Source organism: Salmo trutta, chromosome 19 (genome assembly GCF_901001165.1).
Source record: "Salmo trutta chromosome 19, fSalTru1.1, whole genome shotgun sequence".
NCBI classification, from domain to species: domain Eukaryota; kingdom Metazoa; phylum Chordata; class Actinopteri; order Salmoniformes; family Salmonidae; genus Salmo; species Salmo trutta.
The window spans coordinates 25,036,533-25,274,887 of record NC_042975.1 but is presented as its reverse complement, the minus strand read 5'-3'; the positions used below and the strand labels follow the sequence as shown (position 1 = coordinate 25,274,887).

At 42.3% G+C, this 238,355-nt stretch overlaps 6 protein-coding genes, 1 long non-coding RNA gene and 2 pseudogenes across 15 annotated transcripts; 1 reads left to right on the top strand and 8 right to left on the bottom strand.

The window, feature by feature from the left end:
- The first annotated feature begins 27,848 nt into the window (after window positions 1–27,848).
- Window positions 27,849–48,484, top strand: LOC115154197 (myb-binding protein 1A-like protein). Its single transcript, XM_029700193.1, has 26 exons — window positions 27,849–28,088; window positions 28,522–28,617; window positions 30,135–30,218; window positions 31,753–31,827; window positions 33,914–34,021; window positions 36,516–36,706; window positions 36,817–36,984; window positions 37,225–37,342; window positions 37,574–37,863; window positions 37,942–38,052; window positions 39,036–39,161; window positions 39,361–39,567; window positions 39,651–39,759; window positions 39,912–39,999; window positions 40,247–40,404; window positions 40,581–40,703; window positions 41,965–42,090; window positions 42,370–42,543; window positions 42,765–42,922; window positions 45,356–45,575; window positions 45,734–45,865; window positions 45,993–46,061; window positions 46,259–46,372; window positions 46,660–46,764; window positions 46,862–46,986; window positions 47,785–48,484. The coding sequence occupies exons 1-26, from the start codon at window positions 27,885–27,887 to the stop codon at window positions 48,089–48,091; spliced, it is 3,786 nt and encodes a 1,261-aa protein (XP_029556053.1). The 5' UTR covers window positions 27,849–27,884; the 3' UTR covers window positions 48,092–48,484.
- A 181-nt stretch (window positions 48,485–48,665) lies between these two features.
- On the bottom strand, window positions 48,666–49,505 carry LOC115154200 (uncharacterized). Its single transcript, XR_003867841.1, has 2 exons — window positions 49,353–49,505; window positions 48,666–49,073 (listed from the first exon to the last, which is right to left on the bottom strand). It is a non-coding gene; the product is annotated as an uncharacterized LOC115154200 (long non-coding RNA).
- A 124-nt stretch (window positions 49,506–49,629) lies between these two features.
- LOC115155087 (thread biopolymer filament subunit alpha-like) lies at window positions 49,630–55,983 on the bottom strand (annotated as a pseudogene).
- Window positions 55,984–56,495: 512 nt separating this feature from the next.
- LOC115154199 (uncharacterized protein C11orf87 homolog) lies at window positions 56,496–60,319 on the bottom strand. Its single transcript, XM_029700195.1, has 2 exons — window positions 58,836–60,319; window positions 56,496–58,318 (listed from the first exon to the last, which is right to left on the bottom strand). Exon 2 carries the CDS (start codon window positions 58,211–58,213, stop codon window positions 57,728–57,730), a length of 486 nt encoding a protein of 161 aa, XP_029556055.1. The 5' UTR covers window positions 58,214–58,318; window positions 58,836–60,319; the 3' UTR covers window positions 56,496–57,727.
- An 11,395-nt stretch (window positions 60,320–71,714) lies between these two features.
- LOC115154198 (probable ATP-dependent RNA helicase DDX10) lies at window positions 71,715–137,149 on the bottom strand. Its single transcript, XM_029700194.1, has 5 exons — window positions 137,076–137,149; window positions 136,490–136,660; window positions 117,659–117,712; window positions 88,908–89,047; window positions 71,715–72,028 (listed from the first exon to the last, which is right to left on the bottom strand). Exons 2-5 carry the CDS (start codon window positions 136,658–136,660, stop codon window positions 71,866–71,868), a joined length of 528 nt encoding a protein of 175 aa, XP_029556054.1. The 5' UTR covers window positions 137,076–137,149; the 3' UTR covers window positions 71,715–71,865.
- Window positions 137,083–184,335, bottom strand: LOC115155086 (probable ATP-dependent RNA helicase DDX10; annotated as a pseudogene).
- A 2,055-nt stretch (window positions 184,336–186,390) lies between these two features.
- On the bottom strand, window positions 186,391–194,974 carry LOC115154195 (centromere/kinetochore protein zw10 homolog). 3 transcript variants are annotated; one of them, XM_029700188.1, is made up of 15 exons: window positions 194,655–194,974; window positions 192,798–192,932; window positions 192,576–192,677; window positions 190,767–191,004; window positions 190,303–190,521; window positions 189,890–190,084; window positions 189,601–189,737; window positions 189,215–189,397; window positions 188,713–188,942; window positions 188,487–188,558; window positions 188,215–188,384; window positions 187,870–188,000; window positions 187,240–187,371; window positions 186,905–187,107; window positions 186,391–186,676 (listed from the first exon to the last, which is right to left on the bottom strand). In XM_029700188.1, exons 1-15 carry the CDS (start codon window positions 194,775–194,777, stop codon window positions 186,556–186,558), a joined length of 2,391 nt encoding a protein of 796 aa, XP_029556048.1. In that variant the 5' UTR covers window positions 194,778–194,974; the 3' UTR covers window positions 186,391–186,555. The 3 variants fall into 3 exon arrangements, with proteins under 3 accessions (XP_029556048.1, XP_029556049.1, XP_029556050.1); XM_029700189.1 differs by having other exon boundaries at window positions 190,303–190,455; window positions 194,655–194,967; XM_029700190.1 differs by lacking the exon at window positions 194,655–194,974 and adding an exon at window positions 193,860–193,889.
- Window positions 194,975–195,272: 298 nt separating this feature from the next.
- LOC115154196 (G protein-activated inward rectifier potassium channel 3-like) lies at window positions 195,273–199,568 on the bottom strand. Its single transcript, XM_029700192.1, has 4 exons — window positions 199,135–199,568; window positions 197,758–198,014; window positions 196,384–197,599; window positions 195,273–196,212 (listed from the first exon to the last, which is right to left on the bottom strand). Exons 2-4 carry the CDS (start codon window positions 197,935–197,937, stop codon window positions 196,019–196,021), a joined length of 1,590 nt encoding a protein of 529 aa, XP_029556052.1. The 5' UTR covers window positions 197,938–198,014; window positions 199,135–199,568; the 3' UTR covers window positions 195,273–196,018.
- A 76-nt stretch (window positions 199,569–199,644) lies between these two features.
- LOC115154193 (ubiquitin carboxyl-terminal hydrolase 28) lies at window positions 199,645–236,798 on the bottom strand. Of its 7 annotated transcripts, none has more exons than XM_029700181.1 (26): window positions 236,609–236,798; window positions 231,762–231,836; window positions 229,293–229,416; window positions 229,109–229,190; window positions 228,599–228,761; window positions 226,992–227,078; window positions 226,425–226,583; window positions 226,225–226,295; window positions 219,835–219,911; window positions 219,406–219,554; window positions 219,148–219,275; window positions 216,514–216,627; window positions 216,019–216,204; window positions 215,375–215,598; window positions 214,901–214,971; window positions 214,027–214,255; window positions 211,445–211,747; window positions 210,929–211,083; window positions 208,404–208,709; window positions 208,001–208,096; window positions 206,644–206,822; window positions 206,336–206,414; window positions 204,431–204,510; window positions 204,172–204,295; window positions 203,183–203,381; window positions 199,645–200,357 (listed from the first exon to the last, which is right to left on the bottom strand). In XM_029700181.1, exons 1-26 carry the CDS (start codon window positions 236,654–236,656, stop codon window positions 200,182–200,184), a joined length of 3,684 nt encoding a protein of 1,227 aa, XP_029556041.1. In that variant the 5' UTR covers window positions 236,657–236,798; the 3' UTR covers window positions 199,645–200,181. The 7 variants fall into 7 exon arrangements, with proteins under 7 accessions (XP_029556041.1, XP_029556042.1, XP_029556043.1 ...); XM_029700182.1 differs by having other exon boundaries at window positions 208,404–208,706; XM_029700183.1 differs by having other exon boundaries at window positions 219,835–219,908.
- Window positions 236,799–238,355: the final 1,557 nt, after the last annotated feature.

Genomic DNA, 238,355 nt, shown 5'->3' with positions numbered 1-238,355 from the left:
CTAGAAAGAAAGAAGAAATGTTTTAATCAAATTACATTTCTCTCAAATGATACTTTCTGACATCCAAATAAGGCAAGTGACAATCAAATAAGTGTGTTAGTCACATGCACAGGGTCGCAGATGTAATTGCAGGGTACAGTGAAATTCTTATGCTCTGAGCTCCGACAATGCAGGTCAAAGAGAAGTGAGTGGCAACTACTAATTGGATATCACGAAATTGGGCAGAAAACAAAAAAGAAAAGTGAGTGAAACAAAAGTAAAATAGAATAGAAAAAGATCACAAGACGGCATAAATATATAATATACAGTGTACAAAACATTAAGAACATTTTCTTACTATTGAGTTGCACCCCCTTTTGCCCTCAGAACAACCTAAATTCATCATGGCATGGACTCTACAAGATGTTGAAAGCATTCCACAGGGATGCTGGCCCATGCTGACTCCAATGCTTGCCACAGTTGTGTCAATTGTGCTGGATGTCCTTTGGGTGGTGGACCATTTTTTTGATACACAAGAAAATATTGAGTGTGAAAAACCCAGCAGTGTTGCAGTTCTTGGCACAAACCGGTGCGCCTTGCATGTCCATGTCTCAATTGTGTCGAGGCTTAAAAATCCTTCTTTAACCCATCACCTCCTCTTCATCTACACTGATTGAAGTGGATTTAACAGGTGACATCAATAAGGGATCATAGCTTTCACCTGGATTCACCTGGTCAGTCTGTCATGGATAAAGCAAGTGTCCTTAATGTTTTGTATGCGTAGTGTATATATACATATTTTCAACTAGTTTGCTGCAGTTAAGTGGCAAAGTATGTAAACAAGGATACTTGTCCATAGAGTGATGGGTGAGCAACAAGGATAAATGTCCTTTGGGGGGGTGGGGGCTATTGGCCAGTCTGTCAGTTTTTGCCATGATGCTCCTACACTGCTCTGAGCACATCAGAGCACATACAAAGAAGTTATCGAGGATGTGTTAGTCCAGTGTAGGTAGACCGCCATGTATTGTTGCCTGTACCTTTTGATGATGTGGTTTTTACTGAAGCTTGACATTACTTTTAACTGCAGCAGACTACATTATCTGAGAGGATATCACCTGACCCACCCACTTGCCTCCCCTACTTTAGGTTACATGTTCTTTCCATTAGCCTTACAATAAACGGCTCTACTGATCAAAATGCATAAATGGTGGGCCGCCCATCTTTCTTTTCATTATGTTTTGGATTCATAAAAGGGCCCAGGGAGTGGGCGAGAGGTAGGGGGTTATTTATTTGTTCCTTTTGAGTGTTTTTTCCCCTCATTCCATCTGGTTCCATCTGATAAAACCATAGGCATACAAATTGTATTCATGTCATTGGATAAATCATACTTACCAATTTCAGAATGTCTGGTCTCCGCATTTGTACTCTCATCAACATTCTGGTACACTAACACTGGCATTGGATCTCTGTTAAAACAATGGGCACATGTATTATTATTCACAGGGGGAAAAAATACAGATTAATTGTAAGTAGACTATATATAACGTTTTACATGGAATTCAAAACATTAGCAGATAGATACTTACACATATGTTGGATCAAAGTTTCCCATCGGAGCTAAAATAACAATTGAAAAGTCAGTTAGTGCTGAGGAATTTGGTGCGGGCGGAAGCTGTAGTGAACTAGCCTATTGATAGTGTTTCAACACTAACCACGTTTCCATCCACAGTTTTTATGCGATGTAAAGTCATAATGTATATACAAAACAATCACGACAGCTGTGATGGAAACAGGAAGTTTCAGTACAATTTTATGAATACCAACAGATCATTGAGATCTTGTGTTGGTAAAATGCATTATGCGAGAAATGGTGGTGGAAACGCTTTTATGAGCAAATATTGATATAACAACCATCATATCGAGGTAAACTTGGAGTCACGCGACGATATGGTGTGTGGTCCTCCCACTGAAACTCAGGAAACCATACAGATTATTTGGCTACAGATGAAGTAATTAATGTAACTTCACAGGGTGGTGAAAGCGCAAGGTGATCTTGATGCTCCTTTCCATTAAATATCGAGGGTCAGATTCTGGTGACATGATGATCAAAGCTTTACTACCGTTTAAAAAAGAATAATTATGGAGTTGGTCCCCCTTTGATGCTATAACAGCCTCCACTCTTCTGGGAAGGCTTTCCATTAGATGTTGGAACATTGCTGCAGGGACTTGCATCCATTCAGACACAAGAGCATTAGTGAGGTCAGGCGCTGATGTTGGGCAATTAGGCCTGGCTCACAGTCTGCGTTCTAATTGATCCCAAAGGTGTTCGATGGAGTTGAGGTCAGGGCTCTGTGCAGGCCAGTCAAGTTCTTCCACAGCGATCTCGACAAACCATTTCTGTATGGACCTCGCTTTGTGCATGCGGGCATTGTCATGCTGAAACAGTAAAGGGCCTTCCCCAAACTGTTGCCACAGAGTTGGAAGCACAGAATCATATAGAATGTCATTGTATGCTGTAGTGTTAAGATGTCCCTTCATTGGAACTAAGGGGCCTAGCCCGAACCATGAAACACAGCCCCAGACCATTATTCCTCCTCCACCAAACTTTACAGTTGGCACTATGCCTTGGGTCAGGAAATATTCTCCTGGCATCCGCCAAACCCTGACTTGTCAGTTGGACTGCAAGATGGTGAAGCGGGATTCATCACTCCAGAGAACGCGTTTCCACTGCTCCAGAGTCCAATGTCGGCGAGCTGAGCTCTTCAGTAAGGCCATTCTACTGCCAATTTTGAGATTGCATGGCTGTGTGCTCGATTTAATACACCTGTCAGCAACGGGTGTGGCTGAAATAGATGAATCTACTAATTTTATCGGGTATCCACACACTTTTGTATATATATACAGTACCAGCCTTCATGACAGTTTTGCACACTCTTGGCATTCTCTCAACCAGCTTCATGAGGTAGAATGCATTTCAATAAACAGGTGTGCCTTGTTAAAAGTTCATTTGTGGAATTTCTTTCCTTCTTAATGCGTTTGAGCCAATCAGTTGTGTTGTGACAAGGTGGGGGAGAAACGACAGTCCATTGTTACTTTAAGACATGAAGGTCAGTCAATCCAGAAAATGTCAAGAACTTTGAACATTTCTTCAAGTGCAGTCGCAAAAGCCATCAAGCGCTATGATGAAACTGGCTCTCATGAGGACCGCCACAGGAAAGGAAAACCCAGAGTTACCTCTGTAACTGCACAACAGATTGCAGCCCAAATAAATGCTTCACAGAGTTCAAGTAACAGACACATCTCAACATCAACTGTTCATAGGAGACTGTGTGAATCAGGCCTTCATGGTCAAATTGCTGCAAAGAAAACACTACTAAAGGACACCAATAAGAGAAGAGACTTGCTTAGATTAAGAAACACGAGTAATGGACATTAGACCAGTGGAAATCTGTCCTTTAGTCTGATGAGTCCAAATTTGAGATTTTTGGTTCCAACCAGATGTCTTTCTGAGACGCAGAGTAGGTGAACGGATGGTCTCTGCATGTGAAGCATGAAGGAGGATGTGTGATGGTGCTTTGCTGGTGACACTGTGATTTATTTAGAATTCAAGGCACACTTAATCAGCATGGCTACCACAGCATTCTGCAGCGATACACCATCCTATCTGGTTTGCGCTTAGTGGGACTATCATTTGTTTTTCAACAGGACAATGACCCAAAACACACACCTCCAGGCTGTGTAAGGGCTATTTGACCAAGAAGGAGGATGATGGAGTGCTGCATCAGATGACCTGGCCTCCACAATCACTCAACCTCAACCCAATTGAGATGGTTTGGGATGAGTTGGACCGCAGTGTGAAGGAAAAGCAGCCACCAAGTGCTCAGCATATGTGGGAACTCCTTCAAGACGGTTGGAAAAGCATTCCTCATGAAGCTGATTGAGAAAATGCCAAGAGTGTGCAAAGCTGTCAAGGCAAAGAAAGGGTGGCAACTTTGAAGAATCAGTAAACTTTACAAAGGTGGGATATTTTTGTGTCATAAAATGATCTATGCAAGAAATGTTGGTGGAAACGCTTTTATGAGGAAATATTGATATAAAAACAATCATATAGAAGTAAAGTCACGCGATGTCTCCCACTACGACTCATCGGGAAAGCATGCAGTTTACTAGGCTACAGATTAAATATATTATGAACTTCACAGGGTGTTTAAAATGCAAAGTGATGAGCTTGATGCTTCTTTCCAATAAATATCGAGGGTCTTATTCTGGTGACATGATTATCTATGCTTGACTACTGTTGACTAAGAAAAATAATCTCGCTCTTTTGTCCATAGTAATGTTGGCTATACCCGCACTGTATCTGCGAGCTGCTGGCTAGAGCGCATGTGCCAACATCACAGTGGGAACACTCGCTATATAAAGCAACATCTTTTTTGTGAGAAAACCATCAGTCGAGTTGAAAATGTCATGGAAGCCCATATAAGTTGTATTTTTTATTTGGTACATAGGAATTTAACAGGAAAAGGTATTTTTATGTGCACTATGTCATCACGCACAGCCTTTTACGCACAGCATATGTTTGTATGTAGAATTTTGAATATTTGCATGAAAATCTGTCTCCAATTGGAAGGAAACCTAGCTAGTGTTTCCTAAATGGAAATGTTTGCATTCATATATACCTAATACAACTAATAACAGATAGTGTTTATCATTTGCAACGTTTTGATACTTGGGTTGCTCCTCATTCACAGCTGTACATATTACAAGATAGTATTACACACATACCATGTTGAAACATCTGTAATGGTAGTAATCTTGAATGACTGTTCATATTCTGGGTCCAGTTGTTTCAGTTTTGTCAACAAGCTTTGTCTACAGACACTGACACCATAGAAGTCAATGGAAAGGTCTTTATTGTACATTAACAAATACATACAACGTACCTTGTGGTATTGGTTCCCTGTAAAATAAAATACATTTAAAGTATTTATTGTGAGTGTAGAGTATCTGTTGTCTGTTACTAGCATATCTGGTGACAATGATAAAGTGCTGAGAGGCCACCGAAGGGAAAACAGACCATAGATAATATGTGGTCAGAAGTAAATCTATGGTCATTACATGTAAGAACCAAAAGGGGTGAGCTGGAAGGTGAAAAACTGAACTCCAATCTTCTTTTAGATTTTCTCCAATTTATTTGAAGCTATTGTTTGCTTGTATTCATATTTATACAAGTTTATATTTTGCCACCCATCCAGTTTTAAGGAACATTTCAATTGTCATGTTGAAACAAGACAAAAGCAGGGTGGGCATAAAACCTTCATGTATGAGTAACATTACTTACACTGGTGTTGGCGGCAGCTCTCTTATAATCTGGTTGGATCGTGTGACTAGAAAAGACCAAGAGATTCAATAGAGAACGATTCAGTAGTGAGAACATATCATTTACTGTTGATCAGCACAAAAGCCAAATATATGAATTAGATTCATTCAATCATTCAATATGAGATGAGATATCACAATAATTGAGGACAATTGTGAATGCATTTTTTTTTTATTCTGGCTTATTTTAAGTAGAATAAGGCTAGTCCTGCAGGTGAAACCGCCTCAAAGGGTATGATGAATCAAAATGTCAGTTTACCTGTTTGAGATCGCATTACTGCAAATCTGTTACCTTCGCCTTGGCTGTGGAGTGGGTAGAGTTACGGGATGTAAAATCATATTGTAATATATTAGCCAATAATGAGGTTAAATTGTTTTACAACATGTAATTAAACTGTAATGTTAGAATAGAAACAGCTCTTTTATGAATGATAAAAAATTCCTATTTTATGAATTTCACATTAGAAAATACATACACTAATTTTCCCATTCATCTATGTAATATTCACCATATCCATAAGATCACAATCGGTCTTACAGTGCATCAATTATTTCATATCTATGTTTATGTTATACTTACAATATTTGAGGGTCATAAATTTGATTCTCTTCATGTATTATTTCTACAGATGAGGAAAAGCGGGACAATTGTATTTAATGGCACATACACTACACTGACTGATTCTGTCCAATTATTTCACAAATCAAAGTGGCAAATGAAGGAATTAAGTATATTGATTTAGCTTTAGTGCTACATGACATATTGATTTCATGACATTGTACAAGTTGATTAGTGTAACATGTAATACATATGTAATACATTTCATAATATTTAATACAGTGCTACTCACTGGTTTTCCTCCTGCACCACAGGCAGAAAGCGGAGAAAACACTGAGCGATGCCACAGACACAACGGTGAGGACAGATCCTTGTAGGCTGAAGATGGCTATCATACCTAAAGGGGAAAAGTAGCACAACAATGCATTTTTCTTTGGAATAATCTAATTTATCTCCTCCATAGTTTTCGTCTGTATAAGTAATTCACCAAGAACAGTTGCTTACTGCTGTTTTTCACTTTACTAAAAAGAACTTAGAAGATTTGTTTGGTATCACTATTAGAATGTATTACTGCTTTCTCTCTTCCACAGGTGTTGGCCAAACTTGTTCCTTATTCAGCTGTAACGGCACAAATCTCCTGCCAATGTTGTCTTAAAAAGACTGTAGAAAACCCCCCACTTGGTATAAATTGCTGTGTTCCTGTAAAGAACCTAAGCCTATAGATAACCACAGGATGTGTGTGGTCATCACAGCACTAATGCCATTGTGCCAAATGCCATTGTGTCAAGTCTTGACAGCTTTCAAGAAAAAATTATAATGGTATTATATTCAATACACTCCTGTTAGTTCAGTGATACAGTATCTGCATCAGAAGATAAGAACACTTTCAGCTTTAAAACATTTAGGCTTATGTATACAGTTAAACAGAAATAGTTACATTGTTTTAATTGTACTCAACTTTAACATCATACTCTTTTTCACACATCACACAGCTGAACATCATCCATGATTGCTGGTTGATCTTTTTGACATTTCAAAACAGACTTCTGAAGTGGTACAAAGGGGTACATTATTGAAAGCTATGAATATAATTAAATCAATCATCACCTTAGTGTGATGATGAAAATAACACAACATGATGTGTCGAAAATTGAACCCCTTCAAATAGTCTATCTTTCCCCAACCAAGCTGCTCCTACACTCTTAAACATGAGACAATAGAAGTACATGTATTGTGTTGTTCTCACCTTCAGTAAAGCCTCTTCAGGCCACCTCCATCACACTGACAGCTCCACTTACAGACAGGCTGCTGTGACAGAGCTGTTAAGGGGGTGAGTAGAAAGAGCTTCCTGTTTCTAACTGAACTCCACACCACATCCGTCCTGATCAGCAGGCTGGACAGAGATTCTAGTCGACCACCTCTAAAGGGTGCCCTACATAACTATGTTTAAAGAGTGTACAAGATATGACACATTTCACCACGTGCATTAAGGACAGTGCCTTGATGCACATAAAACATGGCCCTGATGCAGGTTTTTAAATGGACTTGGAATTTGCTTTGTCGTAACTGTAGAAGTATTTCAGTGCTCTTCACTACTGGTCCTAGGGGTCCTCACATTGCAGGTGCTGTAGTGTGGCCCTCTGGGACCAGGGATTTTTTTTTAACTATGCAATGCAATACAGCTTGAAGTAAAAACTATGTTCTTCATGGAAAATAATGCTAATGACTGTGGCAGAAAAACACTTGTCACTGTAGTTTATGAAGAAGTCTGTGGAGAAAACGTCCAGTTATAAAGAGAAATGTTTCCAAACAGATGCCCTTATTAGGTGATTAGGTTATTACCAATGATGTATATAAACCCTGGATTGCTGATGATATGTATTGGCCAATGAGAGGCTTTGAAGCCACTAGTCGCCATATTGGTACTACTCAGAAAGAGCAGTCCTCAATAGGAATTAATGTGATTCTACAGTATTTCAATAAAATGTTTTATTGGACAAAATGACATGTAATTAAGTTTTTCTTTGTTGTAGCAGGGACAGTAACATTCAGGGCTAAAGCCCCTGGGCCCTGGCCCGTAAGGGGCCTAAGAGGAAAATATATTGATATCACTTGTTAAATCCATTTCAATCAGTGTAGACGGACAGAAGGAGACAGGTTAAAGAACGATTTTTAAGCCTTGAGACAATTGTGGACTTGTGTGCCATTCAGAAGGTTAATGGGAAAGACAAAATATTTAAGTGCCTTTGAACGTGGTATGGTACTAGGTGCCAGACGCAGCAGTTTGTCGAGAACTGCAACACTGCTGGGTTTTCACACTCAGCAGTTTCCGGGTGTATTAAGAATAGTCCACCACCCAAAGGACATCCAGCCAACTTGACACAACTGTGGGAAGCATTGGAGTCAACATGGGCCAGGAAGTCTGGGGGCAGGAAGGGCACAGGGGCTATTCAGCAGCCTGATGGTCTGCTGGTAGAAGCTATTGGCCAGTCTGTCAATTTTTGCCATGATGCTCCTATACTGCCTGCGTCTAAGCGCATCAGAGCACATACGAAGAAGTTACCATGCTTGTCTTGAGAGGATGTGTTAGATTGTGTTAGTGTATGTAGATGCATTGTTGCCTGTACCTTTTGATGATGTGGTTTTTACTGAAGCTTGACATTACTTTTAACTGCAGCAGACTACATTATCTGAGAGGATATCACCTGACCCACCCACTTGCCTCCCCTACTTTAGGTTACATGTTCTTTCCATTAGCCTTACAATAAACGGCTCTACTGATCAAAATGCATAAATGGTGGGCCGCCCATCTTTCTTTTCATTATGTTTTGGATTCATAAAAGGGCCCAGGGAGTGGGCGAGAGGTAGGGGGTTATTTATTTGTTCCTTTTGAGTGTTCCATTCCATCTGGTTCCATCTGATAAAACCATAGGCATACAAACTCTATTCATGTCATTGGATAAATCATACTTTCCAGTTTCAGAATGTCTGGTCTCTGCATTTTTACTCTCAGCAACATTCTGGTACACTAACACTGGGATTGGATCACTGTAAAAACAATAGGCACGTGTATTATTTTTCACAGAAAAATGTTTTGGATGAATAAAAAGGTGTGCATGGCAACATGGGGTGTGTAAATACACCCACCAGTTGAAACTAATTTACTGTACTTCTACACAATTTTAAAACTCTGAAATGAAATAACAAACAAAGATGTCCCCCAGACATTATATGTTTATATTAGGTTTAAAGGTCTGTGGAATGGCGTGTACAATGTACTACTCAACTTCATCATATATAGGCTACATTGACCGATTTAGCCTTCTTGTGGAACACTGCATACAATGCAACAGGAAATAGATGCATAATACATGCTATCAAGGCCAACTTCATATACCGACATTAATCTGAAAGTAACCGGAGCATCAGCGTCGTCCTGGTTTGGGTTTGGCCGGTGTAGGCTGTCATTGTAAATAAGAATTTGTTCTTAACTGGCTTGCCTAGTTAAATAAGGGTTAAAATTTTTTAAATATAAAACAGCTGACTGAGAACGCAAACTATGCCAGATAAATCCTACACATGCATTTAAATAAAAGGCATACATTAAAGGAATTACTTAGGCCTACAATCGACAAGGACGCATAAAGACAAACAAACTCGACCAAGGAATCTCCAAATGAAAGCCGAGCCTGTGATTCAGAACCGCTGAATGGACACAGCCTCGGTACAGGTACACATAGTGGAGCTCCGTGGGATGTGCAACGTCTCTGTCTAGTAGCCAGCTAGAATTAGGCAACTCAGTTTGTGGGCAGTTAGACAATTTCTGGGCACAGTTGAGTAGCCTACAATGCTTATATGAAAATCCTAACTGGCACGCAGATCTTTAAAAATGGTATGATCAATTGTAAATTGAGCAAATGGCACTGTCCATAGCTGCGGAAGTAGGGGTTCTAAGGGTTCTGCATCGCCCCTGAAAAATCTGAATAAAAAAGATATATTAATAAAAATACATATTTTATTAATATATTATTTTTTCACAAAAGTAGTTCACTGGGATTTACTAGCTCTGTATTAGCGGACCGATATAGCAGTTTTTAGCGCGGGCAAAAACATTTTTCTCTCTCACAGAAGAAGTGCACTGAGCCTTTACAAGTCCTAATTAGCAGACTGATAGAGCCTTCTGTTGCGCGGCCCCCCCCAAAAATATAGTACCGCAATATACAGTGCCAGTCAAATGTTTGGACACACCTACTTATTCAAGGGTTTTTCTTTATTTTTACTATTTTCTACATTGTAGAATGTATTTGGGGCAGCAGGTAGCCTAGTGGTTAGAGCATTGGACTTGTAACCGAGCTGACAAGGTAGAAATCGGTCATTCTGCCCCTGAACATTGTAAATAAGAATTTGTTCTTAACTGACTTGCCTAGTTAAATAAAGGTAAAATAAAATAAAAATAAAACATCAAAACTATGAACTAACACATATGGAATCATGTAGTAACCAAATAACCAAGGTGAGTACCTCAGAGTGAAGTAAAACCAGCCAACGAGTGCTCAGAGTATATGGGAACTCATTCAAGACTGTTGGAAAAGCCTTACAGGTGAAGCTGGTTGAGAGAATGCCAAGAGTGTGCAAAGCTGTCATCAAGGCAAAGGGTTGCTACTTTGAAGACTCTGAAATCTAAAATATATTTTGATTTGTTAAACACTTTTTTGGTTACTACATGATTCCATATGTGTTGTTTCATAGTTCTGATGTCTTCAATATTATTCTACAATGTAGAAAATAGTAAAAATAAAGAAAAACCCTGGAATGAGTAGGTGTGTCCAAACTTTTGACTGGTACTGTATCTCTGTTTATTGCATTAATCGTAAATTACATTATAATTTCCTCAATCATAGTTTGTACCAATTAAAAAGCCTATCAATACAGGGCTCTCCAACCCTGTTCCTGGAGCACTACCCCAGTTGTAACCAATGTTACCTCAAATTTTGGGGGGGGACTGAGCAAATTTTAGGTCTTGTGAGCGGAAACTTGAACATTGTGAGAATTTTGTGCAACTTCGGCATGTGTTTACAGTGAACACTGAGGCTGTACACTTACAGTTTTAGACAGTAGCCAATAGGCTATTGTGGCAATTTGATCATAATGTAGGCCTATCAACAAAACCAATGGAGCAATTCCCATAACATTTTCACATGGAAATAGCTTTTGATTTGTATGATATAGCCTACAGTAGCCTATAGGTGGTGTTCAATGCAGGCCTACAATACATTAGACTTTTAAAAACGTTTTTACATTATGAAGGGCTTGACATTAATGATGTTTTACTTGGTCTGTAACACCATGGGCCAAATATGTGACTGTAAATTGCATTGTATTGTGTTGTATGACGCAAGAAACCACTTTACAAAATACAATTAATTATTACCATACAGCGAATTAGATAATGTTGGCTACCCCTCTGCCTATTGGCTTATTTGCACATTCAAGCCTGTCTCAAAACACAACATTGCCCCTTTAATTAAGACATAAGCTTTTTACCTAACGGGCTTTTCAAAGACAGCTTGAAATGTACCCTACACGTTTTGTGCTCTTGTAGAAAGCAGTAACTCCCCATTGCTGACCTATAATTATCTATAACTGGGATCATAACTCGCTAACTTGCAAAGAATATCAACAAATGTGCACATGCGCTGTTCTGCGTTCTGATCTGAAAAGCGTATTCACTCGCCGGTGATTGAAAGACCGCTCTAGGACGACCCCCGCCAATAGAATTTTACTCCATTGTGCTCTGTGCTCTGGCTCTGCATACAACAAAATCACAGACTCCGTCTTGCAAAGTTAGATTTATTTTGGTTTGTTGCATTGAAAGGGGCTGATATAATGTTGATTTGATCTCAGAAAAAACGTTGAACTATATAGTGCAAAGTAATGGGAGAACTCAGTGAAGTTCAATCTCTTGCATCTCTGAGCGGCAAGGCATTGGTTTCGCACCGCAGTCCTGGAGAAAGTGCTCGACCGCGCGCAGTTTAGAGGGAACATTGGTTGTAAATAACCCCATTCATTTTATAAACTAGCTAATTATTAGAATCAGGTGCGCTTGATTAGGGTTGGAATGAAAACCTATAGAATGGTAGCTCTCCAGGAACAGGGTTGGAATGAAAACCTATAGAATGGTAGCTCTCCAGGAACAGGGTTGGAATGAAAACCTATAGAATGGTAGCTCTCCAGGAACAGGGTTGGAATGAAAACCTATAGAATGGTAGCTCTCCAGGAACAGGGTTGGAGATCCCGGTTATAAAATATGCATCAAACGCATCCTCCAATTGCAACGTCTGCCTATGCCCACACATATTGCCTCAAGACAATGTTATATTTTTAATACCCTCAAACACCAAGTTAAGCATACCTATAGGCCATCATCACTGTCAATCATGAATTACAAGTATTCAGGTTTTACTGGTGAAACTGCATCTGCATGCCAATAATTTGATTGATCTCAGTCAGTTAATGGAAATAGCCTATGCAATTCGAATTGAATTACTGTTTTGTGTGCCAATTAGAGCAGATTATGTTAACAAACTATTAGCCTTTTTTGAATTTTGTTTAAATCAAAGCATGTATCTTGTAGATTATGGTGCATGAAGCAATATGTTGTTTGTTCTTTTTTTGGGGGGGGGGGGCTATTCAGCACAGCTAACCATCCTTAAATATGTTTTGTTGTAACAGTAACTTTATAGGCCTACTGTGCTATACTATTATATTCGGTTGTGTTCTGTAAAATACTAATGAATCGTTATGTCGTTATGTGATTTTGCAAGACATTGATATAACTGAATTAACAAGCGCCATTGTGAGAAGTGATAATCTTCTATTTGTAATAATAAGCTTGAGCACATGGTTACAATATAACCTATTACTGATAAAATAAAACAGAGGGGTGAATTATCAATTCATATAATTCATTTCATAAATTTAATCATCAAATCAATTGACCAAGTAGTGAACATAAATCATTACCACATAGAATTGCAGGACATTCGTTTTAAAACAGCCATAAAATCAAGCTTTTGGTGTGGTGTATTCATGCATCTCAATAAACTATAACCTAAATGCGTTATTAACTTCAACTTGGCCCAATTCACATTTCCAATTTCCCACCCTTACATTGCCTACCAAGATAGAACGGGCAATTGCATCATAAAAAATAGCCAATATAGGCTAAATATCCCAAGCGGGGCTACAGCAAACAGAGAGGGTCAGGCTTTGCCGTGACCACTGGTTTGTGTGTCCTCGGCAGAACAGTGTCGCTGTATCCAAGTGGTCCATATCGTTCTGGGTTCCACTGCACAACAGAAGGTCGGTGGAGTTTTATGAACGTCAAAGCATTCACGGTGATTACATTTCTTTCAACATTGTGAAGTTGGCAAGCCTCCAGCGGGCCTCTGCAGTGCACACATGTAGCTCACAGTTCTTGATCATTCGCCAGAGACGTCAGGGAAGAAACCACCATGTGTACCTACCTCTAGGTTGCTGTAGCCTAGATATTTATTTGGTTTGTAATTCTATTGTTTTTCCTGGAATTTGTATGGTGATTAAATATCATGTATTTAGAATTTATCAGAATAAATGTTCTTTGTATTCTCAAATTGAAAAAAGTGAGGTCCCTCAGTACACACCTGCTTACTAGTGAAGTGAAGGCAGCTGCACTGCGCTATTGCATCAATACATGTTGTTGATGTTTTTTGAAGGGGGGGATTATTTGTTGCGCCGCATACAGTTTATTAAACTACAGGTGAACTTCACAGGCTGGTGGAAGTGAAAGGTGATGAGCTTAATGCTCCTTTCTAATTAATGCTAATTTCTAATTAATATTCTGGTGACACGATACTCGATGCTTGGCTGCGGTTTGACAAATAATCTAGATTTTTTTTGTCCATAATGATCTCATAATGTAGTAGGCTGTATCTGCGAGCTGTTGGCTAGAGTGTGCACCAGAGTATGAGCCAATACCAGAGGGGGCACAATTGCTATATAACGCCACATTTGTCGTGAGAAAACCATCAGTATAGTTGACAATGCGATGGAAACCCATTTAACTTGTATTTTTTATTCGGTACATGGGAATTTAACCGCAGAAGGTATTTTTATGTGCACTACATCATCAAGCACAGCCTTTTATCAGCAACAAGTCAATTTAATGGAAACATCTCTGGTGGGAAAATTCAGGCATATTGTTTTTATGTGGATTTTAGAAAAGTTGCATTAAAATCTGTCGCCAATTGGAGGAAACCAAGCTAGTGTTTAAAACATTTTAAATGTTTGACATTCATATATACCTAATACAACTACTAACAGATCGTGTTTACCTGTTGCAACATTTTGATACTTGGGTTGCTCCTCATTCACAGCTGTACATATTACAAGATACATACAGTGAATTCGGGAAGCAACTTTTTATACATTTTCTTACATTACAGCCTTATTCTAAAATGTATTAAATTATATTTTTTCCTCATCAATATACACTCAATTCCCCATAATGATGAAGCAAAAACAGTTTTTTATAAACTGAAAAATCACTTTTACACAAGTATTCAGACCTTTTACTCAGTACTTTGTTGAAGCACCTGGTGGCAGCAATTACAGCCTCCAGTCTTCTTGAGTATGACGCTACAAGCTTGGCACACCTGCATTTGGGGAGTTTCTCCCATTCTTTTCTGCAGATCCTCTCAAGCTCTGTCAGGTTGGATGGGGAGCATCGCTGCACAGCTATTTCCAGGTCTCTCCATAGATGTTCGATGGGGTTCAAGTCCGGGCTCTGGCTGGGCCACTCAAGGACATACAGAGACTTGTCCCGAAGCCACTCCTGAGTTATCTTGGCTGTGTACTTAGGGTCGTTGTCGTGTTGGAAAGTGAACCTTTGCCTCAGTCTGAGGTCCTGAGCGCTATGGAGCAGGTTTTCATCAAGGAGCTCTCTGTACTTTGCTAGGTTCATCTTTGCCTTGATCCTGACTAATCTCCCAGTCCCTGCCACTGAAAAATATCCTCACAGCATGATGCTGCCACCACCATGCTTCACCGTAGGAATGGTGCCAGGTTTCGTCCAGACGTGACGCTTGGCATTCAGGCCAAAGAGTTCAATCTTGGTTTCAGCAGACCAGAAAATCTTGTTTCTCTGAGAGTCCTTTATGTGTCTTTTGGCAAACTCCAAACTGGCTGTAATGTGCCTTTTACTGAAGAGTGGCTTCTGTCTGACCACTCTACCATAAAGGCCTGATTGGTGGAGTGCTGCAGAGATGGTTGTCCTTCTGGAAGGTTCTCCCATCTTCACAGAGGAACTCTGGAGCTCTGTCAGAGTGACCATCGAGGTTCTTGGTCACCTCCCTGACCAAGGCCCTTCTCCCTCGATTGCTCCCTCGGTGGCCAGCTCTAGGAAGAGTCTTGATGGTTCCAAACTTCTTTCATTTAAGAATGATGGAGGCCATTGTGTTCTTGGGGACCTTCAATGCTGCAGAAATGTTTTGGTACCCTTCCCCATATCTGTGCCTCACCACAATCCTGTCTCGGAGCTCTACGGACAATTCCTTTGACCTCATGACTTGGTTTTTGCTCTGACATGCACTGTCAACTGTGGGACCTTATATAGACAGGTGTGTGCCTTTCCAAATCATGTCCAGTAAATTTCATTTACCACAGGTGGACTCCATTCAAGTTGTAGAAACATATCAAGGATGATCAATGGATACAGGATGCACCTGAGTTCAATTTTAGCAAGCATTTTTAAAAACCTGTTTTTGCTTTGTCATTGTGGGGTATTGTGTGTAGATTGGGGGGAAAAAATATTTAATCCATTTTAGAAAAAGGCTGTAATGTAACAAAATGTGGAAAAAGTGAAGGGGTCTGTAACGACGGTCGTCAGGAATGGACCAAGGCGCAGCGGGTTGAGTGCTCATAATTAACTTTTTAATGAAAACACTTATACAAACAAAACAAAACGATGGACGATGAATACAGACTTGAAGGCGAACGACAGCAATTCAAGTGTCAACCTCCCACAAATTACAAACACAAACACACCCTAATATATAGGACTCTCAATCAAAGGCAACTAGACAACACCTGCCTTCAATTGAGAGTCCACACCCCAATTAACTAAACATAAAAAACAGACTAACTAGAAAGAACATAGACTAACAGAGCAGTGACCAAAAAACCCCGGAATACATAAATCCACTACCCTCTACATAATACACACACCCCGAACCACATAAACCAAATACCCTCTGCCACGTCCTGACCAGCCTACACTAACAAAATAACCCTCATACTGGTCAGAACGTGACATTACCCCCCCCAAAGGTGCAGACCCCGGATGCACCTCACACACAAAAAACAACAACAACAAATAACCCCCAAAACACGAATAAATCCCCAAAAGTACATGGGAGGGAAGGGAGGGTGGCCACCGTCAACGACGGTGTTCCTGCAACACCCCCCCAACCCCAATACTCCCCCCTCAGGAGGTGGCTCAGGAGCTGGATGCAGACCCCACTCCACCCCTGGCTCACTCCCCTCATAAACTGTCTCTACAGTGATGTCCCTCTCTGTCGACCCCGGACTGTAGGGTGACTCTAGGAGCTCTGGACTGTAGGGTGACTCTAGGAGCTCTGGACTGTAGGAAGACTCTAGGAGCTCTGGACTGTAGACAGACTCACTTGGTTCTGGACTGTAGCCAGACTCACTTGGCTCTGAACAGTGGACCGTCTCACCTGGTTCCGAACAGTGGGCCATCTCTCTCCGGGGCACTGTCGCCGGAAGCTCTGGACGAGGCACTGTTGCCGGAAGTTCTGGACGAGGCACTGTTGCCGGAAGGCCTGGTGCGTGGGGCTGACTTAGGACGTGCCAGACTAAGGACACGCACCACATGGCTAGTACGAGGAACATGGACAGGACGTGCTGGACTGGGCTGACGCACTGAAGACTGGTGCGTGGTGCTGGTAATGGAGGTACCATACTGGAGACACGCACCTTGGGCTAGTGCGTGGAGCGGGAACAGGACGTACTGGACTGGGCTGACGCACTGGAAGCCTGGTGCGTGGTGCTGGTACTGGATATGCCAGACTGGAAACACACACCTTAGGGCTAGTGCGTGGAGCGGGAACAGGACGTACTGGACTGGGCTGACGCACTGGAAGCCTGGTGCGTGGTGCTGGTACTGGATATGCCAGACTGGAAACACACACCTTAGGGCTAGTGCGTGGAGCGGGAACAGGACGTACTGTACTGGGCTGACGCACTGGAAGCCTGGTGCGTGGTGCTGGTACTGGATATGCCAGCCTGGAAACACACACCTTAGGGCTAGTTCGTGGAGCGGGAACAGGACGGGTTGGACTGGGCTAACGCACTGGAAGCCTGGTGCGTGGTGCTGGTACTGGATATGCCAGCCTGGAAACACACACCTTACGGCTAGTGCGAGGAGCGGGAACAGGATATATTGGACCGTGAAGGCGCACAGGTGGTCTCGAGCGCAGTACTGGCTCCACCCTTCCTGGCTGGATGCCCGCTTTCCCCTGACAGATGCGGGGCGCAGGTACTGCGCACACCGGCCTGTGAATACTAGGCCTCAATGCCGTGCACCTCACTCCAACGCACGGGACCTGACTAATAATAGGCTGCCCCCAATAAGCACGGGGATTTGGCTTGCGGCTCAATCCTGGCCCTGCCAAACTACCCATGTGCCCCCCCAAAAAAAATTATTGGGGCTGCCTCTCCGGCTTAATAGCCAGTCGTGTTCTCCTGTAGCGTTCCTGGTCTTCGCTCCATTTTTTCAATGGGCCCTCTCCGGCCATAATCTGTTCCCATGTCCATTTCTACCGTTGGTCCAACTCAAATTCCCTTTGCTCCACTAAGTCCACCTGTTGCTCCTTCCTCCGCTGCTTGATCCGGATTTGGTGGGAGGTTCTGTAACGACGGTCGTCAGGAATGGACCAAGGCGCAGCGGGTTGAGTGCTCATAATTAACTTTTTAATGAAAACACTTATACAAACAAAACAAAACGATGGACGACGAATACAGACTTGAAGGCGACCGACAGCAATTCAAGTGACAACCTCCCACAAATTACAAACACACCCTAATATATAGGACTCTCAATCAAAGGCAACTAGACAACACCTGCCTTCAATTGAGAGTCCACACCCCAATTAACTAAACATAGAAAACAGACTAACTAGAAAGAACATAGACTAACAGAGCAGTGACCAAAAACCCCTGGAATACATAAATCCACTACCCTCTACATAATACACACACCCCGAACCACATAAACCAAATACTCTCTGCCACGTCCTGACCAGCCTACACTAACAAAATAACCCTCATACTGGTCAGAACGTGACAGGGTCTGAATATATTCTGAATGCACTGTATTGCACACATACCATGTTGAAACATCTGTAATGGTAATAATCTTGAATGATTGTTCATATTCTTGGTCCAGTTGTTTCAGTTTTGTCTACAGACTCTTTAGACACTGACACCATGGAAGTCAATGGAAAGGTCTTTACTCTACATTAATTAACAAATAAATCAAACATGCTCTGTGGTGTTTGTTCAGTATCAAATTAAATACATTTAAAGTGTTTTTTGTGAGTGTAGAGTATCTGTTGTCTGTTACTAGCGTGTCTGGTGACAATGATAGTGCTGAGGGGCTACCAAAGGTAAAACCGACCATAGCTAATATGTGGTCAGAAGTAAGTCTGTGGTCAAGGCCTAGTGTCATAGACTAGACATAACATAGTAAACGTTGGTCTGTGGTCGCAGCCTGGTGTCATAGACTAGACGTAACATAGTAAATGTATATCCGGGACACTCAATTTAGTATGATACAGTTGAAGTCGGAGGTTTACATACACTTAGGTTGGAGTCATTAAAACTTGTTTTTCAACCACTCCAAAAATGTATTGTTAACAAACTATAGTTTTGGCAAGTCTGTTAGGACATCTACTTTGTGCATGACACAAGTCATTTTTCCAGCAATTGTTTACAGACAGATTATTTCACTTATAATTCACTGTATCACATTTCCAATGGGTCAGAAGTTTACATACACTAAATTGACTGTGCCTTTAAACAGCTTGGAAAATGTCAGAAAATGATGTCATGGCTTTAGAAGCTTCTGATAGGCTAATTGACATAATTTGAGTCAATTGGAGGTGTACCTGTGGATGTATTTCAAGGCCTACCTTCAAACTAAGTGCCTCTTTGCTTGACATCATGGGAAAATCAAAATAATTCAGCCAAGACCTCAGAAAAAAATCGTAGATGTCCACAAGTCTGGTTAATCCTTGGAAGCAATTTCCAAACGCCTGAATGTACCACGTTCATCTGTACAAACAATAGTATGCAAGCATTAACACCATGGGACCATGCAGCCGTCATACGGCTCAGGAAGGAGACGCGTTCTGTCTCCTAGAGATTAACGTACTTTGGTGCAAAAAGTGCAAATCAATCCCAGAACAACAGCAAAGGACCTTGTGAAGATGCTGGAGGAAACACGTACAAAATTATCTATATCCACAGTAAAACGAGTCCTATATCAACATGTTTAGCCATAATGACCATCATTATGTTTAGAAGAAAAAGGGGGAGGCTTGCAAGCCAAAGAACACCATCCCAACTGTGAAGCACGGGGGTGGCAGCATCATGTTGTGGGGGTGCTTTGCTGCAGGAGGGACTGGTGCACTTCACAAAATAGATGGTACATGAGGAAGGAAAATGATGTGGATATATTGAAGCGACATCTCAAGACATGAGTCAGGAAGTTAAAGCTTTGGTCGCAAATGGGTCTTCTAAATGGACAATGACGTCAAGCATACTTCCAAAGTTGTGGCAAAATGGCTTAAGGACAACAAAGTCAAGGTATTGGAGTGGCCATCACAAAGCCCTGACCTCAATCCTGTAGCAAATTTGTGGGCAGAACTGAAAAAGCGTGTGCGAGCATGGAGGCCTACAGAACTGATTCAGTTACACCAGCTCTGTCAGGAGGAATGGGACAAAATTCACCCAACTTATTGTGGGAAGCTTGTGGAAGGCTACCCAAAATGTTTGACCCAAGTTAAACAATTTAAAGGCAATGCTACCAAATACTAATTGAGTGTATGTCAACTTCTGACCCACTGGGAATGTGATGAAAGAAATAAAAGCTGAAATAAATCATTCTCTCTTCTATTATTCTGACATTTCACATTTCACACTTAAAGTTCGCGAGTTAGAATCTCAGTAGGCACAGAATTGTAGCTAATTAGCAACTTTTCAACTACTTAATACTTTTTAGATACTTTGCAACTACTTAGCATTTTAGCTAACCCTTCCCCTAACCTTAACCCTTTTAGCTAACCCTCACCCTAACCTTAACCCTTTTAGCTAACCCTCACCCTAACATTAACCCTTTTAGCTAACCCTAACCTTAACCCTTTTAGCTAACCCTCACCCTAACCTTAACCCTTTTAGCTAACCCTCACCCTAACCTTAACCCTTTTAGCTAACACTAACCCTAACCTTAACCCTTTAACCTAACCCCTAAACTTAACCCTAACATTAACCCTAACCCCTAACCTGAACCCCTAGACTAGCTAAGGTTAGTCAGCTAGCTAACGTTAGCCACCTAGCTAGAATTCGTAACATACTGTATCATACGCTTTACACATTCATAAGATATTGCACATTTTGCAAAATCATAACATATAATACGAATTATAATTTATAACAGATCATACGAATCGGTGTTGGACATCCACAAATTAATCCAGACCATACAAAACATATCATATCATACTAAATGGAGTGTCTCGGATATAGATACAGAACAATACGAAATCCTCAGAGACCAGGTTGTTACACTGGTGTTGGAGGCAGGTCTCTTATAATCTGGTTGGGTCATGTGACTAGAAACCCCCCTCAAAAAATTCAATTGACAATGATTCAGTGGTGAGAAGATATCATTTACTGTTGATCAGCACAAGATAGCCATAGCATATTAATTAGATTCATTCAATCATTCAATGTGAGAAGAGATATCACAATAGGTGAAATCCATTATTAATCTGTATTAATTTAAGTAGAATAAAACTAGTCCTGCTTGTGAAACCGCCCCAAATGGTATGATGAATCACAATGTCAGTTTACCTGTTTGAGATCGCATTACTGCAAATCTGCTACCCTTGCGTTTGCTGTGGAGTGGGCAGAGTTATGTAAGCTAAAATCATATTGTAATATATTAGCCAATAATGAGGTTAAATTGTTTTACAACATGTAATTAAACTGTAATGTTAGAATAGAAACAGCTCTTTTATGAATGATAAAAAATTCCTATTTTATGAATTTCACATTAGAAAATACATACACTAATTTTCCCATTCATCTATGTAATATTCACCATATCCATAAGATCACAATCGGTCTTACAGTGCATCAATTATTTCATATCTATGTTTATGTTATACTTACAATATTTGAGGGTCATAAATTTGATTCTCTTCATGTATTATTTCAACAGAAATGGGTGACAACTGTATTTAATGGCACTTACACTGAGTGTATAAAACATTAGGAACACCTGCTCTTTCCATGACATGACCAGGTGAAAGCTATGATCTCTTATTGATGTCACCTCTTAAATTCATTTCAAATCAGTGTATGTAAATGGGAGGAGACAAGTCAAAGAAGGATTTTTATTTTTACACCTTGAGACAATTGAGACATGGATTGTTAATGTGTGCCATTCAGAGGGTGAATGGGCAAGACAAAATATTGAAGTGCCTTGAAACGGGGTATGGTAGTAGGTCCCAGGCACACCGGTTTGAGTGTGTCAAGAACTGCAACGTTGCTGGGTTTTTCACGCTCAACAGTTTCCTGTGTGTATCAAGAGCAGTCCACCACCCAAAGGACATTCAGCCAGCATTGGAGTCTACATGGGCCAGCATCCCTGTGGAACGCTTTCCATGCCCCGACGAATTGAGGCTGTTCTGAGGGCAAAATGTGGTGCAACTTAACTTCTCTTCGGTAGGGGGCAGTATTTTCACCTCCGGATGAAAAGCGTGCCCAAAGGAAACTGCCTGTTACTCAGGCCCAGAAGCTAGGATATGCATATAATTGGTAGATTTGGATTAAACTGTTAAAATAATGTCTGTGAGTATAACAGAACTGATATGGCAGGCGAAACCCCGAGGACAAACCATCCAGGGAAGAAAGAAAATTGAGGTCATAGGATTTCTTTTCTATGGGATACCCTTATTATTAGGAGCCTGGTTGCAGTTCCTATGGCTTCCACTAGATGTCAACAGTCTTTAGAAATTGTTCAATGTTTTTCTTTTGAGAAATTAAGAAGTAGTGCTATTCATTGTAAGTGTCACTCCAGGTGGACTCTACTGTTTTGATGCGCGTGAACTGGAGCGCGCTTCACGTTGTTTTTATCTGGTATTAGAAACAGTTTATTCCGTCTTAAATTGTATCGATTATTTACGTTTTAGGGTACCTGAGGTTGGATTAGGAACGTTGTTTGAAATGTTTGGACCAGGTTTACAGGTAATTTATTAGATACTTTGTAGGCATGTTTGTAGGCATGTTGAAACCGGTGTATTTCTGAATCAAACGTGCCAAATAAATTTTTGGGACATAAAGAAGGACATTACCGAACAAAAGGACCATTTGTGATGTTTCTGGGACATTTTGGAGTGCCAACAGAAGAAGATCTTCAAAGGTAAGGCATGAATTATATCGCTATTTCTGACTTTTGTGGCGCACCTGCCTGGTTGAAATATGATTTTCATGTGTTTGTATGCGGGGCACGGTTCTCAGATAATCACATGGTTTGCTTTTGCCGTAAAGCGTTTTTGAAATCTTACACAGTGGCTGGATTAACAAGAAGTTCCGCTTTATTTTGATGTATAACACATACATTTTCAAGATTGTTAAATATTTGAATTTGGTATTTTTGAATTTCGCGCTCTGCAATTTCACCGGATGTTGGCCAGGTGGGACGCTACCGTCCCACCTGCCCATAAGAAGTTTTAATATAAGGAAGGCGTTCCTAATGTTTTTTTACACAACACTGACTGATTCGGTACAAAGTGGCAAATTAAGTAAGTTAGGTACATTGACTTAGCTTTAGTGCTACATGACATATTGATTTCATGACATTGTACAGGTTGATTAGTGTAACATGTAATACATATGTAATACATTTCATAATATTTAATACAGTGCTACTCACTGGTTTTCCTCCTGCACCACAGGCAGAAAGCGGAGAAAACACTGAGCGATGCCACAGACACAACGGTGAGGACAGATCCTTGTAGGCTGAAGATGGCTATCATACCTAAAGGGGAAAAGTAGCACAACAATGCATTTTTCTTTGGAATAATCTAATTTATCTCCTCCATAGTTTTCGTCTGTATAAGTAATTCACCAAGAACAGTTGCTTACTGCTGTTTTTCACTTTACTAAAAAGAACTTAGAAGATTTGTTTGGTATCACTATTAGAATGTATTACTGCTTTCTGTCTTCCACAGGTGTTGGCCAAACTTGTTCCTTATTCAGCTGTAACGGCACAAATCTCCTGCTCGCCTAATGTTGTTTTAAAAAGATCTCAAGTTAATCAGATACTGACGAAGGGTTTAATGATTGCTTCCATCACATTTCTATAGGCAACCAAACTAAGTGAAATTAAAGACAAAACTGTAGAAAACCCCACACTAAATTGCTAATGTGTTCCTTTAAACAACCTAGGTCTACAGATAACAACAAGATGTGTGTGGTCATCACAGAGCAATAGCCTCATGCCATTGTGTTTTCAAGGAAGAATGATGATGTTATTGTATTCAATACACCCCTGTTGGTTCAGTGATACAGTATCTGCATCAGAAGATAAGAACGCTTTCAGTTTTGATGAAAGACATTGGTTCAGTTAGGGGAAATTATAGCAGATTTTGTGATAAAAGGTATAAAAGCCACATTTATAGAGATAGGGAAGAGGCATATCATGTACATTTGGTATTGATCAAACTTAGGAATGCATTTAGTATGTTTAACTACCGTGACCATAATAGATACTATGATCTACATTACTAATAAAAACGAATAAAGTATTAATGACTGGTCTATAATTTGTATTCCAAAGAGAAGATACAGTTTTTGACACATATAGGCTATGACTATACAGTTAAACAGAAATAGCTACATTGTCTTAATTGCACAAAACGTTACCATCAAAGTATTTTTACAATGTTCATTTTCTTTTTTTTACACACCCAGCTTTACTTCATCATAGCAAATAAAATCAAGTCTTCACCCTGGTGTGAGGATGACAACAACATGACATGATGCGTCTCTCTGAAATTGAACCCCTTCAAATAGTCTATCTTTCCCCAACCAAGCTGCTCCTACACTCTTAAACATGAGACAATAGAAGTACATGTATTGTGTTGTTCTCACCTTCAGTAAAGCCTCTTCAGGCCACCTCCATCACACTGACAGCTCCACTTACAGACAGGCTGCTGTGACAGAGCTGTTAAGGGGGTGAGTAGAAAGAGCTTCCTGTTTCTAACTGAACTCCACACCACATCCGTCCTGATCAGCAGGCTGGACAGAGATTCTAGTCGACCACCTCTAAAGGGTGCCCTACATAACTATGTTTAAAGAGTGTGCAAGATATGACACATTTCACCACGTGCATTAAGGACAGTGCCTTGATGCACATAGAACATGGCCCTGATGCAGATTTTTAAATGGACTTTGGAATTTGCTTTGTCGTAACTGTAGAAGTATTTCAGTGCTCTTCACTACTGGTCCTAGGGGTCCTCACATTGCAGGTGCTGTAGTGTGGCCCTCTGGGACCAGGGATTAAAAACACTATGCAATGCAATACAGTTTGAAGTAAAAACTATGTTCTTCATGGAAAACAATGCCAATGACTGTGGCAGAAAAACACTTGTCACTGTAGTTTATGAAGAAGTCTGTGGAGAAAACGTCCAGTTATAAAGAGAAATGTTTCCAAACAGATGCCCTTATTATATGATTAGGTTATTACCAATGATGTATATAAACCCTGGATTTCTGATGCTATTTAGTGGCCAATGAGAGGCTTTGAAGCCACCGGCCGCAATATTGTTACTACTCAGAAGGAGCAGTCCTCAATAGGAATTAATGTAATTCTACAATATTTCAATAAAATGTTTCAAGGACAAAATTACATGTAATTAAGTTTTTCTTTGTTGTAGTGGGGACAGTAACATTCAGGGCCAGATTAATGTAGGGGCTTACAGGGGCACAAAAAACAGTAAGTCACTCTAAGAGCTTCTGTTAAATGGCTAAAATATTAAATAAATGCATTTTTCAATGTACTTTGTGTACAATACAAAACACATGTATTGTGTACAACATGACAATACACTTATTGTATGTACAATGTAATCTGAGTAGAAAAATGGCTGCGCAGTGGCTCCAAAACAGCGCCCCCTATCAGTCATCTAGGGTACATTGACATCATTGGTTATTACAGAGGTGTAAACCAGCTGGCATAGCCTACCGCCTGTTTGTAGTCCTAGAAACCGGAACTGATTTACTTACATATGATTCATTCAGCCATTCCTTTGGGGAAAATTAATAGGTAAAGAATAAGGTTTTGGGATAAACGCCGAAAATATGGTCTGAGGTTAAAACAAGCTAAGTTTTGCTCTATGATATAATATCAGTCAATTAACATGACCTTTATGAATTATGAAGCCTTTGTGCTTTTTCTTTACTAGGCCTATAAAAATAATTCAAAATTCACAAAAAGTTGACGTTAGCTGAGGAAGATTATCTCATAGAACAAAACATATAAACAATTCTAAGCCTGGGTTTACCACATACCTTATTTTCAGTGTTTATCCAAAAACCCTACAAATATTACATTTATTTCATAGGCTGGTGTCTACAAAAAGATGCCATTAGTAGTAGTTTGGGAAATTCTACCCTGGCTCTTCTGAATCAAGTCTATATATTCTTAAATTATATTTTAAAAAATTGCAAAATAGTCTGTGAATCTGCGAATATGACCAAATGTACAGTACCAGTCAAAAGTTTGGACACACCTACTCATTCCATGGTTTTTCCTTATTTTACTATTTTCTACATTGTAGAATAATAGTGAAGACATCAAAACTAGAAAATAACACATATGGAATGATGTAGTAACCTAAAAAGTGTTAAACAAATCAAAATATATTTTATATTCGAGATTATTCAAAGTAGCCACCCTTTGCCTTGATGACATCTTTGCATTCTCTTGGCATTCTATCAACCAGCTTCATGAGGAATTTGCCTGGAATGCATTTCAATTAACAGGTGTGCCTTCTTAAAAGTTCATTTGTGGAATTTATTTCATTCTTAATGCGTTTGAGCCAATCAGTTGTGTTGTGACAAGGTGGGGTGGTATACAGAAGATAGCCCTATTTGGTAAAAGACCAAGTTCATATTATGTCAAGAACAGATCAAATAAGCAAAGAGAAACAACAGTCTATCATTACTTTTAGACATGAAGGTCAGTCAATCTGGAAAAGTTCAAGAACTTTAAAAGTTTCTTCGTGTAGTTGCAAAAACCATCATACGCTATGATGAAACTGGCTCTCATGAGGACTGCCAGAGGAAAGGAAGACCCAGAGTTACCTCTGCTGCAGAGGATAAGTTCATTAGAGTTAACTGCACCTCAGATTGCAGCCCAAATAAATGCTTCACAGAGTTCACGTAACAGACACATCTCAACATAGACTGTTGAAAGGAGACTGCATGAATCAGGCCTTCATGGTCGAATTGCTGCAAAGAAATCACTACTAAAGGACACCAATAATAAGAAGAGACATGCTTGGACCAAGAAAAACGAGCAATTTACATTAGACCGGTGGAAATCCGTACTTTAGTCTGATGAGCCCAAATTTGAGATTTTTAGGTTTCAACCGCTGTGTCTTTGTGAGACTTAGAGTAGGTGAACAGATGATCTCTGCATGTGTGGTTCCCACCGTGAAGCATGGAGGAGGAGGTGTGATGGTGTGGGGGTGCTTTGCTGGTGACACTATAGGTGATTTATTTAGAATTCAAGGCACACTTAACCAGCATGGATACCACAGCATCTTGCAGCCATACACCATCCCATCTGGTTTGCGCTTAGTGGGACTATCATTTGTTTTTCAACAGGACAATGACCCAAAACACACCTCCAGGCTGTGTAAGGGCTATTTGACCAAAAAGGGGAGTGATGGAGTGTTGCATCAGATGACCTGGCCTCCACAATCATCCGGCCTTCAAGACTGTTGGAAAAGCTTTCCAGGTGAAGCTGGTTGAGAGAATGCCAAGCATGTGCAAAGCTGTCATCAAGGCAAAGGGTGGCTACTTTAAAGACTCTAAAACAGAAATATATTTAGATTTGTTGAACAGTTTTTTGGTTACTACATGATTCCATATGTGCTATTTCATAGTTTTGATGTCTTCACTATTATTCTACAATGTAGAAAATAGTAAAAATAAAGAAAACCCCTCGAATGAGTAGGTGTGTCCAAACTTTTGACTGGTACTGTAAATTTTGCTTCATATGAGAAATGTTACAGATTAGGCTACAGAAACATGAGTTCAAAGATGTTATGCTGAAGCAGCCATTATCACCATACACCACAGTGTAGGCTACAACGGCTGTGTTTACACAGACAGCCCAATTCTTATCTATTTCCACTAACATGTATTTTTGACCAGTCAGCTCAGTTATTTTTCCTATAATTGGGTAAACGGTCAGAATTGGGATGCCTGTGTAAACCAGCAAAGAGCTGACAAAAGCTGGTTGGCTCGTGAAGAAAAGGGACTTCCTTTGAACCCGGAAGATGTACTTTTTTTTAGGTGCTGGGGTCATGCACGTTTTTCTCCAAATTGTCACATGGCATGCATGGCCACTACGATGCATTTAGATATGGGGGAGATAGAAAATGAACCAGTGCGACCAAAAATTAAAGATGCAAAGGGTGTTCTCAAACAGAACCGCGAGTTCCTGGACTTCTTCTGGGATATCACTAAACCTGAACAAGATATACGGCTGAAGGCCATTGAAAATCTCATACATTATCTGAAGAAGAGTGAAAAGGTTGGTGTGTTTGGGTCTGCTCTCAGTTGCTAACTAGCTAACAGTTAGCTAACAGTTTAGCAAAATAAGTAGGCTATCGACCGTAGTTAGCTAGCCACATTGTCACATTATGCTATTGGTGGGTGTTGCACTTTAGAGCAACCCATAACGTTATCATTTTCCAGTTTAGTACAGCTCTAAAACGCTGAGCAGTATTGCTAGCTAGTTAGGCTAACGTTGCTAACTACTGGAGATGCCCAGGAATATTATTTCACACATGGCCACGTGGGTTGAGTTGTGAGCTTTGATTGCTGGCATGCGTCTTACTCTAATTCTATTCATTTGAGTTGTCAAACTCTCTTTAGAAGGGGTAGGTGCTACCACACGTACATGTTGTTAACTTTATAGAGCCATCCAGTTCTTGACATTTAGCCATAAGGTCTTGTCTTTCTAGCCAGATGAGCTGAAGTACACTCTGAAGAGACTGGTGGATGGCTTGGCACACACCAGAGAGGCTGCCCGGCCAGGCTTCAGTTTGGCGTTGGGACAGGTAATGTAATCAAAAATGCATATTTTGATAAATGGGTAAAACAATGTTAATTGTGTAGATAGTCCTATAAGAAAACAAATGGTCCAAACCTCATGTTGCTATCATAATCTGTAATTGGAGTTTTTCAGTGGTGGAAAAAGTAACAAATTCTCATACTTGAGTAAAAGTAAAGATATGTTATTAATAGAAAATGACTCAAGGGAAAGTCACCCAGTAAAATACTACATGAGTAAAAGTCTAAAGGTATTTGGTTTAAAAAATACTTGAGTATCATAAGTAAATGTCATTGATAAAATTTACTTAAGTATCAAAAGAAAAAGTATAAATAATTTCAAATTCCTTATATAAAGCAAACCAGGTGGCACAATTTTGTTTAATTTTTTAATTTATGGATAGCCAGGGTCAACATCATTTAAAAACAAAGCATTTGTGTTTGGTGAGTCCGCCAGATTAGAGGCATTAGAGATGACCAGGGATGTTCTTTTGATAAGTGCGAATTGGACAATTTTCTGTCCTGCTAAGCATTCAAAATGTATCGAGTACTTTTGGGTGTCAGGGAAAATGTATGGAGTAAAAAGTAGATTATTTCCTTTAGGAATGTAAAAGTTGTCAAATAAATATATAAAGTACAGATACCCCAAAAAACTACTTAAGTAGTACTTTCAAGTATTTTTAACTTAAGTACTTTACTCCACTGGAGTTTTTACCCTTGTAAGATGGCCAAAATTAGGGTGACTAAATCAATGAAGGCCAGAGGGGGGGAAAAGGAGGAAAAAATCAGGAAAATTGCACAGCATCACGTCAGCTAGGCTGGGTGCTGTGTGAGAATGTAGGCTACCTGACAGGCTCCCTGACCTGTTGATCTCATCATTCTTCAAGAATCCACAGGACATAAAACACTATAAGATAAATATTGATTTTGAGATGTGACATGTAGTATTTTGGTATACGGTTTTCATATTGATGCTAATTTCCTGTTCAAAGATTTTGCACAAAAACAAGCACATCTGTGAAATGTCAATGGAGCACTGAGCATACAGCAAGCTTTTATTCTCAAATCCTTTTACATTTAATTAAGCTGGTGTCATGCTAATTTAGGTTTTTGCAACATGGATACATTGAAGACGACCACATGTAAAAACCTCAAGTTGCAGTGAAAAAGCTGCACTGCTCTGTCAACATAGTTCTGTGCTTATTATCGGATGTATTAGGTTATGAAGTCCAACTTTGTGGATTTATACGCTTAATTAAAAGACCCCCTGAACGATTCAGAACAGGAACAATCATATTTGTCATGGTAAACTGTATTTTATAACACAAGGAATTTAAATGTTATCACCAAAGTGTGTTTTCACCCCCCCCATGGCAGTGGGTGGCCACCCTACTGCACATCTAATGGCTCAGCAAAATCCTGCGTCTTTGTACATGTCTAACGAATGACTTATTAAGGTGTTACTACATAACATGTAGAAGATGTGACTTATGCATAATTTCTCTTTCATTGTTTTGGTTGTCAGGTCCTGAGCGTGTTTGAGGAGGTATCTCTGCGTACCGCATTTGATCAAATCAAAGAGAAGCACAACTTGGCGACAGTGAAAAAGGTGAGCATGTGATATGACTAAAGTTAGATGCAGTGTACCATGGTAAATATACTGCTCAAAAAAATAAAGGGGACACTTAAACAACACAATGTAACTCCAAGTCAATCACACTTCTGTGAAATCAAACTGTCCACTTAGGAAGCAACACTGATTGACAATACATTTCACATGCTGTTGTGCAAATGGAAAAGACAACAGGTGGAAATTATAAGCAAGACACCCCCAATAAAGAAGTGGTTCTGTAGGTGGTGACCACAGACCACTTCTCAGTTCCTATGCTTCCTGGCTGATGTCGCTACCAGGAGACAGGCCAGTACATCAGGAGACGTGGAGGAGGCCGTAGGAGGGCAACAACCCAGCAGTAGGACCGCTACCTCCGCCTTTGTGCAAGGAGGAGCACTGCCAGAGCCCTGCAAAATGACCTCCAGCAGGCCACAAATGTGCATGTGTCTGCTCAAACGGTCAGAAACAGACTCCATGAGGGTGGTATGAGGGCCCGACGTCCACAGGTGGGGGTTGTGCTTACAGCCCAACACCGTGCAGGACGTTTGGCATTTGCCAGAGAACACCAAGATTGGCAAATTCGCCACTGGCGCCCTGTGCTCTTCACAGATGAAAGCAGGTTCACACTGAGCACGTGACAGATGTGACAGAGTCTGGAGACGCCGTGGAGAACGTTCTGCTGCCTGCAACATCCTCCAGCATGACCGGTTTGGCGGTGGGTCAGTCATGGTGTGGGGTGGCATTTCTTTGGGGGGCCGCACAGCCCTCCATGTGCTCGCCAGAGGTAGCCTGACTGCCGTTAGGTACCGAGATGAGATCCTCAGACCCCTTGTGAGACCATATGCTGGTGTGGTTGGCCCTGGGTTCCTCCTAATGCAAGACAATGCTAGACCTCATGTGGCTGGAGTGTGTCAGCAGTTCCTGCAAGAGGAAGGCATTGATGCTATGGACTGGCCCGCCCGTTCCCCAGACCTGAATCCAATTGAGCACATCTGGGACATCATGTCTCGCTCCATCCACCAACGCCACGTTGCACCACAGACTGTCCAGGAGTTGGCGGATGCGTTAGTCCAGGTCTGGGAGGAGATCCCTCAGGAGACCATCCGCCACCTCATCAGGAGCATGCCCAGGCATTGTAGGGAGGTCATACAGGCACGTGGAGGCCACACACACTACTGAGCCTCATTTTGATTTGTTTTAAGGACATTACATCAAAGTTGGATCAGCCTGTAGTGTGCTTTTCCACTTTAATTTTGAGTGTGACTCCAAATCCAGACCTCTATGGGTTGATAAATTGGATTTCCATTGATTATTTTTGTGATTTTGTCGTCAGCACATTTAACTATGTAAAGAAAAAAGTATTCAATAAGATTATTTCTTTCATTCAGATCTAGGATGTGTTGTTTAAGTGTTTTTTTTGAGCAGTGTATTTATTAGACATTTTACTAACATCCATATACTTCATGTACGGCCAATGAAGATCTCCATTTTATACTGTATCTTGTGTTCACATTTATGTTCATGTTGACAGAAACTCATCAGAAATGCTGCTTTTGGGAACTTCTTTGGTGTGCTTGCCTTGTCTCAGTCAACACGCCTTCCAAAGGTAAGAATGACACCAGGTAACCCAAGGGCTTGGCAGAGAAGATTAGTATACCATGTTTGGTGCAGATAATGGAGGAGCACATAGACGGGTTGGTTGTTTAGCAACACAACTGACGGGTGCGGAACTATGGGGCAAAACAGACGTGGTTGGCTTAGACTGTTGACAACATGTAAACTACACTGAACAAAAATATAAATGCAACATGTAAAGTGTTGGTCCCATGTTTCATGAGCTGAAATAAGATGCCAGAAATGTCCCATACGCATAAAAAGCTTATTTCTCTCTGTTGTGCACACGTTTGTTTACATCCCTGTTAGTGAGCATTTCTACTTTGCCAAGATAATCCATCCACCTGACAGGTGTGGCATATCAAGAAGCACACCTGTACTGGGGACAATAAAAGGTCACTGTCAAATGTGCAGTTTTATCACATACACAAAGCCACAGATGTCTTAAGTTTTGAGGGAGTGTGCATTTGCCATGCTGACTGCAGGACTGTCCACCAGAGCTGTTGCCAGATAATTTAATGTTAATTTCTTTATCATAAGCTGCCTCTAGCGTTGTTTTAGAGAATATGGCAATGCGTCCAACCGGCCTTACAATCGCAGACCACGTGTAGGACGTCGTGTGGGCGAGCGGTTTGCTGATGCGAACGGTGTGCCCCACGGTGGGGTTATTGCATGGGCAGGTGTAAGCTAAGGACAACAAACACAATTGCATTTTATTGATGGCAATTTAAATGCACAGAGACACCGTGATGAGATCCTGAGGCCCATTGTCCTGCCATTCATCCTCAACCGTCACCTCAGGTTTCAGCATGATAATGTCGCAATGATCTGTATACAATTTCTGGAAGTTGAAATGTCCAAGTTATTCATGGCCTGCATCCTCCCCAGACTTTTTATTTATTTACTTAACCCTTTTTCTTCCTAATTTTGTGATATCCAATTGGTAGTTAGTCTTGTGCCATCGCTGCAACTCCAGTACGGGCTAGGGAGAGGCGAAAGTCGAGAGCCATGTGTCCTCCAAAACACGACCCTGCCAAGCCGTACTACTTCTTAACATACTCGCTTAACCCGGAAGCCAGCCGTACCAATGTACAACAGAAACAGTACAACTGGCTACGTGTCACCTAGCATGCGCCTGGCCCACCACAATACGCAGACATGTCACCCATTCAGCATGTTTGGAATGCTCTGGATCGACAGCATGTCCTAGTTAAAGCCAATATCCAGCAAATTCTCACAGCCATTGAGGAGTGGGACAACATTCCAATGATCAACTCAAGCATGATCAACTCTATGTGAATTGGGAGATGTCGTACAGCATTTACATTTTTTATTTAACTAGACAAGTCAGTTAAGACCAAATTCTTATTTACAATGAGGGCCTACCTGGGAACAGTGGGTGTGCTTGCCCTGCCTTGTTCGATCCAGCAACCTTTCTGTTACTGGCCCGACGCTCTAACCACTAGGCTACCTGTCGCCCAAAAATGAGGCAAATGGTGGTCACACCAGATCTAGTTTTTTGATCCAAGCCGCTACCATTTTAAAGTTCTGTTACCAACATATTTTATATCTGTATTCCCAGTCATATGAAATCCATAGATTAGGGCCTAATGAATTGATTTCAATTGACTGATTTCCTTATATGAATTCTAACTCGGTAAAATAGTTAATTGTTGCATGTTGCGTTTTTATTTTAGTTCAATATATATTTAGTCTATATGTTTTATTGTAGCCATATTAGCATAGACATGACATCAGTCAAAAAAACTAAAAACAAGACGTATCAATAGCAAGATACAATGAGCTGAAACGAGCCACCTTTGATTCCCCACATTGCAGCTTTTTGCCATTGCAGTTTTTTGCCATTACAGCTTCTTGCCATTGTTGCTAGCTATCTGACCATTCAGAATCATAACAACGCACGCCTTCCGGCCTCGTCAATGCTTGCATCATTTTTGTGAAGTCAGCCAACCCAGTCTATATGTCCCTCTATTGTTACTGCGGAACCTAGCTGTGTCTCTAATGTTCAGACTTCAGTGTGTGTTTGGTATGCTTACTTACCTGTGTGTGTGTGACAGGAGCCTCAGGTGGTGCTGGAGTGTGTCCAGCTCCTCCAGAGCCTCTCGCTTCACAGAGAACACCTGCGGGACCTGCCCAGGAAGACCATGGTGGACATCCTGTCTGAGGTGAGTGACTCGGCCAGCTCTACTTCATACTGTATCACTCTTTATGGTCCAACGGTAACTTTATTTTCTCATTGGCCCGGTTGAAAAAAATCTACTGGCCCGAACATGGTGTAGTTTTTAAATGCATTAGACCATGCAGGGCCTGTAGGTTGGCATGCTTTCTCTCAGTATTCAGCTATTAATAGGCTATATCTGGTTATTATGGTATTGAATTTGTGTAATATTATTTAGCAATCTAAGTCATTACTCCATTCTTTAGAATTGTATTAATTGCATACATTTTTGTTTCTAAAAAAATTTCATTAAGATAATTTTTTCCTACTTTCCAAAATAGGACGCTGCCCCAAGACGAATGCCAGGTGTCTTTTTGTAGCTTTTCTTTGTGCAGACTATCAACAGTAGCCAGCATACTGCTAGTCTGTTCACTATTTCTCTAAAATAAATAAGCTCAGCCAGTAGATTGGGGCTCCCGAGTGGCGCAGCGGTCTAAGACACTGCATCTCAGTGCTCGAGGCGTCACTACAGACACCCTGGTTAGAATCCAGACTGTATCACAGCCGGCCGTGATTGGAAGTCCCATAGGGCAGTGCACAATTGGCCCAGCATCATCCGGGTTTGGCCAGTGTAGGTCGTCATTGTAAATAAGAATTTGTTCTTAGCTGACTTGCCTAGTTAAATAAACAAAAGATTGATGGGCGCTTGTTTTTTCTCTGGACAGCTTGCGTGTGCTGTGTGTAAAGGCATCAACTCATGTACTGCTCAACAAGTTGTGACTAGCGGAAGCGTCGTGGTGCTTGAATGAATGGCCAATCATATTGCTCAAATACAAATAGCATAACTATTCCACGTGTAGTCTTCAATGGTTTAAAATGGTGGACTACGACATAGCAGGTAAATGTTGATCTGGAACATGCTGAGAATTTACTGGCCCTGACAAGATCCACTGGCCCTTAACCTCCCTGGGCAAACGTCCCACCTAGTCAACAGCCAGTGGAATCGCGTGGCGCGAAATACAAATACCTCAAAAATGCTATAACTTTAATTTCTCAAACATATGACTATTTTACACCATTTTAAAGACAAGACTGTTGTTAATCTAACCACATTGTCCAATTTCAAAAAGGCTTTACAGCGAAAGCAAAACATTAGATTATGTCAGGAGAGTACCCTGCCAAAAATAATCACACAGCCATTTTCAAAGCAAGCATATATGTCACAAAAACCAAAACCACAGCTAAATGCAGCGCTAACCTTTGATCTTCATCAGATGACACTCCTAGGACATTGTTATACAATACATGCATGTTTTGTTCAATCAAGTTCATATTTATATAAAAAAACAGCTTTTTACATTAGCATGTGATGTTCAGAACTAGCATACCCACCGCAAACTTCCGGTGAATTTACTAAATTACTCACGATTAACGTTCACAAAATACATAATTATTTTAAGAATTATAGAATTATAGAAGTCCTTTATGCAATCGCGGTGTCAGATTTTAAAATCGCTTTTCGGCGAAAGCACATTATGCAATATTCTGAGTACATAGCCCGGCCATCACGGCTAGCTAATTTGACACCCACCAAGTTTGGCTCTCACCAAACTCAGATTTACTATAAGAAAAATTGGATTACCTTTCCTGTTCTTTGTCAGAATGTACTCCCAGGACTTGTACTTCAACAACAAATGTTGTTTTGGTTCCAAATAATCCATTGTTATATTCAAATAGCTCCGTTTTGTTCGTGCGTTCAGGTCAGTATCCGAAGGCTGATGCGCATTTCGTGACAAAAAAATAGAAAATATTCCATTACCCTACTTCGAAGCATGTCAAACGCTGTTTAAAATCAATTTTTATGCTATTTTTCTTGTAAAATAGTGATAATATTCCAACCGGGCGACGTTGTATTCATTCAAAGGCTGAAAGAAAAAAATGGAGAATTCTCATGAATGCACTTCTCAGTGTCACTGTTCCCAGCCTGACCACTCACAAACAGAGCTGCTGTACTTCGCCCAGAGACTGCAGACACCCCATTACACTTTCTGGCGCCTTCTGAGAGCCAATGGAAGCCTTAGAAAATGTCACGTTACAGCAGAGATGCTGTATTTGATAGAGATGCCACAGAAGGAGAACAAATTGTCAGACAGGGCACTTCCTGTATGGAATCGTCTCAGGTTTTTGCCTGCCATATGAGTTCTGCTATACTCACAGACACCATTCAAACAGTTTTAGAAACTTTAGAGTGTTTTCTATCCAAATCTACTAATTATATGCATATTCTCGTTTCTGGGCAAGAGTAGTAACCAGTTTAAATTGGGTACGTTTTTTATCCGGCCGTGCAAATACTGCCCCCTAGCCCCAACAGGTTAAACATGATTTTACTCGCCGCAGGCCATCTTTAATGTCGGACCCTGCTTCTCATGGGGTCCCAACGTGATAAATCCTGGTGTGGAAGGGTGCAGTCAATATGACCTGTGTTTTGTGTGTTTCTCCAGACGTCAGAGGAGGTGTTTGAGGAGGTGCTGCTGGGAGCTCTGCAGACAGACCTGTCCTCTGCCTTCAACACCCCCGAGCAGCTGCAGCTCCTCCTGGTGGCCATGCAGAAGTTCCCCCAGGTGCTCAAGCCCAAGAAGCTGAAGAAGTTGCTGGGCACCTCCACAATCATTACCATGGACAATATCCCTAAGTGAGCAGCTTTTTACCACTATGTCTAGGTTTCTTCTTCCATGGTCATGGTGACACACACACACACTTTGACTAAATGTACAATCAAAACCCGTGTTTCCTCTCCCCTAGGTTAACAGAGGTACTGAAGATGGCGGCCCGCTCTGTCAAAAAGGACCGCCTGCTGCCTGCGGTGGCTCTGGACCTGCTGCAGATCTCTCTGAAGGAGGACAACTTTGAGCTCTTCTGGAGGGAGACAATAATCAAGGGAATGTTGAAAGACCAGCCAGGGCCCACACAGTAAGCACAGAACTGGGGTTAAAAGACTATTGCTCCCCACTTACATTTGGACCCTGAACCTGAGTATTAGATGATTGAACTATGTTCTGTAATCAAGACCCCTGTCATCTTAAATTGTTCCCCTGTCATTTTTCAAATTTATTGCAAGAATCCCCCCCCATGTACATGTATGTTCCTGTTTTCCTTCCTTTGTTGTTGTCTATAGCTGTGCCAACATGCGGTCTTTTCTCTGTGCCACAGTTACCTGAGCTACCGGCTGCTGGGCAGTGCCCTGCCCTTGCTGACCCTGGTCCAGCTGAAACAGGTGCTAAATGGAGAGGTGATGAGGGCCTACGGGGAACACGTGGTCTCTGCTCAGGTCAGTCTCCCATCAAATGTCTGACTCGCGACTGCACCAGGTCAAATGTCTGACTCGCGACTGCACCAGGTCAAATGTCTGACTCGCGACTGCACCAGGTCATAGAAATACATAGTAATGCTGCAGGCGTCTTAGTTAGTCACAGAACATGTGTAGCAAGATGCTCACTTATCCAAAAAGTTAGTTTTTAATATATTGACTTACAAGTATGTGCTCACCTCGCCCCCTCAGCTCCCAGACCGCTTCAAGTTTGCCCCCGAGATGGAGACGTACGTGGGCGACTTCCTGCAGGGCTGCGATGACCCGGAGAAGCAGCTGGCGGTGGTGGTGGCCTTCTCCCTGCTCACCAACCAGGGCTATCCCGTGGTGCCCTCCTTCTGGAGGGTTGTGCAGCACCTGCGGCCCACCGCCCTGCAGAGCTACGTGGACTGGCTCAAAGACATGTTCCTCAACCCCCAGCTGGACAGCTGCCTGGACTTCAGCACCCGCAGGCAGAAGGAGAACCAGGAGGGCGGAGTCCAGTGAGTAGAACCCTCATAGCATGTCATAGAACTATTAATATATGCCTTTCCAATGAATTGCTGACTCTCTATCCTTAGGAGAGAGAACTGTATATTCCGCCTGAGGAAATGGATCATTCCGCGCCTCACCTCCATCGTGGAGAACAACCAGGTGAAGAGAGAGGAGGATCTAGTGATGGATGTAGCTAGGTGAGAGATCACTGCAGGGAAAACATCATGTCACTGACTGTTTGCTGCTCCTTCAAGTGATTTTAAATAATGCCTTGGTGGTATCACTTGTGGGAGCAGCAAAGGGTTATCTTTTTCCTGTGCCAAGTTGGATGTACGTAATAATCTTAACATTTATATCACTACAACCAATGTATTCTGAAGGGCAGTTTCTATTCGGAATGTAGCGATTCACCGATAAGCACCGGTTCCCCATTCAAATGTTTAAGACGAGTGGATTGGTCTGCGGACCCCAACCGGATCCGAATGTAGTATGGTCACCATGCCAGGGTTCTCCTCAGATAAGAGGGGTGCTGCACGGCCTTGTTGGCTTGGCTGCCTCACTGTAAAGGTTTCAGAGCAACAGAAACTGATATTTAGTAATGATAAGAGTAACAATCTTTGATCGCCAATGACATTGTGAATTGCGAAACAGGCTGTTCATAAATTCTGAGTTTTCCTCAATTAATTCATCCTACTGCTGAAATGTGCTATCTCAACACAAATCCAAAGTTGTTCTATATATTCATTGTTCATAGCTAATTTGTAAACAATAAATATTGATACATTACTAACGCAAACACTTACTGTAATCTGCAAAAATGACAAGCTAATTAGTGGGTGATGGTGATTTCAGAATCAAAGTGGGGAGACAAAACACAGGCCACGTCCCTCTCCCAATCTGGTAGTGGGGTGGTAGATACCTAGTCTCCCTTATGGCTCAGCTCAGGAGCCTACATAGTAAAGACACCATATACACACACAGCTCAGACAGATCGGGCTTAGAGAGGCCCAGCTCCATCAGCATCAGATTGAAAAATGAATGTGTTTATGCAACAAATGTTGGTACATTCAATTGTTTCAAACTAAAACGTATCGGAGCCCATTTATCGAATCATCTTGAAAGGGAAAGATGCACATCCCTAATAGATGCTAAGCCATTGTTTTATCCTCCATTGCACCAGGTTTGTCTTTTTCCATGCATTCTTTAATGCTAAGAAAGCTACCCCAGACATACCTGAGACAGAAGCCACTCTGTCAGTGCCCCTGGATGAGAAGACCAGAGTCGTTATCATCAACTCCTTCTTTGGGTGAAATAACACATTACACTATCACTTTACCAAACACAAGCTGTGGGGTAGTCAAATATGAAGAGCATGGCTGGAATAGTCATTTAAGTTTTAAACATGCATGGTTTTAAAGGGGCAATTACATGAAACGTCACAGCATGAGTTAATTTGTTACTCTACACACCCTATCAACACGTCTCCAACCTCCCAACTCCTTCAGACTCCTGCAGCACATGAACCACCTGCCTTTGCTGGGCGACTCCCCTGAGGTGGCGGTCCACAACCAGAGGCACGTGCAGGGTGTGACTGGTGACGGCTCCATGTGGATCTACTGCCTCGTGCAGTATGCCGACGCCCTGCTCAACCAGCCAAAGTATGCCCAGAGCACCCAGCCCTTCAGCCCTGAGCAGAGACAGACCTGGGACAGGTATGGACCATGTAGAGATGGGGGATTTAAAGGTTGGTGTAAAAAATGTAAGCCAATAGTGAACCTGTTGTTATGATATCTAGTATGCTGGCGTCAGTAAGGACTCTAATGAAGAAATCAAAGAAAGGCCAGACTCCAGAGTCCTCTGCATTCCAACAACTCTTCCTGCTGGTTGGCATTCACCTGTTCAAGGTAAGCAATTAACTAACAAATGAGGGAAGAAAAAATAATTGTTGTAGTATTATGAACATTTTAGATTATAAAAAAAAAGAATTGTAGATACATAATTGTACTTTGTTCTTGTCCCACACATTTCTGTATACGTGTTTGCTTGTACCGTAAAGGCTCCAGAGGATTTGGTGGACCTGATGCAGGATCTGCAGAACTGCATGGCGAAAGCCCAAGAAAAGAAGTCCAAGAAGAAGGCAACAGGTAAGACCACATATCCGTAGGCCATGTGTCAGAGCCAACAAACTTTACAATCCACCCCGGTCTTCATCTGTGACAGGGAAGGAAGTACTCATTCTCCATAAATTGAACAATGAAAATGTATCTAGTTCCCCTCCATACTCTTTCACAAGTTTACAGTGACCGTAAGGTTTGATAAATACCACCCTCTGTTTAATATGGTAGCCCTTGGTGCGATGTCTCTGTAACCACATGTCCTCCATTGATCCAGGTTCTGCAGGAGAGGAGCCCCACTGGGCTGAGGTGGTAGTGGACATCCTGCTCTCACTCCTGTCCCAGCCCAGTAGACACATCCGCCACGTCTGCCGGACTGTCTTCTCCAACATCTGTCCCCACATCACCGCCAGAGCCCTCACCGCCATCTTGGATGTAAGTGTAGACTAAAATAGACTAGAGAATACTTTACTGTTGCAGAGCTGTAGTTTTGATATGTTACGTTCAAATATTACATTGTGTTCACTGATGGAAAAACTTTAGTTGATTTGTAAAAGTGCTTGTGGATATATTACAGGAATGTCCATTAATTAGAGGCATTGTGTATTTAGGTTCTGGACCCAGATAAAGATGAGGAGGACAGTGCCGTCGTGGTGACAGATGATCAAGACTCAGACAAAATAAAGAAGAAAGACATTAAAAAGAAAGGAGAGGAGGATGAAGGAGAGATCGAGGTCAGATCAGTTGTTTCACACCTGGTCACGTCCACAAAAGTGTATTCTAAAGAATATTATGAACCGGGTAGTTTGAGCCCAGAATGCTGATTGGTTGAAAGCTGTGGTATGACACATGACTTGTTTACTGTTCTGATTATGATTTTTCAACACCGATACGGATTATTGGAGGACCAAAGGAAGCCCATACCGATTAGTCGGCATATTTAAAAAAATAAATAATTATATATATATATACTTAAAAAAAAGATATATATTTGTAATAATGACAATTACAACAATACTGAACGAACACTTTTTTATTTTAACTTAATATAATACATAATAAAAATCAATTTAGTCTCAAATAATGAAACATGTTCAATTTGATTTAAATAATGCAAATGTTCGGAAGAAATGTTCTTCACACAGTTCGCAACGAGCCAGGTGGCCCAAACCGCTGCATATACCCTGACTCTGTTGCACAGAACGCAAGAGAAGTGACACAATTTCCCTAGTTAATATTGCCTGCTAACATGAATTTCTTTTAACTAAATATGCAGGTTTAAAAAAATATATACTTGTGTATTGATTTTAAGAAAGGCATTGATGTTTATGGTTAGGTACATTGGTGCAACGATTGTGCTTTTTTCGCGAATGCGCTTTTGTTAAATCACCCGTTTGGCGAAGTTGAAGTACGCTGTGATTCGATGATATAATAAATGCAACTCAGGACAAGCTAGTTAAACTAGTAATAACGTAATCACTCGTAACTACACATGGTTGATTTATAAAAAACAATCAGTTTAATGCTAGCTAGCAACTTACCTGGGCTCCTTGCAGCCACCAGGTCCTTTCGATGCTGCACTCAACAGGTGGTCAGCCTGCCACGCAGTCTCCTCGTGGATTGCAATGTAATCAGCGTCCAAAATGCCGATTACCTATTGTTATGAAAAATTAGGGCCGATTTCAAGTTATCTGCCATGCCGATTAATTGGTCGACCTCTAGACTATTTTATGAATGTATTTTAAATGAAGGATATATTTAAGCAGTAAGGCACCTCGGGGGTTTGTAGTATATGGCCAATATACCATGGCTAAGGGCTGTATCCAGGCACTCCACGTCTTGCCTAAGAACAACCCGTAGCTGTGTATATTGTCCATATTCCACACCCCCTTGGGCCTTATTGCTTAAATATATCCTTCATTTAAAATGCATCCCATAAGAGTGATTGCTTATATTTTATATCCTAAATATATGTATTACTTGCTTCCTCAAAAGGAGGATCAGTCGGATGCATCAGATGACGACTCTGAGGGTGAAGATGAGGCCATGGAGGAAGGGGGCGAGGTGGATCAGAACTTCCGCATTGAGCTGATGAAGGTCCTACAGAACCAAGATGCTTTGGTAGGTGTCTTTCCTGTGATTGATATTCTGTTCTACCTCTGGGTTTGTATTTACTGGTAACTCTTTAAGGTTTCACTTGTAGTGCTCAAGAAATGGTTGTTATTAGCCTTCATTTTTTTAAATGCATTTTGTAGTAAGTCTCTGGATAAGTTTCTAGTGGTTTCAAGGTTGAAATTCTCATTAAGTAAAGTGGAGGATTCAAAAGAAAGGACATTGATACACAGCGCCGGGGTATTCTAGACATTAACTGGATTGGGTCTTTCTTCCTGCCCGTCACAGGCCACAGAAGAGGACGGCAGCGATGACGACGAACTGGACGATGAAGCTATGATGAAGCTGGACGGCAATATCGCAGCGCTGTTCCTTGAACAGAAGAAGAAGATGCAGGCTAAGAAGGATGAGAAGGACAAGCTAAAAAAGGAAAAGACCCTCGTCAGAGACTTCAAGATCAAGGTCTATTTTTGTCTCATCTGTTTGGATAGAGAGATGAGTTGTATGAGTGGAAGGTGTGATGTTTCCAATGCTCCTACTAGTGCTGGCTTCAGGGCACATACTAATAACGCTGTTACACAAGCTACGAGCAGTGCTATTTCTAACACTGCCTCTTGTTCTTCTGGTGCTGGTCCCCCCCTATGTTCATGGTGCGCTGACCCTGGTTCTTTGCTGTGTTCCAGGTGCTGGACCTGGTGGAGGTGTTCCTGGCCAAGCAGGGCAGCAGCCCCCTGGTGCTGGGCATGGTGGAGCCCCTGCTCAGCGTCATCGAGAGCGGCATGAGCTCTGAGAGCGACCAGCAGGAGCAGGACTTCCTCCGCAAGGCCGCAGACATCTTCAAGTACGGCATGCTAATGCCTTTAGACACAGCCACTACTATCTTTTTTTCTTCATGTCATTTATATAGGCAGTTTTTTTTATATTTGATCAAATAAAATCATGTCACTAGCGCATCTGTGTTTGCGCACATCACCTGCATAGTGCAGGACGAGTGGGCCATTGCTCAAGGACAGAGAGACAGTCACACATTGCATCAGCAGGTAGGCCTATAAAATATGATGGAGAACAGATTAACTAGGTAGCCAATTAAAAATATATATTGTACCCTCTAGTTAACTGTTAAGCTATTTTTAGCATGTATTGATGTTCCAAAAAACATTCCACCGACTCTCGCAAATAAGGCCATACAAAGTTGATTTACTTTTTTAAACATTTCATATGACTTATCTAAATTATTATTTTTGATGAAACAAACTATTCACGTTACCATGGTATTAGTTGGGATTCGGTTCAATCGCGGTGAATCTAATCATGAACATTTAATTGTAGAAACAAATATTAGACGTTGCCTTTGGATTATGTGGCTTCAAAACTTGTTTTATAGATACTTCCAGTTGATTTGAACATCCAATGTATGGGACATTGTAACACAATAGTCACCCTGCAAAGTAAACACTTCTAATGTAGCTAAGATAAATGACTGAACTGGAAAAGGTTCGTTTCCTGAAGATGTGTGGGCCTAACATAGCTATTTCATCTTTTGATATTTTGAATGAGCAAATTATTTCAAAAGGCATAACTTATTTGTAATGTTGTGATGTTTTACATCAAGGGTGGTCAATCCTCCAGGAGAACTAATGGGTGTGCAAGTTTTTATTCCTGTCCCCCTCTGACAAATCACAGTTTAGAAATGAACTGCTCAACCAGACCTTATTAAAGGGCTTGATCAAAAGCCTGAACACCCAGTAGCTCTCCACACTGAGGGCTGACCACAGGTGTTTTATACAGTTGCCTAGCAGGGGTTCTACTTTGTGGGGGGTTAAGTGCCTTTCTCAATGACAGGAGATGGTACATGGGATCAGAGAGCAGCCTCCCAGTGTCGATACCACATTCCGCGTACTTTTTTTATACAGTGCCCTCTGTAATTATTGGGACAGTGACATTTTTTGTTTTGGCTCTGTACTCCAGCACTTGGGATTTGAAATTATACAATAAGTGAGAATGTTAGATGCGCACATGTCAGGGGGGGTTAGGGTTTTTGAGGGGGTATGATATTTGTGCGTCTAACTTTCTCACTCATCCTTATTCACGATTCTTTCAGGACTATCCACAGTCATGATAGCATGTGCATTTAATATAGAAGTGTTTACAATCATATTCTATTCTTATTTACAATTGAAGTGAATCCAATGACAATACATTATTTACCATTCATTTCTATTGGGCACAAAATAGTCTAACACAACCAAAACAAATGTGTCCAACAAGTTTGTAGAGTCACAAGCTTGATGTAATCATTGCCTGCTAGGAATGTGACTAAATATTACACTTTAGACTACTTTAATACAAAAATGAATTTGGCCAAATACTACGTACAAAAAATGCTGTAATTTCTAAACGGTTCACCCGATATGGATTAAAGCCGACAGTCTGCACTTTAACCTCATCGTCGTCATTGTATCATTTCACATCCAAAGTGCTGGAGTACAGAGCCAAAACAACAATGTGTCACTGTCCCAATAATTACTGAGGGTGCCATATGTACATGGAGACGCCGCCAATTGTTGATCGTGGACATTTGGTTAAGTCATAATGTGTATGAATCCTGCATATCATTGACTGAGTACAGAATGCATCCATACTCATCATACAAAAAATGATATCAAACAAGAGTTCAGAGTGTGATGTTATATGTCCTATCAGGAAGTTAAAGGTAGTTTCGCGAGCCAATGCAAACTAGTGTTAGCACAATGACTGAAAGGCTACAGATACAGTAGCATACGCTAGAGAACAATGCAAGTGGATCCATAGCTTCCAATCACTCCTCTTGTCCCAAATGGCACCACATCCCTATATACTACCTCTAACTAACTTAAAGGGCAGCTGAACATTTCTCTCACAAGTGACTCATATGAGAGTACATTGTGCCTGATTGAGCATAGAACCCTCAAACTGTTTATTCATTAACTTTCAGTTATTTCTTGTCATTAAAACACTCATCAAATACTTTTATTGTGCTCCCAAATGTCAGTGCATTAGAGCCATGTATAATAGTGTTAACGGTTTTAAAACTCATTAACACTAAGTGCCAAGCTATGTATTAGATGTAAGACAGGATTTGTTTTACTTCTTTATGCACCTATATAGAACAGCTTGTCAGATGCAGCTGCATTGAAGACTGATCTATTCCTGTCTGAGTAGACAGATTTGTCAAGTTTTCCAGTATTATTCTGCTATACTGATCAGTCAGTAACGTTATCCTCTACTCCCCCAGGAACCAGCTATGCCGGGCCAAGCAGTACTGTAAGACCGTAGGTGACAGACAGGGGGAGCTCCACGACCTGCTGGAGAAACTCATGACCAAAGCCCAGAAGCTCTCAGACTCCTCAGTGTCACTCTACTTCTTCAGTGCATCTCTGTACCTGGTCAAGGTGCTGAGAGGGGGGGTGCCCGGGGCCTCCGCAGAGAGCAAGACCATTCTATCAACTGAGGAGGTACGTCTCTACCTTTCAGATTTCACTACAGTGACAGAAGTTGGTCCTTAACCAACCACTTGATAGATTCAACCTGAATGTACGCTGAGTATTTACTATTATTGTGTCTTTTGTGTAAAACCAACCTGTTGATATGCTGAAATCTCCTTGTGCTGCAGTTGAGGTTCATGGGTAACGTGGACGTGGAGAGGGTGTCTGATATCTTTAAAGGGGCTCTGCGCTCCTTCATGACACGCAGGAAGAGCCCTCTGTCAGGCCTGATGTTCATCGACCTCTTCACCCGCTTCCCTGTGAGAACGGCAACAACACTCTTATTCTATCTACACTGCCCTGAAGGGACTGTATAAACACTTGAAGGTGCATCATTCTTTTCCTCTTGTGGCTGGTGTAACTGTGATCATCTTCTGTTGTATGTAGGTTCTGTGTGTGAACCTATTGGAAACTGCAGTGGAACACATCACAACAGGAATCAGAGAACACCAACAAGTAAGACTAGCAGGCTCCTCAACAATCTGGAGTAAAAATACGCATTAACCATGGGTCAACTTCTACCAGCTCCACTTTTAATACAATAATGACTAACCTAACTCTTCCCAGCCAATAATCCTTTCGGCCTGATGGTAAATACCACTGATCTGCAGAATAACGTCTGCACATTGAGGGTTTGACTTTATGTTCCACAGAGCCAGGCCAGTGCCATGGTGCTGCGGGGGCTGCAGAGCAGGGAGGTACAGCAGCTGTTGGCGGGCGACCCCTGGGCAGGGCTGCTTCAGAAGGTGGTGGACCAGGTGGCAGCGGTAGGCATCAAACACCTCACCCAAGCTTAGACATTAGAGAACATGTCACTGTGTGAAACTGCACAGTGCACCATACTGCAAACCATAGGAATCGATCTCTAGATCACATCATTACTATAAAACATGGGAACAATTATATCACATTAAAAAAAACTCTGATCAACTAACAATTGTTTTTCATGCAGTTTAATCTATAGGTTTGTCTTAGATGATAAATGACCTCTCTCTCCCTGGGCTGTCGTTTTAGAAGACGTTACTGAAATGGTTGTGGATGTTGTTCTCCTCAGAGTCTGGAGACTGTAGTTGAGACCACTAAGAACAAGGTGGTCCAGGAGAAGTTGGTCAAAGCCCTGGAGCTTGGCCTGTTCCTGGTCAAAAACATCAACCAGCAGGTAAACCAACTCTAATTTCACCACATTTCCCTGTCCTACTAACATGGGAGGATTTTTGGAGGTTCTTTGACCTACCTTTGTCTCCTGTGTTTTACAGAAACTGTCTGTGGCTCTGGAGCCCCTCAAGACGGTTCTTCAGTCCATGAGAGAGGTTCTGGGTTTCAGAAAGACGGGGCAGATGGAGGACACATACTGGGCCGTCATGAAACACTTTGGAGTCATGTGAGTAACTCCGCCACACGATCACTGTCTGCAGTTACACTACCATGTCATAGTGAATTAAATGTACCAACAATACTCATAGTAACATATAATCATTGAGACCTACTTGACAGGTTTTTTTGTTGTTGGATGTGAGCAATGTTGATACTTTCCTACTGCAGTGGCAGTATACCCATAGAGCAGGTTGGTTAGTTGTCCTTCAAGGGGTTCTCCAACTTTTTGGGGCAGGGGACCCTTTTTACACTCTAGTCATTTAGAAGACTCATCCAGAGTCTTACAGGAACAATTAGGGTTAAGTGTCTTGCTCAAGTGTACATCAGATTTTTTTACCTAGTCGGCTCGTGGCTTCGACCCAGCGACCTTTTGGTTACTGACCCAACGCTCTTAACCGCTAGGCTACCTGCCACCAATTTGTGATAGCGAATTCATCAGGAACCCCATCATATTCAGAACAACTCGAGTGAGATGCAAGGAGTTTTACTATGACTTGGGCAGTGAAGGGCCAGACGAGCCTAGTCTCGGGCCCTGGGAAGGTATATTGTAAATGTCTGCCTCTTGGCATCGGAGAGAAGATTGAGCAATTCTACACATTTTGCCATGAGGCAGAGAGAACTTTGACTAATTTAAGCTTTAAAACTGCAGTTTGTGGATAACAGTATCCCATGTTGCCCAGGAACATACATTGTAAACTACATTATTAAAAAGAATATTACGAACATTTATTTTGAGATCTGGCTGCGGACCCACTTTGAGAACCTCTGCTCTAATACCATGTTTTTGTGGCTCCATCTTTAACAGAAAGCCCAAACGGGACAGGATCAGGAAAACCAAGGAGGACCAGGCTGAGCCGACCGCTCCCAAGAAGAAAGGATTCCTGCCCGAGACCAAAAAGAGAAAGAACCGCAAGAAGCAATTGCCTGTCTCTGAGCAGGGGGCAGCAGATGCCAACACAGTCCCCTTGGGGAAACCAGAGGGAGGAAAGAAGAAGAAAAGGAACAAAAATAAGAAACAGCCAGGAGAAGAGACACCTGGACAGGGGCTGGCCAAGAGGGCCAAGATGACACCGTCTGCAGTCAAACAGAAGAAAAAGAGGAGAATAAAGTAGACTGTATATATGTGTATGGCGTTTCTCACTCTGGTTTTGTAACTTTTCTGTTGATATATTTTTCATTTGTGGCCTGTGCTAGATTGTCTCTGTAACCTTCTCGTCTATGAACTAACAAGATGTCATTGGCCAGGATTCAATCAGGTTATGCGCAATTAAAAGACATATGGAATGTTTACCTTGAATGAGTTCCCCGAACATTGCCTTTAAAAGATACATGGTGTGAATCCTGACCTTTTGGCATTATGCTAGTAGACCTCAACCCCATTGAATGTGGTACATGGTAGTGCTTTTATTGATATGTTAAATGTGTTGTAGAACCTGATGTGGAGATGGGGCCTCACGCTCTGGTATCTTTTCATAAAGTCATGGTGAGGTTTGTGGACAGTGCTATATTGTCTCTGTAACCTTTGCTTCCTCCTACACCTTATGCACAAGGTTCTCTTGAGTGTTCAAGCCTTTGAACTAGTATTACCAATGATTACTTTGTCATTGGCCAGGATTCAATTAGGACATGCAAAGTTTACCTTGAACGAGGGAACATTGTGTGAATCCTGACCTCAAGCCCATTGAATGTTGTACATGATAGTGCTTTTATTGATATGAAACATTTCATACAGAATTTGGGACAGTGTTCACTTTAATATTGGGTTGCTAGTAATTCTGTCTCAACCCTATGGAGCTGGGCCTCTGTAGGCAGATTCTCTGGTGTGTCCTCAGTATACTGAGACTGGAAGAGAAACGGTCTGCTTTGCACCTCAGAAGGTAAAATACTCATAACAAGATCAGTATAGCAAATCTAGAAATAACATGTTTTTGCTTGTGGATTTACAGTATCTTGACATTGATGACCTATTCAAATAATTTTTCAGGATACACAAGTAATACTAGTTCCTAGATGGGAGCTGTGTTCAGGCTGGAGGACATGTAGCTGCTCCAGACCCGTCCCTCCACTGGCTGTCTTAGGAGGCACGACTTCAGTCTGAAATGATACAAATGCATGACTCTCATAGATGTACAACTTCAGAGAGAATCAATCCTTAAATGGTTGTGGGTGATGTATAAGACCCTCACTGTCTAGGAGCTTCTTGTATGCAGTGATCAAGACATTTTACTGGACAGGATGTCCTGGTACTCTTGACTATAGTGTGATATTTGCTGTAAGAAGAGCATGATTCATGGGTGATGCTGCACATGAAAGTGCCTCATATCAGGGTTGAGATCAGTCTGTTATTCTAACAGGTGTGTACCCCATTCTTACGTCATCAAGCTGCGACTTGAGGGTCAGCATCTGCTCCTGATGGGTCTGTGGGAGCTGGAGTGGGACTCTGCCTCATCCACCTGGATGTTTTACAACGGGAGAGGTCCGGTCTGATTATTTAACACTGGTGAGCATTTAGCAGGTTCTGTCTAACCTCGGTTAACCCAGAACTAAAATTGTGTGGAATTTGGTTAGCTGCTCCATAGTCTGTCCACGAGATACTACTGGGATACTTCATGAAATCAAAGAAATAAACAAACATTTTCTTTGAGACAACGTTGCATCGTTGCTCAGATTATCTTCAAGATAATAATCCTACCAGGGTCTTGAGCCTGTCCATCTCCCTCTGTACTGAGTCCATACACGTGCTGCTCCTCTTTGGTTTGGGTCAGAGTCTGGGCACTGGGCTGGGATGTCATGGAGAGCTGGGGTTGGAAATGACAAAAGGAGATGTTACATTTCCATGGTGCCCTCACCAGTCTTAGTGTAACATTTGTGGTTGGATGACAATGTTCCAACAGAAACATTCCTGCGTAGGCTAAAACATATACAGCATATTCTGAGTGCAATACTAAGAACATCCACTTGAGGGGGAACGAATCAGGTATAAGAATGACAGATAATGGATGTTGTACTGGTTCCAATGGTGTTTGCAAAACCAGTTATAATTTTTGCAATCAGTTATAGGTAGATACTGCCTGGCAGACTTCAGATAACTTTATATCGCATTAACATAATACTAGCTTGACCAATAGAGAAAAGGCAGACAAGATACTACTGTAGTTCACTGCAGGGTAAATACACTGTCCTGCACAGACACCAGGGCATCCTGCTTGCTGGGTCAGGGCTTTGTAGTGGGCCTTGATGTCCGTCAGGGCATAGGTCATGTCCTGGGCCTGGTCTGCGTTGTCTACGGCGATGGAGAAGGCTGACCTCACCTCCTTCACTTTCTACAACACAAAGCGCAACAGGAAATGTGTGTCTGTGCAATGGTTTTAACCTTCCTTGTGGATATGACAACATATAATAAAGCTGTTGTTTATTGTGCATACCACTATCTGAGCAGTGATTGACAGGCACAACTGAACTCTGGAAACACATTGGGCATGTAGCCTTTATTTGAACATGGTTCAATATGACTTTGGTAAATGTTCCCTACTCTTTGTTGATCCTCATTAATACTGTAACAGTGTTGTTTTTGTTGCACTTACAGACCCATATTGTCCCTCCTGTGTACCAAAATGTAGCTGTTTTTAAGGATGCAGAAAGGTTACAGAGAGAGTCGCACAGGATCTGTAATGTGAATTGTTAATGTTGTGAACACTTCTGGAAGGTCAGGTTCTGCAGTGGTGATCATCTGGGTGATTTAGTGAGAGAGGGAGACCAGCAGCGGTGCTTCGTGTTGAGTGCTGGCTCTCAGCTTGTCTAAATCTCCATAATTGATGGGGAGACATTTTAATGCAGCGCCTGGGCAGGGGAGCATCTTCACAAGGCTCGGGAAGGCATGCTTTTACTGGTTGAGTACAGGAGCAGATAAGGAACGGTGCATATGTAGAATTTGAATAAAACTATCGCTGGGAAAGTGTACCAAGAGGAAAACATGCTTCAATGTTTGCTCATTTTTGAGAGCCTAAATGTGCACTGAACCCCCCCGCATTGCAAGTGTAGCGAGAATGTTGGAATGTTTCAGTAAAATAGTTATGTCATCATGTACTCACAGCATCATACACCTGCTTTGAGAGACTGATCTGACCTTCCAGTCCACCAATGTTGGTTTGAAGCTGGAAAATGCTCAGGTAGAGGTTGTTCACCTCCTGTTATAGCATGGGAATAGTGGTTTTCGTAGCCAAAACAGATTGTCATTCATTATTTCAATTGTTTGAATCAGCAGAGGCTGGTGGAAGGAGTGATAGGACGTGCTCATTGTAATGGCAGGAATGGACTGAAGGGAACAGGGTCAAGTGTGGTCTCCATATGTTTGATAGTGTTTGATGTATTCCCTTCCAGCTATTACATTGAGCCTGTCCAATAGCACCTCCCAGCAGCCTCTGTTTGACTAATCTTTCCATAGTTTGATGACAACACCATGATGTATCCATACCTCTTAATGTGGTCCAGTCCATCTCTAATGACCTCCTCAAGTCTTAACATAAAACCAATAGAAGGTTTTATATCAATAAACTTTCAGTCACATTTATGCATTTAAGTTTCATATATTATCAATGTCTACAATTCTGCTTCATGAGTTTAAAGGATAATATATTGTGTACTCGGCTGAAACAAAATGTCGGTATTTGTTAGCATTTTCGCAGTATCAATTGAATCTCAAGCTGTGTGATGATTGGATACAGATTCTCTTTAGAACAAAAGTCTCAAGACTCTGCTGCTGGAGAACAACGAAGGCTATTATTAGATTTTGCTCTCCAACTGAGCATTAAAAGCATTGATCTGCCGAGGTAATTATAAAGCAAAGTCACAACACCTACATGAGGCTGAGATACTTCGGGCGGCAGGTAGCCTAGTGGTTAGAGTGTTGGGCCAGTAACCGAAAGGTTGCTGGATCGAATTCCCGAGCTGACAAGGTAAAAACCTGTCGTCATGCCCCTGAACAAGGCAGTTAACCCACTGTTAGGCCGTCATTGTAAATAAGAATTTGTTCTTAACTGACTTGCCTAGTTAAATAAAGGTTAAATTTAAACAAATCTTCAGACCTGGTGCAGATTATTAATGTATTGAACACTACAGACTAGTAGACCCAACTGTATGTACTGTACTGTGTATTATGGGGTCACAGATTATTTCATTATGGCCCCACTGTATTGTGAGGTAATCGACCCTAACCCCACTCCACCTGCTCTGGACGTCATCGATGAGGCTCTTGTAGTGCTCGATCTCGGCGATAATGGCCTCGGTGGCGGACAGGCCATCGATCTGGGTCTTGTAAGTGCCGATGGCGAAGGTGAGCAGGATAGAGGTGCTTGCAGGGCCGCCCTCCCCCGGGTTGGTGAACATGGAGATATTGGCCCTCAGTACAGCATTGGTCTGCTCCAGAGATCGAGCCTGGGGACCACAGAGAGTGAGAGAGGCCAGATCGATGATTACTGTACACACATTGATTTCTATTAGGTTAACACACAGACATACAGTCTGGTGATCTTCCTCTCTGGCGATGTTCCTCTCCATGAATGGGTCTGAATTTCAATGAGCTTGAATGATTTTGGACATTGATGTTCAGGACATTCCAATGGGCCCGTTTTATTTTGCCAGACCAAATCACATGCACAATATACAAACAAAACATGTGTAATATGTTTTAGCATGTTAACAATGTTAAATGCATACATGAGCATTGCTATCAATTCCAAAACAAGGACAATCTGATACTATCCTCAATTGGGTTTCGATTGAAGCACAGACATTAATTATGGTAGGTCAATGTATGAAGAATCCTCACAGGATTGGGGTGTGGAGGATGTAGATGGGTAGATGGGATACTGATAAACATAATGCTAATAATTGTGTTTATTCAAGCAGAAATACAAATATTGAGTTCAATTTGGTTGTTCGAATACAAATGCACTTCAAATATTACTGTGATAGAAAAATGTATACAATTTCATTAAAAGTCTGAAACAGTGGCTAAATACCAACATCAACTTTCACTGATTATTGATTATAGTCATTAAAACATAATGTCTATGTGCCATACCTTGTCAATAAAGGTGGCAAACCTTCAGCTCCTCCTTTTCCTTTAGGGGGGTCACCTGGACTGTGTCGAGGGAGGACAGCGAGGGGTCGATGCTGGGCACGGGGCTGAGGCCACCCACGTCACCACCCACTGCGGTGGTGGAGCTCAGGAAGGACGGGTTGAAGCCGTAGCCTCCGATCTTGAAGACACAGCCACCCAAGTGAGCCCTGAGTGGGGCCACTCCAGCCCTGAACCCTGCTGCCCTGCCACCACCACCTCCTAGAGCCAGGGCATGTCCACCCATTCCCATCCCAAGACCGCCTCCTCCACCTCCCATTCCCAGTCCCATACCCTGGCCTCCCTCCATTCCTAGCCCCATCCCCGAGCCCTTCTCTCATGCCGAGCCCCGCTGCCCCCCCCCAATTCCAAAAGATCTGGAGAGGGCCAGTCCAGCCCCTCCGCCACCACCTCCACCACTCCTGCCCCCAGAGAAGAGCCTGTTGCCCCCATAGGTGAACCCCAAACCTCACCGCCCCCCCACTGATTCTCAGGTTAGTCTCCGCCATGTCAGCAGCCTCAAAGCTGGGGTGTCCAAGATGAGTTCCCTAGTCATAGACAGACGGACTGCCAGCCTCCCAGGGGTTTATATACACTAGGGCTGCCCATTTGCTGGGGAGGCGGCTCACGTCACTGCAGGTAGCTGGGCTCACAGAGAAGCCAGCGTCTGCCCGACAGGCCATCTAATCCCACAGATGTCGGGAGAGATACTGCTGCACCCCAGGCGACCAGGGACTGATGTCTTTCCAGAAGCTCAGCCTCCCTGACTCGTGTTGCCTTGGCACTGGATGGATGTTTTTCTCGACAATAAGGGTGCACTTACTTTGGCTCTTTCACTAAAGCCGTTTAATTGCCTGGCAAGGACTGATCTCCGTTTTATCTTCCAGTGTCGTGCTATTGAACAGTCGTTTTTGGAGATTGTACCGCTTCACTGAAGGCGTCGCTCATAAATCATTCACAGGGATCACTGCACATTCTTGGATTAACATCCCCTAAGGATGAGCAGCAGGGCCTTTGACAGAGGTATATGGTATGCAACATGCTGCAACAGACTATCGGAGCTTCAGCATTCTACCCACCAGGAGGGTGGTAATGGATGTGCGGGTTTCCACAATATACAATGTACAGTAAAAACGCTTTTTAACACCTAGAAAGGTCCATTCCAAATCCATCATCCTTTTGATTGGACCGAGTTCAGTTCTAGATCATCTCCTTTGTCCAATCCACTAGGCTCAAACTTGTCCATACACATATCAGCCCTAATGGCGAAAAAGTAAACATGCAGCTGGTGTTGAGTTTTTGCTTCCTTATAACCTTGTAATGCAAATCCAATTACAAAGAGTAAATAGCAGGGATCTATTTGTTCCCACAGTCGCCAATGAGATTAGTCTGTGGACAAATCCGGTGAGAGACTGCTAACAGCAGTGTGTCCTATAGGAGCTGAATTCCAGCCAGGGATTTATCTTATTTAACCTTTATTTATCCATGCGAGTCAATTAAGAACAAATTCTTATTTACAATGACGGCCCCGGGGCTGGTTTTTTAGGAAACAATTAGGAACATGCTCTTCTGGCACCTGGCCAAGGGCCTCAGCCTCACTAGCTACCACAGCCACAAGGTCATTAAACTGCCACTTTCTACAATTTATTATTAAAATTGTATTCTAACCCTAACATTAACCATACTGCCAACCTTATGCCTAACCTTAAATTAAGACCAAATAGCACATTTGTTTTCAGGAATTTTTCTGATAGCCAATTTTGACTGGCTGTGCTGTCCAGTGGAAACCCACTGCCATAGTCTCCTGTTAGAGAACCTGTCAAAGCACTCAAATACCCAATCAGAGGTAGGTGTGACTTTAGATTCAATAAGATCAAGGAACCCATTGGGTTACTGATAGAGCCAAGGTCGATTTAAGACACATTGTGGTTGACTGCGTTCACTTGTGCAACTGACTAGGCATCCCCTCTCTTTGAGAGTATCATCCATTCTACCCTCAAAGTGAGGCTCAGAATGCACAAGAGTTTTCCAACATCACAATGTTTCATTAATATTACAAGCTACCTGTAATGGCAATATTTAAGATGAATAAAGTTAATATTCAGTTTAGAGTCATTAACACAATGCTTTGCATATTTGTTTTCCGTTTCTGTAATATTCATGATTTCCACTGTTCTATTTGCGACTCATTTGTGAAGGCCGGGTTGATGGTCACTAGACTTGATACGGAATGTTCTCATATCGTTTGATAGTGATTGACACCAGAGTTACTGAAGGACCGATGACACTGATTATTATTGTATTGAGACATTATGAACACTGTGGGATTCTGTTGCAGCTGGCAAAGTCAATGGTCGTGTCCGAATACCCATAGGCCTACTTGCGTTTTAAATAGTCAGCATTTTAGGTAGACCTATGTGACAAAAAGCTGTATAGTAAGCCTACGTGAAATGTCAAATTCAGCATGCTTTAAATGCGGGGATGTCATACTTATTTTGGATTCTCCTCTAGTTTTAGAATTTGCTGCACACTATTGAGGAAGATTATCGTCTTTTTTAGATTTAAGTGTCTGACAACAGGTGATAATCAGCTGAGGGGACGTACTGTACCAAACTGATGAAATGGCTGGAATCAACGCAATGGCTCAGTAGTATGAGCCTAGTGCAGCCCAAACATCTTACTGCGGCTATAGCCTAGCATGCTGATATCTGTTGCTTAATGCATTCGTTAACAGAAGGGTATACTACAAAGCAGGATCAAGGAGTTCGTTATCAATAGTTATTTCTGGTTGCTCATCAAAGTAGCAGAGCCCTCAGTACGTTCTAAATCGTATGTAATACGATTAGTACACATCAGAGGCTGCTGCTGCTGGGAGGAGCTATAGGAGCACGGGCTCATTGTATTGGCTGGAATGGAATGTGGAATGTGGTCAAACGTGGTTTCCACGTGTTTGATACGGTTCCATTTATTCCATTCCAGCCAATACAATGAGCCCGTGCTCCTATAGCTCCTCCCAGCAGCCTCCTCTGGTACATAGTATTCAGTAAGTAGTAGCCTAGGCAAGCCAGATTTTGGACAAGGCCACTGTCTTTGGTTGTGACTGACTTTGTACAAGCGTCTTGCGATGATGTGTAGATAACATTTGGTAGCCTACTGTCTGATTAGAAAGGGCCTGTCTCCAAGACCCATTCAACATTTCTATGCTTCTGTTCTGGAGGCATCTCCCTGAATGATTGTATTAAACTCTATTGATCTTTGATTGGTATTATCAATGACTGCTCTCCTTTTTGTTCACCTGGAAATGTTTTGTTACGACAGTATTCTGTTTGACGTAATGTGGCTCAAGGTAGAAAAGGAGACAAAATGTGACTTTCATGACAAAGAAAATAAGCATGAAGAAATATTTATGATGCCCCATTTATTACATTTCAGAGGGTACATTATAAATACTGGACTGCTATAGGCTATTAGGACTCACAGCTATCTGGCACATGAAAGTCAATTAAATCTGGAATAGTGCATTATTACAAACCAAACGCATTGTGCCCTACAAGAAGTCACACATGCTAGAACCTACAGTCATCTTAAAGACATTAAAGAAAAGATTGATGTCCTTTATATCAACAACCAATAAAAATGCATAATTTTAATTAAACTATGTATCTCTGAAAATAATTATTTGAGGCCATTTCTAAATACAGTCTGCACTGCCTAACCGCAACAAATGGCAACTTAAACTGCTTGCCACACTTTTAACAAAGCCAAAAGCCCGAAGTAGGTTTGTGAGACCTTGTCAAACATGACATAAAAGCTTTATTTGATAGCTCCTGCAAAACGTTGTGAAAGGGTGCCAAAGCACATGCCAAGAGAGTCTGGTTCCTCTTAAGGTATCTTCCTACATCTACTTGCTCTTCGTTTGAAAGTGTTGTACAAATAAAATAAAATGGATTGAGACTAAGAGGAATGCATGGTCGCCAGAGCATATTACATAAAATGTGATATGTCACCTATTTCAAGCCTGCCAATATAGCAACTGAATGATTTATAAAGTGAAGCTTGTTCTGTGGAACTGGTTTTAAGAAGTTTGAGTCAACTTTTGGGGCAATATTTCTTTAGGTAAAAATCTAATTCCACCATTTGCAAGTCCAGTAGTAGAAATAGTCGCAGAAATAAATACTTTAGAATACTTGGACAACTAGTAATTTACATCTACACAACGAAATTGTGCTAGGGGCACATGAATGTATCTACATTTCAGCACCATGGACAGCGCTCTTTCTAGTGGGCCTGGGATTTCATAACCACGGACAGCGCTCTCTCTTGTGGCCTGTCTTCAATTTACAATACTCTACCAAATGGTCCTTTGCTGAAATTATTCCACAAATGTATTCCAATATACTGACGAACTCTACTTTTATACACGATTTACAAACGTGGCACATATCAATCCACTCGGTGTGATTTATGATGAAAATGGCAAACATAGTTCCTTGAGGTCATATTGTTTGTTTTTGTGCCATATTGCTTTTCCCAGTTAATCCCAAATTGATGTTTTTTTGTCAGTTACACCTGAACTATAACGTGGATGTTGTTAATTTACAAAGTCCCAACACTTTCAATTGCAGCGTTATCAAGACAAGACGACCATTTCCAGCACTTGTCCGTCTCCTTGCTCAATGTGTGCCATATCCAATTCTGACGCATTATTTGTAATGGGTAAGGTACCGACGTCCCCCTGAATGTGACAACTGGTATTTTGGACAGCGGAGTGTGGCCGGTGTTCGCCATCTCGAGGTGATGGTCGGACAATAATGCATGGTCTCGTAGGCTCTCTCTTCGCCTTGGTGGACGGGCTGCGGTTGTCACGCTCGTATTCCTCCTGGGCACGTTGGATCTTCCTCTTCTTCATTCTCCTCTTGTTAAAGTGAAATGCTGCCAGGGAAACCAATATTATCCCAATTATCATGGCCACCAGCACCATGAGCGCAAAGGTCGAGGAGAACGGTTGGAAGAAGCGGCCAATTTGGTCCATGCAGGTACCATTGGTTTGGGAAGCTCCGTTGTAGATGCATAGTGGTATGGAGAGACCCACATCCTCGGACTCCTTGTTTGTCATTTCGTTGGGCTTTGCTTTTCACTTCGGGGTAGTAATATGTCCTCTCCAACCTCAGCGCGACGAGGCAAATGGAATCAAAGGCCTTGACTGTCCCATTAGATTTACCTAAATGGAAATTAAAACCCCGTTGAGATCAGTGGCAACATGTTAAGAATACAATAAGCCAATGACATTGTGTAGCGAGACTACAGTGGTCTGCATATGCCATCAGTGTATAGGCTCACCATTCACGGCACGCCCGATTAAATTATTTAAATAATTGAGAGGACTATTAAGCGTGCGTAATTGCGCGTCAGTTTTGAGATTACAACAAATTTATGGCTCCAGAACAGAAATCATAATTATATTTGGACGCCAGAGCCATAATTTTAATCCATACAATTACAATCAGTTTACTGCAAAAGTTCCTATGTGAATAGGGAAAAGATGCACTTGAGACGTGCATCTGCAGCATCCAGGCTACTACAATTACAATGAAACGAATGTACTTACATGAAACAATACGTGGTCACTATGATTTAAGCTAGGCTAATTTCAAGAGTCAGATATGTAAGAAAACACTTGGAATATTTCAGTCTGTTCGTTTATGTTTGAGGGAAAAATAGATGTTTTAATCTCTTACCTGATGAAACTGTCTAGTCGAAGCCGTTTCAGAGTCGAGGACCGTCCGGAGTGGCGATATGGGTAGCAGAGAGAATTATCATGGATCGCAATGACGTATCACACAATGCGAAAGCTGTACTCTGTCCACACACACCCACAGTGGATGCACATCTGTGTTCCACATTCATCACTTGAGTCTACATTGCAGGCTCCTCTGTCTTCTGAAAAGCTTAGAGGAAACGTATACAGTAGAACATCAAGCGTAGCCTATACGACCTACAGATATGCGATCAATAAACTGAAAAAACGCCTTGAACCCCAACGTACATTATATTGGTCACATGCACGCACTCCAGCAAAAGCATGAAACATAGTGTGGAGCTGTTCCCACGACACCGGTGCTGAAATCATCTGCACAGCATCACGACTACAAACACTCAGTCTACCTAAGACTATCGACATTGCATTTCACTCACTTTTACTTCTCACATGGTCATATGCTTGGTCAAACCAACACAGCTTTTGACCCTGATGTATTAGGACTGCCATGGTGATGCAGGTTGTCTAAAAGGAAAGCTGGTGTCAAAAGGAATTGATAGAGATTACTGGCATTCATACTGAGGGGGAGAGCAGAAATAACTATAAATCAATCACTTCACATAAATAAACTTGAAGTATCACTGGACTGTATTTGTAGTAGACTAAAGCAGCATTTCCTTGTCAAGAGAGGCTAGTGGGCCCAATTTTACACAACAAGTTACATTAGTAGGGTAGGCCTAAGTGGCCCATTGTAAAAAATAAAATAAAAATGCTTGACTTGGCCAACAGCAAAGGAAGATCTTAGAGATGCCAATGCCAGAGTTTACAGTCAGGATCTCATAAAAATGGTTTGGGTATACTGAAGGGGAGCTGGTAAATCAAATTATGCCATTTCCTGTGGTAAAGGATAAATACATGCAACATGATCTCACAAACTCACTGTAAAACTGATGTTTAGCCAAAAGATGCAAACATCACACTGCGAGGCTGCAGCAAGACATAATGTAAGCTACATTTTTTCAAATGTGCAACCAGGTTGCCCAAATTCCCGACCAATATGCAGGGCTCATTCGCTCCTGAAAATTATGACATTACCCTTGTCCAAATTATGACTTTGAGGATGCAAGAACCTTGAGGGCCATACATTAGAAAAAGTTGAAGTTTAACCTTGACCTCTGTCTCTTAAAATCGTTGACGTAGTTGCACGTGGTCAAACACTGTTAGCTGTTCCCATCAGATAACCTGACAGACTTAGCCCTGTGCTAACCAGCGAGCTTGGCGGGATTATATGTGGTTGAAATACCTTATTAGCCAATTAAAATCGTTGCTGTAGTTGGACGTAATCCAACACTTGTTCATGAAAGCGCACTTAACAGCAGTCCAATGGCAAGTTCTGAAAATCAAAGCACTAGATCACATGCATTTTTACTCTCTGTTCCGGACGTCCTAGATGACCAATTCTCATAGCTTTTAGCCGTACCCTTATCCTACTCCTCCTCTTTTCCTCTGGGGATGTAGAGGTGAAACCAGGCCCTGCAGTGCCTAGCTCCACTCCTATTCCCCAGGCGCTCTCTTTTGATGACTTCTGTAACCGTAATAGCCTTGGTTTCATGCATGTTAACATTAGAAGCCTCCTCCCTAAGTTTGTTTTATTCACTGCTTTAGCACAATCTGCCAACCCGGATGTTCTAGCCGTGTCTGAATCCTGGCTTAGGAAGACCACCAAAAACTCTGAAATCTCCATCCCTAACTACAACATTGTCAGACAAGATAGAACAGCCAAAGGGGGCGGTGTTGCAATCTACTGCAGAGATAGCCTGCAGAGTTCTGTCCTACTATCCAGGTCTGTACCCAAACAATTTGAACTTCTACTTTTAAAAATCCACCTCTCTAAAAACAAGTCTCTCACCGTTGCCGCCTGCTATAGACCACCCTCTGCCCCCAGCTGTGCTCTGGACACCATATGTGAACTGATTGCCCCCCATCTATCTTCAGAGCTCGTGCTGCTAGGTGACCTAAACTGGGACATGCTTAACACCCCAGCCATCCTACAATCTAAGCTTGATGCCCTCAATCTCACACAAAATATGAATGAACCTACTAGGTACCACCCCAAAGCCGTAAACATGGACACCCTCATAGATATCATCCTAACCAACTCGCCCTCTAAATACACCTCTGCTGTTTTCAACCAAGATCTCAGTGATCACTGCCTCATTGCCTGCATCCGTAATGGGTCAGCGGTCAAACGACCTCCACTCATCACTGTCAAACACTCCTTGAAACACTTCAGCGAGCAGGCCTTTCTAATCGACCTGGCCCGTGTATCCTGGAAGCATATTGACCTTATCCCTTCAGTAGAGGGTGCCTGGTTATTTGTTTTAAATGCCTTCCTCACCATCTTAAATAAGCATGCCCCATTCAAGAAATTTAGAACAAGGAACAGATATAGCCCTTGGTTCTCTCCAGACCTGACTGCCCTTAACCAACACAAAAACATCATGTGGCGTTCTGCATTAGCATCGAACAGCCCCTGTGATATGCAACTTTTCAGGGAAGTTAGAAACCAATATAGACACACTGTTAGAAAAGCCAAGGCTAGCTTTTTCAAGCAGAAATTTGCTTCCTGCAACACAAACTCAAAAAAGTTCTGGGACACTGTAAAGTCCTTGGAGAATAAGAGCACCTCCTTCCAGCTGCCCACTGCACTGAGGATAGGAAACTCTGTCACCACCGATAAATCCACTACAATTGAGAATTTCAATAAGCATTTTTATACGGCTGGCCATGCTTTCCACCTGGCTACCCCTACTCCGGTCAACAGCACTGCACCCCCCACAGCAACTCGCCCAAGCCTTCCCCAATTCTCCTTCTCCCAAATCCAGTCAGCTGATGTTCTGAAAGAGCGGCAAAATCTGGACCCCTACAAATCAGCTGGGCTAGACAATCTGGACCCTTTCTTTCTAAAATGATCTGCCGAAATTGTTGCAACCCCTATTACTAGCCTGTTCAACCTCTCTTTTGTGTCGTCTGAGATTCCCAAAGATTGGAAAGCAGCTGCGGTCATCCCCCTCTTCAAAGAGGGGGACACTCTTGACCCAAACTGCTACAGACCTATATCTATCCTACCCTGCCTTTCTAAAGTCTTCGAAAGCCAAGTCAACAAACAGATTACCAACTATTTTGAATCCCACCGCACCTTCTCCGCTATGCAACCTCGTTTCAGAGCTGGTCATGGGTGCACCTCAGCCACGCTCAAGGTCCTAAACGATATCTTAACCGACATCGATAAGAAACAATACTGTGCTGCTGTATTCATTGACCTGACCAAGGCTTTCGACTCTGTCAATCACCACATCCTCATCGGCAGACTCAATAGCCTTGGTTTCTCAAATGATTGCCTCGTCTGGTTCACCAACTACTTCTCAATTCTTGGGCTGACTCTGTATACATCAATGATGTCGCTCTTGCTGCTGGTGAGTCTCTGATCCACCTCTACGCAGACGTCACCATTCTGTATACTTCTGGCCCTTCTTTGGACACTGTGTTAACTACCCTCCAGAAGAGCTTCAATGCCATACAACTCTCCTTCCGTGGCCTCCAACTGCTGTTAAATACAAGTAAAACTAAATGCATGCTCTTCAACTGATCGCTGCCTGCACCTGCCCGCCCGTCCAGCATCACTACTCTGGACGGTTCTGACTTAGAATATGTGGACAACTACAAATACCTAGGTGTCTGGTTAGACCTGTAAACTCTCCTTCCAGACTCACATCAAACATCTCCAATCCAAAGTTAAATCTAGAATTGGCTTCCTATTTCGCAACAAAGCATCTTTCACTCATGCTGTCAAACATACCTTCGTAAAACTGACCATCCTACCGATCCTCGACGTCATTTACAAAATAGCCTCCAATACCCTACTCAATAAATTGGATGCAGTCTATCACAGTGCCATCCGTTTTGTCACCAAAGCCCCATATACTACCCACCACTGCGACCTGTACGCTCTTGTTGGCTGGCCCTCGCTTCATACTCGTCGCCAAATCTACTGGCTCCAGGTCATCTACAAGACCCTGCTAGGTAAAGTTCCCCCTTAGCTCGCTGGTCACCATAGCAGCACCCACCTGTAGCACGCGCTCCAGCAGGTATATCTCTCTGGTCACCCCCAAAGCCAATTCCTCATTCGGCCGCCTCTCCTTCCAGTTCTCTGCTGCCAATGACTGGAACGAACTACAAAAATCTCTAAAACTGGAAACACTTAGCTCCCTCACTAGCTTTAAGCACCAGCTGTCAGAGCAGCTCACAGATCACTGCACCTGTACATAGCCCATCTATAATTTAGCTGAAACAACTACCTCTTCCCCTACTGTATTTATTTATTTATTTTGCTCCTTTGCACCCCATTATTTCTATTTCTACTTTGCACTTTCTTCCACTGCAAATCTACCATTCCAGTGTTTTACTTCCTATATTGTATTTACTTCGCCACCATGGCCTTTTTTGCCTTTACCTCCCTTATCTCACCTCATTTGCTCACTTTGTATATAGACTTATTTTTCTACTATATTATTGACTGTATGTTTGTTTTACTCCAAGTGTAACTCTGTGTTGTTGTATGTGTCAAACTGCTTGTTTTATCTTGGCCAGGTCGCAATTGTAAATGAGAACTTGTTCTCAACTTGCCTACCTGGTTAAATAAAGGTGAAATAAATAAATAAATAAAAATTTGTCTGACAGGTCATATAGCTGGCTTCACACTGTAGAGCGCCTAGAACTCCTCGTATTTGTCGTAGATGGTGAAAGGGTTCGAATCCCACTTTAGTCCCCCCCCCCTTTGAAATGTATAATTACATTTGTGATAGTGTGTTAAGAGAAGTGCAGCCAAAACCTGGTAAAAGATTACGAATGTATTTAATGAGGAGCTTGTTGTTAGAGTCCCTCTTGCAGACCGAGACACAGGCTACTGGCACTGCTACATAAATAATCGTCCCTGCTATAGGCTATATTTACATGTACAACATTTCATATGGATTATTATAATCATCCACGGTCACATATGCATTATTTTACTGAAGCGTTGAGGAGCAGCAGTGAACAGTGTTTTCACTGTAACAAAAATGCTTGATGCACTATTGTTTTAGAGTCAACCGCTTTAGTATCACAAAGACGCAATGATTAAGATTTTACATGACAGCTATTTGAAGTCCATAAGGCTCTTTAATTATTTTTACGATGTACGACAAACTTAAAATGTTGTAGACTTCCTCTATCTTTTTTTCCATTAAATCGTGGTATTTTGTCATGTGTGAATTTGTCTAAAGTTAGTAGCCTAGTCAAGGATGCATCATCATGCAATATTGCCACTCTACACTTGAGACAGATGAGTGGAACAAAAGTAAACCTTGAATTTAGAGGTTTAAAATATCCCTCTGGTGGCCAAGTTGACCTATTTTAAGTAATGCCATGGATATAAAGTCTAAAATATTTGATTGGCTGATGCAGAATTTGTGACAGGAAAAAAATCACTGTCAGCTGGTGATGTTAGCATAGGGCTAACGTATGCCAGGTTATTTGATGGGACCAGTTACAATGTAGCGTTCTATCACCTGCAACTACATTGACGATTGTAATTGGCAGATGCACATTTTGAGAAGGTTTAATTGAATTGAATTTTTCAAATATTTGCAAGTATGGACCCCTGTGAGGGTCAGATTAGGAAAGGGAAGGTTAAAGCTGAGCTCCGCATAACATGCTGACCACACCACTTGCATTGGGTGTGCAAGCATTGCAAAATAAATGTACACAATCATGTTATTCAATCATTGCACCCACACTGCTTTCGTTTGCGTTGACGTTCGACGCGCTGCAAGTCCTGCCTCTCCCATCTCATTGGTTTTTAGGAGCATATACCCACGTGGGTGATTGGAAGATGAACTGGGGTCCACACTCCAGTCCAGTCGGTTGTGGTAATGCACCTTAAAGTTGGTTACCAACCGCCATATAAAGTCCAAAGAAGAAGAAGCCTGAAGGAGGAGATTACTAGAAACTGATTAATTGTCGGAGTAGAGGACCTTGTGCATTTCAGGTAAAATAACAACCCAATGTTTATATCGCAGGACAAATTAACTTGCAACAGCAAGCTAGCCAACTAAATTGCCATAAATGTTTAATGCTTTTTGACCTGTCCCCAAATTAATATAGTTGGTTCAGAGTTTGTTTTGATATTTCAACCTGCATGCCTTGATCATGTTTGGTGTGGGGGGACAAAATCAACATGCGCGCAATAGCAGACACACGCACGCGGTCTGGTCAGCATGTAAGGTGAAGCAGCAGCACTGATCGCCCCAGGCACATTTGTTATTGTTTTTTAAACAGAGCAGAGGAGCATCTTGCATCGTAGTAAAAAATAAATAGAACAGCAGTGTATGTACTATTGTGTGTGTGTAGCACATGGGGATGTGTGAAACTTACTCCTCATTATCTAGCTTTTGATGTGGCGCGATCGGCGGTGAGATGCTTGAGGGCGGTGGTCACGTGTGTTTGTGAAGCAGAGGTACCGCGTTGGTGCCATGTATGGGCAGAATTGGGAAGGAAGTGGTACTCGTTAAGTAAGCAGCGTGACATCTTTTACAAGTGGAAATGATGTCCGAGGGGGATTTTTTGTTTGTTTTAAGTGATGTCTTTGTTGTTGCAATATCGCAAACGGACGTTGCAGTTTCACAGCTATGGATTCCAGAAGTATAGTATAAAGCAGGATCAATGAGTTAGCCAGCTAAATATTCTGAAATAACTTATTTTTAATAAAGATAAGCTTGAAATATGCATGGTCTAATTGATTCAACAAACAAAAACACATGTTTAGCTTCCATAATAAATCAGAAAATCAGTAGTTATGTTTGGTTGTTTATCAAAGTTAGCTGGCTAACTCATTGATCCTGCTTTGTAGTATACCCCTCAGTTTCAAGATCACGGGAGAAGTTAAAATAGAAAACATCATTTTGTTCGACAGACTTTCAATTTTTTACCTCAAATCAAGGAAGTGACTGCAATCCAAAGGAAACCTTTGGCAATCCCATTTTGGGGTCAAAACCCCTGGTTGGGAACCCCAAACTAGAGGATAGTAGCAGCAAACACTCCTGAGTCAATACACACATAAATAAATTATTGTTGCATCTTGGGGCCTGGCAGAGGTTCTCTCTCCACTGTGTTCAATCGTTATCAAGGTGATCTCGTTAGACAAACAGATGGAATCATTGTTTCTCATTGCCGTGACTGATAATGACTAGGAAAATGACACACTATTTACAAAGATAGGGAGATTTTCTTTCTCCCACAAAAATGCCTGAATTGAACTCATCACTCACAGTGAAATGTGACTGATATTTGAGTCACACTGCATTACAGCAATCTTTACTCTGTTGAACACTCCCGAGGAGCCACAGAAAACATTACCATGAGATGTGGATGGAATGTCAACATACTGCACACATTCAAGATTACATACTAGACCTTATAACATCAACAAGGTAATGAGGAAAATAAAAGTCTACAAATGGAACCATCTACTCAATGCTATACTATGGCAATGGTATATAGGGGCAGGGTTATTCTCTACCCCTCTACACTATTACAAGGGCCAGTTGAGAAGCATTGGTAATACTGAGACAAAGATGTTGATAATAAGTGACCAAAGAGGAGCTTGAGGGCTATGGTCTTTTGGCCATATGAGTGGATTGGAGTGGGTCAAGCTTGTCCTCTGCGCATAAAGAAAGGAAGGAAGATAAGGATGGAAAAGGTTGGAAAAATTGGGGCGAAGTGGATGGCGAGGCGAGTGGAGGGCACACAGCACTGATGGATGACTGTGGACACAGACAGCTTAAAACTTAAGGACCTGCCTCCATCCGCCCCCATCACACACAACTTCATCAGCTCCATTTGTCACTGCCGTGAGCAGGGCCCGACTGTTTGCTGCTCCGGCTAAGTTTGATAAGGTCATTGTGGGAGAAACTCACTTTGCTGCTCCGTCTTCTGCAGTCTATATTTTCCCCCTCTCTAATTATGTAGATTTAGTTGGAAAGGACAGGCAGAGGACTCTGCGCTAAAACCCAGTAATCCAGCCTTCCCTGGATTACACACTCTCTCAAAGCACGGCAAAAGGGGGAGTCAACACCACAAAAAGGCCATCTGCTTCATTCCCAACATTGGGGACCGATTTAAAGGCCATATATTATACGAAGGGCAAAAGCCAGATACGCTTCTAATAAGTGGGTAGCATCTAAACATTACACCTTCAGTCTTTTACTGTATAAAAACCCTGACTGCATTGAAAAGGGGATTTACTGCTGTGCAACTTTCAGGTCCTAAAGAGGTATATTCAAATAAAACAACATTGTTCCACACTTGTTATAAGTAGATATTACCATACATCTTTCAATAGCTTTTCCACAAAAATGAAACAATTACAATGACAAAAGGAGGCCATTTTCAGTACTGAAGCAACAATAGAGATTTGCTGACTTTCTATTTTGAGAGTACATTACCGTAAAATAGCTGTGAAGATAATGCAGCTCCCCTGGTTAACCACTGACATGTTAAAGGGAGAGTAAGACGAGTGCTTATGGGCTTTACAGAAAGGAAAAACAAAGTACTGCAGAGGAAGGTGACCTCTCAAGCACACTAAGTGGGTTTAAAGACATCTTTCATACATAACTACTCATAGAAATAAATGAAAAACTATTGGATTTCAGGAAGTAAAATCTCTGTCCCAAATATTTTCAAGTGATCAGTTCTGTAACAGGAGGAGACAACAAATGTCAAAAACACTAAAATACACTCCGGGGTGGAAGATTATGAAAAAGCCCATCCTGGCATTCTACAGCATTCGGGATCTGCTAAATTACACTGAACAAAAATAAAAATGCAACATGTAAAGTGTTGGTCCCATGTTTCATGAGATGAAATAAAAGATCCCCCCAAAAATGTTCCATATGCACAAAAGGCTAATTAGATCATTACACAGGTGCACCTTGTGCTGGGGACAATAAAAGGCCACTCTAAAATATGCATTTGTGTCACACAACACAATGCCACAGATGTCTCAAGTTGAGGGAGCATGCAATTGGCATGCTGCCTACAGGAATGTCCACCAGAGCTGTTGCCAGAGAATTGGATGTTAATTTCTCTACCATAAGCTGCCTCCGTAATTTTAGAGAATTTGGCAGTACGTCCAACTGGTCTCACAACCGCAGACCACGTGTAACCGCCATCACGTTTCAGCATAATGCACAGCCCCATATCGCAAGGATCTGTACACAATTCCTGGAAGCTGAAAATGTCCCAGTTCTTCCATGGCCTGCATACTCACCAAACATGTCACCCATTGAGCAGCTTGGGATGCTCTGGATCAACGTGAATGACAGCGTGTTCCAGCTCCAGAAACTTCTCACAGCCATTGAAGAGGAGTGGGACAACATTCCACAGGACACAAATCAACAGTCTGATCAACTCTATACGAAGGAGACACGCTGCATGAGGCAGGTGGTAGTCACACCAGATACTGACTAGTTCTCTGATCCACGCCTCTTTCTTTAAGGTATCTGTGACCAACAGATGCATATCTGTATTCTCAGTCATGTGAAATCCATAGATTAGGACTGATTTCCTTATATGAACTGTAACTCAGTCAAGTCTTTGAATATTGTTGCATGTTGCTTTTATATATTTTTTCAGCGTAAGTTATGTCAATCACAAGGGAGTCATAGGCAAGGCCTACGGCCATGTAATCTTTGAACATGATGTGCTGGGAGCTGGAGGTCTGAATGCTGCCCCAGGCGAGCCTCAGACATGAAACCACTTCCTTCTCTGTGAAAGGCATAACAAGCTGCACCACCGATGCCAATAAAAGTAATGGAATACCTTGAAGTCCCTGTCACCAACTGTGCCCCATTATTCTGAGCAAACGCCTGGGGTATCTCTAGAGGTATTGGGACTAAGTGCACTACAGATGCTCAGATGTAAGTGTAATAGCAGAGCTATACTATTATGACATGTCACACAGAAGTCTAATTTTGTGATGTCCCACAATTTGCATTGGGTTTTGTCATACCTAGGATTACAAAATTACCGTAACTTTACCAACTTTTTTCCAGAAATCCTGGTTAGAATATTCCTGTCATCAAGAATAAGCAGGACATCTGGGAATCCTTCATCCAGGACTTCTGGAAAACCTGAGAATCTTACCAGAAAGTTAAGGGAATTTTGCAACTCTAGTCACACCTATTTTGATATTACCGTCAATGACATGGATCTTTCATTTCTATCAAGTCAAGAGGCGCTACAGCCGAGCATAAAAAAATAAATGAATAAGCCCCCCCAAAAAGTGGGAGAAAGCAATAACAGGACACAGATGGCGACTGGGACTTGAAGGTATTACATTACTGTTGTTTCTTTTGGACCAGTGATGCAGCAATTTATGCTTCACACAGAGAAGGCAGTGGTTTGAAGTAATCTGAGCCTGCACTGGCTTAAAGCCAGAGAAAGGGCAGCTTTCAAAGCTGGAACTGCAGTGAGGGGAGAGTGGGAATAGGACAAGTGGAGACAGAAAAAAAAAACATGATGAAAAAGCCAGTGAGAGCTAGAGAACAAAACCGAGAGAGGAGTAAGATGTAATGGGGGGAAACAGTGTGATGAAGAGCAACAAGATTGAAAAAGAGTACCAACAGGACAGCAAGAGAATATTTAACACAAAAAGTTAAAGGGTCAGAAAATAGAGAGTGGTTTTGGGATCTGGGACAAGCATGTCTGCATAATGTACACTGCCAGTCAAAACTTTGAAAACACCCACTCATTGCAGGGTTTTTCTTTATTTTTACTATTTTCTACATTGTAGAATAACAGTGAAAACATCAAAACTATGCAACAACACATATGGAATCATGTAGGAACCCAAAAAGTGTTCAACAAATCAACATATATTTTAGATTTCAGATTCTTCAAAGTAGCAACCCTTTGCCTTGATGACAGCTTTGCACACTCTTGGTATTCTCTCAACCAGCTTCACCTGGAAAGATTTTCCAACAGTCTTGAATGAGTTCCCATATACTCTGAGCACTGGTTGGCTGCTTTTACTTCACTCTGCGGTCCACCTCATCCCAAACCATCTCAATTGGGTTGAGGTCGGGAAATTGTGGACGCCAGGTCATTTGATGCAGCACATCATCACTTTCCTTCTTGGCCAAATAGGCCTTACACAGCCTGGAGGTGTGTTGGGTCATTGTTCTGTTAAAAAAACAAATTATAGTACCACTAAGCGCAAATCAGATAGGATGGCGTATCGCTGCTGTGGTAGCCATGCTGGTTAAGTGTGCCTTGAACTCTAAATAAATCCCCAACAGTGTCACCAGTAAAGCACCCCCACACCATCACACCTCCTCCTCCGTGCTTCATGGTGGGAACCACACATGCGGAGATCATCTGTTCACCTATTCTGCGTCGCACAAAGACATGGCGGTTGGAACCAAAAATCTCAAATTTGGACTCATTAGACCAAAGGACAGATTTCCGACCGGTCTAATGTCCATTGCTTGGGTCTCTTGGCCCAAGCATGTCTCTTTTTCTTATTGGTGTCCTTTAGTTGTGGTTTCTTTGCAGCAATTCGACCATGAAAGCCTGATTCACGCAGTCTCCTCTGAACAGTTGATGTTATGTGACTGTTAATTGAACTCTGTGAAGCATTTATTTGGGCTGCAGTTTCTGAGGCTGGTAACTCTTATGAACGTATCCTCTGCAGTAGAGGTAACTCTGGGTCTTCCTTTCCTGTTGCGGTCCTCATGAGAGCCAGTTTCATCATAGCGCTTGATGGTTTTTGCACTGCACTTGAAGAAAATGTCAAAGTTCTTGACATTTTCCAGATTGACTGAAATTCATATCTTAAAGTAATGATGGACTGTTGTTTCTCTTTGCTTATTTGAGCTGTTCTGCCATAATATGGACTTGGTCTTTTACCAAATATGGCTATCTTCTGTATACCACCCCTACCTTGTCACAACACAACTGATTAGCTCAAATGCATTAAAGAAAGAAATTCACTAATTAACATGGCACACCTGTTAATAGAAATGCATTACAGGTGACTACCTTATGAAGCTGGTTGAGAGAATGCCAAGTGTGCAAAGCTGTCAAGACAAAGGGTGGCTACTTTGAAGAATGTCAAATATATTTTGATTTGTTTAACACTTTTTTGGTTACTACATGATTCCATATGTGTTATTTCATAGTTTTGATGTCTTCACTATTATTCTACAATGTAGAAAATAGTACAAATAAATAAAAACCCTGGCATGAGCTGGTGTGTTCAAACTTTTGACTTGTACTGTACATCTGCCAGCCTGTCAGTCCCCCCTTGTAGTGTGTGGAGCAGATCTCTGGTGAGACCACAGGGGGTAGAAGGAATTATACATTAATTTCCTTCTAGAATGTGTCATTTACATCGGTGAAAAGAAAAACCTGAAAGTGGGCTTCATGCTTTAACCAAGTGAATGGTGGCCCCTGCATCGAGCTAGAATCACATCATTCCAGTCAAGGTGCAGCATGTTCCATGCCATTATATTACAATAGTCATCACTTGGAACGAGATGCAGAGAAACACGTACGCCAAGGAAATGGCTGTGTGATATTACTTTGTCATAAAATGGATGGGTACTTGAAAGGTTATTTTAGAACAAAGAGAAACACTTGAGAAGAAAAGTAAAACAGTATGTGGATAGGTACTAACTAAAGCACTTATCAAATGTTTTCCATGTTAAATTGGATTTTTTTTGCAAACAAGCACAGGTAACTACAGTAAAACAATCACATGTAAGAGTAAATTGTATGTTTTATTTGACAGTTTGGGAAATCGCTAATGTTCCCAAAATAGTCGGGAACATGACAAGACATTGAAGAGGATCCTCCATAACACAGAGTGTTCGGTAAATGTCCTCTCTTTCGCGAGCCCTTGCGCCGGTTCCCTAGCAGATGCAGGACCAGCTCTTCGTCCTCAGCCAGAGAGAGGCCAGTGTCCAGGGGCTTGGCAGCTGCCTTGGTCTCTTCCTGCTCCCCTCTGCCTCTTCTTCCTCACCAGAGTCATCGCTGCAGTCACTGAGGCTGCGCTTCCTCATCCCAGCAGCAGGGCTTTAAACAAAGAGGAGGAGAAAGGTTTCAACCATCAGTTTAGCTCACATCAATGGGAGTGCACTTTATATTGAGGGTCGGTCTATGGAGATGGGCTTTGAAAGAAAGGTGTTATGAGACATACTGTGGTTCATGGGGATCTGCGTAAGACAGAGGTAGAGGATTGCAACCCTGGGAGGTACCTTCACTAAAATTCTTCCAATGTTGCTAGCTATTTGATTGCATGAGGCTGCTCAAGATTCTTTGTAATTGAGAGGGATGGAAAGAGGCACACGTCTCATATCCATCTGATAGGGGAGATAGCTGGCTCTCTTTATTCAAAGGTGTGAGATGGCTTGGAAATAAGCAGTTCTAAAGAGATCTCCAGGACTCTGTCGGGATGATCAAACACCAGAAATGGCATAATGGGATTAATTGAACAAATGAGCCGAAAAAAAAGGTCTAAAACTTGGGGAACACAACTTAACTTTGATTAAGTCAATTGGTGTGGATCAAGGGAGTGGGGAATGCTTTATCATGTGAACAGGAAGCAGAGTGAAACACAGTTATTGCTGATAGAGCCGTCTCTCCTATTATCTGCACCTCTGATTCTTGACACTCCACAGCTCAGGGGCTGGGTGGTGAGCATTAGGAATACAAAATGCTACCATGCATGCAGAACCCCATTGGGGGTCAATTCATTAGGGCACACTGTAGGAAAACGGTTCGCAACAGAAATATAAAACAAGCATTTTTTTGTTGGATGTACCTTCTCGTTTCGCCTGTTTCTTCCAATTAATGTATAATGCGTTACTTTTAAAGTAACCTTGCCAACCACAAACATGCAGGCAAGTGCATTTTCTTGACACAGTCTTTCCGCTAGCCATAAAGAGGAGTAATTTCACCCAAAGTAAAAAGGAAGGGGAAAACCAGTGGTACATTTGTCTTGCTTTGCTGTTTGTTAATGCTGACAGGGTGGTTCTCTCTAACCTTAGCCCCTGGTAAACACAACCTGAGCCCAAATTAAGAACTTAGTTTGTAGAAAATCTGTTTTCCTGTAGACTCAATTGAATTCCAAAGGCCAGCAGGTCTCATATAGTGAAAACATGAGAATATGGGGAATGGTCCCACCTGATCAGAGCAAGTTGTTTGCAATTTTAATCTATACTAAACAAAAATATAAAACGCAACATAAAACATTTCAACAACTTTGCTGAGTTACAGTTCATATAAGATAAATCAGTCAATTTAAATCAATTCATTAGGCCCTAATCTATGGATTTCACATGATTGGGCAGGGGCGCAGCCATGGGTGGGCCTGGGAGGGCATATGCCCAGCCAATAATAATGAGTTTTCCCCCACAAAAGGGCTTTAGAGACAGAAATACTCCTCTGTGCCCCCGACCCTGACGATCCCGCTGGTGAAGAAGCCGGATGTGGAGGTCCTATGCTGGTGTGGTTACACGTGGTCTGCGGTTGTGAGGCCGGTTGGATGTACTGACAAATGTACTCTATGAAACGACGTTGGACACAGCTTATGGTAGAGAAATTAACATACAATTCTCTGGAAACAGCTCTGGTGGACATTCTTGTTGTCAGCATGCCATTTGCACACTCCCTCTAAACTTGAGAAATCTATGGCCTTAATGTCCCCAGCATAAGGTGCACCTGTGTAATTATCATGCTGTTTAATCAGCTTCTTGATATACCATACCTGTCAAGTGGATAGATCATCTTGGCAAAGGATAAAATGTTAGCTAACAAAATTTGAGAGAAATAAGCTTTTATTTCAGCTCATGAAACACGGGACCAGCACTTTGCATGTTGCGTTTGTTCAGTATAAAATAGCTAAAAGAGCAGCAACAATAGACTTCAAAGATCAAACCTCTGACTCATTCTTCTGGCAAGTTTTGAATTTACCCCTTAACTGACCCCTGTGCCTCTGTATCATGCTCTTATCGTAAGTGTTTTTCCTGTAGACTCAATTGAATTCCAAAGGCCAGCAGGTCTCATATAGTAGTGTTTTTAATACACTCCTGGGCGCCATCACACACCAGCCAAGCTGTGTCTTCTGAGAACAAGAACCTGACCAGGGGAAAATATCATACCCTATACAGCTACATGTCTATGATGGAATAATTGTTAGTGTATCTTAAATAAATAAATCTTTACAGAAGTCCCGAAGGTAAGGAAAGCTCAGAATATCCTGTACAAGCCGGCTGGTTGTAAATGTTGTTTTATGCATGACTGCAGTCATCTGCATTTCTGCATGGATTGTTTAGTTAAATCCAGGAGTTGGAACCAAAATTATTTTCCAATCATTTCGTTCAGAACCACAATTATTTTCATTCCATTCCACTGTTCCGACCTGTATAATAAAGTTCTGAACCGGTTAAAACCAGAAAAAGTACTGGTTTATATTGTTCCTTTCTATTCCTTTTTTAACTTGTTAAGTCAACAGTTTTTACAATTAGCTCATTTAGCTTATTAAATGAATCCACCAGTCAACGCAGATTGAGCAGCTTTCTATGGACTAGGCAAGCTATTTGTTTACATGCTTGATGGACAAGTGTAGGGTGTGAGATGGGGGTGGACATGGAGGCTTGGCTTAAAGCGCTGAACACCATGATATGACATGCATTATAAAGTGTTCAGGATATTAGTAGGCATATAATTACTTCACTGAACTGCATTATTATATGCTAGCTAGATAACTACACTGAACAAAAATATAAACCATTTCAAAGATCTTACTGAGTTACAGTTCCTGTCAGGAAATCAGTCAATTTAAATAAATTCATCAGGCCCTAATCTATGGATTTCACGTGGCTGGGAATACAGATATGCATCTGTTGGTCATAGATAACTTTTAAAAAACAAATCGGGGCGTGGATCAGAAAACCAGTCAGTATTTGGTGTGACCACCATTTGCCTCATGCAGCGAGACATCTCCTTTGCATTGAGTTGATCAGGCTGTTGATTGTGGCCTGTGGAATGTTGTCCAGCTCTTCTTCAATGGCTGTGCTTAGTTCCTGGATATTGTCGGGAACCGGAACACACCGTTGTACACGTCCAGAGCATCCCACACATGCTCAATGGGTGAAATGTCAAGTGAGTATGCAGGCCATGGAAGAACTGGAACATTTTCAGCTTCCAGGAATTGTGTACAGATCCTTGCGACATGGGGGTATGTTATCATGCTTGGAACATGAGGTGATGGCGGCGAATGAATTGCACAATAAATGGGCCTTAGGATCTTGTTACGGTATCTCTGTGCATTCAAATTGCCATCCATAAAATGTAATTGTGTTCATTGTCTGTAGCTTATGCCTGCCCATACCATAACCCCACCTCCCCATGAGGCACTCTGTTCACAACGTTGACATGAGCAAACTGCTCAACCACACAATGCTGTACACGCGTCTGCCATCTACCACATTTTGTTCCCTGCACAAGATGCACCTGTGTAATGATCATGCTGTTTAATAAGCTTCTTGATATGCCACACCTGTCAGGTGGCTGGATTATCTCAGCAAAGAAGTAATGCTCACTAACAGGGATGTAAAAAAAATTGAGAACAACATTTTAGAGAAAAAAGATTTGAGAGGAAGGAACATTTTGGGAATCTTTCATTTGAGCTCATGAAACATGTGACCAACACTTTACATGTTGCTTTTATATTTTTGTTCAGTGTAGCTACGGAGGAGCGGCTAATATAGAGTAAATTTAAACATCCGAGAGTTGGCTCAACGCTGAGGCTAGCTCAACGCCCTGGACCAGAGCTTGCTAACAAGCTTGTGTGTGGAGTGGCACCAGACTTCAAAACATATCTTAACTTTTTGTTATTAATAAATCCAATGTGAAACATACAATAATAACTATAGTATCCTTAACAACCCTAGAAAACTAGATGGCAGGACGACACTGGAAGGAGAAATTTGAGTGACAGTGCCTTACATAGGCACTTTGATGGCCTCGGAACATAAAAGGACATTATTAACCATGCATTTAAAATAATGGTTCTGGTTAAATCATCAACACTTAAGCCGTGTTCACATTGGCAGTTTGAAGTGACTCATACCATTTTTTTTGCATATCTTATTCAAATATCTTATTTGTCCTGCAGTCTGAACAGCCAAAAAGCACATGGAATCAGATATTTCAACACACATTTCAAACCACCTTCGTAGCTATTCTGTTGACAGTTTGACAAGAACATGTGGTAGCTAATTAGATAGTTAATTTTTTACAAACAAATGAGTGAATGTGCTAGAAAGCTAAACAGCTACCCAGCTAGCTAGTTGACTGCCTTGGCTAGCCAAAAAGGACTTGTTTTGAAAGTTGGATCATCATATCCTTTGAGGCTTAAAGAAAAAGTGTTCTTACACTATGATTTTAAACATTGAGAAACGTACAGGCATTGTCGTCACCTTCGTTTGCTACATAAACTACTGAGTGATGGGAAGCACGAGCACACCACCACCAATCAGCCTACACCATTGTGCACACACCCGCCGTTACTATGACAACTAGCATAGCCATGTCAACAAATGACTGCTGTCTGAACACACACAAATATGATTTGGTCACTTGTAACTTGCTGTTTGGACCGTCAGTACTCCAAAACAGATTTGTCTTGCAGTGTGAACAAGGCTTAAGTCTGTTGAATCATTTAATGCTTTTCTCCAGTGGATGCACACAGAACTGTATATGGTGGTAAATAATGTATAGACTGGAATGGGGTTAACAACTGATAAGAGGGAATGTTTCATATGTTATGGTCCTCACGTCAGTCATGGCTTAAGTTGTGTTGCAAACATAATTTATTCCGATCAGGTGGGACGATTCCCCAACATCTAATGTTCTTACTATCTGCACCAAACAGATTTTCTACAAAATAAGTTTTTAATTTGGGCTCAGGTTGTGTTGTTCATCATGGACTAAGGTTAGAGAAAACCACCCTGTCAGCATTAACAAACAGCAAAGCAAGACAAATGCACCACTGGTTTTCCCCTTCCTTTTTACTTTGGGTGAAATTACTCCTCTTTCTTGTTAGTAGAAAGACTGTCAAGAGAATTCACTTGTCTATATGTTTGTGGTTGGCAAGGTTACTGTTAAAAGTAACTCGCCTTACCTTATATCCTCACAGCTTATCAGCTTATACTCCAGAGTTTTATGTTTTCTGTATTTATATTGTATATTCCGTATGTTTCTGTATTCTGTTTGTACATTGTCTATCGATGGCAGCAACTATTCACCAAGTCAAATTCCGGGTATGTGTATTGGTTGGTTTATTCGGATCCCCAGTAGCTTTTGCCAAAGCAGCAGCTATTCTTCGTGGGGTCCACACAAAAACAAGGCAAGTAACAAAACACAGATACACAGATACACAGACACACAAATCTAAAATACTACGGTGCCCTCCTGAATTATTGATCCTGTTCATTGCTGTTTATCAGCTATATCTTACACTCAAAATATCATATGAATCTAACCTTTGAGTTAAAACATTTAAGAAAGAAATGGTCATCAAGAAATAATTATACTTAACAAAAATATAAACGCTACATGTAAAGTGTTCGGTTGCAATAAAAGATCCCAGAAATGTTCCACAAGCGCAAAAAGCTTTTTCTCTCCAATTTTGAGCACAAATTTGTTCACATCCCTGTTTGTGAGCATTTCTCATTTGCCACGATCCATCCACCTGACAAGTGTGGCATATCAAGAAGCTGATTAAACAGCATGATAATTACACAGGTCCACCTTGTGCTGGGGTCAATAAAATGGCACCAAAATGAGCAGCTGTCACAACACAATGCCACATATGTCCACATTTTTGAAAGAGCGTGCAATCAGCCCCCTTTTTTTATGAGCGAACTACATGACATTTAGTGTGAAGTCACCCAGGTACATTTGGGCAAATCGTGAAGGAGACATTTGCATTCATACTACATTTTTTCTGCAAGAATATCGTCAAATCTGTATACTTGGACTTTGATTTAGCTTTTCCAGTATAAGTAGCCATATTATAAGTTCAACATTTGCAAAACAACCAGTTTTCATAACTTCATAACTCTGAATATTCTTATAATTCTTGTCCAAACGGAAAAGGCATGCTGTCGTACAAGGTTAGTAGCTACATTTTCCGACAGATACAAGGTTTCCGGATACTCCCATAAAGCCCAGCTCATTGGCTATCTAGCTAGCTTTGTTTGACCCCAATTGGTGCTTATATGACAAAGTTAGAGTCGTTCAAGTGAAGAGCGTCCGCGTCATCGGCGTGCCATGAAGGCGTCGCTCTCTGACCAAATATGGTGTCCTATAGGATATACTACACCCCTAATGATATAGTGAAGTCTCGTTACGTTCTAGGATCTCTGAGGAATACATACTAACGTGATTTGACTGGTTGAAACAACGTTTAGGGTTAGATTTTCACAGATTCCTTTCTTTGCTAATTGAGCGAGTGGAAATACAAAACCGATCATGCATGCTATATGGACCTTTTTAGGATATGAAAAAGGATTTTATCTAACAAAACGACACTTCATGTTATCTCTAGGACCCTTTGGATGATAAATCAGAGCAAGATTTCAGAATGTAAGTACACATTTTACCTTCAGAGGTACATTTATCAAACCTAACGCGGTGAAAAATGTGTTTTGTTAAGAGCTCTCAAACAACTGCATGGCCTTTTTCCGCAGTAATAGCTACTGTAAATTGTACAGTGCAGTTATATTAACAAGAATGTAAGCTTTCAGTCGATATAAGACACTTATATGTACCGACATTGGTTGTTTCTCTAAAATCTGCGATGGTGACACAAGGCCCTGCATGAACTGTCCCGTTGACGGGTTGCCGATCCCTAAGAGGTTTTTAAGTCGTTAGCCATGACTTCCTGTTTCACTAGGGTATAAATATGAGGTGACAAACTCCCTTTGTCCTTTTCCATGTTGATGGATAACTGAGTACACACAAATAAAATAAGACAAAAGGTTGTTAGCCTTCACAAATCAGGTAATGGCTTTAAAAAGATAGCTACACTCCTGAAAATACCCATCTCCACTATTAGGGCAATAAGACATGTAAAACAACTGGAGCAGTGATGAACCTGCCTGGAAGAGGACGCAAGTGTATTTCGCCCCCACGCACAGTGAGAGGGATGGTTCAAGTGTATTTCGCCCCCACACACAGTGAGAGGGATGGTTCAAGTGTATTTCGCCCCCACGCACAGTGAGAGGGATGGTTCAAGTGTATTTCGCCCCCACGCACAGTGAGAGGGATGGTTCAAGTGTATTTCGCCCCCACGCACAGTGAGAGGGATGGTTCAAGTGTATTTCGCCCCCACGCACAGTGAGAGGGATGGTTCAAGTATATTTCGCCCCCACGCACAGTGAGAGGGATGGTTCAAGTGTATTTCGCCCCCACGCACAGTGAGAGGGATGGTTCGAGTATATTTCGCCCCCACGCACAGTGAGAGGGATGGTTCAAGTGGCAAAATAAATCTCCAAGAATCACAGTTGGAGAATTGCAATAGTTGGTTACATCTGGTCTCCAAAACTACAATAACACCACCTCCATGCCAAAAAGTTATTTGGAAGGGTTGCCTGAAGAAAGCCTCTGCTGTCACCAAACCACAAACGTAAGCGCCTGGAGTTTGCTAAATGTCTTTGGAACTTTGATTGGAACCAGGTTGTATGGTCTGATGAGACTAAAATATAGCTTTTTAGCAAAAAACACCAGAGGTGAGTTTAGCATAAAAAGAGCCATGGTCATGCAGAAAATAACCTAATCCCCACTGTGAAGTATGGTGGTGGATCTGTAATGTTGTGGGGCTGTTTTACTAACAAAGGCCATGGAAACCTTGTTAGGATACACGGCATCAGACTCTATCTAGTGTCAGGAGATTTTAGGCCAAAACCTATGACAGTATTAAAAAAAAAAAAAAAAAATTGGACGATATGATGGTATTTAGTTTTTTAATAATACAAGTTGTAAATGTGCTTTATGAGTAATGAGTGACCCTAGGGTGGCAACACATTCATTCTAAGTGATTTTAATGGGTCCTTTCGCCACACTGTTCAATTCAACCAAAAATAATTTATCAATTTTATACATTTCTGCATTTCCTGCACTCATTTGAGAATTTCCACACTGCCACGTAGGGCTGCACGATATGGGGAAACAATCTAGGCCTTATTTTTAAACAAATGTTGCAACTGCGATTTGACATGTGATTTAGGAGCAAAACACTTGGGTGAACTGTTGGAATTAGGGATGCACAATATATCGGTGAACATACTGGAATCGGCCAATATTAGCTAAAAATGCCAACATGGGTATTGGACCGATGTCTAGTTTAATACCGATGTCAAAGCTGACATGCATACCTATATAAACGTAATGACGCCACGTAAAATGTTGCGCAACACAGCATTCCTAGCCCACAATGTCTGCTGTGTGGATCGAGCAGTCAACAAGTCGATCAGTCATTTGAAAGAGTAAGAACATTTCAGCGAGACAACTCAAAGGCGAAATCCATTAACGCCAAGATAATGGAATTCATTGCCCTTGACAATCAAGCGTTCTCTGTTGTGGGTGATGTTGGCTTTCGCGACTGGTCTAGCACCGGTACACACTAACTTTACCAAGTGCGCTATTGTTCAGATGTTGCCGTACCGGAGTTACACAATAACAGCGTCACTGCTATTAGCTTCATGACATACTATGGAACGCTGCTTGGGTCTTTGCATGTCAAAAAAGATACACATCAAATAACTATTGACAATAACACGACTTGATGCGTTAAATAACACCGTTTTATTATAGAATGTTGTGTGTTCTGAATTTGCACGTGCAAGCCAAGCACCACCACTACTATCAGTAGCACTGTTAAAGCTGTACAAAAAAGTGTGCAAACAAGCAAACACCGGCCACGAACAATGTATTTACAATACAATAAAGCATTATTTGTTTGACCGCAACTTCTGGGTAGCTAGCTAGCTTTAGCTTGGTACCTAGCTAGCACAAATACAACCAGCCTGAAAACAATGACCAGTAGAAACTGCAGTCATTTTCACTATTCTTAGCAATGATTTAGGAATACTTGTGAGTAAATATTAGTTAGGTATCCACTTGTTGTTCACCTATTGAAATTGAACTTCAGTTCATGAAAATAAATAGCTAGCCAGCTACTTAACCCTGTTGCCCAAAGCTAATGTTATAAGCAGCCAGCTAGCTTCATCTCGCTAGTGAAGCTCAACCTGACCGGGTTATGTTGTGAAGCTAGCCACAATAAGGATTAGGCACAATAGTGGAATTTGCGATTTGCCTTCAAAATAAAAGTACCTCTGAAAGTGATGCAGAAGGTTATAATTGGTGGAATCATGCCATATTTAGACTAGATAATGTGAAGCAATGAAATGGGGGTAACAGTGACACCCACAGAACACAACTGTGAAGACTTTACGCAAATATTAGCGTTGTAGAGCTTATCGCGGGGACTGTGACAGTGTGTGAAATCACCTCCCCAGTCAGCCTGTTGTGTGTATTGACATTCATATTTCACTTAACAGCTTTACCTAAAGATTGGGGATCAATGAAATGGGGTATCAGTCTACTCAATACCCAAGATATTTCTTCCCCAAAGTCATCCTCAGAGTTATCAGACTCCAAAACACCCACGCAGTATTGTTTTTCCTCGGGAAAAGGGTTCAATACACATAGGTTGACAATAAATGTGGCTCAATTCACAGTCCCGCAATAAGAGCTACAATGCTAATGTTATCTGGGTGTCACTGAGTAGACTGATACCCCATATCATTGATCCAAAATCCATAGGTAAGGCTGTACAGTGAAATAAGTATGCCCCCAATGCAATTCTAAAGTATAATACATCCAGTGTGATTTCAACAGATTTTTGTCAAATTAACAAATGATTGTCTTTTGTTGATTTTATATAACATTCCAACCTCGTTTAGCATGATCTATTCAATTATGGAATAATTATACTATTTGTATTCATTTGCATGACATACTTTTATTCTGAAGGCTAACTGCAAAGTCCACTATTGCTGCTAATCCTTAATGTGGCTAGCTTCACATAGATGGTTCCGACCACCATTAAATCAAATAACTGTCTTATAAATGAAGGTTATTTTACATTAATGACACCTAGCTATATAGTTAGGTAGCTAACTATAGCTACTGAAACATATGTCATTTTGCTATGTTTTTGGGGAAGAACATTGTTTGCATCCATGACCTAGCTAGCTTTTTTATGACCAGCACTGTAGGTGCTCGAGACAACTTTACCAGCATCATAGCATACATATGAAATACGAGTGATAGTGTAATCAATGTGTAATAACTACGTAAAAAATTAAGTAACGCGTTAAATTATTACGTGACGTTCAGTCATATTCAGGTCCTGATTGGTCAACAAGCTTATTTGACACGTCAGTGTTATTTGACGTGTATTTTTTTGACACGCAAAGACCTAAACGACGTTCCACAGAAATCCTGGTTGAGAATGAAATGACTGAACAAATGAACAACCAAACAGCACAGCAAGTAAGTGAAAGAAATAAGTCTTGATTATGTTTTACTGGTAATGGGAACGTACGTAAATGCCAGCAAAATACCTTTTGGTCAGCGCGGTGTGTGTAACCTTTATTTAACTAGGCAAGTCAGTTATTAAGAACAAATTCTTATTTACAATGATGGCCTACCCTGGCCAAACCCGGACGACACTGAGCCAATTGTGCACTGCCCTATGGGACTCCCAATCACAGCCGGATGTGATAAAGCCTGGATTCGAATCAGGGACTGTAGTGACGCCTCTTGCACTGAGATGCAGTGCCTTAACACACACACATGGACGCAGTGGTCTAACTATTTAACTGCACTAGAATGCCGCTAAAATGCCGATATCGGTTATCGGTATACATTTTTAGTTGGAATCATGGAAATAGGATGATTATTCGAATTATATAGTTAGAATACAGTGTTGTTTCACATGACAACGAATGAAAATGCCAGGGAGGAGTTATTGTGACAGGGTAGGAACCAAAGTGTTCTTTTTTTTCTTATTTTTTTAGGAATCACAGTGTTAATAAGTGTTTCCTTGGGAACCCTATAATCTTTGGCTACATTGAAAGTTCTCTCTTAACTACTTCATGTAGCTAACTTACCGTAAATTCCGGACTATAAGCCGCAACTTTTTTCCCAGGCTTTGAACCCCGCGGCTTAAACAATGACGTGGCTAATATATGGATTTTTCCCGCTTTCAAATTTTTTTCTCCAAAAAAACACATACTGTGACGTACTCAGTTTTTTGGCGGCATGAAGCTTTCATTAGACCAATGAAATTGCCGAACGGGTTAAGGTCAAACAACTTTTTTGTTTACTGTTTAGATTAAATCGAGCACTCTCAAACTTCCCATCATTCTGATTACGTCACCCTCATCATGGCCAAAGACACGGAGAAATGCATATGATGCAGCTTTCAAGTTGAAGGCGATTGATCTGGCTGTTGGAAAAGGAAATAGAGCTGCTGCACGGGAGCTTGGTCTTAATGAGTCGATGATAAGACGTTGGAAACAGCAGCGTGAGGAATTGACTCAGTGCAAAAAGACAACTAAAGCTTACTGCTAATTTTTAATTTTTTGTTACAAGCCGTGTTTCGTTAAAGCCCCTTTATTTTTGTTACAAGCCGTGTTTCGTTAAAGCCCCTTTATTTTTGTTACAAGCCGTGTTTCGTTAAAGCCCCTTTATTTTTGTTACAAGCCGTGTTTCGTTAAAGCCTATTTATTTTTTGTTACAAGCCGTGTTTCGTTAAAGCCCCTTTATTTTTTGTTACAAGCCGTGTTTCGTTAAAGCCCCTTTATTTTTTGTTACAAGCCGTGTTTCGTTAAAGCCTATTTATTTTTGTTACAAGCCGTGTTTCGTTAAAGCCTATTTATTTTTGTTACAAGCCGTGTTTCGTTAAAGCCCCTTTATTTTTGTTACAAACCGTGTTTCGTTAAAGCCCCTTTATTTTTGTTACAAACCGTGTTTCGTTAAAGCCTATTTATTTTTGTTACAAACCGTGTTTCGTTAAAGCCTATTTATTTTTGTTACAAACCGTGTTTCGTTAAAGCCTATTTATTTTTGTTACAAGCCGTGTTTCGTTAAAGCCTGTGTAAAGTTAATTTGTTTCAATGTACCTTATTTACCTTATTTATGTTCAAAATAATATTTTTTTTTAAATTCAGTGGGTGCGGCTTATATTCAGGTGCGCTTAATAGTCCGGAAATTACGGTATTCATGCTTTGAATATTCCTGTTTGATTTATTAAATACTGTTGCACAAACAACATGCTGATTTAGGTCTACACCATCAATGGTTTTATCAGGCTGTATAGCTAATTACGTTTGCTCTGACATGTATAGCTAACTAACTAGCTATTATCATTAGCAGCTAACAAGATTTAGCTCAACTTGCTAAGAAAAGACAAACTAGCTGTTTGCAGATGTGTTTCTTACAAACTAAGTGTAATTATAGAATGCTAGTGGATTTATTAAGAAGTAAAGTGAAAACAACACCATTGTCATCAACATTGTTGCATGTGCGGCATTGACCGTGCAGACTGAACGCAAGTGTCTCCTGGTCGAGGAACAACAAATGCGCTCCTTGAGTGACAGGGGGCGGCTAGGTTTGTGTGGAAAGCAGCATGGAGAGAGGAGAGATGACTCAAGTAGTGAAGTAAACTATAAAAATGGACGTTACACACGGCGTATCACATTTAACAAACTAAACATTCAAATACCGTTATAGAAGGTAAAGTAAAAACCCAAACCGGTCCGTGTATCAATACCGGTATATCGCAAAATACAGTATACCGTCTAGCCCTAGTTTCGGTATGGAGGAATGATCTCAAATCCCTTCCTTTGTGTCCTCCAACCTCATCAAACATTATAGCAGATGACTCAGATCTGTTATCTTGGCAAAGGGAGGGAGCACAAAATACTACATGCTGTGGCGCCAATAATTGTGGCATGTATGTTTTTGAATAAAATAATGATTTATTGATGACGAAAGTTTTTCTTTTAACAATTTTAACTCAATTAAAAGGTTAGATTCATATGATAGTTTGAGTAAAATCAAGTTGATTAATAAGGACATTTTTTCACAGCCTTCTTTGTTCATACAGTATTTACCTAGTGTGCCAATAAATCAGGAGGGCACTGTACAAATAATACGTCTAAAGAATAATGTGTGTGTAGATTGTGTGTTAGTGTGCCTGTGTGTGTTTTTGTCATTTCAGAGTCCCCACCGTTCCATGAGATGTTGTTTAATCAGTATTTTAAAGGTCATTTAGCTGTTTGCTTGAGTAAATGGAGATGGAAGGGAGTTCCATGTGATCATGACTCTGTATAAAACTGTGCCTTGCTGTGAATTCATTTTGGACTTGGGGACTGTGAAGAGACCCCTGGTGCATGTCTTGTGGGGTATGTATGGGTGTCTGAGCTGAATGTTATTTGATTATGCAGACAATCTGTAATTTTCTTCAGTAATATTTCTCATAAAAACTACTGTAGGAGAGAAACAGTTACTCTCATCAACCCTCAACCAGGAGAAAGTGGCATGCATGTTGTTGATGTTAGTTCTGTATGTGCAGTTAAGAGCTAGACGTGCTGTTCTGTTTGGAGCCAGCTGCTGCTTTGATAGGTCTTTCTTTTCTGCACCTAACCATATTACCAGACATATTACAAGACTGGACAAGACCAGAGTCTGAAACTAGTACAGTTGATTTTTATACTTGGCGAATAATGTGATTCTGGTGGTGGTGATACATAGTTAACCTCTCTGGCGCATGTGGGACGAACTCGTCCCACCTACGTAACAGCCACTGAAATCCAGTGGCGCGATTTTTGAATCGTTAGAAATACTATTACTTCAATTTCTCAAACATATGACTATTTTACAGCTATTTAAAGACAAGAATCTCGTTAATCTAACCCCACTGTCCAATTTCAAAAAGGCTTTACAACGAAAGCAAAACATTAGATTATGTCAGCAGAGTGCCCAGCCAGAAATAATCAGACACCCATTTTTCAAGCTAGCATATCATGTCACATAAACCCAAACCACAGCTAAATGCAGCACTAACCTTTTATGATCTTCATCAGATGACACACCTAGGACATTGTGTTATACAATACATGCATGTCTGTTCAATCAAGTTCATATTTATATCAAAAAACAGCTTTTTACATTAGCATGTGACGTTCAGAAAAAGCATAACCCCCGCAAACTTCCGGGGAATTTACTAACAGTTTGCTAAATTACTCACGATAAACGTTCACAAAAAGCATAACAATTATTTTAAGAATTATAGATACATTACTCCTCTATGCACTCGATATGTCCGATTTTAAAATAGCTTTTCGGATGAAGCACATTTTGCAATAATCTAAGTACATAGCCCGGCATCACAGGGCTAGCTATTTAGATACCCACCCAGGTCAGCCTCCACCAAAATCACATTTCCTATAAGAAAAATGTTCTTACCTTGCTTGTTCTTCGTCAGAATACACTGCCAGGACTTCTACTTCAATAACAAATGTTGGTTTGGTCCCAAATAATCCATCGTTATATCCAAACAGCGACGTTTTGTTCGTGAGTTCTAGACACTATCAGAATGCTTCATCACGGTGTCGCGCATGGCGCATTGGCGTGACAAAAATGTCTAAATATTCCATTACCGTACTTCGAAGCATGTCAACCGCTGTTTAAAACCAATTTTTATGCCATTTATCTCGTAGATAAGTGATAATATTCCGACCGGGAATATGCATTGAGCCTAAACAGCCGAATTAAATTTCTCCTCAGGAGCGAATCGTGCACGCGCCTCATTCAAAGGTCCTCTGAGCCGCCACTTGCCAAAGCCGATAATGTTTCAGCCTGAGGCTCCCTCGTCAACCTTCAGTTATTTCCCGGGCTCTGAGAGCCTATCGGAGCCCTGGGAATTGTCACGTTACAGCTAAGATCCTTACTTTTCAATAAACAGATGCAAGACGCACGACTCCTTGTCAGACAGGGTACTTCCTGCATGAAACCTTGTCAGGTTTTTGCCTGCCATAGGAGTTCTGTTATACTCACAGACACCATTCAAACAGTTTTAGAAAATTCAGAGTGTTTTCTATCCAAACCTGAACAATAATATGCATATTCTAGCTTCTGAGTTGGTGTAGGAGGCAGTTAAAAATGGGCACATATTTTTTCCAAAATTCTCAATACTGCCCCCTATCCCCAACAGGTTTTAACACAGTGTCAGAAACGACGGTAATATGGGCTGCTAAAGGCTGAGCATGAATCAATTGCACCACTATGGTTAGCGAGTAGCATGCTAATGATCGTCTATATCCAGGTACAGCCAATTGGCCTTAGAGCTGTCCTGGGGACATCCATCCATCCAAATACTTGACGGTGCTGCTACTCATGTCACCGGCTGTTGACCTGGAGATCACGATCAAATGACTCAGTGATTACGTCAGCCAGGGAGACTGTCAATTACACTGTCATTCATCATCACCACAGGATATGATCAGTGGGGTGAGTCAGAGGAATAGGCCAGTACAGGCATGGATGGACTGAGCAGGGATATGGAATGGATACAGTACATCCTTGGTGCGCTGTAACAATGGTCAGGCCATAAACCAGCAGCATGGGGGGGTACTCTTACAGATAGTACTGGTGTGTGCAAATCTGCCAGGGGAAGGCACTAGGAGGTGGTGTTAATATACACTGGAGGAAAGAGACGGAGAGAGGGGGAGAGAGACGGGAAGGGGGTGCAGTAGAAGGTGTCAATGTGAGGGTGATAAATAAGTGGTGGTGTTCTGAGAACCCCCTCCATGGTATAAACCAGCATCCCGGTGAGAGAGGCAGGCAGGCTAGTGGTAGATCTCCGTGGTAACGGGCAAGCGTAGTCATGCAGTGAATGCCTGGGGAGCATAAATCTGTTCTCGCCCCCAGCCCTGTGGACTAGTGGGCTTACGGAGGAGGAGGAGATGGAATGAACATCACCTGCTCCTCCACACTCCTCCACACACAGGGGAGAGGCAGAGAGAGAAAGAATTGTATCTGAGGAAGCGAACGGAAAAGGGCCAGAGAAAGGTAAGTAGAATCAAGTCAGAGAGCGAGAGCACAAAGACAATACACAGGAATAGACACCTAAGACACTGAGAAAAGAGAGGAAGACATGGAGCAGAAAACCAGAAGGCTCGTACTGCCTGCCTCTCTGCCTTTAAATCCTTGGTGCATTGCCCTGTAGCGAGAGGCCGCGTTGCCCTTCACCCTCGGCTGCCACTTTTAATCTGTCTCTAATTACACACTTTATAGCCTAGCTGCCGCACGCCCTGCGATCAATGCCTCGGCCAGCGGGCTACAAGGGAGTTCTCCCTCCTGGAAAGGGTATAGTTCTGCTCTGGAGACAATTACACCCCAAATCCCAATAACCCTAGGCAGACGAGCAGTGATACAACATTGCAAATCTAATGAATCTAGGAATGCTCGAAGGAAACAACCATCGCTACAACAGACTGCTGGTCCAATAATGCTGAGCAGCTCACTGTTTTCCAATATGGATTTCTTGAGAAATGTCAGACCATTGCTGAAACGAAGCCCATGGCTTCTCGATTCTGTCTGGTAGTTTTGAAAGGATTGGACATGTAACAGTGATATCCAAACATCTAGGCTTGGTCGAATTGATGCCTGTTCTTTCAGATCTACTAGTCACAAAATCCTTATGGGTAGGGTCTGCATTGTGAAGTGATTTTAAATGCTTGGGCTGTTTTAGTCTATCATACATTCAGTTTCAGCCTAAAAACTAGCTGGTACAGTAGCCTATAGTTTTTACCTGCTCTGGTCATCATCTTCCTCTGAGTCAGAGCATAGTTTGTCCGGGTCGGGAAGCGTGCTGGGGTCAAACTCCTCTCCATCGGCACCGTCCAGGTACGCTACCACCTCCTCTTCATCTTCTTCACCGGACTTCTGCTTCTGGGACAAACAGGACAAAATACAGTTACTTCAAATACCTCAGGTGTTGGATTCAATAAGCAAATCAACCAATTGTGCTAAGACTATATGAAACCTGATGAATGTTGCGCCAGATGTCTTGAAAAAGGTCTTACTGACCGAATAATTTACACATCATGGTGAGTGGGAAAATCACAAGTCGCGTGCGATGTCAACAGCTTCACTTGGCATTGGCAATGCAATCAATGAATACATGAATTAACATGGCAAGGAGGAGAAACAAATTCCCCATACAGAGTAATGTATGGGTACCGATGTCAGTGTACCCAATTACTGGAAGCTATCTTTCACAAGGTGAAAGCTTGCCAAACCACACTAAAATCACACCCCTATATGAACTCAGCAATAATACTAAGTCTGAAGCTGGCAAGTAGCAATACTGCAGGGCGGACAGAAATAATAGCATGAAAATGTATTCACAGCGAAAGCCAGAGGGATATAAAGCAGTATAAGATAAGAAAAAAGTCCAACTGCCTGGTGCAGGAGTAGGTTAAAAGAAGATGGAGAAAGATAAACGCAGCTCGATATTGAGGTTTACAGAGACCGGCAGAAAGGTAACCCTAGTAATGTGAGCATCGTAAAGACCGAATCGGGGGCACCAAACAACTCTACTCGTGTGTGTGTCACTAATAACCTGTGGCTCTCCCTCACACAATGTAACCTATATGCATAAAATAAATAACAAAACAAGTGGAAGTTCTATGGAGTTTTACTGTGTGCTCTTTAATGCAAGCAGGGAATGAGAGGGGAGGTATAGAGAGAGAAATAATTGATCTCCTTAAAATGGATGAAACTGCCCAGTGGAACGCACTTGTTAATGAGCTTGGGTTCTCAGACACACAGAGCCCCCATCTTATGAAAGAATCTGGGACAAACACGGCTGTGGTAGATTTCTCTATGGACAGTTATAATGAGAGGGTGCTGTTTGTTCCACATATCTGAGTCCATGTCTCTAATCTCAGTGTTCAACGAGCCTTATTCGCCCCACATGGACAAGTCAGACTTAATGGCTTCCAGAAAACCATGAAGAAAGAGAGGAGAACATTGCTGTTTTTAACAAAGGTCGATGGACTTTCTCAGACCGTCTGATGTGAGAATGAGACCGATCCACAGAATGTTTGAAAATGAAAAAGGTCAAAGGTATCATGACTGTTACTTCAAATCGGGTAAACGGCGTTACTCCAGAGGCTATTGCAGAAAATAGCGGGTCATGAGCACGAAACGTTGCAGATGAAAGAGTTGGGGCTGGAGTGCACTGCTGTAGCTTTCATAGCTTTCCAAACAGAACCTGCAGTATGGATTTTCCTATGTTCTGGTGGCTACACACAATGTACAAAACATTAAGAACACCTGTTCTTTCCATGACAGACTGACCAGGTGAAAGCTATGATCCCTTTTGATATCACTTGTTAAATCCACTTCAAAATCAGTGTAGATGAAGGGGAGGAGACTGGTTAAAGAAGGATTTTTAAGCCTCGAGACAATTTAGACAAGGATTGTGTATATGTGCCAGAGTGTGAATGGGCAAGACATAAGATTTAAGTGCCTTTGAACAGGGTATGGTAGTAGGTGCCAAGCACATGAGGCTGGTAAAAACTCAATATTAGGAAGGTATGCGCAGCTAAGTAAATAGTTCAATGTACTTCGCTGATTTAATCAAGTGATCTTCACATGAAGTAGAACGAAAGGCAGAGTTCTAAGCTTAGTGGATGACATTGAAGCAATAGCCATGCCGCATATGTAGGCTTAGACAGACACATTATGCCATAGTATTTCACTCTTCCTACAGTACTTTAGATTCTATATACTAAAGCTGGGCGATAAGGACCAAAATCCATATTGCGATAACGTGCCTGAATTGATGCGATAACGATAAATAGAAGTTTATGATATTGCGTTTTTATTTTTATCCTTTAAAGTTCTACTACTAGTTTGATGGTTGTAGCCATCAATTGTCTCATTAACAGTCACCCATATTAGCAAACTTATTTCATTTAAAAACGTCACATTTCTCTAGTATAGGCTACTTATCGTTATGAACGATATCAAACTGCCTGCGATAAGTGACTGGTGTCGATCATTTTCGTTTTAGCTTCCTTGCTCTACTATCTACTCCTATCGACTCCTATACCCATTTTCTACCCAGAGACGACAAAATGGGATAGGTAATGGAAGAGGCGGGTACTTTATTGTAGTAATTCTTGAATCTAGGGAGGAAATCTAATCTTTGCTTTATCTAATATTAGAATACGTTAGAATTAGCTACTGTTTCCCGCCACAAGTCTTGCTGTGCAGGGAGACAGATTCAATGCCTGTATGTGCTGTAAACCAATCCTGTCTGGAAACCTGGCTTCGTGCGATTCATTTGAAATTCTGCTGACAGAGACTTGCGGTAAGAACAGTCCTGTCCATGTGAACAGAATAAAAACAAGAGTTGGCCCTGCCTCATGCTGACGACAGGGAGACTGAAAGAAATCCAACCCCTGACAGAGAGCAGGGAGAACTCAATGAGACTCACACTACCACTGTGTCCCAACACTAGTTCTTGACATCAGGTGAGTACTGTATTTTTTTCCTAACCTGATCATAATATACAGATTAACAGCAAACATGCATAATTTCATTCACTTTGCTCAATAGATAAGTCATTACAAAAAAACATAGCTGACAGTATCATAAACTAAATCTACTGATGAACTGGCAGCATAACGCCACACCACCAAGCAGGCCTGTGCGTGGTTTCATATCATTATCTTCAGTATAGTCTCAGATGTTCAATACAGCCACAGTGCAATCTCAGCCCCCGCTAGGGAGACTTCAGGACTCATCATAACAAGAATACCTTATTTAGCTGAGCGAGGAGCCAGTAGTTCCTTAGAAACTGAAAACCATTTTAGGCATATTACAGATACTGTGTGGAAAATAACTGACAATATGTTCAATGAAATACTCAGAGCACCTTTAGTTGGAAATGTGTTAACATTCGACAGTATATGGCATGCCATGCATATGGATGGAAACAGGATATATAATATTATAGAGTGCATTTGGAAAGTATTCAGACCTCTTGATATTTTCCACATTTTGATTAAATTGTTTTCCCCCCTCATCAATCTACACACAATACCCCATAATGACAAAGCAAAAACAGTTTAATAAATTTGCAAAAATGTCTAAACACTGAAATATCACATTTCCATAAGTATTCAGACCCTTTACTCAGTACTTTGTTGAAGCACCTTTGGCAGCAATTACAGCCTCGAGTCGTCTTGGGTATGACGCTACAAGCTTGGCACACCTGTATTTGGGGAGTTTCACCCATTCTTCTCTGCAGATCCTTTCAAGCTCTGTCAGGTTGGATGGGGAGCGTTGCTGCAACAGCTACTTTCAGATCTCTCCAGAGATGCTCGATTGGGTTCAAGTCCGGGCTCTGGCTGGGCCACTCAAGGACATTCAAAGACTTGTCCCGAAGCCACTCCTGCATTGTCTTGGGTGTGTGCTTAGGGTCATTGTCCTGTTGGAAGGTGAACCTTCGCCCCAGTCTGAGGTCCTGAACGCTCTGGAGCAGGTTTTCATCAAGGATCTCTCTGTACTTGCTCCATTCATCTTTCGCTCAATCCTGACTAGTCTCCCAGTCCCTGCAAAATATCCCCACAGCATGATGCTGCCACCACCATGCTTCACCGCAGGGATGTTGCCAGCTTTCCTCCAGATGTGACACTTGGCATTCAGGCCAAAGAGATCAATCTCGGTTTCATCAGACCAGAGAATCTTGTTTCTCATGGTCTGAGAGTTCTTTACGTGCCTTTTGGCAAACTCCAAGCGGGCTGTCATGTGCCTTTCACTGAGGAGTGGCTTCCGTTTGGCCACTCTACCATAAAGGCCTGATTGGTGGAGTGCTGCAGAGATGGGAGAACCTTCCAGAAGGACAACCATCTCCACAGAGGAACTGGAGCTCTGTCAGCGTGACCATTGGGTTCTTGGTCACCTCCCTGACCAAGGCCCTTTTCCCACGATTGCTCAGTTTGGCCAGGCGGAAAGCTCTAGGAAGAGTCTCGGTGGTTCCAAACTTCTTCCATTTAAGAATGAAGGAGGCAACCGTGTTCTTGGGGACCTTTAATGCTGCAGACATTTTTTGGAACCCTTCCCCAGATCTGTGCCTCGACACAATCCTCTCATGGAGCTCTCTGACAATTCCTTCGACCTCATGGCTTGGTTTTCGCTCTGACATGCACTGTCAACTGTGGGACCTTATATAGACAGGTGTGTGCCTTTCTAAATCATGTCCAATAAATAGAATTTAACATAGGTGGACTCCAATCCAGGATGATCAATGGAAACAGGATGCACCTGAGCTCAGTTTTGAGCCTCAAAGCAAAGGGTCAAAGCAAAGGGTTTTCAACCACTTCACACATGTATTGTTAACAAACTATTGTTTTGGCAAGCCAGTTAGGACATCTACTTTGTGCATGACAAAAGTAATTTTTCCAACAATTGTTTACAGACAGATTATTTCACTTATAATTCACTGTATGACAATTCCAGTGGGTCAGAAGTGTACATACACTAAGTTGACTGTGCCTTTAAACAGCTTGGAAAATTCCAGAAAATGATCTCATGGCTTTAGAAGCTTCTCATAGGTTAATTGACATCATTTGAGTTAATTGGAGGTGTACCTGTGGATGAATTTCAATGCCTACCTTCAAACTCAGTGCCTCTTTGCTTGACATGATGGGAAAATTAAAAGAAATCAGCCAAGATCTCAGAAAAAAGATTGTAGACCTCCACAAGTCTGGTTCATCCTTGGGAGCAATTTCCAAATGCCTGAAGGTACTACGTTCATCTGTACAAACAATAGTACGCAAGTATAAACACCATGGGACCACGCAGCCGTCATACCGCTCAGGAAGGAGACGCGTTCTGTCTCCTAGAGATGAATGTACTTTGGTGCGAAAAGTTCAAATCAATCGCAGAACAACAGCAAAGGACTTTGTGAAGATGCTGGAGGAAACAGGTACAAAAGTATCTATATCCACAGTAAAACGAGTCCTATATTGACATAACCTGAAAGGCCGCTCAGCAAGGAAGAAGCCACTGCTCCAAACCTGCCATAAAAAAAGCCAGACTACGGTTTGCAACTGCACATGGGCACAAAGATTGTACTTTTTGGAGAAATGTCCTCTGGTCTGATGAAACAAAAATAGAACTGGCCATAATGACCATTGTTATGTTTGGAGGAAAAAGGGGGACGCTTGCAAGCCAAAGAACACCATCCCAACCGTGAAGCACGGTGGTGGCAGCATCATGTTGTGGGGGTGCTTTGCTGCAGGGGCTGGTGTACTTCACAAAATAGATGGCATCATGAGGAAGGGAAATTATGTGGATATATTGAAGCAACATCTCAAGACATCAGTCAGGAAGTTAAAGCTTGGTCGCAAAAAGTGTGTGCGAGCAAGGAGGCCTACAAACCTGACTCAGTTACACCAGCTCTGTCAGAAGGAATGGGACAAAATTCACCCAACTTATTGTGGAAAGCTTGTGGAAGGCTACCCAAAACATTTGACCCAAGTTAAACAATTTAAAAGGCAATTCTACCAAATACTAATTGAGTGTATGTAAACTTCTGACCCACTACGAATGTGATGAAAGAAATAAAAGCTGAAATAAATAAGTTTTACTAGGATTAAATGTCAGGAATTGTGAAAAACTGAGTTTAAATGTATTTGGCTAAGGTGTATGTAAACTTCCGACTTCAACTGTATGTAAATAAGGTATCTATTTTTTATATATTTGCAAACATTTCTAAAAACCTGTTTTCGCTTTGTCATTATGTGGTATTGTGTATAGATTGATGAGAAAAAAAATTATTTCATCTATTTTAGATTAAGGCTGCAACGTAACAAAATGTGGAAAAAGTGAAGGGGTCTGAATACTCTCCAAATGCACTGTACCTCTCCAAATGCACTGTAGGCTCCATTACGTTAACTCCGTTCCGACTGACATTTTGCACTTTAGTTATCGGTCTTAGATGGCTTGCATTGAGCGGTAGCCCCGGTTCTCAAGGACACAGGAGTATATATCTTCCGCCTGTGTGATGTAGGATGTGAAATCAGACACCACTTGAATATGGGATGTCCCTCCTACCATTTAATCCGCTCTTCCGACCGTCCAACTCCTGGCTGAACCCTACGTCACCCCCTGACAAAGCGCATGCCTGCAATCCTGACATCGTAGCACAGCAGGAGAGTGGTTTTGTCAATCTAGCACATTTAGACAACACTACAATATAATCTAAAATAATTCTGAGATTTGAAACAAAAAAAACACTATCAGACTGACAATATTAATATGAGATGAAAGGAGAGTTCCTAACGAGTTCAGGAAGCGAAGCTAGAGCTCTGTTTGATGTTCACAGTGGTGGTGGCAGATGTTTGATCGAGAGAGACCATTAGAAAATATGCACATTTTTTCCAACACTAAACCCACAAATACGTATTTTACAGTAATAAAGGTGAAATCATAGTCATTTTATTATACAATATTTAGAAATCAGTCATTTCAAGCCTTATACAGTTTTGTTGAATAGGAAATACATAATATTACTAGCTATTGTTTATGAACCTCATGATAAATAATTACTTTAGGAAATTACGTAGATTACATTTAACTGGTTAAGGTCAAAGTAAAAAGCTGACATTCAACATCAAGCAATGCTTATTTCCCAAGTGTTTGAGTGAAAGTGTGTGCACTCAGCCTTCTTGTACAAGCCTTTACTGTGTCTGCTGCTTTAACACACACACACACATCTTCAGAGGCACCCCCTGGGATGTCACGATCGTTGAAGATGTCTGACAGTGTACGCACGCACACGCAGAATCCATACCTGGTGCCAGTTTAGAATGTCTCCAGCAAGAGCTATTGCCTATAAATATTTAAATAAATGCTGCAATCACTTAACATTAAGGAGACCATCAAATGTATGTGACGCCATCAAATGTATGTGACGTCTTCCCCATGCCCTATATTAACTTGTCTATTCCTTTTGTGATTATTCTGAAGGCCATTGAAGGCCGAAACGTCAATCTATTAAACTCGTCTAATAAAACGATGCATTTTTAATAGTGAGCGAGCATTGCACCTCTTCCTGTCCAATGATGTCTACACATTTTTAGTTTCCACCTCTACTCACGTTGGTTGAGCACCTTCTACTTCTTTCCAGCAAGCTAGTCAACCAGCTAACGTTAGCTATTTAGCCAACTAGTTATTAGCCTAGCCAACCACCACGGTTATGGTCACTAAGTTAGAGCCCAACTACTGGAGACCAGCTAGAACACAAATAACAAAACTAGGACTGTCCCTGATCCCAAAAAATATTGGTTGACCGAACGTTGTCTGTTCTTTCAACCAATCGATTGCTCAAATTTTTTTTTACATGCATTTTTCCATATATATACACACACACTACGTGTTTTAGTAAAATCAACTATATGCATTGAGCTTGTCTGATGCTTATGTTTTGATGCCTCAAGAGGGTGCCAGAGATCTAGATAGCCGGAAGAAAAAAAACCTGACCCAACTATTCTCCTTCCGCTCCTGCTGGTTTTCGCAAATTCTGCTAAAAGGCTACAGGAGGAGTCGGCAACCTTTCTCAGGTGGAATGCCAATTTATCTTACCATTTCTACTGATCTGTGTGCCAGTAATGGTTTTTATATGCAAATTTTCCTAAAACAGTTTCATTTAATTTAGAATGTATCTCAAAATCATTGTCACGTGGTTAATCAAAATTCTATCCAAATCTAAATGGAAATGATAAACCTAAAAAGTAACTTGAGCTGAGTACCGGCACCTCAAATTTGATACTGCTTGAGCTCCTGTTCCTCTAATAGAATATTAGCTCAAAAGTATTGTGGAGCTCCTGCACCTAAATATTAACAGTACCAGCACCCAAAATGAGTACCGGAACCTATTTTAGTCCAAGTCAAGCACTGATAAGAAGCCTATTTTATGACGTGTCCACTGGATCACAGCCTGACATTTTTCCTTTTCAGGCTGAGTGGTTATCCAAAGGGAGAGAGCTGGAAAGATTTTTCAAATAAATTGAGGAACTATTATAATTCTCAATGGATGTAAAAACAGACTTCGTTTGCGGTGAATAAAACATTACTTTGAGAAGCTCCACAAGTCATTAGTGTTGGTGCGTTAAACCAATCAGAACTACTATCAGATCCCCAAATGGGCAGATTTATATGCCTACATTCGTGCGCAGGCCAGGCAGCCTATAGACTTACTTCTATGCATGCGCGTCCTTACTCAACATTGACAGGAGCTCTCCAAACAAAAGACAGTGACTAAATTGACAGAAATCGTAAATGGAATTAAATAAACCAAAACTTGTTTCTCACAAATGTAGCATAGGTTGTGCACTCCGCAAACGTGTCCACTCCAACAATGAGAACAGGAAGACTGGAGTATTAATATTGAATTCATTAAAATAAATTACCATAAATTACCATAATACCGTAATAGGAATTAGCGATAAATGTACTACTGGTGATATATGTAATGTGGAATTGATATACACTAACAATCAATTCACACAATTAATTTATGAAACAATGAATGTACACAAATCCTCAGGAGAGTGTGCATTCTGAAGAGAGCATTGCGTTGTGCATCTAGGCGCATGGTCAATCTGACATCTGCATTGGCCATGCAGCATTTAAGGTGATATGGCCTCAGCAGAAGTCAGGGCATTAATACTTCTTGTGCTTTGCAGAGCAGTGCAGTGCTGTTGTCAAGGAAGTGAGTTTGTGTTTAACCTGTTGGGGCTAAGGAGCAGTATTTGCACGGCCGGATAACAAACGTACCCGATTTAAACTGGCTACTACTCTTGCCCAGAAACGAGAATATCCATATAATTAGTAGATTTGGATAGAAAACACTAAGTTTGCGGTGGGTATGCTAGTTCTGAACATCACATGCTAATGTAAAAAGCTGTTTTTTTATATAAATATTAACTTGATTGAACAAAACATGCATGTATTGTATAACATAATGTGCTAGGTGTGTCATCTGATGAAGATCATCAAAGGTTAGTGCTGCATTTAGCTGTGGTTTTGGTTTTTGTGACATATATGCTTGCTTTGAAAATGGCTGTGTGATTATTTCTGGCTGGGTACTCTCCTGACATAATGTAATGTTTTTCTTTCGCTGTAAAGCCTTTTTGAAATCGGACAATGTGGTTAGATTAACGAGAGTCTTGTCTTTAAAATGGTGTAAAATAGTCATATGTTTGAGAAATTGAAGTTATAGCATTTTTAAGGTATTTGTATTTCGCGCCAAGCGATTCTACTGGCTGTCCCACCTTGCCCAGGGAGGTTAAACAGGATGAACCGCCCCCACCGAACCGTCAAACAATCATGTCAATGAGGAGCTATACAGAGCACTCAGCATTGTTACAAAATTTGGAGCCGTGGACCACATTTTCTAATCAAGCATAAATTGGCTTTTAGTTCAGGCCTCCGCAATGGATTAGTTCACTGAGATGGGCACAAATATATACAGGTGAAGTCGGAAGTTTACATACACTTTAGCCAAATACATTTAAACTCAGTTTTTCACAATTCCTGACATTTAATCCTTGTAAAAATTCCCTGTCTTAGGTCAGTTAGGATCACCACTTTATTTTAAGAATGTGAAATGTCAGAATAATAGTAGAGAGAATTATTTATTTCAGCTTTTATTTCTTTTATCACATTCCCAGTGGGTCAGAAGTTTACATACACTCAATTAGTATTTGGTAGCATTGCCTTTAAATTGTTTAACCACAAGCTTCCCACAATAAGTTGGGTGAATTTTGTCCCATTCCTTCTGACAGAGCTGGTGTAACTGAGTCAGGTTTGTAGGCCTCCTTGCTCGTACACACTTTTTCAGTTCTGCCCACACATTTTCTATAGGATTGAGGTCAGGGCTTTGTGATGGCCACTCCAATACCTTGACTTTGTTGTCCTTAAGCCATTTTGCCACAACTTTGGAAGTATGCTTGGGGTCATTGTACATTTGGAAGAGCCATTTGCTTCCAAGCTTTAAGTTCCTGACTGATGTCTTGAGATGTTGCTTCAATATATCCACATCATTTTCCTACCTCATGATGCCATCTATTTTGTGAAGTGCACTATTCCCTCCTGCAGCAAAGCACCCCCATAACATGATGCTGCCACCCCCTTGCTTCACGGTTGGGATGGTGTTCTTCGGCTTGCAAGCCACCCCCATTTTTCTTCCAAACATAACGATGGTCATTATGGCCAAACAGTTCTATTTTTGTTTCATCAGACCAGAGGACATTACTCCAACAAGTACGATCTTTGTCCCTATGTGCAGTTGCAAACCTTAGTCTGGCTTTTTCATGGCTGTTTTGGAGCAGTGGCTTCTTCCTTGCTGAGCGGCCTTTCAGGTTATGTCGATATAGGACTCGTTTTACTGTGGATATTGTCAGAATGCTCAAGGAAGCAGGAGGGTTGAAGTCAGGCGCAGGAGACACAAGTCCGTGAACACTCGTTTTTAATAAACAATCCACACTTGCCAAAAACAGGTAGGGCAGGGCAAGGTAAAACAAACACCCATAAACAGCCCAAACACAGCGTAGGGACGCAGCCCAAAACACACTGCCACAAAACCCACAGGCAGAAGGGAAAAAACACCTGTTCCCCAGACGTACAACCTGACGAAAATAATCACGCACAAACACAGACATACCTTGCTAGACTAAATAACCCCCCTACTAATAACTAAACCAAAACAGGTGCGTGCCTAACTAGACCTAACCAACAGAAAGTGAAACAAAAAGGATCGATGGCAGCTAGTAGGCCGGCGACGACGACCGCCGAGCGCCGCCCGGTCGAGGAGGGGCGCCACCATCCGTCGGTGTCGTGACAGATATAGATACTTTTATACCTGTTTCCTCCAGCATCTTCACAAGGTCCTTTGCTGTTGTTCTGCGATTGATTTGCACTTTTTGCACCAACGTACGTTCATCTCTAGGAGACAGAACGCGTCTCCTTCCTGAGCGGTATGGCGGCTGCATGGTCCCATGGTGTTAATACTTGCTTACTATTGTTTGTACAGATGAACGTGGTACCTTCAGGCGTTTGGAAATTGCTCCCAAGGATGAACCAGACTTGTGGTCTCCAATTATTTTTTCTGAGGTCTTGGCTGATTTATTTTGATTTACCCATGATGTCAAGCAAAGAGGCACTGAGTTTGAAGGTAGGCCTTGAAATACATCCACAGGTACACCTCCAATTGACTCAAATGATGTCAATTAGCCTATCAGAAGCTTCTGAAGCCATGATATCATTTTCTGGAATTTTCCAAGCTGTTTAAAGGCACAGTCAACTTAGTGTATGTAAACTTCTGACCCACTGGAATTGTGATACAGTGAAATAATCTGTCTGTAAACAATTGTTGGAAAAATTACTTGTGTCATGCACAAAGTAGATGTCCTAACTGACTTGCCAAAATTATCATTTGTTAACAAGAAATTTGTGGAGTGGTTGAAAAACGAGTTTTAATGACTCCAACCTAAGTCTATGTAAACTTCAGACTTCAACTGTATCTATCTATATACACATCTATCCAAATATACACACACACTAACAGTCAAAAGTTTGGACACCTACTCATTCAAGGGATTTTCTTTATTTTTACTATTTTAGTGAAGACATGAAATAACACATATGGAATCATGTAGTAACCAAAAAAATAGTTCAATCAAAATATATTTCATATTTGAGATTCTTCAAAGTAGCCACCCTTTGCCTGATGACAGCTTTGCAAACTCTTGGCATTCTCTCAACCAGCTTCATGAGGTAGAATGTATTTCAATTAACAGGTGTGACTTGTTAAATGTGAATTTGTGGAATTTCTTTCCTTCTTAATGCGTTTGAGCCAATCAGTTGTGTTGTGACAAGGTGGGGTGGTTTACACAAGAAAGCCCTATTTGGTATAAGACCAAGTCCATATTATGGCAAGAACAGATCAAATAAGCAAATAGAAGCGACAGTCCATCATTACTTTAAGACATGAAGGTCAGTCAATACGGAACATTTTAAGAACTTTGAATGTTCCTTTAAGTGCAGTCACAAAAACCATCAAGCACTATGCTGAAACTGGCTCTCATGAGTACTGCCACAGGAAAAGAAGACCCAGAGTTCTCTCTACTGCAGAGGATAAGTTCAGAGTTACCAACTCAGAAATTGAAGCCCAAATAAATGCTTCAGAGTACAAGTAACAGACACATCTCAACATCAACTGTTCAGAGGAGACTGCGTGAAATCAGCCCTTGGTCGATTTGCTGCAAAGAAACCACTACTAAAAGGTAACCAACAAGAAGAAGAGACTTGCTTGGGCCAAGAAACACACGCAATGGACATTAGACTGGTGGAAATCTGTTCTTTGGTCTGATGAGTCCAAATTTGAAATTTTAGGTTCCAACGGCAGTGTCTTTGTGAGACGTAGAGTAGATCAACGGATGATAACCGCATGTGTGGTTCCCACCGTGATGCATGGAGGTGGTGTGATGGTGTGGGGGTGCTTTGCTGGTAACACGGTCAGTGATTTCTTTAGAATTCAAGGCACACTTATCTAGCATGGCTACCACAGCATTCTGCAGCAACACACCATCTCATCTGGTTTGCGCTTAGTGGGACTATAATTTGTTTTAAAGGACAATGACCCAACACACCTCCAAGCTGTGTAAGTGCTATTTGACCAAGAAGGAGAGTGATGGAGTGCTGCATCAGATGACCTGGCCTCCACAATCACCCAACCTCAACCCAAATTAGATGGTTTGGGATGAGTTGGACAGCAGAGTGAAGGAAAAGCAGCCAACAGGTGCTCAGCATATGTGGGAACTTCTTCAAGACTGTTGGAAAAGCATTCCAGGTGAAGCTGGTTGAGAGAACGCCAAGAGTGTGCAAAGCTGTCATCAAGGCAAAGGGTGGCTACTCTGAAGAATCTAAAATATATTTTGATTTGTCTAACACGTTTGTTTCTACATGATTCCATATGTGCTATTTCATAGTGTTGATGTCTTCACTATTATTCTACAATGTAGAAAATAGTAAAAATAAAGAAAAACCCTTGAATGAGTAGGTGTGTCCAAACGTTTGACTGGTAGTGCACACACACACCAATATCTGTTACTGCTCGACTAAAACAATCGTTGGACCAGCAGCTTAACGACCAAACAATTTCACCAGTCGACTAATTGGGGTCAGCCCTAACTAAAATAATACCACAGATCAAAGCAAAGAATGCAGAGACTTGGCCCATCCAATGGTAAAACTTTTAAAAGCGTGCAGGCTGAGTTGGCTAATAAAGTCAGGGGGAGGAGGGCACGTCATCTGCCGATGAAGATTAGGGGAAATCCCGAATAGACAGATTCCAGATGTCCGTCAGCAGTGACGCTAGCACTAAGCCAAGGTGGAAAAAGTTACAAAAATTCCCGTAGTCTTCTTCAAAGAGAACATGCCAAAAAGTTGACAAAACAAAAAGGAGAACAGATGAGGTACTACAAAATTAGAGCAAGCATGTATGATTTTCTCTCGATTTGAGCTCATGGGAAGGCGGCACCAGAGCCTGCTAACCGGGTTCCCACTTGTTAATCCAGCCACAAAGTCCATGAAGAGCATGCTGCATGGCCGCATGTTCCCCATCTGCTTTTTGTTTACATCACACTTCCTGTGATTGGTGGATTCTAGCTCACTACCACTTGGTCTGGAATGTAATTACATGCTAGCATGGCTTGTGGCTAAGGTTAGCAAGCTTGAGCTAACAACCGAGCTAGCGTACCGACTCTGTACCAGAGAGTGGATCCTCCATATGACCTTGAGAAATAGTGCATTGTGGGTAGTTTACAAGATATCTGGAAATAAGTTAATATGTAATAACGCAAAAAATCAACCATGTACTTATAGGTACCCCATATGTGAATTGATTGCCCCCCATCTATCTTCAGAGCTTGTGCTGATAGGTGGCCAAAACTGGGACATGCTTAACACCCAAGCCATCCAAGCTTGATGCCCTCAATCTCACACAAATTATCAATGAACCTACCAGGTACAACCTCAAATCCGTAAACACGGGCACCCTCATAGATATCATCCTAACCAACTTGCCCTCTAAATGTTTTATTTTTTATTTCACCTTTATTTAACCAGGTAGGCAAATTGAGAACAAGTTCTCATTTACAATTGCGACCTGGCCAAGATAAAGCAAAGCAGTTCGACAACATACAACAACACAGAGTTACACATGGAGTAAAACAAATATACAGTCAATAATACAGTAGAAAAATAAGTCTATGTACAATGTGAGCAAATGAGGTGAGATAAGGGAGGTAAAGGCAAAAAAAAGTCCATGGTGGCAAAGTAAATACAATATAGCAAGTAAAACACTGGAATGGTAGATTTGTAGTAGAAGAAAGTGCAAAGTAGAAATAGAGTTAATGGGGAGCAAAGGAGCAAAATAAAATAAATAAAATAAATAAATACAGTAGGGGATGAGGTAGTTGTTTGGGCTATATTATAGATGGGCTATGTACATGTACAGGTGCAGTGATCTGTGAGCTGATCTGACAGCTGGTGCTTAAAGCTAGTGAGGGAGATAAGTGTTTCCAGTTTCAGAGATTTTTGTAGTTCGTTCCAGTCATTGACAGCAGAGAACTGGAAAGAGAGACGGCCAAAGGAGGAATTGGCTTTGGAGGTAACCAGAGAGATATACCTGCTGGAGTGCGTGCTACAGGTGGGTGCTGCTATGGTGACCAGTGAGCGGAGATAAGGGGGGACTTTACCTAGCAGGGTCTTGTAGATGACCTGGAGCCAGTGGGTTTGGCGACGATTATGAAGCGAAGGCCAGCCAACGAGAGCGTACAGGTCGCAGTGGTGGGTAGTATATGGGGCTTTGGTGACAAAATGGATGGCACTGTGATAGCCTGCATCCAGCTTGTTGAGTAGGGTATTGGAGGCTATTTTGTAAATTACATTTACATTTACATTTAAGTCATTTAGCAGACGCTCTTATCCAGAGCGACTTACAAATTGGTGCATTCACCTTATGATATCTAGTGGAACAACCACTTTACAATAGTGCATCTAAATCTTTTAAGGGGGGGGGGGGGGTTAGAAGGATTACTTTATCCTATCCCAGGTATTCCTTAAAGAGGTGGGGTTTCAGGTGTCTCCGGAAGGTGGTGATTGACTCCGCTGTCCTGGCGTCGTGAGGGAGCTTGTTCCACCATTGGGGTGCCAGAGCAGCGAACAGTTTGGACTGGGCTGAGCGGGAACCGTGCTTCCTCAGAGGTAGGGGGGCCAGCAGGCCAGAGGTGGATGAACGCAGTGCCCTTGTTTGGGTGTAGGGCCTGATCAGAGCCTGAAGGTATGGAGGTGCCGTTCCCCTCACAGCTCCGTAGGCAAGCACCATGGTCTTGTAGCGGATGCGAGCTTCAACTGGAAGCCAGTGGAGAGAGCGGAGGAGCGGAGTGACGTGAGAGAACTTGGGAAGGTTGAACACCAGACGGGCTGCGGCGTTCTGGATGAGTTGTAGGGGTTTAATGGCACAGGCAGGGAGCCCAGCCAACAGCGAGTTGAAGTAATCCAGACGGGAGATGACAAGTGCCTGGATTAGGACCTGCGTCGCTTCCTGTGTGAGGCAGGGTCGTACTCTGCGAATGTTGTAGAGCATGAACCTACAGGATCGGGTCACCGCCTTGATGTTAGTGGAGAACGACAGGGTGTTGTCCAGGATCACGCCAAGGTTCTTAGCACTCTGGGAGGAGGACACAAGGGAGTTGTCAACCGTGATGGCGAGATCATGGAACGGGCAGTCCTTCCCCGGGAGGAAGAGCAGCTCCATCTTGCCGAGGTAAATGACATCACCAAAGTCGAGGATCGGTAGGATGGTCAGTTTTACGAGGGTATGTTTGGCAGCATGAGTGAAGGATGCTTTGTTGCGAAATAGGAAGCCAATTCTTGATTTAACTTTGGATTGGAGATGTTTGATGTGAGTCTGGAAGGAGAGTTTGCAGTCTAACCAGACACCTAGGTATTTGTAGTTGTCCACATATTCTAAGTCAGAACTGTCCAGAGTAGTGATGCAGGACAGGCGGGCAGGTGCAGGCAGCGATCGGTTGAAGAGCATGCATTTAGTTTTACTTGTATTTAGGAGCAGTTGGAGGCCACGGAAGGAGAGTTGTATGGCATTGAAGCTCGTCTGGAAGGTTGTTAACACAGTGTCCAAAGAAGGGCCAGAAGTATACAGAATAAATACACCTCTGCTGTTTTCAACCAAGATCTCAGCAATCACTGCCTTATTGCCTGCATCCGTAATGGGTCTGCGCTCAAACGACCACCCTTCATCACTGTCAAACGCTCCCTAAAACACTTCAGCGAGCAGGCCTTTCTAATCGACCTTGGCCCGGGTATCCTGGAAGGATATTGACCTCATCCCGTCAGTAGAGGATGCCTGGTTATTCTTTAAAAAGTGCCTTCCTCACCATCTTAAATAAGCATGCCCCATTCAAAAAATGTTGAACCAGGAACAGATATAGCCCTTGGTTCACTCGAGACCTGACTGCCCTTGATCAGCACAAAAACATCCTGTGGCGTACTGCATTAGCATCGAATAGCCCCCGTGATATGTAACTTTTCAGGGAAGTTAGGAACCAATATACACCAGCAGTTAGGAAAGCTAAGGCTAGCTTTTTCAAACAGAAATTTGCATCCTGTAGCACAAACTCAAAAAGGTACTGGGACACTGTAAAGTCCATAGAGAATAAGAGCACCTCCTCCCAGCTGCCCACTGCACTAAGGCTAGGAAACTTTGTCACCACCGATAAATCCACTATAATTGAGAATTTCAATAAGCATTTTTCTACGGCTGGCGACGCTTTCCACCTGGCTACCCCGGTCAACTGCCCTGCACCCCCACTGCAAGCCTCCCCCATTTCTCCTTCACCCAAATCCACATAGCTGATGTTCTGAAAGACCTGCAAAATATGCACCCCTACAAATCAGCCGGGTTAGACAATCGGACCCTCTCTTTCTAAAATTATCTGCCGAAATTGTTGCACACCCCTATTACTAGCCTGTTCAACCTCTCTTTCATATCGTCTGAGATTCCCAAAGACTGGAAAGCTGCCGCGATCATCCCCCTCATCCCCCAAACTGCTAGAGACCTATATCTATCCTACCCTGCCTTTCTAAGGTCTTCGAAAGCCAAGTCAACAAACAGATTTCCTGACCATTTCGAATCCCACCGTACCTTCTCCGCTATGCAATCTGGTTTCCGAGCTGGTCATGGGTGTACCTCAGCCACGCTCAACGTCCTAAACGATATCATAACCGCCATCAATAAGAGACATTACTGTGCAGCCGTATTAATCGACCTGGCCAAGGCTTTCGACTCTGTCAATCACCACATTCTTATACAGCAGACTCAGCCTTGGTTTCTCAAATGACTGCCTCGCCTGGTTCACCAACTACTTCTCTGATAGAGTTCAGTGTGTCAAATCGGAGGTCCTGTTGTCCAGACCTCTGGCAGTCTCTATGGGGGTGCCACAGGGTTCAATTCTCGGGCCGACTCTCTTCTCTGTATACATCAATGATGTCGCTCTTGCTGCTGGTGATTCTCTGCTCCACCTCTATGCAGATGACACCATTCTGTATACTTCTGGCCCTTCATTGGACACTGTGTTAACTAACCTCCAGACGAGCTTCAATGACATACAACTCTCCTTCCGTGGTCTCCAACTGCTCTTAAATGCAAGTAAAACTAAATGCATGCTCTTCAACCGATCGCTGCCCGCACCTGCCCGCCCGTCCAGCATCACTACTCTGGACGGTTCTGACTTAGAATATGTGGACAACTACAAATACCTAGGTGTTTGGTTAGACTGTAAACTCTCCTTCCAGACTCACATTAAGCATCTCAAATCCAAAATTAGAATCGGCTTCCTATTTCGCAACAAAGCATCCTTCACTCATGCTGCCAAACATACCCTCGTAAAACTGACCATCTTACCAATCCTCGACTTCGGCGATGTCATCTACAAAATAACCTCCAACTCTCTACTCAACAAATTGGATGCAGTCTATCACAGTGCCATCCGTTTTGTCACAAAAGCCCCATGTACTACCCATCACTGCGACCTGTACGCTCTCGTTGGCTGGCCCACGCTTCATATTCGTCGCCAAACCCACTGGCTCCAGGTCATCTACAAGTCCTGGCTAGGTAAAGCCCTACCTTATCTCAGCTCACTGGTCACCATAGCAGCACCCACCCGTAGCACACGCTCCAGAAGGTTTATCTCACTGGTCACCCCCAAAGCCAATTCCTCCTTGGGCCACCTTTCCTTCCAGTTCTCTGCTGCCAATGACTGGAATGAACTGCAAAAATCACTGAAGCTGGAGACTCATATCTCCCTCACTAGCTTTAAGCACCAGCTGTCAGAGCAGCTCACAGATCACTGCACCTGTACATAGCCCATCTGTAAATAGCCCATCCAAATACCTCATCCCCATACTGTATTTATTTACTTGCACATTCATCTTCTGCACATCTATCACTCCAGTGTTTAATTGGTATATTGTAATTACTTCGCCACCATGGCCTATTTATTGCCTTACCTCCCTTATTTGCACACACTGTATATAGACTTTTTTTCTCTACTGTATTATTGACTGTATGTTTGTTTATTCCATGTGTAACTCTGTGTTGTTGTATGTGTCGAACTGCTTTGCTTTATTTTGGCCAGGTCGCAGTTGTAAATGAGAACTTGTTCTCAACTTGCCCACCTGGTTAAATAAAGGTGAAATAAAATAAAGAAAAAAAGGTAACCAGATCGGGACTCCAACTACGTTAGGTCTTTGACCACACTGTGTTGTTACATCGGTGAGTAAAAACTCATGCTTCTACATCTGCATTGCTTGCTGTCTGGGGTTTTAGGCTGCGTTTCTGAATAAACACTTGGTGAGACACCTGCATCTGTAAAATGGGCTTTATAAATACAATTGATATGATGCTTCCTATCCTTTAAAGAGGTAGGACACAGAATTATTACTGAAGGTGGAACAGTGTCTGATAGTCTTGAAAGAAAGAAATATTGATTAAAAATCTGTTCATGGGTAGTTCAGAGCTACACAGGGTTGAGGTAGGACCATATTCCAATCAATGAAGGAATTTGCTGATTAATGTATGGACTCTGTATCAACATTGGGCCAACAACTATGCACAAAACACAAACCTAAGTGTGGCCACATCAGATTTAAATCCCAATGTGGGAGTAATAAGAGAGACCAGTGGACAGATTGATGAGACGAGAGCAAGTTAGTATTTTAGGAGACACTCTGGCATGACACCACTTTTCACTCTCCCTGATGGACTTTTATCAAATCTCTTCAGGCCCCTGGGTGAAGGATTCTCATTTAGAGCTTCATCTCTGCAAGTCTAGCTCCGGAAAATGTGTAAAGCAGTCTCAGGCAGCAGGGAGGGAACATTTATTACTAACCTGTCAGACATTAGGCTGTCTGCACTCAATGGTGCATGCAGATCTCCCCCCTGCATTTCTCATTGGTATTATAATCAAAGTTAGACCTAAAAGCCTTTCCGGGATAAAAAAATGAAATATATGCTAAATATAAGAGGATTTCTAGATAATATTGTGAAGGTTATGAGACTAGATAGTGAACACATCTGAAAATCATTGAGTTTACATTGATACAGCTCATTAGATAACATTCGTATCCATCTGGACACCTAAACAATATACAAAACGAGAATCTGTTCCTTGGTCGGACAAGCAAAGTAATAAACAATACTTCATTTGCTGTGCTTAAAAATAACACTTAAGAGATGGGCTTTTGGGTATCGATTGAAAGACAGTCATTCGACGACAATAAATAGTAGCTTCGGTTCAGGTACCAAATAGATGTGATAACTGAGCACATAAAGCACCACCAGGTCCATTGAAAACAGGCTGTCAAGGGGTGGGATGGATACCTCTTCCCTACACCAGTGCCGAGGCATCGATTGGATGATTAATCGCTGCATCCACACACCTGCATTTGCATATGCTTGCTATGCGAGGTATCCCCAAGTGAGACTGAGAAAAGAATGGACATGACAGCTGCCATCCTGAACCTGTGGACAGCCTCCTGAAATGGATGACAACAGCTGCTTTCAGGCATCTCTGACTCAGTCGAATATAACCATTCCAAGGGGAGCAGAGAAACACTTTGGATTGGCCATCACTGGGCTGCTGTCAAATTCTCTGCAAAGCTGACTTTTAAAATGGCAACAAAGAGCGGTTACCCCTTCCAACTTCAACTTCTGATGCAGAGTCCGGGCATTGTGGCTTTCTTGGCATGACATCACAGTAATACACTTCTCTTGGGTGGAAGTGAATCGAGCAAAATGCCATCTGTCCGAAGTGGGGGCTTTGTTTGATAAATCTTGGTCTTAAGAGATCTCTATTTAAAAGCATGGGAGTGGGGGTCCATCTGCTCCCATTGGTGTTTTAATCAGATTCACTCAAATGTCAGCGAGCTAAGTGAGCTAACTGGCCTCAGTAGGGCCAGTATCAAAATGTTCATGTTTGTGCACTGGTCTGTGTGACGATGATAAGGGTCTCCAAAGCCTTACAGATTTGTATATGAAATATTCTTTACACGACTGCACCGTGCAACATATTGGGAAGCACTTCACGTGAAGTACATAAAATCAACAAAGTGTATATATAAAATCATCAACCAACTTCAAACACATGGCAACTGAAATAACTCCATGATAAGCATTAGCATTTTAGTTTGTTTGAGGACAGTCACCTCAGTTGACAGAAGCACATAGATTATTTCCATGACTTGTTATGACAGGATTCAATGTCAATATTATCACTGGGACAAAGCCTACATGAGAGAGGCCGTTAAATGAACTGTTACAATCATCTATTGCTTTGAAAGTCAACCTCCTCCTTTCAAGACACCAAAGCTCTTGTGTAACAAATCTTTCAAATCCCTTGCTTCTGAAGACCAGCAGAGTCTGCAGCAGGGGAGTTCATAAGAGCCTTCCCCATGAAGATAGTTTAAGGGGGCTGGAGGGGTGAGAAGAATTTGAGCAGTCTCCCGCTACTAACAAAAAATAACAGGGTTGTTCCATCAATTTCGTGCCTTTTGAGAAGTGCAAGTTCGTCAAAAAAAACATTTGATTTCACCTAATTTTAACATTCTGTCTAAGAGCACATTGAAATTTATGAAAAACATGTTCTCATCTCAAGAGGTTAAATACAAAAATGACTATAGTACGTGCCTATTAAGTGCCAAATAAAGTAAAAAGGTTGACGATTTCTTAAATCAGCCATAAATCCCCTCGTGACCGGGGAATGGAAGTTTGTGTGCAACAGAGAGTGGCAATTGAATGCAAGCTTCAAATGTTTTTCTCTTGTTAAAACAATTCTAGCCTGTCTATGGGTAATAGGGTTGACATGTTATGCTCAACCCGCTCAGTTTCCCACCTCAAAACACCAGAAAATTGACAAAAATAGTGGTAGGCCTGATCACCAACAACGATGAGACAGCCTATAGGGAGGTCGTCAGAGACCTGGCAGTGTGGTGCCAGGATAACAACCTCTCCCTCAACATAATCAAGACAAAGGGAGATGATTGTGGAGTACAGGAAAATGAGGATCGAGCACACCCCCATTCTCATCGATGGGGCTGTAGTGGAGCAGGTTGAGAGCTTCAGGTTCCTTGGCGTCCACATCACCAACAAACTAACATGGCCCAAGCACACCAAGACAGTTGTGAAGAGGGTATGACAAAACCTATTCCCCTCAGGAGACTGAAAAGATTTGGCATGGGTCCTCAGATCCTTAAAAGGTTCTACAGCTGTACCATCGAGAGCATCCTGACGGGTTGCATCACTGACTGGTATGGCAACTGCTTAGCCTCCGACCGCAAGTCACTACACAGAGGGTAGTGCGTATGGCCTAGTATATCACCGGGCCAAGCTTCCTGCCATCCAGGACCTATATACCAGGCGGTGTCAGAGGAAGGCCCTAAAAATTGTCAAACACTCCAGCCACCCTTGTCATAGACTGTTCTCTCTGCTACTGCACGGCAAGCAGTATCGGAGCACCAAGTCTAGGTCCAAGAGGCTTCTAAACAGCTTATATCCCCAAGCCATAAGACTCCTGAACAGATGATCAAATGGCTACCCAGACAATTTGCATTGCCCCCCCCCCCCCACGCTGCTGCTACTCTGTTATTATCTATGCATAGTCACGTTAACTCTACCGACACGTACATAATTACCTCGACACCGGTGACCCCGCACATTGACTCTACCGGTACACCTTGCTACTGCAATTTACTGCTCTCTTACTTTTTTAGGGATTTTATTAAAATTGCAATGTTGGTTAAGGGCTTATAAGTAAGCATTTCACTGTAAGGTCTACACCTGTTGTATGTGGCACATGTGACAAATTAAATTTGGGAAAGAAAAGTAATAAGGAAAGGAAGCTAGGATAGGAGGGAAGGAAAGGTAGCTAGGAAAGGATAGGAAGAAAGATCTAGGAAAGCTAAAGAGGTTTAGGAAAGGAACAGATCAAGGAAATTAAGATAGGAAAGGAGGAAAAGAAAGGGAGATGAAAGGATAGGAGGAAAGGGAAATAGGAAAACAAAGGAGGGGAGAATGGGAAGGAAAGGGGGCAAGGAAAGTACGCTAGGAAAGGAAGAAACAGAACTAGGAAAGGAGGGGAGGAAACCATGTAAGGAAAGGGAGCAAGGCATGGAGGAAAGAAGCTAGGATAAAATATAAGGAAAGGAGTTGGGATTAAAGAGCTAGGAAAGCAAAAGAGGGCAAGGAAGGAAAGGGATCAAGGAAAGGAAGCTAGGATAGGAGGAAATTAATATAGGAAATGAGAAAAGGAAGCAAGCATACCAAAAGGATGAATTTCTAAAAGTAATTGTGATATATAAAATGTTGTTATCTAATGACAATTTAGGATGTCCAGTATTTTATTTCTGCACAAAATGACCATTAAAACACAACTCATATACTCAGTATATGAGGCCACTCACAAATATGTGGAGCAACCTACAAATGTGAGACAAGTCACAGATGTGTAAAATGCAGGTCACAAATGTAATCCGTAGCGTCACAAATGTTGTCACACTCACAAAAACATATGTGACCACTTGTGCTTGCAAAGCAACAAATCTGTTTGTAAAACGTTCTGTGTTAATCTGAAAAAACCTGTCCTGCATTCATTTGCTAATCATTTGGTTTTGTTAACAATGACTGTTTTCGGATCATGACATGCAGTGCGTTTGGAAAGTATACAAACCCCTTGACTTTTCCCACGTTATGCTACAGCCTTATTCTAAAATTGATTAAAACAAAAACAGGTTTTTAAATTTTTTTGCTCATTTATAAAAAAAATTAAATATCAGATTTACGTAAGTATTCAGACCCTTACCTAGGTACTTTGTTGAACCACTTTTGGCAGCATCAAGTCTTCTTGCGTATTATGTTACAAGCTTGCCACACCTGTATTTGGGGAGTTTCTCCCATTATTCTCTGCAGATCCTCTCAAGCTCTGTCAGGGTGGATGAGGATCAAGGCTGCACAGCTATTTTCATCTCTCCAGAGATGGTCAATCGGGTTCAAGTCCAGACTCTGTCTGGGCCACTCAAGGACATTCAGAGACTTGTCCCAAAGCCACTCTTGCGTTGTCTTGGCTGTGTGCTTAGTGTCATTGTCCTGTTGGAACGTGGACCTTCACTCCAGTCTGGAGCAGGTTTACGTCAAGGATCTCACATACTTTGCTCCGTTCATCTTTCCCTTGATCCTGGCTAGTCTCCCAGTCCCTGAGCTGAAAAACATCCCCAAAACATGATGCTGCCACCACCATGCTTCATGGTAGGGATGGTGCCAGGTTTCCTCCAGACATGAAGCTCGGCATTCAGGCCAAAGCGTTCAATCTTGGTTTCATCAGACCAGAGAATCTTGTTTCTCATGGTCCGAGAGTCCTTTATGTGCCTTTTTGGCAAACTCCAAGCGGGCTGTCATGTGCCTTTTCCTGAGGAGTGGCTTCCATCTGGCCACTCTACAATAAAGGCCTGATTGGTGGAGTGCTGCAGAGATGGTTGTCCTTCTGGAAGGTTCTTCCATCTCCACAGAGGAACTCTAGAGCTCTGTCAGAGTGACCATCGGGTTCTTGGTCACCACCCTGACCAACGCAAATATCCCCCGATTGCTCAGTTTGGCCAGGCGGCCAGCTCTAAGAAGAGTCTTGATGGTTCCAAACTTCTTCCATTTAAGAATGACCTTCAATGCTGCAGAGATTTTTCTGTCAATTCCGTCAATCTCATGGCTTGTTTTTTGCTTTTAACATGCACTGTCAACTGTGGGACCTTATATAGACAGGTGTGTGCCTTTACAAATCATGTCTATCAATTGAATTTACCACAGTTGGACTACAATCAAGTTGTAAAAACATCTCAAAGACGATCAATGGAAACAAGAAATTTGTGGAGTGGTTGAAAAACGAGTTTTGATGACTCCATCCTAAGTGTATGCCAGTATCTATTGATAATAACAATAATAACAACAGCTGATGACAGTAGCTAACTACTGTAGCTAAGTAGCCAGCTAACCTCTGTTGCTAGCCAGCAAGGTAACAAGCAACGCTAAAGGGATTGCAAACGAGTTAGCATTTTTTAAAAAGCTTTATTTAACTAGGCAAGTCAGTTAATAACTTCTTATTTACAATGACGGCCTACCCCGGCAAAACCCTAACCCAGACGACGCAGGGAAAATTGTGCGATGCCCTATAACTCTTGCCAAACATAATGTTTTCCCCCTTCTAAACATTAGCTAGCATTTATGAGGGCAGCAAAAGCGTTCCCCACACTCTAGGAACATATTTCATCCAACATTATAATGAAAAGGTGCCCCTCTGTCCAAAAACACACTATTTTTGGAAACTTGTGGGAGGAGTGCTGATGATGTCGCCCACTGTATGTGCTTTCGGAAGCCTTATTGCGTCCAGACTGAGGAGAAATCTGCACACAACGCATCCCTGGCCACCTCCTGAAGTGGTCAGACAGATATGAACACAATCAGAAAACAAAGCAACATTTGTGCGTCGAGACTCGTCTTTTCAATGCGAGCTTCGCATTCTGATAGCAGAAGCATGTAAGTGTCAACTGTAGACACGACTAGAGACAGTAGGGTTTGAGTGAGGACGCATCAGGACTTTTACCAACATAGAGCCTATAAATTAGATATGTTACGAAAATAAAATCAGATAGGTGTCACTTGGAACGTAATCTCTCGTGGACAGATGCATTTAACATAACGGGTATCTTTGAATCTGTCAGACTGCGGGATGCGACAACTAACAATTAACTTCGTTCCGGTGCGCAGATTTCTTGTCACTGATCATTTGGACAAAACACGACTTTGCAGGTGTTCGCATCTTTCAAATTTCAGAAGGGGACATTTGGCCCACAGACTTGCCCGTAACTTGCAAAAAGAGGACAGGTAGAACTACCTCCTGCTTCCGCTCCTCGTTTTAGGATCTTTACTAACATGTCTCCCCCTAGAACTTAAACATCTGAAGCAATTACACAAGATTTTACTTTTGTGCTTCTGGAATTAATGGGAACCAGAGAAAAAAAATGAATCCTCTGGATTCAACATATTCCCATGAGAAAACATCAGCCCAGTCATTTGTCAGAGTCAAATCTTACATAAAAATGTGTATAATATCCTTAAGTTATCCAACTACTGAGCATTGTGCCTAAATAATCAATAATAGCACCCTTAGAAACAAGATGGTGCATCTTAAGTTTTTTTTTAATCCTGCCCAGGGAACATCTAAATGAAATATGTCAGAACTGAAAAAAACTAAGGGACCACACAACTACACAAAACTTCAAATTACATCTTTTTTTTACACTCCCTCAAAGGCATGGTAGAAGGCACTAATTGTTGTTAACATTCTATATCTGACCCAAGATATTCAAAATTCCCTCCAAATCCTTAACAAACCTATAAAGCAATAACACCTCCAACATTTTGATCCGCTTTAGCCTGGATAAGTCTGGCCTGCTGCCTTATTGAGGCCACCAGTGTTGCGCTCGCAGGCTTCAGGAAGTGTTACGGATGATAAATTAGAGGACGGTGGAGAGTTGAAGGCCCTTTGCCCATTGGAGACAGCCTGTAATACTCAAATTGTCTCTGTGTGCGAGTGGGAGGACGGCAGCGGGAGAAGTGTTCGGCATGGCGGAGCATGGGTCAATACACACAGCCCCCATTTATACCAGGACGAACCGGCCTGGTTTAACGTGCAGCTGGTAAAACATGAGATTAGACTTGGAATGGAGAAGAAAGCTACTTTAAAAAAATTGCCTGATTTAAAGAAAGATGGGAAATGTGGCTTCTGAACCCAATGAAAGGGAGGATAACTGGAAAATGTCAATAAATGTCTGATTTAACCAATAGGAGGTTTTCATGTGGGGGAGAATCCACTGAGTCGAACAATGGTCCCATACATCATGCCGCATTCAGATGTTGCATTTTCCTCCTGTCCACTTATCTGGTGGATTAGTCTCCCGCGTCTCTGGCAAAGCCAAATAGGAGGGCTAAAAAGAGCAAGAGACGTGAGGTAGGCTATACACCAGAGTAACAGGAGGCAACAGAAGACTTGAGCTACCGGAAGCAGGATTAGAGAAATGCCGCCCTAACACCTACAGAGTATCTATCGCCGGAAACCAACATTAATGCAATGGCATCGGGTGTGCTGATTGACACAGAGGGAGAGAACGCGAGAAGGAGAGAAATGAAGAGAGACATTTACATTTACATTTAAGTCATTTAGCAGACGCTCTTATCCAGAGCGACTTACACATTGGTGCATTCACCTATAATATCCAGTAGAACAAACACTTTACAATAGTGCATCTAAATCCTTTAAAGGGGGGGGGGGGGGGGGGGGGGGGGGGTTAGAAGGATTACTTTATCCTATCCCAGGTATTCCTTAAAGAGGTGGGATTTCAGGTGTCTCCGGAAGGTGGTGATTGACTCCGCTGTCCTGGCATCGTGAGGGAGATTGTTCCACCATTGGGGTGCCAGAGCGGCGAACAGTTTTGACTGGGCTGAGCGGGAACTGTGCTTCCTCAGAGGTAGGGAGGCGAGCAGGCCAGAGGTGGATGAACGCAGTGCCCTTGTTTGGGTGTAGGGCCTGATCAGAGCCTGAAGGTACGGAGGTGCCGTTCCCCTCACAGCTCCGTAGGCAAGCACCATGGTCTTGTAGCGGATGCGAGCTTCAACTGGAAGCCAGTGGAGTGTGCGGAGGAGCGGGGTGACGTGAGAGAACTTGGGAAGGTTGAACACCAGACGGGCTGCGGCGTTCTGGATGAGTTGTAGGGGTTTGATGGCACAGGCAGGGAGCCCAGCCAACAGCGAGTTGCAGTAATCCAGACGGGAGATGACAAGTGCCTGGATTAGGACCTGCGCCGCTTCCTGTGTGAGGCAGGGTCGTACTCTGCGAATGTTGTAGAGCATGAACCTACAGGATCGGGTCACCGCCTTGATGTTAGTGGAGAACGACAGGGTGTTGTCCAGGATCACGCCAAGGTTCTTAGCACTCTGGGAGGAGGACACAAGGGAGTTGTCAACCGTGATGGCGAGATCATGGAACGGGCAGTCCTTCCCCGGGAGGAAGAGCAGCTCCGTCTTGCCGAGGTTCAGCTTGAGGTGGTGATCCGTCAGAGCTTGGTAATCCTGCTGAGGCTGAACACAGTTTTAATTTCACATTACGCAAGACGAATCCAGCAGGCGAGCAGACTCACGGGCTGAGAAGAGGGGGATTTAATACTACACTGAGAGGAAGAGGGGCACTCTTCTCTGCTGAAGACACCCCGGATGCTTTGTGACAGGGGTTTTACATAAGACAAGGCACTTCTCTCTCATCCTCCCTTGTAGGTGGCATAAGTGGAGCTGTGACTCAGCTGGAGATATTCTCTAAAGCGTTTGGCATTTGTCTGCAGAAAAACATGTCCCCTTTTGTGAAGATATAACAATTCACATAACTCACTAGAGGGGCTGACATTGAAGACAATGTAAAGTACTGTACCATTGTGCTCAACCCATTCTCTCAATGTAGTCTGTTCCAATCTGAAAGCTAAGTGCTACATCGGCGACAGGGGACTCAGCATTCCATGTCTGACATACAGTAGGGTGAAGAGGAGAGAATGTTCTTCTGCCTTGGTTACAAAGAAGAGAGGGAAGACTGGGCTCCTCACCTCCTCACTGCCTCCCCTGTTGGAACTAGACTCGAGTTCAATCGCACCCTCCTGACAGAAGTATAACTAAACAGCCAAGGTTGAATGTAGCGTGAGTGAAGAGGAGCTAGTGCCTGGAATCAAAACCATTCACGTTGTGATGGATATGCTTTTCAGGGTGGGAGGGAAGAAACTGTGCTGTAAAATGGAGGAGAGGGGGAGACTTACCTCAGTGTGCTGCTTGCTGACTTCTCTTCTGGCAGCCTTCTCCTTCAGTCTCTTCTGTGAGAAAGGGGAGAGAATGAGTTAAGAGCAATGTCAGTCTTAACAGACTTTGGTGTTGTATAGAGCAGTTTAATCCATGCCTTTCAGGGCAAGTTGTTTTTTGGTGAAATGGATGTAATTCATTTGATTGTCAGAGATTCCATGAGAGGATATGCTTTAACTTTTTTGTTCCATGTAGATTTTAATTTTATGATGAGTTACATTCTCTGGGAAATCGGCCATGGGTCTAGGAGAGAGAGGGAGCGAGAGGATGGAAAGAGAGCAGAGCGACAGAGGAGTGCTTAGACAGGTCGCAATCAGAGTATCGAGAGGTAGCCACGTCCTTCAGGTGGGAAACCAACCACTAAACAAACTGACATGCAAAACACAGTTCAAAATAAAGCAAACCTCTGCCATCATTAGGCCAAAACGGCACTTTTCAGGGAGAACAACTGATCACAGTAAACAACTTGATACTGGAGTGAAACCCCCCGCTGGAGGGGGAAATACGGATAGTGTGTGAAAACAGAAGCCTAATTAGATGCGTGGGGAGACTGCTTTAGGAAATTCAGAAGCTGATTCATGAGTTTTTCATTTCTGCTCCAAATGTCACCCTGTGAAAACCAGTTTGCATTTTGCGTGTGTGGTGGAATGGGGGGGACAGCCGATGTCCTCCAGCCATCCCATCCCTCTTCATTTGTCCCTGATATAGGGCCCTATAAAATACGTTACATTTTGTCTTATTCCATTTAATTTTCTTTTTTCTTTTTTTCCAGACTTCTGAAATGTCCATTTTTTCAGGTTTTTGCTCTCTGACACTATTTTTATAACAAAAACTAAATTATGTTCTAAGTCCACAACAATGCTTAAACTACATCAGGAGACCATTTGAGGTCTGAAAAAAAATACATGAAAATATAGATTTTGGTGTGTTGCTAAGTACACACCTAGCAGGAGGCTGTTATTTAGCTGTGCATCTGTAGAGCACATGATGGTAGATTTTTCTGAACAAATATCCTTGACTGACGCAAATAATCATATCATTCTGCAAGGTAATCATAGGTTACTTTGTAATTAACTAATTTAGTTTTTTGGAGAAATCCTTTCCATCTACCAGAAGACTGTTTTCATTAGAATCCTTGCTAACGGCTACACAAAGTGGAAGACACGCGCACCACACACACAGAAGCGGAATTCTCATGCCATTGCCTCTTCAGAAAGTTGCAGGAAATATGAGTCACTGATCAAATCAAATCAAATTTATTTATATAGCCCTTCGTACATCAGCTGAAATCTCAAAGTGCTGTACAGAAACCCAGCCTAAAACCCCAAACAGCAAGCAATGCATGTGAAAGAAGCACGGTGGCTGGGAAAAACTCCCTAGGAAAAACTCCTGAGAAAGGCCAAAAACCTAGGAAGAAACCTAGAGAGGAACCAGGCTATGAGGGGTGGCCAGTCCTCTTCTGGCTGTGCCGGGTGGATATTATAACAGAACATGGTCAAGATGTTAAAATGTTCGTAAATGACCAGCATGGTCAAATAATAATAATCATAGTAATTGTCGAGGGTGCAACAAGCACGTCCGGTGAACAGGTCAGGGTTCCGTAGCCGCAGGCAGAACAGTTGAAACTGGAGCAGCAGCATGGCCAGGTGGACTGGGGACAGCAAGGAGTCATCATGCCAGGTAGTCCTAGGGCTCAGGTCCTCCGAGAGAAAGAAAGAAAGAAAGAAAGAGAGAATTAGAGAGAGCATATTTACATTCACACAGGACACCGGATAAGACAAGAGAATACTCCAGATGTAACAGACTGACCCTAGCCCCCCGACACATAAACTACTGCAGCATAAATACTGGAGGCTGAGACAGGAGGGATCAGAAGACACTGTGGCCCCATCCGATGATACCCCCGGACAGGGCCAAACAGGCAGGATATAACCCCACCCACTTTGCCAAAGCACAGCCCCCACACCACTAGAGGGATATCTACAACCACCAACTTACCGTCCGAAGACAAGGCCGAGTATAGCCCACAAAGATGTCCGCCACGGCACAACCCAAGGGGGGGGCGCCAACCCAGACAGGAAGACCACGTCAGTGGCTCAACCTACTCAAGTGACGCACCCCTCCCATGGACGGCATGGAAGAACACCAGTAAGTCAGTGACTCAGCCCCTGTAAAAGGGTTAGAGGCAGAGAATCCCAGTGGGAAGAGGGGAACCGACAAGGCAGAGACAGCAAGGGCGGTTCGTTGCTCCAGCCTTTCCGTTCACCTTCACACTCCTGGGCCAGACTATACTTAATCATAGGACCTACTGAAGAGATAAGTCTTCAGTAAAGACTTAAAGGTTGAGACTGAGTCTGCGTCTCTCACATGGGTAGGCAGACCATTCCATAAAAATGGAGCTCTATAGGAGAAAGCCCTACATCCAGCCGTTTGCTTAGAAATTCTAGGGACAATTAGGAGGCCTGCGTCTTGTGACCGTAGCGTACGTGTAGGTATGTACGGCAGGACCAAATCGGAAAGATAGGTAGGAGCAAGCCCATGTAATGCTTTGTAGGTTAGCAGTAAAACCTTGAAATCAGCCCTTGCCTTAACAGGAAGCCAGTGTAGGGAAGCTAGCACTGGAGTAATATGATCAAATTTTTTGGTTCTAGTCAGGATTCTAGCAGCCGTATTTAGCACTAACTGAAGTTTGTTTAGTGCTTTATCCGGGTAGCCGGAAAGTAGAGCATTGCAGTAGTCGAGCCTAGAAGTAACAAAAGCATGGATTAATTTTTCTGCGTCATTTTTGGACAGAAAGTTTCTGATTTTTGCAATGTTACGTAGATGGAAAAAAGCTGTCCTTGAAGCAGTCTTGATATGTTCTTCAAAAGAGAGATCAGGGTCCAGAGTAACGCCGAGGTCCTTCACAGTTTTATTTGAGACGACTGTACAACCATCCAGATTAATTGTCAGATTCAACAGAAGATCTCTTTGTTTCTTGGGACCTAGGACAAGCATCTCTGTTTTGTCCGAGTTTAAAAGTAGAAAATTTGCAGCCATCCACCCCCAAGGTTTCTTGGGGGTGTCTAAAGCATTTTACAGAGCTAGCAAGGAGCACTAGGGCCATGACTAGGGTTGCAAAGGGTCGGAAACTTTCCTGTAAATTAACAGAATTTTTCCGGTAATTTTCCATGGGAAGTTAAGCCCGGGAATTTGGGGAATTTTGCTTAAATTCATCAAGAAAGAAAGCTTATAACAGTGAACCTTTTTTGTGGGATACACATAAGGCAATTCTAGGTCTTGTGTCATATTTTGGTTAAACTATCCCCAATTCAATGGAATTGCAACCCTCTGCATGTACGGTGCATTCTTCCATCACATGTGCAGTGCACTCTTCTATCCCATGTACAGCTGATTCTCAAGATCTTGCACACTAAAGAGATGCTATTGAGCCCACACTACTACACTGTCTGAGCCAAGGACTACATGCTTTCTGGGAAGTTTTGATTACAATACTGGGTGGGGTGAATATATTTTATATGACATAGAAGATTTTTTGTAAACTAGTAAATAGTAGCCTACAGCAAAGTGTGTTTTAAATCATTTCTAACTTGTTAACAATTTCTGCTAGTTAGTTTTTGCTACCATGTGGTTTTAGCTTGCTTCAGCCTGCTAACTGAGGAGTGTAAATTCACCTGTTTCCATACATGTTTCATTTTAAAACATTTATCTTACAAAATAGTTGTTTAATCTAACTGCTTAACTATTTATCTGTACATCGAATTGTATTTGTTGTTTTTTCACAATTTATTTTCTAATCTTTATAGGAAGATGCCAAGGGCACCATCTGATGTGTGGAGACATTTCACTGCAGCTAATGTAGAAGGAAAAGCTGTGTACATTTGCAAATACTGTGCCAAATCATATGTGAAGAATGCAACAACCCTGAAATTTCCATCCCTAACTACAACATTTTCCCTCAAGATAGAACTGCCAAAGGGGGCGGTGTTGCATTCTACTGCAGAGATAGCCTGCAGAGTTGTCTTACTATCCAGGTCTGTACCCAAACAATTCGAGCTTCTACTTTTAAAAATCCACCTTTACAGAAACAAGTCTCTCACCTATGCCGCTTGCTATAGACCACTCTGCCCCCAGCTGTGCCCTGGACACCATATGTGAATTGATGTGTGAATTGTGAATTGAAAAAAAAACGAAAAAAAAAAAACGATTGCCCCCCATCTATCTTCTGAGCTCGTGCTGCTAATTGATCTAAACTGGGACATGCTTAACACCCCGGCCATCCTACAATCTAAGCTTGATGCCCTCAATCTCACACAAATTATCAATGAACCCACCAGGTACAACCCCAAATCCGTAAACACGGGCACCCTCATAGATACCATCCTAACCAACTTGCCCTCCGAATACACCTCTGCTGTTTTCAACCAAGATCTCAGGAATCACTGCCTCATTGCCTGCATCCGTAATGGGTCTGCGGTCAAACGACCACCCCTCATCACTGTCAAACGCTCCCTAAAACACTTAAGTGAGCAGACCTTTCTAAATCGACCTGGCCCGGGTATCCTGGAAGAATATTGACCTCATCCCGTCAGTAGAGGATGCCTGGTTATTCTTTAAAAGTGCCTTCCTCACCATCCACTCAAAAAATGTATAACCAGGAACAGATACAGCCCTTGGTTCTCTCCAGACCTGACTGCCCTTGACCAGCACAAAAACATCCTGTGGCGTTCTGCATTAGCATCGAATAGCCCCCGTGATATGTAACTTTCAGTGAAGTTAGGAACCAATATATACAGGCAGGTAGGAAATCTAAGGCTAGCTTTCTCAAACAGAAATTTGCATCCTGTAGCACAAACGCCAAAAAGTACTGGGACACTGTAAAGTCCATGGAGAATAAGAGTACCTCCTCCCAGCTGCAAACTGCACTGAGGCTAGGAAACATTGTCACCACCGATAAATCCACTATAATTGAACATTTCAATAAGCATTTTTCTACGGCTGGCCATGCTTTCCACCTGGCTACCCCTACCCCGATCAACAGCCCTGCACCCCCTCAGCAACTCGCCCAAGCCTCCCCATTTCTCCTTCACCCAAATCCAGATAGCTGATGTTCTGAAAGAGCTGCAAAATTTGGACCCCTAAAAATCAGCCGGGCTAGACAATCTGGACCCTCTCTTTCTATGTGTATCTACATTTCTAAGGCACTTGCTTGCAGTTCCTATCGCTTCCACTGGATGTCAACAGTCTTTAGAAATTGGTAGCCCTGTTCAGAACGAGGGTCGAGTGAAGTGTACTGTTGTGGTTGAGGCGCGTGACCTGAAAGCATGCTCCACTTTGTTTTCCTCCGGTATTGAATGCAGTTTATCCCGTCTTAAATTTTATCGATTAATTACGTTAACCTCTCTGGGATTTGTGGGACGCTACCGTCCCACCTCGATAACAGCCAGTGAAATTGCAGGGCGCCAAATTCAAACAACAGAAATCTCATAATTAAAATTCCTCAAACATACAAGTACTATACACCATTTTAAAGATACACTTCTTGTTAATCCAACCACAGTGTCCGATTTCAAAAAGGCTTTACGGTGAAAGCACACCATGCGATTATCTGAGGACAGCACCCCAACAAACAAACACAGACAATCATAATTCATCCCGCCAGGCGCGACACAAAACTCAGAAATAACTATATAATTCATGCCTTACCTTTGCAGATCTTCTTTTGTTGGCACTCCAATATGTCCCATAAACATCACAAATGTTCCTTTTGTTCGATTAATTCCATCGTTATATCTCCAAAATGTCCATTTATTTGGCGCGTTTGACCCACAAGAACACCTGTTCCAACTGGCGCAACATGACAAAATATCTCATAAGTTACCTGTAATCTTTGTCCAAACATTTCAAAAAACCTTCCTAATACAACTTTAGGTATTTTTTAAATGCAAGTAAAACTAAATGCATGCTATTTAACCGATCGCTGCCCGCACCTGCCCGCCCGTCTAGCATCACTACTCTGTACGGTTCTGACTTAGAATATGTGGACAACTACAAATACCTAGGTGTCTGGCTAGACTGTAAACTCTCCTTCCAGACTCACATTAAGCATCTCCAATCCAAAATTAAATCTAGAATCGGCTTCCTATTTCGCAACAAAGCATCCTTCACTCATGCTGCCAAACATACCCTCGTAAAACTGACCATCCTACTGATCCTCGACTTCGGCGATGTCATTTACAAAATAGCCTCCAACACTCTACTCAACAAATTGGATGCAGTCTATCACAGTGCCATCCGTTTTGTCACAAAAGCCCCATATACTACCCACCACTGTGACCTGTACGCTCTCGTTGGCTGGCCCTCGCTTCATACTCGTCGCCAAACCCACTGGCTCCAGGTCATCTACAAGTCTCTGCTAGGTAAAGCCCCGCCTTATCTCAGCTCACTGGTCCCCATAGCAGCACCCACCCGTAGCACAAACTCCAGCAGGTATATCTCACTGGTCACCCCCAAAGCCAATTCTTTCTTTGGCCGCCTTTCCTTCCAGTTCTCTGCTGCCAATGACTGGAACGAACTGCAAAAATCACTGAAGCTAGAGACTCATATATCCTTCACTAGCTTAAAGCACCAGCTGTCAAAGCAGCTCACAGATCACTGCACCTGTACATAGTCCATCTGTAAATAGCCCATCCAACTACCTCCTTCCCATACTGTACTTATTTATTTATCTTGCTCCTTTGCACCCCAGTATCTCTACCGGCATATTCATCTTCTGCACATCTACCATTCCAGTGTTTAATTGCTATATTGTAATTACTTCGCCACCATGGCCTATTTATTGCCTTACCTCCCTTATCTTACCTCATTTGCACACACTGTATATAGACTTTTTCTACTGTATTATTGACTGTATGTTTGTTTATTCCATGTGTAACTCTGTGTTGTTGTATGTGTCGAACTGCTTTGCTTTATCTTGGCCAGGTCGCAGTTGTAAATGAGAACTTGTTCTCAACTAGCCTACCTGGTTAAATAAAGGTGAAATAAAAATGTTAAAAAACAAAGACGCACAATCCTCTGGCCAAGTGCATAAAGTTCCCTCAGCGCTCACAACAAGCAACCTCTGACAAAAGTACCTCTAGTTCTATTCGAGGTGAAAATGATGAATCAGACACCTTATCGATACCAACAGCTCATGGTCCTCCTGGAATCAGAAGTGTTTTTGACTCAATGGAGGAACGTAATCAGAGAAATGCTGAGGAATGTCTTGCTGGCGCTGTGGATGCAACTGGTTCACCTCTGATGCTCACAGGCAATGTGTATTGGAAGAGATTTCTGAATGTTCTTCGCCCAGCATACACCCCTCCAACCAGCATGCTTTATCTACTCATTTGCTGGATGCAGAGTTCAACAGAGTTCAAGTGAAAGTCAAGCAAATCATAGAGAAAGCAGACTGTATTGCAATCATCTCTGATGAGTGGCCAAATGTTTATGGGCAAGGAATAATTAAGTACATCTCCACCCCTCAACCAGTATTCTACAAGAGCACAGACACAAGGGACAACAGACACACCGGTCTCTACATTGCAGATGAGCTGAAGGCAGTCATCAATGACCTTGGACTACAGAAGGTATTTGCACTGGTGACAAACAATGCTGCGAACATGAAGGCTTCTTGGTCTAAAGTGGAGGAGTCCTACCCTCACATCACACCCATTGGCTGTGCTGTTCATGCATTGAATCTGCTCCTAAAGTACATCATGGCAATGAAAACAATGGATACATTCTACAAGAGAGCCAAGGAAATGGTTAGACATGTGAAGTGTCATCAAGTTATAGCAGCAATCTACCTCACCAAGCAAAGTGAGAAGAATAAGAGCACCACATTGAAGCTGCCCAGCAACACCCATTTGGGTAGTGTTGTCATCATGTTTGATAGTCTCCTGGAAGAGGAGTCTCTACAAGAAATGGCCATATCACAGTCTGCCGATATGGACAGCCCCATCAAGAGGATCCTCCTGGATGATGTACAGTTGAAGTCGGAAGTTTACAAACACCTTAGTCAAATACATTTAAACTCAGTTTTGCACAATTCCTGACATTTAATCCTTGTAAAAATTCCCTGTCAGGTCAGTTAGGATCACCAATTTATTTTAAGAATGTAAAATGTCAGAATAATAGTAGAGAGAATGATTTATTTCAGCTTTTATTTCTTTCATCACATTCCCAGTGGGTCAGAAGTTTACTTACACTCAATTAGTATTTGGTAGCATTGCCTTTAAATTGTTTAACTTTGGTCAAATGTTTTGGGTAGCCTTCCACAAGCTTCCCACAATAAGTTGGGTGAAATTTGTCCCATTCCTCCTAACAGAGCTGGTGTAACTGAGTCAGGTTTGTAGGCCTCCTTGCTCGGACACACTTTTTCAGTTCTGCCCACACATTTTCTATAGGATTGAGGTCAGGGCTTTGTGATGGCCACTCCAATACCTTGACTTTCTTGTCCTTAAGCAATTTTGACACAACTTTGGAAGTATGCCTGGGGTCATTGTACATTTGGAAGACCCATTTGCTTCCAAGCTTTAACTTCCTGACTGATGTCTTGAGATGTTTCTTCAATATATCTACATAATTTCCCTTCATCATGATGTCATCTATTTTGTGAAGTGCACCAGTCCCTCCTGCAGCAAAGCACCCCCACAACATGATGCTGCCACCCCCGTGCTTCATGGTTGGGATGGTGTTCTTCGGCTTGCAAGCCTCCCCCTTTTTCCTCCAAACATAACGATGGTCATTCAAATTCAAATTCAAAATCAAATTCAAATTTATTTATATAGCCCTTCGTATATCAGCTGAAATCTCAAAGTGCTGTACAGAAACCCAGCATAAAACCCCAAACAGCAAGCAATGCATGTGAAAGAGGCATGGTGGCTAGGAAAAACTCCCTAGGAAAAACTCCCTATTTGTGTTTCATCAGATCAGAGGACATTTCTCCAAAAAGTACAATGTTTGTCCCCATGTGCAGTTGCAAACCGTAGTCTGGCTTTTTTTATGGCGGTTTTGGAGCAGTGGCTTCTTCCTTGCTGAGCGGCCTTTCAGGTTATGCCGATATAGGACTTGTTTTACTGTGGATATAGATACTTTTGTACCGGTTTCCTCCAGCATCTTCACAAAGTCATTTGCTGTTGTTCTGGGATTGATTTGGAGTTTTCGCACCAAAGTACGTTCATCTCTAGGAGACAGACCGCGTCTCCTTCCTGAGCGGTATGATGGCTGCGTGGTCCCATAGTGTTTATACTTGCGTATTATTGTTGATGAACATGGTACCTTCAGGCATTTGGAAATTGCTCCCAAGGACACTTTTTTTCTGAGGTCTTGGCTGATTTCTTTTGATTTTCCCATGATGTCAAGCAAAGAGGCACTTGAAATACATCCACAGGTACACCTCCGATTGACTCAAATTATGTCAATTAGCCTATCTGAAGCTTCTAAAGCCATGACATAATTTTCTGGAATTTTCCAAGCTGTTTAAAGGCACAGCCAACTTAGTGTATGTCAACTTCTGACCTACTAGAATTGTGATACAGTGAATTATAAGTGAAATAATATGTCTGTAAACAATTGTTGGGAAAATTACTTGTCATGCACAAAGTAGGCGTCCTAACCGACTTGCCAAAACTATAGTTTGTTAACAAGAAATTTGTGGAGTAGTTGAAAAACGAGTTTTAATGACTCCAACCTAAGTGTATGTAAACTTCCAACTTCAACTGTATTTTGGGAGAGAGTGGTAAGCAGTCTGAAACTCCTGAAATCTATAGCAATAGCCATTGCATGGATTGAGGGAGACATTGCCATCCTGTCTGATGTTCAGACTCTGCTTGCAGATGTATGAGAAAAAATCCGTACTGTCCTGCCCACTTCATTGTTGCTCCAAGCAGAGGAAACTGCAGTTCTGAAATACATCAAAAAGCGTGAAGACTTCTGCCTGAAGCAAATACACGCTGCAGCGTGTTGGACCCCAAGTATGCTGGCAAGAGCATCCTGTCTGGTGCAGAGATCAACAAGGCCTATGGTGTCATCACTACCGTGTCTCGCCACCTTGGCCTGGATGAGGGCAAGGTTCTTGGCAGTCTAGCGAAGTACACTTCCAAGCAAGGGCTTTTGGATGGAGATGCAATATGGCAGTCGTGCCTACATATCTCATCAGCCACCTGGTGGAAGGGACTTTGTGGATCTGAGGCTCTTTCCGCGGTTGCCTCAATCATCCTCAAAATCCCAGCAACATCAGCCGCTTAAGAGCGCAACTGGTCCTTGTTTGGGAACACACACACCAAAGCACGCAACAGGCTGACCAATACAATGGTTGAAAAATTGGTGGCCATTTAAGGCTTTTTGAGCCTGACAACGAGCCATCCTCAACAAGGTTAGAAAGTGACAGTGAAGATGAGGCCCCAGAGTCTGATGTTCAAGAGGTGGACATTGAGGAGGTCCAGGGAGAAGACATGGAAGCCTGAGAGGAAGACAACCAAAGCTTTAAGACTATCATTTTACAGATGTATGTTGCAAATTTTTTCGGGAGATGCGATGGATCATTGGGGATAATTCAATATTCCCTTTCTTTTGTTGTTCAGTGACATCATACCATGTGAAGAGTCAACTCATTTAATTAAAGTTCAATTCGTAACAATTGTTTTTTTTATGTCTATTGGACGGATTTAATAATTTGCAATTATGTATACTTATAAGGTAAAAGGTTTATGTTTCTGTCTCCATATGATATGGTAAATATACTGCTCAAAAAAATAAAGGGAACACTAAAATAACACATCCTAGATCTGAATGAATGAAATAATCTTATTAAATACTTTTTTCTTTACATAGTTGAATGTGCTGACAACAAAATCACACAAAAATAATCAATGGAAAGTGGAAAACCACACTACAGGCTGATCCAACTTTGATGTAATGTCCTTAAAACAAGTCAAAATGAGGCTCAGTAGTGTGCGTGGCCTCCACGTGCCTGCATGACCTCCCTACAACGCCTGGGCATGCTCCTGATGAGGTGGCGGATGGTCTCCTGAGGGATCTCCTCCCAGACCTGGACTAAAGCATCCGCCAACTCCTGGACAGTCTGTGGTGCAACGTGGCGTTGGTGGATGGAGCGAGACATGATGTCCCAGATGTGCTCAATTGGATTCAGGTCTGGGGAACGGGCGGGCCAGTCCATAGCACCAATGCCTTCCTCTTGCAGGAACTGCTGACACACTCTAGCCACATGAGGTCTAGAATTGTCTTGCATTAGGAGGAACCCAGGGCCAACCGCACCAGCATATGGTCTCACAAGGGGTCTGAGGATCTCATCTCGGTACCTAATGGCAGTCAGGCTTCCTCTGGCGAGCACATGGAGGGCTGTGCGGCCCCCCAAAGAAATGCCACCCCACACCATGACTGACCCACCGCCAAACCGGTCATGCTGGAGGATGTTGCAGGCAGCAGAACGTTCTCCACGGCGTCTCCAGACTGTCACGTCTGTCATGTGCCCAGTGTGAACCTGCTTTCATCTGTGAAGAGCACAGGGCGCCAGTGGCGAATTTGCCAATCTTGGTGTTCTCTGGCAAATGCCAAACGTCCTGCACGGTGTTGGGCTGTAAGCACAACCCCCACCTGTGGACGTCGGGCCCTCATACCACCCTCATGGAGTCTGTTTCTGACCATTTGAGCAGACACATGCACATTTGAGGCCTGCTGGAGGTCATTTTGCAGGGCTCTGGCAGTGCTCCTCCTGCTCCTCCTTGCACAAAGGCGGATGTAGCGGTCCTGCTGCTGGGTTGTTGCCCTCCTACGGCCTCCTCCACGTCTCCTGATGTACTGGCCTGTCTCCTGGTAGCGCCTCCATGCTCTGGACACTACGCTGACAGACACAGCAAACCTTCTTGCCACAGCTCGCATTGATGTGCCATCCTGGATGAGCTGCACTACCTGAGCCACTTGTGTGGGTTGTAGACTCCGTCTCATGCTACCACTAGAGTGAAAGCACCGCCAGCATTCAAAAGTGACCAAAACATCAGCCAGGAAGCATAGGAACTGAGAAGTGGTCTGTGGTCCCCACCTGCAGAACCACTCCTTTATTGGGGGTGTCTTGCTAATTGCCTATAATTTCCACCTGTTGTCTATTCCATTTGCACAACAGCATGTGAAATTTATTGTCAATCAGTGTTGCTTCCTAAGTGGACAGTTTGATTTCACAGAAGTGTGATTGACTTGGAGTTACATTGTGTTGTTTAAGTGTTCCCTTTATTTTTTTGAGCAGTGTATATCCAATGCAAAAATCATCTACATTTAAATGGTATTAATATTCATATATTCCCGTTAATTCCCATGGCAAGTTTAACCTCTGAATATTCCACAAAACGTGCAACCCTAGCCGTGACCGAATCAAAATATGGATTTCTACCCTGGCCCGGCCTCCAAACGGTGCAGAAAAGGGTTGAGGGGAAGAGAGAGCAGGAGAGGGTGAGAGATAGCAAGTGCATAAGAAAGGGAGAGGGAGAGAGAACACCAGAGGGAGTCGTGACTAACCAATAAGTTAGGGATCCATTAAGACGGTCTGGGGAGAGTAATACCATTTCCCCACTGAGCTGCCCTCCATTAACATGGGCCACGGCCACCAGACTAGTAACTGCCTGCCCATCTAGTTGTCAGTCTGTCAGTATGCCTCCAGTCACTCTGTCAGCATGCTGTGTGCAGTTACATTAGCTACAGGGGTCCAGAGAGGTGAGTTGGCTCTCTACTGTAGAAGTATGAGCTAAAAAGTTAAGTTAGAGCTTGGAATTAGAATGATCCCCTTGTCACTGAAGTCAAATGATGACAACAGCGTTTGAGTGGGGTCCTAGCAGAACAGCCAGAAACAGAGTGGTAGCTACCTGAGGGGTGATATTTAGAACGCCAGCCAGCAAGCCAGCCAAGAATGATTCATGTGCTGGAGCATGTTGCTAATTGATTTCTGGGCCTGGGTCTCAGATTGTCAAAGGCAGCTCGCTGCACAGAAATGAAAATGGAATTTTAAAGCGTCTGTTTTCTCCTTTACGCATCAGCCATCATCACAACACCCCTTCTTGGCAATGCTCGGCAAGCATGACAAATGAACGGGACAAGGTGTTAAACACAACAGGTAAGCCTAATAGACGTGCGGTGGAGTACCTGAGGCATAACTTAATTGTCTAGACAATGACAAAGTTAAAAGCATTTCCTAGGTCTAAAGAACAGATATAGGTTTTGATGTACTGTAGCCTATACCACTAAAGTGAAACACTAGTAGGGTATTTAGCTTTGTGGTAATCTTGAAATTAAACGGTAATTGTATAGCATAGAATCCCCCACAAAAAATGACAAGGACTACTCTGCTAAATTGACTCCATTCCGTTCTATACAAGTTTTCTACACATTGTGCAATGTTTACCCTCATCAATATTCACCACAACACACCTGCCTTCGAAAGGCCAGTCATTACTGCCTCCAATCAAGTCATAAGATAATCACTTCATAAAAGCTAAATAAGGTAGCAACGAGCATGGAGAGAAAATAGAATCCAGCAGTCAGATAAGCTGAGCAAACTTCCTGCAGTTATTTTAGGACTTTTAGTGGAGAGAAACGAAGCTCACACTTGAAAATATTAACTGACCTCCCCAGCCCAATCTCCCGCCGTCTGCCTGCGGGCTCCCAAGCAGTGTGCCAGACTCAGCTATGTCAGTTATTTTCATTTGGGTTCCAACCTGCGATATATCTCGGCTTATAAATATAACCTGGAGTGAGTGGGAGGGATGGGTGCAGCAGGACAGGCTTTGACTTCTCTTCTGGGCAAATCTAGAACACTCGTATCCAAACAGAGTTTGTGCCCCAGTACTATACTAGCGCAAATGTTACAGCTTATACTGCAGTACCACTGAGCCTTTTGAAACAACACTTTTGTGTTTAGACACATTGGAAACTGTTTAGAAATCACTTACATTTTGACTACGTTATTCATAAAGGCTAAAATGGGCAAATCAATATCAATTATCGATCCTTCATGTTTATTGGCATATACAGTGGGCTCTGAAATGATTGACTACTTTGACAAAGATGGGGAAATATGACTATCAAATCAATTAAAATACTGAGCTATATTGTATGCTCCAAAAAATTGGGAAAATATATTGTTTTATACTAATAAAAATATTAAAAATGATTGACAAACCTGTATTCAATACCTCACCTAGCAAGGATAACAACACTGAGGCTTTTTCTGAAATGTTATACGAGTTAGAGAACAACATTGGGAGGGATCTTAGACCATTCCTCCATACAGAATTCTTCCATATCCTTGATATCCACCACGATAATTTACAGTAGGTATGGGGTTCTTTCCTGCTCATGCATTATCATTTTAATGCCAAACCCACCACCGGTGTGTGGACAAAAAGCTCTATTTTCATGCCATCTGACCAAAGCACCAGTTCCAATCCAAGTGGCAATGCTGTTTAGCAAACTCCAGATGTTTACATTTGTTGGATGACATGAAAATAGAGGGTTACGCATCAAAATGAGAATCCATGAACAGAAAATGACCCCATAAAATATGGTGCTGGATCTTTGATGTTATGGGGCTATTTTGTTCTACTACTCCTGGGGCCCTAGTTAAGGTCTACAGCATCATAAACTTTACCCAGTGCCAGGATAATTTAGCCAAAAATCTGGTTGCCTCTGCTAGGAGGCTGAGTGGATCTTCCAGCAAGACAATGACCCCAAGCACACATCAAAATCCAAAGAAATAGTTATATTTGCCTCAAAATCTAAATTTCACAAGAACCATCTCAGTCTCTAGACTTGAAACCCATTGAAAACCTGTGGTATGAATTTAAGAGGATAGTCCATAAGCACAGACAAAAATACAGTGCCTTCAGAAAGTATTCAGAGCCCTTGACTCTTTCCACATTTTGTTACGTTACAGCCTTATTCTAAAATTGATTAAATCAACTTTTTACTCAGCAATCTATAGACAATACCACATAATGACAAAGCGAAAACTGGTTTTGAAATTTTAGCAAATGTATTAAAAAAAACAAAAATACCTTATTTACATAAGTATTCAGCCCCTTTGCTATGAGACTTGAAATTGAGCTCAGGTGCATTGATCATCCTTGAGATGTTTCTACAACTTGATTGGACTCCACCGGTGGTAAATTGGAGTCCACCTGTTGTGTATTCAATTGATTGGACATGATTTGGAAAGGCACACACCTGTCTATATAAGGTCCCACTGTTGACAGTGCATGTCAGAGCAAAAACCAAGCCATGAGGTTGAAGGAATTGTCCATAGAGCTCCGAGACAGGATTGTACACAGATTTGGGGGAGAGTACCAAAAAATGTCTGCAGTATTGAAGGTCCCCAAGAACACAGTGGCCTCCATCATTCTTTAATGGAAGATGTTTGGAAACACCAAGACTCTTCCTAGAGCTGGCCGCCCGGCCAAACTGAGCAATCGGAGAAGGGCCATGGTCAGGGAGATGACCAAGAACCTAATGGTCACTCTGACAGAGCTCTAGAGTTCCTCTGTGGCGATGGGAGAACCTTCCAGAAGGATAACCATCTCTGCAGCGCTCCACCAATCAGGCCTTTATGGTAGAGTGGCCAGACAGAAGCCACTCCTCAGTAAAAGGCACGAGTGCCCGCTTGGAGTTTGCCAAAAAGGCACCTAAAGACTCTGACCATGAGAAACAAGATTCTGTGGTCTGATGAAACCAAGATTGAACTCGTTGGCCTAAATGCCAAGCGTCACGTCTGGAAGAAACCTGGCACCATCCCTACGTTGTCACAATCTGAAATTAGACAAACTATTACAATTTTAGCAAGCAGGAAATTAGGGAGCAATATCTGCACATTGCACCTTTCAACAAAATCTATTTTTCTGAGCAATTGTATTAGTATAAAATCATTTCCTACTTAACCTGTTGGGGCTAGGGGGCAGTATTTGCACGGCCGGATAAAAAACGGACCCGATTTAATCTGGTTACTACTCCTGCCCAGTAACTAGAATATGCATATAATTGGTTGATTTGGATAGAAAACACTCTAAAGTTTCTAAAACTGTTTGAATGGTGTCTGAGTATAACAGAACTCATTTGGCAGGCCAAAACCTGAGAAGATTCCAAACAGGAAGCGCTCTCTCTGACCATTTCATGGTCTTCTTGATCATCTCTAACCAAAACAGGGGATCTCTGGCATGACGTGACATTTTCTAACGCTCCCATAGGCTCTCAGAAGGCGCCAAAAAGCTGAATGGTGGCTTTCCAGGCCCTGGCTGAAAAACATTAGCGCATTTTGTAAGTGGTCGATCTGAGAACAATGAAACTGGAGGCGCATGCCCGAGTCGACTCCATGTTTACTTTCTCTCTCTTTGAACGAAAACAACCACTCCCGGTCGGAATATTATCGCTTTTTTACGAGAAAAATGGCATAAAAATGGATTTTAAACAGCGGTTGACATGCTTTGAAGTACGGTAATGGAATATTTAGAATTTTTTTGTCACGAAACACGTCAGGCGCGTAACCCTTATTTACCCTTCGGATAGTGTCTTGAACGCACGAACAAAACGCCGCTATTTGGATATAACTATGGATTATTTGGGACCAAACCAACATTTGTTATTGAAGTAGAAGTCCTGGGAGTGCATTCTGACGAAGAACAGCAAAGGTAATAACATTTTTCTTGTAGTAAATCTGACTTTGGTGAGGGCTAAACTTGGTGGGTGTCTAAATAGCTAGCCCTGTGATGCCGGGCTATCTACTTAGAATATTGCAAAATGTGCTTTCACCGAAAAGCTATTTTAAAATCGGACATAGCGAGTGCATATAGGAGTTCTGTATCTATAATTCTTAAAATAATTGTTATGTTTTTTGTGAATGTTTATCGTGAGTAATTTAGTAAATTCACCAGAAGTGTTTGGTGGGAATGCTAGTCACATGCTAGTCACATGCTAATGTAAAAAGCTGGTTTTTGATATAAATATGAACTTGATTGAACAAAACATGCATGTATTGTATAACATAATGTGCTAGGTGTGTCATCTGATGAAGATCATCAAAGGTTAGTGCTGCATTTAGCTGTGGTTTGGGTTTATGTGACATTATATGCTGGCTTGAAAAATGGGTGTCTGATTATTTCTGGCTGGGTACTCTGCTGACATAATCTAATGTTTTGCTTTCGTTGTAAAGCCTTTTTGAAATCGGACGGTGGTTAGATTAACGAGAGTCTTGTCTTTAAAATGGTGTAAAATAGTCATATGTTTGAGAAATTGAAGTAATAGCATTTCTAAGGTATTTGAATATCGCGCCACAGGATTACACTGGCTGTTGAGTACCTAGCCCATAGAGGTAAAAAAAAAAAAAAGTAAAAAGTAAACACAATATAGCTTAGTATTTTTGTTATTTATTTTATACAGTGATTTTTGCTCATTTTTATCAAGGGTGTCAATCATTTCGGACACCACTGTATAAGCCCAATACAAGGCCCATAAAGACCCCCTAGAGGCTGATAACTATTAAGTCCCCATATCTGACGGGTTATTCAATTTAATGTGCAGAGCCCATTTTGAAGCTTATTGAATGCTTGGCCTTGCTATCGCTTTCATCTGGTTTCCATTGATATCGTACAGCTCCAACAGCTGCTTCAAGTCATTCCAGAGCCCCATCTGGTCCATGCCGCTCTCCTCAATCACTGAGGTAATAACCTCCGGGCTGGCAGGCGGGCGTGTGTGTGAGAATGTGTGCGTCTATGAGTTTGTACGCGTCTTTGAATGTGTATCTGTGCGTATGTGTGAGTGAGTGTGCACGTGTCACAGCTGTGACATTTAGTTTTCATACCTGCTGGGTGCAGAGTGGGGAGATTAAGTTAAAGCCTTGAACTGGCTCCATTGTCCGTGATACATCTAAACATCCAACCAGGTTGAGGTACCTTAAGGGACCTTGCAGCAGTTACAATTTAGGAATACATTAAGTCATGTATGTTATTATTATGCAATTCGTACTTCATTTTCAATACTTGTATTTATTTATTTGTGCAGTCTGTTAGCAGCATGTATCTCCTGTACCTATCTGCAGATAACCATTATGATAAAAGTCTCTCTCTGCACCCTGAAGCTGCTGTAGGGGCTAGTGGAGCAACTGTTTGACGATGTCCCTGCACTACAGCAGGGCTCTACACTGCCATGTTTTATAAGGAGCACACAAAGAAATGGAAGAGCCCAATGGAAGAAAACAAATATTCAAGATATTAATGATGGTAACTCGATAAGTTACCATCATCTGTGGTTACCAGGTTGTTAGCTTGCGAGTAGTTTTAGAACGGCCCGCAACATGGTTTATGAATGTAAAATGCGGTATTGCAAATCTGCGATAGAAAAACATTTGCTTGGTTTGGGCTAGAAACAAGACGTTCTCTCTGTAGTAATGGTGCAAATCAAATGATTTGATTTATGAATGTAAATCCAATCCACGATAGAAAAACATTTGATCGGTTTGGGCTAGAAATAAGATGTTTTCTCTGTAGTAATGGTGCAAGCATAATGGTCACTAATCAGCTTATTCTCTATGGCACAGCGAAGTAATAATTACAGCTATTATTATCTGGGTGATTTGTTTCTGGTCGCAGTGTAGTGCCCTGTACTGTCTTCCCCTGTGTGTTTGACTGATCTGTACAGCTGTGCTGCAGTCTTAACCTGTGAGTTTGTTTAACTTGAAGGATGTACTACAGTCTTACTCTGTGTTTCTCTTTGACTTTACGTCTGTACTCCAGCTTGTCAAACTCCTGGTCCTCTCGGCGCAGCCTCTCTCTGGCCTCCTCCACATTGATGCCAGTTGTGCCATCACCCTCCTCCGCCTCTGTGGCTGGCACAGCCGTCCTCTGGAGCAGTGGCCACTGCTGCACCATCTGGAGAGAGGGGCATTGATCAACACACAGTTAAATTACAACACTGCAACTTTGCCATCTAATTTTCAGCTGGATGGGAATCAACACATGCACACACACAAACACGTTTACTCACACACAAATGAGAGTACATCGACACACACACACACACACACACACACACACACACACACACACACACACACACACACTATTTAGTGTCCTTAATTGAATTTTCAGCTGGCTGAGCATCAATACACAAAACATGACGTGCCATCTCATTTTCTCTGAGTGAAAAGGCTGTTAGTGAGATAAACAAACTGGTTTTGACAATAAGTGATCTTCTCATTTAGCTGAGCCTGAAGCCACCAAAACAGGTTATTATTGGATCTGAATCAAAAGAAACATTTGTCGTCAGGAAGAAAAATGTTTGTACAGACTAATTTGGTGTTGACTTGGAAGTTTCTCTTCAAGACTTTCTTGGCCTCTTTGAACTTTGTCTCTTTTTCAGTCTTCTTCATGGTGTTGCTGTCGCTTTCCTGTGATGAGAGGGGAAATGATCAGAACACTGCATATATGTACATATCATCCTAAGACAATTTCACTGCTAATGTAACACCTCATAACATTGATCATGTTGAAACGGTGGGTCCCTGCTGATCTTGGCTAGAGGTTGCTAGACAGTTGTGCTAGTAGGTCAGCAGGTAAATACCGGAGGCTCAGGAATGCTGACCAAGACAAATTCACAGAGAACCCCCAGTACTGTCCACTCATTGATTTCTTCAGCAAATTAACTGTGCAACAAAATGAGATTCCCAGCCCCTGACAGAGGGTAGTTTAGCCATTTATTTTGGTAGTAAAGAATTGAATTATCAAATTGTGTCAAAACTATTTATTTACAGGGCAGCTGGCCTGTCCTCTGAGGTAGAAATCAAGACTAAGGTCAGTGGTACACTATAGTTGTAATAAGACCTCTGCATTCTGGAACATTGATTCAATAAATGTCTGAATTTTCCATTGCTCCTCTAATTAGGATCTGGGCCAAATCCAACCTGCAGGCTTTACAGTGTTGCGACATCAAACAACATTCCAATGTTTGCCCAGATAACAGATCATCTCTGGTTAAGCAGTTGACAAGGACACTAGACACAAACATAAACAAAGGGAATCTTTCATTCCTGAATTGCTGTTCCGCAACAGCGATTATTCCCTAGGAATTATTCAGTGCAAACAACCCATTTTGTTGTTGTAGTCAAAGCAGAGGGTAAATCAACTTTCCTTGGCACATTCCAGCATATATTCTCTCGTATCCAGAGTGATAGAGAGAGCACTCTTGCCTAGGGTGTTAATAAAACAAGCCCTTGGAATATGACTTAAGTTTAACGAGCAGTAGACTCTGCTGAGTCGGCACTTGGAAGGAGGCATAATATTAGTGAAGAGACAAACAATATATAGAGTTACATATGGGGATATTGTTTTTGACGATTTGTCAGATCGACAATATCTCTATATTTTTGCGCTAGTTACCTGCACCAAAACGGCAGTATTTTTCTTTCCTAGCTTGTTCTCCATCTTTTTAAATAGGGAGCCAATTTGTTTTCAGCTCTTTGTTTTCTCATGACTCTCTTTTCCCCCTGCAGCAGACATATGGTGAACAATATGTTCGGAACATCGAATCGAATAAAATCACATTATCGGCATTTAACTATCTTGATAATATTGTATCGCGAGGTACTTGGCAATTCCCAGTCCTAATAAATACTGCATGCCTGATTACGCTTTTCACTTCAGAATGACCCACTACACAATTTGTCGGTGTGCTCGCTCAACCATATATTGACGTATTTGGTCTCAATTGGCGAGGTTGTGCATTTTATGGTTTAATGACTGAAGTCATCCCTCCCTTGGGGACATTGATCACCATCTTCAATTAGAAATAACCAATGTGAGATTTTGGTAGAGAGAAACATGTGATTCAAAAGGATGTGACAAATATGAAATAACGGCCATCATGCTGAGAATGTTGTCATACTGAAAGATATTCAATTTCCCCCAAACCAAGAAATAATTGTTAATTCTCTCACCATACATGTATTGAAGGTAATCTCAGAAAAATGGACAGAAAAACTTCCATTGCATTTCTATAGTTTGTTCTGCTGACAAACATAGACTCAGCCAACAGAAAGTAGTGCCATCCATTTCGAGAGCCCTATTCAAAGCCACAACAACCAGTCGGAATACATTAAGGAACAAAATGAACTGCTCTGCACAACAATGGACACTAGTAGACTACCGGAGCAATACAAGAATGTGAGGGTGGGGGGGGGCATTTGATTCCTTCCGTCAGCAAATGAAACAACATGTGGCAAAAGTCACTTCATAAACCTAGTGAGGTGAGCACATAATTAGCGATACATGACAGCTCCGCGCCGTCCCAACTCCCTTGTCAAAATGAATCAGTAAATGTTACTCCCCCTCCTGCCCCAGTTTCTATCTTCCCACTGAACATCTAAATTGGGAGGTGGAGTTAGGACTCTCACCTAGCCCTCCCAGTTTTAATAAGCACTTTCCCACTGGAGGCGCAGAGTCTCGCCGCTATTCTGAATGAGTCAATTCAATCTCTTTGGGTGTGAAGTTATTGCACTGCATTTCTATGGCAAAATTATGGGCCTCGTAGAAAAGAGGAAAAACCAATTTGATTAGAAATCCAATATCAGCAGTTTCCACAAAGGGGCATGGCTTTCTTTATGCATTTGAAAAGATAAGGAGATAGGAGCCACAAAGTCAAATCTTACCCCCTTCTTATTTCACCAGCTTTGGAAAAAAAGGACTGTGAGAAATGTTTGATCCCGATTTAAGAGCACGTGCTCTACTTCACCTTTGGAGTAAGCAAAAGGACTGTGAGAAATGTTTGATCCCGATTTAAGAGCACGTGCTCTACTTCACCTTTGGAGTAAGCAAAAGGACTGTGAGAAATGTTTGATCCCGATTTAAGAGCACGTGCTCTACTTCACCTTTGGAGTAAGCAAAAGGACTGTGAGAAATGTTTGATCCCGATTTAAGAGCACGTGCTCTACTTCACCTTTGGAGTAAGCAAAAGGACTGTGAGAAATGTTTGATCCCGATTTAAGAGCACGTGCTCTACTTCACCTTTGGAGTAAGCAAAAGGACTGTGAGAAATGTTTGATCCCGATTTAAGAGCACGTGCTCTACTTCACCTTTGGAGTAAGCAAAAGGACTGTGAGAAATGTTTGATCCCGATTTAAGAGCACGTGCTCTACTTCACCTTTGGAGTAAGCAAAAGGACTGTGAGAAATGTTTGATCCCGATTTAAGAGCACGTGCTCTACTTCACCTTTGGAGTAAGCAAAAGCCCAGTATTCCAGTGCATGTTGCTCTTTTCTTGCGAGTTAAAATGTTCTCAAGGTTTGGTACCTGGCAGGTTGGCTTTTTGAATGGGAGGGACATTGAACAAATTATTATAGTTAAGATATCGTTGTAAGCATTTTTTAAATGTATTTAGCACTTTTAGTTAGGCAAGGACAGCAAACAAACTTCAATATGGATTCAGGTTCAGACAAGAATGTACTCATAATGAAATGTGATGCTTAGACACATCATAGTAGAGGGTAAGTCAAATCTTGGAGAGGTGATTTATTGCTTGTTCCATCACTGGACAGTTGTGCGTTGAGGAGCATTCCTCAACACTGGTGCTGACATTCATGCCGGTCCTGATATGAATGGCTGAGGGCCAATTCATGGATTAGAGTGAGAATCAGATGCTCAGTCAATCAATGAAACAATCAACCCTTCAATAAATGGGCCAGACCAAACACCACTGTCAATAGGGGGGAATGGGGGAGTCAACACATCCTCAGAGGACTTAGCATTATGCAATACGTGAGTCTTTATAGTCAGAGTTTGAGCATTCTTTCTTTTCGCTCTTAGTAGTTATAAAGTAAAGGAAGAGAGAAATGAAATAACGACTGAGAAGAAAAGTCCCGAGGCTCAGTGTCAAACTGTTTCATCACATTAGCTAAATGCCAGATTGACAGTAATAGTTCTCTAAAGCACTGGCTTGGGAAGCAAAACAGAGCAAACACCAGGCATTTAAGGCAGGTAGTTATTAAGTTACATTATGGTAGCATAACAATGTACCCTTCTGGAATTAACTCAGTCTTTAAAACATTTGATCACAAACGGTATCACATCGGAAAACAAAAGTTCAAGGGAGGATAGACACAATGTCCTAAGGCCATTTTACCAATAGTAAGTGACCCAGAGAAAATGAATATGGATAGAAACATTACCCCAGGTAAACAATACTCTGGTTTTACCGTATACCGGGGTATTTTGAAATCTAAGATGTCAAATAAATGATATCCAGCTTAGGGCTCCAGCCATGCATTTGGTTTGCTAACTTGATAGCCAAGTGGATAGATGTCAAGATCAAGGTTCTTGGTTACAGCAGACACATTCCATCCCCTCCTGGATCAAGATCCCTGTTGCCTAAATTGTTTGGTGCATCCCGCAAAATATTAAATATAAATTATTTCGAATTAGCGCCCCTTGTGTGCACTTACGGTAATACAGTATTCCCCAATATGGTATCAAATCTAATCAAATGTTATTGGTCACATACACATGATTAGCAGATGTTAATGCGAGTGTAGCGAAATGCTTGTGCTTCTAGTTCCGACAGTGCAGGAATATCTAACAAGTAATCTAACAATTCCCCAACAACTACCTAATACACACAAATCTAAAGGGGTGAATGAGAATATGTACATATAAGTATATGGATGAGCGATGGCCAAGCGGCATAGGGAAGGTGCAATAGATGGTATAAAATACAGTATATACATGTGATCTGAGTAATGTAAGATATGTAAACACTATTAAAGTGGTGTTATTTAAAGTGGCATTGTATAAAGTGACTAGTGATCCATTTATTAAAGTGGCCAGTGATTGGGTCTCAGTGTAGGCAGCAGCCTCTCTGAGTTACTGAGGGCTGTTTAGCAGTCTGATGGCCTTGAGATAGAAGCTGTTTTTCAATCTCTCGGTCCCAGCTTTGATGCACCTGTACTGACCTCGCCTTCTGGATGTCTTATCTTATCTTTAACTCTGCATTGTTGGAAATGGACCCGTAAGTAAGCATTTCACTGTTAGTCTATGAAGCATGTGACAAATAAAATGTTACTTGATCTGATTGTGAACAAGTGCTTCCATGTTATTTTTATTTAACCTTTATTTAACTAGGCAATTCATAAAAATAACAAATTCTTATTTACAATGACGGCCAACCCCCCAGGGTCTGTAGTGAAGCCTCTAGCAATGCAGTGCTTTAGACCGCTGTGCCGCTCGGGAGGCCTGTATGTGTTGTATGATTGATGTTTTTTTTGTTGACTTGCATTGTGTTTGTTTGTGAATATCAGTTCATTTTTGAAAGATTTTTTACTTTAACATTTTGCTTAATAAATAAATAAAATTAAAATACTATATAAGCCTATAGAATACCATCTCTATGATAAGGCTAGGCCTAAACCTTCTCAATTTGGGAGAGACCTACAACGCGATGTCCAAGGGGATTTGCGTTTGGCAGGAGACGGTTTCTTCTCAAAGTAAGGGTGTGAGAGGACGACAAGGATGCAATTAGCATAATGGAATTGCCATGCGGTTCGTTCCCAATGAAAGGTGTCATTTGACAAAGAGGACTGTCAACGGACTTATGTCCTTCCCTGAGATTGTTATTGCAGGCTGAGGGGGCTGCTCTCACAAGATTGCCTCAATCAATCTCATACTCACAAAGCTACATTTAAAAGGACACAATGAAGGATGTGTTATTATGTTAAGCTATCACCACCTCAGACCAAAAATGAATGATGACATCCACGTGTGAAGAAAATAATTACGTTTATTTTACGTTATCCAATGATGGAGCATACAAAAACCCTGATTGACCCTAACGTTTTTGGTTAAACCGTGAAATTAGTAGAATGTTATGAATATGCTAGATACCTTGTGCCAGAAGACGGCAGTCATTGACATGATTGACATTTTAAAACATCAATACCACCCACAACATCAATACCACCCATAATTCTTGAAACACTATCTGAAGGAGCTTCTAAGCCCCTCTAGGGCAGGATAAGGCCAGCGACAGAAGAAATGTTGGGGGCTTTTTGTTTCTCCTGGTACAATGACAATTTCAGAGGTAATTGAGCTGAACAGACCCTGCCAGCTGTATTGAAAAGATGGGGTGACAAGTGAAGTCACCCGGATCTCGATAGAGGAGGTAAAAGCATCCCCAGCCATAGCGTCCAGACCGCGATAGTGACAGTGGCACAAATCAGCCTAATTATTGTCACATGCTGGAGGTGAAGTATATGGTCTGAAGAGACGGCAGGTATTTCAGGGAGAAAAGCTTCTCTAGGAGTCTGTGTAAACTGACAGTTAGCAAGTTTTTTTGGGATACTCATTACAACTCATGTGGAAAGTTAACTTCCTCAGGTCAAGAAATTCCTCTATATTATAAACCATTTCTCCCCTAGGCAAACAAAGACATGTTCATTTGAATTATTTCATAAACAATGGCCCCAAAAGACCCTTAACTGACCCACGGCCTCTCATAAGCCTCTCATGAGACTGTAGATAGCCACATTTACCTAGAGTATTTCACTGAATCTATAGTGATGAAGAGCAAAAAATAAAATCTTCTTCCCCTATTTGAAGACAGTGAATCATGTCTGACAAGAAAACCACCACTCCGCAGCCTCCCACACTCTAGCTGAAGGCACACTACAACAGCTGTGACCCTGCCACCTACAGCATATTACTATCCCACTGCAGAGGAGTCAATGAAAGAGATAGCCGGAGATGGCTAAACTCACCCTGACCTCTATTCAAACACTCTTCTTCTCCAAACCGTTTCTATCGTACGGCTGTCATTTTTTTTGCGGGAAAACCAGGATGTTATATTCCTATCTTCACATGGGAGCTAGCCCAAATTGTTTGCCTCAAGGTGCACAGCAATCTAAATATAAGCAACAAATAGCTTGGAACAACCCATTTTTCTCCAGGAAAAACTGAGCATTTCAATCAGCCCACTCCAATTCCTGAGAAAGGGGCAAAAAGGTAATAAGCTGAGTCACACAAGTGTGCACTTGCGTAGGGGTTTAAGAGATGTAGCTGCCTACTCCTCACTTAACAGACAGCTTAGTCTCAGCCATTGAATTATGTTATAAGCTCATCACCCAAACCAGAGTGATTACTGTGATGAGGTCACCACTTCAGCATCTACATCCCCTGCTAAGGGACATACCTGTAGGTGGGCACTCAGCGCAAACAGTGATTTACCGGTTCTCTCTCTAGCAGAGAGGAACCATCTGGCCAGAATTAAATCTGACATTATTAACTAGTATCCATCCACTGCCAGGTGTGTGTAGAGTGGAGTCATTAAGCCTTCTGGAACATGTTGCACCTAACTTTGATGGAGGTTTAATAAACAACGGAACTCTACAGAAATACAGGGCAAAGCCAGGCTGAAGCACACCAAGCGCCAATGACTCAGGGCATCGCATATGAGACAACGACTTTGCAAGTTGGCAACTCCGTAGAAAACAGATGGTTGGAGATGGGCAATAATTGAACCGCTTGTCCAACTGGAGACTACAGACGCATGCAACAAAAAAAAGCGCACCTAGCTAGTCGCAAGTGAAAGTCCACAATCCCTTGCAAAGTTCACATTTTGCTGCCTTAAAATTTTATCTCAAAAGGAAATACATTGCATTATTTCGTACCAATCTACACAAACTAGTCCATAAGAAAAATGATTAAAAAAATGTATCAATTTTTTAAAGGTTTTCTAACTAAGATGTCTTGATTGTGTATGTCTTCACAGCTCAGAGTTAATACTTGGTGGAAGCACCTTTGGCAGCCATTACAACTTTGAAAAATAAAACTATAACCCAGGGTTAGGGTTTCCTCTAACTTTTTACCTGGGATTTGCTCCTTTCATATTTATTTTGATCCTGACAAACTCTAACCAGTCCCTGCCGGTGACAAGCATACCCATAACATGATGCCTCCACAACAATACTCCAAAATATATTAGGTTTCACGTGTTGCATTGGATTTGACCCAAGCCTGGAGTTTTTCATTTAGGCCAAAAAGTTCATTTCTTTGCCATGTCATCTTGCAGTATTATTTAACGGCTTCGTTGCAAACAGAATGGATCATTCGGAGTGGATTTTTTTAAACACAGGCTTAATTCTTTTCACTTTGTCATACAGGCCAGTAATGTGGAGGGAATGCAATGTTATGTTATGGGTATGCATGTCACCGGCAGGGACTGGGGAGTTTGTCAGGGTCAAAAGAAACATCAAAGGAGCAAAGCCCAGATGAGAAGTTAGAGGAAGCCCTACTGCCTCAGTCTTCTAATACCTAACCCTGGGGTAGAGTTTTATTTTTCAAAGTTGGGATAATTACCACCCCCTATCAAAAAATATATTATATTCTGTGCAAGGGGTGTTTAGACTTCCATCTGGCACTGTATAACAGTGCCTTCAAAAAGTATTCACACACCTTGACTTTTTCCACATTTTGTTGTTACAGCCTGTATTTAAAATGGATTAAATTTAGATTTTTTTGACTGATCTACACACAATACCCCAAAATGTCAAAGTGTGATTACATTTTTAGAATTCTTTTACAAATTAATAAAAGATGAAAAGCTAAATATGTCTTGAGTAAATAAGTATTCAATACCTTTGCTATGGCCAAGCGAAATAAGTTCAGGTGTAAAAATGTGCTTAACAAGTCACAAAATTCGCATGGACTCACTTGGCAATAATGTTGTTTCAAAAAATAAAAAAAATAAAAAAGTTGAGTCATGCGTCTTCCAAAACATGACCCACCAAGCCACGCTTCTTAACACCTGCTCGCTTAACCCGTTCAACTGATGGCGATAAGCCAAGTAAAGCCCCCCGGCCAAACCCTCCCCTAACCCGGACGACGCTGGGTCAATTGTGCCGCGCCCTATTGGATTCCCGGTCATGGCTGGGAGGGGATCGAACCCCAGGCTGAAGTGATGCCGCAACACTGCGACGCAGTGCCTTAGGACCGTTGTGCCACTCGGGATGCTGTACAATAATAGTTTTTAACATGATTTTTGAATGACTTGCTCATCTTTGTACCACACACATATAATTATGTGTATGTGTAAGGTCCCTCAGTTGAGCAGTGAATCTCAAAACAGATTCAACCACAATGACCAGAGAGGTTTTCCAATGGCTCGCAAAGAAGGGCACCTATTGGTAGATGGGTAAAAATAAAAAGCAGACATTGCTGAAGTTATTAATTACACTTTGGAAGGTGTATCTATACACTCAGTCACTACAAATATACAGACGTCCTTCCTAAATCAGTTGCTGGAGAGAAAGGCAACAGCTCAGAGACTACCCCGGGAGGCCAATGGTGACTTTAAAACAGTTTAATAGCTGTGATGGGAGATCACTGAGGATGGATCAACAACAATGTAGATATACAATACTAACCTAAATTGACAGTGTGAAAAGGAGGAAGCTTGCACAGAATAAAATACATGCATCCTGTTTGCAACAAGGCACTAAAGTAATACTGCAAAACATTTGGCAAAGCAATACATTCTTTGTCCTGAATACAAAGTGTTGGTGTTTTATTGGATTTTCCCCAACATATTACTGAGTACCACTCTTCATATTTTCAAGCATGGTGGTGTCTGCATCATGTTATGGGTATCCTTGTAATCATTAAGGATTTGGGAGTTTTTCCAGAATAAAAAAAGAAACAGAACAGAGCTAAGTGCAGACAAAAATCCTAGAGGAAAACATGGTTCAGTCTGCTTTCCACCAGACACTGGGAAATTAATCTTTCAGAAGGACAATAACCTAAAAACACAAGGCCAAATCTACACTGGAAATGCTTACCAAGAAGACTGTGAATGTTCATGAGTGGCCTAGTTACAGTTTTGACTTAAGACTGCTTGAAAATATATGGCAAGACCTGAAAATGGTTGTTTTGCAATGATCAGCAACCAAGTTGACAGAGCTTGAAGAATTTAAAAATAATAATAAATTGGCAAATGTTGCACAATCCAGGTGTTTCACAATCTTATTGATTTACCCAGAAAGACTCACAGCTGTAATCTTTGCCAAAGGTGATTTAAACATGTACAGTTGAAGTCGGAAGTTTACATACACCTTAGCCAAATACATTTAAACCCAGTTTTTCACAATGCCCGACATTTAATCCTAGTACAAAACAAAGCAGAGCTCATGCCTTTCATGCAACTTTTTCAAATCACTAGAGTCGCATCATGCAGCCTTAGAATGTATAAAAAATCCAAACATACAGTGCATTCAGAAAGTATTCAGACACCTTGACATTGTCCAAATTTTGTTCTAAAATGGATGAATTGTTTTTCTTCCTCAATCTACCCACAATACCCCCTAATGACAAAGCATAGTTTTTTTTACACATTTGCAAAAAAAAATACAATCACATTTACATAAGTATTCAGACCCTTCACTCAGTACTTTATTGAAGCACCTTTGGCAGTGATTACAGCCTCGAGTCTTCTTGGGTATGACGCTACAAGCTTGCCCCACCTGTATTTGGGGAGTTTCTCCCATTCTTCTCTGCAGATCCTCTCAAATTCTGTCAGGCTGGATGGGGAGCTGAAAGTTGCACAGCAACTTTCAGGTCTCTCCAGGGATGCTCGATCGGGTTCAAGTCTGGCTCTGGCTGGGCCACTCAAGGACATTCAGAGACTTGTCCCAAAGCCACTCCTGCGTTGTCTTGGCTGTGTGCTTAGGGTCATTGTGCTGTTGGAAGATGAACCTTCACCCCAGTCGGAGGTCCTGAGCGCTCTGGAGCAGATTTTAATCAACGACCTCACTGTACTTTACACCGTTCATCTTTCACTCAATCCTGACTAGTTTATCAGTCCCTGCCACAAAAAAACATCCCCACAGCATGATGTTGCCACCAAGCTTCACTGTAGGGATGGTGCCAGGTTTCCTCCAGATTTTACGCTTGGCATTCAGGCAAAAAGAGTTCAATCTTGGTTTTATCAGACCAGAGAATCTTGTTTCTTTAGGTACCTTTTGGCAAAGTCCAAGTAGGCTGTTATGTGCCTTTTACTGAGAAGTGGCTTCATTCTGGCCACTACCATAAAAGGCCTGATTGGTGGAGTGCTGCAGTGCTGCAGATGGTTGTGCTGCAGATGGTTGTCCTTCTGGAAGGTGTCGTGGAATTTTTATAATCAAAACAAGTAAACTTTATTATTTAATTACTGCAGTAATGGAGCTTGTCAACGAGCCCCCCATAGGTGACTCGTTGAGAGCCCAACCAGAAGGACTAAGCCACAGCATTTTATAGCAAAGTCCATCCTCCTGGATGTTCATGACAAACAGATGTATGGAATGGGTCACAAGGTTAAGATTCGTATGAAAGATAGTAATAATTCACAGCAAACAGTATCTGCTGTAAAAACTGATCTCATTGTAAATAAACCAGAGTCTGGCCCCCAACTCAATACTGGAGCCATCTCCCCTTGGTACCCCAGTACAGAAACATTAACTCATGCTATGGAATGCAGTATTGTTAGGATTATGACCCAAAGACACAGTAAAGCTTCTGTCAGCATTAAATCAGAGGCCCATCCTCAGTAGAACACACACAGATGAAAGTGTTCTAAGAACCCCCTATTCTGTTCCACCATTTGACGCCATACCAGTATTAGAATATAATCTTGTAATTTCTGTTCTGACAAAGGTTCTCCCATCTCCACAGAGGAACTCTAGAGCTCTGTCAGAGTGACCATCAGGTTCTTGGTCACCTCCCTGACCAAGGCCCTTCTCCCCCGATTGCTCAGTTTGGCCGGGCGGCCAGCTCTAGGAAGAGTCTCAGTGGTTCCAAACTTCCTCCATTTAAGAATGATGGAGACCATGGTGTTCTTGGGGACCTTAAATGCTGCAGAAATGTTTTGGTACCCTTCCCCAGATCTGTGCCTCGACACAATCCTGTCTCGGAGCACTACGGACAATTCCTTCGACCGGTTTTTGCTCAGACATGCACTGTCAACAGAGGGACCTTATATAGACAGGCATCTGCCTTTCCAAATCATGTCAAATCAATTGAATTTACAACAGGTGGACTCCAAGTTGTAGAAACATCAAGGATGACCAATGGAAACAGGACGCACCAGAGCTCAATTTTGAGTCTCAAAGCAAAGGGTCTGAATACTTACGTAAATAAGGTATCCGTTTTTTATTGTTACTAAATTTACCAACATTTCTAAAAACCTGTTTCACTTTGTCATTATGGGGTATTGTGACTAGATTGATAGAAAAAAAATCATAAATTTTAGAATAAGGCTGTAACGTAACAAAATGTGGAAAAAGTCAAGGGGTCTAAATACTTTCCGAATGCACTGTATAGCCCAACATTTGTATCACAACTAAAGTTGCATAAATAACTAAACTAAGAATATAGGAGGACCTGTTTCTTTGTTAACCGCTGAACACAGAATAGCCGCATTTGTGCACTCCCTCAGAAATTATTTGGAGAAAACATCCTTTTTATTTTATTCAGCTATGTTCAATTGTATTCTTCATACTATAAAATAATGCCACAGAATTCTAAGCAAATCATGTCTGCTAAATGAACTAATGTAGCCCACAGCCATATGGCATAGCCAGATCAGGGCAACTCAAGAGTATGCTAATGTGTTCTTCTGAAATATACTACATTTTGTTCATATCATGTTTCTTTAGACCAGTCTAAAATAATTGATTTATTATGAGGGTGTAGGTTATATTAAATGGATTTACTAGACTTATTAAAATGTAGATATCCCAAAGGTCTGCATCAGTGCCTCGTAGGCTACATGTAGAAGCCAAAAGATGCTAAATGTGTTTATATTAATTAACGTGAGACTGGCAGTTATTTGCTTGACAATCACCAGCTGACGAAATTTCATGACCGCCACAGCCCTTGCGGACATCCTACATAATGATGTACTGTCTGAGTACCATCACATGCACAAATAACAGGCATATTGTGGCCTGGCTTACAGTCTGTCAGTATTGGGAACTGGGAAGACGTGAACAATTACAACATATGAAGAAAATGCTCCTGCACCGGTCGACAGCTAAGAGCTCAAAATGGCCCGTCTCCATCTTACTCACGCTGCGTACACCTGGAGCTTGAGCTGGAACACATCAAAGACGTCTTTGTTCTTCGTAGGTAGACGGAGCGCAGGTAGGAGACAAAACACTACACAGAGAAAGAAAGCGAGAGAGAGGGAGATGGAAAGGTGAGCGATATATTGACGCCAGCCATCTTCTCTAACAATAACAGCCAGCCGAGGGAGGCGATGAATCACACTGGATGGTGCAAGATGGTGATAAGGGCCCCTCTTTTCTCTTTGAGTGGGCTCTCTCCTCAGGAGAAATGTGAAGCCAGTCTCAAATTATGATTAGAGGCTGAAGATGAAACAACCTGACGCCTCACAAAATGGTGTAAAATCACATTGTTTTGAGTTCAAAAGAAATGGGAATAACAAATCGTACCATCTAGGCGGCGAGGTTGTTAGTGACAAAGCCAAAAACACACTGTTGGTGCATAAGAGGCAATTTCGATTTTCCATCGCATTTTTGTCATTTAGTCAAAAATGTAAATAATGGAGAATGCAGGTGCCAAATCTCAATTTTATGGGTGAAAGCACTATAGGTGAAATGAACAACTCCTGTCCTGGAAGGCTACTGACTTGCCCGCTGATTCATCTCAACCCCTTGCCCTCACCGCCCCCTCTAGGACACTGACCCTCTGCGCTCGCTCCTTCTCTTCCTTCTCTTGGGCCAGGAGGCCTCCAGCTTCTGCTGCACGCTTGTCAGCTTCTCTGGGTTCACCCTGACAAAATAAGAAAATAAAACATTTAAATATTTGGTGAATTGACATAGCATTACATTTGTAAAATGGATTAAATCAGTGAAAAGGTCACAGATGCATGGACACCTACATGGATAGAAACACACTGACACAAAGGTTATTAGAGTGGACATGGTCGGTAACAAAACTTTTCCCAGTTCAGCAACAAACCCCAAAGTCAATGCTATTTAAGTCACAGCATGTCATTATATCGAAAACATGGACTTAGCACTATAATCTTCTTTGAAAAAGCTATCCCGCTAAGTCCATTTGTAGCACTATAATGGATGGACTTCTCCAAGGGTCTAGTGAACACCTCTGACTGGCAACACAGCCCTCTGTGCCAGGCAACTCTGCAGGAGAGAGTGGGAACATCAAAAGGTCACCTTTCTTCTCCATTGCCCGCCTCAGTGTCACAGACGCCAAAGGAGACTGAAGGGGGATAATATAGTAGGGATGACGGAAATGAGTAACTGTCCCCCCTAACTGTCCAATGACAACATTAACAACCACCAGCCAAGGTGTTTGTTTTGAAGTAGGAACAATGGCTGCATTCCAATTCCCTACACCTCCGCTCAGTGAACTTGCTCCCTCCGCAAATGGATATAAAAGCCACTGCATGAGTGTAGGGCATGGCGGTCATTAAAATGTTCAGCCGGTTATTGTCAAGCAAAAGACTGTCGGTCTCATGGTAATTGACCATTAATTAAGCATGTTTAGCATCTCCAGGCCTCCACGCATACAGGCCACTGATGTGTGCCTTTGGAACATAATTTTAAAAAGTTGAATAAATCAATTGAATATACACCATCACAATAAATGCATGATTTATTTTAGGCAGGTCTTCAGGTTGCCTGAAGAAGGCACAGTGATGCCGAAACGTTGGTAAATACCCAATAAATTACAGGGAGTTTATATACGGAGTGTGCGACTCTTTATTTTGATAGTTTATTCGCCGTTAGGCAGCACCTCCACACAAAAAAAATGTCTGGGTGTGTGCCAACTCAAGTTTTTTAGGCAGGTCTAAAGAAACATGATATGAAGAAAATGTATTTCGAAGAACAGAAAACGAGGTAAGGTGCTAGCTAGCATTAAACGCGTCTTATAAAAAACAATCAATCTTAACATAATCACTAGTTAACTACACATGGTTGATGATATTACTAGTTTATCTAGCTTGTCCTGCGTTGCATATAATCGATGCGGTGCCTGTTAATTTATCATTGAATCATAGCCTACTTCGCCAAACGGCATTCGCAAAACAAATCCCTCTCGTTGCACCAATGTGTACCTAACCATAAACATCAACGCCTTTCTTAAAATCAATACACAAGTATATATTTTTAAACCTGCATATTTAGTTAATATTGCCTGCTAACATGAATTTCTTTTAACTAGGAAAATTGTGTCACTTCTGTTCTGTGCAACAGAGTCAGGGTATATGCAGCAGTTTGGGCCGCCTTGCTCGTTGCGAACTGTGTGAAGACTATTCCTAACAAAGACAGCCAACTTCGCCAAACGGGGGATGATTTAACAAAAGCGTATTTGCGAAAAAAAGCACAATCGTTGCACGAATGTACCCAACCATAAACATCAATGCCTTTCTTAAAATCAATACACAGAAGTATATTTTATTAAACCTGCAAATTCAGTTAAAAGAAATCCAGGTTAGCAGGCAATATTAAACTAGGGAAATTGTGTCACTTCTCTTGCGTTCATTGCACGCAGAGTCAGGGTATATGCAACAGTTTGGGACGCCTGGCTCGTTGCGAAATAATTTGCCAGAATTTTACATAACATTGAAGGTTGTGCAATGTAACAGCAATATTTAGACTTACGTATGCCACCCGTTAGATAAAATACGGAACGGTTCCGTATTTCACTGAAAGAATAAACGTTTTGTTTTCGAAATGATAGCTTCCGGATTTGACCATATTAATGACCTAAGGCTCGTATTTCTGTGTGTTATTATGTTATAATTAAGTATATGATTTGATATAGCAGTCTGAGTGGTGGTAGGCAGCAGCAGGCTCGTAAGCATTCATTCAAACAGCACTTTCGTGCTTTTGCCAGCAACTCTTCGCTGTGCTTCAAGCATTGAGCTGTTTATGACTTCAAGTCTATCAACTGCCGAGCTAGTTAGCGGGGTGCGCGCTAATAGCGTTTCAATCGGTGACGTCACTCGCTCTGAGACCTTGAAGTAGTTGTTCCCCTTGCTCTGCAAGGGCCGCGGCTTTTGTGGAGCGATGGGTAACGATGCTTCGAGGGTGGCTGTTGTCGATGTGTTCCTGGTTCGAGCCAGGTAGGGGCTAGGAGAGGGACGGAAGCTATACTGACACACTGGCAATACTAAAGTGCCTATAAGAACATCCAATAGTCAAAGGTATATTAAATACAAATGGTATAGAGAGAAATAGCCCTATAATAACTACAACCTAAAACTTCTTACCTGGGAATACTGAAGACTCATGTTAAAAGGAAACACCAGCTTTCATATGTTCTCATGTTCTGAGCAAGGAACTTAAACGTTAGCTTTTTTACATGGCACATATTGCATTTTTACTTTCTTCTCCAACACTTTGTCTTTGCATTATTTAAACCAAATTGAACAGGTTTGATTATTTATTTGAGGCTAAATTGATTTTGATGTATTATATTAAGTTAAACTAAAAGTGTTCATTCAGGATTGTTGTATTTGTCATTATTACAAATAAATACATTTTTTAAAAATCGTCCGATTAATCCGTATCGGCTTTTTTTGGTCCTCCAATAATCGGTATCGGCGTTGAAAAATCATAATCGATCGACCTCTAGCTATGATGCTGGTAAAGTTGTCTCGAGCACCTACAGTGCTGGTCATATAAAAGCTAGCTAGGTCATGGATGCAAACAATGTTCTTCCCCAATGACATTACAAAATGTTTCAGTAGCTATGGTTAGCTAGCTAACTATATAGCTAGGTGTCATCATCTAAAATAGCCCTAATTTATAAGACAGTTTTTATTTTATTAATGGTGGTCAGACCCATCTATGTGAAGCTAGCCACAATAAGGATTAGCCACAATAGTGGACTTTGCAGTTAGCCTTCAGAATAAAAGTAATGCATAATTCTACTATTTGTTTCACTGTCAATTACATACTTTTATTTTGAAGGCTAACCGCAAAGTCCACTATTGAGCCTAATCCTTATTGTGGCTAGCTTGTTTTGAAATGCTTTTCTGCCATGTGTAATATGTGGTAAGCTATGTATTTTACAACGGCACAAACATTTTAATTCAGTTCATATTTTTATTTTGGGGGAGGCTTGGGATCATATATAGGCCTATGCTTATGCATAAGCTCTAATATGCTTGCAAGAAAATGAACCACAGGAAAAGCGTCCTCTATTCACTATTTCAGTGCATAGATGACATGTATTTTTTCCTGCTACCCCTGTTTCTAGACAGGTGCATGAGATTTGTACATTCTAAATCAAAACAAAATTCACACATATATTATTTAGTATATGTAAAGACAAGATTCATTCTTTATTTATTTTATTTCACCTTTATTTAACCAGGTAGGCAAGTTGAGAACAAGTTCTCATTTACAACTGCGACCTGGCCAAGATAAAGCAATGCAGTTCGACACATAACAACAGAGTTACACATGGAGTAAAATATAGGTCTGTAGCAGTCAATAATACAGTAGAAAAATAAGTCTATATACATTGTGAGCAACTGAGGTGAGATAAGGGAGGTAAAGGCAATAAATAGGCCATGGTAGCGAAGTAAATACAATATAGCAATTAAAACACAAAAATGGTAGATTTGACAGTAGATGAGTGTGCAAATTAGAAATACTGGGGTGCAAAGGAGCAAAATAAATAAATAAATAAATAAATAAATACAGTAGGGGATGGGGTAGTTGTTTGGGCTATTTATAGATGGGCTATGTACATGTGCAGTGATCTGCTCTGACAGCTGGTTCTTAAAGCTAGTGAGGGAGATAAGTGTTTCCAGTTTCAGAGATTTTTGTAGTTCGTTCCAGACATTGGTAGCAGAGAACTGGAAGGAGAGGCGGCCAAAGGAAGAATTGGCTTTGGGGGTGACAAGTGAGATATACCTGCTGGAACGCGTGCTACGGGTGGGTGCAGCTATGGTGACCAGCGAGCAGAGATAAGGTGGGACTTTACCTAGCAGGGTCTTGTAGATGACCTGGAGCCAGTGGGTTTGGCGACGAGTATGAAGCGAGGGCCAGCCAACGAGAGCGTACAGGTCGCAGTGGTGGGTAGTATATGGGGCTTTGGTGACAAAACGGATGGCACTGTGATAGACTGCATCCAATTTGTTGAGTAGGGTGTTGGAGGCCATTATGTAAATGACATCGCCAAAGTCGAGGATTGGTAAGATGGTCAGTATTACGAGGGTATGTTTGGCAGCATGAGTGAAGGATGCTTTGTTGCGAAATAGGAAGCCAATTCTAGATTTAACTTTGGATTGGAGATGTTTTATGTGAGTATGGAAGGAGAGTTTACAGCCTAACCAGACACCTAGGTATTTGTAGTTGTCCACATACTCGAAGTCAGAACCGTCCAGAGTAGTGATGCTGGACGGGCGGGTAGGTGCAGGCAGCGATCGGTTGAAGAGCATGCATTTAGTTTGACTTGTATTTAAGAGCAGTTGTAGGCCACGGAAGGAGAGTTGTATGCCATTGAAGCTCGTCTGGAGGGTTGTTAACAGTGTCCAAAGATGGGCCAGAAGTATACAGAATGGTGTCGTCTGCGTAGAGGTGGATCAGAGACTCACCAGCAGCAAGAGCGACATCATGATATACATGATATATACAGAGAAGAGAGTCGGCCCAAGAATTGAACCTTGTGGCACTCCCATAGAGACTGCCAGAGGCCTGGACAACAGGCCCTCAGATTTGACACACTGAACTCTGTCGGAGAAGTAGTTGGTGAACCAGTCGAGGCAATCATTTGAGAAACCAAGGCTGTTGAGTCTGCCGATGAGGATGTGGTGATTGACAGAGTCGAAAGCCTTGGCCAGGTCAATGAATACGGCTGCACAGTACTGTTTCTTATAGATGGCGGTTAAGATATCGTTTAGGACCTTGAGCGTGGCTGAGGTGCACCCATGACCAGCTCTGAAACCAGATTGCATAGCGGAGAAGGTACGGTGGGATTCGAAATGGTCGGTGATCTGTTAGTTAACTTGGCTTTCGAAGACCTTAGAAAGGCAGAGTAGGATAGATATCGGTTTGTAGCAGTTTGGGTCAAGAGTATCCCCCCCTTTGAAGAGGGGGATGACCGCAGCTGCTTTCCAATCTTTGGGAATCTCAGACGACACGAGAGGTTGAACAGGCTAGTAATAGGGGTTGCAACAATTTCGGCAGATAATTTTTGAAAGAAAGGGTCCAGATTGTCTAGCCCGGCTGATTTGTGGGGGTCCAGATTTTGCAGCTCTTTCAGAACATCAGCTGACTGGATTTGGGAGAAGGAGAAATGGGGAAGGCTTGGGCGAGTTGCTGTGGGGGGTGCAGTGCTGTTGACCGCGGTAGGGGTGGCCAGGTGGAAAGCATGGCCAGCCGTAGTAAAATGCTTATTGAAATTCTCAATTATAGTGGATTTATCGGTGGTGACAGAGTTTCCTATCCTCAGTGCAGTGGCAGCTGGGAGGAGGTGCTCTTATTCTCCATGGACTTTACAATGTCCCAGAACTTTTTTGAGTTTGTGTTGCAGGAAGCAAATTTCTGCTTGAAAAAGCTAGCCTTGGCTTTTCTAACTGCCTGTGTATATTGGTTTCTAACTTCCCTAAAAAGCTGCATTTCACGGGGGCTGTTCGATGCTAATGCAGAACGCCACAGGATGTTTTTGTGTTGGTTAAGGGCAGTCAGGTCTGGAGAGAACCAAGGGCTATATCTGTTCCTGGTTCTACATTTCTTGAATGGGGCATGCTTATTTAAGATGGAGAGGAAGGCATTTAAAAAAATAACCAGGCATCCTCTACTGATGGGATGAGGTCGATATCCTTTCAGGATACCCGGGCCAGGTCGATTAGAAAGGCCTGCTCGCTGAAGTGTTTCAGGGAGCGTTTGATAGTCATGAGTGGAGGTCGTTTGACCGCTGACCCATTACGGATGCAGGCAATGAGGCAGTGATCGCTGAGATCTTGGTTGAAAACAGCAGAGGTGTATTTAGAGGGCAAGTTGGTTAGGATGATATCTATGAGGGTGCCCTTGTTGACGGCATTGGGGTTGTCCCTGGTAGGTTCATTGATAATTTGTGTGAGATTGAGGGCATCAAGCTTAGATTGTAGGATGGCCGGGGTGTTAAGTATGTCACAGTTTAGGTCACCTAGCAGCACGAGCTCTGAAGATAGATGGGGGGCAATCAGTTCACATATGGTATCCAGAGCACAGCTGGGGGCAGAGGGTGGTCTATAGCAGGCGTAAAAGTAGAAGTTCAAATTGTTTGGGTGCAGACCTGGATAGTAGGACAGAACTCTGCAGGCTCTCTCTGCAGTAGATTGTAACACCGCCCGTCTGACAATGTTGTAGTTAGGGATGGAGATTTCAGAGCTATTGGTGGTCTTCCTAAGCCAGGATTCAGACACGGCTAAGACATCCGGGTTGGCAGAGTGTGCTAAAGCAGTAAATAAAACAAACTTAGGGAGGAGGCTTCTAATGTTAACATGCATGAAACCAAGGCTTTTACGATTACAGAAGTCCTCAAAAGAGAGCGCCTGGGGAATAGGAGTGGAGCTAGGCACTACAGGGCCTGGATTCACCTCTACTACGCCAGAGGAACAGAGGAGGAGTAGGATAAGGGTACTGCTAAAAGCCAGGAGAATAGGACGTCTAGGACATCCGGAACAGAGAGTAAAAGGAGCAGGTTTCTGGGAGTGATAAAATAGATTCAAGGTATAGTGTACAGACAAAGGTGTGGTAGGATGTGAATACAGTGGAGGTAAACCTAGGCATTGAGTGATGATGAAAGAGATATTGTCTCTAGAAACATCATTGAAACCAGGTGATGTCATCGCATGTGTTCAAGAATTCAAGAATAGTCTGATGGGTGACAATATTAGCCTATCACTTGTGAATTATGCCCAGCATAAGAAACTGCCTTGTTTTTTGCAACTTCTTTGAATCAGTCGCACACCACATGTAGCCCATAGGCGTATATGTTTGAATAAGGTTTGTATCACAACTAAAGTGGCCAAATAACTTCTTAAAATTAAGCACATTAATCCGCGTTACAAGGGGTGTAGAGCCTAACTGGCATATATAAGTAGCACGTGAGTTTAACCCTTTCATACGTGAGTTCCAAATATCTTCAACAGTCGCCCCAGTGCGAGTTGTTTTATGCACCTGATGCTAGAACGTTCTCTCCATTCCAGAATGTGATTGTTACGCAACAGTACATTTAATCCGCGTTGCCCTCAAACCAAGGCACGCAGCTTGTTTTTAGTTATAGGCTGTTTTCAATTTGTCAATTTAAAATTATTTTCTTACACGTTATTTTCTAAGAACAGTTTGAATTGAGGTGTGTTCCGCCACCTCATTCATTCACATAAAACTAGTTATTTTTACTTTTGCGGGCAATTAATATTTTTGACATTTCTGACCCGGACAAAATTCCCCAAGCACTTCGCAATTGTTTGTGCGGTTCAAATCTGCAGACATTTGCACATGTCCCGTCAGAACAGGATCTGCACTCGTGTTCACATTTTCCGTCTGTTGCCCGCATCGCAGTCATTGTTTTCGTTACCAATAATAACTTTGGAAATGTGTGCGTTTCTATCAAAGTAAGTGCCTTATTACGTTATAATAGTTTCTGTATGTCGTTTCTACTGTAGCTCACTATGTATGGAGCATAGTATATTTGTGTATATTCCTTATAACCGCGGACACGTGAGGTAACGTTACTCATTTCATAACCTTTATGGTGTTATATTCATTGTGCTTATGTAGCTAGCTACATTCTTCTATTACCTCTGTAAAACAATGCTAATTGCGTCAGAAGTATTAGCATGTGTTGTATTTTGAAGCTACCCTGGCCTTATGACTCCCAAGTGGTGCAGCGGTCTAAGGCACAGCATCTCAGTGCTAGAGGCGTCACTACAGACACCCTGGTACAAATCAAGGCTGCGTTTCTATCAAAGTAAGTGCCTTATTACGCTAATAGTTTCTGTGTGTGATTTGCATGTTAACTGTACATCCAATAACAGAAAATACCTTGTTCAGTAATCATCTCACCTATTAGTTGGCGATGAACTATGTGCCAATGACGGCAGCGGCGATATGATGGAAAAACATATTTTTTATACCACTTGGTCGTTTTCCAAGTGTATTCCACAAAGCTTTTTATCATATCTGCCTTATCCACTGCCCCTATTTTGAGGTTATAGTCAAGCACACCGTCTGGTTTGATTTTTCTCTCTCCCGTCAGGTGGTCCACCTTCCCTGTGGCCGACATGGTTGCTGTATAGACAGTGGAGAGGACATGGACATCTCGTTTGTCATGCCACTTTACTGCCAGCTGTTGACCGTTCTCCTTGAACTCTGCCTCGTCTCTCTGCATCTTCCTGCATCCCCTTCCTGTTCGACCTGACTGTGCCACAGGCCCCTGTGCTGTTGGAGAGCAGATGCTGGAAGAGTGTGGGACTGCCTTACCAATTTTCCACATACAAAGTGTATCCCTTACTGAGATGAGGCGCCAGCATGGTCATCACCACGGACCCGGACACCACAAGCCCCACATAATGTTGGATGTCAGTGGTGGATCCTGTGTAAACTATAACGTCCTGGACAAATCCTGTCTTCATGTCGCACATGACAAAAACCTGACCCCAAACCTGTGCCTTTTGGTGGGAATATATTGACGGAACGCCAGCCTACCTTTCCCTAAAATCAGGTGTCCATCAATGCAATGGTCCTTGTGGCACAAAGACCCGACCAAATGCTGATAAAAACATTTCTTATTTTGTATAACGGGTCATTTAGGATGGCAGTAGTATTGTTGACGAAATGCAGGCATCGCAGCAGAACTAGGAAGCGGTCTTGAGAAAAGAGGGTGGCAAAGAAGGGAGTTGCAAACATAGGATCTGTGCTCCAGTTGTCTCTTAGGGAGTTTTTCTTTACTATCCCCATGAGAAGGACTGTCGTCACCAGGAAGGTATACATTTCACTAATTGTGGTTGTCACCCATTTAGCAAGTTCCCCCCTCACTCCTGGCTCCCTCTTCTCTTGTAGCTCTAAGACATAGCGATTGGTCTCCTCTACTACGTCTCCCACCAGCTCCTCTGTCAGAAACAACTTGAAGCACTCTGCCTCAGATAGAAATGGCAAGGGACGTTGCACTCCAGAGTGGGACTCATCAAAGCAAACAGCAGGGCCAGGAGGGGTGAAATGGCTGGCAGCCTTCCAGCTACCACAGAACTCCTGTACTTCATCCACTGTCGGTCTGCCTCCATCACCACCAGCATCTTCAAAGGGACCTGGGACTTCATTAGTGGACAAGGAGTCCTCAGATTCAGGGTTCTCAATTGCTACAATTTTGGGGGGCAGCTCCTCACTGTCAGAATCTGATTCCTGACTTTCAGACTCATTGTCAAAATAAATAAAAAAATCTCCAGAATTTCCGCATTTGTGAGTTGTCTCCTTTTGAAAGACATTTCTAATGCTACAGCTTAGCTCACTAGCTACATACATAAACAACAACACTGAATGGCTCCGAGTGGGAGTGAGAGGTTACGTAATTGACTGCCGACACGCACCACTTGTATCAATAAATCACTATCAGAAAATGTTTTGTGTAGTAATTATTTATACATTTACTGTTTTCAATTCATACATTCCCGATTCCACTGTCCCGACAAATCATACATTTTTGTCGGGACAGTGGAAAATCATACATTCCCGATTCTTGCATAGATTGTAATGGGCAAATGTGTGTGTAAAAAAACTTTATTGAAGGTTGTACTGATTGTGATGAGCTAAGCTAATTCCAGCTGTGTGTGGAGCCATGTTTGTTGACATACAATGCATTCTGGGTCGGACCAAAGATGTTATAACAAAATTAGGTGAGTAAGAGTTCACACATTTTTGGAGAACTTCCGGAAATGAATGGTGTGATGTGAACGATGGTAGATGACACACCCCCTTCAACACGCATACTATAAACAGACCAAACTCATGTTGTCTTCTCTTATCTTTGGTTTCTGTGAGAAAAGAAAAGCATGGCAGCACGCAGAAACTACCCATCGTCGGATTACTTTCGATTTCTAGAGTGTTTTACGCAATTATCTCGATCAATGGTGAGCTCACCCGTGATGTGATTAATTATAAATAGTCATTTCTATTAGCTAATTCATTTTGTAGTTTATGTCAGCTGAGAGTTATACAAATAGGACCGCTTGTGTTACGTCAATCTTTCCTCAGTTAGCGCTAGGACAAAAGTAGCCTACATTGTTCCGGTTTGGATGATTGTGTTATGCTGTAGATATGCGAATGTCTGTACATTGCATCCAAAAATAAACCGCTCACATTCTGGACATAACTTTGTAAGGACTGTGTTTGTGCAAAATGTTTCTGAAAAAAACAGTGTGGCCAGCTCAAATGCTGATTGTTGCCTCATTCGAAACTGGCCGTTCTAAATAAGTGTTCTAATCTCACTGGTGTGATCGTAGCTACAGGGAACACTGTAGAAAGATCACACCAGTGTGATGGTACGTGTGAAAGGGTTAAAGTTTCACCATAAATGCATAATTGCATTTCACCTCACTAGGGTAGGGGGCAGCATTCGTAATTTTGGATGAAAAGCGTGCCCAAAGTAAACTGCTAGGATAGAAGCTAGGATATGCATATAATTGGTAGATTTGGATAGAAAACACTCTAAAATAATGTCTGTGAGTATAACAGAACTGATATGTCAGGCGAAAACCTGAGGAAAATCCATCCAGGAAGTGCTATTTGAAATGCCTGTTTTTCCATTGAAAGCCTATCCACCATACAAAGACTTATGACCCAGTTCACGATCCCTATGGCTTCCACTACATGTGGCCAGTCTTTAGGCATTGTTTCAGGCTTTTACTCTGAAAAATGAGGGACAAACACCACTTTCAATGAGAGGACAGTGGAAATTTCCAGACATGAGTCCAGCGCATGACCAGGAGTGCGCCTTTCTTGTTTCTCCTTTTCTATTGACGAAGCTATTGTCTGGTTGAAATATGATCGATTATTTACGACAAAAACAACCTGAGGATTGATTATAAACATCGTTTGACATGTTTCTATGAACTTTTAAGGTACTTTTTAGTCTGTTGTGACCGCGCTTTGTTCCAATGGATTACTGAACAAAACGCACCAACAAAACGGAGGTTTTTGAATATAAAGAGGGACTTTATCGAACAAAGCGAACATTTATTGTGTAACATGGAGTCTTGGGAGTGCAACCATATGAAGATCATCAAAGGTAAGTGATACATTTTATCGCTATTTCTGACTTTTGTTACTCCTCTTCTTGGCTGCTAACTGTTTGTAATGATTTGTCTGCTGGGCGCTGTTCTCAGATAATCGCATGGTTTGCTTTCGCCGTAAAGCCTTTTTGAAATCTGACACAGCGGTTGGATTAACAAGAAGTTTATCTTTAAGCTGGTGTATAACATTTGTATCTTTTATGTATGTTTATTATGATAATTTCTGTTTTGTTGAGTTTCATGCTCTGCTATTTCACCGGATGTTGTTTGAGACAGTGGATTACTGAACAAAACACGCTAACAAAATGAAGGTTTTTGGATACGAGGGACTTTATCGAACAAAACAAACATTTATTGGGTAACTGGGAGTCTTGTGAGTGTAACCATATGAATATCATCAAAGGTAAGTGATTAATTTTATCGCTATTTCTGACTTGTTTTACTCGTCTACTTGGCTGGTTACTGTTTGTAATGATTTGTCTGCTGGGCACTGTTCTCAGATAATCGCATGGTTTGCTTTCGCCGTAAAGCCTTTTTGAAATCTGACACCATGGTTGGATTAACAATAATTTAATCTTTAAACCGGTGTATAACACTTGTATGTTTCATTAATTTTTATAATGAGTACTTCTGTTTTTGAATTTGGCGCTCTGCAATTTCACTGGATGTTGGCCAGGTGGGACGGTAGCGTCCCACACCCCCTAGAGAGGTTAAGGTAACTTTTGATAATGTAATTTTCCCGCTAATGGTACATTCGCGCTTATAGCCTACTGCCATGTGCACATTGCTGCTCTTATGTGAAGAAATAGCCTAATAGTTTATCAACATTTCAAGCTAAAACGTTCTGATCAGTAGCGTGAGCCACTTTTCGGAAAAACTTGTTTTAATGCTAGTGATATGTTAGTTACAAGCGCTTTGGATTGCACAGCACTCAGGGAGAAGGGCACAACGCAGCACTCCAGGCTGCAAAGGCATGGATTTTTTTGGGTGCATTACGGCCAAAGGGGATGCTGCCGTGAAATTCGAGGCATTATCAAGTGCTTGTCAAATTGTGAATGACAGACTATTGTAGTGTGTACAGCCTGCGCAAAAACAAAGCAGAGCTTATGCCTTTCAAGCTAATTTTTTCAAATCATTAGAATCTCATCATGCAGCCTTACAATGTATTAAAAATCAAAACATATAGCCAACGTTTGTAGAACTAAAGTTACATTAATAACTCTATATTAAGCATATAGGAGCACCTATTTGAGTTAACCGCTCAACGCATGTGCACACTCCCTCAAATTGCTTGGATAAAATATTTCTATTTTATTCAGCTTTGTTCAATTGTATTCTTCATACTATAAAATAATGCTACGAAATTCTAGGTGAATGTTGTCTGCTAAATGAACTAGTGTAGCCCACAGCCATTTGGCATAGCCACATCAGGGCCTAACATAAGGACAACTATGAGTATGCTATTATTTTCTTCTGAAAGACATTTTCTTCAAAATCATGCTTCTTTAGACCCATCTAAATTAAATCATGGATTTATTGTGAAGGTGTAGGCTGTATTACATGGATTTATTGTACTTGTTAAAATGTGTGGAAGCCAGCAGATGCTAAATGTGTTTATGTTAATTAACGATCAATTACAGTGAGAGCGACAGTTATTTGCTTGACAATCACCGGCTGACAACATTTCGTGACCACCACTGCCCGAGTCATGACTGAGGACTGCCGGTGGGGCAGCAACACAGTCACCACAACAGCCCTAGATGGGGTTTAGCAAGAGTAAGTTTCCACCATATTTCTTCCACCAGTCCATTCATTTTGAGGGGGGAGTGAATGAGTGCGCACTTCGGGGAAAAGGAAATGAGCCCTTATAGTGCATATTAACGAGTTCACAAAAAAAGAAAAAAATACTGACTTGAAGCTGTCATCAAATCAAAGGGTGACTACTTTGAAGAATCTCAAATACAAAATATATTTTGATTTGTTTTACACTTTTGTGGTTACTACATGATTCCATGTGTTATTTCATAGTTGGTGTCTTCACTATTATTCTACAATGTTGAAAATAGTGAAAATAAAGAAAAACCTTTGAATGAGTAGGTGTGTCCAAACTTTTGACTGGTAATGTAGGAGCACAAATCAAGTCCCTAGGCAAGAGAGTAATCGCCTCATTCTAAAATCAGTTGTTGATTTAACAGAAAGAATGACTGAGCAGCATGTTACGGATGTTGGGAGATCAAAACTTTGCAACACTAGCCAGGACAAATAAGATTAGTGAGAGATGAAATGGGATGATTTTCCACTGAACGACTCACTATGCATTGAAACACACACAGGAGAGGGTAAAGCCGCATTAACCACCATCCATCCATCCCCCCCCCCCCCCCCCCCACCACCAGTGTAATTCCCATTCTCCTCACGCAGTCACTCTGCCAGGTGGAGAGAAGCCGACGACCTTGCAGCTTGCTGATAAAACCATGGCGGCCCAGCTCTCACACGCGCACACACACACACAACAGCCCCAACAAACATCTTACGCAGGCAAGATCACCAGTCACCTCTACAACATGCATGAATTCACACCGGATCACTCAAACACACTTGAAAACAGCACACAAAATTCTCACCACAAGAGGAGGACTGGAGGTATGTGTGTCAAAGTGAGGTCTACTGTACATTTCTTATTTTTAGTCAAAACAGATCCCATAACATACGTTGCTGCAGGCTAACCTACTCCTCCAGCCAGAACCCCAACTCCCCATCCTCCCCCATCTTACTCTCCCCCTCTTCTCTATAATGAAATTGTGTCCTGTTGATTTTCAGTTAGATAAGCAGCGTATTAGCTCGCGGCTTCCCTCAGGCCAACCTCACAATCAAGAGGAAGAAAGAGATCATGAAGAACTTCTTTTGATAACCATTATAGACTTAATTTCCCGCGAATAATACATTTTCATCGTGTGAAAACATCTGTCTGGTTTACTATTGGCATTAATATTAATGGATTAAATGCCCAGCCAAAATGTCAGTAAAACGCATGCAAAGCATGCAAGACTGTATACAAGTGAATCCTCAGGAAACCAGGACAAAAAAATACCATGATTTGGGGGGGAATTTCACAAAATGTCATCTATAGAATGTATTTATGACATTTTGGCCTTACCCAGGCCTCCTTTAAGACTTTCATCTATAGGTGCTACAAAGCAAAAATTGTGTCATATGAAGCTTTACGGCTTGCTCTGTAACATGAGTAGTATTTTGATACAAATATTTGTTTTACATTAATTTATGAATATTGAAAGACAAACATGAACATTGAAAATACAGTATTTTGATTTGGCACATTTAAAAAAAATGATTGAACACACCCCCCTCAGAGAGAGAGAGAGACAGCTGCATGTGAGCTCTCATTTTTCAACATGTTTTTTACAAAAGGATAGATTTGGAGTTAGATAAACTTGGATTTTTCAGCAGGTACATATGCAAGATGCTACCCTCCACAGCATGGCCTTCACTCTAGATCAAAACTCCAAACCTACAACCTAATTTTGACCAAAATTAACCGGAGAGATTACTGCTTCCAAGGTTCTTTTTCCAAGCAATACGGAGGGTGCTCTAGCAAACAAACAGCAGAGACCTGAGGACACCATCCATCCTGGAACTGAGTGAGTAGTGTTTGGTCGATGCTATTTTGAAAGCCAAGAAGAAAATGAAAAAATGAAAAATAAAGTATATTACAATGATATATTTTATGGGGACTGAACACTGAGTTAAGACTTGCAAGGTCAGACCAGATACAAATTCAATTAGCACCAAGGTGTGAAGTAAAGGGTGTCGAGGCCTTTAGGCCCAACAAGTGGCAGGAGTCTTTGAAGCATCCTCAGAAGCCCCCTCCTGCTGTTGAAAAATCATTCACTGGCATTTTCTACAAGAAAACTGCCTCCAGAAATAAAAGCTTCTCTTAAGCGGGTGTGACACCTACTCCTGTTGCCTGCTGCACTGCTGCTTGGATTCCACCTGGCGATCTGTTCACCGTCTGCCCTGGCCTGTCTCCCCCTGTCTGGTACAGGTACCCCCACCACACTCACCCCTCTCAGTTCACCGTCTGCCCTGGCCTGTCTCCCCCTGTCTGGTACAGGTACCCCCACCACACTCACCCCTCTCAGTTCACCGTCTGCCCTGGCCTGTCTCCCCCTGTCTGGTACAGGTACCCCCACCACACTCACCCCTCTCTGTTCACCATCTGCCCTGGCCTGTCTCCCCCTGTCTGGTACAGGTACCCCCACCACACTCATCCCTCTCTGTTCACCGTCTGCCCTGGCCTGTCTCCCCGTCTGGTACAGGTACCCCCACCACACTCACCCCTCTCTCTCACGCACTGTTGGGACAAGTGACTCTGAACTTACAATGGCTATCCCCAAGTCGTTATCCTCTTACATCTAGACGTTCCGCTAGCGGAACACCTGTTCCAATATCCAATGATAGGCGTGGCGCGAATGAAAATTCCTCAAAAATACAAAAACTTCAATTTTCAAACATATGACTATTTTACACTATTTTAAAAGACAAGACTCTCCTTTATCTAACCACACTGTCCGATTTCAAAAAGGCTTTACAGCGAAAGAAAAACATTAGATTATGTCAGCAGAGTACCCAGCAAGAAATAATCAGACACCCATTTTTCAAGCTAGCATATAATGTCACAAAAAAACAAAACCACAGCTAAATGCAGCACTAACCTTTGATGATCTTCATCAGATGACACTCCTAGGACATTATGTTATACAATACATGCATGTTTTGTTCAATCAAGTTCATATTTATATCAAAAACCAGCTTTTTACATTAGCATGTGACGTTCAGAACTAGCATTCCCACCGAACACTTCCGGTGAATTTACTAAATTACTCACGATAAACGTTCACAAAAAACAATTATTTTAAGAATTATAGATACAGAACTCCTTTATGCAATCGCTATGTCCGATTTTAAAATAGCTTTTCGGTGAAAGCACATTTTGCGATATTCTGAGTAGATAGCCTGGCCATCATGGCTAGCTATTTTGACACCCACCAAGTTTGGTACTCACCAAACTCCGATTTACTATAAGAAAAATTGGATTACCTTTGCTGTTCTTCGTCAGAATGCACTCCCAGGACTTCTACTTCAATAACAAATGTTGGTTTGGTTCCAAATAATCCATAGTTATATCCAAATAGCGGCGTTTTGTTCGTGCGTTCAAGACACTATCCGAAGGGTAAAGAAGGGTGATGCGTCCGGCGCGTTTCGTGACAAAAAAAAAGCAAAATATTCCATTACCGTACTTCGAAGCATGTCAAACGTTGTTTAAAATTTTTCTCGTAAAAAAGCGATAATATTCCGACCGGGAGTCGTTGTTTTCATTCAAAGAGAGAGAAAGTAAACATGGTGTCGGCTCGTGCACGCGCCTCCAGTCTCATTGTCCTCAGATCGACCACTTACAAAATGCGCTAATGTCCCCTGTTTTGGTTAGAGATGATCAAGAAGGCCATGAAATGGTCAGAGAGAGCGCTTCCTGTTTGGAATCTTCTCAGGTTTTGGCCTGCCAAATGAGTTCTGTTATACTCACAGACACCATTCAAAGTTTTAGAAACTTTAGGGTGTTTTCTATCCAAATCAAACAATTATATGCATATTCTAGTTACTGGGCAGGAGTAGTAACCAGATTAAATCGGGTAGTTTTTTATCCGGCCGTGCAAATACTGCCCCCTATCCCCAACAGGTTAAACCGCCTCGGCGTTTTGATACCCGTGTAAATCTCACTAGGTAACGTTTGTCAACATATTTTCATAAATCCACTCTACAATTTTTTTTATCTTCGCCTATATTGATCAGAGTTATATCCTATGGATATCTACACAGTTATACAATTGGCAAGGTGGTGTAAGCCTAAACCAAACACAGACCTTATTTTAAGTTAATCTAAAAATATCCTATGGAATAAATAAAGGAACCGCTTTTCAGATTTTGCTAGAAGGTGTCATGGGAATTGTGACTCGCACTTTGGTAGTCAATTCTTACCATGCCCATTATTAAAATAGGATTTCCTGCATATAGAAATTACAGTTTTTGTTTTCAGCATTCATCACAGGTAACTTAAACTCTATTTTTATTATTCAAACAGTTGAGAGTATTTGTCTCCTAAGCAGACTCTTCAGTATCTTTGTCACTTCAGAGCTGTGTGTGTGTGTGTGTGTGTGTGTGTGTGTGTGTGTGTGTGTTATCTATATCTATAACTATGGATTATACATACATACATACATACACACACACACACACACACACACACATACATACATACATACATACATATATATATAAAAATAAACATAATCGGCCGATTAAATCGGTATCGGCTTTTTTGGCCCTTCAATAATCTGTATCGGCGTTGAAAAATCAAAATCGGTCGACCTCTAGAATATTCTTTGTTTATATTCTGAAAATCCCTAAAATATGATATTTCTCTGTCTTGTTTTTTTTTTACACTCACTGCATATGTGAGTAATATCGTATGATGTTAGATTGCACCTCGAGCGTGATAAACTCTGCTAAAATGAAAAAGAGTGATGAGTGTGTGTGTATACATATTTGTGGATGTGGAAGTGAGAGTGGCGCGAGTGTGTGTATGTGCTCACTGTTTCCCATAAGCACCGTCCGTCGGCTAAATAGCCGATAACTCATTGTAAGCCAGCTACTTTTTAAAATGAACTAGGCTTCTTTTCATTTAAAATGTGTAATTCTCTTGTCAAATAAAGTCCATATAGCCTTCTCCCACTAGAATGAACAATATGCACACAGATAGATCAATGAGTGAGTTAGTTATAAAAAGTCTTTGATATGCATCTTCTAGTGATCTATTTAGAGGACAGGCGCATGTCAATCACAAAGTGAGCGATGACAGGAAAACTGCTGGTTTGTCAGTCTGCTGGCCGACTGTCCCTCTCGGTACCTGTGTTATTGCTGTACGCTGTGGTCTCCAGTGAATTAATTTACACGGCCCATGTAATGCGAGTGGTAACGATTAGTTGAAATCCACTTACTGTTTTGTGGCACATTAATTTATTATTTAATTTTGCGTGTTTCATAGGCCTACACAGCCACAGAGGCTATTTACTGTGCTTTGATGATCGAAGAGCTTGTGTTGACTAGTTTATAAAAGGTGTCTATCTGACTGAATAAAGTCAATCTCCTATATATCTTTGCTATTCATAAATCATACAACGTAGTTATGTCAATGGTATCGCATCGGAACATGTAAACCAAAGATCTTGTTTGTTTTTTGGCAATTATACGCAGACAAATGATGTATTGACAATGGAGTACTCAACTGCTGCATTCTGTGTAGCAAAGCCCATGTTTAACACCATACCTCTAGGTCTATTCATTGGCACCTGACTTCATATAAAATGTGGGGGTGCACAATCTGGCAGAGGTCTGGGAATCCTCCCTCTGAAAATGTTTGCATTTAAAAACATTTTCCTGCAATTGTATATTGTTTCCCAACAGAGAATCCAAGTTTACTTGACAGAACACAACCTTTTTTGTTAATTTTTTGCAACAAACTAAATTGAGTAGACTAGATATAGTTTACCACAATAAATGAAATTGAAAGAGTAGATTAGTAATCTAGTCAGAAAAACTAGTCTAATCTACCACCTTCCCTCAAAGTCCCACCCACAGTGAATGGCTGACAGGCCAAACTTTTAAAAAGATAGGGTAAGGAAATAATGTCATTTCAGTGAACTAAGTGTCATAGCAGAGCCAATAAAATACATCATTTGAAAAACAAACATTGTGGCAATTCATATCTTGCTGTAAAACTATAAACTCAAGAGAAGACACGTTTAATTTTAAATAAGGTTCTTACATATAATAGTTCTGATTATATAGGCCTAGAAGATATCCAAAACCACCACCACACTAAATTCATACATTTTCAGTCATTTAAATTATAAAGTAATGTCTTTCTACTCAATACAACAACTACTTTTAACAATCTGGGAGGTAAAGTCATTAAAGTATTCAATAATTTAGCTGTGTATTTAGGATGGAACACCCCCCCCCCTCCTCCTCCCCGGGGGGCTACTCCATGTACGGAAAACACTGCACTGTGAGGGCATCATGCTGGACACTGTGCCCATCAGGATTTAGCCAGAGGGGCTCAGGCCTGGTCTCCTCTGTGACAGCAGAGCCAGTCTCACTCTCTCCCTCACACGGTTGGCCTACTTACTGCACTGCTCAAAGCCCCTCAGCTACACCTACATCTCCCCATCTCACAAACAGGTCCAACAAATAGAACCTTAAGTCAATATTAAAACGTACCGTGACAACATGAAACTGGTGGTATCAGGCACACAACGGGGACAGGACAAGGGCACAGGTTGAATATGGGTCATTCAGAATATTACACATCATTCATAGCATGTCCATTTGAAGTGCATGATTGAACTAATAGACACAATGAGGATGTTTCAGAATCCGAATATTTAGGAAAGTCAGCTGGCTCACTTGTTGACCCTGCCTGCTTTGTGAAATCTCCCCCATCTGTCCAATGCATCTCCGTGAGGGAAAATAGTCTTTGGAATCATATGGTATCATGTAAACATTCTCATAAGGCCTCCGTTTCTTGCTTGGAGGGAGGCGGTGAAAGGGCAGTTGGGAAGATGGAGACTAGAGCTGGGACAATACCAGTATCGCGTCACTCGTTAGTATCGTGGCAAGGAAACAAAACACGAAGCGGGTTTAACTTATTTAGGAAAATGACCCAAATGTTGGAAACAAATATCATTGTTGTCATCCAGTCGCATGCATTTATTTTCTAAGCTATCGCACACCATATTTCACAAACAGCAGCTTTTTAAAAAGGACCAAAGAGTTGCCATGGAAAATATATTACGACACTTGTACCGTCACTGCCCAAGTGGAGAAACAGAATAAAGTTTAAAAACAGTAAAAACTAAACTACAGTCCACCAGCTGTTTGTTTTAATTTCTCACATACAGTAGATCTCCACAACCAACAACCTGCCCAGTCCCAGTGAAATACAAGTGTGTGTGAGGAGGTTGTAAGGGAACTCACTGGATTCTGTTGATGGGGACTTTTTTCTCCTGAAGTTGGGATAGCATGCTCTCCTCCTCTGAGGGCAGCAGGACGAGCAAAGCCTCTCCTCCCTCCTTATATCTGTAAGGCGAAAAACAGTAGATTTTTTTTTTAAATTGTATGTCCTAAATGTTCAGAGGAGTGGGTTTAATAACATATGATGAACAAAAATATAAACACAACATGGAACAATTTCAAAGATTTTACTGAGTTACAGCTCATATAAGGAAATCAGTCAATTGATATAAATTCAGCAGGATTGGATATGGATTTCACATGACTGGGCAGGGGTGCAGACATAGGTCCACCCACTTGGCAGCCAGGCCCAGCCAAACAGAACACATTCTTTCCCCACAAAAGGACATACAGAAATACTCCTCAGCACCCCACCCTCCCCCTCAGACGATCCCGCAGGTGAAGAAGCCGGATGTGGAGGTCCTGGGCTGGCGTGGTTACACATGGTCTGCGGTTGAGGCCGGTTCGACTTCTGCGGTTGAGGCCGGTTCGAATTCTCTAAAACAACGCATCTTATGGTAGAGAAATAAAACTTATATTCTCTGGCAACAGCTCTGGTGGACATTTCTGCAGTCAGCATGCCAAAACTTGAGACGTAGCATTGTGTTGTATGACAAAACTGCACATTTTAGAGTGGCCTTTTAGTGTCCCCAGCACAAGGTACACCTGTGTAATGATCATGCTGTTTAAATCCCCTTCTTGATATGCCACACCTGTCAGGTGGATGGATTATCTTGCCAAAGAAGAAATGCTCACTAATAAGGATGTACAGAAATGTGTGCACAATATTTGAGAGATTTTTTATTTCAGCTGTAAAAGGATACTACTGCTCAACCACAAATGCATACATAACTTCTACAATCTGCTACATTTGCACAGTTAATGGTAACCCTCTTATGATCATAATGGACTTATTTTCATCAGGGTTTTCATAAAGAAGTACTTTATGATTATAGGAGGGTTATGGTTTTGTGACCAAGTCAGAGACGCAGAGGGAGAGAGATGGGTTGCAAGACAGAAAGGTGGTGGGGAGAGATCTACATTCTTCAGCTCACCAAGAAGAGCTGTGAAATACATGCAGAGTCAGACTTTCTGAGGAGAGAAAGAGAGATAAACAAACAGACTGAAACAAAGCTGTAGAGGCTGAGCTGAGGCTACATTGGCAGCTGCTACAACTCTATTTGCAACAGTGCACATTACTCCAAAATACCAGGCAGCTAGTGGGGTGTTCCCAGCTCAAACAGTTTGTGCATATATTATGATGACATTTTGGTCTTCGGCAAGGGTGTTCTCAAGGCAAGCTTAAGTCGGCCAAGTGTGCAACGGCAGTCCGCAATTTGAGGCTTTCCCCCCCATTTAAGGCGTACCCACCTCCCACGTGCTAGCTCACGTTGCCCCCCGCCTCATGCTTGCTGTGTACCAGAGAAAATCGTGCCCGACAGGTGGGGGCAAAGGACACTGTGCGCGCTTGATAGTTAGCGACACTGTGCGCGCTTGATAGTTAGCGACACTGTGCGCGCTTGATAGTTAGCGACACCGTGCGCGCTTGATAGTTAGCGACACCGTGCGCGCTTGATAGTTAGCGACACCGTGCGCGCTTGATAGTTAGCGACACCGTGCACGCTTGATAGTTAGCGACACCGTGCACGCTTGATAGTTAGCGACACCGTGCACGCTTGATAGTTAGCGACACCGTGCACGCTTGATAGTTAGCGACACCGTGCACGCTTGATAGTTAGCGACACCGTGCACGCTTGATAGTTATCTAGCTAGCACACACTGTCGTCCCAGCCTCCTGTGTACCAGAGTCCTCCTTAGAAGTAGGTGGCTAAGCTAGCACACAGTGTCCTTCGCTCCCGCCTATTTAACTAGGCAAGTGAGTTAAGAACAAATTATTTACAATGACGGCCTACCAGGGAACAGTGGGTTAACTGCCTTGTTCAGGGGCAGAACGACAGATTTCTACCTTGTCAGTTCAGAGATTCGATCCAGCAACCTTTCGGTTACTGGCCCAACGGTCTAACCACTAGGCTACCTGCATGTGGGCATTCCTGCATATGCAGGAACCCCGGTTTATAATTCTATTGGTACATTTTTAAGTTAGGACAAATAAAAGTTTAAAGAGGGGTTCCTGCAGATGCAGGAACGCCCTAAAATGCGGATCATAAGTACACCATTCTCTAGTCTGGAGCCGAAGTTTACGCCCCATTTGTCGGTGATTAGTCAACAGTAAAAAGATTCTTCAATGAAGTGTTTGTCATTCAACGAGAGATTATTATTTTATTTTTTTCATGCACATTTTTTTACTTGAGAAATACTATACCAAACATATTAGTTTGATGTAAAATTGGACGACTAAGATCTCCTGTGCAAAAATCTCAAAATGAATGACAGATTTTTTGAGTCATCTTAGATTAATTCTTAATATTTTGAAGAAGAGTACACTGACTATAGCGCCTCAAAATGGACAAACAGTACTATTACCGCTTTTGTCATTTTAAAAGCGAAGGTCTTTTAAGTGAGGTGCCAGCCGAACTGAATCATGCTGACACCTACTCCAACAGCAGCAGCATGCTGCAAAGACCCCAAACAAATGCAAATGCCTGATCGCAGTAAGCCTAGAAAGGATTCCCCTTCAGTCCTGTTAGTTCACACAAAACAACCAACAAGCAAGAGTTTTATCAAGGGGTATGGCAACCCAGAAGCTTCAAATTGTGAGATTGGGAGCCCAGAGGTTTTAGCAGCTCACTAAACAGACTGCTGAACTAACTGCAATACACACTGTAACAGCGCAGTGGCTCGAAGCACAACATGACTGCTTAAGACGTGCGTACATTGTTGCTGTCATTAAGTGTGCGTCTTTGACACAGCTGCACAGAACTCCGAATAAGTAACGTCTGTCTTAGACACACACACACAGTCTCTTACACCAATACTCACTCTTTTTCACACACATACTGCTGCAATTCCCGGGTGCTATTGGAGTGCGATTACACCCCCTCCCCCATGAGTCAGCACTGCAGCTGGACAAACTGCTATGGTACCAACTCACCATTGTACTAGCAGAAAACAATACAAAACCAGAACAGCATCATGTGTCACCTACAGTACAGTAGGTACCGCTGGATTTTGGAGCTTTGGAACATAATTTAAAGCCAGTCAGTGTTAACACTCGAGGTTATAATGTGCAAACTGTAGGCTACAGGGAGCGGTGGTGTGAGAAGTGGACCATACAACACTGCCATCTAGTGAGTAGGTCAACTATTGTGATATGTGATGATAGGATAATGGATTGTCTATAAGAAGGAACTTAACTGTTGCACTCTATACAATAATTGTAATAATAATAAATAATTGTATATTTGTGCAAATGGCAGTGTCCCTGGAAGATTCAGCACTTCACTGTGATAACTTCACTTTAAAACTACTGTTGGAAAATCACAATTTGTTGAGTGCATATTAGGGATTCATATTTTCCCGAAAGTCTACCAAGTTTCAATAGAGGAAAAATGTATTTATCACGAGACTCCCAGGAAATATCACAGAAATCAGAAGTGCCAATTTAAAGCGTTTAAAACCAAGATAGGGTCACGATGCCAGGGTTCTCCACAAATAAGATGGTGCTGCACAACTATGTAAAGATTTGAACAAATTAAACTGATATTTAGTAATGATAGTTACTCTATCTTTGATCGCCAATGATGTTGTGAATTGCAAAACAGGCCGTTCATAAATTCTGAGTGTTATGTTCCTCAATTCAGCAGTAGGCTCTCAACAGAGCGCTAAGGACGCAACCCGAAAACAGCATTGTCGAATCATACAAACTTTGTAATGGCGGTCAAACACAAAAGTCAAATGACCAAAGATGCTAAGCTTGTTAGATAACCTAGAACTAATGACAGAATATCTCCTATATTTGGAAAAATCGAGTTTATGATTATACAGATGGCAGATCAGCTCATAGATGACTGGGAGATATAGTTTAAATAAAAGGCCTCTTAACGGGACCAACATTTAAACAAAAATATGCATATCTACTCTCACACAGTTTGTTGATGTCACATTCTCTACCGAAGCTCTCGTATGGGCAGCAAGAACAAGACAGCACAGAGAAGCAGGGGAAATGTTATAGCAGTATTCTGACATGCAAAGGCAAGAGACCTGCTTTGATTATGCAACCGATGAAGTACAGAATAAAGTTAGCAATTTGAATGCGAGACAGGAGTCATTTTGGGTTTCAGTGGGATTGGGACTGGATAGGAAAATAGTCTAGGCTCTAGCAGAGAAGATAAAATGTTCCATTATGCCACTGAATTGTAAATGGACTTCATGTCTGTGACAGAGATGCCTATGTAGTGAATTGTGCATCGTTTCAAGTTTTAGTTGTATGTACGGGATAAGCATATTCAGTGCATTCGAAAAGTATATGGACCCCTTCCCCACATTTTATTATGTTACAGCCTTATTCTAAAATGGATGAAATTATTTGATTTCCTCATCAATACCCCATAATGACAAAGCATAAACAGGTGTTCAGACATTTTTGCAAATGTAGAAAAAAAAAAATATTCAGACCCTTTGCTATGAGACTCAAAACTGAACTGAAGTGCATCTTGTTTCTATTGATCATTCTTGAGATGTTTCTACAACTTGATTGGAGTCTACCTGTAGTAAATTCAATTGATTGGACATGACTTGGAAAGGCACACACCTGTCTATATAAAGGTCCCACAGTTGACAGTGCATGTCGGGGCAAAAACCAAGCCATGAGGTCGAAGGAATTGTCCTTAGAGCTCCAAGACAGGATTGTGTCGAGGCACAGATCTGGGGAAGTGTACCAAAACATTTCTGCAGCATTGAAGGTCCCCAAGAACACAGTGGCCTCCATTGTTCTTAAATGGAAGAAGTTTGGAACCACCAAGATTGGCCGCCCGGCCAAACTGAACAATCGGGGGAGAAGGGCCTTGGTCAGTGAGGTGACCAACAACCCGATGGTCACTCTGACAGAGCTCTAGAGTTCCTCTGTGGAGATGGAAGAACCTTCCAGAAGGAAAAACATCTCTGCAGCACTCCACCAATCAAGCCTTTATGGTAGTGGCCAGACGAAAGCCACTCCTCAATAAAAAGGCACATGTAAGCCCGCTTGGAGTTTGCCAAATGGCACCTAAAGGACTCTGACCATGAGAAACAAGATTCTGTGGTCTGATGAAACCAAGATTAATCTCAGATATCTCAATTCTTATTAGCCAAAAATTTGCCAATGCCCTTCACGGGATCAGGTTCTTCTCACAGGCTTGTATCTCAGCGCTGAAGTAAGGAGGGGGAAAAACTATTTTAGAATAAGGCTGTAACGTAACATGTGGAAAAAGTCAAGGGGTCTGAATACTTTCCGAATGCAGTGTACATCATCCAATGAAATGCTTACTTGCAGGTTCCTTCTCGACAATGCAACAATAAGAAATAGTAAAAAAATAATATGAACATAAAGTCAATGGCAGTAGAACAGAATAAATATTTCGGCATATGTACAATACAGGAAGGCACAATTTATAGGCCTATCAAATGTGACTTTGAAGAGTCAATGACAGGTCAAAGAGGCACATCTTTTATCGGCGATACTGTAGGGGTTTCCTGTAGGGTTTATGAACTGCATTTGTGTTGCGTGTGCAGTACATAAGTGTCAATTGTGCGTGTGCTTTTACTTTGTATGAAGTAAATACTTTAGGCTAAAGGCTTCCATGCAACAACCTGATTAAATAATGTGGCAGAATTTTTTTTTTTGCTAATCTGATGCTGCACATGTGCATTTTATGGAATTGCATTAGTGCCGACATTGGGGTAAAATGTTGTAATTTCACATGTCTTGTCATAAACATTTTTCGGAAAATGTAATGTGTGTGCCCGGAACCCCAGTTACCCATGTTAATCCCTAGTATGTACATTTTCATTCATTCTCCATATACAACGAAAACATGCACTTCAAGCCGATGGTGCATAGTCTGCACACAGTCAATGTCTTTCCTTTTATTCCAGGTCCGGTTAGAGAGGGGTTATTACCTGGCGGTTCGTCCCACTCTGTGGATGTATGTGTTGGCGTCCTCTGGACAGACAAACTGCAACACCCAGTTCACAGCAGGGAAGTCTGCAAAGTGGGGGGGACGTAACAATTATTCACCACCAGCCGTGAAGAACCTGCTGCCTCGTATCAGAGCAGTAAATATTTTTCCTTTTAGGGGCAGCGTTTGAGCTGTGCCCCCAAAACAGTATCTCTGTCCCTACTGACTAAAAACATCAAGCCAGTCTGTAGACTAGACTGCTGAAGTGTTAGCATTACCTAGGCCTCTGGCTGCAATGTCTGTGGCGAAGAGCACAGCGTTCTTCTTCTTGATGAAGTCGTTGTAGACCTCCACCCTCTTCATCTGCTGTTGCTTCCCATGCAGGGCCAGGATGGGCATGCCCGGACGCAGCCGGCAGAAGACCCGGAACAGGTATTGCACCTATGGATGGTGAGAGAAAGAGAGACTTTATGTTTGCAGCTCAGACTACAACTAGACCATGAAGCTATAATATGCCAAATGGAGGAGCGTTTACACAAACTAGCAGAGCCTTACCTCTTTGCAGCAGGCAAAGAAGACTATGACTTTCTTCTGCAGGTGGCTCCTGATGAATGAGAAGAGCATGTTGACCTTCTGGTGCAGCTCACACACGTAGTTCTGCTCCAGTGTGGCCGGCGTGCTACATGGACACACAAACATGACGTTTTTAGATTGGCCTCTTTCAGGTTGTTTATGTTTGTCTTGTTGCTACAGAGGATAAAGAACTAAGGCGGTGTGTGCCTTAACATTTAAAGCAGGGGTTGCATTTCATTGTGTAGCAGACCTAAGTTAAAAAAGGCAACAATTTGAAATAATTTTAAAAACTTTAAAAAAAATTCTAATAGTTGGCTATTTGAAGCCATACCAGCTTTGCGCCCAACAGGTCACAGGTAAAATGCAGTTTAAAACACTGACGTGCACTGCCTGAGGAGCCCTGACAGGGCTGACAGAGTCCTCTTTCATCTCTTCCTCTGCTGCAGTAGCCCGTCCTTCCTTAATACCATATAATAAAGGAGCTTCAACATCGAGGACAAAGCCATTACAGCAGCATAAACACTAAACCAGCTTATCAGCAAAGGCTCATCGAAAAAGCTACAGAAGAGCATAAAGCAAGCGCTGTATGATCAAAGTGTAAGACTGGATTGAAGTTGCTGACATTCCAATAAAACATGCTATGTTAGTGGGAAAGAAACCACACTATCAATCAGCACCTGGCTGCACAGTGACACGTCATTCTTTAGAAGGGCTAGGGACATCACAGAACATCCATGACAACGCTCGTATTTGTTGCATGTACCGGCCCACTTTTCTCTTTCCTGTATTCATACCAAATACTGGATGTCAGTTTGTCCCGATATAAGCAATGAATGTAAGCACCCTGCAATCGCTGAGTAATAACATTCACATGATCTACAAGTAGCTCCGGAGACTCATTGAAATCCCGACTGAATTCAAACATCACCTTCCACAAGTATTTTCAATTGACTGTTTTTCATTTGCTGAGATTATAGAAATCCAAGTGACGTTAACCCCAACTGCCAGATTTCTTAAAGCCAAGGCTAAGAGTCTTTGACACAGGACTATAGTGGTGTTGTTGTGTTATATAATAGAGTTCCTACCTGAACTTGGCCTTCTCGTGCACCCAGACGTACACTGGGTCTTGAGGCTGAGGCGGGCCAGGTATTTCACTGACTTGGTCTGTGTGGCTGAGAACAGCGGTGTCTGACGGGTCTTGGGGAGGTTCTCCACTATGGCATCGATAGTGTCGGCAAAACCCATGTCCAAGATACGATCCGCCTCATCCAAAACTGGAAGTTAAAAAGCCATTAGGACCATGCCACAAGACTATAGATTTTGCAAACAAGTATATTAATCTCCAATGATCTGATTACAGATCAAAACAAACAGTGCTACTCAAGCAATGTTGCTTAATATTAACGGTAAGAATGTAAAAAAAGTCCATAAACAACTTATAGCTCATACAACAGTAAAACTATTTGTATGCTGGCCTAGAAGCTCAGGTTTAACTATGCACCTAGCATGTGCAGATCGGAAGCGTGGAAGGCAGCCGTCTCGTCCATGTGCTGGAGCAGGCGTCCTGGCGTGCAGATGATGATGTTAGTGCGGTGGATCTTCTCAGACTCATTCTTCAGGTCCTGCAAAAAACCATACCACAGAGATAAAACTCTGGCAACTCCAGCTGTATTTTACATACGGAATTTGACATTCTATGTCAGTTTATCCCTTAAAAACACCCACACCAGTAGAATTGCACTTTTTCGAGCTGAAAGAATGGCCAGAGCTTACACGAAGTTGCACATCGATTAAAGTCGTTTTCGGCAAAGTATGATATACAGTGCCTTCAGAAAGGATTCACACCCCTTGACTTTTTCCACATTTTGTTGTGTTACAGCCTGAATATAAAATGGATTAAATTGAGATTGTGTCACTGGCCTACACAGAAACACAATACCCCACGTCAATGTGGAATTATGTTTTTAGAAAATGTTTCACGAATTAAAAAATGTAAAGCTGAAATGTCTTGAGTCAGTAAGTAAATATTCAACCCCTTTGTTATGGCAAGCCTAAATAGGTTCAGGAGTAAAAATGTGCTTAACAAGTCACATAAGTTGCATGATTTTTGAATGACTACCTGCTCTCTGTACCCCACACAATTATCTGTAAGGTCCCTCGGTGAATTTCAAACAGATTCAACCACAAAGACCAGGGAGTTTTTCCCAATGCCTCGCAAAGAAGGGCACCTATTGGTAGATGGGTAAGCATTTTAAAAAAGCAGACATTGAATATCCCTTTGAGCATGGTGAAGTTATTAATTTCACTTAGGAAGGTGTATTAATTCACCTAGTCACTACAAAGGTAAAGGTGTCCTTCCTAACTCGTTGCCGGAGAGGAAGGAAACCGCTCAGGGATTTCCTTTTTTTTTTGTATCTTTATTTAACTAGGCAAGTCAGTTAAGAACAAATTCTTATTTTACAATGACGGCCAAACCCTCCCCTAACCCGGCCAAGGGACTGTAGTGACAACTCGAGCACCGAGATGCAATGCCTTAGACCGCTGCGCCACTCAGAAGCCCAATGGGGTGAGCAAAGTCATTGCAGGGCTCTACAGTGTGACCATTTTACTCACATATGCACCCAAATATTTTGCTGTGCAACCTGCAATTTTTATTTAGGCGCACCAGTGGTCGCGAGGAGATGTGCTTGTTTTGAGATCAAAGCGAGAGCTGCATGTAGCCACGTGTGCATATTTGTTCATATTCTTTGCTAGTGAGTTATTAAACCAGTTATAGCTAATTTCTAGTCAGCTATATGGGAGTGGTTGCTTCCTACAAAAGCACAAAACGTGTACATTTCTAGCCATCTTTGAAAAGCAAGTCAGGTAAAGAGTTTATTTTTTTATGTCTTAAAGGGACAGTGTTGTATTTTGAGAGAGGTTTGAATAAGCTAAGTAGCCAATAGGCAGAGGGCAGCATAATTTGTCTGATTCTCTGTAATATGGTATTGGAATAATAATTACATTTATTTTGTAAAGTGGTTTCTTGAATCAAACATCTTCAGTAACCTCCTTATCTGAAGGAAAAGTGGGTAAACAAGTTAATGTCAAGCCCTGCATATTTTTTTCCAAAAGTCTCACGGAATGTAGGCCTCAATTGAACACCACACATTGGCTGCTACTGTAGGCTGAATGATAGAACAGCTATTTCCATGTTAAATGTTACAGGCTGCATTTTCTCCATTGTTTGAGATGGTAGACCACTAATAGGGATACATTATGATCAAAATAGTCAGTGCCCTACTTGGCCACTGTTATAACAGTAACTTAAAGCGGGTACAGCCTCAGTGTTAACAATAAACAGGTGCCAGAAGTTGCACAGAATTTTCACAACGTTGAAGTTTGCACTCAGCAGACCTGAAATTTGCTCAGTGCCGGAAAAAAAAACGAGGGAACATTGCTTTCAATAGTTATCCATATTACCGGAGCTTCATCTTATTCTAACTATTTCTATGGCAGATTGTTGGCTGCAATTTATGGAAGATGCCAAAACTTGAGATAACAGATGGCGAAGTCAAAGATAGTAGATTACCTGGATGGGTCTGACCTAAAAATGGTGCTCGATTAAGGCACACAGCATCAAAGGACCCCACAGACGAGCCGTTTTCTCCGAAACTGTCGGGCAGATGGTCTCTGAGCCAGTTGGTATCTGAAACCCATCAGACTCCTGAACACTTGAACTGGACTGACCACCTGCTCTGATTCTTCTCACCTCAGCACACATGCACTCACACATGCACACACATATACTGAACAAAAATATAAAAATGCTACATTTTTACTGATTTACAGTTCATATAAGGATTTGATTGAAATAAAAATAATTAGGCCCTAATCTACAGATTTTACATGACTGGGCAGGGGCGTGGCTCAGTGGGGAGCCAGACAGTCAATCAGAATGAGTTTTTCCCCACAAAATGGCTTATTACACACAGAAATACTGCTCAGTTTCAACAGCTGTCCGGCCTGCTGGTCTCAGAAGATCCCGCAGGTGAAGAAGTCGGAGGTGGAGGTCCTAAGCTGGCATGGTTACACACGGTCTGCAGTTGTGAGGCCAGTTGGAAGTACTGCCAAATTCTCTAAAATGACATTGGAGGCATATGGTAGAGAAATGAACATTAAATTCTGAAACAGCAGCTCTGGTGGACATTCCTGCAGTCAGCATGCCAATTGCACAATCCCCAAAATGTTGACATCTGTGTCATTGTGTTGTGTGACAGAACTGCACATTTTAGAGTAGGCGTTTATTGTCCCCAACAGTAGGTGCACCTGTGTAATGATCATGCTGTTTAATCAGCTTATTGATACACCACACCTGTCAGGTGGATGAGAGAAATAAGCTTTTGTGCATATGGAAACATTCTGGGATCTTTTATTTCAGCTCATGAAACATAGGACCAACACTTTACATGTTCCATTTATATTTTTGTTCAGTATATACATTTATGCTACACAATCACAACTGCTTCTACCAGACTTATTATACTACTAAATGTATACACTCCAACCCCCCCCCCCATACATGTGTAAATATTGGACTATAAATTGTGCCTTCATGTACCATTCTTATGCTAAAATGTGTATTCTATTATACTACCATTTACTTTATGTTGGTATTATCTTTCATTATTTCTTGTTGTTGCATTGTCAAGAAGGAACCTGCAATTAAGCATTTTGTTGGACGATGTATACCATGCATAACCCGACGAATAAAACTTTAAACTTGATAAGGTTAGCAAGACACTGTAGCTAGCTAGCTAGACTGACGGTGGTCAGTGCTCTATTTGTTGATTTTTATCAACTCCATGTGGAAATTCCTTATACGTATAAGTAGCCTAAGTATGTATATGTAGCCTAAGTATGTATAAGTACACTATATTATATGTATAAGTAGCCAAAGTAACCTAAATGTGCATGTCCTCTCTCATTTCCTCTCTAGGAAAATAAATTACGTCAAAATAGTCGCGGCAATTTCGTCTGGGGTGGGGGGTCCTTTTACCTTGCCTAAATGAATCAATGATCGGTTGCAGAATCCAAGGAATAACAGGGCACAAAAACATTTCCTTTCAAACACCACCAACAGTGGTGTCAAAACCAACATGAAATGATCAACAAATACAGGCACTTGAAAGTAAATACAGTACCTTTCCGCCAATGATGAGGCCGGCAGAGAACTCGTGGTTCTTGCCCACTTTACGGAGCACCTCGGAGGTCTGATAGGCCAGCTCTCGTGTGGGGGAGACGATGAGGGCCCCCAGGCCATCCATTGCTGTCCACACAAACATTCCAATACCTGGAAATGAAACCAAGATGTGTGAAAGGCAATGACATGCCATCAATAGCCTGAAATAATGGATGCACATTGCATCTGCATTCATATCAGCTTGCAATATTGCATTGCTATAGAACACAATTGGGTACTCACAGGAATGAGAAAGGACAGTGTTTTTCCAGAACCAGTCTTTGCAGCGCCCAGAACATCTTTACCATGCAACGCAAAGCCAATTGTCTGTCTCTGTATTGCTTCCATTAGACCTGGGGTAAACAACAAAACTGTCAATACCAAACAAGATGCTGTCAATGGTATAATATATTTGCCAATGGCATGTTGGTCCACATTGCATTAATGGCAAATGCAGTCAATGCCATTTCAGAACCAATTTATGTTTACCTCGCAGGGTATTCTTGGAGATGGGGAATCTGACAACCTCTCAGCATCCTTGGCATTTATCTAGAAGACAAACGTGTTCAAGTGTATCTACACTGCCCCAGAAGTAATGATATGATACAAATCAATGTCAACAGCAATAATTTAGCTATCGTTACGCAACCTAGGATTTCCTAAAATGTCTTATGGGACAGGAGATTGCTTTGATGACTGAAGATGTGATAGCTAGCTAGATATCTAATTTACAGTCCTAGGACATGTTCAGTTGCCTGACGTTCTCCAACGTTGCAGGTAGACATGCCATGAATAGAGCCGATGTGATTCCTTATTCTACATGTGAGAGAGGTGTTTGGTCTACATAGCGTATTTCTATCTTAATTCTGCAGAACGCGGTCCAAGCCATCTACGCCAGCTAACGTTAGCTACCTAGTCTCGCCCTGCCTAGTAGGAAAAAAACAAAAACGATGTTTACCTCGTAATATTTGTTGACAAGCCGTTGAATACCTTCTTTCTCCACCTGCCATTCAGGTTTCTTTTACTGTCTTTTCTCCTGTTTGACTTGTTTTTGTCTTATTGTATTTCTTCTTCCATCGCTCGAAGTTCTTCACAGGATCAGCGGTGTCGGTTGGACTTTTCTTCCCCATCTTTTTCTTGGGGGACAGGTTTGGTCGTCTGCCCTTCTCCATGGTAACATTTTTTGGGAGGAGAATTCAATGTTTGAAAAATAAATGTTTGGTAATTCAGACATACGGCATAAGAACGCTGAAGCAGACACGCATGTAGACTCATAAATACGACGTTAATGAAACCGCAAGAGGGATATGGGAGATGTAGTTCATTAGTCCGATTTATTGCAAAACGTTCGGTCTGTTGCAAAGCTTTTTGCAACGAAAACCGTTTACTCTAAACGGAAAACGTGTTGCATCTCTTCGTCCATCTATGGACCCAGAACTTAATGGAGCAGCTGACCAATTATGCAAGACTTTAGTTTTGGGTTAACCAAAATTAAGTTGTCTTGAACGCACTATATGGATCATGCTTGAAGAGAGGTGTATAAATGTCCCATCTGAACTTTTCAGATCAGCTCTTTTGCCAATAATAAGGCAAAATATCATAGTTGGGCTGCCTGTGTAAACACAACCATAGTGCTCATTCAGAAAGCAGTTTCAGATACAAATAATTGTACTAAAGCTGTAATATATATATATTTTGGGCAACTTGATCAAGTAATTGATCGGTTATTCTCAAGTCTAAGAAGCTGTTGGTAGATCTGTTCTGAGTGCTATTTTTATGCTTCCCATTTTTAAGCTTCATTTTTTGTATCTTTTACTTTCGGTTTTGTACACCAGCTTCAAACAGCTGAAAATACAATATTTTAGCTTTTTGAAAATATATCAAATCAAAACACATTTATTTGTCACATGAGCCGAATACAACAGTGAAACGCTTACTTACAAGCCCTTAACCAACAATGCAGTTAAGAAAAAATACCTAAAAAAATATTAAATGTAAAAAATAAAGAGCAGCAGTAAATAACAATAGCGAGGCTATATAGTGGGGGTACCCGTACAGAGTCAATGCGCGGAGGCACCGGTTAGTTGAGGTAATATGTACATGTAGGTAATTAATGTGACTATGCATAGATAATAAACAGAGTAGCACAAGCGTAAAAGCGGGGTGGGTAATGCATATAGTCTGGTTAGCCATTTGATTAAATGTTCAGGAGTCTTATGGCTTGGGGGTAAAATCTGTTTAGAAGTCTCTTGGACCTAGACTTGGCGGTCCGGTACCGCTTATCGTGCAGTAGTAGAGAGAACAGTCTATGACCAGGGTGGCTGGAGTCTGACAATTTTTAGGGCCTTTCTCTGACACCGCCTGGCATAGAGGTCCTGGATGGCAGGAAGCTTGGCCCCAGTGATGTACAGGGCCGTACGCACTACCCTCTGTAGTGCCTTGCGGTCGGAGGCCAAGCAGTGATGCAACCAGTCAGGATGTTCCCTATGGTGCAGCTAAAGAACCGTTAGAGGATCTGAGGACCCATGCCAAATCTTTTCAGTCACCTGAGGGGAATAGGTTTTGTTGTGCCCTATTCACGACTGTCTTGGTGTGCTTGGACCATGTTAGTTTGTTGGTGATGTGGACACCAAGGAACTTGAAGCTCTCAACCTGCTCCACTACAGCCCCGTCAATGAGAATGGGGGCATGCTCGGTCCTCATTTTCCTGTAGTCCACAATCATCTCCTTTGTCTTGATCACATTGAGGGAGAGGTTGTTGTCCTGGCACCACATGGCCAGGTCTCTGACCTCCCTATAGGCTGTCTCATCGTTGTCGGTGATCAGGCCTACCACTGTTGTGACATCGGCAAACTTAATGATGGTATTGGAGTCGTGCCTGGCCGTGCAGTCATGAGTGAACAGGGAGTACAAGGTGGGACTGAACACGCACCCGAGGGTCCTCCGTGTTGAGGATCAGCATGGCGGATGTTGTTACCTACCCTCACTGCCTGAGGGCAGCCCATCAGGAAGTCCATAGCATTCTCAAATAGGTGTTCCTTTTGTCCAGGTGTGAAAGAGCAGTGTGGAGTGCAATAGAGATTTCATCATCTGTGGATCTGTTGGGATGGTATGCAAATTAGAGTGGGTCTAGGGTTTCTGGGATAACTGTTGATATATTTCACAGCGGATTAGATGCTACACTGATTCTTCACAGCATACTTGATATTTTTGTCTCAAACTGAAATTAGGTTAACTATTAGAATTTTAGCAACCAGGAATGGCAGTGATTTCTGCATATCACACCTTAAAATATTTTTGAAAAGAAGCTGGACACAACATTGTATTTGAAATGCTGTTTTATCATATACAATGGCATATATTGCATTTAAATTCACAACTAGGCTTGAAAAAATACATTAATGAACACTGTTTTCCACAGCAGTGAAGGAAAGTGGTACAGCTTATTGGGGTCGTTTGTTGGAAGCAAGAGAACAAAGGAGAGTCTATTTGATTTTGGTGAGAGCCACCGCACGCCTCTCAGTGTTCTGGAACAAAGCTCGGATTAGGCTCTTCATATTGGAACTAGAGAACTCCAGCGCCAGTGGCCCTTTCCCCTCCGCCCACCTTCAGACAGGAAACAAGGACAAATCAACCAATTAGAGGACTCAGTGGTATACCAATCAAACATCAACCACAATTCCAAAAGTGTACACACAAGTAATCCAAATAAGAAAGTTCATTATATGGATTAGCTGTGTGTACACTTTTGGAATTGTGGTCGTCATCATTTTTTGTTATGAAAATGAATAGCTTTAATGGGGATTTGACAAGCTGAGAAGTTATTTTTTGTACCTGTCGACTATCTCCTGCAGGTTAGCTCGCAGCACTATGACCAGCTCCTTGAAGGTGATCCACTTCTTCACGTAAACGGGTACCTCCTCCTGGTACTTCTTGTTCTTGTTCTCCTCAGGCAGTGGAATAAACACCAGGGGTCCTTCCTCGATAATGGTCTGACAGAGGATTTGTAGGTGCTCCCCATCTTCAGTGGAGATATCCTAAAGAGCCAAATAGGATAGAAACCATGGGATGAGGAAGCCCACTCATTCAACCAAGATTAACTATATTTGCCCCCTGTAAAATCATTACAGAAACACAAGCTACATTGTCAAATAAGAGCCTGCCCTCACCTCCAGCATCATGATTTTGGCAATCAGCTCTGAGATTGCAGTGTTGAGGAGAATCCCCATGGCTTTACAGTATATGTTGACTGGTAGAACGTCTTGCCAGACGGTGCCCAGCCTTTTCAGCTGATGGATGACCTGCAAATGAAACAATCAATTTTCAGTAATGGAACAGTGACCCCATCCTATAAGAATTGTTAGTGCATTTGATACAAGCCAAGCATGGCTAACTTTTGATCTGAATCTTAAAGGGATAGTTCAGCCAACATTGATGTTTTTGTCAAATTCCTCTTACCTTGGGTTGTGTCTGTAGGCCAGTAGTGACAGCATCCACAATAATCTTTCATTTACTTTTGCCACAGCCAGGAGTTAGCATAATTAGCATTGTCCGAAAAATGAATGGCCTGCTATGCTAATCATGCTTACTTAGAAATTTGACCTAAACATACATTTTCGTTGAACTATGCCTTTAACTGATGCTTAACTCACCATTTTAGAATGTCTGGCTGATAGTTGCCCTTTGAGACAACGTATTTTAAAATACTGGAGATATAATTCCATATTTGTGGCTACAGTCATCATACGCATAATTGTAGATCTCTTCCAGCGATATTGCCGGTTTACTTGAACACTGACCTGCCTGACGGCCTTGCTGGCTGCGGAGTAGTTGTCCTCGTCATCCAGGTTGGAGAAGTTGCGTGCGGTGGAGAGACGCTCCAGCATCTCTGCTCTCTGGACGTTCAGATGGGCCAGGAAGCAATGAGCGCCTGGGGAATATTGCTAGTCAGAGCTAGAAGTGTACATTCGCTTTTCATCTACTTTGGCGTTGAGATGTCGATAGAACATGATTGACTCATATCTCCCTGGTCTCATTATCCTTTTTGGAAAAAAAAACAAAAACAGCTCAACCTCCACAAAAGCCTATCAAGTGTGTAGCCATGCTAATGCTGGGCGAGCCATGGGACACGCTCCTTCCCTTACCCAGTTTCCTGAAGCCGGGCACCAGATCCACAAAGGTGGCAGCACCCTCACTGAGGGGGTCAGGCAGGTGTGGACTGAACTGGTGGCCCAGGGTGAGCAGGTGGTGGGCGATGTACATGCAGTTGTTGTGCTGGATGGCCGCCAGATGTGGGAACTTGAGCAGGTTCTCTCTGGAGAGCAGAGAGAGAAGTCAGTGAGAAAGAGAGGAGGAAATGCTCATTCTGAAATTGATTATACATAAACAAAAAAAGAAGAAACCTGAATATACTCACTTATGGTATGTAGGCACAACATCATAGAATAGCTGGAATATATTCCGCACTGTGAAGAACAGTTGGGTAGCACTTTGAGGGACAAAAATTAGAGAAGGAAAAAACGTGTAATTTTTGCAACACAAACAACTTTAGTGAAACACTGGGCTAAAGCTGAAGAGTTAATATCATGTTATCATGTGCAGTGACAGTGGGTAACGTGGTACTGCATAACATGAGAGCGTACCATTGGCTGGAGCTTCCCACAGCCTCGGACAGCGTGTGCAAGGCCAGCTCCATCAGCTGCTGCACTGACTCGCTGATGCGACACACAGGCAGGCACAGCGTCCGCGCACCCAGCTGCTTCTCGTTCTCCAACCTGGACGCCTCAAGCTTCTTGGTCCCCTGCTTGTCCTTGATGTCTCCAGAGCCAGGGCTGGGCATCATGGGGACGGAAAGCTTAGAATCTGGGGTGATCTGTTGGCAGGAAATTATGTTAGAAGTACATTCGAGTATAACCTCTGTGCATTTACCTGCAGTGAAGATGCAAAGCAGTTCACCTGTCCCAGCTGCATTTATTTTCTTCTCTGGGTATCTGTATGTTCTGATTTAGAACATGCATTCACATGTTGCAGTGGCAAGCAAACCACATACTGTACATCAGGTGTCAACTGCGTGGCTATTGTCAGTGTACTTAATAATTAGAAACCACACAGACCATAGATAGACTGCAGGAGAACATAACACACTTTGACGGTGTTGTGCATCGCGGAGGTCATCAGCTTGCGTGCCGCCACGATCACGTCTTTGCATTTCTTGCTGGCAAAGTGGCAGTTGACGTCCTGGGCATACTTGAGCAGCTCAGTGGAGTCTCCTCGGAGGTACTGCATCTCCTTCAAGGACTTCTCAAACTCCTCCGTCTCTTTGATCACCTAGGGGTGAGAACATACATGGTGGTATTAATGAATGACAGAATAAAAAGTATCCTTGTTCTATGTCAAGTCACTAGTTCCAAAAATATAGGGATTTGTATCTCTTTGATAAAACAGACTGTATTGCCTTTAAAATGAATTGTTTGTGCATGTTGAGTGTATAGAGGTATATTTGGAGTACTTGGTTAGACTTTGATACATACTGCACTGTACTGTTCAAGCTGGCAGCTATTGGTTGGGATGGAGTACAGGAGGCACTCATGGATGATGCAATGAGACATCTCCTGCCATACCAGGTCTCCGAGTATCACAGACACTTTTCTCTCACCAACTGATACATCTGCAAAGAAAAAGATAGATGTCATTATAGGGCCAATGGTACTGCTCTAAAATGGTGGCTGGCATAGCAACTGGTTTCATATTTTCTATGACTAAAGGATCTCGACCAGCGCTAAATGACCAACAAATAGGACTATTTGCAAGGGTGCCTACCTAGCAGGTGTGTGTGTATAGTCTTGAGTACCATCAGGACTTTGGTGTAGACCTGTGAGGGGCTGGGGTGCTCCTCGGGGGTCTCGGCAAACTGGAGAGAGAGCAGGGTGCCCTCACCTTGCTGCTCCGACACCTCCACGTTCAGAGAGGGGTACGTGATCAGGGGCTTCAGCAGGTACTTCAGCAGCACCTGGCCTAGAGCGGGGAGAGGCTGGCTGTCTCATGATGGACTAACAGGATGCTATGGAAGCAGCCTCACAGTGTATGTACAGAACAGAGAGGCATTACAGATTATTAAAACTCAATAGTCGGACTAATACAAACAGAAAATGATCTGTATTCAAATAATTTGATTGTCAGCTTTACAGTAAGAAAAACATTGACTGACTGATTGACTGGACACTGGGTCTTACTGAAGAGTTTGATCTTGTGTTGGAGTTCCCCCTGGATGGTCAGGGCCTGGAGGACACAGGAGAGCAGAGGCGAAGGGCTCTGCTGGGGCTCCTTGGTCCCGCCCAGGGTCAGCTGGAGCTCCGTCTTCAGGAACGACTTCATCCCCGTCGGCTCTGAGAGGATGGATGGACACACACAACCAGTGTCTGTGGTGGCATGAATCAAGTGCAATTTACCGCCTTTAAAATAAAAACGTACAAATGACATTTTAAATAATATATTTATATCGGAGGATTCCATGTTGTACCCTTTGGAGTGCGGCTGACACCTCAGGCAGCCTACTTATCCTCAATACAAGTGCCCTAGAATGGCTACTTTCTACTTACTAACACTTCATGGTCAAGAAATTGAGGCATGTCATTATGAGGCCAAACAACAGCCCAGGGTCTTCCATACTCTATATGATGCCTGGTAGACTTTTTACCTTTGGAAGGAGGCAGTTTCCAGACGGCCAGTCTCTTCCACTCGTCCCCCAGATGGTAGATGAGGTTCTCTCTCTGGACAGTGAGCTCTGAGCTGAGGGCTCTCAGCAGGGGAAGCTCAGAGCCTTTCCACGCCTTCAGAGAGTCTGCACTGTGCCGGGCCTTTTCTAACTGTTTGGCCGCAATTACATACTTCTTCTCCAGTAGGGCTTTGTGAAACTCCTCCATTGCAATGTGAAACTAATTGAACAACAGAAAAATTAACAAGATAGAAAATGTATGACATGTAAAAATGCATTGACATTTACATTTGTGCATTATGATAAATAACACCATTCAGTTTAACAGGGCCATGTGTAGATATCAGTGGGGAACAGGTTAGGGCTACAGTGGGGAGTAGCCCATAACATATAGCCAACCCGTACCTGTTTGGCAATACTTTTCCAAAGTCAAAGAGTACCATCCGTAGTTGGTGGATGATACTGATAAAGAAATCGTTTTTTGCGTCGCCCACGAAAGAATTACATCCAATTGTTAACGTGTGTGCGCAAACACTGACATCCATTTGATTTGGAGGGGAGGGTGGTAGCATCTAACAATTGGATTTAATTCATTCCTGGGCAATGCAAACATTGATTTCCTCATCCAAGCCGTCCACCGACCACGGATATACTCTCCGACGTGGGAAAAGCGTTGCCAAACAAATACACTACATGACCAAAAGTATGTGGACACCTGATTGTCAAACATCTCACTCCAGCATCATGGGCATTCATATGGAGTTGGTCCCCCCCTTTGCTGCTATAACAGCCTCCACTCTTCTGGGAAGGCTTTCCACTAGATGTTGGAACATGGCTGCAGGGACTTGCTTCCATTCAGCCACAAGAACATTAGGGAGGTCGGGCACTGATGTTAAGCAATTAGGCCAGGCTTACAGTCGGCATTTCAATTCATCCCAAAGGTGTTCGATGGGGTTGAGGTCAGGGCTCTGTGCAGACCATTATTCCTCCACCCCCAAACTTTACAGTTGGCACTATGCATTGGGACAGGTAGCATTCTCCTGGCATTCGCCAAACCCAGATTCGTCCGTCGGTCTGCCAGATGGTAAAGTGTGATTCATCACTCCAGAGGACATGTTTCCACTGCTCCAGAGTCCAATGGTGGCGAGCTTTACACCACTTCAGCCGACGCTTGGCATTGCGCATGGTGATCTTAGGCTTGTGTGCGGTTGCTTGGCCATGGAAACCAATTACATGAAGTTCCCGATGAACAGTTCTTGTGCTGACGTTGCTTCCAGAGGCAGTTTGGAACTTGGTATTGAATGTTGTAGTGAGTGTTGTAACCGAGGACAGACTTTTACGCGGTACGCGCTTCATAACTTGGATGTCATGTTCTGTGAGATTGTGTGGCCTACCACTTTGAGTCTGAGCTGTTGTTTCTCCTAAGTGTTTCCACTTCACAATAACAGCACTTACAGTTGACTGGGGCAGCTCTAGAAGTGCAGAAACTTGACAAACTGACTTGTTAGAAAGGTGGCATCCTATGACGGTGCCACGTTGAGTCACTGAGCTCTTCAGTAAGGCCAATGTTTGTCTATGGCGATTGCATGGCTGTGTGCTCGATTTTATACACCTGTGAGCAACGGGTGTGGCTGAAATAGCCGAATAGACTAATTTGAAGGGGTGTTCACATACTTTTGTGTATACATAGTGTATCTTGCATGCCTCTCCAATGGTATGCCCCAAGACGGAATTTAATTGAAAATAACTGTACATGACTGTGGGGCTACAGCAGGGAGCTACTTAGGCTACCTCTTCTAGGTGCCTGAGCATGGCAATGACAGTTGTGTTTCTCTCCAGCTGTTGCTTTAGCTTGGCATATTCCGTCACAGCTGTATGTAGATTCTGCTGCACCTGTAAACATACATACACTTATTTTTAATAGTATGTCTCTGCCAACTGTGTCAGTTCGGTTACACCTCCCACAAACACAAGGGGGATGCCAATGACTCATGAACAGTTCATGACACTTACCTCTGTCTCAATGCAGCTTTTGAGGACATCAATTTCTTTAGAGACCTCTTCAGCCTGTCCCATGAGTACCTCTGCCCCCTGCATGCTGGGTAGAAACTCATTGTATCTCTTGTTGATCATGTCACATACCTCTTCCTATGGGGAGATAGAGAGAAACACAGATAGTGAGATTGGGGGAAATAATCAGAGGGAAATCATCAAAGTGTAAGGCGATGACGAGAAGAGTCTGAAAGCTATACCACATTGCATAAATACCCCTGATAAAAAAGCAAGATATATTATTTTTCAATGTGGGCAGAGTAGGTAAGACAACCATGACACATCATTCAACACTGAACAGCTGTTTCTGTGTGGAATGGCCACGAGTAACCTAACTACCATGCTTCTTACAAAGCCAACTTGTTCAGAACACGTTGCTAGATAACCTTGTCAAGAAGCTAGGTTGCTACAGCTACTTTGGCATGATCCTTGGCCTGTAGTCAGATTGCGAAACTGCCAGACAAGGCTGTGGCATTGGCACCAAGCTAACATTAGATAGCAAGCAATTGGCTAACAGCGACTACTTGTGGCTAGAAAGCTAACAATTTCACAGAGTTACAGTTCATATAAGGAACTCAGTAAATTTAAATCAAGCCATTAGACCCGAATCTATGGATTTCAAGACTGGGCAGGGGTGCAGCCATGGGTGTGCCTTGGAGGGTATAGGCCCACCCACTGGGGAGCAAGGCCCTGCCAATCGGAATGCCGCCACAAAAGGGCATTATTACAGCCTCCCGAGCAGTCTAAGGCACTGCATCGAGTCACTACAGCCCTGGGTTAGATCCCAGGCTGTGTCATAGCCGGCCGTGACCGGGAGACCAATGAGGGGGCACACAATAGGCCCAGCGTTAGGAGAGGGTTTGGCCGGCCGGGATTTCCTTGTTCCATCGCGGGGTCGTGTTTCAGAGGATGCATGCCTCTTGACCTTAAGTGAGTCCGTAGGGGAGTTGCAGCGATGGGTCAAGACTAACTACCAATTGGATATCAACAAATTGGGGTAAAAAAAAAAAAGGTCTTTATTACAGACAGAAATACTCTTCAGTTTCATCAGCTGTCCTGGTGGCTGGTTTCAGACGATCCTGCAGGTGAAGCCGCCAGATGTGGTGGTCCTGGGCTGGCGTGGTTACACGTGGTCTGCAGTTGAGGCCGGGTGGACATACTGCAAAAATCCCTAAAACGACGTTGGAGGTGGTTTATGGTAGAGAAATTAACATTAAATTCTCTGACAACAGCTCTGGTGGATAATCTTGCAGTCAGCATGCCAATTGCACACTCCCTCTGTGGCATTGTATTGTGACAAAACTGCATATTTTAGAGAGGCCTTTTGTCCCCAGCACAAGGTGCACCTGTGTAATGATCATGCTGTTGAATCAGCTTCTTGATACACCACACCTATCAGGTGGATGGATTATCTTGGCAAAGGCCAAATGCTCACTAACAGGGATGTAAACAAATTTGTGGACTCAATTGGAGAGAAAGATTTTTGTGCGTATGTAAAATTTCGGGGATCTTTTATTTCAGCTCATAAGACCAACACTTTACATGTTGCGTTTATATTTTTGTTCCGTGTAGCTAGCTAGCAAGCAAATCGTGTCATAATCGGGGTAATGCTCGCTAGCTAATTTAGCTAGTTAGTCCAGTTTCTGTTCGTTAGCTAGTTAGATTGGGCTAGCAAGACGGTTTCGAACGATAAAACCAAAGATTTTGTTCGCTTTGTGATAAAAGTTAGCCCAATTGTTTTGTTTATTCCGCGGGCTAGTTTACGTTAGTTATTTCGCTGTCTAGTTGAACGTGCGCTAGCTAAACTCGCCTGTTTACCTTAGTTTCCTCTACTTTCCGTGATAGCTTGCTAATTTTAGCAGCGAGGTCTTCTTTTTCAAGTTTACCAGAACTAGCAAGGACTTCTGTCACGAAAGACGCCATGTTTGATTTGGAGAACATCTGACTAGCTAGCTAGCAGCACCAAAACCCTTCAGGCTGAAGAAGCCCACTCACATAAACCAATCAAAAGCAAAGTTCCACAATGCCCAAGACTCTGGCCACGCCTAGGACAGATTTGCGATTTAAAAGTGAGAAATACTGAACAAAACAGAAGCAATAAAAATAAGTAATACTGAAAGGACTAAATATCTTGCAGTCTGCCTTCTCCCTACAGTTTCCCTACAGCCTCTCAACTGTGTTTGTCTGGGAGTGTTGGGGAATAGGCAGAAGACGACTTTACCTTCGAACCAAATGGACAATAAATAATCTAAATCGTCTATTCTATTAACAAATTAGCAACTGCAGTATATATTAGCAGTAGAGTTGTAGTCTGTCAATTAGAGGACCATGTATGTGATTAAATCAGTGTTTGATGTATTTCACCTTTTTTTATTGGATAGACTGAGGGGGAACCTATAAATAATTATTCCCTTTTTGAGGGACAAATGTCATGACTTGTCAGAAAAAAAGAATCAAAGTTTAATATGTCAAAAGGCAACCATATTAGAAAACTCTGGTGGAGGACACTTTTCAAGGCACTGTAGAGGGACTGATATGTGTAATACATTTACATCAGGACAGAGTAAATATAACAGCTGAACAACACTGACATCATTCAAATGTATCACATTCTGAATCATTATGGCCTTATCACTACATCATCATGAATTCACAATCACTATGAAATACATGTGACATTGTGATTCAAAACAGACTACAGATTTAACCTTTCAAAACAACAAAAATCCTGACAAAAACAAGAGGGAAGCAGTTTCAACACCAACAATGATTGGCTCCATATTTCTATGATTTGGGAGGTAGCAGTTAACAAATGTATCCATAATGAACTACAACTATCCATTATGAATTATTAACTAGACACACAGACACATAAACAGTATTGTAATCTAACAAAGCATGGAGTCATGGCTGCATACTCATTACTACACTAACTTCTGTGTAAATCACCCACATGAATGCTGTCCCTGTCAACACAGTTCAAATTCTGGTTGAGGGTGTAGATTATCATGCTAATGTATAAGTCTTACTCTTTTGAAGAATGTTTGTCCACAATATTAGAGACAACAGGAAAGTTTGTCTCAGGGAGGGAGGGAACTAATGGCATACACAAGAAGTCTTGGCCTTTAAATTCTATTAATACAAGGGCTGTTTGCTCAGTGTGAATAGTACAGTCCTATTATCTAAAAGAGGACCTCTTCTTTTTCATCACTCTTCTCTTTAGCACTAATGGTGGGGGTTTGTACTGTGAAGGTTTTGTCAAATGCACCACGGTCTACCCGGTAAGACCCCTTTTCCAGAGACATGCAGGATTCAAATCGGTGGCCCCACAGAATCTCGTCCTCAGTGTAGGAGGTTCTGGCTTGGCATATCATACCTACAACACAGAAGAGACCACATTTTTTCCCACATTTTGCACAGCAAGGCATTTATGAGACGTTTAATCTTTACACATCTATCTCTTATGCTACAGTCACAGACATGATGACATTACTTTTTTTCTAATGATTTTAGAAAGGTCACATTCTAACATTCAAAGCCAACCAACCTGACGCCTCCACGATTCCCTCCAGAATGATGATGATCTCAAATCTCTCCCTTGTCAGACGCTCAGCCCCTATTTCCCAGAAGGGGCTGCTCTCATTGATTACATGGGTGATGGTCTGTGGCTCGACCAACAGGAGCCTGTCTCCTCCGGTATCGTAGCCCAGGTTGATCTCTGACTGCTCCAGTGGTATGAACTCCCCTTCCTTGGTCTGTCTGGACTTGATCAACTTGGCTCGTATCTTGGCGTCCACCATGTGACTCGCCCTCAGGTCTCCGATGCGGAAGAGGAGGCAGAGTTTCTCGTCACGCTCCGATATGACACAGTGCTTGCTGAAGATCAGAGTCTGGGCCCTTTTCTGAGGCCGGGAGATCTTGACGAACATGCAGCCAACCATGAGGGCATCGATGATGGAGCCAATGATAGACTGGGCCATGAGGAGAACCACACCCTCCATGCAGTTGGCCGTCACCAATCTAGAGCCATAGCCAATGGTCCTCTGGCTCTCCACCGACAGAAGCAGGGCGGAGATGAAACTGTCCACATTCTCGAAGCACGGCTGCCATTGAGGGTCGTGGACGTGGGCCACGTCATCCCGCAGCCAGGCGTCTAGGAAGTAGATCTCGGCAAAGGCCACCCACGTGACAACGTAGCACATGGTGAAGACAAAGAGGAACCAACGGTACTTCAAGTCCACCAGAGTGGTGAAGATGTCCAAGAGGAAACGGCTCTTGTCCTCGATAGGGCCCAGGTTGACCCGACACTTCCCGTCTTTGGTGACGTAGCGCTGACGCTGCTTGTTGGCTGTGCCATAACTTGGCCTCTCGTCACCTAGGAGTTTGCAGCGTAGCTTGTGGGGCTTGTTCTCACCACTTGTGCCATGGGCGGAGCTACGGGTGCTACCAAAGGGGCCACCAAAGGGAGCGCCTGAGTACCACCTGGAGCTAAAACGCTTGAGGTGGCGTCCGCGGTGAGAAGTGGCTGGCTCCTCTGGCTCCTCAGTGGGGATGATGTACTGGCAGGTGTCTACCTCCTGGCTGATCAATCCTGCAACAACCTGATGGGGGCCTGGGCTCTGGGGCTGTGGCTGGGGGAATGCAGAGGGGGCTGGCTGGGGTGAGAGAACTGGGAAGTTGTCATTGTTGTTATTTGAGCTGGGGATGAGAGAGACTCTTGTGGAGTGGAGCATTGTCAAAGCCATGTTGGTTTTTGCTGCAACCTGAAAAAAATATGTTACAACAATTAATTGACTGACTCATACATTACATACATGATCTACAACGTATTTGTGCTGGAAACAGTATCCAGTGTCAACAAAACCCACTGAACAATATCCCAAAACACAAATGAATGAAATTGACTCTCTGCAATAGGTACCCTCTTTGGATATGGGGTGAAGCGTGTTGATTCTGGGGGTGGTCTAGGGAGGTGTTTGGCTGTGAGAGTCTGTGCTGGTGGAATTGAGTTCCTGCGGGGGTCAATTCTCGTAGGACTCCTGTAGTCACCGTTATGGGGCTCGTGTAATGTCACCCTGCTGCACATCATGGTGAAAGCCATCAGCGAGACTACTGTAGATTCCTGTGCTCTGTGTGGCAGTTGAGCTACTGAGGGCCCGGAAAGTTGATTTCTTGTTCCTGTTGAAGCAATAGAATCCGATTGAGAGTTGCCACACAAATATCAACCACCACTACAAAGGAAAGAGACTAAATTAAATTATTCCACCAAGTAATAATGGTGGAACTTAACTCCTTATGTCCTGATTACAGACAGTCATATTTCATAGTTCAGGGATTGTTAGTAGGCTAAATCCAGCTGTGGGTCAGTGGGTGTATGCCAGATCTCTGATACACTGAGGGTGTTCTTTCAACAGATGGTTCCCTCTCCTCAGGATAAATTCTTACATCATTCCTCCCCCTCTCCTCCCCTACCCCCAACAACTTTCGAGTCGTAGAAATCTGACGTACGTCGTGAGATATCATCGGTCTCTGCTGGATATAATTAAACTATAGGGATTACGACTGATCCTCTAAATTAATCTGGTAACAACCAAGGCACATGGTGATGGATTTGAGGAGATTACGGTTTTACTCTTACTTACGGGGGCTTAGATAATTGATTTGCCCAGATGTGGCCAAATAAACCCCGGTCAAATCTCTATTTCTTGTTGTCACTGTTTCTGTTCGTGTTGTCACTCACTCTCTCCCCTACTGGACCGCCAAAACAGCTCGTAGCGGCAGACGTGCTGCGCTGCGTGCAGGATTTCAGGACCACATCAATATCGATTCTGACTCCAGAGTGCAGCAGACCATGAACTGCCCAAGGCATTGTAATCAACAGTACTAATTGCACTCCGAATGTTTTTCTGTAGAGGAAAAACTAGAGATGTCTCATTACACCTCATCTGTAGAATAGTTGCGATGCTACATTTTTGATGTGCAGCTAATGTTGAACAACATCTTCTTTGTAAATGTGTTGATTTTACACAGATGGGCTTCACCAATTCTGAGATGTGTAGCCCATTCCTAAAAGTTACATAATACTGTGAAACAATTCACTCTTTGCTTTTTTCAGTTGCAACCTTAAAACAACATCCTTATAACCAGACCAACACCAGAAGAAATGTGCAAGAACAACCAGGGAAACTATACAAACACAAACAGAGAGGGAAAGTAAGGGATGGAGGTATGTATGTCTGTACATTAAGGAGAGTCATCATAACTAACTGCCAAAAGAAAGACACAAACTAAACCATACCTGAATAGAGATGCCAGTAGTTGTTCTCAGTTTGGGATCATCTTCCACTGGAGAGATAACGAGCAGCTATCAAAAATAAATACAAGCGGGATGGCTTTTTGTGGTAAAGCTGGTGCTGTGGTTTCTCTCCCAGTGATGTCAAGGCGAACTGGCAGGATGCCTGCTGTCCAGCTGCGGACCAGAGGGGGCCGTCCTACACTCCTCCCTCACCTCCCTCTGCTCACACAGGGAGGTCAGCTGTTAATCTTCTCATGGGGTCAGCAGGGCTGGCGAGCTGTGCAGGAAGTAGTACGGCACCATGGGAAGTGACAAATAAACAACAAACACAATGCACAGTACAGAAATGTTAAGTTGGTCGTTGGACAATCAATATTGTTTTCTCTCTCTGTGTGTGTGTGTGTGTCAAGGGGTGTTGTAAGGTAAAAGACAGAAATATAGATTGAAAAAAGGGGACAGACACAAAAGAAGACTAGAGCGCAAAGCAAGGAGAAAAGAACAACAGAAAGAACAGAAAGTTTGAAAGTTTATTGAGCGTCAATACAGGTTTCAACAAGTGGAAATCAGAGGAGTGGAAGGAAAGGATTACATATATAAACAAGTGAATACAAAACAAGATAGGTTTGGACAAAGGAAACAGAATTTCTATGTTCACGGCAATCCTAATTCGTCATGATAAATGTAAAATATCTAAGAAACTATAAAAATACTCTTGTGTTTTCACTTTCTTAAAACACACCTGCATAGGTTCAAAGCACTAATACCTTAATAATGCATAATAAAGAAATCTATCCATCTCTCCTTGATGTCTCTGTGAGTATCATATGAGCGTATAAGCTCTGCCTCAAGTCACTCAGAATCTACAACATTTTCCAGCTTAGAAAAATATGGTAAAAGCACATTAAAAAGTACTATAAAAAACTGCTTTGCAATACTAGGCAAAAATCCAGTGTTTGTCAACTCTACATCAGGATAAAAACGTTAGCGGCCGTTGGCTGGCGTACGGGCCCTGACACTTATTCTCAGAAGCTGACCTCTGACCCCTTGGCCTTACTTGACAGCGACCACAGAGGTGTTGGTGATAGACTCCATGATGGCGGCCAGGCGGCTGCACAAGTCGTGGGGCACTTTGGAGCGCACTGTTGGTGGATCTTTTAGAACCACCATCTCTGTTGAGCAGTCCAGAACCCTGGGCAGAAACTCACCCAACTTCTCCTGAAGGGAGTCTGAAAAGGAGTGGAAGGGGTGAGAAGGAAAGAAAGACTTAGAGCTTCCATGAGAGGAGTAAAATACAGTTAAGACCGCCAGGTGAGCAAGAGATGTGTGAGATAATTAGATGAGACAGAGGAGAGAGGAAAATCTGCTACAGAGACACGCTAAGCCATATAATAATACATTATACAGTTGAAGTCGGAAGTTTACATACACCTTATCCAAATACATTAAACTCAGTTCACAATTCCTGACATTTAATCCTATTAAAAATTCCCTGTCTTAGGTCAGTTAGGATCACCACTTTATTTTAAGAACTGTCAGAATAATAGTAGAGAAAATTATTTATTTCAGCTTTTATTTCTTTCATCACATTCCCAGGGGGTCAGAAGTTTACATACACTCAATTTGTATTTGGTAGCATTGCCTTTAAATTGTTTATCTTGGGTCAAACATTTCAGGTAGCCTTCCACAAGCTTCCCACAATACGTTGGGTGAATTTTGGCCCATTCCTCCTGACAGAGCTGGTGTAACTGAGTCAGGTTTAGGCATCCTTGCTCGAACACGCTTTTTCAGTTCTGCCCACAAATTTTCTATTGGATTGAGGTCAGGGCTTTGTGATGGTCACTCCAATACCTTGACTTTGTTGTCCTTAAGCCATTTTGCCACAACTTTGAAAGTATGCCTGGGGTCATTGTCCATTTGGAAGACCCATTTGCGACCAAGCTTTAACTTCCTGACTGATGTCTTGATGTTGTTTCAATATATCCACATCAGTTTCCTTCCTCATGACGCCATCTATTTTGTGAAGTGCACCAGTCCCTCCTGCAGCAAAGCACCCCCACAACATGATGCTGCCACCCCTATGCTTCACGGTTGGGATGGTATTCTTCGGCTTGTAAGCCTCCCCCTTTTTCCTCCAAACATATGGCCATTATCGCCAAACAGTTCTATTTTTGTTTCATCAGACCAGAGGACATTTCTCCAAAAAGTACGATCTTTGTCCCCATGTGCAGTTGCGAACCATAGTCTGGCTTTTTATGGCGGTTTTGGAGCAGTGGCTTCTTCCTTGTTGAGCGGCCTTTCAGGTTATGTCGACATAGTTTTACTGTGGAAATAGATACTTTTGTGTTTCCTCCAGCATCTTCACAAGGTCCTTTGCTGTTGTTCTGGGATTGATTTGCACTTTTCGCACCAAAGTACGTTAATCTCTAGGAGACAGAATACATCTCCTTCCTGAGCGGTATGACGACTGTGTGGTCACATGGTGTTTATACTTGCGTACTATTGTTTGTACAGATGAACGTGGTACCTTCAGGTTTTTGGAAATTGCTCCCAAGGATGAACCAGACTTGTGGAGGTCTACAATTCTTTTTTCTGAGGTCTTGGCTGATTTCTTTTGATTTTCCCATGATGTCAAGCAAAGAGGCACTGAGTTTGAAGGTAGGCCTTGAAATACATCCACAGGTACACCTCCAATTGACTCAAATAATGTCAATTAGCTTATCAGAAGCTTCTAAAGCCATGAGATCATTTTCTGGAATTTTCCAAGCTGTTTAAAGGCACAGTCAACTTAGTGTATGTAAACTTCTGACCCACTGGAATTGTGATACAGTGAATTATAAGTGAAATAATCTGTCTGTAAACAATTGTTGGTAAAAAATTACTTGTGTCATGCACAAAGTAGATGTCCTAACCGACTTGCCAAAACTATAGTTTGTTAACAAGAAATTTGTGGAGTGGTTGAAAACGAGTTTTAATGACTCCAACCTAAGTGTATGTAAACTTCCGACTTCAACTGTACATGGTAACACATGGGTTGAGGTCAGGGATCTGTGCAGGCCAGTCATGTTCTTCCACACCAATCTGGACAAACTAATTCTGTATGGACCTCGTTGTGCACGGGGGCATTGTCATGCTAAAACAGGCAAGGGCCTTCCCCAAACTGTTGCCACAAAGTTGGAAGCACAGAATCGTCTAGAATGTCATTGTATGCAATAGTGTTAAGAGTTCCCTTCACTGGAACTAAGGGGCCTAGCCCAAACCATCAAAAACAGGTCCAGACCATTATTCTTCCACCACCAAACTGGCACTATGCATTGGGGCAGATAGAGTTCTCCTGGCATCTGCGAAATCCAGATTCGTCTGTCGGACTGCCAGATTGTGAAGCGCGATTCATCACTCCAGAGAACGTGTTTCCACTGCTCCAGAGTCCAATGGTGGCAAGCTTTAACACCACTCCTGCCGACGCTTGCCATTGCGCATGGTGATCTAGACATGTTTGCGGCTGCTCGGCCATGGAAACCCATTTCATGAAGCTCCCAACGAACAGTTCTTGTGCTGACGTTGCTTCCAGAGGCAGTTTGGACCTTGGTAGTGAGTGTTGTAACCGAGGACAGACTGTCACTCGCTACCCGCTTCAGGACTCGGCGGTCTCGTTCTGTGAGCTTGTGTGGCCTACCACTTTGCAACTGAGCTGTTGTTGCTCCTAGATGTTTCCATTTCACAATAACAGCACTTACAGTTGACTGGGGCGGCTCTAGCTGGGCAGAAATGTGACAAACTTACTTGTTGGAGAGGTGGCATCCTTTGATGGTGCCACGTTGAAAGTTATTGAGCTCTTCAGTAAGGCCATTTTACTGCCAATGTTTGTCTATGGAGATTGCATGGCTTTGTGCTCGATTTTATACACCTGTCAGCAACGGGTGTGGCTGAAATAGCTGAATCCACTAATTTGAAGGGATGTCCACATACCTTTGTGTATATATATATATAGTGTATATTTAACACAGCTTGGATAAAGCCCAGGAAAAACCTCTTCCCCTCCACCTGTCCTCACCATCCAGGTCTACTCCCAGGTAGGAGCACCAGTGGCTGCGGACAGCCTCCATGGTGTCCAGGTCTTCCTGGCTGACCATGTCCGGCCGGCTCATCAGGTGCATGCAGGGGATGACCGCCTCGTTCATGATGATCATGCCCTCCTCCACGTCGCTCACCTCGCCGCTCCTGAACAGGGTGGCCGCGTTGTCATTCATCTCCTAGGAAGGGGGCAGAACGGGGAGAACAGGGGATATGCAGGTGCAGTGTCACTATGGAGTCTCTTTGGATAGTTTGTATTTTCCAGTTAAGATCCTGGGGAATTCATGTACAAATTAACCCCATAACAAACACAAAAAAGTGGCTGCAACCAGGTCTAGCTTGAAATTAAAAACAAAACTTGTTCCTAAATAAGTGCATCAGTTTTAGTGAGCTGTTGAATGTGGGGCTTAAAATACAGACTTCATCAAGGTGAAATCCCAAGTACTTGTATGATGACACCACCTCTATTGGCTCATTTTGCAAAGTGACTGAGGCAGAGAAGGGGGTTGCTTTCTTGATCTGGAGAATACCATTAGTTCTCTGCATTTAAGATCAATTTGAGCTGAAAGAGGTTATGTTGGACAACAAATGCTTCCTGCAATTTGAGAAATGCCTCATCTAGTATGGGAGCAGGGCTATAGGTGATGGTGTCATCTGCATACAGATGTAGGATCTTAATTTGAGCCAGTTTGCTACAGAAGGGAAATAACCCTGCAGAACAGGAAATGTGAATTATTAGTCTAGAGATAAGTAGTCTATACACGCATAAAGTTTTATTATACTATATAGCAAGGCTATTTAACTCCAGCCCTATGATTTTTTTTACTCACACTGAAGTTTAGCTTCTTATTCCCTATATTATTAACATTTAATATACCTTTAATTCTATATTCCCAACTGACATCAGTCTCATGTCCAAAATCTTTTTAAACTTTCAAAGTGAACATCTGTATCATCAGTAGCACTCACTTTGAGACACCTCCTCCTGTAAAATGCAATAAGCGACTGCTCCATCCCTCTCTTCTCCCCTCTCCTCAGCAGCATGGCGTTGTCTTTGTAGGCGTGGTTGAGGTAATTCAGCGCCTCGCGCACCCTGGTGGAACACAATGATGATATTACGTCATGACACGTCAGCCCACTGATGACATCACAGTCAGCCCTCTCACTCAAACCACCATACAGGCTGATCACGTAGGGGCAGAGCCCCAGTTGCCATGACAACACTTACTTTCCATGCTGGTACTGTTCCAGGCCCGTCAGCAGGTAGACAAACACTGTCCGGAATTGGCTGTAGTCGTCATGCCATTGCTGAGGAGAAGAGCACACAGACACATTCAATTCAAGTTTGGGCTGGTTTCCAATGGAGAAAAATGTCTACCTAGAGTTTTGGTGTAGATAATATACAGTACCTGGTTCCTTCCATCAGTCTTCAATGCTTGTGTAATGCAACAAATTCAAAGATTTTACTGAGTTACAGTTCATATAAGGACATCAGTCAATTGAAATAAATGAATTAGTCCCTAATCTATGGATTTCACATGACTGGGCAAGGGTGCAGCCATGGGTGGGCCTGGGAGGGCATAGGCCCACCACTGGGGAGCTAGGCCCAGCCAATCAAAATGAGGTTTTCCACACGAAAGGGCTTTATTACAGACAGAAATATGCCTCAGCACCCCCTCAGATGATCCCACAGGTGAAGAAGCCGGATGTGGAGGACCTGGGCTGGCGTGGTTACAAGTGGTCTGTGGTTGTGTAGCCAGTTGGAAGTACTGCCAAATTCTCTTAAACAACGTTGGAGGCGGCTTATGGTAGAGAAATGAATAAATTATCTGGCAACATCTCTGGTGGATATTCCTGCAGTCAGCATCACATCTGTGGTATTGTGTTGTATGACAAAACTACTTATTTTAGAGTGGACTTTGATTGTTCCCAGCACAAGGTGCACCTGTGTAATGTTCATGCTGTTTAATTAGCTTCTTGATATGCCACACCTGTTAGGTGGATGGATTATCTTGGCAAAAGAGAAATGCTCACTAACCATGATCTAAACCCATTTGCGCTCAAAATTTAAGAGAAATAAGCTTTTTGTGCGTATGGACAATTTCTGGAATCATTTATTTCAGCTCATGAAATATGGGATCAACACTTTACATGTTACGTTTATATTTGTATTCAATATAAATAAGCATTTTTATTAAGTTTTGCTCAAATTGTCCTCATGTGAAATGACACAAGGGTACCATTAATCACTGATTGTCTTGGATTCTTTATGATTGGTGGAACAAACTGCTCATCAGTGAGGCCAAAATGGTGGAAAATCTGAGTTTAGAGGTAATGATCATTCATACTCTGTAATCAAGTTTCCATCCAACAATTTTTATGTGAGTAAAAGTTTGTATGCTGGTGACATGATCGGTGCCTGGCTGCCAATTTGAAAATAATTATTAACGCCAATAACCAGATAAAAAATATTAAAATCTACTTTTTGCACAGAGTGAGGAGTGCCTTCGCCATTTTAGCTGACCGACATTTCCCATTATCTTTGCTGAAAGTAGTAATTTCTAAGCGCCCCGGCCATAGAAGATGACAGCGCGCCACACAGTGCGATTCCAACAACGCAAACAAAGATCTACACATGCCAGAGGCATTTCTCACTTGGTACAATATATATTCCTCTACACTCTTAGAAGAAAAGCTGCTATATAGAACCTAAAAGGGTTCTTTGGCTGTCCCCATAGGAGAACCATTTGATGAACCCTTTTGGTTCCAGGTAGAACCCTTTTGGGTTCCATGCAGAGCCTTTTCTATAGAGGATTCTACATGGAACCAAAAAGGGTTCTGCATGGAACCAAAAAGGTTCTCCTATGGGGACAGCCAAAGAACCGTTTTGGAACCCTTATTTCTAAGAGTGTCGTTATCCAAGTTCCACCTGCAACTGGAAACAGGCGTCTAGAAGACACAGGTGCCTTCCAAATCGAGAATAAAGAAAGGATTGGCAGTAAAGGTTGGTTGAAAATAAGTTTACTATGCTTTCATTAGACCATCAGATCAACCTTCAGTACAAGCTAGCTTAGCTATGCCGCTGTCGGTTGATTCTGGATTGGCTAAGGGAAACGTAACTATTGACACATACCATATATTCCTCCATATCCATATCCTCTGGCTTGATGAGGCGTAGTTTGGCGCGGGCCTCTCTCATGATACTAATGGACCTACACAGGAAGTGATGACACAGGAAGGGATGATTTGCTCCACAGCAATATACCTATGAATAATACTGTCAACTCGATGACAATGTTGATGATAAATTATTTTTAATTGTTCAACAAATCATTGTAAGAATAGCAGCAAGTACATTTACAATGAAATGACAAAACATGAACACATTTGAAGTTTTTAAATATACATTTCAATGTATGTCAGAAAGTTGTGCTGACTGACCTGTCGTCGAAGCTGAGGTTGCGGTCGGTGAAGCCCTCCAGCAGGGTCCTCTCGATGACGCGACTGGGAGCCTGGTTCTGGAAGAAGTAGACCAGGGCGTGGTGCAGGCGCGGGTCCTGCTGGGGAGTGGTCTCCTCCTGAGACAACTCAAACAGACGGGAGTACTCCTCCTGGAACGCCTGGGGAGAGGGGTGTTAGAGGTGTGTGTAAGTATGTGTGTCTGTGTGTTCTTTGTCAGGTACTGAGGTGTGTGGTACAAATATCATCCTACAAAAAACTGTACAAGAGTGCATGATATCTTAATTTCATCCTCCTTGATTGGAGTGTGAGGTCCCAACAGTATACATTTTCTAACAAGTGTTTTTAATAAGAACATGGAATAGCCAGACAATTAGAAAATAGCCAGCCAGGGAATTCCGGGCAGGTGGGGTCTGGGGGAGCACGCCAACCGTGAATTTACTTTAACAACCTTACCTCCCAGATTAGTAAAATTAGTTGTGGTACTGGGTAGAAAGACATGACTTTACAATAAAAATCCCTGAAAATATATGAATTCAGTGTGTTGCTACTTGTTGTGGATATCGTCTAGGCCTAGGCCTATATAGTCAGGACAATTTTCCAAGTTAGATACCCTTTAACATTAAACTGGTGTTCTCTTGAGATTGACAGCTTTACTGCAAGATATGAATTGCCACAACGATGTTTGTTCTTCAAATTATGTATTTTATTGGCTCTGATGCTGTGGACACTTAGGGAAAGGAAACCAATGTGTAATTTTGTAATGGGTGAACTATCCCTTTAACAGTTTGGCCTGTCAATCAATCAATCACTGTGTGTGGGATTGTCAGGGGAGGGGGCAGGATGTTTGAGTCACACAGTTGGTAGGGTTTCAATCCTGGTAGCCATTTGATTAATTGTTCAGCAGTCTTATGGCTTGGGGGTAGAAGCTGTTAAGGAGCCTTTTGGTCCGAGACTTGGCGCTCTGGTACCGCTTCCCGTGCGGTAGCAGAGAGAACAGTCTATGACTTGGGTGACTCAATAGATCACTAGAAGATGCATATCGTTCCTTCTAGAGGGAGAGGGCTATACAGAATTGTCTGACTAGCTAATTTAAACTTTTAAATTAAAAGAAGCCTAGTTAAGTTATGAAGTGAAAAAAGTAGCCGGCTGAGAGTGAGCGGTTATGGAAATCAATGCCTATGGCGCAAGTCTGCCAAGACTCTACCTCTCCCCTTTATGTATGTGCATATACCTCAACAAGAGGAGAAAGACAAAATGTTTACATGTATAACATTGTAGAAGGACATAGACTAGCGAGATGATAATGGGCGAGAACTAAGGATACAGCCTACTTTACCTTGATGAGGCCAGCCTCAGGGCCGTCCTTGTCGAATACCTGTCTGGCTTTGGCTATGGCCATAATGATGCCCTGCATGGCTGGAGTTAGCATCATCTTAAACACCACAGAGAAGGACAAAGAATTAGAGCAAGTCCACTCACAAACTCCTATAGCAGCAACGCACCTTTCAGCAATCCATGTATGCTGTCTCCATTCATTGAATATATGCAAGCTATAATAGTAATATTTGAAGCAACAGCCAAAGAGTGTCATTGCTCAAAATGTATCTAAACAATTTTCTAACCAAAAACCAATAGAAGTCCATGTAACATGGAACAGCATGCTCTCAATTTATTATTATTAATTTGTATTTATTCATGTAAGTTAAATAAAGTTAGTTAATTAAGTAGCGGCTCTCTACTTCTTCATTGTAGCCGTCGGTGTCGGCCTGGACCAGGATCCTGCCCACGTTGGGGATCTCCACCTCCGACACCACATTCTCTGGTTGCTGCTGCCTGCTTCTGGTCGCCGCCAGGGCGTCCTGATCATCCTCGCTGTCTGCCTGGGTGTCAGGCGCTGCTGCAGCTTCCGCCACTGCCTCTCTGAACCCAGTCTCGCTGTCTGTCTCAGTGGTGACGTCTGTGGAGGGGTCAGGGGTCACAGCTGCAGTCTGGGCCTGGCCACTCATCTCTGCTGCAGAGCTCGGAGACTGAGGTGGGGGGAGCTGCTGGAGATATGAAGTTGACATGAACGTTTTAGTCATTTAGCAGACGCTCTTATTCAGAGCAACTTACAGTTAGTGCATTCATAGCTAGGTGAGATAACCACATATCACAGGCATAGAAAGGGCATTTTTTTGTCAATAAAGCTAGAAAAGGGAGGGGGGAGTCAAGTGCTGGTTCAGGAAAGTATTTATAGTTTCCTGAACCGCCACTTGACTCCCCCCCTCCCTTTAATTAATTAATACACACACACACACACACACACACACACACACACACACACACACACACACACACACACACACACACACACACACAGTCAAAAGTTTTAGAACACCGACTCATTCATGGGTTTTTCTTTATTTTTACTATTTTCTACATTGTACAGTAGAATAATAGTGAAGACATCAAAACTATGAAATAACACATATGGAAACATGTAGTAACCAAAAAAGTGTTAAACAAATCAAAATATATTATATATTTGAGATTCTTCAAAGTAGCCACCCTTTGCCTTGATGGCAGCATTGCACATTCTTAATTACAGCATATATAATTTAAATAAAATATTAGAATTTTTCTAACTGGATCCTCATTCGATTGATAAACTGAGTTGTAAAAAGTACATTTACTGTGCATGAAGGTCCATAAACAAAAACAATTCACTACATTGGGATTCATTCATGACTATATGCATTGACCACTAGAGGTCGCATGTACACCATTTATGATTCAAGTTTGCCGTTTCCCCAGGCACGGTCTTCTGTCCAGCAAGCAATGGAATATGTGACACAAACCCGATACCAGTTAAATTAAGCTTAAGGCATGTCACTCTAGACCTAACAACCAGATACTACTGATACTACTATCAGACTGACAACAAAGAGTAACTGATATATCACAATGGATCCTTGTCAACAGCTAATATACCTACATTTCATGCACATTCACAAAATTCTGTCATCACTCAATGTTGTCAAAAGCCACATCATCAGCATTCACAGAAGCATTGTCAAAACATTTTACAGGCCTGAAAATGAGCATCAGTTCGAGCAAGCAACCAACCTACGGCTTGTCGCTGGAACACACCAGAACTCTCAACTAACCAACCGTAAAGTACAGTAAGGGATATAAAAAGCTCATGTTCTATTTAAAACCAGGCCTGTCACAGCTCCTGAACCCCTTGACAGAGTCACCCCAACATCCCCCAGTGATAAACCAGTTAGCTGAGGACTGACTATGCGGAATGCTGCTGGGATGGCGAGGGGAGGGTGTCCAGTGACAGGCTGTTAGGGCCTTATCGCCTCCAGGGAGGGGGGTGTGGTATGTGGGGAAAGGGGCTTTGGCTAAATAGTTGAAAAAAATACTAAAAACACTAGTATATTGTCCAAACACAACTTTGTCCAAACACAACTAGTATGAAATTACATTTTGAAACAAAAATAAAGCTCACACGTAAAATCTCACAAAAGACTTGGTTAAAACTCAGACGAGATTGCAGGAGGTTGGCCGAGTGGTAAACACAGCTGCCATTGGACTACACATAGCCACTGTCCTTTTACCCCTTTTCTCCCCAATTTCGTGGTATCCAGTTGGTAATTACAGTTTAGTCTCATCACTGCAACTCCCATAAGGACTCAAGAGAGATGAAGGTCGAGAGCCGTGCGTCCTCCGAAACACGCCCCCAACCAAGCCGCACTACTTCTTGACAGAATGCCTGCTTAACCCGGAAGTCAGCCACACCAATGTGTCGGAGGAAAGACTGTACACCTGGCGACCGTGTCAGTGTGCATGCGCCCGGCCCGACACAGGAGTCGCTAGAGTGCGATGGGACAAGCCGGCCAAACCCTTCCCTAACCCGGACGATGCTGGGCCAATTGTGCGTCGGCCCCTGGTCGCGGCCGGTTGTGACAGAGCCTGCACTCGAACCAGGATCTCTAGTAGCACAGCTACTGTAGCAACTGTGATGCAGTGTCTTAGACCATTGCTCCACTCGGGAGGCCTACCCTTTTCTTTTTTATATGTTGTTTATCTCACACGGAACCCATGGGTCACCCTAATGTCACGCCCAAAACATCCAGTAGCAGCAGCTATCACTATGCAACAGGGAAGTAAGAGATATAGGCCTAGGTATATTTGTGTATGTGGCCTAGATAGAGTATATTACATTTATTCAATGGGTGCTCATATGACAACCCCAGACCCCTCTTTTCACCCTGCCCACCTGACAGTGTTGCTGCCCCTCCTCGTCCTCACTGGTATGTTGGCAGGGCTCTGGCGTGACAGAGACAGCCTGGTGGTCGCTCTCCTCTGGGCTGCTGCCAGCACTCTCCGGTGACACAGGGACCGGGGACTGGGGCTGGCTTGTTGGGACTGGCTCTGAAACAGGACAAGGACCATGAGTTGAACAAGCAACTATAGTCAGAACTTAGATCTTAAAGACTGTATAGAGCAGGTGGTATAACTCCAGTCGTTAAGGATCCTGCAGTCCTGCTGGTTAACATTTTTCACTAGTGCTTAATTGAACAATTTAATTTAATTAACTTGATCAATTTTAAGGAGAGAGGAAAACTGATTCCTCACCATCGGCAGACAGACAGAGACAATAGTGTTTAGCCAAATGCGGTGACTGTAAAATTCAGTATCCGACTAAAAGACAAGGATGAAAACCAGCATACACAGCCACCCTCAAAGACCAGAATGGTGTAACCCTGACATATACATTCATGTCCAGACCAACCTCCAGATTCCACAGCTGGTTTAACAACCGATTCTGCCACATGTTCCTGTTCTCCAGTGGGTTCCTGTGCTGCGCCAGGTTGGGGGACTGGTTCTGCTGGGTCGTCTTTACTGGGAGCACGAGTGGAGGTGACGGCTGCTGTGGGAGAGACCAGCTCCTCCTGTGGCTGCTGGCAGAACTGGTCTTCCCACTCCTTGAGCTCCTGCTGGAACCAGCGGTTGTCCTCGCGCACGTATTGCCTGAGGATGGGTGGCAGGGAGTCCATGGCCTGCATGACCTGGCCTGTCTCGTCATCTGTGTCCTCTGTTGACATAAATATCATAAATATAACAAATCACAATGACCTAACTGATAACAGTCAATAGTAACCTAAACTGCTGAGCAGCAAACAGTGAAAAACTTTATGTAGATAAACCTGTCAGGTCTAAAAAACCTAACACCTGGTCAGGCCATGAATTGGATGTATTAAATGTATAGATCAAGAGAAGCACTTACAGTGTTGACAGATATAGCAGGTATACACTATATGACCAAAAGTATGTGGACACCTGCTCGTCGAACATCTCATTCCAAAATCATGGGCATTAATATGGAGTTGGTCCCCCCTTTGCTGCTATAACAGCCTCCACTCATCTGCGAAGGCTTTCCATTAGATGTTGGAACATTGCTGCGTGGACTTGCTTCCATTCAGCCACAAGAGCATTAGTGAGGTCAAGCACTGATGTTGGGCGATGAGGCCGGGCTCGCAGTCGGCGTTCCAATTCATCCCAAAGTGTTTGATGGGGTTGAGGTCAGGGCTTTGTGCAGGTCAGTCAAGTTCTTCCACACCGATCTTGACAAACCATTTCTATATGGACCTCACTTTGTGCACGGGGCATTGTCATCCTGAAACAGGAAAGGGCCTTCCCCAAACTGTTTCCAGAAAATTGGAAGTACAGAATTGTCTAGAATGTCATTGTATGCTGTAGCGTTAAGATTTCCCTTCACTGGAACTAAGGGTTCTAGCAAGAACCATGACAAACAGCCCCAGACCATTATTCCTCCTCCACCAAACTGTACAGTTGGCACAGGTAGAGTTCTCCTGGCATCCGCCAAACCCAGATTCGTCCGTTGGACTACCAGATAGTGAAGCATGATTCCTCACTCCAGAGAACACATTTCCACTGCTCCAGAGTCCAATGGCGGCGAGCTTTACACCACTCCAGCTGACACTTGGCATTGCGCATGGTGATCTTAGGCTTGTGTGCATTTGCCCGGCCATGGAAACCCATTTCATGAAGCTCCCGACGAACAGTTCTTGTGCTGACGTTGCTTCCAGAGGCAGTTTGGAACTCGGTAGTGAGTGTCGCAACCAAGGACATACGATTTTTACGTGATACGCACTTCAGCACTCGGCGGTCCCATTTTGTGAGCTTGTGTGGCCTACCACTTCTCAGCTGAGCCGTTGTTGCTCCTAGACGTTTCCTCTTCATAACAGCACTTACTGTTGACCAGGGGCAGCTCTAGCAGTGCAGAAATTTGACTTATTGGAAAGTTGGCATCCTATGACAGTGCCATGTTGAAAGTCACTGAGCTGTTCAGTAAGGCCATTCTACTGCCAATGTTTTGTCGATGGAGATTGCATGGCTGTAGCCTCAATTTTGTACACCTGTCAGCAACGGGTGTGGCTGAAATAGCCGAATCCACTCATTTGAAGGAGTGTTCACATACTTTTGTATATATAGTGTACATACAGTATAGGTATGGTTAGATATATGTAAACAGCACTGTGACATGTCAACTTGAGCCTTCTAATTGGCGCTGGGCTGGGGCTTGATACTTGCCCAGGGGCCAAGAGTACCTGCGGTGGCATCTGTGTGCTCAAAGAGACATGGAGCTCTGCTCGCTGGACAATGCCAGCAGGCAGTCCAAATTAATTTAGCTGATATGTTTTTGGTCCCTGGAATACATTTGATTTGATTTATTAAGATCCCCATTAGCCAACGCCAGTAGTGACCGGGGTCCAACATATAACGAAAAAGACATTACAGAGAAAATACTTTACAATTTACATACATTTAAAAACATGAACATGTAGTGTGTGTGCATCTATCAGTTAAACATATGTCAGTACATACACAGGTATGTCACATGGGGGAGAGGCGTGCCGCGAGGTGTTGCTTTATTTGTTTTTTGAAACCAGGTTTGCTGTTCACTTGCACTATATGAGATGGAAGGGAGTTCCATGCACTCATGGCTCTGTATAATACTGTACGTTTCCTTAAATTGTTCTGGACCTGGGGACTGTGAAAAGATGCTGGTGGCATGTCTGGTGGGGTAAGAGTGTGTGTCAGAGCTGTGTGTATGTTGACTATGCAAACAATTTGGAATTTCCAACACATTAATGTGTCTTATAAAAAAAGGGACGCAGTCAGTCTTACCTCAACTCTTAGCGAGACAGACTGGCATGCATAGTATTAATATTAGCCCTCTGATGACAATGAAGAGCAAGATGCTGGCAGCAAGCTGATAGGTCTGCTGTTAGAACCAGTAAAGAACCATAGCTAGTTTCTCAGTGGAATGGGGTGGAGGGAAATGGGTACCTGCGATGAGGTGAGGCAGCCTGTCGTCGATGTACATGAGACAATAGGCACTGGCGTTGGTCATGCCTCCGTACGAGTCCCTGACCAGCTCCTCCCAGGAGGACTCGCTGACGATGACATCGTTGTACTTCATCCAGCGCTGGTTGGCGTGGTCGTAGATATAAGCCCAGTAGTGGCCGGCTGAGGCTTGGCCCTCGTGGACCAGGACGGCGTGAAGCCTATACGGCACCTTCACACGTCAAACAAGGTTAGGACCAGAAAAGTAAAGTTTCAGCAGAATCTTTCTGTATTGGCCGGTGCATATTCAAACAGGAACTTTAGGTCCCAAAAATTCAAGTTTCAGCAGAAATCTTCGGTATTGACACATGTACACATTAGACAAAGGATTAGGACAAAAAATGTTTTGGCACAAACATTCTATTGTTGCTTCTGCACACATCAACCAAAAGCTTTTAATAACCTCTGCTGTGTTACTAGCATAGCATGCCATGACATCTCATTACATATACTGAACTCATTCCATTCTTGTTAACTTCTCATGACATTCAACCCCCATGTATTCTCTGTTCCCACCCACAATTGTGCTGCATTGTGATAATGCACAAATGCTAAGGCAACAATATCAAACCCATTGCCAAAGGTAACATGTAAGAATGTTTTTCAGTGTGTGGGACACTGTTAATCAGTATAGTCTCTTGTGACCGAACATTAACATAATGCCAAATCGAGTACCTAACAAGATTTGGGACTTGGTTCCTAGATGAATCGTTATGCAATGTTTGTTACACATGTTCAACCTGACAAAGTGATATTAGTGTATCTCATGCTTTAACCTGACAGGGACTGTCAGATGGATGAGTACGAGGGATCTTACCTGACACAGGCTGTTATCCGAGTACATGCCCTCCAGTGCTTGGCTGACCCTGTCGATGCTGGCCTTTAGCTCTGAGCACCGAGACACAGACACACAGATCAATGCAGTGCACCTGGGGCCGTGCCAGACACACACACACACACTCTAGAGTAGACACTGACTGCCAGCTCATGATACACATCCAATTGAAAAACGATCACTAGAAATGTACAGTAAATGAGCATGATCAAATATAGCTTCAAATCATCTTTAAAAAGTTAACTTGCCTCAGTCAATAATTTCTCAATCACTACAGATATACCATATAAATCAAGTGCTAATTGCATGTCAAAATGTCAGGGGATGTATCCATTGTTAAAATGTTGGTGCTATGCATATCTTACAGTGTGTCTTTAATGTACAATAAAAATAAATAAAGTTGAACCCAAATACAGAGAGGTTATCATTAGTGAATCCAGGTGTAAGTCACTGTACCGTTCATGTTGATCTCCACCTCTGTCCTCCAGCGCTGCAGGCAGGTCTTGACAAAGCGCAGCTCCTCCTCGGTCACACTGTGGGGGGCGGGGTGAGGTGGGGTGTCCATGGGGGCTCTACACTGGGTGAAGGGCTTGTAGATGGGTGTCCTCTGGCCCGAGGGGGGCTGCTGCTGGCAGGTGGGGCTGTCGGACAGGCCTGTGTCTCCTGGCTCCTGGCACTGACTGTGGAGACCCACCGAGGAAAAGCAGGATATCAACAAAAATACAGTAAATACAGTGATTGATGTGCTATACAGAGGCTAACAGGTAAAACATTCTAGGGTTTTGGTCAATTTCATTTCAGAAATTAAATAAATAGAAATCTACAGTATTTCATATTACCCATCATTTTTTACTACAGGTTTCAAATGTATGAACTGATTTTCTGAATTTTCATCTCCTGAATTGACTGATTCACATTAACATTCTAGGTAGGAAAACATCAAAGTGTTTAGCTCTCTTCAGCAGCTGGCACTGCAGTCATATTGAGTAACATGGAGTACCGGTAAGTGATGGCAAGACTTGATATTGTGTAAGCACATGAAACTAGAAATTCACTCATAGCCTTGACAAGTGAGACGCAGTTGTCCCAGAGGTCCTTGCCTGGTGTCATCAGGGTTGCCCTCTGTGTGCTTGGGGTTGCTCCCGGGGGGAGTGGGGGAAGAGGCAGCCAGCCTCACATCTTCAGCTGGGGACACACTGGTGGGCTTGGTGCAGGCGAACTCCAATACGTACTGTAACATGTCCGCCAGTGGATACTTTGTCGGCCCTGAGCCATAGTTTCTGTAGCTGGAAACAGAAGGAGACAGAGGTTGAACTGACAGTACATTGGCAAACAATTACAAGCAGGTTTCATCAATAACATTGTCAGTCATGACTCATGAGCAGGACGTTTCCTACGTGAATCAAACAACTAATATTATGGGACCACTATGTGTATGACAGTTTTTATACTAACTCATGATTAATTCACTCTCAAATGGACACAGTTGCAGCCATCCCTGAATTTTTCATGAAAAATTATGAACTAAAATAACAGGTGTAGAAACCTGACGTGTCACACTGCTTTACAAACACTAAACTGAATAGTAAAGTTACCATTCCAGTTTCTGCTGCAGGACTACGAGCTGCTCCTTCAGTCTCTTCACCTCTTCTCTCCTGTTGTGGATCTGCTCATTGTTCTTGTCAAGGTATCTGTTCGCATACAGTAAACTTAGTTTACCACAACAAAAGTTTATTTGACTCTGATTCCCCACTTACAGTATGAACATTACAATGCAATACAATGCTCAGTCTAAGTGAATGCCGATAGTTGAAGTCGGAAGTTTACAAAAACAAGTTTTAATGACTCCAACCTAAGTGTTTCAACCACTCCACAAATTTCTTGATAATAACAAACTATAGTTTTGGCAAGTCAGTTATGAAATCTACTTTGTGCATGACATTTCTCCAACAATTGTTTACAGACAGATTATTTTGCTTATAATTCACTGTATCACAATTCCAGTGGGTCAGAAGTTTACATACACTAAGTTGACTGTGCCTTTAAACAGCTTGGGAAATTCCAGAAAATTATGTCATGGCTTTAGAAGCTTCCGAAAGGCTAATTGACATCATTTGAGTCAATTGGAGGTGTACCTGTGGATGTATTTCAAGGCCTACCTTCAAACTCACTGCCTCTTTGCTTGACATCATGGGAAAATCAAAAGAAATCAGCCAAGACCTCAGAAAAACAATTGTAGACCTCCACAAGTCTGGTTCATCCTTGGGAGCTATTTCCGAATGCCTGAAGGTACCACGTTCATCTGTACAAACAACAGTACGCAAGTATAAACACCATGGGACCACGCAGCCGCCATACCGCTCAGGAAGGAGACACGTTCTGTCTCCTAGAGATGAATGTACTTTGGTGCAAAAAGTGCAAATCAATCCCAAAACAACAGCAAAGGACCTTGTGAAGATGCTGCAAGAAACAGGTATAAAGGTATCCATTTCCACAGTAATGGAAGAAGGAAGAAGCCACTGCTCCAAAGCCGCCATAAAAAAGCCAGACTAAGGTTCGCAACTGCACATGGGGACAAAGATCATACTTTTTTTTAAATGTCCTTTGGTCTGATGAAACAAAATAAGAACTGTTTGGCCATAATGATCATCGTTATGTTTGGAGGAAAAAGAGGGAGGCTTGCAAGCCAAAGAACACCATCCCAACCGTGAAACACGGGGGTGGCAGCATCATGTTGTGGGGGTGCTTTGCTGCAGGAGGGACTGGTGCACTTCACAAAATAGATGGCATCATGAGGTAAGAAAATTATGTGGATATATTGAAGCAACATCTCAAGACATCAGTCAGGAAGTTAAAGCTTGGTAACAAATGGGTCTTCCAAATGGACAATGACCCCAAGCATACTTTCAAAGTTGCGGCAACATGGCTTAAGGACAACAAAGTCAAGGTATTGGAGTGGCCATCACAAAGCCCTGACCTCAATCCTATAGAACATTTGTGGGCAGAACTGAAAAAGCATTTGTGAGCAAGGAGGCCTACAAACCTGACTCAGTTACACCAGCTCTGTCAGGAGGAATGGGACAAAATTCACCCAACTTATTGTGGGAAGCTTGTGGAAGGCTACCTGAAACGTTTGACCCAAGTTTAAATTGTTTAAGGCAATGCTACCAAATACTAATTGAGTGTATGTAAACTTCTGACCCATTGGGAAATATGAAATAAATCATTCTCTCTACTTTTATTCTGACATTTCACATTCTTAAAATAAAGTGGTGATCCTAACTGACCTAAGACAGGGAATTTTTTACTAGGATTAAATGTCAGGAATTGTGAAAAACTGAGTTTAAATGTATTTTGCGAAGTTGTATGTAAACTTCCGACTTCATTGATTATAAACTGGGTGATTCAAGCCCTGATTACCGACTGGCTGACAGCCATGGTATATCAGACCCTTATACCACGGATATAACAAAATATTTATTTTTACTGCTCTAATTACCATGGTCACCAGTTTATAATAGCAATAAGGTACCTCGGGGGGTTTTGGTACAGTATATTGCCAATATACCACGGCTAAGGGCTGTATCCAGGCATTCCACATTGTGTCATGCATAAGAACATCCCTTAGCCATGGTATTTTGGCCATATACCACATCCCCTCGGGCCTTATTGCTTAAATATAAACCATCACACTACCTCCACAGCAACATCAGAGACTGATCAACAACTACAAGAAGCGTTTGGTTGGAGTCATTGCAGCTAAAGGTGGCACAAGCAGTTATTGAGAGTAAGGGGGCAATTACTTGTTCACACAGGAGCATTGGGTGTTGCATAACTTTGTTAATGTAATAAATATGTAATTGTTGTGTTATTTGTTCATTCAGGTTCCCTTTATCTAAAATTAGGTTTGGGTTGAAGATCTGATAACATTCAGTATAAACAAATATGCAAAAGTTGAGAACATTTCAAAGGGGAAAATACTTTTTCACAGCAAAAGAGAGAGAAGAGAGAGAGAAGAGAGAGAGAGAGAAAGAAAGAGAGAGAGAGAAAGAAAGAGAGAGAGGTAGAGAGGTAGAGAGGTAGATAGGTAGATAGGTAGATAGGTAGATAGGTAGATAGGTAGATAGGTAGATAGGTAGATAGGTAGATAGGTAGATAGATAGATAGATATGAATACACATAATTATACATTGATTTTATTTGAGAAAAAACTAATACTAACAGCTCACCTGTCCATATATATGATTTGTGGGAATTCCAGTTTCTTGTGAATCTTTTCTGGGCGTCCTAAAGACTGGTTGAACTCAAACCTGGACAGTTCAAAGGTCAACACTGGTGGTAACTTTGAGAACCACCTCTGGAACACAACAGAATTCACATTAACATTTCAATTTCTATCTATATTACATTTACATTCATATGCATTTGGCTTAACATTCACAACAACTTTCAGAGTAAACATAAAGCTAGGAGTTTGGTATGCTCACCTCGCTGCCAGACGAAATGGTTTGATCCAAATGTAGGGCTTCAATCTCCCCCTCTATCATGGCGCCTTCAAGACATTCATCCAAGTTGTTGAAACCGTTCACTTGTAAGGGGTACTGGCCAAACTGTTCGATGTTGGATAAGGTCTTGCCTACACATTGTCAAACATCGATGTGAATTGACAGAAAAAATAAGGATTGCATTAGGGTCAGGAGTTTTTCTTCACCATGTGACCTCAGCAGGAAAAACTATTGTGCCTACTTAAAGGCTATATCAGATTACGACTAGTCATATAGGGTCATAGCCCTTGTATGATAGTGACTACGGTCATAGCCTAAAAACAAGCTTTTCCTGGTCATGTCAAGTGATCAGGAAATACTTGAGGCCCTACAGTATGTATAACTAAAATGAAATGTCCATTCTATACTTACCCGCATGAGTTCTCTGTGCCACAAATGTCCCATAGAACAGCTGAACCATTGGGTTTTCTTTTTTATCTTCCGGGCTGCTAAAGATAAGATCACTTTTATACCTCAAGCAATTCAATATCTGATTTCCTGTACTTCAAGACACAAATAATACTGGTACAGTAAAAAGAATACTTATTACATGTTCAGTACTGGAATGTCAATAATGGAATGTCACATAGCTTAATAAATTACCATATCTTTGTTAGTTACAGGGGAGCAACTTTGGTTTTAGAAATTTTGGGGGGCATTACACACACACACAGTACCAGCCAAAAGTTTGTACACACGTACTCATTCAAGGTTTCTTCTACATTGTAAAATAACAGTGAAGCCATCAAAACTATGAAATAACACATATGGAATCATGTAGTTGACCAAAAAGTGTTTAAAAAAATCAAAATATATTTGAGATTAGATTTTTCAAAGTAGCCACCCTTTGCCTTGATGACAGCTTTGTACACTCTTGGCATTCTCTCAACCAGCTTCACCTGGACTGCTTTTCCAACAGTGTTAAAGTAGTTCCCACATATGCTGAGCACTTGTTGGCTGCTTTTCCTTCACTCTGCGATCCAACTCATCCCAAACCATCTCAATTGGGTTGAGGTCGGGTGATTGTGGAGGCCAGGTCATCTGATGCAGCACTCCATCACTCTCCTTGGTCGAATAGCCCTTACACAGCCTGGAGGTATGTTTTGGGTCATTGTCCTGTTAAAAAACAAATGATAGTTCCACTAAGCGCAAACCAGATAGGATGGCGTATCGCTGCAGAATGTTGTGGTAGCAATGCTGGTTAAGTGTGCCTTGAATTCTAAATAAATCACCTATAGTGTCACCAGCAAAGCACCCCCACACCATCACACCTCCTCCATGCTTCAAGGTGGGAACTACACATGAGGAGATCACCCGTTCACCTACTCTGCGTCTCACAAAGACACGGCGGTTGGAACCAAAAATCTAAAACAATCGGACCAAAGGACAGATTTCCACCGGTCTAATGTCCATTGCTCATGTTTCTTGGCCCAAGCAAGTCTCTTCTTCTTATTGGTGTCCTTTAGTAGTGGTTTATTTGCAGCAAGTCGACCATGAAGGCCTGATTCACACAGCTTCCTCTGAACAGCTGAAATGTTGAAATGTGTCTGTCCGTGAATAATTTTTTAGGTTGCAATTTGACTCTAATTAACTATTATCCTCTGTAGTAGAAGTAACTCTGGGTCTTCCTTTCCTGTGGCGGTCCTCATGAGAGCCAATTTCATCATAGCGCTTGATGGTTTTTGCGACTGCACTTGAAGAAACGTTCAAAGTTCTTGAAATGGTCCGGATTGACTGACCATGTCTTAAAGTAACGATGGACTGTCACTTCTCTTTGCTTATTTGAGCTGTTCTTGCCATAATATGGACTTGGTATTTTACCAAATAAGGCTATCTTCTGTATACCAACCCTACCTTGTTACACCACTACTGATTGTCTCAAACGCATTAAGAAGGAAAGCAATTCCACAAATTAACAAAACACACCTGATCATTGAAATGCATGTGTTATTTCATTTCTACAATGTAGAAAATAGTAAAAATAAAGAAAAACCCATGAATGAGTAGGTGTGTCCAAAATTTGACTGGTACCGTATGTGTGTAATATACACACACACACACACACACACACACACACACACACACACACACACACACACACACACACACACACACACACACACACACACACACACAGCACCAGTCAAAAAAAGAAAGTGAAAAAATAAAACTCAGCAAAAAAAGAAACGTCCTCTTTATTTTTGTCAAACTTAACATGTGTAAATATTTGTATGAACATAACCAGATTCAACAACTGAGACATAAAGTGAACAAGTTCCACAGGCATGTGACTGACAGAAATGGAATAATGTGTCCCTGGGGGGGGGGGTCAAAATTAACAGTCAGTATCTGGCCACCAGCTGCATTAACTTGTTATGGATAGGGGGCAGTATTTTCACGGCCGGATAAAAAACTTACCCGATTTAATCTGGTTATTACTCCTGCCCAGAAACTAGAATATGCATATAATTAGTAGCTTTGGATAGAAAACACTCCAAAGTTTCTAAAACTGTTTGAATGGTATAACAGAACTCAAATGGCAGGCCAAAACCGGAGAAGATTCTGTACAGGAAGTACCCTGTCTGACCATTTCTTGGCCTTCTTTGTCATCTCTATCCAAAACAAAGGATCTCTGCTGTAACGTGACATTTTCTAAGGGTCCCATAGGCTCTCAGAAGGCGCCAGAACGTTGAATGATGACTTTGCAGCCCATGGCTGAAAAACAGTAGCGCATTTGGTAAGTGGTACTTCTGAGAACAATGAGACTGGCGCACGCGTGCACGAGACGACTCCATGTTTTTATTTTCAGTCTTTGAACGAAAACAACGACTCCCGGTCGGAATATTATTGCTATTTTACGAGAAAAATTGCAAAAAAAATTATTTTAAACAGCGTTTGACATGCTTCGAAGTACGGTAATGGAATATTTTGACATTTTTTTGTCACGATACGCGTCCGCGCGTCACCCTTTGTTACCCTTCGGATAGTGTCTTGAACACACGAACAAAACGTTGCTATTTGGATATAACTATGGATTATTTGGAACCAAACCAACATTTGTTGTTGAAGTAGAAGTCCTGGGAGTGCATTCTGATGAAGAACAGCAAAGGTAATCCAATTTTTCTTATAGTAAATCTGAGTTTGGTGAGTACCAAACTTGGTGGGTGTCAAAATAGCTAGCCCGTGGTGGCGAGCTATCTACTCAGAATATTGCAAAATGTGCTTTCACCGAAAAGCTATTTTAAAATCGGACACCGCGATTGCATAAAGGAGTTCTGTATCTATAATTCTTAAAATAATTATGTTTTTTGTGAACGTTTATCGTGAGTAATTTAGTAAATTCACCGGAGGTTTGCGGTGGGTATGCTAGTTCTGAACGTCACATGCTAATGTAAAAAGCTGGTTTTTGATATAAATATGAACTTGATTGAACAAAACATGCATGTATTGTATAACATAATGTCCTAGGAGTGTCATCTGATGAAGATCATCAAAGGTTAGTGCTGCATTTAGCTGTGGTTTTGGTTTTTGTGACATTATATGCTAGCTTGAAAAATGGGTGTCTGATTATTTCTGGCTGGGTACTCTGCTGACATAATCTAATGTTTTGCTTTCGTTGTAAAGCCTTTTTGAAATCGGACAGTGTGGTTAGATAAAGGAGAGTCTTGTCTTTAAAATGCTGTAAAATAGTCATATGTTTGAAAAATTGAAGTTTTCGGATTTTCGAGGAGTTTGTATTTCGCGCCACGCCCAATCATTGGATATTGGAGCAGTGTTCCGCTAGCGGAACGTCTAGATGTAAGAGGTTAAGTACTGCAGTGCATCTCCTCCTCATGGACTGGACCAGATTTACCAGTTCTTGCTGTGAGATGTTACCCCACTCTTACACCAAGGCACCTGCAAGTTCCTGGACATTTCTGGAGGGAACGGCCCTAGCCCTCACCCTCCGATCCAACAGGTCCCAGACGTGCTCAATGGGATTGAGATCCGGGCACTTCGCTGGCCATGGCAGAACACTGACATTCCTGTCTTGCAGGAAATCACGCACAGAACGAGCAGTATGGCTGGTGGCATTGTCATGCTGGAGGGTCATGTCAGGATGAGCCTGCAGGAAGGGTACCACATGAGGGAGGAGGATGTCTTCACCCCTGCTGAGACAACCACGACTCGTCAGTGAAGAGCACTTTGCCAGTCTTGTCTGGTCCAGCAATGGTGGGTTTGTGCCCATAGGCGACGTTGTTGCCGGTGATGTCTGGTGAGGACCTGCCTTACAACAGGCCTTCAAGCCCTCAGCCCAGCCTCTCTGAGCCTATTGCGGATAGTCTGAGCACTGATGGAGGGATTGTGCGTTCCTGGTGTAACTCGGGCAGTTGTTGTTGCCATCCTGTACCTGTTCCGCAGGTGTGATGTTCGGATATACCGATCCTGTGCAGGTGTTGTTACACATGGTCTGCCACTGCGAGGACGATCAGCTGCCCGTCCTGTCTCCCTGTAGCGCTGTCTTAGGCGTCTCACAGTACGGACATTGCAATTTATTGCCCTGGCCACATCTGCAGTCCTCATGCCTCCTTGCAGCATGCCTAAGGCACGTTCACACAGATGAGCAGGGACCCTGGGCATCTTTCTTTTGGTGTTTTTCAGAGTCAATAGAAAGGCCTCTTTAGTGTCCTACGTTTTCATAACTGTGACCTTAATTGCCTACCGTCTGTAAGCTGTTAGTGTCTTAACAACCGTTCCACAGGTGCATGTTCATTAATTGCTTATGGTTCATTGAACAAGCATGGGAAACAGTGTTTAAACCCTTTACAATGAAGATCTGTGAAGTTATTTGGATTTTTACGAATGATCTTTGAAAGACAGAGTCCTGAAAAAGGGATGTTCCTTTTTTTGCTGAGATATATACACTGCTCAAAAAAATAAAGGGAACACTTAAACAACACAATGTAACTCCAAGTCAATCACACTTCTGTGAAATCAAACTGTCCACTTAGGAAGCAACACTGATTGACAATACATTTCACATGCTGTTGTGCAAATGGAATAGACAACAGGTGGAAATTATAGGCAATTAGCAAGACACCCCCAATAAAGGAGTGGTTCTGCAGGTGGGGACCACAGACCACTTCTCAGTTCCTATGCTTCCTGGCTGATGTTTTGGTCACTTTTGAATGCTGGCGGTGCTTTCACTCTAGTGGTAGCATGAGACAGAGTCTACAACCCACACAAGTGGCTCAGGTAGTGCAGCTCATCCAGGATGGCACATCAATGCGAGCTGTGGCAAGAAGGTTTGCTGTGTCTGTCAGCGTAGTGTCCAGAGCATGGAGGCACTACCAGGAGACAGGCCAGTACATCAGGAGACGTGGAGGAGGCCGTAGGAGGGCAACAACCCAGCAGCAGGACCGCTACCTCCGCCTTTGTGCAAGGAGCAGGAGAAGCACTGCCAGAGCCCTGCAAAATGACCTCCAGCAGGCCACAAATGTGCATGTGTCTGCTCAAACGGTCAGAAACAGACTCCATGAGGGTGGTATGAGGGCCCGACGTCCACAGGTGGGGGTTGTGCTTACAGCCCAACACCGTGCAGGACGTTTGGCATTTGCCAGAGAACACCAAGATTGGCAAATTCGCCACTGGCGCCCTGTGCTCTTCACAGATGAAAGCAGGTTCACACTGAGCACATGTGACAGACGTGACAGAGTCTGGAGACGCCGTGGAGAACATTCTGCTGCCTGCAACATCCTCCAGCATGACCAGTTTGGCGGTGGGTCAGTCATGGTGTGGGGTGGCATTTCTTTGGGGGGCCACACAGCCCTCCATGTGCTCGCCAGAGGTAGCCTGACTGCCATTAGGTACCGAGATGAGATCCTCAGACCCCTTGTGAGACCATATGCTGGTGCGGTTGGCCCTGGGTTCCTCCTAATGCAAGACAATGCTAGACCTCATGTGGCTGGAGTGTGTCAGCAGTTCCTGCAAGAGGAAGGCATTGATGCTATGGACTGGCCCGCCCGTTCCCCAGACCTGAATCCAATTGAGCACATCTGGGACATCATGTCTCGCTCCATCCACCAACGCCACGTTGCATCACAGACTGTCCAGGAGTTGGCGGATGCTTTATAGTCTCGGTCTGGGAGGAGATCCCTCAGGAGACCATCCGCCACCTCATCAGGAGCATGCCCAGGCGTTGTAGGGAGGTCATACAGGCACGTGGAGGCCACACACACTACTGAGCCTCATTTTGACTTGTTTTAAGGACATTACATCAAAGTTGGATCAACCTGTAGTGTGGTTTTCCACTTTAATTTTGAGTGTGACTCCAAATCCAGACCTCTATGGGTTGATAAATTGGATTTCCATTGATTATTTTTGTGTGATTTTTTTGCCAGCACATTCAACGATGTAAAGAAAAAAGTATTTAATAAGATTATTTCTTTCATTCAGATCTAGGATGTGTTGTTTAAGTGTTCCCTTTATTTTTTTTGAGCAGTATATATATATATATATATATATATATTTTTTAAATCCAGTCTGATAAACACTCCAAACAGCCTACGCGACCGCTCGGAGGCGTACACATGTTCCTATAGCACACAGGTGCCTCGTTTTGTATCACATTTCAATTATAAAACTGGGGGGGACAAAAATGTAATTTCAGAATGTGGGGGTGACGTCCCCCCTGTCCCCAGTGAAATTTGCGCCCCTGGTTAGCTATGACAATAAATGTGTTTTCGTACAGAACTGACTGTTGGGATAAAATCCTTGACTTACTTTCCATTAGCAGCCAGCTGAAAGGCATCTTCAAGCCAGTCAAGGAGTTTGTGGGTGAACTCACTCACATCCTAGAATGAACACATCTGAAATGAACATCTTTGTATACAAAGCAGTTGATGTAAAGGGGTGGCCATGACCCTGGTGTGTGTGTGTGCGTGCGTGCGTATGCATTGACACAAGTGTGTATGTGCGTATACCTGTTGGACCTCAGTGTGTACCTGTTGGGCCTCACTGGATCGGAAAGCATCTCTCAAAAGCTCTACGGCAGCAGACGGGTCCACAAACCTGCGAGTGGAGCCCACCATGAGAGCAAAGAGACAGCGCAGCTCCTGCATGAAGGCTATGTTCCTCTTGTCCTGAGAACACATCCATCCATATGTTAGGCTTCTCTCACTTCACAGAGCTGCACTGGAAAACCTGGGTAAGACTTTACTGTTTTCAACAATATATCTTCATATGCAGAGTGCATATAACTTTGTACTTACACTTCATAATAACTTTCATGAGCCTTTCTTATAAACGTATATACATTTTTATAACATTTGATTATAACATGTAGCCTACACTGTTAATAAATGGTTTATCAATGCTTCTTCTTGGAAGTTACTGTTAAGTGTTAACCACTATCTTTATGCACAATGTATAACCCAGTAGTCTAGTTTCCCCTCTAACACCAGCCAGACATCCCCTGACTCTTCAGCCTCTGGGACCCAAAGGTCCAGTCTCTGTTCCTCAGGGCTCCTGGCTCTCCATTGGACACTTACCGAGTGGCTTTTACATTTCTCCAGGATTCGCTCAGACAGGCAGTAGTTAAGTACCAATCTGCGGAACACGGGCAGGTGGAACAGGGACTGAAATAAGAGACAAAGATGAGATAGCGTGACGGAAATGTATTAGTGTGTAAAAATGTAATTGTCGAGGATACCTGTTGAGGTTTTAACACACGAGAGTCACAGTTAAGCAAACAAAAGAAAATGCCATTGAGAACTGTATTGTATGAGACAGGGTGATGGTAATTTTCCTCTCATAAGACAAATAAATGAGATAATCTTCTCTTTATATAAGTGACAAGACACTTCATCAATGCTGGTGAGCCACAGTGTGTTTTATTGCTAACTCTAACATATACAACACAAAATAATGGAGCCTTTTGTGCAGTTTTGAAGAGACAACAATATACCCACGTTTTTGATCGCATTAGGCCTATGTGTCTTCTCAACTTTCTCGTTTCCCAGAAACTTAATTACAGCTTATCACAATCTTACTGTAAAGGGTAACACACCAGATACCACAGAAATATGAGTACACAGCCACATGCAGTCATACAGTGAGTCTCAATCAGATAACTACTTTCTATGGATAAATTGTGATGGAAAGAGTCAAATAAAAGGATGGATTTAAAATGGAACAACTTGAAACGACTTCTCAGCCACTCAAAATGTGTGCATGCATTGCTATTCCCTGATGATATTTCCTTTGGGTTTTTAGTGCTTTAAATCGATGTGGCGCATATCTTAACGAAATTAAGACAAATGAGCGTTCCCATTTGGCCTAATCTACCGATATAAACTCATTTCAGTCCATGCTGCAGAGTTCATCGCTTGCTCTGTCATCACAACACTGCACTATTTAATTACCCTTGCAGTCTATCAATATCAATGAAGGCTTGAATTTCAGCAGAGCCACCTGATAGGCCCAGCTAAATTTAGTCTCGAATGGACTCTTAATAGAATTAAAGCACCAAGAAGCTTTTGCGTTTGGAAAGTAAAAACCCTTACCCCACCACTGCCCCTCATCCTCCTGGTATTACCGACAACTCAATTAACACAATATGGCTTAATTGTGTGGTAACAGGTTGAAAATAAAATGTTCTCCCTCTGTTTGCCAGAAGTCGACATTGTTCAGCAAATTGGACGGAAAAACAAACGTGTTTGGAGCCTTCTCTCCTAGTGGTAATATTTTGAACCGATTCACACCAGAAGTCTTGAAAGGTTTTGGAAAACTAAAAGAGGTTCTAAACATGGTCATCACATATACACCAATTAGGAGGTGGTGCAGAAAGTCAAGGCAGTATTATAGAGACCAAAGGAGTCCAAGGGATTCTGCAGATTTTGCAAAATTCAAATACAACCTTTACTGTACGACATCAACCTTAGTAACAGCCAGGACCTGACTGGTGATACAACAGGTGGTCTTAAATGGCAAAGCATTAACAAGGTCCACAGTACAAACCCCAAATGTTATACTTATATTTTTATCCTGTTCATCTCACTGGCACAATTCTCTTTTTCTGTGCATATTTTGTATTTATTTTAAAGATCAAGCTCCAGAGCAGACACTGTTAATAACTGTGCATTAGTGTGTATCTCACCTGTATGACGGCACTGAACCAGCAGGTGTTGCCCACATTGCGGATGCCCACTGGCCACTCGTCCTTGCGGATCCAGTCTGCAGGGCTGCAGCTCTCTCCTTGGGCCTCGCAGCGCTTCCTCTTCACCCGTGCAGCACTGTCCTCCACACTGGCCTCCAGTGCCCTGGAACACACCAAAACATGCCACTCATCAACTGTAGACAATGGTCTGATTGAGAGTTTCACCTGGGTTATGTTCAATAGGCAGCAATAGAAGAAAACTGACAAAAATGGGGAGGGAATCCAATAAGAAATGCACATTTTTGTTTTCTGTTTCAAAACATTTTCTGTTGTGTGCTCTTATGAACCTGGTTTTCCTTATGAACCTGGTTTTCTATTGCTCATACTGTACTTCTGTGTTCACTTCAGATATTATAACCTTTTAATTGAGAGATGACTCTCAACTGGTTACTTCGTTCAGCAAGGAAACAGCAAGCAAAGGGGAAATGATGAGGTACTGGACGACTATACCTGTTGAGCTCTCTCTCCTCTGCCTGGGATTCTTGCAAGCTGAGCTCAATGGCTGTCTGAAGGTCATCTTTAGGAGGAGCACCTGAGGACAAACATTGGGAAACAAATGATCTTCTATGTTCATCACCAGACCCTCAGTATTTTGCTCCTTTCCTTAGACTTTCCTTCCCAACTTCCGGCCTACCTTTCTGGGCCCCCCAGGCCTCCCTGTTGACTTCTGTGTCTGGTGTGTCCTCAGTCCCCTGGCCCTCCTCTGGCGGCTGTGTGGTCAGCAGCCCAACAGCATGGCTAATGTCCCCCTGACTGGCCTGGTATCAGAGAGATAAGAGTAGGCATTACAATGTGTCCTTTCCAAGAACTCCCTGGCCTGGTGCCAGTCTGTTTCTGATTTTGATGATAATTCTGACGAATGACAGAGCAGCTAAAGCAGAGATAAACTGGCACTGAAGCAAGCGGCTACCCCTAACCTTAAGTTTGACCTCTACGTGATAGAGTCCTTCTAAAGGATTTGTTCCGGGGACTAAGCCCATGAAAGAGCCGCATGAAAACAATGTCTGTGACAATATCATTTATTTTGCCTTTTTAAGTACGTAAGTCGCTGAGAACTCTTTTGCAACAACGACCTGAAATCTTCATCGCTCAAATGTACAATATGCAGGTTTTCCCTCCATCTAGTTCATGCTCATTGACTAATGGTGTTGGCATGACATCATCTCACTGTTGCCTTCTTAGACACTACAGTAAGGGAAAAAAGTATTTGATCCCCTGCTGATTTTGTACGTTTGCCCACTGACAAAGAAAGTATCAGTCTATAATTGTACTGGTAGGTTTATTTGAACAGTGAGAGACAGAACAACAACAACAAAAATCCAGAAAAACGCATGTCAAAAATTGATTTGCATTTTAATGAGGGAAATAAGTATTTGACCCCCTCTCAATCAGAAAGATTTCTGGCTCCCAGGTGTCTTTTATACAGGTAACGAGTTCAGATTAGGAGCACACTCTTAAAGGGAGCAATCAATCAGATTCCAAACAGAAGCAATCAATCAGATTCCAAACTCTCCAACTTGGCCAAGACCAAAGAGCTCTCCGAGGATGTCAGGGACAAGATTGTAGACTTACACAAGGCTGGAATGGGCTACAAGACCATCGCCAAGCAGCTTGGTGAGAAGGTGACAACAGTTGGTGCGATTATTCGCAAATGGAAGAAACACAAAATAACTGTCAATCTCCCTCGGCCTGGGGCTCCATGCAAGATCTCACCTCGTGGAGTGGCAATGATCATGAGAACGGTGATGAATCAGCCCAGAACTACACGGGAGGATCTTGTCAATGATCTCAAGGCAGCTGGGACCATAGTCACCAAGAAAACAATTGGTAACACACTATGCCGTGAAGGACTGAAATCCTGCAGCGCCCGCAAGTTCCCCCTGCTCAAGGAAGCACATATACATGCCCGTCTGAAGTTTGCCAATGAACATCTGAATGATTCAGAGGACAACTGGTGAAAGTGTTGTGGTCAGATGAGACCAAAATGGAGCTCTTTGGCATCAACTCAACTCGCTGTGTTTGGAGGAGGAGGAATGCTGCCCATGACCCCAAGAACACCATCCCCACCCTCAAACATGAAGGTGGAAACATTATGCTTTGTGGGTGTTTTTCTGCTAAGGGGACAGGACAACTTTACCGCATCAAAGGGACGATGGACGGGGCCATGTACCGTCAAGTCTTGGGTGAGAACCTCCTTCCCTCAGCCAGGGCATTGAAAATGGGTCGTGGATGGGTATTCCAGCATGACAATGACCCAAAACACACGGCCAAGACAACAAAGGAGTGGCTCAAGAAGAAGCACATTAAGGTCCTGGAGTGGCCTAGCCAGTCTCCAGACCTTAATCCCATAGAAAATCTGTGGAGAGAGCTGAAGGTTCGAGTTGCCAAACGTCAGCCTCGAAACCTTAATGACTTGGAGAAAATCTGCAAAGAGGAGTGGGACAAAATCCCTCCTGAGATGTGTGCAAACCTGGTGGCCAACTACAAGAAACTTCTGACCTCTGTGATTGCCAACAAGGGTTTTGCCACCAAGTACTAAGTAATGTTTTGCAGAGGGGTCAAATACTTATTTGGAGCTTATTTAATACTTAATACTTATTAAAATGCAAATCATTTTATAACATTTTTGACATGTGTTTTTCTGGATTTTTTTGTTGTTATTCTGTCTCTCGCTGTTCAAATAAACCTACCATTAAAATTATAGACTGATAATTTCTTTGTCTGTGGCCAAACATACAAAATCAGCAGGGGATCAAATACTTTTTTCCCTCACTGTACATCATTGGTCTCTGACATGGCCTACAGCTAATGTCATGTCACAACCCAATTAACCAAATCAAGTAGGCATGTAGTAATAAAAACATTTGTTCCCTAAGTGTCTTCAGGACCTACCTTGAAGTCCTCTCATAGTGTCATTGAGACAGTCCAATCATTTAGCTGAGAAATGGTTTGGGTATATGGTAGGCCTGGACCACCAAGAAGAAATCAATAAACTTTGAGAGGGCTTAGGTTACTGTCTATCTACAATATGACAACGATATACTGATTAAGCAGGCAGAAATGAAGCCTATCTGCCTGTCTGTCCACAGTGTTTGGTACTCACATTCAGGGCCCTGAGGAGGATCTGTGGGTCTTGGATGCCAGTGATCTCCCTCAGCTGGTTGATCAGCATCAGGCTCTGAGGAGCGACAAATGTCAATGAAGAACAAAAGGCTTTCCATTAACCTGTTGCTTGGGTGAAAATAGTCTCTACAACGAAGGTATGCAATTATTCATATGACCTTCCTGGCAAGATTGATAAGAGTACACATTCTAGAGGTTATTTTTCCAGTCCTTTAGTTTAAACTGATTAGCGTGATAGAGTATTGCTGAGTAATTATTACTTAGATGAGCTTTGGATCCCTTTTATTACAATTAGATTTTTTTTCTCTCCGGGGCTAGGTTGAGCAGGCTGGTCTCATAGACTAGACGTAAAATAGTACATCCGGGACGGTTACATAAGACAGAAGGTTACTTAAGGCAAAAGCAAAAATCAGGGTGGTTGATCGGGAGTATAACGCAAACGTCTAGCAACCCAAAGGTTGAGTGTTCAAATCTCATCATGGACAACTTTAGCATTTTGGCTAATTATCTACTTTGCAACTACTTAGCATGTTCGCTAACCCTTCCCCTAACTTTAACCTATGTGGAAGGACCACCAGAGGGCAGGCTGGTCCCACGGATAGTAGCCCAGCCCGACATGTGAGTCAAGGTGATCAGAGGCAATTAAGCACAGCTGACGGCACTAATGACTTATTCTCTTTCCCCCTACAAGAGAGAGGAGGGAACCGGCAGTAGGGGAGACTGGAGGAAGAAAAGAGTGTTTGCTTCTACAAAGGAGAGGACATACAGTTGAAGTCTGAAGTTTACATACACCTTAGCCAAATACATTTAAACTCAGTTTTTCACAATTCCTGACATTTAATCGTAATAATAATCCCGGTCTTAGGATCACCACTTTATTTAAAGAATGTGAAATGTCAGAATAATAGTAGAGAGAATTATTTATTTCAGCTTTTATTTCTTTCATCACATTCCCAGTGTGTCAGAAGTTTACATACACTCAATTTGTATTTGGTAGCATTGCATTAAAATTGTTAAACTTGGGTCAAATGTTTTGGGTAGCCTTCCACAAGCTTCCCACAATACGTTGGGTGAATTTTGGCCCATTCCTCCTGACAGAGCTGGTGTAACTGAGTCAGGTTTGTAGGCCTCCTTGCTCGTACACACTTTTTCAGTTCTGCCCACAAATTTTCTATGGGATTGAGGTCAGGGCTTTGTGATGGCCATTCCAATACCTTGACTTTGTTGTCCTTCAGCCATTTTGCCACAACTTTGGAAGTATGCTTGTCCATTTGGAAGACCCATTTGCAACCAAGCTTTAACTTCCTGACTGACATCTTGAGATGTTGCTTCAATATATCCACATCATTTTCCTACCTCATGATGCCATCTATTTTGTGAAGTGCACCAGTCCCTCCTGCAGCAAAGCACCCCCACAACATGATGCTGCCACTCCCGTGCTTCATGGTTGGGATGGTGTTCTTCGGCTTGCAAGCCTCCCCCTTTTTCCTCCAAACATAACGATGGTCATTATGGCCAAACAGTTCTATTTTTGTTTCATCAGACCAGAGGACATTTCTCCAAAAAGTACGATATTTGTCCACATGTTCAGTTGCAAACCTTAGTCTGGCTTTTTTATGGCGGTTTTGGAGCAGTGGCTTCTTCCTTGCTGAGCGGCCTTTCAGGTTATGTCGATATAAGACTCCCTTTACTGTGGAAATAGATACTTTTGTACCTCTTTCCTCCAGCATCTTCACAAGGTCTTTTGCTGTTGTTCTGGGATTGATTTGCACTTTTTGCACCAAAGTACGTTCATCTCTAGGAGACAGAACGCGTCTCCTTCCTGAGCGGTATGACGGCTGCGTGGTCCCAAGGTGATTATACTTGCGTACTATTGTTTGTACAGATGAACGTGGTACCTTCAGGCATTTGGAAATTGCTCCCAAGGATGAACCAGACTTGTGGAGGTCTACAATTCTTTTTTCTGAGGTCTTGGCTGATTTCTTTTGATTTCCCCATGATGTCAAGCAAAGAGGCAGTGAGTTTGAAGGTAGGCCTTGAAATACATCCACCTCCAATTGACTCAAATTAATGTCAATTAGCATATCAGAAGCTTCTAAAGCTATGAGATCATTTTCTGGAATTTTCCAAGCTGTTTAAAGGCATAGTCAACTTAGTGTATGTAAACTTCTGACCCACTGGAATTGTGATACAGTGAATCATAAGTGAAATAATCTGTCTGTAAACAATTGTTGGAAAAATGACTTGTGTCATGCACAAAAAAGATGTCCTAACCGACTTGCCAAAACTATAGTTTGTTAACAAGAAATTTGCGAATTGGTTGAAAAACGACTTTTAATAACTCCAACCTAAGTGTATGTAAACTTCCGACTTCAACTGCACCTTTTGGAAGGGGGAAGAAGAGGACAAACTACCTCTTGGGAATGGCTGCCACGGATCCGGACCACTACCCTAAGGGAGCGCTCCACAGACAGATCATGAAGGCGGTGACACACCTGTTAATTTATGTTATAGTTTGAAGATACTCACCTTGTGTTCCTTGTTCTTGTAAAGAAGATGTGTTTTCATTGTGAGGTCATCTTTGATTGTGTTGGAGGGTTTGGGAATAAAGAAATACCTCAATAGAGAACTTTATTCAATTAAGAACCTGCTCCTGACTCGTTTACTCCACGTTTCCGCTTTAGAGCAACCTCAAACGACTTGGGCGCCTAGCTAACGTTAGCCACAATAAATTAAAATTCGTAAAATATCATACATTTTTCAAATTCATAACATATTGTACGAATTGCAATTTGTAACATATGATATGAAATGGATGATGGACATCCACAAATGAACACATACCATATGAAACTTTACATATCATACTAATTGCAGTGTCCCGGATTTACATTTACTATGTTATGTCTACCCCCGAGTCCAGGTTGGGTTGAGAAAACAACGAGAGAGAGACCATACCAAAATTATTTGTGCATATGTCACCTCCAGTCCACATTTCTAGGTCAATTTTTAACTGGAGTAGTGTCGCCAGAGTCTGTGAGGCCATATGAGTCTGAGGCGATATGTTCCACCACCACGTGGGTACTCTAACCCAATGTTTCCCGAACTGGTCCCAGTCCTGTTTTTGATCTATTCTAACACACCTGATTAGTTGTCTAGTTGAATCAGGTGCGCAATAAAATATGTGGAATGGCTGAGGGTCACAAGGACTAGTTTGGGAAACACTGCCTTAACCAACTACAAACGTGCCACATTAATGGGATGGGACCAACTGAAACATTCCCCCAAAGCTATGCCCATTGTTACCTGTCTGCCAATTTGCGAGACCAGTTAAGTCTCACCTAAGTCTGCAGACTGGTAAATACCTTAAGTGTACAAAACATTAAGAACATCTGCTCTTTCCATGATATAAACTGACCAGGTGAACGCTATGAACCCTTATTGATGTCACTTGTTAAATCCACTTCATTCAGTGTAGATGAAAGGGAGGAGACAGATTAAAGAAAGATTTTTAAGCCTTGAGACAATTGAGACATGGATTGTGTATGTGTGCCATTCAGAGGGTGAATCGGCAAGACAAAAGATTTAAGTCCCTGTGAACGGGCACGGTAGTACGTGCCAGGCGCACCAGTTTCTGTCAGGAACTGCAAAGCTGCTGGGTTTTTCACGCTCAACAGTTTCCCATTGGTATTAAGAATGGTCCACCCCCAAAAGAGATCCAGCCAACTTGACACGACTGTGGGAAGGATTGGAATCAACATGGGCCAGCGTCCCTGTCCTTGCCCCAAACATGCAATATTAGGAAGGTGTTCTTAATGTTCGACACACTCAGTGTATGCTCAACATCACTCATTCATAGTGTACATGAGTCATCATGTATACATAATACAATACAATGCAACTAAAAGTATTCCTAACCAGCCGTAGCTGAGGCTTTGAAGTGATACACCGGATCAATAGCGGCTAAACAGTTAAAAGAATATGGGCCAGCTAAGAGGAGTGAGGCTATATAAAGCCCTCAGCCCCATAACAGCAGGTGGACATGTCAGGGTAACAGTGTGAAGGCAGCCAGACACACAGACCTGGGACCATGCAGACTTATATGGAGAGCTGGGGTCTGTCTTAGCCTCTTGGTCAGCCTCTATTTTGGGCCATGGCATGGATAGCTAGCACCTCTGTTTATCATTCCACTCGCCATGCCACCAGGGTTTGAGTGACAAAGGCAGTGGGTGTTTCTCTGACACACACAAAAAGCCACCACAGACCCTGGACACACACAGATGAATGTAGATAGACATTAATTGTGGACAAAAATACAGTTATCGTCATGCTATAAAATGGGATCGAGACATGTTGTTAAAGATCAACTATAAAAAAAATCAAAGCTGATGGGTTTGTGTCCAGTTTAGACATGGGTTTATATAACAAAAACCTGTGGGTATGCATGTTGTTGTAGTGGTTTTGACCTTTCTCTGATTACTGTTGTTATCGCAGAGATTGATTGACAATAACACAACTATTTTGCCAACTGGTTGTCGTGATACGTTGAACGAGACAAAATGTCAAACATCTTTGCAGGACAGGATACGTATTGACAACAGTTTAGAAACACAGAATTCCCCACACGAGGTAATTGAAGCAACTGTGTCATTGACTGTTTCACTGAGGAATAAGGTCTTGTCGTGATATATAATTTAGTGTCTGTCCACACAGAAAATGTAGGCTGTAACGTTATGTGTTCTGGTTACGTTAGTTGTTAACAATCTCATGCAAGGTTAGAGCTTTTGAAATGTCACTTGTCATTCCACTCTGTTACTTAGTGCTCACCGAATTCGTTGAATTTTCCCCATGTTCACTCTGTTGTTCAACTCTCATGGCAGCAAAACCCGAATTTCTTGTTTATTTCCACAAATGCCTTCAGCCCTACTTCGGAGTCAAACCAACTCCATCTGTCAAACAGGCACACACAAGCAAAGAAGAGTGGTGTCCTTGTCTGTCCAAAAAACGGGCGCGTGCAAAGCGACGTGTGTGCGCGCGGTTACGTTTGATACAGTATATCAGTACAAGGAGTAACAGTTAATCACCTATAGGCAAACTGCAGGGGCATCATTTCAACTAAATCTAGGATATGGCAGAGTGACCGGACGGTGGGGGGATTGAGTGAGGGTTTCCTCCAAAACATTTTTTTGAAAGCTGAAGCTCATTTATTGCAATTTTAAAACGAAAAAAATGCTATTTGGAGAATAGCAAAAACAAGAAAAAAAATTACTCCAGACATTATCATCGTGGCTGCTGTGGCTTCATTTACATCAGTCAACATGGGACATAACATCCTACCAACAGGTCATACAGCAATTAATTAGCTGCTACACACTAGCTCAGCATCATGATTAAAAACTCTGATTTACTAAACTAATCAGCAGTTAGATAGCCATCTACAGCCATCATCCAGCTATGTTGGGGGCAGTGGCGACCCGTTATTTTTTGTGGTTGCCTGTTTTGCATGTTATTTTAGCATTAATACGTGTCCCATATAAGTTTGCAAACAATGTAAAGATGTTTTTTATTGAGTTAATAAAGCCTCATACAAATATGGTCTATTTTTTTGCTTTCTTGAGTAAGGCAGCTCCAAATTGCAGGTGTTTCAGTTTAGCTCAGTGCTTTCTGTCGTGGAGGGGCAGCCAGTGGATAATAAAGAGCATAGGGGTTAGTAATCTTCTCTAGTTGTGCAGTGATTGGCTCAGTGTTTTGTCGTTTATGGGGAAACTATGTCATCGCAAAATCTACAGCGAGAGCTAGAAAGTTCAAGCCCCCTTGGGTGCTGCCATAAATTTACATTAGAAGTGCCCATCCGAGAATGCTCAAGGTCATTGTCCACAGGTAAGATGACATCAAATCGTTATATCTACCGTAGCTTTGATTGGACTGATCATACTTTCAAAATTTTAGCTAGCAAGCTAGATAAGCAGTCATCATCATGAATCACGTCAACAATCTACTGGCAAATCCTTTTTAATCCTTGTCATGTGAAGATCTCTCAAATGACTGCCTCGCCTGGTTCACCAACTACTTCTCAGACAGAGTTCAGTGAGTCAAATCGGAGGGCCTGTTGTCCGGACCTCTGGCAGTCTATGGGGGTGCCACAGGGTTCAGTTCTTGGGCCTACTCTTTTCTCTATTCATCAATGATGTCGCTCTTGCTGCTGGTGATTCTCTCATCCACCTCTATGCAGAAACACCATTCTGCATACATCTGGCCCTTCTTTGGACACTGTGTTAACAAACCTCCAGACGAGCTTCAATGCCATACATCTCTCCTTCCGTGGCCTCCAACTGCTCTTAGTAAAACTAAATGCATGCTCTTCAACTGATCGCTGCCTGCACCTACCCGCCCGTCTAGCATCACTACTCTGGACGGTTCTGACTTAGAATATGTGGACAACCACAAATACCTAGGTGTCTGGTTAGACTGTAAACTCTCCTTCCAGACTCACATTAAGCATCTCCAATCCAAAATTAAATCTAGAATCGGCTTCCTATTTTGCAACAAAGCATCCTTCACTCATGCTGCCAAA

What these genes read in the sequence shown, in the direction of transcription:
- LOC115154197 (XM_029700193.1), top strand. Translation starts at nt 27,885, where the DNA reads ATGGCATGCATGGCCACTACGATGCATTTAGATATGGGGGAGATAGAA. An exon ending in TCAGTTTGGCGTTGGGACAG is followed by an intron (nt 28,618 to 30,134) that starts GTAATGTAATCA and finishes TTTGGTTGTCAG; the next exon opens with GTCCTGAGCGTGTTTGAGGA. An exon ending in TCAGAGACTTCAAGATCAAG is followed by an intron (nt 42,544 to 42,764) that starts GTCTATTTTTGT and finishes GCTGTGTTCCAG; the next exon opens with GTGCTGGACCTGGTGGAGGT.
- LOC115154199 (XM_029700195.1), bottom strand. Translation starts at nt 58,213, where the DNA reads ATGACAAACAAGGAGTCCGAGGATGTGGGTCTCTCCATACCACTATGC.
- LOC115154198 (XM_029700194.1), bottom strand. Translation starts at nt 136,660, where the DNA reads ATGGTGCAGCAGTGGCCACTGCTCCAGAGGACGGCTGTGCCAGCCACA. An exon ending in TCAGCAAGCAGCACACTGAG is followed by an intron (nt 89,048 to 117,658) that starts GTAAGTCTCCCC and finishes TGTTTGTCCCAG; the next exon opens with AAGCAGAAGTCCGGTGAAGA. An exon ending in GAAGATGATGACCAGAGCAG is followed by an intron (nt 72,029 to 88,907) that starts GTAAAAACTATA and finishes CTTTGTTTAAAG; the next exon opens with CCCTGCTGCTGGGATGAGGA.
- LOC115154195 (XM_029700188.1), bottom strand. Translation starts at nt 194,777, where the DNA reads ATGTTCTCCAAATCAAACATGGCGTCTTTCGTGACAGAAGTCCTTGCT. An exon ending in AGCTTGAACAGTACAGTGCA is followed by an intron (nt 189,398 to 189,600) that starts GTATGTATCAAA and finishes TCTCACCCCTAG; the next exon opens with GTGATCAAAGAGACGGAGGA. An exon ending in GCCCGGCTTCAGGAAACTGG is followed by an intron (nt 188,001 to 188,214) that starts GTAAGGGAAGGA and finishes AATATTCCCCAG; the next exon opens with GCGCTCATTGCTTCCTGGCC.
- LOC115154196 (XM_029700192.1), bottom strand. Translation starts at nt 197,937, where the DNA reads ATGGCTTTCACCATGATGTGCAGCAGGGTGACATTACACGAGCCCCAT. An exon ending in TCACCCCATATCCAAAGAGG is followed by an intron (nt 197,600 to 197,757) that starts GTACCTATTGCA and finishes TATTTTTTTCAG; the next exon opens with GTTGCAGCAAAAACCAACAT. An exon ending in GGGAATCGTGGAGGCGTCAG is followed by an intron (nt 196,213 to 196,383) that starts GTTGGTTGGCTT and finishes TCTGTGTTGTAG; the next exon opens with GTATGATATGCCAAGCCAGA.
- LOC115154193 (XM_029700181.1), bottom strand. Translation starts at nt 236,656, where the DNA reads ATGAGAGTTGAACAACAGAGTGAACATGGGGAAAATTCAACGAATTCG. An exon ending in GGCAACCCTGATGACACCAG is followed by an intron (nt 215,599 to 216,018) that starts GCAAGGACCTCT and finishes GGGTCTCCACAG; the next exon opens with TCAGTGCCAGGAGCCAGGAG. An exon ending in CTGAGGCTGGCCTCATCAAG is followed by an intron (nt 206,823 to 208,000) that starts GTAAAGTAGGCT and finishes CCCTCTCCCCAG; the next exon opens with GCGTTCCAGGAGGAGTACTC.